The following is a 288,358-nucleotide window of genomic DNA, read 5'->3' as shown; positions in this document are numbered from 1 at the left end:
GGAATGTTTTGCTCTTAATCCTTCTCAGCTTGACATGGAGGGAGTGCCTGCTGAATATAGAGAATTTCAAGATGTGTTTTGTAAGAAGGAAGCGGATAAATTGCCGCCTCATAGACCATACGATTGTGCCATTAGACTAGTAGAAGGCGCTAAGTTGCCAGCAGGAAGGTTGTACGCGTTAACGGTACCAGAAAGACAAGCCTTGAGGGAATTTCTTGATGAGAACTTGGCTAAAGGGTTTATTCGCCCATCTAGTTCTCCAACTGCTGCACCTGTGTTTTTTGTAGCTAAAAAGACAGGAGAACTCAGATTAGTATGTGACTACCGGATTCTTAACAAGCACACCATTCGTGATAGATATCTGCTACCTTTGATTTCGGAATTACTGTCAAGAGTGCAAGGGGCTAAGATTTTCACCAAACTTGACCTACGGGGGGGCGTATAACTTGATTAGAATACAAGAAGGTGACGAATGGAAGACGGCATTTAACACGTATTTCGGATGCCACGAGTTCCGTGTAATGCCTTTCGGACTTTGTAATGCGCCTGCTGTCTTCCAAAGATTCATAAACGATGTGTTTAGAGATTTAATTGACCAATTTGTAGTAGTTTATTTGGACGATATATTAATTTTCTCTAAGGATGAAAGAGAACACCAGCAGCATGTTAAGCAGGTATTGCACCGTCTACGGGGTAATGGGCTTTTTGCTAAGGCTTCCAAATGTGTTTTTCACGTGCCTGAAGTTGAGTTCCTGGGACATGTAGTTTCGGGAAAGGAACTAAAAATGGATCCACATAAAGTTGACGCAGTCAACTCATGGCAAGAACTCAAATCCAAAAAAGATGTACAGCGATTCTTGAGATTTGCTAACTATTACCGAGAGTTTATCCCAAACTTTGCCAAACTCACTGTACCTTTAACGCAACTTTTGCGTAAGAAACAACCGTTAGTGTGGGGACGGGAGGCTCACGATGCATTTCTACAATTGAAGTCTAGTTTCCAGGCTGACAATATACTAATCCATCCAGACATTGATAGACCGTTCATAGTAGAAGCAGACGCTTCTAGCTATGCGCTGGGGGATGTATTATCTCAAAGGGATTCATCAGGGACTTTGCGTCCCTGTGGATTTTATTCCAGACAACTAACACCTTTTGAACAAAATTATACCATTTGGGAAAAAGAATTGCTGGCTATCAAGGTGGCTTTTGAGGTGTGGCAGCACTGGTTAGAGGGCGCACGTCATCAAATTGTGGTCAGATCTGATCACAAGAATTTAGAACATTTACAAACTGCCAAGAAATTGAATCAACGTCAGATTCGATGGGCTTTGTTTTTCTCTAGGTTTAATTTTAAAGTTCAGTTTGTAGAAGGGAAGGTAAACTTACGGGCAGATGCGCTATCTCGTAAGCCTGAGTTCAAAACCTGCGAGCAGACAGTGTGCCAGACCATTTTGCCTACTGCCTCTTTATTTGTGGTGGAAAACGAGGCTGGGTTACATGCTCAAATCTTAGAGGCTCAGAAAGAGGATAATTGGACTCAAGAGCAACTCATACTACTGTCGGTAGGGAATCGAACTATGCTGCCTCATTTACAAGACCAGGAGGGGGTATTGGTACGCAATGGACAGGTTTATGTACCGGCAGGTGCACTTAGGTTGGAAGTTATTAGGGCACATCATGATGAACCAATGGCTGGGCATTTTGGCAGGTTTAAGACCGTACAACTCATTACCAGAAACTATTGGTGGCCAAAAATGCGACAGGACATTCTCCGATTTTGTGATAGCTGCGCAGTTTGTCAACAAAGTAAGACGCCGGTCGGGCGCCCTAGGGGTTTATTATCTTCCTTGCCTGTTCCTGATAGACCGTGGCAGATTATTTCCATGGATTTCATTTCTGATTTGCCTAGGTCTGGGGGTTATACTTGTATTTGGGTGGTGATGGATCTGTTTTCTAAAATGGCTCATTTTATACCATGTTCAACAATTCCAGCGGCTCCTACATTGGCTTTACTATTTACCAAACATATTTTCCGTTTGCATGGGGCTCCTGAGGTTATTATTTCCGACAGAGCTCCTCAATTTGTGTCTCGTTTTTGGAGGCATTTCCATGAGTGTTTGGGAACCAAATTAAATGTCTCCTCTGCTTTTCATCCACAAACGGATGGTCAATCTGAGAGAGTTAATGGGTTGTTGGAGCAATATTTACGTTGTTTCTGTCTGGAACAACCAAGTGCTTGGGTAAAATGGCTGTCGGTGGCTGAATTTGCCTATAATAACGCTGTACATACGTCTAGTCAACACACCCCATTTGAATTAACTTACGGTTTCCATCCGCAGGGAGGGGTGGCACCGTCAACCAATGTGGTTTCCTCTGACCCGGTGTACCGTTCCTCTGAAATGGCTGCCTTACATGATGTTGCTCGTCGGTTGCTATTAGAAGCTAAGGCAGCGCAGAAAACTCAAGCCGACCGCCATAGACAAGCCGGGGAAGAGTTGGAGGAAGGGGATCTGGTCTGGTTATCCTCTAAATATATTAAACATGCTGGGGGAAAGTTTGCGCCACGGTATTTGGGACCTTTTCCTATTATCAAAAAAATCTCTTCTGTGGCATTTAGACTGCGTTTGCCTTCTTCTTTCAAGATTCACCCTGTCTTTCATCGTTCTTTGTTGAAGTTAGATACTTCTGGGCGCCGTAACACTGTAGCTGAGGAAATCACTGCTGTATCTCCACCTTTGGAGGAGGAGGCCTTTGTGAGAGGGGATAGTGTTATGGTTGAGCCTTATGGCTCCGATACTGGGAGACGTGGTCGTAAGACTCCTTGGGAGTCAGACTCTCTTGAGGAGCGAGAAAGGAAACGGCTGCGGGACTTATTTGCAGAACCAACTGACGAAGACTCCTTTGAGGGTTTTACCGAGGGAATGGAGGAAGAGATGGTTAGCTCAGAGGAGGATGATATGGAATGGACTCGTGTGAGGGAGGATTTGGGTGCCACCGGCAATGATAGTATGGGAGGCGACTGGGGGGTTGCAGGATTAGACCCGTGGACGAGCTAGAGGGATGGGACGGGATCCACAGCTGGGGATGCTGTGGGGCGTAGTCAAAGGTGTTTTAGCTCTGATGAGGAGGATGATGATGAGGCACCTGGAATTAGGGTAACAGCTGACAGCGATGAGGAGTTGTAAACTGGCATAAAATGGGGTCTAGAATCCAGGGCTAATTGCGTTGGGCAAGGTAATCTGGACGAACGCTTGGGCTCTTGTTGGAAATTTCCTGAAGACGGGTGTGATTCGTTTGCTGAATACGTAAGTTACCAAGGACACTGGGCATAGACGGCGGGAGGAACTGTGTGGGCTTTTCCTGTGCAACTTGTGTTTAATCTTAATAGCTTGGACCTCCGTCGTCTTTTTGACAGACATTAATTGCCTACTCTGGATTGACGCTGGACTGACTGACTGACTTCGACCTTGGACTATCCCTTCTGTGATTATCGGTGGAACTGGTGAACTAAAGACGTCTGTACCTGGCCTTCGACCTTGGACCGGATTGGGACCCCGCTGACTGCTTCTGCCCTGATTGATGTGTTTGGACCCGGAGTTCGCTTGCTGCTCGGAGCAGTAACAACTTAGTTAATCAACCACAGCTGTTGAGTAGCAGAGAGTAATCTGCTGCCAGTTATTTATGTTTCATTGAATCTTAGTTTACCAGTTTTGTTTGTTTTAAGAGCCAGGCTGAAGTAAGCATTTTTGGTTTAACCCGGATTAAACTCCCGTTTAATCCGGTTTATCTTTTGAACTGTTTTTTAGTGTCTTTTCATATTGAAGGCGAGTTTTTGCCTAGCCCTTTGTCTTTTACGGGCATTTTTGGTTCTGTATCTTTAATAAACTGTGTTGAATCTTATCTGGTGGCGTTCTGTCTGTGACACTATACTTTTCCCACTCCTGAATTAATGGATACTTTACCTCTTTTTAAATTTTGGTCCTTTTTATTGTATTTGGATATACTTGCATTTTTATCAGCCTTAAAATTGTGCTCTTTCAGCTGTGCTATTCTCTCCTTTCAGTTTAAGCTTACTGCAATCCAGTTCTTTTTAAGTTTTACTGCTTCTTTACTATGGGGTCATCTCCATCTTTGCCAGCCTCCAGAGGCCAATGTTTTGTTTACTATACCCCCCTCTTCATCACTTTGTTGAATGCTCCCTGTATGAAATACTATGGAAAGCATCTCTTCATTCATCAAACTTTTAGCAGCAGAAATGTAGAAATTCTGGTTTTCTGAAGCTACCATCTTAAAAAGTTTTCCAACCTCCAGAGAAGGAGATCTTCAGCTAGAAAAAGAAGTTCAACTTCATAGCTTTTCTTGCTGCAGGCATAGAAATATGTTCTACCATTGTTATTTATCTACAATGTTCACTCTACTGCTATTACTCCTGAAGGGCCAAAAGAAATCCAAAGGCTTCCAGTTTGGTGGAAGGTCTCAAGCTCTCCTCTTTTGTCTCATCCTTAGAATAGGAAAATATTATAACATGCCTTCTCTTGAGTTTGGCAGCCAGAGAGAGCCTTGCCACATCAAGATGCCATTTCCTGCACAGAAAATGTTATTTTCTGTGCAAAACAGCCATATGTGAATTTTGTACAGCATAAGTCTTGAAATATGAATCATATCCAAACACATCACTGTTTCTGAAGACTTTCTTGCAGCAGGAAGAAAATTGCTCCTGTTATTTGTGGCTTTTTTCAAGTGGAGAATTATACTGCTCTATGCCTTTCTTCATGTATTTTGAGCTTTGTGGAAGTGAGTGTTCATTGAATCTTCCATTGTAGGTTGTTTCTTGCAGTAGCATTTAAAAATTAGTCTTCCTTAGTCAACCAAGGCTCCTTTTCTATGGAAATAAACACAACTGCAAGAGGAATTGACCTGGCTATTGCTCTTAAAACTGTTTTCTCTCCTGCAGCCCACGGCCCTTCAAATCAGCCCAAAATGACTAACTGGAGGAAAGCATAACCATTGGTTCAGACTTGTTAGAGCCACAGGGCTGCTGAGCAGAGGCAAGTAAGGTTTGCCTGTGTTTGCAGGATAGTAAATGTCTGCTTAGTTTGCAAAGTCACGCTTGCAGTGATCAAATCGTCCCAGGGAGTGACTTTGCAACCGTTCCTGTCTGGAACGTGCATTATGGGCAGCACAGCTGAGAAGTCACAAATAAACGACTTGATTAAGTAGCTTCCGCAAATGTAGAGAGTGACCACTGGTTGCTGGAGAGACCCACTGTCACCTTCAGAAGTGATACTGCTGTGCTTCCAAGGAAAAAGGAAACAAACCGTTATCTACGGCGTTCAGAATGTGGGCCTTTGTTTGCAGTGTGTGCACCTTCTTTGCCACAGTTGTTGTTTTTCTATTTTCTGTAGCTTCTGATGGATCTTATTTCTCTCAGGCTTTTTTGGAATTTCCTATCTCTTTAACTGCACTATCTGAATTGTCTTTTAAAGGACAGCTATTATTTGCATGAAGTCAAACTTTGGAAATCACAGTCAATTTTGGGGAGGTCAATTTATCCAGGCCCAGATATTTCCAGCACCAGTCATGTGCCAGACTCTAATAACCTTTTGTACTTGTAAAAGTTCACTTGCACTTTTTGCAATGCATTTTCAAACTATTTTTTGATAACGGCAATTCAATGTAGGCTTGTGCATTTAGGGTGTGTTGCTATCCGTTTCTGCTTGCTTGATACTGTAAGCCCCCCCATATCCGTCAGCGACTCTCAAAAACGGGTGCACTGCCTAATGGGTGTTTTCTTTCTGCATCCGAAAAAAACAGTTCTTTTCAACCCATTGCAGGTAATGGGAAACTTATGCGGCTCCCCTTTCCCCTGGGAGCCTTTCCTTTCTTCCTTTCAAGGAAGCCTGAGTGTCAGCAACTGGGTTTAGAAAGCACCCTATCCAGCCCATTGTGGAGGGGGCTTCCTATAGGCTTTCCTTTCATATCCTTCATTAAAACCTGGATTTTAAAAAGTATCAGAGTTACCACTCTTTCTGGATCCTTTCCCTTCTGTTTGTAGAGGAGGAGACCAGGTTTAATGCTTTTTAAAGCTGTTCTACACTAGAGGAGAGGCAGGCACACGCACTTTCTCTCCCAGCACCAGCAGCACACCATTCAGCTTTCCAAGACATTTTAAGGAGACCCAGGGAAGGAAGAACAATGACCTGGAGCTCAGTGGAGCTATCCTCCCTGGACTACCTTAAAAATCCCCTCTCTTGCCTGCAATCTCCTTTCTGCTTTGGGTTTTGCTTCCTTAAAGTTGTCTCCACTTTCTACTCTAGAGGAGAGGTGGGCTTCTCTTTTTGTTTGCTGGGATTTTGATTATTAATAATTATTATCAACTTTTAGAAGTATTTTCTGAAGGAGAGGAAAGAAAAAAGAAGCTAAAACTCCCAGTCAGTCCAACTAAATAAAAAAAATCAGGAAAATAAAGTATTTGGGATGCCAAATAGGGTATGCGGGGCCGAGATAGGCTCCCGCTTGCTTTTGCTGCTGGTGGGTTTTTGTACTGTGACGGGCTCCCGAAGGTACCGAAAGAAAACAAATCAGTGCACAACTCTAACTTAAATGTTAAGGTATGTCTGACCTTGATCTCTCTTGACTCAAGGCAAAGATCAGCTCATGGGTGTGATATTGTTACTGCAAATATATTAGTTAGCATTCTGTTATTTGGAGAGGGGGTTCTTAGGATGTTGAGCTCTCTCTGAACCACCTAATTCAAACACCACAAGCTGGAGGACAATTTCAGATAAGGAGAACTTTAGAGACAGTCTTACTTTTGACTTGTTTCCTATCATTCCTCCCTAGTTGCATTTGGCTACAAGTAAGACTCCATCTGGATGGATGCAAAGGTCTGAATCCTGCCTTAGATATTCATTTGGCACAGTTGCCAGTTCTTGGCAGGCTTGGCAAGGGAAGAGAGAGGTGTGAAAGGCAAAAGTCCCTTCGATAATAAAAGCGGGACTTAATCTTTATAAATGATATTGATTTTGTGTGTAAGCCAGTTTTCTGGCTCACTCTCACTTTTCAGTTATCACTTCAGCCACCAAGGTCCCTTTGGAGACATTGGAGTGTCAGAGCCAAACCATGCTCTGATGAGACACGTTTAACCCTTGAAGAAGACCTCATTTAAACAAGGCTCCTGATAAACAGCACAAACATTAAGGTTGTTCTCAATGACAGTTTCCTAAAGTGTTAATATATAGTTTCAGTGATTCTCTTATTCATTTGGAGAAACTAGAAAGGATTAAACTTCAGAAAATCTGATATACCTTAGGTCATATAATTGAAGAACTCCATTAAACATGCATCCTTTTCTGAATGTAATGCAAGGGACTATTTTCCAGCCTCTTGGGCCCCATTCAAAACTAACATCTCCAGGTAGTTGTCAAGCCCCATAGGATGCTGATCCTCTTAATTCTTCTCTCTAAAGAACTGAAGTGGGAGCAAGAGGAACTTGTCCCTAGTTTCCTCTCTTTCCCTACTTCTCCTTTCCATTAAATGGCCATAACTGAAGCTCCTTTGGGTTTGTCACCTGCTTGGCATAGGGAGCTATACATTCTGGGAGGCCAGAGTTCGAATCCTTATCCATGGATATTTGCTAGGTGACCTTGGAAGAATCGCACTGCTCTCAACCTCAAACAAGGTTCAAAGTTCCTCAATCAGCACAGCTGGCTGCTGCAGTCCTCATTGGGGCTTTCTGATTCTGAGAAATGCATTCTGTGAAATGTAGTTTAGGGAAGGGACTTTTGAATTCTCTGCCACAAGGAGCCTCATCTTCCCAAACTGTGATGTCTCATGGGCCTTGTAGTCCCGTTCCTAGTGCTATTGTAGCAGACGAGGAGGAAAACATGGGATTTCCACCGGTTCAGCTTGAATCGGAGCCTCTCCACCTGGAGGATGTTTGTCCTCAGGAAGTTAACCAAACAAGCCTTGGGCAGAATTCTCCCCCGTTTTCCCGAAAGGACAATTATAATAGAGATAGAGGAGTCAGGGAGGCTAATCGCCGGAGTCTCAGAATCGCTGCCAAACAACTAGCTGATTAGGTCTGCTTCCCTTGGGAAATTCTAAGGAGTCATGCATCTGGACAGAGTTGGGTTTCGCTTCTTGTTCTCCAGGGAAAGTGTTCTGTTGGCGGAAAACAAGACCCTATATAGGGGTTTTGCCGCAAGGGGAACCTTGTGGAGTCAATTGATCAGCTTGAGAGAGAGATCGTGTGTGGACTTCGTATTCCTTGTTCCCTGCTTCCCGGATCTAGTTTCAAGTCTTGCCTTGTCTCACGTTTTGCCACGGACCTTGTTTCATGCTTCAAGTTGCCACGTTTCAAGTCTTTGATCCAGCCAAGAATCAAGCTTATGTTCCAGCCTTGTTGTCAAGCTTCAATGGACTATAAGACCTTATCATCTCCCCACACTATTGCTTGGCAAAGTGTGTGTTTCGGTTAATGGATTATAACTTTGAACTCTAATATCTTATATTGGACATTATTTTCCTGGACTATATTTGGCCTTTCCTGAAAGGTCTGCTTCTGAACTATATTCTTCACTTGTTTTTATTGACTTTATATAATTCTTTAATAAAGATATTAGATAGAATCTGGTCTCTGCGCATGGTTATTGGTGCTCTGCAGCCTGGGTCCTGACACAAACTACATTTCCCAAAATACTGTGTTCGCAGTCCCGGTCCCAACTCTGCAAGTCCTGCCTCCGCTGTCCTTCCTTATGGTGGGTCTTAATTTAAACACTAGCAATTGCCTCTTTGGCTTTGCCAAAGTTGTTTAATGCTTATATTATAAATTAAACTGACTTTAAGAGGCTTCTAAATGTTACAGAATCTTAACAAAAATTATTGGTGATTTGATTCTTAATTTTTTCTCCCCCCTTTCCTGCATATTTCTTAATGGTGATTCGTTTACATGAACCTAGCGAATTACTAATGACTTACAAGGATTAACAATAGTTTTGCACAGCCCTAATAACTTCCAAGAAAACTTTGTGCTAGGATCATCGCATGTCAGAGGGCCCTCCCACAAAGCCATATGACCCAGAATATCAAGGCAGATAATCCCACAATATCTGCTTTGAAGTGGGTTATCTGAGTCCATACTGTCATATAATCCAGTTCAATGTGGATTTTATACAGCTGTGTGGAAGAGGCCAGAGTTGACCTGAAGGCACATGAGAACATCAATAATCCTTGACAAAACAAATGGCTCAGTCCTGTAGTTAGTTCTGACTAGGGGCCCTCCCACACAGCCATATAACACAGAATATCAAGGTAGATAACCCACAATATCTGCTTTGAACTGGGTTATCTGAGTCCACACTGCCATATAATCCAGTTCAATGTGGATTTTATATAGCTGTGTGGAAGAGGCCCTAGAGTAGATCCAATTAGTCAATAGGATTTATGTATGTGCTGACTACTTTAACAATTGATTGAATGGGTCTACTCCAGTTGAGACTGAGATGATACCAGCCATGATGTGCTCATCTTATAGATCTTTTTACAAGCATTCTTGGCATCTAATGGAAAAGTGAGTATTTTGATAAGAAGGTGAAAGAGAATAAAGACGGAAACAAGCTCTCCTGAATGAAAACCAGCTCAGATAGTTTTTGTAAAATAGAATTAACATGCAACCAGAGATAGGATTCGCTTGGTACTATAGGTTGATTAAGACACAGGGCAGATCAAAGTGGTCTTTGAAATGCTGTGAAAAGGGCTTCTTCAAAGGCGGCTCGGGCGTTTCCTTAGATTAGATGGCAGGAGAAGGGAGCTGGTGGTTTTTTTTAAATTCTTCTTAAAAATGAGTGAACAATAGCCATGGTGTAGAAGACAGAAATTCTTGGATTGCTTTGCTCAAAGAAGAGGACTGATCAAACGTATGATATTGATGAAATGCTGATATAACCTCGCCTGGCATGCGCCTGGTAGCATGAATTCCAACAGATCAAAAGAACAGAGGTGTGTGTTCGTGCAAAAACCCTCCAGCAGACAGGGCTTTGACAGGTGGCTTAGCAGAAGAGATCGGCTGCAGAAGAACAGGATTCTGAACAGGGGAAAAAGCCAACAGCATTGTTCCAGGAAAGAGGGGTGTGAGGATGTGCGTGTTTGAAGAATAATGAGCTGTAGGACAAATAAGAGCCAACACCATTGTTTGAGATCATGCGGCTAGAAACATCACGGTTGCATCCATCTTAAATTGGCACCATCTGTATTAACAAGGTGCAGGAATCTAATTTATTTCTGGGCAAAGAAAGTGTGGCTTTTCAGATGGCATTGGACTACAATTTCCATCCACACAGTCCCAACGGGGAGAGAAGCAGATGTAAACAATATTCCATTTTTTGTGTGGCTAATGGTGTCCCAGGGGGACAATTTGACTACTGCTGTGGGATTTCTTTTATAAATAAACATATCCGAATGAATAAGAGGGCAATGATCTGTAGAGAGTTTTGTTTTTATTTTTACTGTATTGTTTGGCTCCTAAAAGGAGAGCAATCAGAATTTTTTTCCTATGGGAAAATATGATCAGGAAAATATAAACTGCACAAACGTGCTCAGCAGGGAATAAACTTTTAGAATTTAAAAAAGTGAAACTGGTCTGAAGGATAATGTGAACTGGAGTCAAATAGTATCTCGAAAGAACTGTCTACTGTGATCTGAAATGGATGTGTTGGATATTTAAAACTGTTTTAGGAGGATATTATTACCATAATGTTTTAATTGTCTGGTTAATTTAATTCATATTTTCAAATATAGTTCAGCGGGGGTCACAGTTCGCCACAGATGCGCCAACTCCTTTAGCTGCAGATATGTCCATAGCAGAGATGTCAGGTAACGGGTTGCTTAGCAACAACTCAGGTGATGCTTTTCGGGGAGACAAAAAGCCTCAGGAACAGCAAAACCAGACAGGCAGATAGGAAAATGCAAAAATCTCAGTATTACGATCTCCTTCACACTACACAGTTGTAGTACTCTGATGTTATCTGTCATGGGAGCATCTTATGGAATTCTGAGATTTGTGGTTTGAGAAGTCGCTTAGAGCTCTCCATCTGAGAACTGTCGATAATCCTAAACTACATAATCTGGAACCCAGTAAGGTGAAATGGGATCCCAGTGCTGCAGTTCCAAGCAATTGCAATGGGAATTCCATTGAACACAGTAGGCCTGAGCATTTATGATCCACATTTGATGGCAATCATAATCTTTTACTTGCATTTGTTATGGAAGGAATTTGTTTGGAAGTTCGGTTCTTGCAGATACTTTGGAACTGAGTGTCAATATAATTACCAGCTTTTCTTCCTCAAGTTAGATGATTATGATATGTGGCGCAGACGGGAGAGCAATGAGTCACTGACCAGGAGGTCATAAGTTCGAGGCCCGCTCGGAGCTATGTTTGTTTGTCTTTGTCCTGTGTTAAAAAGGCATTGAATGTTTGCCTAATATGTGTAATGTGATCCGCCCTGAGTCCCCTTCGGGGTGAGAAGGGCGGAATATAAATGATGTAAATAAATAATGTTCTTCTCACCTCTTGCTACCTGAGCTCAGCAGGCATCGTAGTTCCCAGAGGCTAACACCAAAAAGTGTTCAAACACTATTCCTCAGAAGATAAGAACAGGTTTTATATTTATTGAGGTAATTAAGCAAGCACCTAGGTTCTTAAGTAGACAAAGTGAACCTTGGAAGCATCCCTTGGTTCACAACAACAGCTCAGGAAATTGTAAGACTTTTATATCAATTATAACATGGATGTATGCCAAAGTGATGTATAAATCCCCATCTGTGCTCCCACTTTTTCATAGAATCATAGAATCATAGAACAGGAGATTTGGAAGAGACCTCATGGGCCATCCAGTCCAACCCCCTGCCAAGAAGCAGGAAATCGCATTCAAAGCACCCCCGACAGATGGCCATCCAGCTTCTGCTTAAAAGCCTCCAAAGAAGGAGCCTCCACCACTGTCTGGGGGAGAGAGTTCCACTGCCGAACAGCTCTCACAGTGAGGAAGTTCTTCCTGACGTTCAGGTGGAATCTCCTTTCCTGTAGTTTGAAGCCATTGTTCCGCGTCCTAGTCTCCAGGGCAGCAGAAAACAAGCTTGCTCCCTCCTCCCTATGACTTCCCTTCACATATTTGTACATGGCTATCATGTCTCCTCTCAGCCTTCTCTTCTTCAGGCTAAACATGCCCAGTTCTTTAAGACACTCCTCATAGGGCTTGTTCTCCAGACCTTTGATCATTTTAGTTGCCCTCCTCTGGACGCTTTCCAGTTTGTCAACATCTCCCTTCAATTTCAGTGTTGCTTTTTAATAGTCTCCATTGCTCACACAAAAGACCTCTGGCAATATATGTACTAAAATATGATTCTTTTCTTGCAGTTTAAGAAAGGGTGGGCATTAACCCTGGCTCTCGAGATGTTGTTGGAATCCACCTCCCAGTATCCTTTCCTGGGAGTTACAATCCTGCAACATCTGGAGGGAGGGGGGCTTGTTTGGAGGTTCTAGCAAGGGAGCCCAGCTATCGTATAATCAGGACCGAAGACTGGAGACCTTGGTACACTCCTTCTATGCCTGGGACGTTGTCCTCTTTCACCAAGTGTGCAGCTCGGAAGTGAGGGCAAGCTGGCTGCGACATCTGTCACCCCATTGATCGCCAGGGTTGATATGGCTGGCTAGGCAGTTGTCCCCTTCCTCCCTCACTGCTTCATGTGCGTCCCTCCAAAGCTGTGCGCTCAGTGGAAGAGGACAACATCCCAGGTATAGAAAGAGTGTACCGAGGTCTCCAGTCTTCAGTTCCAAGTGTACGATAGCTTTGCTCCCCTGCTACCCTGTTTCCCCGAAAATAAGACATCCCCAGAAAATAAGACCTAGTAGAGGTTTTGCTGAATTGCTAAATATAAGGCCTCCCCCGAAAGTAAGACCTAGCAAAGTTTTTGTTTAGAAGCATGCCCGGCGCCTGCAAACAGAACACCAGAGCATGCAGGATTGGTAAATGTCAGTTCTACATGGAAATAATGGTAGTAACAAGAAATTCTTGATAGAATTCAGAGTTTGTCTGGTTATGTTGGTTTGTGATGACAACTACTGTATAGTATATAATAAATGTTCATTTTTTGTTCAACAATAAATGTGAATTTTTCTTCATTGAAAAATAAGACATCCCCTGAAAATAAGAACTAGCACATCTTTGGGAGCAAAAATTAATATAAGACACTGTCATATTTTCGGGGAAACACGGTAGAACCTCCACACAAGCACAAACATCTTGTGGTTACAGTTGTTTATTCTTATGCCTGAGTGTGGCCTAACACCACCTATGTACATGATTCATACAGTTAGGAAGAGAAGTGGTAGAGATGCATTGCAGTTATCTTCTTCATGAATTATCTGATTCGATAAGTAGGTATGAAAGCCACTGTGGACTAGCGGTTTGAGTGTTGAGCAAAAGCTCTGGGAGACCAAGGTTCACATCTTGGCACAGCTATAGAAACCTAGACAACCTTGGGCAACTCAAGCACTGAGAAAGGCTTTGGTAAACCTCTGGTAAAAAAAAAGTGCCAAGAAAATTCAGAATATCACACTAAGTATGGTGTTCTTCAAATATATCTTCCAACCCTACTTTAGTTAGGAGCTGAGGGTGGCTCATTATTTGAGTTCTGAAGTTGAACACTTGTCTTGGTTAAGATTTAACTCTATTAGACACTATTTTGAAATATATATAATCTTTTATTATAATCTTTATTAAATATATAATCTTTATTATGATTTTTAAATACAAGAGTTCATTTAAAATAACGGGGGGAAAGAAAAAAGAAAGAAAAAATCGGGAAAAAGAGATGTTAATAATAATAATAATAATAATAATAATAATAATAATAATAATTCATCCGAAAATACATCACACAGTCCTAGACACTTGGGAAGTGTTCTACTTGTGATTTTGTGATACAAAATCCAGCAGATCTATCTTGTTTACTGTGTCATACAATGTTGTTGTGTCAATAATAATAATAATTATTATTATTATTCATCCAAAAATACATCACACAGTCCCAGACGCTTGAGAAGTGTTCGACTTGTGATTTTGTGATACGAAATCCAGCATATCTATCTTGTTTACTGTGTCATACAATGTTGTTGTGTCAATAATAATAATAATAATAATAATAATTCATCCAAAAATACATCACACAGTCCTAGACGCTTGGGAAGTGTTCTACTTGTGATTTTGTGATACGAAATCCAGCATATCTATCTTGTTTACTGTGTCATACAATGTTGTTGTGTCAATAATAATAATAATAATAAGGCAATAAGAAAAAGAGATTAAAAGAATAAGACGAGTAATGTGACTTCCAGTTCTCGTTGATGCGGCTTTTTGTCTTTTGGTCCAAGTCTATCATCTTTTCTTTTTCCCAGCTCGCCTTTTTCTTGCCTTCTACTTTTCTGTTTCTTTGTTTCTTTTGTTCTTTATTTCCTCTTGCTATATTACTGTTATTTCTTTTTCTTGTTTTTTTAAAAAAAATGATATTCATTTAATAAGCTCCAGTCTGTTTCTATCCATAGTTCTCCTTGATATTTCGCTATAAGATATGTCAGTCTATCCATGTTTTATCATCCATTGTTCTGTTGTGGATGTTTTATTTAGTCTCCAAAGTTTAGCGTAAGAAATTCTTACTGCCGATATCATAAAGTTCAGTATTTTTCTTGTTTATACCTCGTGTCTTTTCTATCATTTCCAATAAATAAACTCCATTAGACACTCATGAGGTGCTTGTTTCAAGTTGCATTGAATGGACAATAAAGTTGTTCCCATATTTCAGCTCTTTCTCCATGCCTTTCCCATTCTTTCTTGTGCGGGTAGTCAAAACTAAATATAGTGCACTATCACCACTGTTAATGGTGAGCCTTACTTGTGAGTAAGTATTGAAGAATTACTCCATCTCTTAGAGATAAATGGATCTATTTCCATTTTAATCCCCAAAGAAGTGGTGAAGGGTGTAGAAAATCCATTTGTTTATCACTTTAGAGCAATGCGAAAACCTATGGAACTTGCTAATGGTGTGTGTGAAAGACGACTGCTCAATGCTATCATTTCCTCCTCAACTCACATGATGGGATAGCGAATCTGATAGCTTAATCCATATGTTTTTTAACATATGGGAAGAAGAAAACTGTGTGTATGTGTGAGATGTATATTGGAATAAATGCCACACACAGGCCTGCCAGCTGACACTAAAGGCCTGCGCGTCTCTGTTTTGTGTTTTGATCTGGAACATCAAGCATCTGACATCTGTCTGGTTTTTCTGGGGAGAAATAAATACCAGAATGTCAGCAGTCAAGTATAAGGAACATGTCTTTACAATAATAATAATAATAAAAAGGGCTGAAGTTGAAATCATTCTTGCAGATGATTGGAGATGAGGCTTTGTTCCTTTTTCTTCTTCCGTCAACACCATCCCTATCCCTCCAGGCAATGACTTTATAAGGCAAGACATCTCCCATTGGCTTGTATAGGTCCCCATCCTTTGCTTTTTGCAATCTGTGTAAGCCTTCAGACATCAATGGAGGTGTGATGCCGACACACTCACATGCACACTGTATATTGAATATGTAACCCTAAAGGTCCCATCTTCTCACTTTGGCCTTTATGTATCTCCCAGCTCAGACTTCAGAAAGGAGGATCTGTAATCTCATTGTTTGGATGGAATTCTCCAAATGTCAGAAGAAAGACCTCTTGATTGGCACTTGTGCAGAGTTCTATGGGGATTATGTACTGACCATAAAATTGCCGTCCCTTGATTCTGTGCCAATCACTGCTGTATTCACTGCCTCTTTTGACTGGCAATATTATTTTTTATAGCCTTCTGCTTTCACGTGGACGATCTGAACAATTTTTTTTAGGGAATGTATACTGGTGTTAACTCTTTCTTTCCGGTGAGTTTTTTTTTGGGAGGGGGGGAGAGGGTTTAAAATTTATATATTTATTGGGTTGTTGTGTGTTTTCCGGGCTGTATGGCGATGTTCCAGAAGCATTCTCTCCTGATGTTTCACCCATGTTTATACCTTATCACCTCTGAGGATGCCTGCCATAGATGTGGGTGAAACATCAGGAGAGAATGCTTCTGGAACATCACCACATCCCGGAAAACACACAACAACCCTGTGATTCTGGCCATGAAAGCCTTCGACAACATATTTATTTATTACTATTTCATAGTCAGCTGCTTTCTTATAAGCAATATCAATGTCTTCAGAATACCATTTTTGTCAGCATGTCTTGTATATTAGGTATTTTATTTATCAGAAGCGAAATCGAGGGTACAGTTGTAATGTATTTAGAAACAAAAACAAAGTTAAAAATTTGGCATTATACTAAACGTCCTATGATCAGAAGCTGGCCACTTGGAGTGCCTCTGGTGTCACTGCAAGAAGGTCCACCATTGTGCATTTGGCAGGGTTCAGACCACTTAGATGTAAGTGGTCTGTGGTTTGCTCTTCCTCACACTCGCATGTTGCGGACTCCACTTTGTAGCCTCATTTCTGAAGATTGGCTCTGCATCTCGTAGTGCTAGAGTGCAGTTTGTTCAGTGCCTTCCATGCCACCCAGTCTTCTGTGTGCCCAGAGGGGAGTCTCTCATCCAGTCTCAGCCATGGATTGAGGTTCTAGGTTTTAGCCTGCCACTTTTGGACTCTTGCTTGCTGAGGTGTTCCTGTGAATATCTCTGTAGATCTTAGAAAGCTATTTCTTGATTTAAGGCATTGGCATGCTGGCTGACATCCAAATAGGAAATGGGCCGGAGATATCACTACCTTGGTCCTTTCATTGTTGGCTGCTACTTCCCAGTGGATGTCAGGTGGTGCAATATTAGCTAAACAGTATAATTTCTCCAGTGGTGTGGGGCGTAGACGTACTATGATAATGCGGCATGTCTTATCAAGAGCCACATCCACTGTTTTAACATGGTGAGATGTATTCCACACTGAGCATGCATATTCCGCAGCAGAGTAGCAAAGCGCAAGGGCAGATGTATATCAGTATGTCACACATATCAAGGCCTCTTAAGCTGTTTGATATTTGAAGCTGGAAGGGTTCCCTTTATACGCTGGGGATGTAGCACCATGTTGCATAGCATACCCATATCTCTTTCCTCATTGGGTGTGTATATATGTATGAGATAGAAAGTGGTAAGATAAACTCCATAGTGATTTCCCACCAGGAATCTTGTTAACATTTGTGGGAAGTGTCAGCTGAGGGTGAGGGTCCCTTCTCAAGAATATTAGGTAAAGGTAAAGGTTTCCCCTGACGTTAAGTCCAGTCATGTCTGACTCTGGGGGTTGGTGCTCATCTCCATTTCTAAGCTGAAGAACCAGCATTGTCCATAGACACCTCCAAGGTCATGTGGCCGGCATGACTGCATGAATATTAGATGGGTGAAAAACCCAACAATACTCTGTTCATTGTCAAACAACTCCTTCCATCAGGTGGTCTAGCTTAATGTTTATTTGGCACCTGCTGTCTTGTTCTTTGCATCCATTAGTTCAAATCTTCTTATCTAGGGCAACAGGGAGGGAGAAAAGGCTTGATCCATCTTTCAAATATATAAGGAGGCTATTATATCACTTCTTAATCTTCTCTGCTCTAGGCTAAGTTTACTCAGATCTCTCAGCATTCCTCGTGGGACTTGATATGGGCTTTTCCACTTTGCTTCTTCTTGAGTACTAGCACATCTGTTTAGGTCATGGCTTGAGAATACAAAGCAAAGGGGTGGAGAGAGGGAAAGGGAGAGAAGATTAACAAATAGAATAAAAAATAATCACCATAAAACGAGTAAAACATTTCAGTTCCCACCTTCTTCAGTTGCTAAAGATGACTCTGATCTGCATTCAAGATGAAACTTAAGAAAGTTATGCCATGGATGATGGCAGTGTCCTCTAATTTGGGGCCATGGGACATTAGGGTCTATGGATCCAGAAATGTTCATTGTGTCCCAGAGATGAGGAAGAATTTAAATAAGTTGTTGTAAGTCTGGTGCAGAAGAACATTGTTAGTCTTCCTCCTCAGTGTTTGTTTGGTCTCAAGTAGTTTGGAAAATTTCACCTTCATAACATCTGTTTTAAGCTGACCTGACCCACACGTCTTGGACAAATGTTCAGAGCCGAACGTAATTATCCCTTCACACTTGGATGAATGTTGCAGTATTATTCCTCACTCAAAAGTAGATCCTTAAATGCTTTTAAAACCATCATAAGAGGATAATTATGCTTGGAAAGGGATATATTCAGGAAAGAGATGACTGCAGATCTAGGTATGCACGAGAAGGTGTGCCTGGGATGAATATATAAATTGTGCATTCATATATATTATAGATGTGTGCAAAAATTTTGCCGTCATTTCATTTCGTCTACACAAAATGAATGATGACATTTCTGTAGGAAACAAGAGGCAACACGAAAATGAAAGTCGCACAGTCATCATGCTTGCTTTCGTTTTCCTTTCATTTCTGCCCCATAACAATAAGCGGGTACTGACAGAGAGCTGCTTTCCCATTACAGCTGATGTGTACGAATGGGTGTTACTAATAATATCTATCTATCTATCTATCTATCTATCTTAATAAAGATAGCTACTCTGGGAATCTAAGTTGAGCCTGGGAGAGGAATGCCTCCGCATTACATCTGATGTGTGGAAATGGGTGTTAATAATAACGTCTATCTATCTATCTATCTATCTATCTATCTATCTATCTATCTATCAATTAATAATGATAATGATTAATAACGATAGCTACTCTGGGAATCTAAGCTGAGCCTGGGAGAGGAATGCCTCCGTGTTACAGCTGATGTGTAGAAATTGGTGTTAATAATAATAATATTATTAATAACAATAGTACTCTGTGGAAGATCCAAGCATTTTAAAAGTTGGTGGGCTAAAAGGGATCGAAATGGCCTCCGTGTGTGGCAATTTTCACCCCTCCAGCCCAAAAACCCGAGGGTGGGAGATGAGCTTCGGAAGCCCTCCCATTGCCGCCAATGGCATGAAAATTTTCATGTTTTTTGTTAGCCAGATGAAAATCTGTGTCGAAAATGAGATGACACGAATAAAACTGCACAAAACAAACAGCAATTCCATACAAAAGCACAACATTTATATATATATATATATATATATATATATATATATATACATACACTTTCAACTCACCAGATGAGCGCTCAGGAGAAAGGTTGTATGGGAAGAGCCTAAATTAAAGGGGACAACATGTATTAGATTGGACACAATTCTCTTAAGGCTCAGGAGCAAGTTGTCTCAGATGAGGCAATGTTTGTGTGTTTATGTGTGTGGTTATCTGTATTCCCATCTTATTCCCCTTCAAGTTGTTGATGTGAAGATGGGTGTGAAAAGAATGGCCAATGCTTTGGAATGCTGAAATGTACTAAATAATAAATGAGGAAATTCTGAAGAGAGAAACCCACATGAAGCAAGGGGGTCACAAAACTGTCTTGTGAGTATGTCGAAATAGAGTGTTTCATGCTTCCAAAGCTTTGGCTTGAGTTAGATGAAGATTTCATATTTTTCTAATGTGTTTTTCATGCTGGTGGACTCCAATGGTGGCCACTGGAGAGGAAAGGGTTCAAATGAATAATGGATTCTGAAGTAAAGCTGGCTGGTGTTTAGAATTGCTGGGACGATACGGCTGAACATGTTGGCTTTCTTCCCTCGTTCACCGCCTCCCTTCAAACCATTCTTTTCACTCAATACCACAAGCCCTGCCAAGACATTTTTTCAAAAATAATAATAAATAAAAATAAAATAAAATAAAATGCAATTCCTCTTAATAATTAATGCCTCTTTTACTCTGAAAATACCTGGAGGAATATTACTCTGTAATTCTTTGTCAAAGGCAATAACTGCCTGAGAATCAAAAGTAAAGAGGCAAATGGCCCATGGTGCTCTGAACATTACAATGCTCTGTTGCTTTTCTAATCCTGATTTAATGCCTAAGGTTTTGGACCACTTTAGGTCTGTTGGGATGAGGGATAATTTTAGCAGCTTCTTAGGTGGGAAGGGGAAAAGAAAGAAATCAATTCTTTCAAATAAATTGAAACCACAGTTTGGCCGAATAGCAAGTTTGGTGAGTAATTACTCACCCTGTGCTATTGAAAAATACACCAAGAGGGAGTAGAGGTAATGACTGGAATCACCTACTTAGTTACATGTACTTAACTAAGTAACCTCTCATGGCCTGACCCCTCCTCTACATCCTCCTGAGACCTGATGGAAACATCAACACCCTTTTGAATCTGGCTGTTGAAATCTGCTTGGGCTATTCTTCCTTCCCTGGTCATTGAATAGACACTGGACACATAAACTTGCAGGTGATAAGAAGAGTCTGTACATATTAGGCTTGAGCAAATTTTTCGTTAGTTCGTTAAATTCGTTAAAAATTCGTTTCACAAGTACTTTTGAATTGACATTTGAAACATCTGCTCACTGCCTTACAAATATTACGAATTTGAATCAAAAAAGTACCTTTTTTCGTTTGTTTCTGATGTCTTCGGATGTAGCTGTAGCCCCTCTGAGAGGAGAAGCCATGTTGGCATACCTCTCAGCCAATCAGAGTGGAAGAGAGAGGGAGGGAGAGGCATGGCCATCGATCTGCTAGCATTTTTAAAAAACGTTGCTTTCATAATAGCTTTCCAAATGCAGGAGAACGAAGCCTCTGAATTTTGACCATTCTTTTAAGTGGAAATGAAGCAAGTCGCCATTATGAGCCAAAAACTCCATTTCCCAGAAGCCTTAGCAAGCCAATCAAAGTGGAAGGAAGAAGGACAGGGAGGCGTGGCCATCAATCTGCTAACATTTTAAAAAAACGTTGCTTCAAAAATCCGCAAAAATCAGTGGATGGGTCAAACATTGTCATAGCATTAACTGTCATAGCATTAATACAAACTCTCAAGCAACCAGATACGACTCTCGGTTATCCGACATTGACCGCTCTCCACGGGTGCCAGTTAAATGAGAGTCGACTGTCATAGCATTAATACATACTCTCGAGCAACCAGAGACGACTCTCAGTTATCCAACATCGACCACTCCCCTCGGGTGCCGGTTAAATGAGAGTCAACTGTCATAGCATCAACCACTCCCCTCGGGTGCCGGTTAAATGAGAGTCGACTGTCATAGCATTAATACATACTCTCAAGCAACCAGAGATGACTCTCAGGAAATAGCACTTTCAAACCAGGAACTGATTTCCTTATTCAGAGGCTGATAGCCATCTGTCAGGAATGATTTGATGGTGTACTATGATTTCTGTTCCTGGGTGATAAATGTCATTTCCTAATTGGTTCTGTCATAGAAACATGGCAAATTCTATGACACTGCCTGAACTTTGTGCAAGCGACATGGATGGAACATATTATGGTTTGGTCCACCAATTTAACAAAGTTTCAGCCACAAAAACAAAGTTTCTCAAGTAGAACAATGACTTTCACAGTAAAGACAACCCAATGAAACAGGAAATAAGACTTTCAAACCAGGAACAGATTTCTGCAATTATTAAAAATGGTTTATTATAAAAGCTATGAAAATTCGCCAAAAATCAGAGGATAAGGGGAACATTCCAAATTTTGGTGAGATATCAGTGTTAAATGTGTTCTACCACTGTACCAAGTTTGAAGAAGATAGCTCAAAAAATGAGGGCGGGAGAGTCCTGTAAAGTCTCCCCTCGTGCTATTTTTTTTGCTAGTGCGCATGCGCATCCGCCATTAACGAATTACTTTTGAAACTAATGAACTTTCGTTAAATTTCGAAAATTTTTGAGGGCAAAATTCAGAAATGACATCAGAAACGAAACGCTAGCGCCCCCTACTTTTGAAACGAGTTTAGAATCAATTTTTTCATGGATCGCTCAAGCCTAGTACATATGTTTGGAGGCATTTGATGATAGGAGCTGTGCATTCCTGTTTCCAAGATAATCTTTAGAACAGTGGTTCTCAACAGGAGCCTGCAGTGGCCTAGGGGATAAAAGCCTCATGACTTGAAGGTTGGGTTGCTGACCTGAAGGCTGCCAGGTTCGAATCGCACCCGGGGAGAGTGCAGATGAGCTCCCTCTATCAGCTCCAGCTCCATGCAGGGACATGAGAGAAGCCTCCCACAAGGATGCTAAAACATCAAAACATCAAAACCCCTGGGCAACGTCCTTGCAGACGGCCAATTCTCTCACATTAGAAGCAATTCCAGTTGCTCCTGACACAAAAAAAACAAAAACGTTCCTAATGCCATGACCCCTTAAAACAGTTCCTCATGTTGTGGTGACCCCCAACCATAACATTAGGTTCATTGTTACTTCATAACTTGTCATTTTGCTCCTGTTATGAATCATAATGTAAATATCTGATATGCAGGATGTATTTTCATTCACTGGACCAAATATGGCACAAATACCCGATATGCCCAAATTTGAATACTGGTGGGGATGGGAGGAGATTGATTTTGTCATTTGGGAGTTGTAGCTGCTAGGATTTATAGTTCACCTACAATCAAAGAGCGTTCTGAATTCCACCAACGATGGAACTGAACCAAACTTGGCACACAGAACTCTCATGAACAACAGAAAACATTGGAAGGGTTTGTTGGGCATTGACCTTGAGTTTTGGAATTGTAGTTCACCTACATCCAGAGAGGCCTGTGGACTCCAAATAATGATGGATCTGGACCAAACATGGCATGAATACTGAATATGCCCAAATGTGAACACTGGCGGAGTTTGGGGAAAATAGACCTTGACATTTGGGAGTTGTAGTTGCTGGGATTTATAGTTCACCTGCAATCAAAGAGCCCCTTGAACCCCACTGACGATAGCATTGGTGCAAACCTCCCACACAGAAGCCTCATGACCAACAGAAAATAAGGGTCTTTGGTGACCCCTCTGCCACCCCTCACAACACCCCCCCCGGGTCCCAACCCCCAGGTTGAGACATCACTAATTCTCCATGCTTTGGAGATTGCTGGCAGAAAGGGCATGAAAACATAATCTGGATGTGCCCCAATCAATAGGAGATAATAATAATAATAATAATAATAATAATAATAATAATAATAATAATAATAATAACTTTATTTTTGTACCCCACCTCCATCTCCCCAAAGAAACACAAGGTGGCTCACATGGGGACAAGCCCAATCAACATGGATTAAAACATAAATCAATACAATTAAAACATTATAGCCACATAAAATAGATCTCCATCGCTTGCAGCAGCTGCTGCTCAATAAAACAGCAATGAGGGGCTTTTACCATGATAGCAATCTTGAATACATAGGGATTGCGAATATGAATAATTTACACATGTGAAATTCTTGGCTACACAACAGTTACTGTTAGTGAATGCCAGCCTATGTCTACAAAAATGTGCATGAAACCTTCTCCTTCTTTCTCCATCCTCAAATTATAAGTCATGCAAGAAAGAAGAAAGTGGAGATAAGGCCAGCCCCTCCTTTCCTTTCCTTGCTTTGCATAAGCTTGAAAAGTTTCTGCCTTTCAAGTAAGAAACACATTACATAATTAGCAGATAAAAAAGGCATGAAATTATGTGAGTTAATGACAAGAAATGAATGAGGCTGTCTTTCCTGTGTATTAGAGTCCTGTCATGCTTAAAGTAATTTACGTTTTGAGCAGTTTTGAAATTGGCCAGCCAGTTAATGATCCTGGACTGGATATCTTTCTTATGTGGGTTAAATAAATAATTGGGGCATAAAAGTAATCAAGGTCAGAAGGAAGACGTAGGGCGGTGATGCCAACAGCTAGTGTGAGCTGCCCCTTCTCTTTACCTCTCTTGCTTTTCCCCACCTTGATGCCCCATTTAATATTAATGGGAGAACCTGCACTAGGAAATTTAATATAAAGGTCAGCCTTCTTTGGAAAGGAAAATAGAAAACTAATTTAGACTTTGGTAGGCTTCTCTTGAATCTAAAATGTCATAATTTATTCAGGACTGGAACACAGATTGGCCAAAAGCCTATTGACAACACTGGCTGCTTCTTTTTTAAAAATATATATGTTTATTTCCAAATGAGTTAAATAAAACTTTACTCTTGTTGAGTATCTGTCTTGCTTTGTGTCTACTTGGATAGACTAAAGCAGATTCACCCTGCAACAGCTGTGAAGAGTCCACATGGTGTGTGGATGGTAATTTAGGCTCAGACCAAAATGTAACCCATTCAAATCTCCCACTAAGTATAAGGAGGAAAAAAATGACTTGTAGTGATATTTGGCAATGGCAAGATAAATTTTAACATTTTTATGGCTTGCAATTTTATGGAAGCACAATATTATAACAGATTTGCGGGAGACAATTAATAGTTGGAGGCAATAATTGGTGAAATCATGCATTTCCCGAAGCAGATCCTCAGTTATTTGTGTTCCAAGCATTCTATTTGTGTGATGATTAGTTAAAAGAAGTGTAAGAAAATGATTTTTTAAAAATAAATACTCTCATTAGAAAATGCATAAGGATGTGGGTGAACTACAATTCCCAAAAATCTTGGGTCAATACACCCCAAGCTCTGCCAGTATTCACAATTGGCCATGTTGGGTCTGTGTGCCAAATGTGTTCCAGTTCTGTCATCTGCTGGATTCTCTGAATACATGTGAACTATAACTCTCTGATGCCAAGGTCAATCACTCCAAAACCCTGCCAGTATTCACAGTTGGCCATGTTGGGTCTGAGTGCCAAGTTTGATCCAGATCCGTCACTTTCTGGGTTCAGTGTTTTCTGAATATGGGTGAAATATAACTCTCTAATGCCAAGGTCAAGCACCCCAAAGTCCGCCAGTATTCACAGTTACCAGTGTTGGGTCTGTGTGCCAAGTTAGTTCCAGGTCCATCACTGGTGGGGTGCACATTACTCTTAGATTGCAGGTGAACTAAACATCCCAGTACCGACAACTCCTCTAAATCATGGTGTATTGTCCCCAAACCCTTCTCTCTAGTACAGTGGTTCTCAACCTGTGGGTCTCCAGATGTTTTGGCCTTCAACTTCCAGAAGTCCTAACAGCTGGGATTTCTGGGAGTTGTAGGCCAAAACACCTGGAGACCCACAGGTTGAGAACCACTGCTCTAGTATGTTCAGTTACTGTGTGCCATAGAAAAGAATAGGAAAGGGTTAAGGGAGAAAGAAAAACCTGTTGGTCTGGCATGCATCAATGAACAGGCCAGCCAAATCTCACTTGAGAGATAGTTCCATAAATTTTGTGCTACCACCAATGGGGCCAATAAACCTCCTGTTGATCTTCCTTGGAAGTGAACACAGCACAGAGGCAGACATTGTGACAGTGACGGATGGGCAAGATCATTTGGGAGCAGGAAGTATTTCAGAGAACTTGTTCCCCTTGAGGACAGCAAAGCCAATAAACAGGGTGACCACCAGCAGCTTCCATATCTATAGAATGGCGACTCTGTTCCAGGATTTAAGGGAGTTCTCCAAGGTGCTTATGCGTATCCTGTAAATCAGTTCAGCACTTTCAACAATACATTAAAAGCTAAAATCTGGAGCAATTACAACACCCCTAATCAATCTAGCCACAACATTAAATTGCACTTTTTAAACACTCCTGAAAGCAATGGTAATTGCAGTATGGAACTATTCTTGACTCTGTTTTTTTTTTTTTTTAAATTCTCAATTATCCACCCCATAATGGCACAGTGGGTTAAACCATTGAGCTGCTGAACATGCTGACAAAAAAAGTCATCAAATCAATCCGGTGAGCAGGATGAGCTCCCACTGTTAGCTCCACTGTTAGGAAGGTAATGGTGCTCCATGCAGTCATGCCGGCCACGTGACCTTGGAGGTGTCTACGGACAACGCTGGCTCTTTGGCTTAGAAATGGAAATGAGCACCAACCCCCAGGGTCAGACTCAACTAGATTTAATGTCAGGGGGCAATCTTTACTTTTACTATCCACCCCATAGCAATTTTCTATGTATTTTGCTATGTATTTTAATTCTGTATTTGTTTTGTTTTATGCATATATCAACTGTTGTTTTTAGGGTCTTGTCCCCGTATAAGCTGCCCTGAGTCCCCTTGGGGAGATGGAAGCAGAATATAAGAAATAAATTATTATTATTGTTGTTGTTGTTGTTGTTGTTGTTGTATGACACAGCAAACAAGATAGATATGCTGGATTTCGTATCACAAAATCACAAGTCCAACACTTCCCAAGTCTCTAGAACTGTGTGATGTATTTTCGGATATTATTATTATTATTATTATTATTATTATTATTATTATTATTATTATTATTTTCAGGCATTCTTCACCAGGATGGTATTTTGTGTTATCCTCCTCCTCCTTCTCCTCCTCCTCCTCTCTTGTCTTCCTTCTTTTACTCTCTTTTCTTCTTCTCCCTCCTCCTCCTCCTCTTAAAAAATCTTCATTAATTCGCTTTTATCTTAATTCTATCTCTTTCCATTTGGCCAATAAAATGCTGATCAACATGCCAAATCGATCCTTTATTGTCTTTGCTAAACTTGTAATCTGTCTCCCCAAGCATGCGTGCACCAGGTTGAAAGGCCATTATTGTGACAGTGTAATTAACACTGCAGTCATTTAATGTGTTTGCCTGCATAATTGTGCCTCACTTTACTCCTGATCTTCTGCCTGCTGCTTCCTTAACAAGCAAATGCATGAGACACCACAGGGCTAAAGCAAACGCGGTCATGTTTTCAGCTCCAAAGATTAATGTTCACCACAGGATGGGTGTTTCATTTCTTTTTAATTCCATTTTGTGCAGGTGTTTTTAAACGCTTGGTAGGAATGTCTTCTACCTCTATATTCTGCCTTCCTATCTTTGGATGCCAACCTCTTTTGGTCTACATCAGTGGTTCTCAACCTTCCTAATGTAGTGACCCCTTGATATAGTTCCTCATGGTGTGGTTATCCCTGACCATAAAATTATTTTCGCTGCTACTTCATAACTGTAATTTTGCTATTCTTACGAATCGTAATGTAAGTATCTGATATGCAGGGTGCATTTTTTTTTCAAATTTAGCACGAATACCCAATATGCCCAAATTTGAATATTGGTGGGATTGTGGGGGGTTGATGTTGTCATTTGGGAGTTGTAGTTGCTGGGATTTATAGTTCACCTACAATCAAAGAGCATTCTGAGCTTCATCAATGATGGAATTGAATCAGACTTTGAACAGAACTCCCATGACCAACAGGCCATACTGGAAAGGTTTCGTGGTCGTTGACCTTGGGTTTTGGAGTTTGGGAGTTGTAGTTCAACTACATCCAGAGAGCACTGTGGACTCAAACCATGATGGATCTGGACCAAACTTGGCATGAATATTCAATATGCCCAAATGTGAACACTGGTGGAGTTTGGGGAAAATAGACCTTGACATTTGGGAGTGTTAGTGTTTTCACATGGTCTTTGTTGACACCCCCCCCCCCCGTGAACCCCCCAGGGGTCCTGACCCACAGGTTGAGAAACACAGGTCTACATAAAGCCTCCCTTTCTGCATCAGAAATGGATGAACTAAATGAGATTAATCTTCTATGGCCTGTGATGAAACACCAGACTGCTCCTCTCACTCACTTCTCCCTTTAACCCTCAAGATCCTTCCTGGAATCTATTATTATTATTATTATTATTATTATTATTATTATTATTATTATTATTATTATTTTTTATGACACAGCAAACAAGATAGATATGCTGGATTTCGTATCACAAAATCACAAGTCGAACATTTCCCAAGTGTCTAGGACTGTGTGATGTATTTTCGGATGATGCATGCAGATCCCAGTAGGGTGGCCTTTTGCAGTTGGCAGATAGTGATTTTGTCAATGTCTATTGTTTTCAAATGCCGGCTGAGATCTTTTGGCACGGCAAGCAATGTGCCGATCACCACCGGGACCACCTGCACTGGTTTTTGCCAGAGTCTTTGAAGTTCAATCTTGAGGTCCTGAGTTTTTCCTGTTGTTTTTCGTCAATGCGACTGTCACCTGGGATGGCAACATCAATGAGCCAAACCATTTTCTTTTCCACAACTGTGATGTCTGGTGTGTTGTGTTCCAAAACTTTGTCAGTCTGGATTCGGTAGTCCCACAGTATCTTTGCGTGCTCGTTCTCCAATACTTTTGCAGGTTTGTGATCCCACCAGTTCTTTACTGCTGGGAGGTGGTACCTGAGGCATAAGTTCCAATGAATCATTTGGGCCACATAGTTGTGCCTCTGTTTGTAGTCTGTCTGTGCGATTTTCTTACAGCAGCTGAGGATATGAGCAATGGCCTGAATTGCCAATAATAATAATAATAATAATAATAATAATAATAATAATAATAATAATAATAATAATAATAATTCTTCCAGCATATCTATCTTGTTTACTGTGTCATAATAAAATAATAATAATTGAATTATTATTATTATTATTATTATTATTATTAGCAATTTCCTAGCCATAACTGAGAGACCTTTTAGAAGATTCCAAACACATGGATTGTCACTTTAAATGCAATTGTATCACTTCACATCCCTCATAAAGTTTTCATAAAGAAGAATAAACACACCTACTGTAAATCTTTTGTATCCATCAGTGCCTCTTACTCATTGACCCTTCATGAATTGCAATGTTTAAAAATCACACATTGTGAATGTCTTCAGTTGTTTTCATACTTTGGAATTAAAGTATTAAATTTAAATTACCATTGTTTGCAATCATATCATCCTAAATCTAATTACTGCCAGAAAGGCAGGAAGTTAGCAAATTAGATTTTTATAAAAGAGTTGTTTCTTGTGTTGTCAAAGGCTTTCATGGCTGGAATCACTAGGTTGCTTTGAGTTTTCTAAGCTGCATGGCCATGTTCCAGAAGCATTCTTTCCTGACGTGTCGCCCACATTAATGGCAGGCATCCTCAGAGGTTGTGAGGCCTGTTGGAAACCAGGCAAGGGAGGTTTATATATCTGTGGAATAATGTTCAGTTTTGGAGAAAGAACTCTTGTCTTTTTGATCAAATGTCAATGTTGCAACTGGCCAACTTGATTAGAATTGAATAGCCTTGTAGTTTCAAAGCCTGGCTGGTTCCTTGTTGGGAGGGTTCTTTCTCCCACCTTGGACATTCCACAGATATATAACACCCTGTTGCCTGGTTTCCAACAGATCTCACAATCTCTGAGGATTCCTGCCATAGATGCAAGAGAAATGTCAGGAGAGAATGCTTCTGGAACATGGCCAGGAAACTCCAGAAAACTCACAACAATCCAGGATTGTTTCTTTTTAAAAAAACTCCCAAATAAACTTACAAAATATATTTTAAAAGGTTTAACTGTATAGAAATTTTGTTCCCTTTGCACGATAAAATTATCTATCCTTCATGGTTGAGTGGTTGTAATTTCCTTTCATATAAATCTCTTGTCAAATAATGCCCCCTGGCAGCCTGGCACTAATAATTGTTCAATTACATCCTTTTAGCTTTCAAATGGCCAGAGTCGTAACGACGGAACTTTATTAATAGGTACAGGCATAATTTTTTGGGAGCACAGGGAAAACTGTTTTTCTTGGGTAGATGAGTTTAGTTTTACAATTAAGGCGTTTATCCATTCCACATCACTTGATAATAACTGCAAATGAATTTCTTTTCAACAACTGACAAAAGCTACAAACCTGTCAGATCAAATGGGAATTTCAAAACGAGACAAATCTGAGCGTTTCCCCTGTTATTGATTGTGAAATGCAACAGAGGGTCAATATTGGACCTAACAGGCAATGCTCCTAGTCTTCTGTGGGCATTTATGCCTTTATGACAGTGGTTCTCAACCTTCCTAATGCCGCGACCCCTTAGTACAGTTCCTCGTGTTGTGGTGACCCCCAACCATAAAATTATTTTTGTTCCTACTTCATAACTGTATATGAATCATAATGTAAATATCTGATATGCAGGATGCATTTTCATTCACTGGACCAAATTTGGCACAAATACCCAATACGCCCAAGTTTGAAAACTGGTGGGGTTGGGGGGGTTGATTTTGTTATTTGGGAGTTGTAGTTGCTGGGATTTATAGTTAATTTACAATCAAAGAGCATTCTGAACTCCACCAACAATGGAATTGAATCAAACTTGGCACATAGAACTCCCATGACCAACAAAAGATACTGGAAGGGTTTAGTGGGCATTGACTTTGAGTTTGGGAGTTGTAGTTCACCTACATCCAGAGAGCATTGTGGACTCCAAACTATGGTGGATCTGGACCAAACTTGACATGAATACTCAATATGTCCAAATTTGAACACTGGTAGAGTTTGGGGAAAATAGACCTTGACATTTGGGAGTTGTAGTTGCTGGGATTTATAGTTCACCTACAATCAAAGAGCCACTTGAACTCCACCAATGATAGTATTGGGCCAAACTTCCCACACAGAACCCCTATGACCAACAGAAAATATTGGAGGGATTTGGGTTTCTAAGACTATCAGAAATATGTGTTTTCTGATTGTCTTTGGTGACCCCTCTGAAACCCCTCTCATGACCCCCCAGGGTTCCTGACCATCAGGTTGAGAAACATTTCTTCATGCCAAGTGGCTATTTTAAAAGCCGTTCAGTCATCCATCACCCCAACATTATATGCTCTCACGCTTTCTGAACAGATCCTTACCTGATTTCATATACTTATACAGTAGAGTCTCACTTATCCAATGTAAACGGGCTGGCAGAACGTTGGATAAGCGAATATGTTGGATAATAAGGAGAGATTAAGGAAAAGCCTATTAAACATTAAATTAGGTTATGATTTTACAAATTAAGCACCAAAACATCATGTTATACAACAATTTTGACAGAAAAAGTAGTTCAATACACAGTAATGCTATGTAGTAATTCCTGTATTTACGAATTTAGCACCAAAATATCACGATGTATTGAAAACATTGACTACAAAAATGCGTTGGATAATCCAGAATGTTGGATAAGCGAGTGTTGGATAAGTGAGACTCTACTGTACATCACATTATAATTATATTTTACTTTAATTTCTCTAGTAAACACAACAGAAATCAAAATATTCTGCTAGACAAGCTTGTTCTAAGGGATAAAGGGCAACTTTAACTAATATACAAGGCATGCGATCAACTTTAGAGCAGTGTGTAATATTGCTATGTAATTTACAGTCTCTTTACAAAATCAATGCCTACCACCTCTAATTCCATCTGGCGATCCCAAATTTTGCATTTTTGGATGTTTCCCCCCATCCCAGAATTATCTCCTGGCTCCTTTGCAATAATTCACATTGATTGCATTTCACTTGATCTGAAGCAAAGCAATAAAACACAGGATTAAATGCTGCTAAAGTCAGCGTATCTGCACATATTGTCTCATCTCAAGTTTCATGGTATATTTTTAATACACTGGGCACAGTCACAGGAAGCATATACCTCCTTTATTAACACTGCTGGTACCAGTTCATTTTATATGAACAAGCCTCCGGCATGAACAATATTTGGTGCAAAGGGGATCTGCAATAGGGACCCTGTTTCTGCCTGTTGTAATGGGAACTGCTTATGGGATGGGGTGGAAAAAGCACCGGCTACTTTCCATGTTATGAACAAGATAGGTTCTCTAGGTTTGTTATTTTGTGCATTTTCTGTGCACAAAAAGAGAAGGCATTTCTGAGCAAGAAATACATTTTTCTACACATAGAAAAGCCTGTTTTATATACAGAAAATGATGCCTTGTGTCAAAGGCATCTGACACAGATTTTGTATAGAATAAGCACCAAACTATGAAGTTTTTCATCAGTCAAGAATTTCTTTTGGTCAGGTTTCCCCAAATCCAGACAAAGCAGTTTTATTTACCATTTTTAGAATATTTTCACTTATGCTTTTCTTCCTTATTCCATATGATGTTAAATGTTCCATTTTGTCTAAATTGCTTGAATTAGATGCCACCTTAATTGCAAATTTTAGACTGGGATGCAGAGAGGAATACACAGAGATGCCTATGGTAAGGAGAACATATTCTAGAATCATAGAATCATAGAGTTGGAAGAGACTTCATGGGCCATCCAGTCCAACCCCATTCTGCCAAGAAGCAGGAAAATCACATTCAAAGTCTCCCTGACAGATGGCCATCCAGGCTCTGTTTAAAAGCCTCTGAAGAAGGAACTTCCACCACACTCTGGGGCAGAGAGTTCCACTGCTGAACAGCTCTCATAGTGAGGAAGTTCTTCCTAATATTCAGGTGGAATCTCCTTTCCTGTAGTTTGAAGCCATTGTTCTGTGTTCTAGTCTCCAGGGCAGCAGAAAACAAGCTTGCTCCCTCCTCCCTATGACTTCCCTTCACGTATTTGTACATGGCTATCATGTCTCCTCTCCGCCTTCTCTTCTGCAGGCTAAACATGCCCAGCTCTTTAAGCCGCTCCTCATAGGGCTTGTTCTCCAGACCCTTAATTATTTAAATCACCTTCTTCTGGACACATTTCAGTTTGTCAACATCTCCCCACAATTGCAGTGCCCAGAATAGGACACAGTGTGATTCCAGGTGTGGTCTGACCAAAGAAGACTAGAGGCATAGTATGACTTCCCTGGATCTAGACACTAGACTCCTATTGATGCAGGCCATACATAGGACTATAGTGTCTAGATCCAGGGAAGACATGCTATGCCTCTAGTCTGCCTTGGTCAGTTCACACCTACCTGACACAGAGATAGAACAGGATGTATGGTATTTTGACAAATGCAACACAAATTATATAGAATGTTAGAAATTTGTGCTTAGCAATATAGTTATACACGGTGTTTACATGCCACCTGAATGCCATTTGTGAACAAAAACACTCCTGTCCAAATAGGAAACATGTTGTTTTCAACTCAGTCCTTTGTCACAGTGTTGTCATATCATGAGTTGTCTCCTGGCAGTTCAAAATCCTATGAAGGTGAAGCATGTTCATCTTCTCAAATCTGCACATATACATTATTCATTGGATTAATACACAATTTCACGGATGCATGGCAAGTACAGCTTCAAGACATGACGGTGCTGTATCATCCTGCTGGAGAGAAATTGAATAGCTACCCGTAAAATGCATTTAAAAGGGGAAAAAATAGTTTGAAGGATTAGCGTACGATTTCATAGAGACTGAAATTTCAAGGATATGTGATACCAACTCGGATGTTAGGCACCTGGAACATAAGACTGATTGAATTAATAAAGAAGGCTTTTGTGTAAACACATGTCTTAACGTTCTGAGATTGTGTTGGTTTCTTTGTGCTGATAGCTTTGATCCTGTTGTAACATCCGCAAGATATATTTTTTAACAAACTGTGAGGAGGAATAATTCCACTTGATAAAATCCATGAAGAAGAACGTGAATGGATTAAATGCAAGTGTTGATGGAAAAGAGTGGCAACATGGTGCAGGAGTTCAAATATTGAACTACGAATCTGAAGAACAAATCTGTGCTCAGCCGTAGCTACTGATTGTGTGATCTTAGGCCAGTCCACTCTCTCAGCCTCAGAGGGAGGAAAAGGCAACACCCTTGAACAAATTTTTGCCAAGAAAACCCAATGAGTAAGTGTCTTGAGGTTAAGCCAGAAAAAAACCCAAAAGTACACAACAACACTGGTGGAAAGCCACCATGGTGTATTGGTGTATGGATGGATCTGCAGTTACCACTTATCCCAAGGCTGATCTGGAGCGATAAATGGCAAATTGGTCCCTGTATGGTTTGTTTGTTTGTTTATTTATTTACAGTATTAATATTCCTCCCTTCTCACCCCGAAGGGGACTCAGGGAAGATCACCTTGCACATATACATGGCAAACATTCCATGCCATTAGACATGTAACATATATATAGACAGACACAGAGGCAATTTAACATTTTCCAGCTTCTGGCTTCATGAGGGTATGCTCGATTCCAGCCACAGGGGGAGCTGTCATTTCATCGTCCCCTTGTGACACCTAGTCCTTGATGGAGTACTTCCTCATTCTTCCACACACTGCTAGAAGGGTTTTTTATGATGTCGTAAATTAGTTAAATTAGCCTCCCCACATAAAGTGGTACCTAAATTTCCTACTCGACAGATGCAACTGTCTTTCTGGCTGCATAGGTCAACCACGAGCTAGGCTATTAATGGTCAGGAACTCATTCCAACCCGAGCTGGCTTCGAACTCATGACCTCTTGGTCAGTAGTGATTTATTGCAGCTGGCTACTAACCAGCTGTGCCATAGCCTAGCCCTTAGAGCTGTGCCTCTTCCCCTATCTTCTCTAATCACCTTGTTGCTCCATCCAATCTAATGCCAGGCCCACTGTTTACATGGGCAGAATTCAGAGCAACCCACAGCTTTGTTTAACATGGTTCAAGGCCATATTAAAGTAGTCTTGGACAAAGGTAACTGAAATCAACTCTGTGCATAACTTAGCTGCCATGGAACTGATTTGACTGCCCTTTGGAATAAGTGGTTGGCATAGATATGCCCCGTGATTCTGGAGACTAAGGGTCAGACCTCTGCTCAGCCCGGGAAACCTTTTGGTTTCACACTCTTTCAATCTCAAAGAGGGCAATGACATCAAACACCCTCTGAATTTATTTATTTATTCATTCATTTATGATGTTTCAATAACAATAACAATAATTTTTGTATCCTGCCTCCATCTCCCCAAAGGGACTCAGGGAGGCTCACATGGGGAAAAGCTCAACCAACATGGATTGAAACACAAGTCAGCAACGTTAAAACTTTATAGCCACATAAAACAACATAAAACAACATCAACAGCAAATTAGAACCTGAACAGTAATAATAATTACTGGAAATTCAGAGGGTAGGAATTTGTGCATCTCTATCCCGCCTTTCTCCACCCCGGTAGGGACTCAAGGTGGCTTTACATATAGGCAGCTATTTGATGCCTTAGAAATGGAATACAATTAAAATGAACGTTTCAAATAGAATAATAAAATGCAATTAAAACACTTAAAAACATTTAAAACAATATCATCACAATTAATCACATAATCCACAAGCATAATCTGGGCCATTCCTATAGTCATTGCAAAAACCTTGCCAAGAAAACACCATGGGAGCTTCAATGTAGTGTCACCACAAATCTGAAATGACACAAAGCACAAAAAGACATGCACTGATGTTAGAAAGGACATGAACAATAATAATAACTGGGATAGTTTAATTTTCTTTCTTGTAATGAAATAGCGGGATAGTGGAAAGGCTTTGAAGAAATGGGACAAGGATCAGGGAAGAATGCTGTAGCCGAAACAAAAACAAAACTGTTGACACCATGTCGCAAAACTGATGAGAAGATTGTAGAGGGAAAGAAGGCATTTTTCCCCCTGGTTTGATAAGTCCATGAGCTGGAAGTATTCAAATTCAAAGCATCTTCTTTGTGACATTTCTAGTGGAACGAAGTCAACAAACAGAGCACATTGCTTAGCAGAAAATAGATTGTTGGCTCCCGACAATAAAATGGATAAAGAATGGATTAGATTATGAGAGCAAAATGGATACAGAGCGTGCTGATACAGCTACGCTCATGAAAAAAAGCCTCCATAACTCATACTTTGGGCACTTCAGGTATAGATTTTTAACTGGGGCGAAGGAAGCATAATAGTCATCCCTTTGGGTGAAATGTCCTTCAGTTAATCAATAGCCATTTTGTGAATAGGGGAAAGAATGGAATATCCTTTAAGTACAGATATTTCCCAGCACCAAGTGAGGTCTGTCTGGCTTCAACAGGCACATTTACTTTATTTTCTTTGTGATGTTCAGACAGGCAGCTCGGTGAAAGGTGCCCTACATATTCAGAAGTTGGAGCAGACATTTGTGAATAATAGCCATGGTCAGGTTTCCTCCTAGGTATTCTGATTGTCATGCCCTGCTGCCGTTATATATACATGTTCTTTGTATCTGTAGTTTTGGATGGTATGTCATGGATATATTCAATTCAAGGTTGCCCTGACCTCAATCTTCTTGATAGCACCAGCAGCACAGAGAACCACTGAATCACCTGAATTTGCCTCTGCGTTGACTCACTTTTCAATAATTGGTTTAATGAATCTCTTCTAATTGGGAAGGGCCAACAGGATCTCAGAGATGCATTAGCATTTGCTTTGATAGTGCATAAATATTCCTCAATGCCTTCAAGGTAGCATTTTATCCATCACGGTTTCCAAAAACAGCGACTATGCCTTCCCCATTGTGCAGTGAAATGATAAGGAGCTATGTTGGTTCAGAAGTTGTATTTACCACTCTACTTATATGGCCTTACTTACTTATTTACTGCATTTGCATCCTGCTTTTCTCCTGGGATGGGATCCAAAGAGGTGTGTCATCAAACTGCAAATCTCAGGATTTCACGGAAGTTAAAAATGCTGTCAAACTGCATTAATTCCACAATGTAGCTGGTCCCTTAGTGACAGTAAATTATTCCCTCTAGACAAGTTGAAGTTGCTAACCCTAATTTAGATTAACTATAGGTAAAGGTAAAAGTTTTCCCCTGACATTAAGTCTAGTTGTGTCCAACTCTGGACTCTTTCTAAGCCAAAGAGCCAGCGTTATCCATAGACACCTCCAAGGTCATGTGGCTGCATGGAGCGCCATTACCTTCCTATTGATCTACTCATATTTGCATGTTTTTGAACTTTTTTATGACAGGAGCAGAAGCTGGGGCTAACAGCAGGAGCTCATCCCGCTCCCCAAATTCGAACCGCCAACCTTTCGGTAAGTTCAGCAGTTCAGCGGTTTAACCCACTGTGCCACCGGAGGCTCCTGTTAACTATACAGTGTCCTAAATATACCGTTGGTGAATCTGGTCCGTTATGGTCATGAAAACAATGTGATGTTTCTGTACTGATACAGATGATGAAGGCCATCAGAGAAGACTGGATACTTAACTTGCTTCATCTGAGTGGAATGCTAAACCAATGCATTCTTGATTGGAGAAGCAGACACTTTGAGTTTCATTCAACTACCTTTCTCAGGTCTTTGCTTGTGTTCTCGATGAGTAAAAACTTTTGTGCAAGTGTCACGTATCTTCCTGAAAGTGCCTCCCTGGCAGATTGCCTCATGCTTTCCCTGTGGTCAGGACCACTAGACAATGATTGAATGCCACTTGGCTCATGGTTAATATGCATACCGCCATTCGTCATATTAGCCATCCCTGTCACTCTTGTCATTTCTGATTGCAAGGTGGCTGGATTTCTGTGCTGCTCCCTCCTGGCCTTCATGTGGACTCATCGAAAATAGAAACTGAACAATATTAAAAGGAGGGATTGCTGAGAAATGAAAGTTGGACACTATGGTCAGGACTGGCACTTTTCAGAACTAGGAGGATACTTGGCAAAAAAAATAATATCCATAACCCAGTCCCAGCCTTATGATGGAGTCTGCAGATAGGTCTCATTGCCTGTTTATTGGGAATATAAAATGGCAAATCATCTGTTTGAGTTTGATAAGGTAAAGGTAAAGGTTTCCCCTGACATTAGGTCTAGTCGTGTCTGACTCTGGGGGTTGGTGCTCATTTCCATTTCTAAGCCAAAAAGCCGCCGTTGTCCAAGGTCATGTAGCCACAGGCATGACTGCATGGAGCTCCGTTACCTTCCCACCAGAGCGGTACCTATTGATTTACTCACATTTGCATGTTTTCAAACTGCTAGGTTGGCAGAAGCTGGGGCTAACAATGGGAGCTCACCCTGCTCCCCGGATTCAAACCACTGACCTTTCGATCAGCAAGTTCAGCAGCTCAGCGGTTTAATCCACTGCGCCACTGGGGGCCACTTGAGTTTGATACTATTTCTGTAAAGAAAGGGCCTCATCTCAAAGTTGCTACTGGATCCTTGCATGTCTTCACATAGAAGAGTGGTTTCCAACCTTTTGTCCTCCAGGTGTTCACCCAACTAATACATACAGAAATTTGTATTTCTTTTTTAAAATGCATACATTTGAAACATTCATCGCAAAAAAGATGTGCATTCTGCGAGAAAATTGACTTAGGGTTTTTTTTTCCATGTCAGGAGCGATTTGAGAAACTGCACGTTGCTTCTGGTGTGAGAGAATTGGCCATCTGCAAGGACATTGCCCAGGGATGCCCGGATGTTTGATGTTTTTAGCATCCTGTGGGGGGCTTCTCTTAGGTCCCTGAGCTGGAGCTGACAGAGGGAGCTCACCTGCCCTCCTGGATTCAAACCGCCAACCTGTCAGTCAGTAGTTCTGCCAGCACAAGGATTTAATCCATTGCGCCATTGGGGGCTTCATTTAGGGGGGATAAAGTTGCTTGAAAAACTACTTTTTGACAATATGTACACAAAATCTTGTATTTATCTGTGTGTAAAAGAGAGGGAAAAATGTTCATGTTCTTGTGAGCTGGAGAAGATTACTATTTAATGCAGAAATAGAAGGTAACAAATTCAACCGAGGATAAATGAAAGCCAGAAAATTGAACTCGCCAATCTCTAACTGAAATTAATATGTTGTGTAGCAAGGCTTGTTCTGTTTTGTGTGAAGCTCATTTCTAACTATTGATAACTGATAATGATATCTAACACTTTCCCACTGCCATGTCAACATGAAGAAGAGATGCCTCCTTGAACAGTGCAACCGCGTTGACAAACTATCATACGATCAATGAGGCCTAAAACAGGAGCGGGAAATTGTGTGTCACAAGTGGCAACTTCTGCCGGTCCCACTTCCACCTTCTGGATCTGCTCAGGAAACAATCTCAGAATTCAGCTATGGAAAATTATGGTCGGAAATTATGTTATGTCACTTCTGGGTGCCATTTTTTGGTCCAACGAGATCTTTTCAGATTCTGGGTATGTTTAGTGTAGGGTGGTAGGGTGTAACAGCTTATTTCTTTGCCTTTAGAACAGTGTTTCTCAACCTGGGGGTTGGGACCCCTGGACGGCGGTGGGGGTCACAAGGAGGCTTCAGAGGGGTTGCCAAAACACATATTTCTGATGGTCTTAAGCAATCTATTTGGCAGAGAAGGCTAAAGATCTCTCCGCTTGTTCTTTGGCCCAATTCTATAATTGGTGGCATTCAAGGGACTCTTTGATTATAAATGAACTGTAAATCCCAGCAAGTACAACTCCCACATATCTAAGTCTATTTTCCCCAAACTCCACCAGTGTTCACATTTGGATATATTGAGTATTCGTGCCAAGTTTGGTCCAGATCCATCATTGGTTGAGTCCACAGTGCTCTCTGGATATAGGTGAACTACAACTTCCAAAGTGAAGGTCAATGTCCACCAAATCCTTCCAGTATTTCCTGTTGGTCATGGGAGTTCTGTGTGCCAAGTTTGGTTCAATTCCATCATTGGTGGAGTTCAGAATGCTCTTTGATTGTAGGTGAACTATAAATCCCAGGTTTTGTGTTGCATCAACCCCATCATGCCTTGGCACAGTGATTGATGTAGCTCTCTTTCTTATTCTAACAGCCATTGCTCTGGGCTCTGAATGGGAAAAAAGCAGCCCGTTAGAGCTCCATCATGCCTTGATTCCTTGGGGAAATAGGGTGGGTTATAAATAAAGTTATTATTATTACTAGCTGTGCCCGGCCACGCGTTGCTGTGGTGAAGTATGGTGGTATGGGAAATAAAGTATTGAGGAATTGGTGGTAGTTAAGTAAAGGGTCCCCTGGGCTGAGTGGGTTGCTAGGAGACCAAGTGAACAGAGCTTAGCCTTCTAACTGGCAGCAATTGGATAAAAACAATTATTCCTCTCCCTCTAATTAGGACTTTATTTTTCTTTTCTTTTTGTTGTATCAACCTAGAGGCATGGATGAGGGGTTGTGCTGTCAATTTTCGAGGTTGTAGGGTGTTTACTTTTGTTGTTTTGTCCGCTGCCGTGATGCCATCACTCTTTTATATATATAGATTGACCCAATGGTTGGAGAGAAACCCTCTTTTCATATTCCAGCTGTCATTGCTTTGGCCTTTGAGGAAGAGACAAGCAGCCAGCATTTGCTGGTTCTAAACTTCTTCCCAACTACAATCCCCGCTTTTCCTTGAGTTCCATTTTATTTAGATTATAAAACCAATGGTAGGAAACATACAAATTAATGACTTCTAAGACACACTGGGAGCTTTTTTGGCTGAAGGGCAGGGTATAAACACACTGAATAAAACAACAGCAATGAGAACCAAAACCACAGCATGATTCAGGTTGGCCTTTGATTTGAGTCAGGCTCATCAGATCAAATCTGCACCACTCTGAATTTTAGATCTGAGTATCTGGCCCTTCAATTGCCCTGCATGGGAAAACCTAAGCAATGATAAGTTTTCAGGTTCTTTTTGGAAACAAAACACAAATGCTTGTAAAATTTGTCAGAGCAAATAATCCCTGTCAAATTGCAGACAGGTAGCTCTTGGGATTTTTCTGTTAGACATCTTTAAAACTGATTTCTCCTGCAAAAAAAAAGGAAAATATTTTTTAAAAGCTCATACAGTCAGTCGAGTGCTCAACCTTGGCAATTCATGCTGTTTTTTTGCATTGCAATGTCTGTGATGTATTGTCTACAGCTTGTCCAACGAGAGACTAACTATGCTTGTGCAACTGACACGCACACATGGCACACACACATACACACTTATATACACACAGAAGCAAAAAATAAGGAGAAAGAAAAATGTCTGGCACATTTTCCATGCTTGCAGAGCACTAGACTACTGGTAATGCTATGCTATAGACATGAAGAGCACCTCCATAGATCAGAACTGAGATTGAAATCCTAGAATCATCACGAGATGCCTTGCTCTCTGGATGTAGGTGAACTACAACTCTTCTAAATCAAAGGGAATTTTCCCCAAAGACCTCCAGTATTTTTTGCTGTTCATAGGGGCTCTGCGTGCCAAGTTATTTCCAGGTCCATCATTGGTGAAGTTCAGAGTGCTAATTGATTACAGGTGAACTATACATCCAAGTACAGTAGAGTCTCACTTATCCAACACTCGCTTATCCAACGTTCTGGATTATCCAGTGCATTTTTGTAGTCAATGTTTTCAATATATCATGATATTTTGATGCTAAATTCGTAAATACAGTAATTACTACTTAGCATTACTGTGTATTGAACTACTTTTTCTGTCAAATTTGTTGTATAACATGATATTTTAGTGCTTAATTTGTAAAATCATAACCTAATTTGATGTTTAATAGTCTTTTCCTTAATGTCTCCTTATTATCCAACATATTCGCTTATCCAACGTTCTGCCGGCCCGTTTACATTGGATAAGCGAGACTCTATTGTACCTACAACTCCAAATGTCCAGGCCAATCAAAACCCACTGGTATTCAAATTTGGGCATATTGGGTATGCATACCAAGCTTGATCTAGATCCATAATTGTTTGTGTTCATAGTGCGCTCTGGATGTAGGTGAACTACAACTCCTATAAATCCCTCTAAAGACCTCCAGTATTTTTTTCTTGGTCATGCCAAGTAAGTTCCAGGTCCATCGTTGGTGGACTTCAGAGTGCTCTTAGATTGCAGGTGAACTATACATCCCAGTATCTACAACTACTATAAATCACAGTGACTTCTCGCCAAACCTTTCTAGTATGTTCAGCTGCTGATCCATTTCTCTGTTTGCTGTGTGCCATAGAAAAGAATAGGAAAGGGTTATGGGAGAGGCAGTGGGCAGGGACATGCAAATTCCAATGGAGAGAGTAAGAAACACTGGGATGTCCATGGTGGAGGAAAAACAGAAAATCTAGGAGGAATTGTCCATGTTTGAAAGCCTTCATTTGGGTGGTGGGCAGTATGGTGTTTGTGGAGGACATTGGCAGGGTTTTTGGACATGTTTATGTGTATAGATTGTAAATTGATTATGTGCATAGATTGTAAACGACTTTGAATTTCATTTGAGGGACTAGTAGGATATAAATGATATCAATCGATAAATGCATGCCTATGAACAAAGCACAACGATACAACATTGCACCACATGATCACCTTCGCTCCCACATCCTTGAACAAAATACAGCTATTCTACAACATAAAATAATATCTAACTACTTCAACAGGGGAACTTACATAGGGAACATGAACAGGTTTTGTTTTAAATGACTGAACATTGACTAGATTCTTCTGGGCATATTTGTCCCTCCTTGAAATAATATAAGTGGAACTTTTCCTTCACTTCAACAGATATCTTACTATGGAGAGTTTGGGACATAACTCCCCATAACTTAATTAAAACCAGCCTTATTGCTAAATCACCTTAATTTTATTGCACCGGTTTTCAGATTTGAAACATTGTTTACCAAATAATGCAATAAACGAAGGGAGGTTCATTACAGTAGCCAATAAATAATAAGGTAAAATGTGTGATGCTGCCATAAAACAAATCAATATAAAAATAATTCACTTATGGGTGCAAGTATCCATTTTTAACTATTCGGGTACCTTTCCCAAAGAAAACCATTCTGGTGACTCAGCAATAGAGATGAGGCGGAATTTTGTTTGGTCTGCATTTTTAATGGAATTGGATTTGCACATCCGAAGCTCCCAGGTGAATCTGAACAAAGCTAGACTTCAGCTTGAATATTCTCTATATTTTATAGTGCAGTTCTTGATCCAAACTGCATAGCCAATTGCATATATTAGGAGAAATGGACATGAAATGTGTGTGTGAGGAATGCATGTGAAAAGAAATGTTAATGATCACGCATTTTAAAAAATTGCAGCTGTAGATGTGGAATTTGAATGGATGTATGATTGAATGTATTATGTATATGGAATGGACATACACCAGAAGCAGGCTCATTTCTCCATCTGTGCTCAAGGCCAATGAGCATCTTATGAAGACATGCCAAGATTTAATTATTAGTTTTGCTTTAGTTTCATGTAGCAACAGGGGGCTCATTTTATCCGATTGATAAATGTATATATGCAGTCATAGTAGAAATATCAGAAGTGCTGCTGGCGACGGCAAAAGGAAGGCATTTGTCCCCCAAAATAAGAATACTACCTCCTATGAGAATTCCCTTTGGCTTTGACATTTCCAGCATTTTAGAAACCTGTTCCCATCTAGAAGTTCTATTTTTGTGGAATCCTCCTTTGTCATATTTTCTGCCCCTTTTTGTTTGAGGTCTAAACTGTATTCCTTAATGCTCAACCGAAATCTGCTTTGTGCACGAAATTATTTAAAATATGTATATACTCGAGTATAAGCCTAGTTTTTCAGCCCTTTTTTTTAAGGCTGAAAAAGCCCCCCTCGGCTTATACTCGGGTGAGGGTCCTGGTTGACTTTTATTTGGGTCAGCTTATACTCGAGAATATATGATATATTTATTATTTTTCTCTATTATTATTGGTATTATTACATTTATTATTTTTTTCTATTATTGTTGCTACTATTACATTTATTTTACTCTTTTTATTAATAATACGTTTATTATTTCATTCTGATATTATTATTATTGTTGCATTTATTATTTTACTCTATTTATTATTACTTGTATTATTTTCCTGTATTTATTATTATTATTATTATTATTATTATTATTATTATTATTATTATTACATGTATTATTTAACTCTATTATTATTAAAAGTATGCATAAGCACATTTACATTGAAGAAGATGAGAATAATGATTTGATCAAAGTTGGACAGTTATCTTAAATTTGAGCTTTATGTAAATATTCAAAAACATTTAACCTACTTATGCCTCAATTAATGTAATTTTATTGGTATCTATTTTTATTTCTGAAATTTACCACTTTCGGCTTATACAGGAGTCAATGTTTTCCCAATTTTTTGTGGTAAAATTAGGTGCCTCGGCTTATATTCGGGTTGGCTTATACTCGAGTATATACAGTATTGTATAGAATTGTACAGTATTGTATAGAATTGTATAGAATTACAATTACTCTGTGCTTGATAAGGCCAACTGGCTAATCAATAAATTGTTGTTGTTGTTGTTGTTGTTGTTGTTGTTGTTGTTGTTGTTGTATAGAATTACCTTCAGATTAGTAGTAAAAGGTGCATAAGAAGCATACTCAAATTTCGTTGAATCCCATATCTTAGATATTTTTGGTCCCATCATTTCAGATAAGGGATACTCAGCTTGTACTGGGATTTTGTTGTTCCTGCTGCTGCTGTTGTTGTTGAAAGCAGGGAATTTCTGTCTCTGCAATTCTTAACTTGACTGATTCTCCCTTCATCCTATTTGGTACTATGTTCTGGATTCCTCTTTGTTAATAAAGTTATGGTCATGTGTATCCCAAGGCCATTCTTCCATACCTGTTGTAGCTCAGCGGCAGTCACAATAACCAGGGGCTGATGGGTTCCCTGATCATAGAATCATAGAATCATAGAATAGTAGAGTTGGAAGAGACCTCAAGGGCCATCTAGTCCAACCCCCCGCTAAGAAGCAGGAAATCGCATTCAAAGCACCCCCGACAGATGGCCATCCAGCCTCTGCTTAAAAGCCTCCAAAGAAGGAGCCTCCACCACGGCCCGGGGGAGAGAGTTCCACTGCCGAACAGCCCTCACAGTGAGGAAGTTCTTCCTGATGTTCAGGTGGAATCTCCTTTCCTGTAGTTTGAAGCCATTGTTCCGTGTCCTAGTCTGCAGGGCAGCAGAAAATAAGCTTGCTCCCTCCTCCCTATGACTTCCCCTCACATATTTGTACATGGCTATCATGTCTCCTCTCAGCCTTCTCTTCTGCAGGCTAAACATGCCCAGCTCTTTAAGCCTCTCCTCATAGGGCTTGTTCTCCAGACCCTTAATCATTTTAGTTGCCCTCCTCTGGACGCTTTCCAGCTTGTCAGCATCTCCCTTCATCTGCGGTGCCCAAAACTGGACACAGTATTCCAGGTGTGGTCTGACCAAGGCAGAATAGAGGGGGAGCATGACTTCCCTGGATCTAGACGTTATTCCCCTATTGATGCAGGCCAAAATCCCATTGGCTTTTTTAGCTGCCGCATCACATTGTAGGCTCATGTTTAACTTGTTGTCCACGAGGACTCCAAGATCTTTTTCGCACACACTGCTGTCAAGCCAGGCGTCCCCCATTCTGTATCTTTGATTTCCATTTTTTCTGCCGAAGTGAAGTATCTTGCATTTGTCCCTGTTGAACTTCATTTTGTTAGTTTCGGCCCATCTCTCTAGTCTGTCAAGATCGTTTTGAATTCTGCTCCTGTCTTCTGGAGTGTTAGCTATCCCTCCGAGTTTGGTGTCATCTGCAAACTTGATGATCGTGCCTTCTAACCCTTCGTCTAAGTCGTTAATAAAGATGTTGAACAGAACCGGGCCCAGGACGGAGCCCTGCGGCACTCCACTTGTCACTTCTTTCCATGATGAAGACGACGCATTGGTGAGCACCCTTTGGGTTCGTTCGCTTAGCCAATTACAGATCCACCTAACCGTAGTTTTGTCTAGCCCACATTTTACTAGTTTGTTTGCCAGAAGGTCGTGGGGGACTTTGTCGAAGGCCTTACTGAAATCTAGATATGCTACATCCACGGCATTCCCTGTATCGACCCAACTCGTAACTCTATCGAAAAAAGAGATCAGATTAGTCTGGCATGACTTGTTTTTGGTAAATCCGTGTTGACTATTAGCAATGACCGCATTTGTTTCTAAGTGTTTGCAGACCACTTCCTTAATGATCTTTTCCAGAATCTTGCCTGGTATTGATGTGAGGCTGACCGGACGGTAATTGTTTGGGTCGTTCTTTTTTCCCTTCTTGAAGATAGGGACCACATTCGCCCTCCTCCAATCTGCTGGGACTTCTCCTGTTCTCCAAGAACTCTCGAAGATGATTGCCAGTGGTTCTGAAATAACTTCCGCTAGTTCCTTCAATACTCTTGGATGTAGCTGATCTGGCCCTGGGGACTTGAATTCGTTTAGAGTGGCCAGGTGTTCCTGGACAACTTGTTTCCCTATTTGGGGTTGGATTTCCCCCAATCCTTCGTCCATTCCATGTTGCTGAGGTTGAAGATGGCTTTCTTTTTGTGAGAAGACCGAGGCAAAGAAGGCATTAAGCAGTTCTGCCTTTTCCCTATCCCCTGTCACCATCACCCCATCTACTCCTTGCAGTGGCCCTATCGCCTCCTTTTTCTTCCTTTTTCTACCAACATAAGCAAAAAAACCTTTTTTGTTGTTTTTTATGTCCCTGGCAAGCCTGAGCTCATTTTGCGCTTTAGCCTTGCGAACCTTTTCCCTACAGGAGTTGGCTATACGTTTGAATTCTTCTTTGGTGATTTCTCCCCTTTTCCACTTCTTGTGCATGTCACTTTTGAGCTTTAGCTCTGTTAGAAGTTCTTTGGACATCCATTCTGGCTTCTTTGCACTTGTCTTATTTTTCTTCTTTGTTGGCACTGTTTGCATTTGCGCCTTGAGTATTTCACTTTTGAAAAACTCCCATCCATCCTTAACTCCCTTGTTTTTTAATATCGGCGTCCATGGAATGCCGCTCAGTAATTCCTTCATTTTTTGGAAGTCAGCTCTCTTAAAGTCCAGAATGCGTGTTTGACTTGTCTTAGTTTCAGCATTCCTTTGTATTGCAAACTGCAGGAGCACATGGTCACTTGCCCCTAAGGATCCAACCACTTCAACTGTATTGATCAGGTCTTCCACATTTGTTAAGATTAGATCAAGAGTTGCTGATCCCCTTGTTGCCTCTTCTACCTTCTGGACCATAAAATTATCTGCAAGGCAAGTGAGGAATTTGTTGGACTTTGTACTCTTGGCTGAGTTTGTTTTCCAGCAGATATCGGGATAATTGAAATCGCCCATGACTACTATATCTCTTCTTTGTGCCTGTTTGGTCAGCTGTTGACAGAAGGCTTCATCAAGTCCTTCATCCTGACTCGGAGGTCTGTAGTAGACACCCACGACAAGATCTTTTTGAGTCCCGGTTCCCTTGATTCTTATCCAGATGCTTTCAAGCTGGTTTCCCGGATTACAGTCTTGCATTTCTTCTGCAACGATGACTTAGAGCAGTAGTTCTCAACCTTAAAAGTAACATCTGGAGAAGATTTAAACTGTGAGTGCAGAGATATTTGGACATAGTGGTAGCAGACAGTTAAAATGAATGTAAGCCTCTCTGAGTCCCCTCAGGGAGAAGGGCGGGGTATAAATGCATGTAATAATAAATAAATAAATAAATAAATAAATAAAACCAGGGATAGCTTGCCACAGCTTCTCTCTCTTTTTCCTCTCCCTCTGTTCTTTGTTCTTGCAGTTCTTGCACAGGAAATTCAGGAGGCCTTTGGGGGGCATCACGAACGAAGTGTTTGATTTTCCACTTTGAGAAAACTAGCAGCTATTCAAAAAGAATGGTAGGAGAGGGAAATATATTATTTCCTTTTGCTTGTTCCAATGGAGGGTTCTGTCTGATCACATTTTGGTGCGTGTGAAACATTGTACCGTCTCATGTTCATGTAGACCCATCATTGTTACAAACCTCTGTATCTCCAAAAGCCTAACAAAGAGTCAGTGCAATGGATGAAACACAATAGAGGTGACATCCTATAAAATAGTGCCCAGTATTTATTTATTTGTCTGAACACTCCTGAATGTATATTCACATTATCTTCTTATATACAATACATGGAGCCCCCAGTGGCACAGAGGGTTAAACCGCTGAGCTGGTGAACTTGCTGATCGAAAGGTCAGTGGTTTGAATCCAGGGAGCGGGGTGAGCTCCCACTGCTAGCCCCAGCTTCTGCCAACCTAGCAGTTTGAAAACATGCAAATTTGAGTAGATCAATAGGTACTGCTCTGGTGGGAAGGTAACGGCACTCCATGCAGTCATGCCAGTCACATGACCATGGAGGTGTCTATGGACAACAGCGGCTCTTTGGCTTAGAAATGGAGATGAGCACCAACCCCCAGAGTCAGCGGTTCGAATCTGGGGAGCGGGATGAGCTCCCACTGTTAGCCCCAGCTTCAGCCAACCTAGCAAATGTGAGTAGATCAATAGGTACCGCTCTAGAGAGAGGGTAATGCCACTCCATGCAATCATGCCAGCCACATGACCTTGGAGGTGTCTACGGACAACGCCAGCTCTTCGGCTTAAAAATGGAGATGAGCATGAGCACCAACACCCAGATTCGGACACAACTAGACTTGATATCAGGAGAAAAACTTTACCTTTACCTTATACAATACATTGTTCAGTTGTCATATATTTGCATATATTTGTAACCAAAACCATAGCTTTACCATGGAGTTAATATCCCTACTACCAGGGATCCTTGATGTTCCTGCATAACAAATGATTTTTTTCCACCTAAAGCAGCTTCTACCACCAACCTCCATAATACATCACCTCTTATCTAGACCAGCCATCCTTCCCAAGAGACCAGCTGGCATCTGGTCTCTTGGGAAGGGAGTGTTCCCTTAGCGCCATTAAAAGACGGCTGTTGCATTTCTCATGTTGTCACAAATTAACCGAAGGAGTGGCCCTGGAAGCAGCTGAAAACCAGCGAGTGCCTTTGGCTCTCCCCTTCCTGCCTGCGGATTGAGGCAATTAGCTGGAGATGTTACAGATCAGCAAACGGCTCCCATCATTATTTCCCAGGCGAGGCTCTTGCAACTGTGCACATGCTTGCAATGATGAATCGCACCTCCTCTAAATTTCCTGTTTGGAGTAGAAATGAAAACTGTCTTGCTGATAGTGAGGAGAGCGATTGTTGATTTATTATTTCCTGTGGCGAGATCTATTGCTAAAATATTGTGAAATAATGCCATATAAATCAAAGTGCGTCTGATTAATAAGCCCTCATATTATTGTGCAGACTTCAGGGGATGATGAAGCGGGAGTTGCAGACGGGTGCCATTTTGACTATAATCCTGTACACACTTGCCTGGGAAGGAATTCCATAGAATTCAACAAAGCTTGCTTTTGAACAGGCAGGTTGAACTATTTTTTTCTGCAACAGAGACTTGTCTTAACTATATAGTTATTGTGCAGTGGCGCAACTGTGACCTTGTGCTGGCTGAACTGCGACCTGAAGATTGGTTTGCTAACCTGAAGGTTGCTGGTTCGAATCCGTGAGACGGGGTGAGCTCCCATCTGTCAGCTCTAGCAGGGGCATGAGAGAAGCCTCTCAGCAGGATGGTACGCATCCGGGCATCTCCTGGACAACATCTCTGTAGAAGGCCAATTCTTTCACACCAGAATCAACTTGCAGTATGTTCTCAAGTCACTTCTGACATGAAAAAAAGCTACTTGGGTAAGTACTGTATACTTAACACATGCAGAAGTTGACTTCATGTACAAGTCAAAGACAGTTTATGGGGCCAAAATTATGGATTTTGTTATGATCCATGCATAAGAGAGGGTCATTCTGCGGAGCTGGGAAAGTGGCAAAACCTTTTTGGGGTCTCGTTGCCCATAGCCACTGCCACCACGATTTCCCCACAAAGGCCTCCAAAAAGGCCTTTCACCTTGTTATTCAGAAAAGGAGAGCAAACTTGTGTAAGGTAAGAGCTAAGTTCATATCAAAGCATGCATTTGAAATACAGATTTTCACTATTTAAATATGCATTTTGAGAACCCATATTTCTTTAAATTCTTCTTTCAGACTTCAAAATCTATTGTCAACCTTTAATGCATATTTGGCTTGTGTTCACATCAGCCATATCTCTATAGGTGATGGGAATGAAACAAAGCTGTGGATGTTGGTGGAAAACAGTGTTCAGTTTGTGGCATAACCATGCCTAAGCAGTGGTATGCATGCAAGGTGAATTATTTCCTAACTGCAACAGACCAATTCTGATGAAAATACCAGAAGCCAAGTTGAACATAATTTCATTCCCAAGACGGTGCAGCTGGCATAGGGAAGATTTTTGCCAATCCCACCTGGTGAGACCAGGGAAACTATTTCCAAGGGGGTGGGCTGCCTTAGGAGCCCCGGTGGCAAAGTGTGTTAAAACACTGAGCTGCTGAACTTGCAGAATGAAAGGTCGCAGGTTCAAATCCCAGGAGCGGAGTGAACTCCCGCTGTTAGCTCCAGCTTCTGCCAACCTAGCAGTTCGAAAACATGCCAATGTGAGTAGATCAATATGTACTGCTCTGGCGGGAAGGTAACGGCATCCATGAAGTCATGCTGGCCACATGCCGGGCTGTGGCGCAGGCTGGTGAGCAGCCTGCTGCAATAAATCACTCTGACCCTGAGGTCATGAGTTCGAGGCCAGCCCATGGCGGGGTGAGCACCCATCAATTAAAAATAAAAAAAAATGCACCTGCTCGTTGCTGACCTAGCAACCCGAAAGATAGTTGCATCTATCAGGTAGGAAATAAGGTACCACTTATAAAAGTGGGGAGGCAAGTTTAACTAATTTACGACGTTGGAATGAGGAAGTGCGGTCAGAGTGGATGATGAAGCAGCTGCTCCCCCCTGTGGCCAGAATTGAACATCCCCTCAGGAGAAGGTTAAATTGCCTCTGCGTCTGTCTGTCTCTGTCTCGGTTCGATGTGTTTATGGGCATTGAATGTTTGCCCTATATGTATATAATGTGATCTGCCCTGAGTCCCCTTCGGGGTGAGAAGGGCGGAATATAAATACTGTAAATAAATAAATTACTGCACTTGTTAATAACACAAAGCATTTCCACTGTTGTTGCAAAGATCTGGCAAAATGGTTGTGAAATAAAAAAAATATGATATGAACAATACCACAACAGCTATCACACCCGTACAGAACATAAACTTTATAGTGGGGAAAATATATACTTGATAGTAGTGTTTTTACATTTAGTTTCCTTCCTTCTCTCACATTCTTAAGGGGGAGAAAAGCAATTGCATTACAGCTTATAGCAGCTGCTGAAGTCATCTGTGTATGCCTTAAATATTTCACTGTGAAATTTGTGATTATATGCGAGATGTTATGTTCCAATATGCCGATAATATGGATTTTTCCAACTTTATTTTTTATTCAGGCTTTATCGTATGCATTATTAATTGCAACATATTTATAACCAACTTCTCATCAGAAAACAGAAAACATCAGATTTGCAACATGGTTCTATCAAATCATCTGTTGCAAAACCAAAGGAGTGGAAAACAATCACAGTAAAGAGAAAAGGCTTCTTTGTTGTCAAAGCAGATGGATCAATCTGAATTCAATCCATGTCCAGCATGCTGGAGAAACTTTTTTGAATTCAGACAGCCTTCTTTTTCCTTCTCCATAGAACGGATGGCACATTATCACATTATTTGTTTCTAATGGCCATTTGTGGCTTTATTTTTATAAGCCACACTTTTAAGCTCTGATTTACTTAGCATGATTAAGCAAAAGTTTAGAGGTTCCAACTTTAACTGAAAGAGTTTCCCCCCCTATAAAATAAAGGTAAAGGTTTCCCTTTGACATTAAGTCTAGTTGAGTCTGACTCTGAGGAGTGTTATTGTCGAAGACTTTCATGGCTGGAATCACTGGGTTGCTGTGAGTTTTCCGGGCTGTATGGCCATGTTCCAGAAGCATTCTCTCCTGACGTTTCGCCCACATCTCCATAGGGACAAGTCTCCATAGGGACCACCAAACGCAGCAGCATTGCCCAGGCACGAATCAAGGAACACGAAAGGCACTGCAAACTGATTTAACCAGAGAAGTTAGCCATAGCAGAGCACTTGATGAACTAACCTGGACACAGCATATGGTTTGAGAACACAGAAATGCTGGACTGCTCTCACAATCACCATGTCAGACTACACAGAGATGCCACTGAAATCCACAAGCATGTGGGCAATTTCATCAGAAAAGAGGAAACCATGAAAATGAACAAATCTGGCTACCAGTATTTTAAAAAACTCTAAAATCAGAAGAGTAAATAAAGAACAACACTCTGAAAACAGAGGAATTCCAGACATGAATCAACAAGGGCCAGCTAACATCTCCCAACAAAGGATTCCACCAGTCAGGAAGCAGCCAGGCCTTGAAGCTGGCAAGACCATTAATGCTAATCAAGGTAATTAATTAAAACATTCACACTGGTCTCCAACAGACAAGAGTTTTTTCTTCCACCTTGGACCTTCCAGAGATATATAAACCTCCCTGGCTTAGTTTCCAATATACCTCACAACCTCTGAGGATGCCTACCATAGATGTGGGTGAAACGTCAGGAGAGAATGCTTCTGGAACATGGCCATACAGTCCAAAAAATTCACAACAATCCACTACTGACATTTGCATGTTTTTGAACTGCTATTTGGCAGAAACTGGGGCTAACAATGGGAGCTCACCCTGTCCTGCAGATTCGAATTGCCAACCTTCAGCAAGTTCTGCAGCTTAGCAGTTTAACCCACTGTGCCATCGCAGCCTCTTGTTCCCAGACCATAATATCCACCATCACCACCACCATCACCACCAGCACTAACATCATTTGATATCCAAGCAATCTTAGAAAACATTCAAGCAAACACTCCATTGACTAAAGCAACTGCCTATGTTTAAATCTACTTTTTCATGTTCAATTTGGAAATATATGCAATTATGAAAGAGATATACATGTTATGCAAATCAGATCTTCCCAAATGGGTTTGGGCTCTGATCATAATTTGCTTTCAATCCTGTATTATATCCCAGACGGGGCAAACCGGATAAATCTGTGTTAAACATTATAATAACAAACCGAAGCACATTCCTTCCCCAGAGTGGCTATTTTATCTGTTTGTTTTGGAGACATAAAAACTTTAAAGGCACTTGCTACCTCGTAAATGTAAGTAGTGTAATGAAAATGCTTGAATAAATAGCAGAAATTGAGAAAAGTATCAAATCTGGAGGATAAGTGTGTTTCAATTTGCACATTAGTCTAGGAGCCGCCGGTCGGGATAGTTGCCTTCAAAATGTGCAGCAAACATTTCCTGAGCAAACATGAGCATCCGTGCCTACAAGGCTCTTCTAAGAGCTATAATTAAACTGCTCTTTGAGCTTGACTTTGCTAAAAGTCTGAAAATGACAGCATATCAGTGCTTCATCATGGTTTTCAAGTACGGAGGAAGATAGAGGTTGAAAATGTGGGTTAGTTGCTGAATGCACATGGTAACTGAATGCACTGATATGAAACCTAGTTGATTAATTTGGAAAGGAAATTGGTCATAGAATGGCTAAGCCCTAATATTGTTTTAAGTGGATTCATAAAACTCTTTGAATTTTGAATCAATAGCTGAGAAAATTCAGTAGTAATGAGCTCATTTGTATGTAAATGAATGTCATACCATCCTGTTCTGGTCCCTCCATGTTTTATGGTCCCCTTTTAGATGTCACTAAGAATAGTTCTGAAAGATAAATCTTTTCAGGAAATAATCCTTTTTGAAAAACCAATTGAAATGCAGAGGCTTTAGGAGTAGGGTTTATATTTTGGGTATCTTTTTTTAAAAAAGGCATTTACAATACTTTTTTTTTGAAAGCTTATCTAGCTGGCTTTTGTGAGTCGTCCCAAGTCCCTTCCGGGAGATATTGGTGGGGTATAAATAAAAATTTATTATTATTGACACAAAGACATAGTATGACACAGCAAGATATATATGCTAGATTTCGTATTTTTATTTTTTTTGTCAATAAACATTGACAAAATTACAATCTGTCTGCTGCAAAAGGCCACCTTACTGGAATCTGCACACATCATCCAAAAATACATCACACAGTCCTAAACACTTGGGAAGTGTTTGACTTGTAATTTTGTAATACGAAAGGTTTATTATTATTATTATTATTATTATTATTATTATTATTATTATTATTGTAGTCCCCGGTGGCGCAGTGGATAAAACCACTGAGCTACTGAACTTGCTGACTGAAAGATTAGCGGTTTGAATCCGGGGAGCAGAGTGAGCTCCCGCTGTTAGCCCCAGCTTCCGCCAACCTAGCAGATCAGAAACATGCAATAGGTACCGCTTCTGCGGGAATGTAATAGCGCTCAATGCAGTCATGCCGGCCACGTGACCTAAGAGGTGTCTACGGACAACGCAGGCTCTTCGGCTTATAAATGGAGATGAGCACCAAAGCTCAGAGTCAGACACGACGACAATGTCAGGGGAAAACCTTTATCTTTACCTATCTAGCTGGCAAATCAAGTAAGAAAGGATCAAGGTCTAAAGGTAAGTAAGCATTGACTAAGTTAATATGCATATTTGTTGAAGGACAGTATCACTGAATATTGGAAACTATTTTTCAGTTAGGGCTGCCTTATCTGACCCAGCTCCCTCATAAGAAGATTTTAAAAGGCTCATTCCATATTCTTCACAAAGTACTTCATACTGTATTGTTATTGCTGTCATCATCATCATCATCATCGTCGTCGTCACTACCACCACCACTATCATCATCTATGTGTTTCCCTTGTTTGGATCTCAAGGTAACTATAATAACAGTGTTATTCCTGTGTACAAGGGAGATGGATGAATTGTTGAAGACTTTCATAGCCGGAATCACTAGGTTGATGTGAGTTTTCTAGGATGCATGACCATGTTCCAGAAGCATTCTCTCCTGACTTTTCACCCTATCTATGGCAGGCATCCTCAGAGGTTGTGAGGTCTGTTGAAAATGCTAAAAACCCTCTCTAAAATCAGGACAGTAAATAAAGAACAACACTCAGAAAACAAGGAATTCCAGACAGGAAACAATCAGGGTCAGCTAATACCTCCCAACAAAGGATTCCCCCAGGAAGGAAGCAGCCAGGCTTTGAAGCGTCAAGGTTATTCAATGCTAATCAAGGTGACCAATTGAAACATTTACACTTGTCTCAAACAGACAAAAGGTCTTTCTCCCACCCTGGACATTAAGGAACTCTTGTCTGTTGGAGGCAAGCGTGAATGTTGCAATTGGCCACCTTGATTAGAATTGAATAGCCTTGCAGCTTCAAAGCATGGCTGCTTCCTGCCTGGAGGAGTCCTTTGTTAGGAAAGTTTTTTCTCCCATCCTGGATATTCCATACCCTGTTTCCCCTAAAATAAGACATCCCCAAAAAATAAGACCTAGTAGAAGTTTTGCTGAATTGCTAAGTATAAGGCCTCCCCCGAAAGTAAGACCTAGCAAAAGTTTTGTTTGGAAGCATGCCTGCCGAACAGAACACCAGAGCATGCATGATCGGTAAATGTATGTACCATAGAGTGTTGTACATGGAAATAATGGTAGTAACAGGAAATTCTTGATAGGATTCACAGTTTGTCTGGTTATGCTGGTTTGTGATGACAACTACTGTACAGTATATAATAAATGTTCATTTTATTTGTTCAACAATAAATGGGAATTCTTCTTCATGGAAAAATAAGACATCCCCTGAAAATAAGACCTAGAGCATCTTTGGGAGCAAAATTTAATATAAGACACTGTCTTATTTTCGGGGAAACACGGTAGATATATAAACCTCACTTGCCTAGTTTCCAACAGACCTCACAACCTCTGAGGATGCCTGCCATAGATGTGGGAGAAACGTCAGAAGAAAATGCTTCTGGAACATGGCCATACAGCCCGGAAAGCTCACAGCAACCTGGAGCTGGATGTGTTCCTATGGAAACAATAAATGGTGAACCCTATCGAAATGAATGATTTCCACTGGAAGATGCACTCTGGGTAGTTTGGTGGGATTTTTTTCAAACATCTTTTCTGTTTAAAAAGTAAAACTTTGCTACCAAAGTTTGTTTCTCTCCTCTCTATAAACACATCACACAAACAAAATGTGCACAGGACGCTGCGGGGAACTTTCTCCAAAATGTTAGCTATCTTTGATTTAATCTATTTTAAGGATGTTAATCTTGAAATGTTAGTCTTAAAATACAACATTAATGAAGAAATTAAGGAGATGTTTCACTTGAGTGAGAGTTTTGCCTGAAGAAACCCGGAGTGTATAAAAACACTGCATACATTGTTTTAATGAACGTCAGCACTAACAGACATTCGTTTTGCCTTGGAAAATAGTAAATGGCTATTGCCTATCAGACATGAACCCAGAAAAAAGAATGCCATATATACTCATGTAGAAGTCAACCTCATATAAGCCAAAGGAAGATTTTGGGGCCAAAATTATTATTTTGATGGCATCCATGGATAGCATCAAGCATCAATGCCATCTTGGGAAGTAAGTTGCTCTTGGATGCTGCCATTTCTTTTCCTGTCATTATTTCCCTGCCCAAACATTTAAAAAAGCCACAGAACTCCCATGACGAATAGGTAATACTGGAAGAATTTGGTGGGCATTGACCCTGAGTTTGGGAGTTGTAGTTCACCCACATCCAGAGAACACTGAGGACTCAAACAATGATGGATCCGGACCAGAGTTGGCATAAATACTCAATATGTCCAAATTTGAACACTAGTGGAGTTTGGGGATAACAGACCTTGACATTTGGAAGTTGTAGTTGCTGGGATTTTGTGATGACTTATGGGCCATGTAGTCCCGTTCCTAATACTGTTGTGACAGATGAAGAGGAAAACTTGGGTTTCCCACCGTTTCTGCCAGATTTAGAGCCCTTGCAGCTGCAGGATGTTTGCCCACAAGAAGTCAGACAAACAAGCCTTAAGGAGAAATCTCCCCCTTTTTCTCGCCATCTTTATTATAATCAAGATAGACACGCGCGGGAGGCGACTCGCCGAAGCGCTCGGATAGCTGCCAGACAATTAGATGATTAAGTCTATTTCCCTTGGGAAAGTTTAAGGAGTCTTGCATCTGGACAGTATAGGTTTCGGTTCTTGTTCCCCAGAGAAAGTGTGCTTTGGCGGGAAAACAAGATCCTATATAGATGTTGGCCACAAAGAATTCCTTGCGGAGTCAATTCGTCAGCTCGTGGAGTGAGATCGCGTGTAGACTACGTACTCCAGTTCCCAGCTCCTGAATCAAGTTCCCAGCTCCTGAATCAAGTTCCCAGCCCTGCCTTGTTCCACGGATCTCTATGGACTCAGTTCTTGTTCCACGATTGCCTTGTTTCAAGTTGGACCTTGCCAAGCTTCAAGTTTTGTCTTGCCTTGCATTTTAAACCCACGGACCCTGTTTCCCGGATTCCAGCCTTGTTTCCCTTGATCCGGATTTACCTTAAGCCTCAAAGACTATGGACAGTTCCCCACACTATTGCTTGCAAAATAGTGTGTGTTTCGGTGAAGTGGATTATAACTTTGGACTTTAATATCTTATATTGGACATTGTTTTTCTGGACTATATTTGACCTTTCCTGAAAGGTCTACTTCTGAACTATATTCTACACTTATTGTTATTGACTTTATATATTTCTTTAATAAAGATATTAGATAGAATCTGGCCTCTGCGTATGGTTATTGGTGCTCTGCAGCCTGGGTCCTGACAGTTTGACTCCGCCACCTTAAGCACCAATTAACCTAGGCCAGAATGTCTACCGGAACCGGGGCGGAAGCCCAACCGCTCAGCTACACCATCTCCAAGGATGAAGTGGACAGAATCCGAGATATGCTCCATACGCAGGAGGGAGAAATACGGGGCTTGAAGGAACGCGGAACCCGTCTCCCTGCCCTGGCGTTGCCAACCAAGTTCTCTGGAGAAGCTTCCAAGGTTCATGTTTTCCGTCGCCAATGCCAGGCATACCTAGAAGCCCGTAATGCCGAGTTTCCCCAAGAAGACATCAAGGTGGCGTGGATTTACAGTCTCCTAGACGGGCCAGCGGCCAATTGGGCGACGGTGCTGTTCGATGTAGCCTCCCCACACCTAAGATCCGAGCAAAACTTCCTGGATCACCTTAAGGCGACTTGGGGGATCGAGGACAACTTAGAGGCGGCCGGCCACAAACTCCGGCGCCTTTCCCAAGGGGACAGGCCCTTGTCCCAGTACATAGCCGAGTTCCGAGTGCTGGCCCAAAACACCGGTTGGAATGACATAGCCCTCAGAGGACAGTTTCGGGAGGGACTCAACATCGAGATGTTGGAAGAAATCTCCAAGGTGGATCCTCCAAACTCTCTTGAAAGACTTATTGACCAATGTTTACGCGCCGAAGTCATGCTTGCCAACAGAAAACAGTGGCTCCGAGGCCAGAGTGGAAGAGCTGGAGCAAAACCTCCCGCTCCCGCCGGCATCCAGCCACGTCCAGTGTGGAGACCCCCGCCACCAGCCCCATACCCCAGAGGAAGCGAGGAGGTGCCGATGCAGTTGGGCAATGTGCGGCCCAGATTAGATGTTGCCGAGAAGGCCCGCCGCCAACGTTTAAACCTCTGTTGGTACTGCGGAAACGGGGGCCACTTTGCCAGAGAGTGTCCAGCCAAAGGAAAGCCCGCCGCTCGTTTGGCGGCGGTGTCCTCCGTGGAGACGAAGACGGCCGAGGCGGCTGGCGCAAAGCCGGCGGGGGAAGCCAGCGACCGGGCGTAGAGAGGCTCGCCAACCCGGTCAGAAACCCCATTCAAGAGCCGCCAACCGGGGTCCTATTTCTCCTAGTGGTCACCTTGTGGTCAGCGAAAAAAGGACCTGTCATGATCCATGCCATGATAGACTCGGGAGCAACAAACAATTTCATCGATAGAGAGTAGGCTTGATCGATCCACGAAAAATTTGATTCTAAACTCGTTTCAAAACTAGAGGGGGGCAGCTTTTCGTTTCTGATGGTATTTCCGAATTTGGCCCCCCAAAAAATTCGAAATTAACGAAAATTCGTTATTTTCAAAATTAATTCGTTAATGGCGGACGCGCATGCGCAATTCCCAAAAACAGCACAGAGGGAGAGGACTTTACAGGACTCTCCCACCCTCATTTTTTGAGTGATCTTCTTCCAACTTGGTACAGTGGTAGAACACATTTAACACTGATAGCTCACCAAAATTTGGAACGTTTCCCTTATCCTCTGATTTTTGGCGAATTTTCATAGCTTTTATAATAAACCATTTTTTAATAATTGCAGAAATCTGTTCCTGGTTTGAAAGTCTTATTTCCTGTTAAATTGGGTTGTCTTTACTGTGAAAGTCATTGTTCTACTTCAGAAACTTTGTTTTTGTGGCTGAAACTTTGTTAAATTGGTGTGTGTGTGATATATACTGTGTATATAGTCCCTGCATAATGTGTGTGTGTGTGTGTGTGTGTGTGTGTGTATAGGTAAAGGTAAAGGTATCCCTTGATGTTAAGTTCAGTCATGTCTGACTCTGGGGGTTGGTGCTCATCTCCATTTCTAAGCCCAAGAGCCAGTGTTGTCCATAGACACCTCCAAGGTCATGTGGCCGGCATGACTACATGGAGTGCCATTACCTTCCCGCCAGAGCGGTACCTATTGATCTACTCACATTGGCATGTTTTCAAGCTGCTAGGTTGGCAGAAGCTGGAGCTAACAGCGGGCACTCACTCTGCTCCCGGGATTTGAACCTGGGACCTTTCGGTCTGCAAGTTCAGCAGCTCAGTGCTTTAACACACTTCGCCATCGGGGCTCATGTATATATAATATACATACACATACACACAATGTGGAGAATATGTGGAAAGGTAGATAGATAAGTTGGGAGCCACAGCGAAGGCACCTTCCTGGGAGCAAGGTCTAATAATAATAATAATAATAATAATAATAATAATAATAATAATAATAATAATAAATCCCTTACAATATCCAAGATGGCTCACTGCTACAGAATCTTGGGAGGTTTAGTTTGATATGGTACCATTATTGGCAGAGAAAGCCAAGCTGTAGGAGTTGAAATCCAATCATTTATCCTCCCTATAGAATCAATTTTATATGCATTTTTAGCTACAGAAAAGCTAAAATCAGGACAGTAAAAGAACAACACCCAGAAAATGGGAATTCCAGACAGGAAACAATCAGGGCCAGCTAATACCTCCCAACAAAGGATTCCCCCAGGTAGGAAGCAGCCAGGCTTTGAAGCTGCAAGGCTATTCAATGCTAATCAAGGTGACCAATTGCAACATTCACACTTGCCTCCCACAGACAAGAGTTCTTTCTCCCACCCTGGACCTTCCACAGATATATAAACCCCACTTGCCTAGCTTCGCACAGATGTCAAAACCTCACCGCCGGGTCCCTCTCTGTCTCTCTCGGTCTCTCCATTCCTGGCTCCATCCGCCGCCTTCCCGCCTCACAGAGAGACACCAGGCCTGAGCTGAGGCGAGGCGGCGGCGGCGGCGGTGGCCATTTCCCCCCTCCATCTTCCTCCTCCTCCTCGGCCTCCTTCCCCCTCGCCCCCTCTCATTGGCTGAGCCCGTGACGCCCCTTTTGCTGAGGGGCAAAAGGAAAGGGCCTGAATGGTGGGAGTTTGGGTGATTTGCAAAAGCTGTTTTTTCCTAACGAAAAAAACGACGACATAACGAAAAACGGCCTCTCGCGATTCGAAACCGCAATATCCAGACGTGTGGACAACCAATGCTTCAAAATTGCTTCAAAACAAACGAAAATAACGAATTAATAACGGTTAACGGGGAAAACGAATTATTTGAGCAAGCCTAATAGAGAGTATGCCGACTCTCTGTGATTACAATATCACGATTTCAAGAACGCCCGGGTGGTGCAAGCCATTGATGGCCGCCCCCTAAAGACAGGTCCAGTAAGCCAATGGTCTGAACCCACCAGAATGTGGATAAGGGAACACATGGAAGAGATTTCCTTTTTTGTTACCAAGGTTCCTCACTTCCCTGTGATTTTGGGGATCCCATGGCTGACACTCCACGACCCTAGCATCTCATGGACCAACAGAGAACTGCAGTTTGCTTCTAAATATTGCCAAAACCATTGTCTTGTAGCCAAGGTCTGTCATGCCACAGACGCTGAAGCCATCATCACCTTGCCCAAGAAATACTCAGACTTTTGGGATGTTTTCAATGAAAAGGAAGCCGAGAAACTACCCCCGCATAGGCCTTATGATTGTGCCATTGACTTGGTGGAGGGGCCCCCGATCCCACGAGGACACCTCTACTCCCTGACTGAACCAGAGCAAGAAGCTCTCAGGGAGTTCATAGAGTCAAACCTCCGCAAGGGGTTCATCAGACCCTCTCAATCCCCAGCTGCTTCCCCAGTGATGTTTGTGAAGAAAAAGTCAGGGGATCTACGGCTAGTTGTGGACTATAGAGCACTAAACAATATCACTAAACGGAACCACTACCCCCTGCCTTTGATCTCGGACCTATTAGACCGGCTTCGGGGGGCCAAGGTTTACACCAAGCTGGATCTTCGGGGGGCTTACAATCTAATTCACATCAGAGAGGGGGACAAGTGGAAAACCGCCTTCCAGACTAAATTCGGATTATTCGAGTCCCTAGTCATGAATTTCGGTTTATGTGGAGCTCCCGCAACGTTCCAGCACTTTGTCAATGATATTTTTCAGGACTATCTAGATCGGTTCTTGATCATATACCTGGACGATTTTTTGGTGTTCTCAAGATCACAATCAGAACACGAGAAACACGTCAGAATGGTGTTACAATGTTTGCGGGATCATGGACTATATGCCAAGTTGGAAAAGTGCGCCTTTGATCTTGAAGAGGTTGATTTCCTGGGGTACCGCGTCTCGCCACAAGGGCTCTCCATGGATCCGGCAAAGGTCTCCGCAGTTTTGGAGTGGAGGGCGCCAACCAACAAGAAAGAGGTGCAACGATTCTTAGGGTTCGCGAACTACTACCGCAAGTTCATTCCAGACTTTGCCCGCTGGTCTGACCCAATCACCAGCTGCATCCGTGGAAAACAGCCTTTCCGCTGGACGGAGCAAGCAGAGAAGGGGTTCCAGCAACTAAAGACATTATTCACGTCCCAGCCGATTCTACAGCACTCTGATCCTAAAATCCCTTTTGTTGTGCAGGCTGACGCCTCCGATGTGGCAATTGGGGCTGTACTCTTGCAACCAGTGGGAGAACATCTTCACCCTTGTGCTTTTTACTCCCGTCAACTAACAGCCCCAGAGAGAAATTACACTATTTGGGAGAAAGAACTTTTGGCCATAAAGGCAGCCTTTGAAAATTGGAGGCATTGGTTAGAAGGGGCCAAATTTCCCATTGAGGTCCATACTGACCATCGTAATTTAGAGCATCTAAGAACTGCCCGCAAGTTAAATCAGAGGCAGCAGCGTTTTGACTTCCAGATTCATTATGTAACCCCAGCCCAGACCAAGCAAGCAGATGCTCTATCACGGAAACCAGAGTATGCTGCAGGGCGCAGAGAGACCGTTGAATCCCAATTGCTGCAGCCCGAGAACTTTGCCACGCTCACAGTGGGAAACACCAAATCCACTCCAATTGAATCAACTCCCTCTACTCCAGGGCCCCTTTGTGCTCAGGAAATTAGAGCCAGTCAACAGGCGGATGCCTGGGCTCAAGATCAAATTCGCCAAGGATTACGTTTCCCTTTCTCACTTAAGGATGGATTACTATGCTACAGAAATCATGTCTACGTTCCTCCAGGACCAGGCAGAGAAAAGGCTCTTCGCCTGTGTCATGACTGCAAGCCAGCAGGACATTTTGGACTATTTAAAACCATGCATTTGATCCTAAGAGATTTCTGGTGGCCCATGATCCGCAAGGATGTGGAAAAATATGTCAATACCTGCCCGGTATGCCAGCGTTCCAAGACAAGAAGGGAGAAGCCCTCAGGGCTACTGCATCCCCTTCCTACTCCATCTCGTCCATGGGAGATAATTTCTGCGGATTTTATCACTGACCTACCACCTTCCCTTGGATTCACCACAATCCTAGTGGTGGTGGACCTTTTTACCAAGTTAGCCCATTTCATTCCCTGCGATGGCCTACCCACGGCCAAGGAGACTGCAGATTTATTCCTTCAGCATGTTTTCAGATTACATGGTTTGCCCAAGAGTCTAGTCACAGACCGTGGGTCTCAATTCACCTCTCGTTTCTGGAAAGCACTACAAAAACTATTGGGCATAGACTCTCGTTTATCTTCGGCTCACCATCCCCAAACGGATGGGCAAACTGAGCGCACCAATGCCACTTTGGAACAATACCTTCGCTGTTATGTAAACTACCAGCAGGACAATTGGGCTTCCCTGTTACCTCTGTCAGAGTTTGCCTACAACAATGGTGTCCAGGCTTCAACTAAGGAAACCCCGTTCTTTGCAAACTACGGCTTCCATCCACGTTTCTTTCCTTCTGTCATTGAAACCTCAGAAGTTCCCGCAGCAGAGGACTGGCTGCAAGAACTCACAGCGGTGCAACAACTTTTGCTCCAGCAACTGGACCAAGCCAAGGAGGACTATAAACGCCACGCTGACAATCATCGCCAGCCGGGCCCCGAAATCAAGGTAGGAGACCGGGTTCTTCTGTCCACTCGCTTTTTGCCCTCCCACCGCCCTTGCCGGAAGCTAGATGCCCGTTTCATTGGTCCCTATCCGGTGGTGGCGCAACTTAACCCCGTGACTTTCAAACTTCAACTTCCGCGCTCTATGCGCATTCATCCAGTGTTTCATCGCTCCCTGCTCCTTCCGGCGGATGGTGTGCGCCCTGATGCAGACCGGACGGCCCCCACTCCTGTTTTGGTGGATGGGGAGGAGGAATTCGAGGTTCAGGACATTTTGGATTCTCGCTTTCATCGCCGCAGCCTTCAGTATCTCATTGACTGGGTAGGTTTTGGCCCCGAAGAACGCTCTTGGGAAGACGCTTCCACAGTCCATGCCCCTGATTTAGCCCGCCGCTTCCATCAGGCCTACCCTGCCAAGCCGCGGCCCCGCACCTCGGGAACAGAGCCCATTTTTGAGGGGGGCCTTGAGGAGGGGGATAGTGTGATGACTTATGGGCCATGTAGTCCCGTTCCTAATACTGTTGTGACAGATGAAGAGGAAAACTTGGGTTTCCCACTGTTTCTGCCAGATTTAGAGCCCTTGCAGCTGCAGGATGTTTGCCCACAAGAAGTCAGACAAACAAGCCTTGAGGAGAAATCTCCTCCTTTTTCTCGCCGTCATTATTATAATCAAGATAGACACGCGCGGGAGGCGACTCGCCGAAGCGCTCGGATAGCTGCCAGACAATTAGATGATTAAGTCTATTTCCCTTGGGAAAGTTTAAGGAGTCTTGCATCTGGACAGTATAGGTTTCGGTTCTTGTTCCCCAGAGAAAGTGTGCTTTGGCGGGAAAACAAGATCCTATATAGATGTTGGCCACAAAGAATTCCTTGCGGAGTCAATTCGTCAGCTCGTGGAGTGAGATCGCGTGTAGACTACGTACTCCAGTTCCCAGCTCCTGAATCAAGTTCCCAGCTCCTGAATCAAGTTCCCAGCCCTGCCTTGTTCCACGGATCTCTATGGACTCAGTTCTTGTTCCACGATTGCCTTGTTTCTAGTTGGACCTTGCCAAGCTTCAAGTTTTGTCTTGCCTTGCATTTTAAACCCACGGACCCTGTTTCCCGGATTCCAGCCTTGTTTCGCTTGATCCGGATTTACCTTAAGCCTCAAAGACTATGGACAGTTCCCCACACTATTGCTTGCAAAATAGTGTGTGTTTCGGTGAAGTGGATTATAACTTTGGACTTTAATATCTTATATTGGACATTGTTTTTCTGGACTATATTTGACCTTTCCTGAAAGGTCTACTTCTGAACTATATTCTACACTTATTTTTATTGATTTTATATATTTCTTTAATAAAGATATTAGATAGAATCTGGCCTCTGCGTATGGTTATTGGTGCTCTGCAGCCTGGGTCCTGACAGATTTATAGTTCACCTACAATCAAAGAGCCCCTTGAACCCCACCAACGATTGAATTGAATTGAGCCAGACTTCCCACACAGAAAATACTGGCAACCCCTCTAAACTCCCCTCGTGACCCCCCCAGTGTCCTACTGTCTAATAATAATAATAATAATAATAATAATAATAATAATAATAATAATAATAATAAAAATAATAATATTTTTTCAACTGCAAAATGCCACCTTACTGGGATCTGCACCATCATCTGAAAATATATCACACAGTCCTAAACACTTGGGAAATGTTTAACTTGTGATTTTGTGATATGAAATCCAGCATATAGATCTCATTTGCTGTGCCATGCTATGTCTTTGTGTCAATAATAATAATAATAATAATAATAATAATAATAATAATAATAATAACTTTTTTTCTCCCTGAAAGGGCTTGGGGCAGCTTACAAAATGCTCAAAGTGCCTTAAAAGCAGAACATGAAATAAAACACACTATAAAATACAATTCAATAAAACATGTAAGCATGTAAATAACAACTTAAAACTTAGAATAAAACAGCGCTCATCTATCAATGGCAATAGCTAATGTAAACATGGCCAGGCTGTAAACAATGGGGCAAGGGAATGGGAATAAGTGCAGATCTGTAACTATAGGATGAGGGCATGGGATAAAGTGCAAGGCGGCATAACAAATTCATGGATCAACTAAGGACTAGGCCTTCTCAAAAGCTTGTTTGAATAGCCAGGTCTTCAAGTCCCTACGGAAGGAAGACAATGCGAGAAGGCCCTCTTTCTCATTCCCACCAATTGCTCTTGAGATGGTCTAGGCTAAGCTCTTTCCTTTTGCTATTCTACTCAGATAAAAAGATGTTTCCCTTTTTGCAAAGAGTTAATTTACCATCTTGTCACATGGCCGCCGGAATCACCAAGCACCGTGGTGAACCTGCCATCCTATGCCCTGCATTGCCCAGCTCCTGTTTTTTTTAAAATTATTATTATTCCAAGCCTTCATGGATCAGCTCCATCCTAGATCATCCACAGAGCCCTGTTGAAATTCCTTTACGTCATCTGGTGGGAGCTGGCAGGCTTCATGGATCTAGGACTAAACCGGCATATATAGCCGGAACAAGCACTTTGTGATGAGGTCATAAAACTCATGGTTAAGTCAACCCAGGAACAGTGGCCGAGTAGCACCTAACACAGTGGTTCTCAACCTGTGGGTCCCCAGATGTTTTGTCCTTTGACTCCCAGAAATCCTAACAGCTGGTAAACTGGCTTGAACCCCACCAATGATCGAATTTCTGGGAGTTATAGGCCAAAACACCTGGGGACTCACAGGTTGAGAACCAATGACCTAACACTACTAACTGGCCCATTGCAAAAGCATATTGCAAGTACTTCTTTCATACATTGACTTTTTACTGCTTGAATGGAGCAAGGCCTTTCCCAAAATGGTTCTATGAATGGCCAATGTGGGTTGGTGGTGGTGGTGGGGAGGGGGTGAGTTGCATTAAACTTTCATTGGACTTTCATGTTGACTTTCTACCCACTCACAACGTTCATGCCTTGATCCAAACAACTGTAGCATCGCTAAAAGCTTTTTCACAAACTCTACAGACTACAAACTGGCCTTGACAAAGAAGTCTTTAGAGACTTTCAAGTATGGCAAAGCACATTTTAAAAGGATTACTGTTAATCTTTTATGATACGGCCGCCTGAGAAATTCTGTCAAGTGGAAGAAAAGTGTCTAGTGATATGACTGCAGTCCTATATAGAGCTTTATAGGTCATGGCCAGGATAGTGTGTAGTGCAGTTACCTCACCAATGGGGTTGTGTGATCCTTGTAACCAGACCCAGTCAGTGCTCTGGCTGCACCATGTCAGACAGTTTTTGAATAGTTTGGAAAAGCAGTTCTTCATAAACTGTTGCAGCAATCCGGATGGAATGTAGTCAAAACATGAGTTCTTGTAGCCTGTTATAACATTAGCATGATCCTGAATGACAGTTGATGGGGAGTACCATCAAGAAAAGACTTTTTTGATTATATGTCTTGCTCTCTGGGCCTTAGGGAGGTATCTCATTGCCTACAATGAGAAACTAGGATACTGAGCTTCTAACACCCCTTGATCCCCATTGGGAATATCCTTCCCCAATACAGAAATCCAGAATGATCAGACTACAAGGCTCATCATCCATGACCCATCCAAGGTGAAAGGAACAGCAGTTGGAATGACATCTCTTCACCTACTGGAACTGTGCTCCATAATTGAATGGGAACAGATGTGGAGCAAAAAAATAAAATAAAACATACTTATGCAACAACCTTAAAGGAGAATTGGTACAAAATAATGTACTGTTGGTATATGACCCCACAAAAAATTAGGGATTACCGTATATACTCGAGTATAAGCCAATCCAAATATAAGCTGAGGCACCTAATTTTACCACAAAAAACTGGGATAACTTATTGACTCGAGTATAAACCCAGGGTGGGAAATACAGCACTATGGGTAAATTTCAAAATAAAAATAGATACCAATAAAATTTCATTAATCGAGGCATCAGTAGGTTAAACGTTTTTGAATATTTACCGTATTTCAAAGAAAAACAATAAACTAGCTCTATAAGTGAAAAAGTAGGGGCAACAAAAACAGTATGGTATCAACAATAACCTAATAACAATAACAATAACAATAATAATAATAATAATAATAATAATAATAATAATAATAATGAAAACTTCATTTGGATCCCACCCTATCTCCCCATGGGGACTCAGGCCAGCTTCCAACATAGTAACAGGCAAACATTCAATGTTTATACAAACAATGCAGAGCTAGATATAGATCTATAATTAAAGATACTAATTTCACATATGCATTTCCCCCTGAAACATTTGCAAATCCCCTCTGTGTGTGTGTGTGCATTTCCCCTACAATATTTGCAAGCCCTATATATAGGTAGGTAAGAATATATTCATATCTATCCAGGCATCTCTCTTTATATAGATATTTGCAGAGACTTGCAAACATATGATGGTAAATTCATATATAAAAATAATGTATATGTATGGCTACAGATACACAGATACATGGATCTATATGTATAAAGGATTTGCAAAGACCTGCAAACATATGAGGGGAAATTCATATATAAAATTAATGTGTATAGATAGATATACATATAAAGGTACATAGAGATTGCAAAAGCTTGCAAGGGGTTAATGCCTATATATCTGTAGGAGAGTTTAACAAATATTTCAAGGGGAAAATGCTTTCATAAGATTTGTGAATATATATTTTTCTTCTTACTAACTTGCAAGGGTGTCTCTCTTTTCAAAACATTCCCTTGATTAAGAGCCAGGGAGGCTTTGCTAAAGTAAACACACTGATAAGGAAGAAGAGAGAAATAGATCACATATTGCAAGCAAAGCCTGCAGGCTCCGTTGCCAGCCTTCACCTTGACCGGGGGAGGCTTTTTCAGCTCATAAATAAGGGCTGAAAAACTCGGCTTATCTTCGAGTATATACGGTATGTACAATACACAAAATAAATGCTGGAAGTATGGCTTACAAGAAGATACATTTTACCACATGTGGTGGACGTGTAATAAAGCCAGCAGTTATTGGAGAATGGTCCAGGAAATCTGTCAAAAGATCTTAAAAATGAAAATACAGATGAAGCCAGAATATTTCTTACTGAGCATGACAGACGAGGAAATGGACCTGGATACAAACAAAGGCATTTTGTTTGTGTCTTTGTCCACAGCAGCAAGGATGGTTTATAGGCTTGAGCAAATTTTTCGTTAGTTCGTTAAATTCGTTAAAAATTCGTTTCGTAAGTACTTTTGAATTGACATTTGAACCATCTGCTCACTGCCTTACAAATATTACGAATTTGAATAATAAAAGTACCTTTTTTCGTTTGTTTCTGATGTCTTCGGATGTAGCTGTAGGCCCTCTGAGAGGAGAAGCCATGTTGGCATGCCTCTCAGCCAATCAGAGCTGAAGAGGGAGGGAGGGAGAGGCATGGCCATCGATCTGCTAGCATTTTAAAAATGCCATTGAGACACCCCCCCCCCCCCCCCCCGCGGGGACCACCAGTTCAGTAGAAGCCTTCCACATTGCTCTCTCTCCCCTTCTCTCTCTCCCCTCCCTGCTTCTCTCTCTCTCTGAGAGGTTGCAGAGAGGGGGGGGAAGCAGGGAGGGAGGGAAGAGAAGAGAGAAGGGAAGAGAGAAGAGAAGAAAGAGCCATGCCTGCTCCTCCTTGCCCTGCCTTGGAGCCTTCCCGTTTGGTTTTGCTTCTTTAAGGCAGTTGGCTTAAAGGGGAAACCCCAGAGCCTGTGGAGCCTTTCTAAAGAGCCAGAGGATATCCCTTTAAGAGATATCTCCAGGAGGAGATGCCAAACCCAAAACAGCTCCTGCTCCCAGAAAGGAATCTGGCACCAGCTCACTTGCAACAGATTCAGTGCCATGTAATCATGTGAGTTGTAGTTTTACAAAGTCCCTACCTAGCCTTCCCTGCAGAAGAGAGCCAGTGCCATGCCAAATTACAGCTCCCAGTTTTTTGTCAGATTGTTTTGAATTTCAACTCCCACAATTCCTAACACCAGACATGGGCAAAGTTTGCCCTTGCCTGGTATAGAAGCATTCTATTCTTCTTCTCCAGACATGCCAACAGTATTAAGTGATAAAATCTTGGGCATTTTTTCCTTTAATGCTAAAAGTTCATAGGTTGTTCAGCAACAGCCTACTGGCTGGGTTGCTATGAGTTTTCCGGGCTCTATGGCCATGTGCCAGAAGCATTCTCTCCTGACGTTTCACCCACATCTGTGGCAGACATACTCAGAGGTTTTGACGTCTGTGCGAAGCTAGGCAAGTGGGGTTTATATATCTGTGGAAGGTCCAGGGTGGGAGAAAGAACTCTTGTCTGTGGGAGGCAAGTGTGAATGTTGCAATTGGTCACCTTGATTAGCATTGAATAGCCTTGCAGCTTCAAAGCCTGGCTGCTTCCTACCTGGGGGAATCCTTTGTTGGGAGGTATTAGCTGGCCCTGATTGTTTCCTGTCTGGAACTCCCATTTTCTGGGTGTTGTTCTTTTACTGTCCTGATTTTAGCTTTTCTGTTGAAATTGTCCATGTGCTTCTTGTGGATTTCAGTGGCTTCTCTGTGTAGTCTGACACGGTGGCTTTTAGAGTGGTCCAGCATTTCTGTGTTCTCAAATACTGGCTGTTAGGAATTGTGGGAGTTGAAGTCCAAAACATCTGGAGGGCCAAGGTTTGCCCATGCCTGATTTAGATCCATCTCAAAAAAGGGTATATTTGCCAAGCCCTTTGAGTACGACCTTGGAAATATCTGGCTATTGCACATGCGCGTCCGCCATTAACGAATTACTTTTGAAACTAACGAATTTTCGTTAAATTTCGAAAAATTTTGAGGGCAAAATTCGGAAATGACATCAGAAACGAAACACTGGCGCCCCCTACTTTTGAAACGAGTTTAGAATCAATTTTTTCATGGATCGCTCAAGCCTAATGGTTTACGCTAGATCCTGGAAATTAGAAGAAGTCCCACTAAAAGATCAATGGTTAGACAAAATAATGGAAATTATGGATATGGATAGACTAGCATTCCTAATAAGGAAACATACAGGAAGACTGGCGACCCTTTACGAATATATGAAAATGAATTAGAAAGAGGGAATACAAACTCCAAGAACTGAAGGACTGTAAGAAAGAAAAGTCCCGGAACGAGACTGAAGAAAGGGGGTGAAGATACAAAAAATGTAAACAAAAAGTACAAGAATATTATTGTATTGCAAAGAAGAAAAATTGAAGTACCAACCCTCCCCTACCCTTCCCTCATTTTCCTGTTCATATCCTATGCCCCTCACCCCTTTCCCTTCTTTCGAATTCTTCTCATTCCCTTTTATATACCTTTGAAAACATTTACTGTATATACTCGAGTATAAGCCTAGTTTTTCAGCCCTTTTTAGGGCTGAAAATGCTCCCGTCAGCTTATACTCGAGTGAGGGTCCTGGCCGGCTTCTATTCAGGTCGGCTTATACTTGAGTATATAGGTATTCAGAGTTGGACAGTCTTATCTTATTAAAGTCTTATTATTATCTTAAATTACAGTTTTATATAAATATTCAAAAACATTTAACCTACTGATGCCTCAAATAATGCAATATTATTAATATCTATTTTTATTTTTGAATTTGACCCGTAGCTGCTGCATTTCCACCCTCGTCTTATACTCGAGTCAATACGTTTCCCCAGTTTTTGTGGTAAAATTAGGTGCTTCGGCTTATATTTGGGTCGGCTTATACTCGAGTATATACGGTAATAAAAATTATATTTTAAAACGATGTTATTTCCCACAGAAGCCAGAGCAATGCCATTTGGAATAGATTAAGAACATTTTGACGGCTGCTGGACCAAGGTACAATGGACATATATATGTTCTTTTTTCCTTCTGATGTCAGAGCAATGTTGTTTGGAATAGACTGGAGACATCTCACCAGCTGCTGAACCAAGGTACAATGGAGCTGTGTTTGGCTGCTCTTCTTTCCTTTTGAGGCTAGATCCCCAAGAAAATGTAAAAAAGAATGTGCATGATCCAGCAAAATGTTCTGATGTCAAAGCTTCCTACTGTGAGCTGTGTTGGTTTTAGGGTGAGCATTCACTAATAAATGTTTCAGTGATGTTAACAGTTTGAAGCAACAAGGGACATTTTTCCCTTAAATACTTCTAGACTATTGTGAGGATACCTTTCCCGAATGTGTAAATGAAGACTTAAGAAGGTTAGGAGAGATGGACGTGGGAGAAGTCATGTCATGTAATAGACTAAGCAGCATGTCTCGCACAAATCCCAATTATACCAGAGCCTGCACAAATCTTCAAAAGAGCTCCAGGCAACTGTCAAGGAGAATAGCGGCAAACATGCTCAGGATCTTATAGCACAAACTAGCTGCAGGTTTTTTATTTAATAATATAGGCAGCTCAAATCCTGAATGAAACAGAATTACAGGGTTTTCTGGCTCGGCTGCCATGTGATACGGCTAACACAGAAATGCTTCTGTAGCATTTTGTCCCTGAACAACACTCGTCCTTATATTGCGGGTTCTGATTGCAGGCAATTATATGGAATAATTTTTGTTGAGGTTTCTGAAATGTCTGAATAGTTTCAAAATGTGTGGGCTTTAAGTGAATCAAAACTTTCTATAACATTGTGTACTGGTTTGAACATTGGATTATGACACTTTGGAGACTAGGGTTTCATCCAATGAAACCCATAGGATGATCCTGGGCAAGTTATGCTCTCTCAACCTCAAAGGAAGGCAATGGCAAACTTCTTTTGAACATATCTTTTCAAGAAAGCCTTGTGGTAGGTTCATTTCAGGGTCACCATAGATCAGAAGCAACTTGAAGGTATGCAGAAGCAACAACAACCAATGTTTATTGAACCATTTTCAGGTGGAAGGATCACAATGACATTTTCTGCGAAGTTATGGAGTTGAGAGCTTGGCCCTGAGTCCCTCATCTTTCATAGGCACTCATTCTTTGGACTACTATTAAAAAACCCCAACTTATGTACACCCACCTATTTACATATGTTTTGCTTTTATATACAGTAGAGCAGGGGTCCCCAAACTAAGGCCCGGGGGCCGGATGCGGCCCTCCAAGGTCATTTACCTGGCCCCCGCCCTCAGTTTTATAATATAATATTTTTATATCAGTTTTAATAATATAATATATTGTATATATATATAATCTTGATAAAAATATTATAATGTTATACAATATAATACTACTAATAATACCATATAATAATATTAATTATATGTTATATATTACATATAATATTACAGTATAGTGGTATAGTTCAATCTAGTAATATATAATACTAATATTGTGCTATGTTAATAATATAATATATTGTATGTACACACAGCTGCTCTGAGTCCCCTTCGGGATGAGAAGGGTGGGATATAAATGTAGTAAATAAAGGTAGTAAATAATTAATTAATTTTAGGCTTAGGCTCGCCCAAAATCTGAAATGACTTGAAGGCACACAACAACAACAACAATCATAATTAACCTTACTATCTCATTGGCCAGTAGCAGGCCCACACTTTCCATTAAAATCGAGATAGATTTATGTTGGTTAAAATTGTTTTCATTTTTAAATATTGTATTGTTCTTTAATTGTTATTGTTGTATTGCACTACAAATAAGACATATGCAATGTGCATAGGAATTTGTTCGTTTTTTTTTTTTCAAATGATAATTCGGCCCCTCAACAGTCTGAAGGATTGTGGACCGGCCCTCTGCTTCAAAAGTTTGGGGACCCCTGCAGTAGAGTCTCATTTATCCAAAACTTGCTTATCCAACGTTCTGGATTATCCAACGCATTTTTGTAGTCAATACATTTTTGTAGTTTTCAATACATCATGATATTTTGGTGCTAAATTCATAAATACAGTCATTCCTACATAGCATTACTGTGTATTGAACTACTTTTTCTGCCAAATTTGTTGCCTAACATGATGTTTTGGTGCTGAATTTGTAAAATCATAACCTAATTTGATGTTTAATAGGCTTTTCCTTAATCTCTCCTTATTATCCAACATATTCGCTTATCCAACGTTCTGCCAGCCCGTTTACGTTGGATAAGTGAGACTCTACTGTAATACACTTTAAAAAACCTGAATAAAAATCTATTTAAAAAAACCCCTCGCGTACAGAAGCATTAAGTCCCAAGGACAACCCATACTTGGGTTGTTGTGCATTTTCTGGGCTGTATGACCAAGTTCCAGAAGCATTTTCTCCTGACATTTTGGCCACATCTATGGCAGGCATCCTCAGAGGTTAGTTATGTTGGAAAACAAAGCAAGGGAGGTTTATATATCTGTGGAAGGTCCAGGGTGGGAGAAAGAACTCTTGTCTGCTTGAGGCAAGTGTGAATGTTGCAGTTGGTTTTCCAATATACCTCACAACCTCTGAGGATGCCTGCCATAGATGTGGGCAAAACGTCAGGTGAGAATGCTTCTGGAACATGGTCATACAACTCAGAAAATGCACAACAACCCAGTGATTCCAGCCATGAAAGCCTTTGACATTTAACCCATAGCTGGTTTGCTCCCCAGTTGGCCTCTTGATGGAAAACAAACATATGGAGACCCTTCCCAGAATCTTGAAGCTTACAGTGAATATGCTGCCCCAAGTTCGTCCAATGGGTAGTTTTCTTGCTCAACCCCTTGAGTCCCATGACTTAAGGAAGCAAAGGCAGAGCCCTCCTCTTCACCCAATGGATCTTCACCATAAAACCTGCTTTTCTCCTACCTACTTCTTGCCAAATGACATCATGTTTGTAGACACAATATTAAGTCAATTGGAGAAGTCTCCTTAGATATAGTGTAGAATAGATGAAAATAAATCTGGAAAATGTGGGTGGGTCAGGATTTCTATTTTACACTGAAACAATGACCAAAGCTTCCATGGGACTAAAGACAGGATGATTAAGATCTTGCATCAAAAAGAGGGTTAGAAGAGCATATAAATGCTAATGCAGTTGACTCCTCCCCTGTGAGAGCCAGGTAATTTTGAGAATGATTTCCCAAGCTTTGAAAAACTACCCAGGAATCAAAACAAAGCCAAAGTCAACTTCTTTATGACTAGAAATCAGGCAAATTGTAGCGGTCCTTTGCATTTTAGGAATGGTTTCCGACTCCTCCAGGCTTCTCTGATTTAATTATATTTCCGAGCAACTCATCTGGGAACTATTTGTCCAATGAGAATGTTTGATGCTTGCACTTTATTAACAGAATAATCAGTGGAATAGCTTTATTGACCTCATGTATTTTGCCAAGAAAAAAAGTTATGGGGAGAAATTACATTTCTCAAACAGGTGCCTAGGTGGACATTAAAACAAAACATCTGGATGAACGTGTCAGATCGAGTTCATCAATATTCATCAAGTCATCCATATTAATGTAGCATCTCTCCCAGTGATTAACTTTAATCTCTAAAATATTATTAATTCTGTGAACACTAAGGTATCATTCGAGTCTGGGAATCTACAGGGAAATGAATGGGGTAGCTTGATTTGCACAAAATCTAAATGTGATATAAACAAGTCTTAAATATGGGCCATGGTAGTGATTATCAGAAGATGGGGTAGAGCTTTGAATGTTTTGTATGCAGAATAAGGACAGAAAGAATATTCAAGAATATTGGATGAACATTGAAAAACTGATTTCTTGGGTGTCAGAAATCTTTGGTTCCTATATAGTCAGGAGTATTTGCATATCAGGATGTGTTTTGCATGATACATCAATGTGGATTTCAATGCAGAAATGAATGCTTATGTCTGAAAAATCCAGTTTTCTGTGCAGGAAATATATATTTTTGAGCAGAAAATGACTTTTTCTGTGCAAAAAGTGTATTCCACAGACAATCCTGCAAATCTCTTGGAAAGTCAGATGGACAAAGGTCAGTGTGCTGGAAAAAGCAAAGATTGCTACATTGAAGGAATGCTTCTATGCCATCAACTCCGTTGGACTGGCCACGTTGTCCGAATGCCCAATCACCATCTTCCAAAGCAGTTACTATACTCCCAGCTCAAGAATGGGAAATGGAATGCTGGTGGACAGGAAAAGAGATTGAAAGATGGGCTAATCTCAAAAACTGTGGTATAGACACTGAGAACTAGGAAGCCCTTGCCCTTGAGCACTCTGACTAGAGGTCAGATGTGACAAGCAGTGCTGTGGAATTTGAAGAGGCATGAATGGAGAAATGTGCCAAGAGGAAGGCGCATCAAGCCAACTCTGATCGGTACCACCTTCCACTTGGAAACCGATGTCTTCACTGTAGAATAACATGTGGGTCAAGAATAGGGCTCCACAGCCACCTACATATCTACCACCAAGACACTACACTTGAAAGGCTATCATACTCAGACAATGAGGAATTGCCTAAGCAAATATAAGACTATGGTGTTTTGTGCAAAAGTGCAGGGTTGGATTAGTAGACAAGAAGGCATTCATCTTGTCATGTGAAATGAAAAGGTCAGACAGATTGGAAATGTTGTTATTGTTGTTGTCGTTTTTGTTATGGACATCTGAGTCTTTATAATTATACCAGATGTTGCCAGATAGAGTCAGTTACTATATTCCCAACTCCCAACAGTAGAGTCAGTTAGGGATTAAACACCTGGAAAAGATATTCCATCAAAATATTAGGAAGACAATCTTGGTGGCTTGGAGTGTGGTGGAGTCCCCTTCTGTGGAGGTTTTTCAGCAGAGATTGGATGACCATTTGTCTGGAGGACAGAAAAAAAGACAGCCTGGAGAATCTGAAAGGACTAAAAGCCACAAAAACTACTTTGGAGTCCAGAGTGCTGCACATTGCTTACTCCATCCTTGTGAAGTTGTATTTCTCCTCATGGTACGGCTTCTGCTTTTTATCGAAGACTTCTTCTGCTTCACTCATGGACCACAATGCTCTGCTGAGTCTAATCCTGCTTCTCTTTGATCTTCCTTCTGTTGCTCATCTTTTCTTCTCCCAGATATGGATTTTCTACCCTCCATCTCGAAAATTACACAAAGCTGATCTTGAGGCTTTGAGTCCCACGTCATTCAAAGAGATTACATGTTTCTTTTTAATTTGAGGAGCGGGGGGAACATAATGAGAGTGCTGTGCACATCAACACTCTTTAGGCTTGTAATTAACCTGAGAACTCTCATTAACCAACAGGACACAACAGGGAATAATTGTTGCAGTTGATAATTCACACTCGGAGCTTTGTCAGGCAGGCAGCCAATGTCAGGCTAACGCTGCAGTTTCTGGTTATGATTAGTTTTTATCCCCCTGTGCGTTGTTACTATTGCAAAATGAAGCCTGTCAGTTTGGAGGTAGGGAGGAAAGGTTTTCTTTTTGGCACAAGGAGGGCTCTCCACAACTAGAGAACCATCCAGAGACCCAAACTTCCCCAAACTTTGGACTCTTAACAACTCCAGATAATATGACCCAGTCACAAGGGATATTGGAGCGCCAAATCCAAGATGCCTGAAAGATACCTGGTTGGGGATGGCTACTCTAGAGCAGGGATGATATGGAGATGAGAGAGGAAACATAGCTGAGATTCTTGTCATTGTTTATATTGTCAATGTAGCCATTTATAGTCCTCATTTTTCCCATTTTGGAAGACAATAATTAAAACAATACAGTTTGACCTCCATATTCAACTGACTAGTGTTGATCCTGGAGTCCCCGGTGGCGCAGTGGGTTAAACCGCTGAGCTGCTGAACTTGCTGATTGAAAGGTCAGCAGTTCGAATCCAGGAAGTGGGGGTGAGCTCCAGCTGTTAGCCCCAGCTTCTGTCAACCTAGCAATTAGAAAACATTCAAATGTGAGTAGATCAATAGGTACCACTCCGGCGGGAAGGTAACTGCACTCCATGCAGTCATGCCAGCCATATGACCTTGGAGGCGTCTATGGACAACACTGGCTCTTTGGCTTAGAAATTGAGATGAGCACCATCACCAGAGTTGGACATGACTAGACTTCACGTCAGGGGAAAACCCTTTACTAGTGTTGATTCTGTAGTGTGAATGCAGATGCCAGGGAGAGAGAGAGAGACCCCAGGTCATTTGGTACTTTATTATAATCCAATACCTTATTTTAAATTGGGTATTAATGAAGCTCAAAACAGGATCAGCTGCCATTATTTTTGAAAGAGCTGCAAGTCATGGAAGGCATTTATGCTCTTGCTGCTCCGATGTAATTCTTTCATGCCTTCAAGAACCCTTCACAATAAGACTCTTAAAATAATCCCATTAAGAGAGGCAGGCTAGCAAGTGTGGATCTTGTAGAAGCACAAGATTTCCCCCCCTTCCTTGAACCGATTTAGCCTGTGCTCTGCAGGAAGAAGAAAGGAAAGGTGGAGGACATGAAAGCACAAGTTTTGTTCTAAAGAGAAGCTTCCTCAAGGTCTAAAAATACATCAGGAGACACTGTGCTGTGGCTACAAACTGGAAGGCTGGATCAAAGACATACAAAGAAAAAGAAAACAGCCATGAGAAGGGTTCCATAAATACAAAGGGACACATGCAGAGCTACAATGGGAAGCTCCTATAGGAAGCATCACTATATGCTATTGCACTATGAAGAAGCCTGTCCATCCTGATGTTACTGTTGTAAAATAGCAACCATGGAATGAGGAGCTTGGACATGGAAAGTTGTGTTAAATGTGGGCTACTTTATTGGAACTACCCTATATCTATGAGTCTAAAACTGGGTCGACTCATCCACAGGTCAATATGACTACTGTACCCTAACTCTTATATATAAAAAAGGAACAATTCCTTTCTCTGAGTAGAGAGATGAAAGGCAAAACATTAGTTCATCCCAAACCCAAAAGTAACCCAAAAGAAGCACCAATCCACCCTACTCTTTCTGCCATGGTGTTTTTGAATGCTTCAAAAGGAAATGGCATTGGCTTTTCCCCTAGGATGGCTTTGATGCTTTCCCCTCTCTGTGGAATGACCCTTGACATATGTGAAGGTGATATCCAAATCCATAACTTTGGCTCCAAAATCTGCCCTTGACTAATACATGAGGTCAACATGCATGTGTATAGATGATATGTCCTATTTAAGTTCATTGGACCTGAAAGGAGCAAGAGGGGAAGCAACTAGGCACACGTCTACTGAGCTAACTCTCAACCTCAGCTTTTCATTGGATGACCCATTTGAGCCCCAAGATTTACCGTATATACTCGAGTATAAGACGACCCGAATATAAGCCGAGGCACCTAATTTTACCACAAAAAAACTGGGGAAAAATTGACTCCAGTATAAGCCAAGAGTGGTAAATTTCAGAAATAAAAACAGATACCAATAAAATTACCGTATATACTTGAGTATAAGCCGACTCAAATATAAGCCGAGGCACCTAATTTTACCACAAAAAATAACTTATTGACTCGAGTATACGCCGAGGGTGGGAAATGCAGCAGCTATGGGTAAATTTCAAAATAAAAATAGATAACATTAAAATTTCATTAATTGAGGCATCAGTAGGTTAAATGTTTTTGAATATTTACCGTATTTCAAAGAAAAACAATAAACTAGCTCTATAAGTGGAAAAGTAGGGGCAACAAAAATAATATGTTATCAACAATAACATAATAATAATAATAATAATAATAATAATAATAATAATAATAATAAAAATTTCATTTGGATCCCACCCTATCTCCCCATGGGGAATCAGGTCGGCTTCCAACATAGTAACAGTCAAACATTCAATGCTTATATAAACAATGCAGAGCTAGATATAGATCTATAATTATAGATACCAATTTCACATATGCATTTTCTCCTGAAACATTTGCAAATCCCCTCTGTGTGTGTGTGTGCATTTCCCCCTGTAATATTTGCAAGCCCTATATATAGATAGGTAAGAATATATTCATATCTATCCAGACATCTCTCTTTATATAGATCTTTGCAGAGACTTGCAAACATATGAGGGTAAATTCATATATAAAAATAATGCGTATGTATGGCTACAGATACACAGGTACATGGATCTATATATAAAGGATTTGCAAAGACCTGCAAACATATGAGGGCAAATTCATATATAAAATTAATGTATATAGATAGATACACATATAAAGGTACATAGAGTTGGCAAAAGCTTGCAAGGGGTTAATGCCTATATATCTGTAGGAGAGTTTAAGAAAATTTTCAGGGGAAAATGCTTTCATAAGATTAATGAATATATATTTTTCTTCTTCCTGACTTGCAAGAGTGTTTCTCTTTTCAAAACATTCCCTTGATTAAGAGCGATGGAGGCTTTAATAATAAATGTACCATATATTCTCAAGTATAAGCTGACCCAAATATAAGCCAACCAGGACCCTCACCCGAGTATAAGCCAAAGGGGGCTTTAAAAAAGGGCTGAAAAACTAGGCATATACTTGAGTATATACAGTACCTTCCCAATAAGTGGCCAGTTGGGTTGCTGCATGGCTATCCACTTATTGGAATGTAAACCCAGAAAAATCCCTCAAGGTCCAAACACTCTGTAAGCAAGAATGGTATCTTCAGTTCAGACTGAAGGGTAGTGTTGTGACTGCACCTTCGCGGATTATGGTTGATGGTGATGGGATTCGAAGAGGAAGAAAAAACCCTCGTGATGAGGGTTCACTGGAGGAGTTGCGCAGGAAGCGACTTAGAGAGCTATATGGGGGATCTTCTGAGGAAGATTCAGATGGGGAGTTTGGGGAAATGGATGCTGAGGAACAGGTGGTGGCTGGGGAAGTCCCACTTGGGATGCTTGGAGAAGGGAGGATGGTTCTTTAAGTGTTCATGGGGCTAAGTGTGGGCAGGATGATTGGGACTCCGACGAATTGCTAGGTACTCCGGATCCACGAGCTCTAGCTGTGTGGAGTTCGGACTCTGAGTAGATTTGGGACACCTGGTGTTTGGATGTGAGTGTTTGGTCACCCAGGAGGAAGGGGAATAAAATGGGAATGTTTGGCCACTGCACTTTGTGTGTGGCAAGGTGTTGCTGAGGCGCCATTGGGATCTCTGTGTTTCCGTGAAGACTGGACTTGGACTGTGATTTGGATGTAAGTTATCTGGGACTGCTCTGCAGCGGAGGGATGGAACTGTATGGGTTTCCCTGGACTGCATTCTGATTACTATTTCTAGCTGCTGATACCATCGTGGCTTGGCTCTTTGTGTCTTATCGTGGACCTGGTTTGGATGACTGCACCCTCTTCGGACTTTGGATTGGAATTTGACCTGGCTTCTGTCTTCGCCCTCTGACTGACGACTACTCCCGGCTTCTGACTACTGGTTTGCCTTTCGGAATTGCTGCTGCCTCCTGACCTGACCTTGGATTCTCCTGACGATGGCTATTCATCATCCCTTTGAAGCTCTCGGCTTTATCTGCACCGTGGAAGCAGTTTACTGCATTTCTAGTTTGTTTTGTTTTCAAACCAGTTTGCTGTTTTTCTTTTGGGAACTGTCCCTTTAAATCCGCAGAGCCGGCTGGCTGTTTTCAGAAATGGTTTGGAGCCAAAAGAGGCTTTTGCACTTTCAGTTATACTCTGCAGCTTCTGGAAGGTTTCAAGTCTTTGTTTATTTTGCATATTTTCTAGCAGTTAACTCAATTTGTTCTCCAAAGCTGAATTGAAGCGTCTTTTAGTTTTTATTGAATGCCAGCATGGAAAAATAGCTTGGCTTGTTTTTGAGTTATATTTTTGTCCGAACTACTCTTGAAACACTGATAAGTGAAGTGTTTCATGGATACCCTCTGTGTTTATGTTACTTTTGGCTTATCTTCTGAATAAACTCTGTTTTGTTTGTTAACTGGCATCTGACTCTTGACAGGTAGACTTCCCAACCCTATGCCTGTAAAGGCCATTCCAAATCCTTAACACTTACCAAGGTGTACACTAAAGTTTCAGGTATCCATGGCAGGTCCCAGCAGATTCATCATCATCATCATCATCATCATCATCATCATCATCATCATCATCTATTCATTTCTATCCTGCTTTTCTCCCATGGGTAGGATTCAAAGTGGCATATCATCATCATCATCATCATCATCATTGCGGAGCTGTGGTGGCACAATGGGTTAAACCCTTGTGCTGGCTGAACTGCTGACCTGAAGATTGTGTTACTGACCTGAAAGTTGCTGGTTCAAATCCGCGACAGGGTGAGCTCCCATCTGTCAGCTCTAGGTTGTGGGTACATGAGAGAAGCCTCCCAGCTAACACATCTGGGCGTCCCCTGGACATCTCTGTAGATGGCCAATTCTTTCATGTTCTGAAGTCACTTCTGACACAATAAAAAAACATCATTGTCGTCGTCATCATCATCATCATCATCATCATCACCTGGTTTATTTGTATTCTGCCTTTCTCCAAGAGGAGGTCCCAAGGTGGCTTCCAAGGGTTCATATTGTAATAAAAATCCCATTTTCAATATAAACATAATTGCTCAAAGCTTTTTGAAAGGGTTTTAGTGCCAAGATATTGCATCACCCCTTTTCACCAACTTCCCTATTTTCAAGATGTATTCCTTAACAACACCTACAAAAGACTTGTGCTACATCTTCTGCAATCTCTGCATGCTTGCATAAAACAAATCTTAGAATTTCCCGGTGTTACAAGCACAGAAGCAGAGCTCTTTGTATTTTCACAGAACCTAGCAATTTTAAGTGCTTAATTTAAAATGGAGAGTGTTGGAAAGGTAATTTTAAAGCATGCAGTAAGTCACAATGTTTTGCTATGTTTACAAATGAATTATAGAGTAAAAATTTACAAGAAGGCCAGTTGTTTGAATTGGCCATTAGATGGCTGAATAAAATTGTCAAATTTTCACTTGAGTTGCGAAATGAGTGGCGCAACTGTGGACTGCAATGTTATTTATTTTCTTCTATACACCTCTGAACCGGTATACGGACATGGTGTTTGTATTGTGGGATCAATGCTATGTGTTTGAAGAACGATGCAGTGCACAAACCAAAAGGTATTGGAATTTAAGCAGTTCATTGCAGAACAAGATGGGGGAAACCCTCCCTTTTTTTCTCCTTGTAAGCAAAAGTTGAAACAAAACTGACGACCTTCAGAGATAAGTCTATAATCAAGTGGGGAACACTTTCACTTTTCCTTTTCAACTGATGGCTGATGTTTATCAGATGCTTTTGAAAATGGTATCAGAGTACAGATGCGGGTGTTCAATTGCTCATATGCACTTCCATTTTCCATGGTGTACTATTTTTATTTTATGTTATTTGTTTGGACCTGATGGCAGTCGCTCAAACCTGGGAACAAAATGGAACCAAATACAAAATCCATAAGGGGAAATAGCTTTCTTGGGCCAACTGTAAAGCATAAATGTCAAAAACTGTTGCACCCCAAGGCTGCATGAGTACTCGAAAACCAGACAAGAGCCAATATAACACACTATATCTTTATTAAAGCAATTATATATCCAAAGGAAATTAGGTATAGAGTCTAAGGAATAGTTCTTTTTAGAAAGTCAATGGTAGTTCCAAATGGGTAAAGGAAAAGGTCCAATATTATAATCCACAATGAGAACTTGATAGCTCTCCAAAGAAATCAAAGGGTCCATGAATTGAAACAGAAAATCAAGGCTGGCAGAAACAGAGTTCAATCCACTGGAAATACTTCGTAGCAATCAAGGCAGCAAGGTTGTCAAAGCTGAGGCAAACTTGAATCAGGAACAAAGAAACAACTGGAGTAAAGTCAAGGTCTACTCGAGAGTCGCGGCATGGCACGGCCTGACTGGAACTGGATCAACTTGGCTTGGAAACAAACAAGAGCTGGAGACGGAGAACCTCTCTCAAGGAAGAGCTACGTTGACACCACAAGAAAATCTACTCAGTGAAATACTTTTAACAGATTCCGAACTGTTCACAATTTAGGGAGTACACGCTCTCAAAACTTTCCCATGGGAACACTAACCATTATCCCATCTATTTGCCAGTCTCTGGCTCTGACGGACCCCTTGTTTTGCACTTCTCTCCCTGGTTACAAAATCTCTACGATTAAAAACCCCGTTCCCAGGCGTCTCTGCAACATCTGGCTCTATCTGCGAGGGAGGAATAGAAGAATCTTCCCCAATTAGCAAGTCTCCAGAGCCAATATCTTTGGGCACCTGCAGCTGCAAAGGCCCCTCCATGGATGGTGAAATGTCAGTATAATCCTCAGCATTATCTGTGTCAAAGTGCAAGTCCTGAAACACTGCAGGCCCTGGTGCCATGGCTGGCTGGGATCTAACAAAAACCATACAGGAGGAAAATAGTGATAGCCTTTGTGATGTCTGAGGGCCCGTCCAGACAGTATCTTTATCCCAGGAGGGTGGCCAGATGCCATTTCTTGTAAACCCAGAAGCAATCGCTACAATTCAAAGTGCTGGATTTAGCCTATAAAGCCCTAAACGGTTCCAGCCAAGCTTACTTGTCCGAACATATCTCCCTCTATGATACACCTCGTAGGTTAAGATCTTCGGGGGAGGCCCTGCTCTTGATCCCACTACCCTCGCAAGCGCAATTGGTGGGGACGAGAGACAGGGCCTTCTCAGTAGTGGCCCCCTATCTGTGGAACTCCCTCTCTAATGAAATCAGGTCAGCTCCCTCCCTCCTGTCCTTTCAGAAAAAATTAAAACATGGTTGTGGGACCGGGCATTTGAGCAGCAAACACAGCAATAATAGAATGATTTATGTGATAATGGACAGACTGGATTATGACGTGAACTTGTGTAATTTTAAATGGATGCTTTTATAATGGATGTTTTAATTATTTTTTAGTTGTAATTGTTTTATAACTGTTGTGTTTTGGGCATCTAATGACTACTGGTTGTGAATCATAGAATCATAGTAAAGGTAAAGGTAAAGGTTTTCCCCTGATGTTAAGTATAACTTAACTCTGGGGGTTGGTGCTCATCTCCATTTCTAAGCCGAAGAGCCGGCGTTGTCCGTAGACACCTCCAAGGTCATGTGGCTGGCATGACTGGAGCGCCATTACCTTTTCGCTGGAGCGGTACCTATTGATCTACTCACATTTGCATGTTTTCGAACTGCTAGGTTGGCAGAAGCTGGGGCTAACAGTGGGCGCTCATTCCGCTCCCAGGATTTGAACCTGGGACCTTTTGGTCTGCAAGTTCAGCAGCTCAGAGCTTTAACACACTGTTGGAAGAGACCTCGTGGGCCATCCAGTCCAACCCTCTGCAAGAAGCAGGAAAATTGCATTCAAAGCACTCCCGACAGATGGCCATCCAGCCTCTGCGTAAAAACCTCCAAAGAAGGAGCCTCCACCACACTACAGGGCAGAGAGTTTCACTGCTGAACAGCTCTCACAGTGAGGAAGTGAGCCAGCCCTGGGTTCCCCTTCAATGGTGAGAAGGACAGGATACAAATGTATGAAATAAATAAAATAAAATAAACAGGTTTTTGTCTGTTTGCTGTGTTTGTATTTGCTTCATAACTTGTTTTGCCTTGTTATGATGTGTTTATTATGTTTGCTGTGTTTGTATGTTGTTTTGTCAATTGACTGTTTTTGCATACATGTTGGAAACCATCCTGAGTCCTCTTGAGGAGATAGAGCGGTATATAAATAAAGTTTTATTATTTTTATTATAACTTTGCCTGCCCCTTTTCTTCGGGTGCTTACACTGTATTTCTGAAATCTGGGGAACAAAAGGCAAATTCTCAGAGATGAAGGGTCTTAGATCTTGTAAACTTCTGTTTTCTCCAGACTGAATTCATGCAATGGATTCCTGCATATTGTAGGAAATGATTTAGGGGTAAGTAAAATACACATGGTTCTGACTCACACAGCAAGAGAAGGCATGAAAAGCAGAAAATGGGTAAACTGCAATTTCTTGGTTCGTTCTGATGGGGAAGTCATCAATTCTCTCAGCATTATCCGTGTCTTAAGGATAGCTTTTGTATTAATCAGAAAAATAAATGGTCCGTCCAACCCAATCGGCAGTGCCACACTGCAGAGAGAATTTACTATGACACCAGAAAGTCATGAAACAGTCTGTTTGTGCCCTTCATTGCCAGGTGATGCCGTTTTGATCATTACAGACCCCATTAATGTCAGGAAACTATTTTGTACTTGCCATTTCCCTGATGGCTATGAAGTTTCCAGAGCAGATTTTTTATTCCGGGGTGCTTGCTTTGAGAAGGGAGGTTGCTAAAGGGAGAGGGACTCTTTAAAACAGAACAACCAGAAGTTGTTTTGGCAACTATTCAGGCAAAAGATGGGGAGCAAGTGAATATCCAGGGTAACCAGGAGTAGTTTTTCAAAAGCAGCTTCTACCCTTGTAGCATTAATAATGTGCTCAGGAGAATTCATTAAAATGCTGCAAAGATGTATCTAGATTCAGAATATTGATTTGATTCTACACACAATAGTATTTGGATAACAAGGTGTCTCTAAATCCCATCCCTAGCAATGTCTGACCTACTTCAAGTATCCAAAGAAGATCAAAATAAATGTATGGGAAGAGAAAATAAATATTTCAAGAATTATACTTTCAATCAGAGACTTAGTTGAGTTTAGGGTCTTGCTTTCATCATCATCATTGTCATCATCATCATCAACCAGAAGTGTTTTCAATTCCTATTAAGGGCAGACGGGCTGGTGGCTGGTAGGATATCTGTGTTTCCATATACATGCATAATAGGGTTGTGCAAAAGGTCCTTTGTGCATTGTATGTCGGTTCTATTTCATAAGATTCGGACATACAATGTGTAATGAAGTATGAATTTTTGGTTTACAAATGTTATGTTTAATTGTGTGTTTGTATTTTAAAAGGGTAAGTATTACAGTTATTGCTTCTCTGCACTCAGAGGATGGTTGCCATGGAGAAGTAGATGGAGCCAACTGCATTTTTGTTGAAGAAGTGCAGTGTTTAAAAAAAGTGTTTTTAGTCTGTGCTCTGATGAGGCACAAGGAAGGTTGATCCTAGGTTGAGGGAATCAAGGGAGATTCAATTGTTCATTCTGAGTCAGTTTAAAATAAGTTTGGTGACTTGTTTTATGTAGTCTGTGTCCTAGTAAGGAACAGAGAATCTGTGATCGTATATCACAGGGGTGACTACGGTTTAAAAGTGGCAGACGATGAAGTTCTGACTACTTTAAGTTAAAGAAGTGACACTTCAGGGAGTTTGTCTCACCTTATTCTAGTATTGTAACTGTTAATGAAAGTGCCTCTAAGTGAGAATTGTAACTACTAAGCTCTGTGCCTGAATAAACTTGTTATTGTTCCTCCAACATCGAAGCATCTATCTCATATATTATAAACTAAGTTACGCTACCATGTAAAATGAAGAAGAAGAAAGGAAAAAAGGTAAAAAGTCTCCTCTCTGAGTCTTTGGTGGCTGCATCTTTGCAAATTAGTGGCAGCGGTGGGATAAAAAGATTCCCCCCTTGCCTGAAAGAACCTTAGTAGTTATTAGTCCTTTACAAATTGGTGGCAGTCGTTATTAGTTCTTTACACAATGCAATATTGTATGTGGACAGTGCCCATGCAAAAAACTTAAGATTCAAAACACTGGCCTATGACTTTTCAGAAGACTTGTGTAAGTCTCGTAAGTGGCTCCGGGTCTCCATCATGGGCACAACTTCTCTCCTACAAGGGCTGGCTTTGGTTTCTCTAAAGGGGCCCGAGGAGGATAGTGGAGAGAGAAGCCCCACTTTCCCCAAAGACTGCAGCAAAGGGGACCCGGGAGGGCAGACGGGAGGGCAGACGGGAGGGAGGGATGCTTGTCTGGATGGCCGAGGGAGGAAGAAGCCCCTCCGGCACATGGCCGACCCAGAGAGAGCACACTCTTCACCTTGAGGCTTTAATGCGGGCAGCCTCGATATTCTGAAACAAGCAGAATTCTGGGAGATGTAGCTTAGAGTGGGGCCATTTGATTTCTTTGCCACAACACATAGCAACCCTAAAAAGTTTGTAGCAGCCAAGGAATATTTTTTAGAGGTGTAAACTCCTCCAATTAATTAAGAGTAATAAATATTCAACTAAACTGACAATTTTGCTCCCATTTTTCCCCTCATAGTGCCACAATTAAAAAGATAGACTGTGCCACTTTATCTTTTTTAATGCATAATAAAAACCCAAGTGAATTAAAACTTGGAAATTGATATTTCAGCAAAGTGACGTGTTTTTATCTGACGAAAGGCAAATTGCAAAAAGAGCTCAAATAAATAGGAGGGTTTAGAGTCTCCCCATTTTAATTTCGAATGAGCTGGAAGGTAGCCAAGCTGGGGAGCATCACATGAGTTTTTCTGAAAAGAACTTATCTGGAAAGTTTCTTTTTTCAAAAAGGAGTAGACACAGTTTTCTTCCTCTGAGAGAATGTGACTTATCCAAGGTTTCAATTGATTTTATGGCCCTGCAGCGCGTTAAACCATTGAACTGCTGAAGTTGCTAACCGAAAGGTCAGCGGGTTGAATCCGGGGAGCAGAGTGAGCTCCCACTGTTGGCCCCAGCTTCTGCCAACCTAGCAGGTCAAAATCATGCAAATGTGAGTAGATCAATAGGTACCAATCTATTGGGAAGCTAATGGCACTACATGCAGACATGCCGGCCACATGACCTTGGATGTATCTATGAACAACGCCGGCTTTTTGGCTTCGAAATGGAGATGAGCACCAACTTCCAAAGTTGGACACAACTAGATTTAATGTCAGGGGAAAACATTTAGCTTTACCTTTAGGAATACAAAGCTTGATTTCAAGAGCATTAGTCCGATAAGCAAACTACAATCATTTTGAGAGAAATACGTTATTTCTCTTTCACAGGTTGCAGTTTGACACACTTATTCTCAATTCCCTCTATAGCTTTGACTTTATTAAAATTTTGAAACTAAACCATTGTCAGCATTTCACTTTTAAAGTTTTTTAGTTATTCTACCAAAATAACATACGCCTGGAAAACATCTCTCCCACGTGCGCTTGTGGAGAACTTTGCAGTGCAGCAAACCTTATGTTCTGTAGAGAAGTAAACTAACCAAAAGTGGGACAAGAATCCATGGGAGCCAATTATTTTCCTCCTGTTGTGCTGCTTCACACAATGCGTTCTTGTCTTAGTAAACAGACCTGGCCGCCCCCCGGGTATTTGCACTCACATGCCCAAACAAAATGGAAGAATAGGGCAATAGCAGTCAACCAAAACTCATAGGGGAAAATGCAATCCTAAATCCTGTTGATTGGCAATGCTGGTGGTTGACCTTGGTCCCTAGGATGAAGAGAAGAGACATGTGTTTGCAATTCCATTGGGGGCATGGTATTTTAAACTTCAATACTGCAATGAACCAAATAAGATACATCTTTTTGTCTGTAAATGTGGAAATATGGTCTTAATCATTCCCCATATTCACTAGAATTATAATACTTGGAGGTTCAGAATCAAGGATATGCCATTGTATCCACACCCAGAAAATACACATTCACCTAAGGCTACACCTACACTGTCATATAAGTCAGTTTCTGAATGAAGATCAATGTCATTGAACTGGATTATCTCGCAGTGTAGACTCACATAATCCAAAGAAGTTAATCTGCATTCTGAAACTGGATTTAATGACAGTGTAAATCTAGCCGGAGATAGTATTTTGTAAAACTTGTCATTTTGTTTTGAAACACAGTCGAAAGAGATTCCTCGGGTATTCCAATTTGGATGGAATGTTAGACCTTGACACTGCTCTATATCTGCTCTTGTACTGCTCTTGTGTTTATGGAAAAATGGTCTGTCTGGGAATTTGCTGTGTCCTATTCTATGGAAGTCGCCAAAGTTTCTCAAGTAGCTCCTGACATGGAAAAAACCCATAGAGTTGTGTTGAAGGACATAGCAACTTCCTGAAGAGATATAATCTCTAGAAAGTTGTTAGGTCTAGGTCCTTCAATGCAACTAGATCCTCCAAGCAGCTCTATAGTACACTGTCAAGGACAGAACGCCACAAGATTCAAAGTAACAGAGTTTATTAGATTACAGAACTCAAAAAATGCCCGTAAAACACAAGGGCCAGGCAATTTTTGCCTTTAGGAGCAAAAAGGGGCAAAAGTAAATGTTCAAAAGATAAACCGGATTAAACCGGAGTTTAATCCGGGTAAAAACAAACTGCTTTCTTCAGCCTGGGTATAAACAAAACGAAAGCCAAGGAACAAAAGATAAAGAATGCAACTAATTGGCAGCAGATTCCTCTCTGCTGCCAACACTGTGTTTAGAGTAACTTGCGTCGCTCCCACACACACACACAGCAGACAGGATTCCAACACGAACAAATCAGCCAGGGATTTTAGCAGTAGAGTAGACCAGTTCCGTTCCGTAGATCAAAGCCAGAAGCAGACGTTTGTAGTTTTTCCAAGTCCAAGAAGGGGGGAAGACAAGCCGTGGTCAGTTCAGTCCGAGTTCTCAAAGCAGGAGATGGCGTCCGTCAAGAAGACGACGGAAGGTCAAGCTAATAAGAGTAAGCACAGGTTTGCACAAACAAATGCCCACACAATCCCTCCCGCCGTCTGACCCTGGATTCCAATCAACTTACGTCTCAGCACAGGAAAGCACACAAGTCTTCAGGGAAGCGTCCCACACACACACACGAATCCCAAGCGTTTGCCCAGATTACCTTGCCCGACGCAATTTGCAATTGCTCCCAAGCCCCATTTTATGCCAGTTACAAATCTTCATCACTGTCAGCTGTCCTCCTTAACCCGGGCGTTTCCTCATCACTTTCCTCGTCAGAGCTGGAACACCTCTGACTACGCCCAACAGCATCTCCAGCTGTGGATCCCGTCCCATCCCTCCAGCTAAGCCATGGGTCTAATCCTGAAGGTCCCCATTCATCTTCTGTCCCATCATGGCCAGTGGCCCCCAATTCCTCCCTTACCCGAGTCCAATCCATCTCATCCTCCTCTGAGCTAACCAGCCCCTCCTCCATTCTTTCCGTAAACCCTTCGAAAGACTCTTCGTCAGATGGTGCTGCAAATATGTCTCGCAGTCTTTTTCTCTCTCGCTCCTCGAGAGTATCCGACTCTCGAGGAGTCTTACGCCCACGCCTGTCAGAAACAGAGCCACGAGGCTCAATCATAACATACACACAGCCAGAAGTTGTGTTATTGAATTGTTTTTGATGATACCGTATATACTTGAGTATAAGCTGACCCGAATATAAGCCGAGGCACCTAATTTTACCACAAAAACTGGGATAACTTATTGACTCGAGTATAAGCCAAGGGTGGGAAATGCAGCAGCTATGGGTAAATTTCAAAATAAAAATAGATACCAATAACATTTCATTAATCAAGGCATCAGTAGGTTAAATGTTTTTGAATATTTACCGTATTTCAAAGAAAAACAATAAACTAGCTCTATAAGTAGAAAAGCAGGGGCAACAAAAACAATATGGTATCAACAATAACATAATAATAATAATAATAATAATAATAATAATAATAATAATAATAATAGTAATACTTCATTTGGATCCCACCCTATCTCCCCATGGGGACTCAGGCCGACTTCCAACAGGCAAACATTCAATACTTATATAAACAATGCAGAGCTAGATATAGATCTATAATTATAGACATTAATTTCACATATGCATTTCCCCCTGAAACGTTTGCAAATCCCCTCTGTGTGTGTGTGCATTTCCCTCCTGTAATATTTGCAAACCCCATATATAGGTAAGTAAGAATATATTCATATCTATCCAGACATCTCTCTTTATATAGATATTTGCAGAGACTTGCAAACATATGAGGGTAAATTCATATATAAAAATAATGTGTATGTATGGCTACAGATACACAGGTACATGGATCTATATGTATAAAGGATTTGCAAAGACCTGCAAACATATGAGGGGAAATTCATATATAAAATTAATGTATATAGATACACATATAAAGGTACATAGAGTTGGCAAAAGCTTACAAGGAGTTAATGCCGATATATCTGTAGGAGAGTTTAATAAATATTTCAGGGGGAAATGCTTTCATAAGATTAATGAATATATATTTTTCTTCTTCCTGACTTGCAAGGATGTCTTTCTCTTATCAAAACATTCCCTTGATTAAGAGCAAGGGAGGCTTTGCAAAAGAAAACACACTGATAAGGTAGAAGAAAGAAATAGATCACATATTGCAAGCAATAGCCTGCAGGCTCCTTGCCAGCCTTGACCTTGACCCGATTATAAGCCGAGGGAGGCTTTTTCAGCTCATAAATAAGGTCTGAAAAACTCCATATTCGAGTATATACGGGTAATTGCAATCCAGCTTGGACACTATCCTTTGTGGATAAGGAGCCATCTTATATGAGATACTTCCAAATGAGATCCTACCATTGTTATTATTGTAATATATACCTCACTCAGGCATTCAGAAGAAGTCAACATGAATGTGTCAGTTGAAAGACAAGTGAGTCCTATACCTTGTCCTCATTCTTTTTTCTTGTTTAGAGCAATTGTCCGAGACACATCTGTGCATGTAGCCTTTTCTTTTCAATCTGCCATTTTTCATATGAAATAGCTACAGCTGAAGAAGTCAGGAGTAAGTAGGCTAGTCTCTGCTTATATATTTATTTCAACCCAGACTTCAATTCAGGTAGACATTGACACCATCAATTGTATAGCAAATAAAAACAACATTCTACATGCAACTACATTTCTCCAGTGTTTTATAAATCCACCTGTGCACATTAATTTTAATGAAATGGAGGAGACACAACTGAGTTGTAAGCTTTTGAAAAAGTGTGTATCTTTCACTTCTGCAAGTAATTGGAGATTTTCTCTGTGTTAAGCAAGAATGCCATTTGAAGGGGAAGATCAAGATATGGCAAAGCGAGCCCACCAATAAAAACCTGCTTATTCCCAATCCACATGTATTTTGCATGTGTGAAAAGCCATCTACATAATGAAGGAAGGCAAATAAAGAGTCCAGATGCTGAACCTCAGGGTATATTTCTACTCCCAATGCAAAGGCATTTATGATACAGGCCTCTTTGCTGGCAAGTCAATCCCACCATTGAGGGAACTCCGCAGTCTTTTATTGGCCATCATCTGCCTCCAGAAGGTGAGCTTTGGCTTTTCAGTTTTACTACAATTATAGCCCTGCAGGAAGGAAAATTAGTTGAAAGCCTGGATACTAACCACCGAAATTTCAGTCGGGGCATATGGTTTGTCGCTGCTAAAGTCCAACCTAATTGTTGGGGATGCCTTGAAAGAATGTCTGCATAGCCGACTGTTTCCAAAATTAAGCCTGTTAATTCTAGCTCATAAAAGGTGTGCTCACTTGGCTATATCAGCATGTGATAAATGTTGGAAGATTTACAAATCTATTTGCTATACTGGTAAAACCACATTGAACAGTTCATGTTTGTCAGTTTGTGGTGCATTTATATCTAATGCTTAAACCGAGGTTCCCAAGATAGTATCTGTTATTCTCAATAGGAGGGATGGGAGGAGGTGCAAAAATAAGCTCCTGAAAGTCTGGATGAAGGTGAAAGTGGACCTGAAGGGTGTGCATCATAAATTTATTTTAATAATTTTTCGTTAAATAGAAACTGCTGGTAGTCTTCAGCATTACAGTGCCTTTGGATTAGATCAGAAAGCAGGCTCCTTAGAAGAAATCTCCTAAAGAGCAGAAAACTTAGCTTTGGTCTACAGTGGATCTTAAATTTTCATCTTCCAAGTGCTTTGGATTTCATCTCTTTATGATACAATCTTAAAAGGGGTTTGTCATAAATCAGGGCTGATTTGAAGGCACATATATAATAGGCTTGTGCACGGATTTGGAGTTGTGAGTTCCCTTCAGCCAATCCGCCTTGTTCAGCTTTGCCAGATGGCCATAATGGTAAGAGCTCAGCCATCACATTTTTCGTCCATTGCTGGAGCACGTGGTAGCCGATTATGGCTCCTTCTCCCCTATTCGGCACCACATGGAGAGGCTGCAGTGTACTGCTCACACTGGGTTTCCCTGTGAGCCCTGTCTGTTGGGCCAATCAGAATAGAAGAATGCAGTGACATGTTTTATGTAAGCATCCCAGAAAGGATGCTTCCCTAATCCCATTCTTCAAACCCAGATTCCATTGAAAGGAAGATAGGATAGGGTCCCAGGAAGAGTGCTTCCTTAATCCCATTGCTTAAACCCAGGCTCCCTTGAAAGGAAGAAAGAAAGGATCCCTGGAATGGGAAGGGGAGCCTTGTGAGTTTCCCATTCCCGCCAATGGACCAGATCTTCCTGGAACTTTCTCCAGTGGACTGGAAATGGGTATTTGGCAACCTGTTCATTTTTGTGAGGCACGTGAAAACAAATCTACAGGTTTCCCAAAATTTGGCCAGCAGAAACAGAACAAGGTTCAACCAAAATGCACAAGCTTAATATATAACACCTCACAGCTGAGAAGGAACTGCACAAAAAGAGTATATATATATATATATATATATATATATATATATATATATTCTTTTTAAAAGGACAAACACGTGCAGAGATATAACCTGCCTTTGTTTCCAGTGCACAGAAGCAATTAAGCTTAACTTCAGGCAAATGCTTTTGAGCATTTCCATCTAACTTGCAAGTTAATTACTGCCCATTTAAAATTTGTTTTAGTTTAACCAGGCTGCTAGGTGTCTGTAGAATTGACATCTGAAATGCTCGCACCATTCAAGTGCTTAGAGATGAGCTCTCATGCATGTATTCTGGAAGATCTGTCAGAATTAATGGGATTGGCTTACTTGCAGATGAGTCATTTTTTCATAGTTCTTCTGTACGTAGGCAGACTATATTTTAATTTCCACATACATCTCTAGATCCTAATGCCGCCATTACATGCAGCACCACCTCTTTAACACCAGGGTGGGAGTAATGTGCACATGATAGATTTGTAATAAAGAGGCAACAGAGACATCAGACAGACTTGTTTCTTTTAGTTACCTATTTGAGATTGCTATTCCTTGCACACCATCCTTATATACACAAATACTCTTTGACATGTCCGATCTGAGCATTGTATCAGGTTTTGTTGCTTACCTAGTCCCATAGTGTGCATATGTAATGTGATGTTATAAGCAACAAATGACCCAAAGGACAGAACAGATGTAAAATATACAAATTAGTGTTGTGGTGTCTCCAGATGTGCTTGTGTTAGCATAAAATAAGAATTAAAGATTCAATTGCATACTGATTTGTTTTAGTGAGCCTTATAAACGGCATCTTGACAATAGCTTACCTCTACCCACAGCCTGTATTGTTTGCTGAACTCTGCCATTTGTGTTATGCTAAAAATGCTGAAACTGCAATATTATGTGCCCAAAGCCAACAACCAGAAGTTATGGCTACATACAGTGCCAGAACCCAATAACATCCTCTTAAACATCAAACACGCTCAGGTTACATTCTATGTTGGTCACATAGATCTCAGATAATGATTATAATGTGTGCATTATGTATTATTATTGTGCATGTTGTCATTAACTGCATAACCCTGGTGTTACATAAAGTACTGATGCTTGGAATAAACTTCATCTACCTTGACCAGAGCTATGACTAAATTGGGCTGAAAGCAATGCTAGGACTTGGTGGGTCCTTTGGCCAAAGTTATTGTTTGTTGTTTGTTTGCCTTCTTGCTCAGTTTCAGGGCTCATTCTATCTCTATGTTTCACTTGGGAAATACAGCAGGGCTGATACTTCAGTCCTATCCTACAATTGCATAACTTGAATCATGTATTTGGAAATGAGTTAAATGTTGCTAGTAAAAAGTAGCTGAAAGTTAATCATGGACAAGACGTATGTCTGGCCAATATGCTTTGCAAATTTAATTTTTTTGGTTGTATATTAACAGTTTACACAATGGCAATGAGGTAGTATTTTATGGGACAGGCTACATCCTACACACACACACCTTGAAGAAGGCCATAGTGTTTCCGTAAACTCCCTGAAAAAAGTGTTCATTCATTAAAAAGTACTCGTTTATATTAGTCAATATATAATTGCAAAGTCGTGACCACCAAGGATGCAGAGAGATGTTTTTAAAGTGTAGCATAGCTTGACTTAAAATGTAAGTACTAGAGGCTTGAATGTTAGAAAACAGTAACAAGTTTATTGATGTACATATGCTTAATGGTTTCAATGTTGCTTCTCTCTTAGAGGTACACTTCTTTAACAGTTACAATGATAACATTCAATGAAACAACTCTCAAAAGAACTATTTATTCCTTTAAGCAGTTTAAACTTTTTTTCCTTCCAACTGATGTTTCTTATTTTAACTGATCACTACAGACTTCTACTGGGATTTCCTTCCCTTTCTTAGTCAAACTCTACTACTAACTTGAATAAGTCACTTGACCTATTTAAAATGACACAGGCTAGAACCTAAACTTTCCTGATTCTCAATACCTTAGAACCAGCCTTCCCTGTGGTTCCCTGACCACAGACTGACTCTTTTTTTCAAAATCTGCCCTCTCTTACCGAACTGCAGTTGGCTCCGCCCTCGTTTCTATGGAAATCTGGCTCAGGGTGCTGAACTGGCTACCAATCCTCCAAGCAATGCCAACTCAAATACTTACCTTTTTTAAAACCTCTACCTACAATTAAACATAACTGTAAAGCAAAATCCACACTTCACCACAATAATACACTTTATTTATATTTTACTTTACCTCCTCAGAGGAACTCGGAGCAGATTACAGTAGACACATATAAGGCAAACATTTTACAAAGTGAACCCAACAACACAACATACAATACACAGACAAAGGTAAAGGCCTTCCCCTTTAATCTCTGGAGGCGATGCTCAACTCTGGCCATGGGGAGGAGATCTTGTTCTATTTTTCTCTGCCTAGGAGCCTGTTGTCCATAGACATCTCCTATTGTGTTGTCAGCATGTCTGCGTGGTGTGCCCTTTAACCTTTCCACCGAGACGGTACCTATTGATCTACATAGTGAACACTGCAACACAATGACATACAATACATAGACAAAGGTAAAGGCCTTCCCCTCTTACCTCTGGCGTTTGGAGACAATGCTCAACTCCGGCCACGGGGAGATGCTCTTGTTCCATGCCAAGGAGCCTGTTGTCTGTTCCATGCCAAGGAGCCTGTTGACATATTAAGGACTTTGTAGCTATTGTTCCTTGCCTAAGAAAGCCCTCCAAAATTCATGGGGTCTTCATAAGTCGACAAATGTCTTGAAGACACACATACATATATAATTACATATATTTTAGCAGCTTTTTTTTGTTAGAGCATAGGTTTGCCCCATCTACTTCTCAGGGAGAACCAGTCCAATTTGTGGATAAAAATCATTAAATATTCTATAACAAAAAGCTACTATGTTAACTAATAAGCACACACTCTATTAGTGAGTCAGGCCTATGCTACAAGAAGTTGGATTTGATAGGGATGCTGTTGCACTCTTTTTTTCTGGACCCCATTACTTTTGAACATAGTCTTCAAGGGGATATGAAACGGTAACTGCCGTTATTTTATTCCTTGCTCTGAGCTGGTTTTTTAATTAATTGGAATATTGGATAGAAAATTGCAACGCTTGAGCCACACCCACGATGGCCCTCAGGAGCAACGCCGCTGTTTGAAACCCATTACTGGATCTGATAATAGGCTTGGTATTTTTACAGAACGGAACTTCATCAGCCTACATTTCAAAAGAATTCAGCGTAAAGGTTTGATGGAAAATTGTAAAATACCTAGAGAGCAGTTTGATGAGAGCAATCCAGTCTGTGTGATTAAAGGGAACAATGAAAGAGATGGAGGATGGAAAGGTCAATTGTAAGGAGAAATTACCAGCTTCACTTGCTGCTCTATCTCCCATAGTTTGTTGCCTAGATCAAATTGGCACATAAAGAATGCAGATCAGGAATATAAGCACAGCTCTCCTAGGTGTATAATATCTATTGGCACTCCAAGAGACTTCAGTAGCTTCCTGCCATATTGCCTTCGCTGAGACATCTGGAGATCAAAGTTTTTTTCCCATAGTTTGGAGAGAAGGTTTCATGCTTGAAGGTGTTCCAATGTCCCTCTCTATGAAAAGCTAAGTGCATTCAGAAGTACTTTGGAGTTAAACCTGGTGTAAAAAAAAAAACCGGCTTCTTATTAGATTTAAAAGCACTGTCATCTCTTTTGGATTGTCGTGCTGGGATAGGATGCCAGAAATAAGCGGATACAAAGAAATGCATTGTGGCGTTTTATGTGCCGAAATCATTTCAAGAGTCTCAAAGTGTAGCTGTGCTCTGCATCAAAAAATTGGGACTCACTAATCATTGTAATATTTGAATCTATTTTCGTAGTAGTTTGGTAGTATTTTTGATTTGCACTGTTTAGAGACAGAGAGACACTTTAGGTCCCCATCCTAGGAGAAAAGCAGAGCACAAACAACAATAACAATAAAAAATAATGGTCAACTTAGATATATTTGTTTTGGGGCTGATTATGAAACATGGTTTTCAGCTCATGCATAGAATCATAGACTAATAGTTGGAAGAGACCACATGGGCCATCTAATCCAACCCCCTGCCATGCAAGAAAAGCACAATCAAGTATTCCCGACAGATAGCCATCCAGTCTCTGTTTAAAAGTTTCCAAGGAAAGAATTTCCACCACACTCTGAGGCGGAGAGTTCCACTGTTGAACAGCTTGTATGGGCAGGAAGTTCTTCCTAATGTTCAGGTGGAATCTCCTTTCCTATAATTTGAACCCATTGCTCCTGGTTTCAAGGGCAGCAAAAGCAAGCCTGCTCCCTCTTCCTTATGACACGCTTTCACATATTTATACATGGCTATAATGTCTCCTCTCAACCTTCTCTTCTGCAGACTAAACAGACCCAGTTCTTTAGGACGCTCCTCATAGGGCGTAATCTCCAGACTTTAGATCAATGGTTCTCAAGTGGGGTCCCCAGATGTTTTTGGCCTACAACTCCCAGAAATTCCAGCCAGTTTACCAGCTGTTAGGATTTCTGGGAGTTGAAGACCTAAAACATCTCGGGATCCCAGGTTGAGAACCACTGCCTTAGATAATTTTAGTTGCCATCTTCTGGACACCTTCCAGCTTGTCAATATCTCTTTTGAATTGAAGTGCTCAAAATTGGACACAGTATTCCAGGTGAGGTCTGACCAAAGCCAAATAGAAAGGCTTCCCTCAATCTAGACACTGTATTCCTTTTGATGGAGCCCAAAATCCCATTGCCTTTTTAGCTGCTGCATCACACTGTTGGCTCATATTCAACTTGTTGTCTACAAAGACTCCAAAATCTTACTCACATGGATTGTTGCGCCTATGCAATCTTAACTGTGTCTGTAATGGTTCCCTACCCCTCCCCCCCCCCCCCCCCCCGCAAATCAGCAGAGTCTGAGTTTTGGGGGTTAGATGAAGAGTCTGAGTTTTGAGAGTCTGAGTTTTGGGGGCTAGATGAAGATTTTTGGTGAAAATGCAATTGTACAGAATAAATAGGAGTGAATTAAGTTCAGTGTCTCCCTCACTGCAATGCTAGATACTTGGAAAATGATGAAAATTGTCACTTGATTAGGCAACATTTTACTATGGGTTCTTCATTTTATTGTAAGATTAGGATTCATTTCTGGGGGAAACAATGCCTTCATTTTGGCTCCACACATGCACGCACACATGTACACTCCTGGATTTAGCGCAGAGGAAACTTTGCTCCCTCACAAACATTTAATGTGACTCTGGCCTCTGATTGCCCTTCACAATGCTTCCAATTGCTACATATGAGCCGTTCTTCAGGCAACAAAGAGAAATCCCCAGACCTTTCAATTTCACCAAGCCCTAACTTCCAAGGAAAAGGGGGGAGGGAATAAAGGAGTCTATCTTACCACGGAGACATGGGAGTTTAGAGTCCCTGTGAGTAATTTCAATTAGTACTAATGGCGATTGCCTCTGTAACTTCTGGATGGTGTGATGGAATAATAGACTCCGGGCTGCATTCAGCAACATCTCTTAACTTCTGATAAAATTGCAGACTGCGTCCCTCCAGTTTATCCATTTCCTCTGACAGCTCATCCTTCTTCTTTGTTGTGCTTTTCGCCGTTCCCATTCTTTCTGCTACCTGTGTAATGTACTGAGTGTCGAGAGGGAGACTGTAAATGTTGACCAATTCCATTTGCAGATGTACTCCTGCCATTCTTCCTGCTGTCCCTGGTTATTTAAAATGTGTACAGTCTTTTTCTTTTTCTTTTAAAGGTCCCCTGGTTTAGGAGCAGAACTCTCCATCTGCATGAATGTTGTTTACCGCTTTTCCCATTTACAGATTTGAACCAATTTCAATATTAAGAAGGATGCCATGACAACTGTTGTCAGCATGATTTTCATAAAGTTGCTTGCAATGTTGGTAATAGCATATTGACTATATCCGTTATGTATTTCTCCCTTCAGAATGGGTTCTGCAGCCAAACTCACTGTACCAGAGCAATACCTTCTAACAATATTTCAGAGGCAAAAAGGGGAAACTATAAAGTCATGGCCCCTGGACACTCACAATGAGATAGTGTTTGAAATTCCTCTTTGTGGAAAATCTGGTGTGTTATGTGAATGGGGTAAATGATGCAAATCTCCCACATGATTGCTGATTGAACATGATAATCTTTCCCTAAATTATGCTAGAGGGGAGACAAGAATCATTTAGCTTTATAGGTAACAGGTTGAGCATTTCTTATCCAAAAATTCCAAAATTATTCATATGGGTAAAATACTAGTAGCTTTGCTTTCTGGTGGTTTGGTGTATACAAACATTTTCTTAATGCAAACAAATATTAAAAATACTGTGTAACTGACCTTTGGGTTCTGTGTATAAGATGAAGATGAAACATAAATGAATGTTAATACTTTGTCCATAAGAATTAAGGAAAATTATTACAAAATGGTATGGAGTTGGTACCTAACTCCCATTAGATTAAATCAGATTGATTAAAAAAATACAAAAAATAGTGTTGGAAAGGCTGTCAGGGAATAGGGTCAAATCTTCATATGTGGTGATCATGTAAAATCATACCAAAATTTTGGGAAATGATATTTAAAGAAATAAGCAGAATAATAAAAATAGAGATAGAGAATACACCTAAATCAGCATTATTACTTATGCATGACAATACAATCGCCTCACAAGAGGAGAAAGAACTGGTTTCTAATTTGATAACTGCAGCAAAATTGCTAATAGCAAAAAACTGGAAAGAAAAAAAATGAAATTCAATTAGAAGAATGGTACAGGGAAATTTGGAACATAGTTATTAATGACAAGCTGACTTGGAATATTAAAATTAAAAAGGGAATATTGAAATAAAGAGATTTTGGGAAAATATGGGGAAAATTTATAGAGTATATCTAATGAGGGAAAGAGGTACATGCCGACAACAGAAGCAATGAAATGAGGCTGCCATGACTGCATGGAGCACCATTACTTTCCCGCCAGTGGTACCTATTGAACTACTCACATTTGCATGGTTTCGAACTGCTAGGCTGGCAGAAGCTGGGGCTAACAGCGGGAGCTCACTCCACTCCCCAGATTCAAACTGCCGACCTTTCTATCAGCAAGTTCAGCAGCTCAACAGTTTAATCCGCTGCGCCACCAGGGGCTCAGGGTAGAAAAATAACCTTTAAAAATGAATGTATAGATTACAAAACAGAATCATGCTACTTCGCAAATTAGGACCTTCCGGCTAAATGTACAATGATCCTGCTCTGAAATCCTTTTTTTTTTTTTTGGCCAAGCTTTCAGCATCACTGGTTTTGAAAACACATGAGAAATGCTGTGAAATTGAGCGTGCTTTCCTGATTAAACTAGACTTTAAATTGCATCCTGGCCAGATTCCAGGAGAATATCCATGTTCGGTTGTTTAGAAAGAAAACCCAGCAACATAATTTCTCCTGTCACATCTTACTTATTGTTATGAAGAAGCAGCTTCGAAACTGGGCATTGAGATCTTCATTCATTATTTGTTCACTCCGCTTCCCGGATTCAAACTGCCAACCTTTCAGTCAGCAAGTTCAACAACTCAGCGGTTTAATCTGCTGTGCCATTGAAGGCTCCAATAATAATAATAATAATAATAATAATAATAATAATAATAATAATAATAATAATAATAATCTTTGTTTATACCCCACCACCATCTCCCGAAAGGGTCTCGGGGTGACTCACAGCAGCACTCCAAGTGCTGCATATAAGCAACAATACTTAAGTATATACATAAATATAAAAACAACAACGCACATAAAATCCAAGCTAATAAAAATGTAAAAATTATAAAATTTTCTAAAGTGCAATAGAACCTGCTAGTAAAGCTGGCTATCTGCAGTAACGATCAAAGTGCAAAGTGTCATAATCGATGGATCATCTCAGCTTTAATGCTCATCTGTATGCAAGTGGTTATTCCCCGCACTTGGGATATCAATTGATCAATTGTATCAATTGATGTTGGCCATTGTAACAAGGAGAATCTTATCTTCCATTTCGTCCTTTTCTTTCCTTTCTTCCTTCTTGATGTTATAAAAAGCATTTGCAAAAATATTTTTTCATATTTGGGACCTAAAATACTTGGAGCTTTAAACCTGACCTACTGGGAAGATGAATTGGGAATGTGTTGAGGTGCGCAAAGGAACATTATGAGAGCAGCTATTCCAGAAAATACTCTTGCCAACCAGGCTGTTTCCTTCCAGTTTATTATCCTGTTGACAGCTCATCCTTCTTTCTTGTACTGTGTTGTTCTCTCTGTTTGCTAACACATAACACATTCTCTGTCATCAAGAAAGAGATCAAATGCATTGACTGGTCCCTTTGCAGGAGGAAAAACCTTGGCAATGCAAGGGGAAGAGAATTAGGCTTATATGTTTTAAGGCGTGTGTGTCTATGTGTGTGAAAACTATATCATGCTTGGGCAATTTGGATGGCTTACAGTGGCCATTTATTGCAACCTGAGCTCCATCATAAATTATACTTCTGTTGTGTTGCTGAAGGCTTTCATGGCCAGACTCACAGGGTTGTTGTGTGTTTTATTAATTTATTTACAGTATTTATATTTCACCCTTTTCACCCGGAAGAGGACTCAGGGCGGATCACAATGTACATATACATGGCAAACATTCAATGCCATATGACGTACAGACAGAGACAGAGATAGAGACAGAGACAAAGACACAGAGGCAATGGTACATTTTCCAGCTTCCGGATTTATGAGGGTATGCTCGATTTTGGCCACGGGGGGAGCTGCTGCTACATCATCCACTGTGACATCGAGTCCTTGATGGATTGCTTCCTCATTCTTCCGCATGCTACTGAACGATTTTTATGGTGTCGTAAATTAGTTAAATTAGCCTCCCCACATAAGCGGTACCTAAATTTCCTACTTGATGGTTGCATCTATCTTTCACGTTAGGTGAACAACGAGCAAGACTATTTTTAATGGTGAAGCACTCAATCCAACCCAGGCTGGCTTCGAACTCATGGTCAGTAGTGATTTATTGCGGCAGACTGCTAACAAGCTGCGCCACAGCCCTGTTTTCTGGGCTGTATGGCCATGTTCCAGAAACATTCTCTCCTTCTGGAACATGGCTTCTGGAACATGGCTATACAACCTGGAAAACACATAACAACCCTATACCTCTGTTGAAAATATAGGGAAACAAAGCACAGGATCATCTCTGAAACTTGGAAGCTAAACAGATCAGACCGAGTTAGTGTCTGGAAGGAAAACAACCATAGAATAGAAGTTTATGGAGGCTACAACCTGAAGAAGAAAATGGCAAACCACCCTGAACATTCCTTGCCTTTAAAAAGCCTATGAAATTCACCATAATACTTAATTATCACAAAAATGTCCTTCATATTTCCTTTCATTGGGTAATAATTGTGTGCTTGTAATTTGGTTGTGGAAGAAGACCATTTATCTTATCCATCAAAGATCTCCTTCCACTTTTACATATTTTTTAATCATCACAGACTTCCAAAACAAGCTGCCTACTTAGGCCAAGATGCTGGAAGGTGCTCCTTGCGTCTAAATGCCGTTTCCGAATGAAAGTTCCAAAGATGAGCCAATTAAATTCATTTCCTTTTTAATCTAAGATTTATGGAAACCTCCTTCAAAAGCAAATACTCCCACGTATACAAGGGAGGAAACTGGTCATTAAACTGGATGAGGCTTGAAAGACTTAGAGATGGGAAGAGCCAATGTGGCATAGTAGTTTGAGTGTCGGATTAAGATAACAGGTCCCTGCACATACATGGAAACTCACCTTAATCAAATCTCTCTCAAATTTGGAGGAAGCCACTGGTGAACCTCCTATGAATAGGATTGTTGTGTGTTTTCTGTGCTGTATGTCCATGTTCCAGAAGTATTCTCTCCTGACGTTTCGCCCACATCTATAGCAGGCATCCTCAGAGGTTGAGTGGTATAATGGAAAAACTAAGCAAGGAAGGTTTATATATCTGTGGAAGGTCCAGGGTGGGAGAAAGAACTCTTGTCTGTTTAAGGCCAGTGTGAATGTTGTAATTAATCATCTTGACAAGCATTTATGGCCTTGCCAGCTTCATATCCTGGCTTCTTCCTGCTTGGGGGAATCCTTTGTTCAGAGGCGTTAGCTGCCCCAGATTGATTCATGTCCGCAATTCCTTTGTTTTTAGAGTGTTGTTCCTTAGTTTCTGTTCTGATTTTAGAGTTTTTTTTAATACTGGTAGCCAGATTTTGTTCATTTTTGCGGTTTTCTCCTTTTTGTTGAAATTGTCCACAATTACAATTAATTACAACTTTCACAACAGAAAAGAGTTCTTTCTTCCATCCTGGACTTTCCACAGATATATAAACCTTTTTTGCTTAGTTTTTTTCCAATATACCTCACAACCTCTGAGGATGCCTGCCATAGATGTGGGTGAAATGTCAGGAGAGAATACTTCTGGGACATAGATAGCCATACAGCACAGAAAACACACAACAATCCTGTGATTCCAGCCATGAAAGCCTTCAACAACTCCTATGAATACATGTTGCCAAGAAACCCCTGTAAAAACAGCTGGAAGAGTTAGGAAAGATCCAGTTTGGAAAGTTGAGAGATGATTCCAGGTAATGGCATTCTGAGCGTGAAATGTTAAGATGGATATTTTCCAGTTTGGTCTCCACTTTTGCACCTCAATTAAAATGTTTCTGCAGGGAGAGCCCTCCAAAAAGTTCATTGAAGCCTTGTAAATAAACCCTACACAGGTTTATTGTAGCAAGTGGAGCTGTCCCATAGATTTTTGCTACCTGAGGCAGCATATCAGATCTCCAACTTCACCCTTCAGTCAAGCCATCCGGTGCTTAAGGCTGACCCAGTTAGTTTAGCACCCAAGGCAGAAAATCTCCCTTGTTGGAAGCAAGACAACACCAACAACAAATTAAGCAGCTAGCAATTTGATAACTTCATGTTGCTCTAAGTTGGTTGCCTGAGGCGATGTCCTCACCTTACCAAGACATCCCTGCTACATAGGAAATAAATGAGTAGTTTGCTAGCCAATCTTGACATAGTGGTTACGGATGAAGGGCATCCTACTGCCTGCAGGAAGGAAAGGATGAGGTTTTCTAGGTGTGCAGATAAAGATTTATTGAGCTGAATGCCCTTCAGAATAATGACTTCATGCTTTTCAAAAAGAAAGTCCAACTCATTTCTTGTGGCATAAAAAGTAGAAAAGGAAGAGGTAGAGGAAGAATTCAAGAATCATCTTGAACACCAAATTATTTTAGCACGAGTTTTCAGAGGTTCCAATCTACCTCTTGAAATGCATGGAAAGAATACATATCAAATTGCAGTTGCATAGTTGTAGGGTGAGACTGGAGCATAATAGGACACAGGGAGATGCAGTTTGTAATACAGGCCATAAACTTTCAAACAGTTGTGTAAGGTAACACAAGTCTGTGTCTCAGGTTGGTTGTCACATACTCAACATGTAAATGTATCACTTCTACTTTGAATCTTTTAGTAGTTTTTTTCATATTAAGGATGAAGAATTTTAGAAATACACATTTTTTCTTTAGTGTTGGGAAGCTCTAACCAGGATAAACATTGAAGTATAAATATATTTGAAGATCAGTATTATTCTGCATAAAATATTGTACAAAATACAGTATTTTGCACAAAAATAGGTATTTTGTACAGGAAAGGCTTTCCCACACAAAAATATGTAATTTTTGCATAGATTGTGTTCTGAACTGCAAATAATCTTTGAGTGCTACATGATGTTTGAAGACCACCTTGAACTAAGAAGAAAATCGGTAAAGTTAGAAATGGTTTCTCTCAAGAATGAAATTAATGCAATGAATGTATAGTTCAAATCCATAACCTGAAAAAAAAATTCAAATGATAATATGCTGACATGTCTGTGGATTCTTTCATTCAACTTGGAGACACTTTCTTTTAAAAATGTATTCTGATAAATTTTCAAAAGGGTGTTTTTATAGTCAACCTCCACCTGACATTAAGCATATAATAGTGATGGAGAACATATCAATTTCTAAAGACATGTTCTTTCTAGGAATCTATGTCTTCTAGGGTGATTCTATGGGATCTCTAAGGATCTCATCACATGGATAAGGTCCAACGTCGCTTCCAGACAGTAGCAAGGCAATCCATGCACCTCGGCCACCAACGGACAATTCCCCATCCCATGTGGGAAAACGTTGCCGTGCAACCTGAGTCCACTGAAGTCTCATTGTTCCTTATGGAACACAGGGAGGCTTCTGTGTTAGTAGCATCAGCATCCAACCACACTGCCTCCCCAGTTCACCCACTGAGTCCCACCAGAAGTCATCCTACATCCTCTAATGGGTGGTGTGGGGCTCCGTGGGTGAAGTGGGGCAGAAGTGTCCCGGGAATTTGATCATAAAGTGACTGGCTCTGGGAAAAAGGCATCAAGCAAATGAACTAAACGAATAAATATGGTGCTCCAATAATGTATATATTTAATTTAGTGGCAAGAAAGGAGGAGCCTTTGGGACTTGGTCAATACATGTTACATAAAGCAATCAGCGTTGTTTTCTCTTCTTCCTGCCAGAAATTAAAACAGCATGGTTCTGTGATTGAATGCTGCATATGCAGGTAGAGATAAAAGATCCTGTTTCTTTAACACTTCATCATACTGTGACATTTTAATTTCCTAGTGAGTATGATTAATACTGTTGGAGGAATAATTTATCATCAATACTAACTCCGATGGCAGAGGGTCTCGAAAAATCAGCTGGCAGTAATACGGATGTCCTGGCGATACTTTTGCTTTGGTTTGATAAATTAACACCGTATCTCATTAATGGAAAATTAACTTTTCATTGTGGAAGTCCTTGGGCAGAGAAGGAAAAAGAAAAGTACCCCACTGCTAAAATATCATTGGATTATTGAAAGCTGATTTGAGAGCCATTCCCTTGAAAATGACAACACCGTGTGATTCCATAGAATTCTGTAAAGTTGCAAAGGGTAAGAAAATGGGGGTGTCTATCTTTTCTGCAACGATCCACCCGCCCAGTGTGATACATACAATTTGTGACTTGGCTCTGTTTTCAATACAAATTGTAGTAATAATCTTGTTTAAGTTTCCCAGTGTAGATACTTGATTATTTTTAGTGCAGAAGGTGATTGCTGGCATTCATGAATTCAGCAGCAACTAGTTACAAATAATGCATTTTAAAATCCATCAATGGTGTATGCCAGTCTTATGCCATCACATTCACAACTCACTTTTTTGGTTATTGTGGAGGTTGGAAGTTTGGCCACAACTCAAAGCCTCCACCGATATCAACCTTGTAAACCACATAGTCCCTCAAATGCCAATTTTCAAGATGTTATAAAGCAATATGTGGTGATGTATCCAGTTGGTTTTTCTGTTGATGCCTCTCACAGGATTTCCACCTAAAGGAAAATTGCTTGATGTGTCCCCATGCTGAGGCGCAGCTGGTTAGTAGCCAGCTGCAATAAATCACTACTGACAGGGTTCATGCGTTTGAAGCCAGCACTGTTCATATTGAGTGCTCGACCATTAAATAGCCTAGCTCGTTGTTGACATAAGCAACCCGAAAGACAGTTGCATCTGTCAAGTAGGAAATTATGCCTCCCCTTTATGCGGGGATGCTAATTTGACTAATTTACAATGCCATAAAAACATCCAGCAGTGGGCAAAAGAATAAGGAAGTACTCCATCAAGGGCATAGTGTCACAGTGGATGATGTAGCAGCAGCTCCCCCTGTGGACGGAATTGAGCATACCCTCATGAAGCCGGAAGCTGGAAAATGTTAAATTTCTTCTGTGTCTCAGTCTCTATCTGTGTTTGTATGTCATATGTCTAATGGTATTGAACGTTTGCCATGTATATGTACATTGTGATCCACCCTGATAATAATAAAATAAATTTGCTCCCTGCTTTCCAACAACAGTGGCCAATGGAGGGATATGTGTGGTGCACAAGGGATATGTGCTGCAAACAAGGTGGGTCTTGGAGGAGTGGCTTCAGGAGATACATGTATATCTCCCAATGTCCAGCTCCCCATCCTTGCATATTTTAAAACCTAATTCTTTCCACCCTAAATATGAAGACAGTTGCTAAATAAAAATACTAGTCAAGCATTACACTATACCTCCATAACTGACAACACTATCCATTGCTGACTCCCAAACTCAGATGTTTTGGATGTCATCTACCAGAAGCCTCAATGGTCAAGAATTCCAGGAGATAGTCCAAAATACTGAGAGGATTCAATTTTCAGAATCATTGCTGTAAATGAACAATTATAGAAATAAAAACCAAAAAAGGAAAACAAAACTATACAGAAAAAAGAATGCTCCAATGCTCTTGAGGCAAGCAATAGGAGATCATAGGTTTGATTTTTAGGTACGAATCTCTAGGTCAGTGGTTCTCAACCTGTGGGTCCTCAGGTGTTTTGGTCTACAACTCTCAGAAGTCCCAGCCAGTTTACCAGCTGTTAGAATTTCTGGGAGTTGAAGGCCAAAACATCTGGGGACCCACAGGTTGAGAACCACTGTTCTTAGTGGAAGTTCAATTCATTTCAGGATCTGTATTTCTGAAGCACAACATGCTTCAACTGGAGTAGATCCCTTGACGTAATATAATTTCCATGAAGGGTTGACTGGCCATTCAACAGTGGATTTAATTGGTCACTTCTAGCTAGTAAATGGATTTTATGCTTGTGTATCTTTGGAATAAATGACTTCAATTTTTTCTAAGATACAAAAAGAGAATCCGCACCCAGATAGCAATGGTTGAAGCTGTCACTGCAGCGTTCCTTTAACAAAAGAGACATTGGAGACACAACATAATCATAGACCAATGAATTTCTAACACTTCATACATTCTAACCTTGAATGTAACAATCCCATAAATTATATTTTTAAGTGGTAGCCTTGAGCTTTATATGTTAAGTAAGGAATTGTGCTTCAGTCCTGTTATCAAGCTGAGTTTCAAACCTTCAGTTGTCTTGCGATGCTGAACATCTTCCATTGCCAAGTCAATAGAGAATGAGGTTGTTTGTGAAAATTTGGCCGAAGTTAATTATAACACTGTATAATAGTTCTTTAATTGTGAAGCAGTAGACAAAAACAGAGGTTGGAAAATTTTAAAAGTAATTATTTCATGTTACTGATTGCAGTTATTTGGGGAAAAAATACAATTGTGAGTATTTGTTTTCATGTCTGGGAAAAATTAGCTTGTCGCATTACCAAATGTTTTCCACTAATTTTAAGTTACTTCAAAAGGTTGACAAGATGTAATCTGAAATTTTAAGATGATAATCTGAATTGGCGGGTTCTTTTAATGTCATACGAGTTGGACAGCACTTGGGTAAGCCAGCTAGGAAGGTAGTAAAGGCAAAGACAAAGGTTTTTCCCTGACATTAAGTCTAGTCGTGTCTGACTCTGAGGGTTGGTGCTCATCACCATTTCTAAGCTGAAGAGCCAGCATTGTCCATAGACACCTCCAAGGTCACGTGGCTGGCATGACTGCATGGAGCACCATTACCTTCCTACCGGAGCGGTACCTATTGATCTACTCACACTTGCATGTGACATTAAGTCTAGTTGTGTCTGACTCTGAGGGTTGGTACTCATCTCCATTTCTAAGCCGAAGAGCCGGCGTTGTCCGTAGACACCTCCAAGGTCATGTGGCCGGCATGACTGCATGGAGTGCTGTTACCTTCCAGCTGGAGTGGTACCTGTTGATCTACTCACATTTGTATGTTTTCTAACGGCTAGCTTGACAGAAGCTGGGGCTAACAGCTGGAGCTCACCCCGTTCCCCAGATTCGAACCTCTGACCTTTTGGTCAATAGGTTCAGCAGCTCCACCACTAAGGTAATATGGAGACATAATTCAGGGGTATGTCCTACCTATTGTTATTGAAAACTAATAAACAACTTGGTGGATATTTTGATGAAAAATGCTAGTGCTACAAGTTACAATTAATAAAATACCTGTTTTCATTTTTTTCTTTTTCAACTGAAATCAAAGTCACAGAAAGTGCAAAGGCAAATGAATGGATAATGGAAATGGGACACACATTCGTTCAAACAGACACACCTGAGCATCCTACATTTTTAAAACAATATTGTACCAGTATCTTCGTAGGTCACATGGACTCTCTTGAAACATTTTTAACATTCCTGCTCTCTGGAGAGAGAACTATTAAAAAGTACTCAATTCCCTGTGATAGATTTTTTTAATATCCCCCGGCCTTAGCCTATGCATTGGAAAGCCTTGATGAAACCATCTACCACGTTTAAAAGGCGTCTGTTACAAACTTCCAATCCCAATGGCATACTGGGGTTTCTCCTCACATTGGACTTTACGATCTTCTAGATGTGGAGCAGCAGTAAAGCTTGAATATGAGTTTATACTGTTTTCAGAAGAACTCCACTTTGTTTGGGATTTTAACTTTTTTATTTGCATGTCAAAACAATGATGCCAAATTTTCTCCTAGGGAAGCTGTCTGTTGGGCAACTCCAACAGTTGATTATCGTTGGTTGTTTTTATTTTTATTTTTTAAATACTGTATTTAGTGAGAAGAATGAAGTATATTGGATTTGAGATCTTTTGTTCAGTCAAATGAAGTAGATGACTGACAGGTGTGTGCAGTCCAGTCCATAAGAAAAAGCAGCAATTAGAATGAGTCTGAAAACATCCCGTTAAGATCTTTTCAAGGTCACGCCACAGAACTAATTTGGAAAAGTGCTAACAGAATGCTGACAAGAATCAATAATCATGTTTGCCACAGGACAAAAGAGACAAAGCTGTCCTCACTGACCCAAGTCCTGACATTTGACTCAAGGCTAACTAGGACTTTGCCCTACTGTTATGATGATGGGTGTGCCGTTGGTTCTCTTTTAGGTCTCAGGTGAAGGCCTCCAAGTTCTGGATTTAAGCCATGAAACTTACCAAGTGACCTTGGAGCAGTTTCTCATTCTAATCTCTCTTCCAATATTATTGTGAATATAGATGGGAGGAAAGCTGTACCATGTCACCCATATCGGATGCTTGGAGCAATGATGAGGTAAATACCTAAGGAACAAAGAACAAGAAGCTGTTAAAAGACACTTTCTAGACAGAGGTCGATACATCTAAACAATCTAAATGTCCTAAACTACATGCACACGTAATTGTGGTCATACAACAGATCAGGCATGGGCAAATGTTGGTCCTCCAGGTGTTCTGGATTTCAACTCCCAGAAATCTCAGACAGCTTACTGACTATTAGAAATTGTGAGAGTTGAAATCCAAAACACCTGTATGGCTGAAGTTTGCCATACCAGCTATAAAGGTTTCCTCTGACATTAATTCTAGTCATGTCTGACTCTGGGGGTTGGTGCTCATCTCCATTTCTAAGCCAGCATCATCCATAGTCATGTGGCCGGCATGACTTCATGGAGCACCATTACCTTCCCACCGGAGCGGTACCTATTGATCTACTCACATTTGCATGTTTTCAAACTGCTAGGTTGGAAGAAGCTGGGCCTAACAGCAGGAGCTCACCCCACTCCCTGGATTCGAACTACCAACCTTTGGGTCAGTAAGTTCAGTAGCTCAGTGGTTTAATCCACTGTGCCACCAGGGGACCCGCAATACCAGCTATAGATAGATTTTGTTTTAGTTTCAGGAGCGACTTGAGAAGCTGCAAGTCACTTCTGTTGTGAGAGAATTGGCCGTCTGCAAGGACATTGCTCAGGAGATGCCCGGATGTTTTTGATGTTTTTAACATCCTTGCGGGAGGCTACTCTCTTGTCCCCACATGGAGCTGGAGCTGATAGAGGGATCTCATCCGCACTCTCCCCAGTTGGATTCGAACCGGCAACCTTCAGGTCAGCAACCCAACCTTCAAGTAATCAGTCCTGCTGGCACAAGGGTTTAACCCACTGTGCCACCGGGGGTACCTCTAGATAGATAAAATAGATAGATGATAGAGAGATGAAATATATAGATAGATAGGCAGGCAGGCAGGCAGACAGACAGACAGACAGACAGAGGTATTAGGTGACAGCTTACCTTCTTCTGCATTGATTTCAATTTCTTCAAGTAGTTGCCTTGGATTTCTTTCATGAGAAAAGTAACCAAAGGTTTAATTATTTTTAATTAAAGTAGTAGTTTTTTATGCCTTAGGTAAGTCAAAGTCTAGCAACGTGGCCCACCTTGAAAGTTTTGCACCACAGCTACCATGAATCTCCAACAAGTGAGTCCAATAACAGGTAAAAAAATTTAAACACTGTAGCCTGAAACATCATTGTCTTGCCTACCTCCCAATTATATATATTTTGTGTCAGGAGCAACTTGAGAAACTGCAAGTTGCTTCTGGTGTGAGATAATTCGCTGTCTGTAAGGACGTTGCCCAGGAGATGCCCAGATGTTTTGATGTTTTTACCATCTTTGTGGGAGGCTTCTCTCATGTCCCTACGTGGAGCTGGAGCTGATAAAGGAAGCTCATCCACACTCCCCCTTGGCTGAATTCGAACCAGCAACCTTCAGGTCAGCAATCCAACCTTCAAGTTTTCAATCCTGCCGGCACAGGGTTTAATCCACTGTGCCTTCGGGGGCTCCAACCTCCCAAATGATTGGAAATTTGCTGCCACAGCAGGTCTAGATCTTCAGTCTTTTGTGGCCAATGTAATTGGGATCTTCAATATAAGTCTTTACCTCTTTTTCTTACTCTTTGTTAAAAACATCTCTGCAAACCATTTCCCAAGACCTAGACACCCCACTCTTTCCGGATTCCAGCTCTCCTTTGCTAATCAGCAGAAACCAGTGTCTCCGAGCTTCAGACCTGAGAAATAGCTGAACTGTTACAAATAATCATTTCCCTTTCTATTGCTTTCCTCCTTCTCTGCAAGACAGTCCTGGCACCCCGCCTGAACGGTAAATATTCTAAACAGCTGGGCTTTTGTCACTGTCAGACTACAGTCCACACCAAGGACAGCAAAGGATGGCTGGTAGGAAGGAGGCCAGATGGGCGAACACACAAATACAACTATTGTAGCACCTGGTTGTTGTGCCCCTTGGTTTCTGCATGGAAAGGAGAAAACAAAGGCAGAGCATGTGTTGGCTTTAGTTCAGTCATCCCAGGAATGATGCATGTTGTCTGTCCCAGACTTGTTTCTAAAGTAATGCCATTCTATAAGGCCAAAGACTTTGAGTCATGAGAGCGGGACATGAATGCGTTTGAAGCAACAATGCTTGGGGATTGAATTAAATGTGTTAATTAAAAAAACAATGCTTTGGAATTTAATTAAGTGTGTTAGTATGATCCACAACTCTCTAAGGGTGCATCTGTCTACACTGTATAATTGATGCAGTTTGACACAGCTTGTACTGTCATGGCTCAATACTATGGAATCCAGAGAGATTTCATTTGGTGAAGCACCAACCCTCTTTGGCAGAGAAGGCTAAAGACCTTGTAAAGCTACAACTCCCAGGATATTGAGCTATAACAGTTAAAGTGAGTTCAAATAGCTGTGCCAAGGAAGCTGAATCACTGAAATCAAGGAAGGCATTAGTTTGCAAGACCTGAACAGGGTGGGTGATGATAAAGGGTCTGGGACTTGGGAGTTTCCAAAGGACAGCCAACTTTTCCTTTTTGTAACATGGGTATTTCTACAATACCAGAAATACTGCTTAATGGTGTAATTTTAGAAAATGCTGACCATTACCTTTGCAGCCACTTCTTCACAAAAGTCAACATTGACACTGAAATACAACATTGCCTGAGCTCTGCGAGTGCAGCATTTTTCCGAATGAAGCAGAGAGTGTTTGAGGATTGGGACATCCGTAGGGACACCAAGTGCTTCTTTATAAAGCTATTGTCTCCCCAAACCTGTTATATGCCTGTGAAATGTGGACTATCTACAGATGTCACACTCAACTCTTGGAATGATTCCATCAACGTTGTCTCCAAAAAATCCTGCAAATCTCTTGGGAAGACAGGCGGACAAATGTCAGCGTGCTGGAAGAAGCAAAGACCACTAGCATTGAAGCAATGCCCCTATGCCATCAACTCCACTGGACTGACCACATTGTCCGAATGCCTGATCACCAAAGCAGTTACTATACTCCCAACTCAAGAATGGAAAACGTAGTGCTGGTGGACAGCGAAAGAGATTTAAAGATGAGCTTAAAGCTAACCTTAAAAACTGTGGCATAGACACTGAGAAATGGGAAGCCTTAGCCCTTGAGCACTCTAACTGGAGGTCAGCTGTGACCAGCAGTGCTATAGAATTTGAAGAGGCACGAATGGAGAGCAAAAGGGAGAAATGTGCCAAGAGGAAGGCACGTCAAGCCAATTCTGACATGGACCGGCTTCTACCTAGAAACTGATGTCTTCACTGTGGAAGAACATGCGGGTCAAAAATAGGGCTCCACAGTCACCTACATACCCACTGCAAGGACACTACACCTGGAAGACATTCATACTCAGACTATGAGGGATTGCCTACGTAAAGTACTTGGGAGTCTCCAAAGGACAGCCATCTTTTCCTTTTTGTAACATGGTTTTACGAAAAGGAGATATTGAATTGATGATAGGCAATGACGAAAAGATTCTCAACTTGAAAAAGGTGCAGTTTTTTCCATCAAGATCTTCCAAAATTGCAATGTTTTAGAAAGCAGTTCTTTAGCTTCCATTTCCATAAATCTTTAAGTTGAAAACTGACTTGTTTGAAGTTACCATTGCTGGATTGGATAGGAAATGCCATGCAGCTTAGAAATCCTTTACCAAAGGGAAATGGAGGCAAATGAAAAGAATTCATCATAATAGGAATTCGTTCATAGGATTCCAGCCAAATCAGTTTTTTACGCATTGCTGATCTGGTATTTGTATTGTGTTCTCCAAAGTATAGCCAAGTTTTGAATCTTTTCCCTTTCATGACACAAAGCTCCATTTACTTCTGAGCTGTCGTTCCTGCAAATTCTCTAACTACCCTTTTCTGGGAAAGTAATAAACACAATACCAAGCGTTGAACTTTGCTTCCATTCAGTATATATGGCATCTGTACAGGGCAAACACAAAGGTGTGCTTATAAAACCCATGCTTCAGAGCAATCTTCAGCAAACATTTGCTAAGCTTTAAATATCAACATGCATGCATGTAATACTTTGGATATAATAATGTTTCCAAACCAAGTTGCAGTAGTACCGAATTATTACACTAAGCTGCAAGAGATACTTGACATAATTAGTAATGTCTGACACAGGATATCTTATGCCTGGACGTTCACATTCTCCACAGTTCAAATGCAATGCAGGTCTATATTTACACAAAGGGGATAATATTGTTAGGAATCCTTTAAGCTATTTGAAAGTACTGAAAGGATTACCCAAATCCTTCTGTCAGTGCTAAAAATAATGACTTGGTCATTGGACTGGACACTTTATATAACTAAATGTAAGAGCAGAACGGTGACCCTTGTTTACTTTTTGAAAGAAATATTGTCTTCAGGCAATAATACGCCCTTTTCAGTTTGACACATCATTCATTTAGAATAAAAACCCAGGGATCTGCAAGGAACACAGTCTGTTTTCTCATTCATTTTCATTTTCACCATGTATTGCTTCCCATCGCTTTGGATTATATGCTTGGATTTCTCCAAAGATTTCAACGGAAGCTTTTGACTGTTGGCAACTGGTATTTTCCATCCAAACAGAATGGCATTTTGCCGTTTAATTTCTGCTGATTATTTATTTATTTATTTCTCACATTTATATCCCGCCCTTCTCACCCGAAGGGACTCAGGGTGGCTTACAGTAATGGCAGCAATTTGATGCCCATAGATATAGCAGACTTAGAAACTTTCATCTTGGACAATGCATAGAAAATACAAGTGTATGGATAATAAATAATTGCTATTTAAACTATGTTTCTTTGTCAGTTTCATTCTTCTGTCATTCCTTCCAGTCTCCAGGATCCAAACTTCATGTTGACTTTTGGGTTGTTCCTTCAAGGCAAAACAATGCCTCTAGTGTAAGATTAAAAATTGATGTGCAAATGTAATTGTTACAGGAATGGTAGGTATTTGGCTCAATTTCTGTGGACTTTGAATCCACTCAGGATTTTAGCCAGAATTTTAAAGGAACTATCCAAAGTGCTGAACCTGCATGACTTCTTTCATGTTCTAAATACAGAGACTGAGAGAGAGAGTGAGAGTATGTCTAGTGGTTTGAGCATTGGACTATTACTCTGGACACCAGGGTTAAACTTAAGCTAGATGCATGTTTTCATAAGTGTCTAGTAATCATTATACAAAGGGGAATCCCCAGTAGCATAGTGGGTTAAACCCTTGAGCCAGCAGGACTAATGACTTGAAGGTTGGGTTGCTGACCTGAAGGTTACCGGTTTGAATCCAACCCGGGGATCACATGGATGAGCTCCCTCTGTCAGCTCCAGCTCCACGCGGGGACATGAGGGAATCTTTCCACAAGAATGGTAAAAGCATCAAAATACCCTATTTATTTATGCCCATTTGTCCTTATTTTACTGCTGGAAGGGGCCCATCACATCAAGGTAGGTGGTGGAAACATTGTGGAATTAGGATATGTTGATGGATTTTACTCATCAAAACCTAGGGATGAAAGAATCACAAACTGGCAAGAGGATGGACATGTCATTGTGTGATTGTGTCCATCACCAAAGGTAACAATCCAACTGTGTCACTTTGCTTGTCTTGCGCCACTGATATAGGACATTGCCCATTGTTTCCATCCCTTGTTTATAGTTTTAGAAATGATATCACCATAACGGAACATGTCTTGTGTTTCCTATTTCATTCCATGGCCAAGTTCTTCTCCCCAATGTTTGACTCTCACTATATGCCACTGAAAAGTCAATCCAGAATAGGAGATGCTGCATCAAATCAGTTCTAGCAGTTTTGCTGATTACTTCTGGGTTTTCTTCCACCCGGTTTTTCCTCTATCATGGCTACCAGCTGTGCCCTTATTACAAAGCTAGTTCCGACTGTATAAAACAGCTTGGAACAGCAAGATAGATTTCGACAGATTAAAGCCTGCTCTGTAATGCACTACACCTAATCCCCGTGCCGGTAAACTCTTTATATGCTATCCTTCCCTCAAGATTATAAAGATTTATGCAACCATATTTTTCTTTCCCATCCACATCCAAAGCAGCTTAGGGGAATCAGCATAGATTGTTCTGGGTGTTGAATAAAAGCCGTAAGCCCAGATCAAGCGAAGCTTTTCTTCAGATGCTATATTACACAGCGGCACTTTAAAACTGAGTGGTCATAAGAGACCGGCGTGAACAGCAAAAAACAGCAAGAATAATTATCCCATGAAAAAATATTATAGATTGCCATGTGTGTGCTATAATAGTTCAGAATATTATTGCAACAAAAAGCCATATATATCCTGTTTCCCCAAAAATAAAACAGGGTCTTATATTAATTTTTGCTCCAAAAGATGCGTTAGGGTTTGTTTTCAGGGACAATCTTATTTTTCCAAGTTGACTTTTTAAATGAACTATATTTAGGGCTTATTTTTGAAATAGGGCTTATATTTTGAGCATCTTCAGAAATGCTGAAAAATCATGATAGATCTTATTTTTGAGGAGATAGAATACACACACACACACACACATACATACAGTTTCTCCATATACCTCACAACCTCTGAGGATGCCTGCCATAGATGTGGGCGAAACGTCAGGAGAGAATACTACTGGAACATGGCCATACAGCCCGGAAAACACACAACAACCCACACATACATACACATATACAAACCAACTATCAGCAGTATGGATTTAATGAAGTTGTAAGGCTAGTGTTAACAAGAATGCACTGTGTGCTTCATCTCCTCCACCTTGATGTACTGATATATTGATGTCAAACTGTATCAGTTCTATAGACTCTCAAACTAAGACAACACACACACAGGGAAACAAAGGAGGAGACCCCTCTTTTAACTTCAAAGGGATTGTCTACACAGGGGCGGCTGAAGCTATACACGGGAGAAACATTTGCGGGTGGCACCAAATCCAGTAGGGGATTCAGAAGTCCAGTGCTTCCAAGACCTCCTATGCCATCTCTGCCTCCACCTCGGAGAAGGCGTCCGCCCTCCAGCGCAGCATCCAAGATGGTGAGAGACAGACAGGGCACCCTGGGGCATGTGCAGAGTGCCCCCCTTCCCTCCCTTACCCTAATTGGTAACCAGCCAGTGCATCAAAGCAGCAGTGCTTCAGAAGTGTTTTTCAGTGCCTAAAATATATATCTTTAATATTGAGGCTGGATGACCATCTGTCAGTGGTGCTTTGGTTGTGCTTAGCCCAAAGGCTTTGCGCTCCAGAAGGTTTGGGCATCAGTTCCCAGTTGGAAACTAGGAAGGTCCAGCGTGGGAGATAACTTATCTGAGGCAAGTGTGTATGGTGCAATTGGCCAGCTTGATTAGCATTGAATGGCATTAGAGATTCGAAGTCTAGCTTCTTCCTGCCTGGGGGAATCACAGAGGGAATCACGCAGAGAAGCCACTGAAATCCACAAGCATGTGGACAATTTCAACAGGGGCACAAAATGGTGGACGCAGAGAAATAATAAGCACCCCTCTCCCTTCCTTTCCCTCCTTGTAGTCGCCATTCAAATTTAGGCACTTACCATAGCAATGAAGGAGCTTTGCAACTCCTCCCCCACCAAATTCTGCTGCTTGTCCTCAACCAGTCGGTCACCCCTTCCCACAGCTGTGCAGCGTCGCCAAAACACTGCGTTGCCAGCCAAGCCCCTATTGTTGGAAACAAGTGGTTGAGGAAGCAAGCGGCAGAATTTAGTGGGGGAGGAGTTGTAAAGCTCCTTCATCGCTATGCTAAGTGCCTAGATTTGAATGGCGACTATGTAAGATGTAGTATTTGGGTGTGGTTTCAACTGCATATGGTAAATGTTTTCTCCTATACTTTGTTTATTTTTAATTCCAAAACATAATATACTTTCTGGATAACCCTTGTGTGTGTGTGTGTGTGTGTGTGTGTGTGTGTGTGTATAATATAAAGTATATATATATATATTATATAGTATATATAAAGTGTATTTTTCAGTTATTGGTTTTGGGGGGGCGGGCGCCAAAATACTGTTTGCTTACACTTGAAAATTACCTAGGGCTGGCACTGTGTCTACGTGACTGCCAACCCGACCACATTTCTATAAGATGCTCAAAAACCCATGCAAATGTTAATTGGGGGTATCATAAAACTGACAAGAAGGAAGAGAGGAAAGACAGGAAATACAGACAAGCCATTTAGTGTATTGTCAAAGGCTTCCATGGCTGGAACCACTGGGTTGCTGTTAGTCTTTTGGACTATATGGCCATGTTCCAGAATAATTTTCTGCTTACGTTTCACCCACATCTATGGCATGCATCCTCAGAGGTTGTGAGGTATGCATGTACACAAATCATTTAGTGTGCATGCATTGATTGTTCCCCAACATAATGCATAATCTCTGGAAAGTTTCCATGTCCTGCGGATCATTTTCCCATCAGTTCTTGGGCGATTTTTCCCTCTTTGCTGATATAAAAGTAGCATTATCTGGTTTTAAAAGGGAAAACTCTTCTTTTATCTCCATTACATACCCTGTTTCCCCTAAAATAAGACATCCCCAGAAAATAAGACCTAGTATAGGTTTTGCTGAATTGCTAAATATAAGGCCTCCCCCGAAAGTAAGACCTAGCAAAGTTTTTGTTTGGAAGCATACCCAACGAACAGAACACCAGAGCACGCATGTACCATAGAGTGTTGTACATGGAAATAATGGTAGTAACAAGAAATTCTTGATAGGATTCACAGTTTGTCTGGTTATGCTGGTTTGGGATGACAACTACTCTACAGTATATAATAAATGTTCATTTTTTTGTTCAACAATAAATGTGAATTCTTCTTCATGGAAAAATAAGACATCCCCTGAAAATAAGACCTAACGCATCTTTAGGAGCAAAAATTAATATAAGACACTGTCTTATTTTCGGGGAAACACGGTATCTGCAAAAGCAAAACAAGAATGCTGATATACGTTCAAAAGCCTATTATCTTATAAAACTCCATTGTGTAAAAGTGTATTATTTCTACTGGAGAACATGGCTGACTTATGGTCAATTGTTTGTCATGCTTACACCGGATCACGAGAAGGAGAAAAACCCACAATCGATAATATATCCCTTATCATTAATTCATATCTTGGAAACAATATAGTTTTCTAAAGTGTTCTTCTTGTTCCATTTTCAAAAGCAAAAAGCTGTTCTCTGATTGTAGGTCTTTAGGTGCAGACACAGAAATACAATGCTTAATATTAGCCAATGCAACCAAAGGGAATTCTAGTCATCTATATTTTATTGCACGATAATGCTTATTTTGCTCTTCTCCTTTAACTAGTGTTATTGAATGAATTGAATGCCCCCTTTCTCTTTTAAATGTTATTCTGCACTTCACAACATTGGTGGTTTTAATGGTTGTGAGAGATGGCTGTGTATCTTCTATTTTGGAAAGTGCCAGCATAGATGCTCACATTTCAGGGATATATAATTGTGCGTTTCCTGCTTTCTCCATCAGAGGTTTATTTGATCAATGAGTCATCAATTAGTAGATTGATTTTATAACCTTCCTTTCTCCCAACATGGGGTTCAAGGCAGTGTGTAATGTTTTGCAAAACATGATGCAGCTAAAACTCCTACAAAAATAAAAAATATTGAAATCTAGTTAAAAACACCATTAGTGTTATTGTTTAGTCCAGGGGTCCCCAAACTAAGGCCCGGGGGCGGGATGCGGCCCATCGAAGGCATTTATTCGGCCCCCACAGCACAAGGGCAGAAGGGGGTTGGGCCAAATGACCCAAGAGGTCTCTTCTTCTCTTACAACCCTTATTATTATTATTATTATTATTATTATTATTATTATTATTATTATTATTATTATTATTATTATTAACATTGAGGCTGGGTGGCCATCTGTCAGGGATGCTTTGCTTGTGCTTTTGGTGCACAAAAGCAGAAGAGGATTGGACTAAATGGCCCAAGGGGTCTCTTCCAACCCTCTTTTTTATTATTATTATTATTATTATTATTATTATTATTATTATTATTAACATTGAGGCTGGGTGGCCATCTGTCAGGGGTGCTTTGCTTGTGCTTTTGGTGCATAAAGGCAGAAGGGAATTGGACTCAATGGCCCAAAGGGTCTCTTCCAACCCTCTTTTTATTATTATTGTTATTATATTTTATTATTATTTATTATTTTATTATGACACAGCAAACAAGATAGATATGCTGGATTTCGTATCACAAAATCACAAGTCGAACACTTCCCAAGTGTCTAAGACTGTGTGATGTATTTTCGGATGATGCGCGCAGATCCCAGCAGGGTGGCCTTTTGCAGTTGGCAGATCGTAATTTTGTCAATGTCTATTGTTTCCAAATGCCAGCTGAGATCTTTTGGCACGGCACCCAATGTGCCCATCACCACCGGGACCACCTGCACTGGTTTCTGCCAGAGTCTTTGAAGTTCAATCTTGAGGTCCTGATAGCGGCTGAGTTTTTCCTGTTGTTTTTCGTCAATGCGACTGTCACCTGGGATGGCGACATCAATGATCCAAACCTTTTTCTTTTCCACAACTGTGATGTCTGGTGTGTTGTGTTCCAGAACTTTGTCAGTCTGGATTCAGAAGTCCCATAGTATCTTTGCGTGCTCATTTTCCAATACTTTTGCAGGTTTGTGATCCCACCAGTTCTTTGTTGCTGGGAGGTGGTACTTGAGGCATAAGTTCCAATGAATCATTTGGGCCACATAGTTGTGCCTCTGTTTGTAGTCTGTCTGTGCAATTTTCTTACAGCAGCTGAGGATATGATCAATGGTTTCGTCAGTTTCCTTGCACAGTCTGCATTTTGGGTCAACAGCTGTTGACCCATTATATTATTATTATTATTATTATTATTATTATTATTATTATTATTATTATTGCTCGGTGGCCAACTATAGTCCGGCCCTCCAACGGTCCGAAGGATCGTGAACTGGCCCCCTGTTTAAAAAGTTTGGGGACCCCTGGTTTAGTCATTCTGTTGCTTCCGACTCTTTGTGACCTCATGGACAAGCCCATGCCAGAGCTCCCTGTCGGCCGTCACCACCCCCAGCTCCTTCAAGGTCAAGCCAGTCCCTTCAAGGATACTATCCATCCACCTTGCCCTTGGTTGGCCCCTCTTCCTTTTTCCTTCCATTTTTCCCAGCATCATTGTCTTCTCCAAGATTTCCTGTCTTCTCATTATGTGGTCTAAGTACTTCATCTTTGCCTCTAATAGCCTTCCCTCCAGTGAGAAGTCGCACATTATTTCCTGGAGGATGGACTGGTTGGATCTTCTTGCAGTCCAAGGCACTCTCAGGATTTTCCTCCAACACCACAGTCCAAAGCGTCTATCTTCCTTCGCTCAGCCTTCCTTATGGTCCATCTCTTATCCATAGGTTACAACAGGGAATACCATTGCTTTAACTATGCAGGTCTTCGTTGCCAGTGTGATGTCTCTACTTTTCACTATTTTATCGAGATTGGTCATTCTCTCCTCCCAAGAAAGAAACATCTTCTGATTTCCTGGCTGCAGTCTGCATCTGCAGTAATCTTCTTGCCTAGAAATATAAAGTCTGTCACTGCCTCCATGTTTTCTCCTTCTATTTGGCAGTTATCAATCAGTCTGGCTGCCATAATCTTTGTTTTCTTGAAATTTAACTGCAACCCAGCTTTTGCACTTTCTACTTTCACCTTTCAGCCATCAAAGTGGTATCATCCGCATATCTAAGGTTGTTAATGCTTCTTCCAGCGATTTTAACTCCAGCCTTGTATTTCTACGCTCCAGCAATACTTGAGAACACTATCAAGAGAGCAGTAGATTCTGCTTGTTTTTCATTTATTTGATTGGACAAAATTGTAACCAATCTAGAGACTACAACAGTTTTATGTTAAGACTTATGTGAAGGATTGTCTTGTTGTACATATATATGTTAAGAACTGTTTATTTACCTCGATTCAACGATGCGACAACTATTTTGATTGTTATTAAGTCAACAATAAGATTTTATCTGGTTTTGATTTCTATTTGACAGAACTGACACTGAAATTATAAAGAGGAATAGTTTTTCCATAATACCTTTGTAAGTGTTGCTGAGTGTATTCCTTTATGTTAAGAATCATACTAATGTAGTTAAAGTGAATACAGGTAGTGGATACCTAAAGTAAAGTATTCATTGTAATATATACTATTAGTAAATGTAAGAGATTCTAGAGGGCTATGATCTACCACTGTTTCTAATCAAATCCAATTTTGATTGATGTTAATAAGATACCATAATCCCCTTCTTTGGCAGCTTGCATAACGTGCCACTAAAAGTTGTTTATATAGTAGATAATATTACATTACTAACATAGTACTCACACATTACCATACTTTCCTTTTTACGTTTCACTGTAGATTATAGACATCTGCATTTTGAGTTTGTATTCATCAAGCCCCACACACACTTTGCATGATGTGTTCTGCATACAAATTGAATAGATAGGTTGTTAGGAATTGTGAGAGTTGAAGCCCAAAACTCCTGGAGAACCAAAGTTTGCCCATGCCTGGTCTACACTGACCATCTGATGTTTGGGATGATTATTTGTTACCAACCACAGAGGAAGAACAATTACTCTAACCCCTCCCCCCAAAATATAGCCCACAACAACTCAACTAGTGCATTAGGAATGCAATCCTATGCATATCAATGTGGAAATAATTCTACCTGAGTTAAATGGAGCTTAATTCCAGAAAAATATTTATAGGATTGCAGCCTGTACCACAGTGCAATGGAGCAGATTCCTACTTATTTCATGAGCCTTTGATCATACATATTGAAATGTTATATTACAATCTGAAATCTTGATAAATGCAAACCTACTCTAGTTTTTTTTTTGTAAAAAAAATGAAAGCTTGTTGTCAAACTTTCAATATTCACACCACCATTCATAATAAATGAGGTGCAGTCGAGCGGAGTTAGAAATGAATTCCATCCAGGTACATATTCTTTATAAATAAATTAGTAGCTATTACTAATAAGCATTGAAGTGTGGACATTCTAATGATATGGAAGATAGCATGACAGTTCCACTTGCTATGGATGCCAATAAGTGAAATGTGTGAGCTTTTATTTAACTACCAATTTGTTGTTGAAATGCTTAATGCTTTGGTGATGCTTACAATAAAACCAGTATCATTTACTTCTCAGTAGAGACACCTCAGAATGTCTATAATACATATAGGTTTACTATATGCTGTTGCTCTTTCTGTTACTCAAGTCAACTTTGACTTATGATGCCCCTCTGAATGAGAGACCAAGGGCACAGCTACACTGTAGAGTTGATGCAGTTTGACTCCACTTTAACTGCCATGATTCAATGCTATGGATTCCTGGGCATTGTAGGTTGGCAAGACACCAGCCCTCTTTGACAAGAAAATCTAAAGTCCTTGTAAAACTATGACTGTCATGAATAGCATTTGATAGCCATGTGTTTTCAAAGGTTTTCTTAGATACTTGCTAACATTAATTATTGCTTCTTTGCAAATCCCTAGTTGAGTTCTGATGACTTCCACATATGTTCCTTCAAATTCCTGGTCTAGTTATGGTGACCTCTATATATGTTTCTTCAAATCCCAGGTTGAGTGATGCTGACCTCCATATATGTTCTTTCAAATCCTTGGTTGAGTTATGGTGACCTCCGCATATGTTCCTTCAAATTCCTAGTCTAGTTATGGTGACCTCCATATATGTTCCTTCAAATCCGTGGTCTAGTTATGGTGACCTCCATATATGTTTCTTCAAATCCCAGTTTGAATGACGCTGACCTCCATATATGTTCCTTCAAATCCTTGGTTGAGTTATGGTGACCTCCGCATATGTTCCTTCAAATCTTTGGTTGAGTTATGGTGACCACATATGTGTCACTTCAAATCCCCATTATAGTTATGTTCCTTCAAATTCCCGGTCTAGTTATGGTGACCTCCGCATATGTTCCTTCAAATCCTTGGTTGGGTTATGGTGACCTCCATGTATGTTTCTTCAAATCCCAGGCTGAGTTATGATGACTTCCATATATATTCCTTCAAATCCCTGGTTGAGTTATGGTGACTTCCATATATATTGTACAATTTTGCTTTTCTCTACATATTTTAATATTTTAAAAATACTCAAGATCTTTCAACACAAATAAACGTAGCCAATATCTAAATTGTTCTTCCCCTCTTCTTCTCTCAGGTTCAGGTTCAGGTCCAACCAATTCTGCAATTTTCAAGCTCCAGCTTCTGAACTAAGAATTTCTAGATCAGTCTCACATATTGAATGGCAATCCGTGTGTCAGATATCAGATTGAGCATGATTGTGACTTTATGGGAAGGTTCAGATGTCCAATAACTAAAGTTTACAAACATTTCCTTTCCTGCATGAAATTAAAGCGATATCTCACAGATATTGCCAGGCTCCACGGCTGAGGGTCATAGATGAAAACAGATGATGAAAATTTTCCTCATATAATCAAGGCAGCAAAACACTGAACCCACTTTTATATAAATGTCAACAGTGATTTCACTTTAAGAACTACAATGAAAGGTTCAGAAGTTTCCTTCAAAATCTTTTTTATAAGAGCTTCTAATGCCACAACCATAAATAACAGCAAGGCAAACAAAACAGAACAAAATGGACTTTCTTTCCCAAGAGTTATTTAGTGAGGAAGCAATCCGCCGGTGATATAGAATCATAGAATCATAGAATCATAGAATAGTAGAGTTGGAAGAGACCTCATGGGCCATCCAGTCCAACCCCCTGCCAAGAAGCAGGAAATCGCATTCAAAGCACCCCCGACAGATGGCCATCCAGCCTCTGCTTAAAAGCCTCCAAGGAAGGAGCCTCCACCACAGCCCGGGAGAGAGAGTTCCACTGTCGAACAGCCCTCACAGTGAGGAAGTTCTTCCTGATGTTCAGGTGGAATCTCCTTTCCTGTAGTTTGAAGCCATTGTTCTGTGTCCTAGTCTGCAGGGCAGCAGAAAACAAGCTTGCTCCCTCCTCCCTATGACTTCCCTTCACGTATTTGTACATAGCTATCATGTCTCCTCTCAGCCTTCTCTTCTGCAGGCTAAACATGCCCAGCTCTTTAAGCCGCTCCTCATAGGGCTTGTTCTCCAGACCCTTAATCATTTTAGTCGCCCTCCTCTGGACGCTTTCCAGCTTGTCAACATCTCCCTTCAACTGTGGTGCCCAGAATTGGACACAGTATTCCAGGTGTGGTCTGACCAAGGCAGAATAGAGGGGGAGCAGGACTTCCCTGGATCTAGACACTATTCCCCTATTGATGCAGGCCAGAATCCCGTTGGCTTTTTTAGCTGCTGCATCACATTGTTGGCTCATGTTTAACTTGTTGTCCACGAGGACTCCAAGGTCTTTTTCGCACACACTGCTGTGCGAAATATACATATATTCTAGACAATTTTCTTTCTTTTTTTCCATTTTTGAAGAAATCTTCAGTATAACAATGTCATATGTCAGAAGAGGTGTCCATGGATAGGAGAACTTTCTAAAGAATGAGTTTTGAAGGCTTCCCTGATTGACTTTGTGCACTTTAGTTGCCACCAAAGAAGTATTGCTACTTCGTAAATTTTGGATTTTGTTGCATTTCTCACACTTGAATGCCTCAGCTCAACATGGAAGAGAGTGGCAAATAAAAAAGCAAACAAATGTATTGAATCCTCCTCAATACTTCAAGCTTTAAAATGCTATCTTTCATGTAAAAGCTTTAAACAGAAAACATATGATATTGATAGCCTTTAAGTGGCAGAAAGGCAGAGTATAAAACAAATTGCGTTGTTGTTGAGCACCTTCAATTGACTCTGACTTACAATTACTTATTTGAGGATTTTCTTGGCAAGACATCTTTGGAGGAGGCGTGACATTGCCTTCTTCTGAGACGGAGTGGGAGGCCCATTCCACACAGCTGTATAAAATCCACATTGAACTGGATTACATGTCAGTGCGGACTCAGATAATTCAGGATTATCTACCTTGATATTCTGGGTTATATGCCTGCATGGAAGGGCCCAAGACTTTCCCAAGGTCACCCAACAGGTTGCCATGGCTGGACATGAACTTGAATCTCCATCTTCCAAATATACAATCTTATACACTTAAACCACTACATTGTCCTCTTGAGCAAAAGGGTTAAGGGTGTTCCTCCTATGATATTTCTCCTCCTCCTATTGCTCCCCTCCTTTTTTCTCCTCCTCCTTTTCCTTCTTCATATTCTTCTTTTCCAGTTCTCTCTCCTCTTCTTTATCCCCTTCTCCTCTTTCTTGTTTTATTCTTTCTTCTCCTTCTCTTCCTCCTTGTCTTCTTGCCTTTCATCTCCAGGTCCTCTTCATCTCCTCCTCCTCCTCCTCCTCCTCCTCCAACTCCTCCTTGATTATATAGGAGCCGTGGTGGCACAAGGGTTAAACCCTTGTGCTGGCTGAACTGCTGACCTGAAGGTTGGTGGTTTGAATCCATGAGATGGGGTGAGTTCCTGCCTGTCAGCTCTAGCTTGCAGGGACCTGAGAGAAACCTCCCAGCAGGATGGTAACATATCAGGACATCCCCTGGGCAACGTCTCTGTAGACAGCCAATTCTCTCACACCAGAAGTGACTTTAGTATGTTCTCAAGTTGCTTCTGACATGATGAAAAGCTCCTTCTTGTTGTTCTTCCCATCCCGCCTCCTCCTTTTCTTCTTTTTCTCCAGTTCCTCCTTCTCCTCCTCTTCTCCTTCTTCATTTCCCCCTCCTTATTTATATCCTGCCTTTTTCTCAACAATAAGACTCAAGATGGCTGACAACATATTCAAATCAATACAAAAGATGACATCTTTTAAACAGTAACAGACTTGAAAACATGAATAAAATAATTTGGATTCAATGCACACAAAATATTCTAACGGAAATTAATGAAATGAAGAGATGCTTGCAAAGAGAAAAGGCAATATGCTTTTCTTAAGTGCACCATTGTGTTCTTCATAGGAAGCTGCATCCTTAGAATCTAAACATTTTCTCCCCACACAAATACTGGTAACTTGAAGGTCAAAACAACGGTCAAATTCCAGATTCTTTTCCCAGAAGCTGTTAAATAGTATGGCGAGGATCCAATGATAGAACATATTCAGAGGGCAAGGATAAACTATACAACCAAAAGCTTCTGGAATAAGCTTTGAATGAGAAAAAGCATAAAACAAACTCAAAGAACATTTTAGGAAAATCCTACATCTAACGATATTACATTGTAGAGATGTGATTGTCATTGGATGGTAATGACAAGGTGTGTTTGTGTTTTTATTTAGTGTTGACTTTTTTCTCAGGCCTAGGAACAATCATTTATGAATCTGTTTGGGCTTCAACTGTAGTTACTATCTTATAATTAAATACTGTTTGCTACATATAAAATGCTGTTTTGAGTTCCCATTTCCATGCAAAAATGCCATCTGAAAATGTGTTGTCAAAGGCTTTCATGGCTGGAATCACTGGGTTGCTATGAGTCATGGCCATACAGCCTGGAAAACTCACAGCAAAATTTTGTATAGAAAAAGTTCCAATCAGCTAATATACTTTCAAAAGAATTTTGCCTCTCATATAATTTTACTTCAGTGTGAAAAAATGGCAAAAATTCACTGTTGCTTCCTTTGAAAAGACAATTGCAAATGACACCCCCATTGATGTTCATTTTATGGTACTTTCAGGGTTGAGCTCACATTTCTAGACCTGTGTTTTAAAGTGAATGACTTTTTCGTCCTCTCACAGCATTTATTTATGTTCAGTGCCACCCAAAATGTGTACCTTGCTTTTCAGCTAAATAGATCTCAAAGTGCTTCAAAACTGTCGTAAAAAGAATAATGAAACTCAGTGGAGACAAAATAAACACACAAAAGAGATGGAGCAAATAAGGATATCCGCACCTGACACCTGCAATGTGTAAAGATGAGGAACATGGAGAAGAGAGATGTTGAGAAAAGACACCTACCCAACACTTAACTCGGATATATGTGTCTACTATCATGTAGGAACCTTTCCTGAAACCCAAGGGGCATCAGAGAAAAAGCAGTGGAACATTTCATATTTTGCCAAAAGGAAGTTATTCTTTTGGAATTAGTACACACAAGATACTAAAATCCAAAGTGGGTAGGAATGGATACCATGGCATTTTCATAACTCATGAGCCATCTTGCTCCCAGCTGCTTAGGATGACATTAGTAAAAGTCAAGAAATGCTCTGGAGCTTGGAGAGTTGTGGGAACATCTGGAAATTGGAATTAGCCTTGATGTTTACGTGTGCTGCCCTCTCGCTTTCTGCATGTTTCACACTGTGTGGAAATGGGAGTAGCACTTCACTGCATTGTCTTGTCATCATAGTGGTTTCTTAAAGTGGTCTTATTGGTTTATGAATCTGCTCTGCACTTTTTCTGCTGACCATATTGGGTCTTTGGACTGTAATTAAAGATTCATTGATATCATCAATGCACAGGGATGGCCAGCTTAGGGTGACATTTAACAGGGCCAAACTGGATTCATCCCCACTGGATGGTCTGGGCTCTGTCCAACCACTTCAGCAGGATAAAGTCAAGTAGCGTAGCTACTAGCTGCCCTTCAGGCCAATCCAGATACCGTATATACTCGAAGATAAGCCAAGTTTTTCAGCCCTTATTTATGAGCTGAAAAGGCCTCCCCCGGCTTATAATCGGGTCAAGGTCAAGGCCAGCAACAGAGCTCTTTCTCTCCCTTATCAGTGTGTTTTCTTTTGCAAAGCCTCCCTTGCTCTTAATCAAGAGAAAGACACCTTTGCAAGTAAAGGAAGAAAAAAAAATTCATTATTCTTATGAAAGCATTTTCCCCTGAAAATTTTCTTAAACTCTCCTACAGATATATAGGCATTAACCCCTTGCAAGCTTTTGCCATCTCTATGTACCTTTATATGTATATCTATCTATATGCATTAATTTTATATATGAATTTCCCCTCATATGTTTGCAGGTCTTTGCAAATCCTTTATACATATAGATCCATGTACCTGTGTATCTGTAGCCATACATACACATTATTTTTATATATGAATTTAGCCTCATATGTTTGCAAGTCTCTGCAAATGTCTATATAAAGAGAGATGTCTGGATAGATATGAATATATTCTTACCTACCTATACATAGGGCTTGCAAATATTACAGGGGGAAAATGAACACACAAATATATATAGACATGTCTAAATAGATATGTGTGTGTGTGTGTGTGTGTGTGTGTGTATATATATATATGGCTTGCAAATATTGTACACACACACACACACACAGAGGGATTCGCAATCGTTTCAGGGGGAAATGCATATGTGAAATTAGTTTCTATAATTATAGATCTATATCTAGCTCTGTGTTGTTTATATAAGCATTGAATGTTTGCCTGTTACTATGTTTGCCTGAGTCCCCATGGAGAGATAGGGTGGGATCCAAATGAAGTTATTGTTGTTGTTGTTGTTGTTGTTGTTGTTGTTGTTGTTGTTGATACCATATTTGTTGGGTTATCTAAGCAATCATGCATGCATTTTCAATGTGGGATGGTTTATGTAGCTAGTTATGTCTGTTGCTTAGTAACATGAGCCAAGATGCATTCCAGAGTTGAAGCCACCATTTAAGGGTTTTGCATATGAAATGGGAAATGGGTGTATCCTTTCTGGGGACACACAGGAAGTGATGTACAGATGCCTCTTCCTGTCTCTTCCTCTTTGCTCCTGACCATGCCATGCTGATGTTCCTGTCTGTTAAGAGATATGTAGTTTCCTGAACTGTTTTTCTTTGGAACTAAGATGTTTTTGCCTGTATGACCATCATCATACAAGATTGTGAGTAAACATATTTTTGCTATTTTATTTGATGTCTCTGATGCTTATTTTATGCGCATGACTTTTTAAAGGGAAAGGGAGGCTGGATATTTTGTCTTATTGTTTAATTTCTTTTTACCTCTGCTCACATAAACCCCTAGTCTTCTGCGTTTTTACTGCTCTGCATGAATGTTTAACCATATTGGAATCATAATCTTAACAGGTTATGAAAATATATTCCTATTAGGTTATGGGCTCAAACACAAAAAGGGGATATATTTTTAAAAGAGCAATTTTAAGAGATAATATTTTGTTTTGACTCTTTGTTTGGAGAGAAGTTTCTGAGCTCTAGAGTAAAGAGAGCTCATACATTGAGAAGGCATTTCCTGCTTCTTTTGTTCTGGCTGAGGCTTGAAGATTGCCTGAAGGCAAAGCCTTTGTGTTGTAAATAGCCTGGCTGCATGGTCGCCATTTGAATGTTTGCAGGCCTTGCCAGCCAGAGGCTTGACTTTTAAAAGGACACTTTTTTTCCTCCCCCTTTCTCCTGTGCATGTGCTTATCAGAGAACCATTTTGATTTTTCTTTTTGGCAAATTTTTCATTTTAAGCCAATATTTTGAGATTTTGATTTTGATCTTTCATTCTTTTTGGAATTCCTATATTTTTGATTGAAGAATTTTGATTTTTGGAATTTTGTTTGAAAGATGGATGATAGAGAGAGAATGTATTTGTTGAGAGACGATTTGAACAGCCATAATTTTTATTATTGGCATGATAAAGTGTTGATACTCCTTGAGTATGAGAGAGTGTTGGATTGTATTGAGAGAACATGTCCAGAGTCTAATGAGGATGCTATTTCAGATTGGAAAGTGAAGGATGCAAAAGCCAGATATTTGATCACTTCTTCTCTGAAAACTAAGCAAATGATGTATGTAAGAGATTGTGTAACAGCCAAGGATATGCTGGATGCACTAAAACGCACATTTGGCCATATTTCAAAGCTGGCTGCTATTGGATTGTTGAAGAGACTTATGAAAACAGAGCTTAATGATAAGAAAAAGTGTGATAAACATTTAGAGAATTTTACAGAAATGCTTGATAAGTTAAAGATGTCTGGTTTTATCATTGAAGATTTTCATAAGGTTGGATTATTGATTGGCTCTTTGGGAAATATTTTTGACCCATTTTTGTCTTCAATTGAGTCCAATCCAGATATAACTTTTAATTTGGCCGTTGCAAGGTTCAGAGACTTCTGCAATGATCAGCATAGAAGTTCACATGTGGATAGCCCCAAAGCAAATGAATCAAGTTACATGGCGTCAAGTCACCACCCTCATAGGGGCGGAGCTTCAAGGGACAGCCCAAAGGGGAGTACATGTTTTAATTGTGGAAAATTTGGTCACATTGCTAGATTTTGTCGCCTACCAAAGAAAGATGGTACGCCATCTGGTGGCAAAAAGCAAGTAAAGCAACAAAATAAAGTTTTTACAAACAAGCCTGCTGGAAACAGACAATCACACAAAGGTTTAATGGCTGCTCATTCTATTTTAACAATTAATGAGAACAAAGACAAAGAGGATTGTTGATTCAGGTTGTACACAGCATAGCTCAAATAACTTTGAGAATTTTGTTGAACTGAATCAGGGAGTTAAAGGTGATTTGAGAATAGCTAATGGAGATTTATTGAAAATAAAAGGATCTGGAAAGTGTATTGTGAAATGTAGTTTGCCTGATGAGGTTGCTGTAACTGAGATTTCAGATGTTCTTTACATTGATTCACTTCAATGCAATATGCTAAGTGTTAGTTCCATGGACAAGAAGGGATTTGCAATTCATTTTGAGAATGGTCAATGTGATATTACAAAAGAAGGTGTTTTATATGCCAAAGCTTTTGAAAAGAATGGAATGTATGAATTGTGTGTTTCATCTGAGCAAGCCAACATGGTTAAGACACATGTTGATGGAAAGAATCTTGAAATTTGGCATAGACGTTTTGGTCATAGAGATGCAAATACAATTCTGCAGTTGCAGAAGGACAATTTGGCTACAAACCTTGAGATAAGCAATACAGCTTTTGATAAATGTGTAGTCTGTGTTCAACAGAAAGCAGTGAGTCCCTCTTTTCCAGTCAACACAGAAAAGAGATCTACTAAGATTCTAGATTTAATTCACAGTGATATTTGTGGTCCCTTTAAGACTTCATTTGGAGGAAATAATTATGCAGTTATTTTCTTAGATGATTTTTCAAAGTTTTGTGTTTCTTATATTCTGAAAGACAAATCTGAAGCTCAAGACATGTTGCTATGGTGAAGACTAAGTTTGGATGCACACCAAAAGCTATTCAAACTGACTGTGGTAGTGAGTACACTTCACATCGCACACAAAGGTTCCTGGGAGAGAATGGAATTCAGCATATTAAGAGTGTTCCTTATACTCCTCAGCAAAATGGAGTGGCTGAAAGGAAGCTTAGGTCTCTAGTTGAGATGACAAGGTGTATGTTAAAAGATGTAAATCTTCCAGATTGCCTCTGGGGCGAAGCTTTTGCCACTGCTACTTTTCTTCAGAATCGTCTACCAACGAAAAGTGCTACTAAAACTCCTTTTGAGTTGTGGACTGGTAATGTGCCAAGTATGAAACGCATCAAAAAGTTTGGAAGTATAGCTTATGCTTACATTCCCAAGCAGAAAAGGCACAAGTTGGACTTTAGATCTGAACAAACTATTTTAGTTGGTTATGCACCTGCAAATAAAGGCTATAGAGTCATGAACTTATTGACCGGTGAAGTATCTACACGACATGTAGTGCATTTTGATGAACAGAGCAAAGTCAATCTAAAAGGGACTGTGCTAGATTTTTCAGATGAAGAAGAGAATACTACTTTACAGCTTACAGAGTCCATTGATGATATACCAACAATTTCTTCAATTGACACACTGGAAATGTCACCGGAGTTCATCCAGAGAGGCAAGGAACGCACCACAGACGCTAGAGGCAGTACACAAACAGGAGGGCCAGAAGATGATGCTGGTGAGTTGTGTCCTGGAGTAGATGGATCTGTGGAGGTAGGTTGTCTTCCAGAACAAACTCACAGGTATTCATTGTGTCCTAACAGAGGTGTACCACCCTCGAGATTGTCTTACCTTGCAGAGTCAAAATTATCCAGTGAACCATCTACTATAGAAGAAATTGAGATGCTACCTGCCACAGAAGCTGAACAGTGGAGGAAAGCAGCACAAGAAGAGATTGATGCTCTACACAAGAATGGAACTTGGACACTAACTGAACTTCCACCTGGTAAGAAGCCAATTGGATGCAGATGGGTATTCACATTAAAGAGAGATGCAGAAGGAAGAATAGAGTGCTACAAAGCGAGACTAGTTGCTCAGGGATTTTCTCAGAAGTATGGAGTTGATTATGATGAAACTTTTGCACCTGTAGTGAAACACAGCACCATAAGACTACTTCTAAGCATTGCAGCTTCAAAGAAGATGACTGTACGACATCTAGATGTTAAGACTGCATTCCTGCATGGAAAGATTATGGAAAGTCTATTTATGAGACAACCACCTGGTTTTGAGGACAAGAGAAGACCTCACCTTGTTTGTAAACTTCACAAAGGTTTATATGGACTTCGTCAATCAGCAAATGCCTGGAATGACAAATTAGATGAAATGCTGAAGCAATTGGGATTCAAGCAAGGAGAAGCAGATCAGTGTTTGTACACTAGAACCAAGAATGGACATTGTACTTTTATTCTGACCTATGTAGATGATCTTATTGTATCAACTGAATCAGATGGTGATTACACCGAGGTTGTACAACATTTGAGCAAACAAGTTGAATTGAAAGAAGTTGGAGATGCTACGTACTATCTTGGAATACAAATCAAGAGAGAGGAAGATGGATCTTTTCTCTTGAGTCAGAAGCAAAAGATTATAGATTTGCTGGAAGTTACTGGACTTCAAGATGCAAAAACAGTAGCTACACCAATGACTACAGATTTCTTGAGAAACAATGAAGAAAGTGAACTTTTGCCAAACAACAACCAGTATAGAACTGCTATAGGAAAGCTCCTATATTTAGCTACCAGTACCAGACCGGATATATCATCTGCTGTTGGAATTCTAAGCAGAAAGGTCAGTGCACCTACTCAGAGAGATTGGATAGCTGTCAAGAGAGTTGTAAGATACCTGAAAGGAACAAAGGACTTACAATTGAAGTTACCAGCAAGTGACAAACCAAGATTGATTTGTTACTCAGATGCTGACTGGGCTAGTGATTCTTCAGATTGTCAATCAACTAGCGGATATCTCTTTATGTACGGAAATGGTCCCATTGCATGGGCCAGCCGGAAGCAAGAATTAGTGGCTAAATCCACTACTGAAGCAGAATACATAGCCATTTCCCTAGCATCAGATGAACTTTTGTGGCTTCATCAACTTCTGACTGACTTTGGAATTGATGAGCAGAAGCCTATTCAAGTGTTTGAGGACAACCAAAGTTGTATCAAGTTTGCCAAGTCTGAGAAGATGATGATGCGTACAAAGCATATTGGGATAAGGTACCATACTGTACGCAAACTTTCTCAAGATGGAATGGTTGAACTGACATACTGTCCAACAAAGGAGATGGTGGCGGACATTTTGACTAAACCGTTACCTAGAGATGGCTTCCAAGACCTCCGTGTCAAGATGGGACTAATTGTTTAAAATGCATGACAGATTGAGGAGGGCTGTTGGGTTATCTAAGCAATCATGCATGCATTTTCAATGTGGGATGGTTTATGTAGTTAGTTATGTCTGTTGCTTAGTAACATGAGTCAAGATGCATTCCAGAGTTGAAGCCACCATTTAAGGGTTTTGCATATGAAATGGGAAATGGGTGTATCCTTTCTGGGGACACATAGGAAGTGATGTACAGATGCCTCTTCCTGTCTCTTCCTCTTTGCTCCTGACCATGCCATGCTGATGTTCCTGTCTGTTAAGAGATATGTAGTTTCCTGAACTGTTTTTCTTTGGAACTAAGATGTTTTTGCCTGTATGACCATCATCATACAAGATTGTGAGTAAACATATTTTTGCTATTTTATTTGATGTCTCTGATGCTTATTTTATGCGCATGACTTTTTAAAGGGAAAGGGAGGCTGGATATTTTGTCTTATTGTTTAATTTCTTTTTACCTCTGCTCACATAAACCCCTAGTCTTCTGCGTTTTTACTGCTCTGCATGAATGTTTAACCATATTGGAATCATAATCTTAACAGGTTATGAAAATATATTCCTATTAATATTGTTTTTGTTGCCACTACTTTTCCACTTATAGAGCTAGTTTATTGTTTTTCTTTGAAATATGGTAAATCTTCAAAAACATTTAACCTACTGATGCCTCGATTAATGAAATTTTATAGGTATCTATTTTTATTTTGAAATTTACCTGTAGCTACTGCATTTCCCACCCTCAGCTTATACTCGAGTCAATAAGTTAACCCAGTTTTTTGTGGTAAAATTAGGTGCCTCGGCTTATATTTGGGTTGGCTTATACTCGAGTATATATGGCAATTGCCATTTTAGACCACCCCTGAAGTAAATGGCCTATATAGATGTGCCTGAACTCACTCACCTGTTCAACTGTTGAGAGCCTTAGAGAATAACCACAGTGATATTGTGAACCTTGGATGTGCAGCATTCCTGTCGTGCCACTGTAACAGGATGGAGACAGTTAGTGTAGCTGCCTTTGAAGCAGGTTCAGAGTATTGACACTCAACTTTCCCACTCTGGCCAGTCCCACACAGTGGAAAAGTCTGGGCTGAACTGGGTTTTAAAAACCCGGGGTCGGGGTGGACTTTAGTCCGCACACCAGCCCCAAAAGCCAGTGCTTTCTGTGGGGGGTGTCTAGATGCCCTCCTGGTGCCTTCTGGACTGCTGCGAGACATCCTCCAAAAGACTTAAAAAATAAAATAACGTATCTGGTCACCATTAAACTGTTGCCAGAGCTCTCCTGGTGTGTCATGTCAACATGCCAGGAGAGTTCCAGAAGCAGTTTAATGGTGGCCGGGTAAATTATTTTATTTTTAAAGTCTTTTGGAGTGGGGAGGGGTGTCGAGGGAGTTGGTGCCCTTGTGGTTTTCAGATCTGATTCAGGAAGACCCAGGTGTAATGCAATATCAAATTAATTTGGAACAATTTGTCCCCAATTAATTTGGTCTTACTGGAGATGTCATTTGGACACCTCCGGTAAAACCGTGGGAGCTCCTGTATTATGGGCCCTGTGTGTATGGGTCCTCCACTGGATAAATTCATTGTAAGTCAGATCTCCATCACATCATCACTGAGCATGATCCAGAGAACAGAGAGCCTTCTGGAACAGTAAGGAGGCTTTTGCTTCATTTTGGGGAGTGAAACAGGGGCCATGCCCAGCCATGCCAATCTGGTGTTGACACAGCTGGACTGTATGGCCACTCCCCCAGCAATGACCCAGGGTTTTGCAGTCGTGTCTAGACAAAAAAAAATGACATTAACCAGCATTTTTAATGCTGATTCCTTCCACATTTTGGGCAGAAACTCCATTAGGTCTGACTCAGTGTAAGGTTGCATCAATTCCTGAAAAAGAAGAAGCTTATCTTACCTGCAGTTTCAAACTGTGTGAAGGCAGATGGGGCTGATTGCGGCCACCTGGAACAGCATCTGCATTAGTAGGCTGCTACTACTATATTTAGCAAATGATTGAGTTTTCTCCACCCTCTACACATTTCAAGAGAAGTAAAACTGATGGAGAGAGCTTTCTTAATGGATATAATGATGCTCGTTTCTATCAACTGGGTTACCGAGCCATTTAAACTATGGGCGATTAGTTCTTTTCCTCCAATATCAGGCAAAGCAGTAACACAGCATCTATGAAGTGCCTTAACATTCAGCTGAGACATTCAACTTCCTCCACAAATTTGGAATTTGTGGATTCAGCTAAAAAAAAATATCTATAGAAACCAATGGGTGTATTGGTTCCTGGGCGTAACACCCTTGTGATTGTTATGCTTATCTGGAGATATAGGTCCCCTTCATATCCAAGAGTTCTATGCCCATGAATTCAACCACAGTGTGAAAATATATGTTATTCTTTTTTTTTTTTTTTAAACCTTCTTGTTCCTGGAAAAGCAACAATGCTTCAGATAGGCCTCATGTAGATAGTCCCATGACCTTGGAGGTGTCTATGGACAATACCGGCTCTTCGGCTTAGAAATGGAGATGAGCAACAATCCCCAGAGTCGGTCACAACTGGACTTAACATCAGGGGAAAACCTTTACCTTTACCTTAGATAGTCCCTAGATCACCATAGGCCAGTGTTTCTCAATCTGGGGGTTGGGACTCCTGGGGGGGAGTTGCGAGGGAGTTCTAGAGGGGTTACCAAAGTCCATCAGAAAATACATATTTCTTGTGGTCTTAGGTACCCAAATCCCTCAGTATTTTCTGTTGGTTATGAGGGTTCTGCGTGGGAAGTTAGGTCCAATTCTATTGGTGGGTTTCAAGGAGCTCTTTGATTGTAGGTGAACTACAACTCCCAAATGTCAATGTCTATTTCCCCCCAAACTCCACCAGAGTTGAAATTTGGGCATACTGAGTATTTGTGCCAAGTTTGGTCCAGATTCATCATTGTTTGGAATCCACAATGCTCTCTGGATATAGGTGTACATATATCCTTATAACCACAACTCCAAAACTCAAGGGCAATGACCAGTATCTTCTCTTGGTCCTGGGAGTTCTGTGTGCCAAGTTTGGTTCAATTCCATCATGGGTGGAGTTCAGAATGCTCTTTGATTGTAGGTAAACTATAAATCCCAGCAACTACAACTCCCAAATGACAAAATAAATCCACCCCACCCCCACCTGTATTCAAATTTGGGCATACAGTATTGGGTATTTGTGTATATGAGATATTATGATTCATAACAGTAGCAGAATTACAGTTATGAAGTAGCAATTAAAATAATGTTATGACCACAGCATGAGGAATTGTATCGCTGCATTAATAAGGTTGAGAAAACACTGTAGTATATTATGGCCAATGAATATTATTCTTTTTCAATAAGAGATATACATGAAATACATCTTCTTGTTGTGTAATAGATGGAACAAATTCCAATGAAAAATTGCAATAGCAATAGCCATTCAGCCCAATCAATGCTTATCTCCACATGTACACAAACTTGATCTTGTCCAAGAAATCCAGCTATGACCTGAATGTATGTCAACCTTGATATTGGTACTAAAACCAGTTGCAAAGCATATGTCAAGTTGCACATTTCTTTTTGAAAGAGCCTCTATTTTTGGTTGATGCTGTAAAAGCCTGTGAATACAAGGATCTGCGAATTACATGCTGAGCGAATCTTTTTATCCATGCATGAAAAATTGCAATTTGCAAGCACCACAGTCCTCAGCTGCCCTTGGTTTCCATTTTGGCTTGTGGCTCTCCAAACCAATGTTCCCTCATTTTCCTGAATCCCTTTTACCTTCTTTTTAAACAACTGGTATGGTAGGATTATGGGACGTATAATGCCGTAGATGTTTGTATTAAAAAGAAACACCACCAATGTAAATGAAAGCATATGGCACATGTACACTCTGATGCCAGATGATGAGCAATCCATTTTATATTATGACTCACTTTGGAGGTTTTTGACCATTAAAGCCTGGTTGCTCTTGTTTTGCATGCTTTGAGGGTTCCAGTTAAGCCAAATGATGACTGGTGGGTTGCCACTTGCTGGCTAGAAATCTCCTAATACGGGAGGTTTGTATACAAATGTATTGGTAAGACCTTGCATTCAGCTCTATAGCTTGTGCAGATGATATGAAATGAGTTTAGTATTATATTTATTGAAAGCATGTGCAGAAAAGTAAATACAAAAGGAATGTCAGCTGTCAATAGAACCCTATCTGACTGATTAAGCAATGAATTGATTAATTGATTTGGTGACAAAAAGGCTATACCTCATTACTGGTTTGTTTATGTGTTACATCTCAATGAGTGATTTAAACTCTAGAACTAATGCAACTTGACACTACTTAAACTTCCATGGTGGAATGCTATGGATCATGGGAGCTGTAGTTTGACAAGGTCTTTAGCCTTTTCACCAAACTTCAAATCCCAAGATCCAATGGTATCTGGGTTCCAGGATACATCAAAATAAAGAAGAACTGAAATAGGTTTCTTACAAAGTCCAATATCACAGGAATCTACTCCCAGATGTAAACTAAATTCTTATACAAATATCTGTTACATAGGAGCCGCAGTGCCACAATGGGTTAAACCCTTGTGCCGGCTAAACTTCTGACCTGAAGGTTGGGTTGCTGACCTGAAGGTTACTGGTTCAAATCCATTAGATGAGTCCTTAAATATCAACTTAATAGATAATAGGAGCAATTGATAATCGGAGATTGAGCAATTGATTAAACCCTTGTGCTGACTGAACTGCTGACCTGAAGGTTGGGTTGCTCACCTGAAGGTTGCCGGATGAGCTGAGCTCCCATTTGTCAGCTCTAGCTTGTGCGGACATGAGAGAAGCCTCCCAGCAGCACACTCGGGCATCCCCAGGGCAATGCCCCTGTAGACAGCCAATTCTCTCACACCAGAAGCAACTTGCAGTATGTTCTCAAGTCACTTCTGACACGATAAAAAAATCTATCACATGGTCTATATTCTGTCAATTTTAAAAAATACTTAGAATTCAAAACATAAATAAAATCTTGATAAATGTAATGAGAATTGCTCACTTGAAGTTTTTTTTTTAAGTTTGCAAAAAGAATGGAAATAATATTTGAAAGCAATGACGGAAAGGTCAAAATGTGTTTCGAAAACCCTGACAACAATACTGAGTGGAAGAAAATCTTGGCAATCCAAGACATTATCTGCAGAAAAATAATTGAAATATTATTTTCTGTAAAGGTTATGTTGCATTCTGTGCAGAAAATGTGACACCTGGACACTGCTGTACAAAATTCTCATTTGGTTTATATGCATACAAAACAGTAGAAAGTAATGCTTGATTCAGATATTATTTTCTACAAAAATGCTCTTTTTCTGTTTAAAAATTGCAAATTTTGTGCTCTAGCTGAGTCTCTAACTGAAAATAGGCTTTGAAAACTGGATTTTGAAGACTTTCTTGTAGCAGGATAAAACAGCACATAGTTTCCTTTGAGAACAAAATTAGTGAAGAATTACACCCCCAGTTTGCAGCTTTGAATTTCTGTTTCAATGCTATTTATATTATAAAAAACACCACTTTAAAATCACTTCATGAGTATGAAATCTGCCTGGGATACTTTTAAAGCAATACAAACAGACAAAAACAAAGATGCCTCAGGCAAGGAATCTTGCAAAACAATGTGAAATCATCCCAGCATTACTCTGCTTTGTAAATGCAAAAACATCTCTAGGTTTTCCTTTTCTTTCTTTCTCAGTTAAATGCTGTGGTTCATTTCCTTAAAGAAATGGGATCGTAACACATCCGGGCGTCCCTTGAGCAATGTCTTTGTGGCCGGGTGAGTCTCTCACTCCAGAAGCGAATAGTAAATGGATAAGAGATCCCTGTTTGTATTACTTGCCCCCCTCAATAATTTATATTTATCCAAATGTCAGAAGTGTGTTTATTAAGGTTCAAAACATATAACTTCAGCTGGTTCTTTTGTTTTCTAAAATAAAACTTTCTTTCTTACTATGAATGATAGAACCCACTACTGGGGAAGGAAAAAAAAATGTTTCATTGTAATTCCATTGACCATCTTGTGTTCATTGGGAGCAAATTATATAAAGATTTTTGGGGTACAGTAGAGTCTCACTTATCCAAGCCTCGCTTATCCAAGCCTCCGGATAATCCAAGCCATTTTTGTAGTCAATGTTTTCAATATATTGTGATATTTTGGTGCTAAATTCGTAAAGACAGTAATTACAACATAACATTACTGCGTATTGAACTACTTTTTCTGTCGAATTTGTTGTATAACATGAAGTTTTGGTCCTTAATTTGTAAAATCATAACCTAATTTGATGTTTAATAGGCTTTTAATAGGAGACATGATAGCCATGTACAAATATGTGAGGGGAAGTCATAGGGAGGAGGGAGCAAGCTTATTTTCTGCTGCCCTGCAGACTAGGACACGGAACAATGGCTTCAAACTACAGGAAAGGAGATTCCACCTGAACATCAGGAAGAACTTCCTCACTGTGAGGGCTGTTCGGCAGTGGAACTCTCTCCCCCGGGCCGTGATGGAGGCTCCTTCTTTGGAGGCTTTTAAGCAGAGGCTGGATGGCCATCTGTCGGGGGTGCTTTGAATGCGATTTCCTGCTTCTTAGCGGGGGGTTGGACTAGATGGCCCTTGAGGTCTCTTCCAACTCTACTATTCTATGATTCTATGATTCTATGATTCTTTTCCTTAATCCCTCCTTATTATCCAAGATATTTGCTTATCCAAGCTTCTGCCGGCCCGTTTAGCTTGGATAAGTGAGACTCTACTGTATTTTTTTAAGGCAACACAAGAATCTTTGTTAAAGATTGGGTCCCAAGTTGGTCAAGATTTGAATTTAAAATGAAATAGCAACCATGAACTAATTGTTTTGACTCAGCTGGAAGAAGCTGCTAGCTTCCAGAAACCTTGCTGAGAACATTTGCTGGAAATCGAACAATATACAATATTGCATCAAATGCTATAACACACAGCTCACATTTACATTTTAACTTGCTATGGAGTAAGTTTGGAAACCTTGTTCTAGATTGGAATCAAATGGCAAAGGTGCTTTAACATTGGAATGTATTTTAATTATGTTAATGTATGTACTAATTTTAATTCAATTTTATCTCATGTTTATGTTTTATACCTTAAGGCACTTTATGGGTGCTGTTTGTAAGCTGCCTTGAGTCCCTCTTGGGTAGAGAAAGGTGGCGTATACATAAGGTAAATAAAAAAATAAAAAAATTGATCCAAATAGTATTGGGCACCTTGATCTGGACTGGGACCACATTGCAAAAAAAGAAAAGAAAAGAAAAGAAAAATAGGAAATTCACACACTTCTTAAGAGGTAGACATTTTCTCCAAAAACAAAACACAAACAAACAGCTCCACTGGAACCAATTAGACACTTTCCCAACTGCCATGTTAGAAAAGTTTGAGAAAACAAATTCTGGGAGGAAAACAGCTGATGAGGGAAGGATAAAATTTCTTTTCCTCGTTATGTACTGGGTTGCTATATTGTAGCTACTAGGGATGTGCAAAACAGTAGAAATTCATTCTGTTTTTGTTCGTTTTTTTGTTGCGAATTTTGGGTGCCTCCCGTTCTGTTTTCAGGAAGGTTCTGGGAGATTAGGAGGGGGGCCGTTCGGATTCGCAATTCAGGATCCGGATTTCCATTTCCATTGCAGGAGGAGTCTTCCCAAAAACAAAACTGGGGGAAGCAGCAACATTTAAAACAAAAACAGAATGAAAACAAAATGGATTTCTGCTGTTTTGCACACACCTGCTATCTACCCATCTAATCAGGGCAACTGCATTTGCATATGTATGCTAATGAGGCTGTCCTGAGATTATATATACATATATATGTATGGTGCCTTAACTCAGCTTCATTGAAAGGGTGTTGAGGAGAAATGATGCCAGAAAAGGTGGCTTCTTCAGTCTGCTGCCTTAAACTCAGCTGTTATTGAAGGATCTGAGAAGAAATGATCCCAGAAAGGGTGGTTTCTTAAGTCTGGTGCCTTAATGAAGGTCTAGTTGAAGGATAAGAGGAGAAACAATCCCAGAAAAAGTGGTTTCTTGAGACGGATACCCTAAAGTGACAAAAAGGGGAGCCTGGGAAGTTTCCCCATTGCCGCCAATGTGCCGGATCTTCCTGGAGCAAAACGGATCTTTTGGGTGCCGGATCAAAAAATGAAATTTTGCCCACCCTAATTTGAGAGGCTCATAATAAATGGATTGGAAGCACACCAAAATCCGGACACTGAAAACAGCACAGGGTTTAGCTGAATAGCACACTTCTATTATATACATAACCAATGGGATTTGTTATGCTTTGGACACTGGCTACGTTGCCAGCTGTGTCTCAATAATATAGCAATGTCTCTGCTCACATTCTGAGAATATGGGCATTGTGAAACAGCACAATTTAACAATGATAATGTAACTTCCCAACAGGTTGTCAACCAAGAACTGTAAATAATTACTTTATAAAAGTATTTTCCAATCTCTGGTCTGAGAACCGCCTCTGAGAACGTTCTTGGTGGCTAGATGGGATCTATGGTGTCAATTTAGGTCAAAAAGTATTGTACTGTCTGTTTTTTTCCTTTTAAAAATATTATGAATGCAGTGAATGAAGCAGGAAATGAACATTTTAAATTCAAATGCTGGTCGCATGAAATGTGGCGATTGCATTTATTTCACATCATGATCTAGTGGGTGGTACATGCTCTGCTGCTCCGGTACACAGACTCTGTAATATTTCCTGCTTCAAACTTTATAAAACGATGCCACAGGAGACTGAAGTAAGAAACAAACAAATGGCACTTACTTAACACTCTGCAACCCTTTCCACAATTGATCTCAAAATGACATTGTTGCCTGGGGCTTCAAGTTTATGGTGTTGACGCTCTCTCTAGAACTCCTTCCTTCCATGAAAAAAACAACAACCCATGGGACATTTTGCCAACTGTTACAGATTCAAGGAAGCGGTGCATTATTGATTCCCAGTCACTATTTTTGCCCTGGAGAAGCACAGCATCTCCCTTTGCGATCATGGCTTCTCCTGTGTTAGAAAGAACTAATAATGCAGACAAATGCTTTAAAGCAGAGAGAGTGAAAAGCAGGGAAAAGAAAGAAGTGGATGGTCCAAAATCCTACTCCATTCATGCTACTGAATGTCAACATAATCACTTGTTTATATGACAGAATGCCTGTTTATTATCTCATTATGCAATAGGGAATACACATCTATATATATATAAAAGAGTGATGGAATCCTGGCGACCGCCAAAACAACAAAACTAAACACCCCACAACCTCGAAAATTGACAACACAACCCATCATCCATGCCTCTAGGTTGATACAACAAAAAGAAAAGAAAAATAAAGTCCTAATTAGAGGGAGAGGAATAATTATTTTTATCCAATAGCTGCCAGTTAGAAGGCTAAGCACTGCTACTTGGTCTCCTAGCAACCCACTCAGCCCAGGGGACAGGCAGAGTTAGGCCTCACTTTAGGCCTCTTCCACAGTGCCTATAAAATACAGATTAATAGATTTTAACTGGATTAGATGGCAGTGTAGACTCAAGGCCCTTCCACACAGCTATATAACCCATATAATCTTATATTATCTGCTTTAACTGGATTATCTGGACTCCACACCTTTACCCTTTACCTTAACTACCACCAATTCCTCAATACTTTATTTCCCATACCACCATACTTCGCCACAGCAACGCGTGGCCGGGCACAGCTAGTGATTATATAATGACAGTGAAGAAAGTACAGCAGGCCCTTGGTATCCCCTGGAGCTTGGTTCCAGAATCCATGGATGCTGAAGCCCCATAATATACAATGGCATATTAAAATGGTGCCCTATATATTCATTTTCCATTTGATTTTTTTATTGAACCATCATATGGTTGAATACAGACTGTGTGGCTATGGAGAGCCAACTGTAGGCATTAAAAGGAATGAATAACAGTTACATACTATTCAGGAATATGCAGCTACAGTAGACGTCAACAATATATGTAAAGCTAAGTGTGTGATGCTTACAAGATTTAGGTCCATATGGACCATATTTTTCAAGACAAGGGAAGCAGAGGTTCCACTTTATTAGGTGTTGGTCTGGCCTCATCTGGAGTTGTGCTTCATCTGTGTTGGCTTCTGGACACCTACAAAGGACAACCTAGAGAAGGCCAACAAGAATGATAAAAGGTATGGAGAGTAAAAAAGTGTGAATGGACATGGGGCATATTGAGCTAGATAAAGAGAAGTCTAAGATTACATGACACCCCTTTCTGAATATCTCTAGGGTAGGGCTGTTCTCTACCACCCCAGAAGATAGAACCAGATCCAATGGCCTTTTTTATCATTTCAGAAGCGACTTGAGAACATACTGCAAGTTGCTTCTGGTGTGAGAGAATTGGCCATCTACAGACATTGTCCAGGGGACACCTGGGTGGCTTCTCTCATGTCTTCGCAAGGTAGAGCTCACCGCATCTCACAGATTCAACCCAGCAACCTTCAGGTCAGCAGTCCAGCTGGCACAAGGGTTTAGCCCATTGCACCAACACGGCTCCGGCATCCAATGGCCTGAAATTACAGGAGGGTAGATTTCGATTCCATATAATTTTGAAAGTGTTTCTAAAGCCTTTCATACAATGCCCATGAGCCAAGGTAATACCAGTAAATGTCAGCTTCATTATCACAGTGATAAGAAATTGTACTTATTCCATCATACCACAGAAACTGAGCTACTTGTTGAGATGTTCAGGATTTCAAAGGCGACAGCAATAGTCAGGCAGCAGCATTCTGCTTATTTTGTTGTTTTCTTTTATCTGCCATGAAATGGTGGAGAAATGACTTCTGTGAGTAAAACCTTCAGCTTCTCAAAATATAGTCCTAACTACAAGCAATAAAACCATGCAAACCAAACTGTTTTGCAAAGACACTACAAATGGAAAGTAGCTATTCCAGGAAGGCGCCTGATCATTGAAAGACATTTAAGGCACAAAAACATATACCCATAACTTATTTTTACTCCACAGAGAACCAGGATTTTTCCCCCTCTCTCAACAAAGCAGAACATTTCTGTATATCAGAGTCAAACAGTCCACTAGTGCCCATCGATGTGGCAATTTGGAAATAACAGCTTTGCTTCCTTTGGGAATGCAAATAAAAGATTTTGGCTTAGTGTATTGTATAGAAGAAGGATGAGCAAAGAGTGACCACATATGACCTTCCAATGATCAGGAAATGAGGGTCAACTGTTTTTCCTAGAAGTCTCCAAGTACTAGTGTTGTGCTTTTATTTATTTATTTATTATTTATTTATTTGCTACATTTATATGCCGCCCTTCTCACCCCGAAGGGGACTCAGAGCGGCTTACAAATTAAATTTACATACAATATTACATTATCATAGTACAATATTGGTAATAAATTACTATATTGTACTGTATCGATATATTGTAATATTATTAGTAATATTACATGTAAAATATAATATATAATTTTATGCTTTTGTATGGAATTGCTGTTCATTTTGTGCAGTTTCATTCATGTAGTCTCATTTTTGTATTTGGTTGCTGCTAACGAAAATGGGCTGCCTATACAACATGAATTTTTGTATGGCTAACGAAAAACACGAAAATTTTCATGCCATTGGCAGCAATGGGAGGGCTTCCGAGGCTCATCCCCCCCTCTCTGTTTTTGAGCTAGAGGGGTGAAAATTGCCACACACGGAGGGCATTTTGATCCCTTTTAGCCCACCAAGTTTTAATATGCTTGGATCTTCCCCGGAGTTGTGTTGTTGTTGTTGTTGTTGTTGTTGTGAACACTCATTCACACATGAGATGTTATGCAGAGGCATTTTCCTCTCTCAGGCTCAGCTTAGATTCCCAGGGTATATCATAAACATATATATATATATATATATATATATATATATATATATATATATATATAATTTTTAACACCCATTGGTACACATCAGCTGTAATGAGAACAGTACTCTGTCAGTACCTGCTTATTGTTACGGGGCAGAAACAAAAGGAAAATGAACGCAAATGCAATGACTGTGGGGCTTTCATTTTTGTGTTGCCTCTCGTTTCCTACGAAAATGTCATCATTCGTTTTGTGTGGATGAATGGTCAAAACGAGACAATAGCACGAAGGAAACGAAAGAAAAATTTTCATGCACATCTCTACCAAGTACAGCTATCATGCCTTTTCAATAGATTCCAAGGCATCCTTTTGCATTAACAAAATAAACATTTTCCTCCCCAAAGTCCATCACATCAGCGGAATCATAGCGATTAATGTAGAACAATAATTCACTAATTCGGAAGTGTGAACACCCCCCAGGGCTTGCAGTATTATGAAATTAAACTCACCAAAAGTTAGAAATACCAAAACAGTGGGAATGAGAATGATTGTTTCTGATATGCTTATGAATGCTAGAGAAGGGCTGCTTTGTTTCGAAAAGACCTTCTCAGTATTCAGCAGCTTGTTTAGTGGCAGATTGGTTCATTATCAAGAAACGCCATTAATCTTTTTTTATTAGCACCTTAGAAATAAACAAACAATGATTCTGCTGCGTTTGACACAAGTGGGGCATTTTAATTGTGCATGCTTGTATTAGTGGCTTTTAAAACACACGCATACGCCAAGAACCACCTCTCTGCAACAATTCACATTCAGACACTTCACTCCATTCTTTACAAATCTGCTATTGGTGTTTGGATATTGAATGATAACAACATCTGTGTTCATGTTAAATGAAAGTGCGTTAATGCCATGGTGCAGAGCATTAACCAGCAATGTTTGCTTTAATTAATGGTGAGGAAAAAAATTACTTCTCACCCATTTGCGTAAAATGAGAGTGCAAACGTATAGCCAGTTAATAATGTTCCCTGTGTAAATTCAACAATCTTTCTTTTGCAAATGGAGAATGTTGCTTCGGAAAATTGATCGGGGATCTTTGCTTTCATTTATTCGAAGGCTCCAGATCCTGTCTGATCTTGAAAGCTAAGTTGGGTCAGTCCTGGTTATTGCTCATTTGGGAGATCAAAAGTGTTGGTTAGAAGCTCCAATCCAGCGCTAAGGACAACAGGTTTTTTGTCTAAACTATGCACTTATTGCAGTTTGATCCAACATCAATTTTTATTTTGTCTTCTATAGAATCCTTGGATATATGATGTAAGGAAGGGCAAAGATTATATTATTTATTATTATTTACCTTATTTACACCCCGCCTTTCTCTGCCCTGAGGGGGACTCAAGGCAGTTTACAAACAACACTTATACAACAACAACAACAACAACAACAACAACCACAACAAATTATGTATATACTGCTCTATCTCCCAAAAGGGACTCAGGGCGGTTTACACATAGTAAACATTCAATACCACATAGAACATACAAAAACTATGTAATAAAACATAAGCATAAAAATGATTAAAAACAATATACCCATTTAAAATATAAAAACAGTTCCAACTATTCCATTTGACTTAAAAGACATAAAACATAAAGATGAAATTGAATTTAAAAATTAACACTTACATCACAGCATAATTAAAATACACTTCAGATTTAAAACACCTCATCCAAAACCAAGGTCTAAGGCTGTTCCGTAATCACATTGCACAATTTCCCATAAAAATTGTTGCACTATGCTATTTTTCAAAGGCCTGCTCCCAAAGCCAGGTTTTTACTCTTTTGGAGATATTGCTGCCCTTCCTTAAATTACAAATCCAAGGAGGCTGTAGAAGGCATCATAAGAATTAAATTGGGATGAAACTCCCTATTAGACAACCAAATATACCTTGGAAGAAAGCCAAAAATTACACCAGCTTGATTCTGCAGTGTAGACAAATACTTGAAGTGGGTTGGCCGAAGGTCCATCTGCACTGTAGAATTAATGCAGTTTGACACCAATTTAACTGCCATGGCTCAAGGTTAGAGAACTATAATTTTACATGGTCCTAAGCTTCCAGGTAAGGATGGTATGAATTCGTTTTCTTATGGTTCCAGAGGGCAGGACTCAAAACAAAGGATCCCGTATAACAATAATAATAATAATAATAATAATAATAATAATAATAATAATACTTTATTTATACCCCGCCACCATCTCCCCAACGGGGACTCGGGGCGGCTTACATGGGGCCATGCCCAGAACAATACAATATAAACAGCATATAAAAGAACAACACATCACAACACAGTGAACAATACAATAAATAATAATATCCATTACAATACAAATCAAGGAAACAATGAAAACAAGGGCGGACCACATGAACATTAAGTTAAAACTCGGGGTGAGAAAGACATAAGAATAAAAACCATAGCGAGCAGGGTCATAAGGAAGTGGTGTAGTCTAGAGGATAGATATTAGAGGAAGCAACGGAAAAGAAATATAAAATAGTTACTCTCCAAAGGTTTTTTGTGTATGTGTTTCAGGAGTAACTTGAGAAACTGCAAATTGCTTCAGGTGTGAGAAAATTGGCTGTCTGTAAGGACACTGCCCAGGGGAATGCTCGGATGTTTGATGTTTTTACCATCCTTGTGGGAGGCTTCTCTCATGTCCACGCATAGAGCTGGAGCTGATAGAGGGAGCTCACCCATGCATCCCAGGTTGGATTTGAACTGGCAACTTTCAGGCCAGCAACCCAATCTTCAAGTCATCAGTCCTGCCGGCACAAGGGTTTAACTCACTGTGCCACCAGGGGCTCCTTTAATAACAAGGTATCACAACTAAACAATAGGAAAATGTTCCTGGTGGTAAGAACTATTTGGCAGACTAGTAGTGTCTCCTTTATGGTATGATTTTGGACAGACAAGGTAACCACATATTAGTAACTTGTTAGGGATGGATTTCTGCATGGCTGGGAGTTGAACTAGATGGATTTTCTAAATGCTATGATTCTATGAACGAAGCCTGTCTGCTTCATCTTCCTTTTGAAAGGATGGGACTTTGGGGAGTAGAAACCATTTCTTTTCTTGAGGCCAGGCTGGGGACTCTGATGAGCTAGTCTTGACCTACAGGCCAAAGGTCCACCTACCCTACTTTGTTTTATGCTTGTTGTATGAATCCCATTTCATTAAAGCAGAACCTTAACAGTGACCTTTCAGTTCCCACAAAGTCACCTACAAAGCCATGGCATCTTTGACAGAGAGAACAAACATCCCTTTCTTTTTGATACAGTCCTCCCTGCCCTTGCTATTGATTTCTTCTTCGAGGATAACTCCATTCCAGTGCTGGTGCTTGTTCCTGTGTGTGAAACACGTTCTTCCAAAAGTGTGTCTTCACCGATTGTGGCTTTTGTGTCAGTTCATAGGCGCCTGGCTGCTTCGGTGAAGATGGAGAAAGCTTGTACTTCTTGATAGACGCACAGCAGTCGTGGAACGAGACTTTAGGAATCCCTTCAGTTTCTGTAGAGCTCCTACCCCAGGGCAACTCAAATAGCTATTTATCTTGGTTTAATAGACAGATACAAAAAGTCAGGTCTAGGGGACTTACGTTGGTGATATGTGGTAAGTAGTCAGAGATGAATTGATTGTTCAAAATAAATGTATACTGCATCCTTGGAAAGATTTTTAAAAATCAGTATCTTGAGAAAAAAAAGTTGGAAAGCAAGTAAATCTATACACATAATAAAAGTGAAAAATGTGTATATGTGTATGTGGAGGAGGTGTCCACTTACACAGACAGCCTCCCATCTCCACAAACAGCTATAGTTCCCACTGACACCAATGGCCCTCCCTCCACTGACATGCAGGTTATAGTGAACGCCATTAACATGTCGCCCAAACCCTGCCAGTGTCCTCCACGAACACCATTCTGCCCCCCACCCAAGTGAAGGCCTTAATGCGGGGACAACTTCATCCTAGATGTTCTGTTTTTCCTCCAGAATGGACATCCCAAGATTCCTTAATTTGCATGACCCCTCCCACTGCCGTTACCTTAACCCTTTCCCACTCTTTCCTAAGGCACACAGTTAACAGAGGAAATGATCAGCAACTGAACAAGAGTTTGGGGAGAATACATAATTATTTGCAAGAGTTGTACTTGACCTACATCCAGAGAGCACTGTTAATATAATCAATGATCGATCTGGACCAAACTTGCCATGGATAATGGGACTTGCAGTACCTTCACTGATACTGTGACCCCCACCAACAATGGACTAAATGGACTAAACTTGGCACAGAGAAGCCCCATGACCAACTGAACATGCTGCAGATGTTAGTGGGGATGGACCTTGATTTTGGGAGCTATAGTTCACCTACATTCAGAAAGCACTGAACCCAGCTGATGTCAGATCTGGACCAAACTTGGCACACTTTTCAGTCAGCAAGTTCAGCAGCTCAGCCGTTTAACCCGCTGTGCCACTATGATAATATATTATAGTATTAGCATAGCACAATATATATTACTATATTGTACTATACCACTATCCGGTAATATTATTAGTAATATTACATTTAATATATAATATATAATTAATATTATTATATTGTATTATTATTAGTATTATATTGCATTGCATTATAATATTATTTTGGTAATATTGCAGTGGTGCCTTCTCTCTGTTATATGTTGTAGTTCCAGTAACAGACTTAATGTCTGGTTCTTGAGCATTCATAGATTTGGAAATCCATGTTAGGTCCTGGAAACAAATGATTTTTTGTATTCATTTTTTCACATGTTTGAGCTGAAAAGTATATCAAACTTTGGGAGAAGCACACAATAGAGTTCCGGTTTGCAGAGCATTCCAGGAGGAATCCAGTTTTGTTTTTTGGAATTTGTAATACAGTCCTCAAGCATGACTAGTGTTGCATTCACACGCACAGAGATTTGTCTACTCTCCCTCCATTCCTACGAAAATAGGCTTTAGGGACCACGTTTCTGTAAGCACCTCCAGTCGGTGATTCATATTTTCTTATTCTTCCTTGGAACTTGTCCAAAGCCAGTTCTGTTTAATCTGCCGGCTGTTCTAATGTAAGTGACATCTGTTCAAATTTACACTCTTTATCATGGCTGACATGTTGTTTGTGTGTCTGTTTACTCCAAGACCTGGATCCAACTGCCTCTGCTAATTTGCAACTTCATGTTTCATTCGCCACAGGTCGCAAGGCAGCATACCACCATGTACATATGCTTTTATTCTTCGCATAGGTTAAAAAATCAAACCTTCCATTAAGAAAGAGTGGTAGAAATCTAAGAAGCTTCTTGACCGAGGAGCAGAATTATTGACAGTGAGATGACAGGGGTGATAGCCAGGAAACAGAGATGCCAACAATCCTTCCAAAACACTCAGGAGATTATACAATTGAACTCCATCTGGGGGGAAAAAATCAAATGCAGGTTCTGTTCTTAGATGAGACACATCTGGAGATGGCGAATGCATGAAAGAAGGTCAACAATTGTGTCAAGTTGTTCCTACACTAAATTCTGTGTTTTGAATCTGACCTTCTCTGTGTTCCACAATAGGGCCGTGCAGCCACATAGAAAAGCAGGATGAATAGGCATGATTCCAGTGCTGCATATTCATTGTTCATAAATATTTTGATGTCTTGGAGTAATGATAAATAGCATATATTCAGTACAGAAGAGAAGCATTGGTCTCCGCATTGGACCAAGTAAATTCAGAGTCTATTTTCCCTGGTTGTGGATAAATGAAACTTTGGATGTGGATTCTGTAGTGTCATGAGTCTTATGGTTTATGATTTACTAGCTTGGAGACCCGGTGATGCCCGGGTTATTTGAAAAAGGCATTGTTTATTTTTGGATGTTAGGTATTCTCAGTTTGGTGTGGGTGAACTACAGTTCCCAGAAGTGTGGGTCAATCCTCCCTGAACCCTGCCAGTATCCAAAGTTGGCCATTTTGGGTCTGTGCCCCAAGTTTGGTCCAGATATGTCTGGCTGCAGTGCTCTCTGGATAAAAGAGAACTGCACCTCCCGGATTCCAAGGGCAGTCACTCCCAAACCCTGCCTGGTCATAGGGTGTCTCTGTGCCAAGTTAGGTCCAGGTCCATTGTTGGTGGGGGTCACTGTTTCAGGGGGTCCAGAGTGCTCTTTGATTGCAAGTGAACTATAAATCCCAGTACCTACAATGGCTATAAATTTAGGTGAATTCCCCCCAGATTTCTCCAGTATATTCTGTTGGTCATGGGAGTTCTGTGTGCCAAATGTTGTCCAGGTTCATTGCCAGTGGGGGTCACAGTGCTGTGTCTTGATGGATACAACTTCCATCATGTGGAGTCAATCCCCCAAACTCTTCCAGTATGTTTAGTTGCTACTCAGTTCTGCTCTGTTTGTTATGCAGACAGTGTTGAAAAGATTAGGAAAGGGTTAAGGGAGAGGCAGTGGGTGGGGTCATGCTAATTCCACACCCATAGAAAGAGAATGGAGCCTGTGGTGGAGGAAACACATAAAATCTAGGATGAAATGGTCCCCAAATCCTTGGGTGGTGGATCATAGTGTTTGTGGAGGACATTAGCAGAGTTTGGGCTACATGTTCATGGCACTTACTATAACTTGCAATGTCAGTCAAGGGAGTGCCTTTGGAGGTTTCTCAGCACTTGGAACTACAGCTGTTTGTGGAGGTGGGAGGCTGTCTGTGTAAATGGACACCTCTGCCACATACACACATACAGATTTTCACTTTTATTATGTGTATAGATAGATAGGTAAAGGTAAAGGTTTCCCCTGACGTTAAGTCCAGTCATGTCTGACTCTGGGGGTTGGTGCTCATCTCCATTTCTAAGCCAAAGAGCTGGCGTTGTCTGTAGACACCTCCAAGGTCATGTGGCCGGCATGACTACATGGAGCACCGTTACTTTCCCGCCGGAGCGGTACCTATTGATCTACTCACATTGGCATGTTTTCGAACTCCTAGGTTGGCAGAAGCTGGAGCTAACAGAGGGCGCTCACTCCGCTACCGGGATTTGAACCTGGGACTTTTGGGTCTGCAAGTTCAGCAGCTCAGTGCTTTAACACACTTCGCCACTGGGGCTCCTATGTGTATAGATAGATGATAGATAGATAGATAGATTTCATATTCACAGGTTTTCTAGTTTAAAGGAAACCCCACTCATCTCTTCTATCATATTTTCTAAGTAGAAACGTTATTTTTAAAGCAATTTAAAACTCAGTAATCAAAGAGTCCACCACTTGGAAATGACTATGGAATTATAGCCTTGCTATATTTTTTCAGGAATGGCACCTTGCAGCTGAAAATCAAATCAAATGATGATTTGTGGTTCAGCATTGCTCTTTAGAGGGTGATCTTGTGCTCATTCATTAAGCCCATGGCCATCCAAACAGGCTTACGTTAACATAACTGTTTGTTTAGCAACCGATTTATGATAAACCAAATTAGTAATTAAAATCAAGGATTTTGCACAACTTGCTTCTAAAGTGTTCTTAAGGGCTCAGATCACCAATATCCTTTCTGGGCGGGATCTATCATTATGAAGATTGAAAGGACAAAGCAGCTTTACAAAAATAAATGGTACAGCCTAGTTAAAAAGACTTGAGCACATTTGCTTGGAGGTAAGCCAGGTGTGTCTCTTGGGATTTACTACATGGTTTATTCACTGTTGTAGCTTAAGAGTCAGCTACGACTATTTACAAAATGGAAAACTTGGCATTAGATGAGACTGCTCATATGAACGGACTATTTCATTAACCTATTATGAGAGACACAGCTTCAAGAATATGGCAATGGATCCGATGATGTCTGTGTGGCCTTAGTGCTGTGGTTCCCGATCTTTTTTTTTTTTTTTTTTTTTTTTACCAGAGACCACTTTTACCAGGGAACACTCTCCAACAAAAGTGCTATGAATCAGTTTTTGATCGACTTTAGATTTGGTTGGTTATTTGCGGTGCTGATTCAGAAAATGGCATTGGATAGACCACATCAGCTCTAGTTTCTGATACAGAACATATGCCATGCAGTAGTCCCCATCTGCTCACCCACAGAAAATCATATTTAATAATCTGGAGCTGATTTTCCCCACATGTACCAAGGACCTTATTTTAGGTCTCACAGCCCACAGGTTGGGAACAAGTTCCTTAGTGGAACCATTCCCCAAAAATGTGCAAACAAAATATATAAAGATTGGAAATGCAGTCACTGGAAACAATTTCTGTCTGAAAACTAGAAGAGTATCTCTACAAGTTAATGTAGGACCAACAAGCTGGGTTGTCTACACCAGGTCCATACCAGCTGTTTAAGCTGGGGTTGATGTGGAGCACTGTAGTCTAGAATGACCTTGGATTGACCCTGATGACAACCACATGCACAAGGCCAAAAATTCTGTGATGTGTATTGGTTTCCAGCATATCCAGCAGGACCAAAACTACATTGGCCTTGTTGGCCTGTTGCCTCATTCTTCAAGTTGTCACCACCCCTTTCCAGCCATTAAGCAATTTGCTAGATCCCAACTGTTGTGGTATCATCTGCTGAAGTCATAATATGGTGCCTCTGTAATCTGCAACAAAGAGCTATATCACACCCCCCCCCCATTTCTTTTTGTTGATCATCCTAGGGCCCCATCATAACCTCAGAAGATGCAACCATAGGGCCAGGTTCTGATCAATGCAGGAAGAAGCAACACTGTGATGTGGACAAAGGATGAGATAGAAATAGACCTAGTCCAGCAGCCAAGGTGGCTGCAAATCTTGAGGAGACTCCACAATTTATATTCATGTAGACCAATGGTTCCCAACCTTTGGGCCTCCAGGGGTTTTGGACTTCAACTCCCAGAAATTCCAGCCAGCTTACCAGCTGTTAGGAAGTGTGGGAGCTGAAGTCCAAAACACCTGGAGGCCCAAAGATTGGGAACCACTGATGTAGACACAGCCAAAAACAATTCTATTCTGACATCCTGTTCCTACAAAGAAAAGTTTTCCAGAACACTCCAGAGCAGGACATGAATCATCTACTCAATGGTTCCCAGAACATGGGATGTCAAGACATAATGTCTCCAATGGAGGATTTGGTGAGTCTTTCTCTTCTGATCATATAAAGTAGACTTAAATCGATGAAAGCTTATGCTACCAACTTCTCACAGCTATCTCACAGGTGCTTCAAAATTCCTTGGCATGTTCTAATGATTCCATGGAAGAAGGAATTTGAGGAGATGTTACTTGATATGCAAGAAACACTTGCTGTGATATTTTCTTCTGCCCTGTATTTTATCTGGCAACCACAGTTCTCTGACACACAAGCCCTTTGTCATAAATGTTGCCATAGTTTTCTTGTGCCACAAGATACTACTTATTTATTTCTTTTTTGTGATTTCAGCAACATCTTTTGCTTCTGCAGTTGCAAACAATGCAAGGAAACACAACAAAGCTGAAAATTTTTATCATCGTGCGAGTTATGTGATTGTGATCATTAGTCAGCTCCACCGCTACATGCTAAACGTTGTAATTCACAACACCTGGAGGATGATTTACCTCAAAACATTTCTTCTTGAGTTGTTTCTCTTCTTTCTTTCTTTTTAAAAAACCATACCACTTGGATAAAATATATCAAATAACAGTCTTTCATACATCCTCTGTTCCCCCACCTCCCCAAATGTAACACCCATCATGAAAACAACTGACAATAGCAAGGCAAAATGGCATATATCACTATTTTGAAGAGAACACCTGGTGTATATCATTAAGTGAAGGAGCACAAATCATGGAAGGACATGGTTTATGTATGTAATTATTCAGAAAATTCTGTATGGCTCGGAAGTGCCGTCAGAATGCCAGGGGGCATATGTAACATGTATCTTAAGTATTGTTACTTTTATCTGGAAGGAGTCATAAATTAAGAAGCCTGTGAGAGTTTTGTGCCTGGCAGTCAACTATACGAGCAAGTAAGATCTTTATTGACAAACAGTACATGTAGAGGCTCTCAGTTTCCATTACTGTCAAGCATGTTTAGTACTAATGGTGGGCAAACTAGCCTCATAATCTATATATATAAAAGGGTAATGAAATTTCGGCCTAGGACAAAACAACAAAACTACACATCCCAGAAACACTAAACTTGGCAGCACAACCCCTCATCCATGCCTCTATGTTCATAGAACAAAAAGAAAAGAAAAATAAAGTCCTAATTAGAGGAAGAGGAATTTTTTTTATTCCAATTGCTGCCAGTTAGAAGGCTAAGCTCTGCCCACTTGGTCTCCTAGCCACCCACTCAGCCCAGGGGACAGGCAGAGTTAGGTCTCACTTAGGCCTCTTCCACACTGCCTATAAAATACAGATTATCTGCCTCTACGTTCATACAACAAAAAGCTCCAGCTACTCCAGAAAACGGCCAGGCTTTGAGACTGCAAGGCTATTTGCTGCTATTCCACCTGGCCAACAAAGGATTCCCATAAGCCACAGCAACGCATGGCCGGGCAAAGCTAGTAATTTATAATTTGCTTGGCAAGGTAAAGATCCAGTCTTAACTCTGGCAAAATGTTCTCTAATAATGGAATACATTTCGTCTTCTGGTACATATGCTTTCAGAGTACACCCTGTGTTCACAACACATGTGATCTAATGCTTCCTTCCATCCTGTGTATTCACACAATAAAATGTGGGTCTCTTTTGCCCCTTGGGGATGAGTCAAAGACATTTTTGTTCAGGAAGATCCTCAGCAACAGCCTAGTTCCGTCAATGTTAAAATGCATGTGAGCAACTGTTTATTCTTCCACAGTATATTTATGATAAATCTGACTTTCCCATTATTTTGGTGTTAAAATAATATAATTAGTAGGGACGTGCAATAAAAAGTCATTACAAAACTGGGGGACACTGGAGCTTCATTTCTATAGTGTTTCTAAAGTATATTTAGTGAACATTTCATTACTAGAGAGTAACGAAATTTTGTTACTATTTCATTATAATTGCGCATGCACATAATTAAATGACTATAATTGGGGAGACTTCAGGGGCTCCTATCTCCCTCATTTTTAAAGCAATTTGGGTGAAACATGCTATAATGGTACTACACATTTACCACTGTTAGCCCACCAAATTTCAGAACGTTTCACCCATCCACAGATTTTTGGCAAATTTTCAAAGTTTTAGGAGGGACAGACGTCTCTCTGCTATCCTGATTGGTGCTTCCTGGTGCTGGTGGGAAATGTAGTTTAGGACAGGGCATTTTGAATTCTCTTGCATAAGGCTCCTTCCTTCCCAAACTACATTTCCCAGAGTTTTGTGCTGTTCCCAAAATGAATTGCTTCCTATTTTGCCCACTGCTAATGCCGAGATTGCATTAATTTAACAGAGGAATGGCAAGGTACTTGTTTGAAGGAATGTTGCACCAGGAGGGGTCATTTGGACGGTAAAACTGAGCTTTTAAGGCCTGTCTGAATGGGTCCATAGATTTCTTTTAAAAGCCCTGTTTAGAAGAGCTTTTTGGTCCCCAATGACCACATCATATATGATTAAACATTTATCAAAGAACTGGCCTATATTTACAGTCTAGTTCTTGATCCAAAACACATTTCTGGGGACATTTCTGTGAGACATCATTATTTATGATGGCAGCTTCAAGGGTGCACATTCAACCGCTTCCCCAACCAAGGAACCAAAAAGTATGGTATTGTGATCCTTTGGGGTCTGAGTGTATCTGTTCCTGTTCTAATCCTATGGCATTTCCCCCAACAGACAGACTGGAAGTAGCTAGTTCATTAATCCCCTGTTATTTCATCCAATGCTTAGATCAACTGGCATATATTTTGTTCACTTCTATCCGAACACCAGCGACGTGTCCCCATGTTTTCCTTTGCCCTCACTTTCTGCCCCAAAATCGATGTTGGGACTTCTCACTCCATCTCTCCTCTCCACTGCCTATCCTAGGTGTTACTGGATTTCCCTTATGATATGAAGCTTGGCTTTGATGACTTGACAGTTCTGTCACTTCCATCCCTCTGTCTCAAAGTACCCATATAGATTTCCAATAAATGTTCACTCTGCTTTTTACTAGCGAGGCAAGGAAAGGAGAAGCCTCGCCGTTTTGCTGTTAGAAAGCCATACCACACTCAATTGTGATAACAGTTTATTTCTTGCAATATATCCTTCCTTTCCTTCTTTAAAAATGAGACAGAGTTGACAAAGAATAGCTTAATAATAAGGAATGTCTGTGTAAATCACACCATTCCCTCATTTGGTAAGGTTTTATTACCCACGCTAGCTTTGAAATAGTTGTGTTATGAGTTCACAGAAATGCGTCTTCTCCATTTTTATGTTCTTGTCAAAGGACTTTTTTCCAGCTGACTTTGTAAGAGCTAACATCCTAATCTAAGAAATATAGAATAAGCAAAAATGGAAACTTCTGTTAAATAAACTGGAGTTTAGGAGCCCAGTTTGATAACTTCATGAAGCATAAGAGTCTGCTGTGTGACCAGATCCTTAGGGGAGAGTCGGTTCAACATCTTTGAGCTCCGTATTCTTCAACTCTGTTCCTGAAATAATAGGTAAAGTCAAGATGAAAGTGGGCAAATTGACTTACCTATACCTTTTCTTGACTTACACATTCACTGACATTTGTTAATGTCTTCATCTTTGGGATGGAAAGGACCCAAGGATGTGGAGGAAAAGGAATCAGACAGCATATTCAAACCTCCCCATTTGCAGGTTTGACTTTTGCAGATTTGATTATTCACAGATCTGACATGTGTCTTTACCTGACTTTATTTCATTTGCTCTACATGTGCCCCGTCCTTAAAAGCAAGCTAAAATAACAGGGAAAAGTGTGCATCTGAAATATTAAAACATTTGCATTTTTGCTATATTTTGCAAGAAGAGTCTTTACCACTCTTGTGCCCATTTGAATATGACCTTCTAAAACATTCTCTCCCTTTTTCCTTCTGAAGATATACCTCTTTCTAACAAAGTTATATCATTTCCAGCAGATGTATCAGTTTACTGAAACAAGCACTTGGATCTGCTATGAATTCATCTTACTTGCAATAATAAGTCTGCTCCCGTTCCCTCCCATTCCTGACCTTCTGCATACATTTGTAACTTCGTACTGTCTGGATGTGGAATAAATAACGTCCTTTTATTTTTGTGTGGCAGAACATAAAAATGAAAAATATTTTCTTAGAGGACACATATATATTGTCAATTGCAAATAAAAATTTGCAGTGCAGGGACCTGCTCATATATCTTTGGTTTTTTGTTTCAAAATCTTGGCTCTACAGGGCAACAAATGAAGTTTGCAAAATCACAGTTGGGAGTTATGTCCCTATGTGGCTGACTTATGAGGAAATATGCTTATATATGAAGGATTTTGGCCACCATTTTGCCCAAGTGTTCAAACTGATTTTTCTACCACCTCCTTGTTGTTGTCATCCGCTTCTTTCTCCTTCTTGTTCTTCTTCTTTTCATTGTCCTCTTTTGCCTCCTCTCTAATGAAAAAAGACAAATGTTTGTGTAAGTGGCCCAAGGGTAAAGAGTCACTGAAAGCATGTTGTGGAGTTATTGTTGATGCCACCATGGAGACTTGGGTCAATGTGAGAAACTGAAAACTAGTTGTAGCAAAAATAATAGCTTGTCAAAGACTTTCATAGCTGGAATCACAGGGTTGTGTGTTTTCCAGGCTGTATGGCCATGTTCCAGAAGTGTCACCCACATCTGTGATAGGCATCCTCAAAAGTGCCCACATCTATGGCAGGCATCCTCAAAACCTCTGAGGATACCTGCCATAGATGTGGGTGAAATGTCAGGAGAGAATACTTCTGGAACATGGCCATACAGCCCAGAAAACACACAACAACCCCAAACATAATAGAACCTTAGTTATGAAATGGGCCACATGAGACATCTTGTCCAACCCCATGTCATACTAGGATACCCAACTAAAGCATCCTTGAAAGGTGTCTACACAAGCTCTGTTGAAACTCTCCTGAGATGCAGAGTCCATCACCTTCCAAGGCAATCTATTAGGAAATATTAGGAAGAACTTCCTGATGGTAAGAGCTGCTAAGCAGTGGAATGGGTTGTCTCAGAGTACGATGGAGTCTCATTCTCTGAAGGTTTTTAAGTAGTAGCTAGATAGCCATCTGTCAGGACACTTTGATTCTGTGTCCCTGAATGGCAAATGGGGGTTGGATTGTATAGTTCTTGTGGTTTCTTCAAACTCTATGATTCCATGATACACACACATTTATATTATATGGATATTGGATATGCCTTAATATTTATCTGACCTTGGAATCTAAGTAGGGTAAGCATTGGTTAGTACTTGGATATGAATTCCCCAATTAATCTCAGTGTTATAAACACTATTTCAAAGGATGGAACTGGCAAAACATTGTTTGCATATTTCTTGCCTAAGAAATCCCTATGAAATCAATGGGATCTCCATGAAATCAACAGACAACTTCATGCAACATTGAAGCTTCATGCACACATACATATTTGGCTTCATTACTTGAGTTGTCAGGGCCCCCGGTGGCACAGTGGGTTAAACCGCTGAGCTACTGAACTTGCTGACCGAAAGGTTGGTGATTCGAATCCGGGAAGCGGGGTGAACTCCTGCTCTTAGCTCCAGTTTCTGCCAACCTAGCATTTCGAAAACATGTAAATGTGAGTAGATCAATAGGTACCACTCCGGTGGGAAGGTAATGGTGCTCCAGTCATACCGGCCACATGACCTTGGAGGTGTATATGGACAATTCTGGCTCTTTGGCTTAGAAATGGAGATGAGCATCAACTCCCAGAGTCAGATACAACTAGACAACGTCAGGGAAAACCTTTACCTTTGCCTTTACTTGAGCTGTCAATTGCTCTTTGCTCTTAAGAAAGTTCATCTGCTTTTTCTTTTGCTACACAAATCCTTTGTATTTAGAAACTCTTTTTTCCCTTAGTCGAGAAATCAATGGCACAGAAAATTCTTTCCATCTCCAGTCTATGGCACATTTACTACTCCATTGAAATCATGTTCCATGATTACTTTACCTTCTACAACTTTAAAATTACTTCAAACAGTTTGTGATAGAATAAACCTTCCCTTTCACTAGGTGTGTATATTTCCATCAAAGTTACCATCTAATTCACCGCACTCCTGTTCAAGATAATATATCTGCCCTCCACATCTTTCACTTAGTTGATTGCTTCACACAAGACGTTTTGATTTTTATACAAATAGCAACACCTTTAGTTTTTGCGAGGGCGGATACAGTATGGATCTCTCCGGTGCCTCATTTATAAACTTTCTTTTCCCAATTGCATTTGAATCTTGGTTTCTTAAAGAAAAATAACCTTTCTCTTCTTCTGTGATATGAATTCAACTGATCTCCTCCTTTTAATATTATTTGATTCTTTAACATTTGAAAAGATTTTACATTTGAAAAGTAATCCTTAATCATGTTCTTGGAGTCTTCTGTTCTTAATTCATTGCAAAAAATATATAAAGGCATTTTATAAGACAAACCCACACTTAGAATCCAAAATAGAAAACCTTTCTGTACCTGAAATCACCATTGTCATAACTATTCTAGAAACTATGAAAATGAACAAAATCTGACTACCAGTATTAAAAAATGTTCAGGCTGGGAGAAAGTACTCTTGTCTGTTGGAGGCAAATGTGAATGATGCAATTGGCCACCTTGATTAGCATTGAGAAGCAGCCAGGCTTTGAAGCTGCAAGGCCATTTAATGCTAATCAAAGTGGCCAATTGCAACATTCACACTTGTGTCAAACAGACAAGAGTTCTTTCTCCCAACTTGGACATTCCATAGATATATAAACTAGTGTCGTGCTTTTGTATGGAAATGCCATTTGTTTTGTGTAGTTTCATTCCTTTTGTCTCATTTTCGTATTTGTTCCCACTAACGAAAATGTGGCACCTATAGGAACAGATTTTTCGTCTGGCTTATGAAAAAACAAAAACTTTCAGACCATTGGCTGCAATGGGAGGGCTTCTAAGGCTCATCCACCCCCCCCCCCCCAATTGGTACACATTGGATGTAATGAGGAGGCACTCCTCTCCCAGACTCAGCTTGGGGTGCCAGAGTAACTGTTGTTCTTAATATTATTATAAATATTATTATTAACACCCATTGATACACATCAGATGTAATGGGGAGGCACTCCTCTCCCAGACTCAGCTTGGGGTGCCAGAATAACTGTTGTTCTTAATATAAATATAAATATTATTGTTAACTATTAGGTTGAACTATCTGCCCATCCAACTACAGGTCTTTTCTGCCACTACTATTTTGCACTTTGAGAAACTACCTCTCCCATTTGATATACTTTGCACTTTGGCCCAGATCCTTGTTTTACTCTTATGCTTTTAATATTTTATGCTATATGTTGATTATCATGATGGTTTTATTGATATTGATGTTTTATTGTTGGTATAATTGTTTCATCATTTTATTGTTGTATGTGCTCGGGTTTGCTCCCGATGTAAGCCGCTCTGAGTCCCCATTGGGGAGATGGGGCGGGGTATAAAAATAAAGTTATTATTATTATTATTAAGACACATTGGTACACATTGGATGTAATGGGGAGGCACTTCTCTCCCAGTCTCAGCTTAGGGTGCCATAATCTGTTGTTCTTAATATAAATATAAACATTATTGTTAAGACACATTGGTACACATCAGATGTAATGGGCACTCCTCTCCCAGCTTAGGATACCAGAGTAATTATCATTATTTATATTAATATTATTATTAGCACCCATTGGTACACATCAACTGTAATGGGAAAGCAGCCCTCTGTCACCACCTGCTTATTGTTATGGGGCCAAAACGAAAGGAAAACGAAAGCAAGCGTGATGACTGTGTGGCTTTCATTTTTGTGTCGCCTTTCATTTCCTACAAAAATTCATCATTCGTTTTGTGTAGATGAACAGTCGAAATGAAATGATAGGACAAGGAAATGAAGGAAAGATTTTTGCACACATCTCTAATATAAACCCCTCTTGCCTAGATTCCAACAGACCTCTAAGGATGCCTGCCATAGATGTGGGTGAAAGGTCAGGAGAGAATGCTTCTGGAACATGGTCATACAGCCAGAAAACTCACAGCAACCCAATTGTGTTCTGGTTTGCTCATAACTTCGGGATGTGTAGATTGGGATGATTTTTATGTAAACTTAACTAATCTGTGACACAGAATTGTTTAAAGAGGTCTAGAAAGACATGTGAAGATGGAGCATTGTTTTTCCACTGATTTTTTTAAAAATGCTTTCTCCGTTGTATTCATAAGACGAGGTTTTCAAAGAAAACAAATTTCAACAGAATGTTTACTTTGTTTTCTGTCAGGTTTGTGCACAGCAGGTCATTGTCACTTGTCTTCATCTAATTAACAATGAAGGAAGAAAAAAATCCGCAAGCATGTTCTGCCGCAGATTGTCTCATTAGTTCGTTTCGGTAATGTGTTTGCATCCTTCAACAAGGAATAAAAGGAGCGGGGAGGACGTGACCAGCAATGGTGACCAAACATCTGTTGCTGAGTTCCAGGAAGGCCACTGGGAGCAGAAAAGGACCAACTGGGTTGTTATTGTATCCAGCTAAATGGAAATGGAGCGATATTTTGTCAACTATGCTTCTATTACTGACTCCTGCTTTGCTGAAAAACTAAAACCTTAAGGGAATTGAGTTGTCATCTTCATTCGACGGTTCTTCATGTAAATGAATAATTTCCATCTGGTTTGAAAGGAGCACAAAGAAAGTATCTACTGCTTGTCAAAAAGGGGCAGTGGTCCACAACCATGAAAAAAAATACCATCAAAGTGTGATCTCTCATAAAAACTGAACTGTATATCTGTGATATATATATATATATATATATATATATATATATATATAGAGAGAGAGAGAGAGAGAGAGAGAGAGAGCTGTTTGTACAGGGAACAGAAGTAGAAATGCCCATTATTACCTGGCCCCCTGCGATCACCCTTTTACAGCAGAGATGGGATGTGTTAAGCTCCACAAAAAGCTTTCACGTGGCAATTATCTTCAGTGGTGACACAACTTAATTGTGCCATTTTGTAATAAGAGGTGGAATTAGTGTCTTTTACAACAGCAAAAAGGCAGTTACGGCACTTTCCAAAAAGAAATAATTTCCTATCCCAAACAGCTCTGTGTTGGTCACGCAATGTATTACAGTGGGAGTCGCATTAATGCATGGGCTATTATTTCCCCATCTATTTCTTTACTCTTTTCTTCCACGGAGCCCCAGGTGGCTCAGCGGATTAAACCGTTGAGCTGCTGAACTTGCTGGCTGAAAGGTCAGCAGTTCAAATCTGGTTAGCAGGGTGAGCTCCCGCTGTTAGCCCCAGCAGTTTGAAAACATACAAATGTGAGTAGATCAATAGGTACAGCTCTGATGGGAATGGTGCTCCATGCAGTCATGCTGGCCACATGACTTTGGAGGTGTCTACAGACAACGCCAGCTCTTTGGCTTAGAAATGGAGATGAGCACCAACTCCAGAGTCAGACACGACTAGACTTAACGGTGGCCGAATGTCCGAATCACCGTCTCCCAAAGCAGTTACTATACTCCCAACTCAAGAACAGGAAATGTAAGATGGGCTTAAAGCCAACCTAAAAAACTATGGCATAGGCACCGAGAACTGGGAAGCCCTGGCCCTTAAGCACTCTAACTGGAAGTCAGCTGTGACCAGCAGTGCTGCAGAATTCGAAGAGGCACAAATTGAAGGCTTAAGGGAGAAACGTGTCAAGAGGAAGGCATGACAAGCCAACCGTGACCGGATCCACCTTCCACCTGGAAACCAATGTGCTCACTGAAGAAGAATATGCAGGTCAAGAATAGGGCTCCACAGTCACCTACACATCCACCACCAAGATACTACACTTGGAGGGCTGTCATCATTGGGCCATGAGGGATTGCCTAAGTAAATAAGTAAAGGATAAGATTACAGTCCCCAGAAACATTGGATTCAGTTCTTGGATTTGAGATTAGACAACTCTGCTGTTGTCAAAGGCTTTCATGGCTGGAATCACTGGGTTGTTGTGATTTTCTGGGCTGTATGGAACATAGCCATACAGCCTGGAAAATGCACAACAACACAGATCTCTGGTGGATTGTGACACCGGATTAATTTGAATAATCCTTGCTGGATCATTACAAATGGAAGACTTGGGAATTGCAGAATAATGTCTGGAGAACTCCAAGTTGCCCACTTCTGTTCCAAACTTTGAATAGAAGTAGTCTTGAAATCCAAACCACTTTTCCTTTTGTTTCTGGAAAAATGAAACCCTGGTTGCCAACCTGATTTAAACCTATGTTAAGCTGCAAACGGCTTTCCCTTTTGCACATTAGTGAAATATACATCTTATCTTCTCACGGAGGGCCTCCATACTGAAAGAATAATTTTTCATGGTGTGCCATCGAGGAGCCAAGCACATTCACTACTAAACAGGCCCAACGAATGGGCCGAACAGAAGGTATATATCAGTATCCTCACACACGGGACTCTTTGGGTTGTAAATACACTTTAAATGGCGAAGTGGTACCTTCCTGGAATTCTTAACTAGATGTCAGAATGAACTTCATAAAGGAATGCAAGCGGCAAAAGGCTGAGGGGAGTCAGCACATGAATCATTTAGCAAAGTCAACAATCTTGGAGCAATTTCAGAAGCTTTGATAAAACTAAATTGTACCTTCTTGTATGGAGGACAGGGAGACTCTTAGATCTCTGACACGGGAATAATGCTTTATTCTCCTTTGGAAAGGAACAGAGCTTGTCACTGTCAGGCATTTCAAGAGTAATCTTACATCTTTATGTATTGCTCGCTATAGTAGCCAGCAATTTTCATCTCTATCTCATTGTCACTCTAGGGATCAGTCGATCAGTCGGTGTCTAGTCTGCATTAATTTCCCAGGCTTTAATTCACAACTTCCTTTTTTCCCTGTTCCCATATTATTTATTATTTATTTATCTCAATCTTTCACTTGCATACAAGTAATATGCAATATGCAAATTATCTATATGTCAATATCTTTCCAAAGAGAAAGTTTTCCCTTTGTTCTTCTTGCCGTCATCCAACTTTTCAGTTTATCATTGCCTGCCAAGCCCTGCTGTGAGGCTCACATAGTTTGCGGGGCGGAAATGTCTTTTTTACAAACAAAAACAAAAACATACACACAAGGAAAAATAAGTAAGAGCCAGAAGAGGGAAATGAGTTTAATTGCATAATACATGTTCCGATGTATCACAGAAGAAACTGTGATATGTGGGGCCAACCAGCATCAGTGTGTGGTCAACACAATAAAATAAAAATACCTCTGACTACTCTAGCAAAGAGAAAGAAGTACATGTTTTTAACTGAAGAACTTAAGAGACTGCAAATCAAATTTCGCTGGGAAAGAACAGAGGGGATTATGGCAACATATAAAGGAGAGCGATTTTGGCTAACCACTGAAGAGAAAGCTAGAGATTTCTACAAGAGACTAAAAAAGGATTCATTGGATAACAAGACCCCAAGTAAAGGAATTCCAAGCAAACGGCTCAGAGACGAATCGCCAGAACAACTGGGAATACAATATGGTGCAGGAGTGATGGACCTGGGAACCGTCGAAGAAGAGGAGGAAGTGGATAAGGATCAAAAGACAGAAGAAGAGGAAAGAAGTTGAAGATGGACTGGAGTTTGAGATGCTACTCAAACAATGTCAATGGACTAAATTGCCCCCAGAAAAGAAATAAAATTTTCTCACAATTAAAGAAGCAGAAGTATGATGTGATTGCCCTACAGGAATCCCATATCTCCCAAAGATTTGTAGCACTACTATCCCAAAAAGCACTAGGAAAGGAATACTATTCGGCAGCACCAGATAAAAAGAAGGGGGTGGTAATATATGTAAAAAAACAACATCCCTTCTGAATTAGCCTTTAAAGACACCGAGGGAAGAATAGTTGCCATTCGGATAGAAAGAGGAGGACATAGACTACTAATTTGTAATATATATTCACCAAACGGATCAAAAGGAAAATTTGTAAAGAAATTGAGGGAACTAATTGGAGAACAAAAATTCGATGACCTTATACTCTTAGGAGATTTTAATGGAGTGATAGACAATAAAATTGATAGACAAATACAGAGTAAGAAGAAAGGCCAGGAAAACCTAGGTCAATTACCCCAAAGCTTTATAAATTTAAAGAAAGAATACGATTTGGTAGATATATGGAGATTATATCATGGGACAGAGAAGGACTATACATATTTTTCAAGCAGGCATAATAATTGGTCCAGAATTGATATGATTTGGTCAACCAAAACGATATCCACAAAAATAAATAAGATTAGTATATTACTAAGGAAAGACACAGATCATTGCCCGCTAGAGTTAAAATTGAACTACAAACCCGGTATGAAAAAATGGAGACTTAATGAAAACCTACTACAAAAGGAAGAAGATATAGAGAAAAATAAAAAACTTCTTAAAGAATATTTTTTGTTCAACACAACAGCGGATGTAGATGATGGCATTATTTGGGACGCAAGCAAGGCCGTCATGAGGGGTATTTTTATTCAACAAAATGCTATAAAAATAAATTAAGAAATCAAAAGTCATTAGAAATACATAAAGCAATAGAATTGGCTGAAAAGAATTTAAAGAAAAACCCCAAAAACTCAAAATTAGGACAGGAATTAGATTACCTTAATAAACAACGTCAGCAATTGGAAATGGAACAAAGGGCTAAAGAGTTGAAATTTGTAAAACAGTACCATTTCCAAAACGCAAACAAGCCGGGTAAATGGCTAACACGCACACTAAGGAGGAAAAGACAGGAACAATGGATAACCCAGATAAAAGACGGAACCAAAGTTTATACATCAGAGAAAGAGATTATGGACCAATTTAGCAAATATTTTGGAAACCTATATAAAAGTGACCATATAAATAGAGAAGAAGTTATGCTATACTTGGGGAGACAAAAGATACAAAGACTAACAGATGACCAAAGGGAGATGCTAAACAAGGATATATCACATAAAGAAATCGATATTGCTATAAGGAAATTAGATCCCAGATGGCCTAATGCCAATTTACTATAAAAGATTGAAAGATGATCTGATACCCCACTTACAAAAAGTTATGAATAACGCCCTACATCAAAAACAGATACCTAAATCTTGGAAAGAAGCTAACATAATACTGTTACCTAAAGACAATTCGGACCCCAATAACATCAAAAATTATAGACCTATTTCCCTATTAAATACGGATTATAAAATCTTTGCTTTAATTATTGCGGAAAGACTAAAATTATATTTAACAAATTGGATAAAAGAAGAACAATCGGGATTTTTACCAGATAGGAGTATTAAAAACAACGTACGAAGTTTAGTAAATATAATTGAATACTATGAAAAACATAATAAAAAAGAAGTAGCCATAATGACGGTTGATGCGGAAAAGGCATTTGACCGTATAAATTGGGATTTATTTAAAATGTTAATGAGAGAAATGGATATAGGGAATAATTTTATGAATGCGATACAAGCTATATACGAAGATCAGACGGCAAATATCTGGGTAAATGGTCAATCATCTAACAAAATTAGGGTGGAGAAGGGGACTAGGCAAGAATGTCCCCTATCCCCACTAATATTTATAATGTCATTGGAATTACTCCTTAATAATTTGAGATATGACGACAATTTAAAAGGCTTAAAAATAGGCAAAGAGACATACAAACTCCGTGCCTTTGTGGATGACTTAGTGTGCATTATAGAGGATCCATTAAATAATATCAAAAAGTGGTTACGGGAAATAGAAGACTTCGGCAAAATATCAGGTTTCAGAATAAATAAAGATAAATCCATGATATTAACCAAAAATGTATCAAAAGAAAGACAATCCCAGATAAGTGATGTATGAAAACGCCAACCAAAATAAAATATCTAGGAATATATCTAACAACAAAGAATTCACAGTTACTCCAAAACAACTATATCAATAAATGGAAAGAAATTAAAAACAATCTCAAGAATTGGTCTTCATTAAAATTATCCTTATTGGGTAGAATAGCAGTTATTAAATCAAATGTATTACCAAAAATGATATATCTTTTCCAAAACCTTCCAATAATTAGGAACCAGAAGTTATTCAAAGAATGGAATAAAGATATATCAAAATTCATCTGGACTAATAAGAAACCAAGAATAAATTATACAAATTTGACAGATGCCAAAATTAGAGGGGGTTTAGGTGTACCGAACCTTGCCCTTTACTCAGAAGCCTGCGGATTAGATTGGGTAAGGGATTGGATTAATTTAAGCAATAAGAAAATGTTGACCCTGGAAGGACATGATTTGTGAGCCGGCTGGCATGCGTACCTATGGTACAACAAAGCACCAATCGAAAATTTTTTTAGCAACCATTTTATTCGTTTGGCCTTACTCAAGATCTGGAATAAATATAAACAGAGAATCTATAATAAACCCCCCCTCTGGGTGTCTTCTATGGAGGCACGCCAGAGAAGAGAACTGGGATGGAACACATGGCCTACGTATAGAGATATACTAGAAAAAGAAGGAAGGGAAATAAAATTAAAATCACAGGAAGAATTAAAATTAAAATATGGTAATCTAACCTGGCTCCAGTATTATCAATTAAAAGAAAGCTTCAATAAAGATAAGATTCAGGGATTCGAGGATAAGGTAACACCATGGGATGTAATATTAGACAAGGGAAAGAGGAAAATTGCAAAAATATATACATTTCTATTGGAATGGAGTACTGAGAAGGAACAAATAAAAGAGTGCATGACAAATTGGGCAAGAGATCTAGGAAGAACTATACTATTAGAGGAATGGGAACTTTTATGGGGGGAAAAATTTAATTATACATATGCCTATGAATTGAAAGAAAATTGGTGGAAAATGTTCTATAGGTGGCACCTGACCCCAAAAAGGATATCAAAATTTACCAAAGGAAAGAAGATTAAATGCTGGAAATGTGGAAGAGGTGAAGGATCATATCTACACATGTGGTGGTCTTGTGAGAAGGTAAAACCATACTGGAGGGAAATCCACGACAAATGTCAAAAAATTTTAAAGATAAAAATACCACTACTCCCAGAATTCTTTCTATTGGGCATGACGAATAACCAATGGGGAAAGAATGAAGACAAAATCTTTACACACTTAACAACAGCTGCCAGATTAGTTCTTGCAAGATTATGGAAACAGAAATTAATACCCAAAGTGGAAGAATGGATAAAAAGAATATGGGATATAATGAATATGGACTACCTAACGTTCCTGCTATCAACAACACAAAATAAGCCAAAAAAAAGGGATAGATTGGACACTGGTAAAGGACTGGATGAAGAAAGAAAAAGTTAGAATATTGTTATAAAGCCCTTAACGCGAAGGAGAAGTGTCAACTGTCGACACAAAAAACAAATGAATGAAACCAACAACATAAATAATACAAATAGTTACGACAAATTTATAGAGAAGAATGGAAGTCAAGAATCGACAAGGACCCTGACCCCCCTACCCTTATTACCCCTTTCCCCCTCACTTTCTACCACCCCCCTCCCTACCCCCCATCCTTTCTTCCCCCCCATACTTTCCTAACCCATTTTATTGTTATTTTCAAAATTTAATAAAAATTATTTTAAAAAAAACACAATAAAATTGTAATGGAGCTGATGAGATAGGGAGAAACTGTATGAAATAGTTCTTCCTTGGGCCAATGTCTTGACTTAATGTCATTTCATTATTTCTTCTCATTGCAGAGAAACCAGGAAAAGTAGGAAGTTCTCAAATCTTTCCCTGGGAAGTAGATGGAGTGGTCATTGGTGGCTTCCATGCATGTGGATGGTTATGAGAGACTTCTACTAGACCTCTGGCTGGAAACTATTATTGTATTTGGGCTTGGTAGGATCTTGTTAGCCCAGTCAAGCTCACTGGCCATATAATCAACTCACATATTTTAGTGAACTTTCGTTGGCTTTTCTAAATTAATGTGGCTGTTTTATGTTTCGGTTTTATGTTAGATATAATTTTCATAGGTTACATTTTATTTAATTTATAGATGTCATGTTGCAATTGCTTTCATACATGGGCTTATTTTGGGCTATTATGTTTTGTTGTTGTATTGAAGCATTTAATGTTTGGCTTTTTAGTCTGTTGGAATCCGCCCTGAGTCCTTTTGGGGAGATAGGGCGGAATATAAATAAAGGAAAGGAAAGGAAAGGAAAGGAAGGAAGGAGAAAGAGAGAGGGAAGGAAGGATGAAAGGGTGGAAGGGAGGGAGGGAGGAAGGGAGAGAAGGAAGGAAGGATAGGATGGTGAGAGAAAGGAGGGCCTGAGAAAAGAGTCCAAAGGGCCACATCAGCCCCCCGGGCCTGGGTTTGTCCATATCTTGACTATATGCTGCTTCCTCTGAAGTGGAATGCCAAGGTCCTTATGGGATTCAGGTTCTCCATGAGATTCTGAGAGCTACATTTGCCATTCTTCACTGGAGAGCGGGTTACTTATGGGTCAATTAAGCATATCATGCCAATTGGAAAGTGTAATGCTTTCAACGAGATGGGATGAGAGACCGAGCAGATCTCCTCCCATCCTCTATGCCTTCCAAGAATGGAAGGTTGTGTCATCTCATAAATAGTATATGAAGACAATACAAATCCCAGTTTTAAAAGTGTGAAAGTGACACCAAAGCCTCACAACCTCCATTTGATTCCAAGGTCATGAAGAGCAAAGACTTGGATAGGAATACCATGCTCTTGGATAGATCCCTATCATAAGCTGCATCACACACATGATTGAATTGCTTTGGGGAGCCTGGTTTGATATAGGAATTTACTTACTTCTATAGATACTAGCTGTGCCCGGCTACGCATTGCTGTGGCTTATGGGAATCCTTTGTTGGCCAGGTGGAATAGCAGATTCCAGTATGAAAATTATTCTCAAAGGCATCGCTATATAATTTTTTTTATTGATCTCTCAGGCAAAGATGCAAGACGGGGGGAGGAAACACCTTGGCTTCATCTAAGTGCAAATTATATGTTAATATATGTTTGCATGATTACCATACTTCTCATTACCGAAGATGCTTTCTTTTCTTGAAGAAGATCTGCTTACAAGAAGCATCCCTGGCAGCAAAGGCAATCATTCAAATTATGTGAATTAGCTTTCAGCTTCAGAGGAAAAAAATGTGTAAAGCACACAAATAGCCCTTCAATGGTTTTCTCACTAACAAGCTGCAAAAGGTTGAATTGCCCCCCATTCATGATAACAACAACTAGATTGCTCTTAACTCAAACTAGGAAATGGATTAAAGCACCAATAGAAGAGGAATATGCTGTTAAGTTTGCCGATTTTGCCTAAATTGTCAAACTAATGTAGATTTTAAAAGATAAGCCAACTGAAGATATTTTTGCCCCTCTGTATATGAAACCTGGATTCTTCCCAAATCATCCTGTAGAGGAAGAGTGCTTTGTTTCTATTACCTCTGCCCTAGACTGGAGATAGGAAGCCTAGTTATGCCTTGTAAAGCATTCATAACCATGCTGTGATATGCTCCACTTCGCCCTATTTAAATGGATTTGTTGCAGGTTGAAAGGCTTTATCCCCACAAAATGTTCCCCAATGGTTCCCTTTCAACCTGGAGAGAACTGGCAAGTGACCTGCCCCATGCTCCTCTCCTGAGTCGAGAGCTATTTAAAACAATTTCATAAATAATATGGAGAAAGGAGAAAAAGGGGTGCTTTTCAAAGGTTCAGGTGGCTTCAAGTGAGGAGGAAATTCCAGATGTTCAAAGACAGGGAGAGGATTAAGGGTGATCTTGAAAAGATGGAGAACTGAGCCCCTCAAAATAACGTTCACAGAGATGTAAACACTTCAGTATTCAGTTAGGAAAAATCAAACGCACAAGCAGAGGATGTGTAATACTTGACTTGATAACAATACATTTCAAATGTACAGTACACCAAGAAGTAGCCAATGTGTAAATGATGATGATGATGATAATAATAATAATAATAATAATAATAATAATAATAATAATAATAATAATAATAATATGTTGTCGAAGGCTTTCATGGCCGGGATCACACGGTTGTTGTATGTCTTTCGGGCTGTGTGGCCATGTTCCAGAAGTATTCTCTTCTGATATTTCGCCCACATCTATGGCCGGCATCCTCACAGCCTCTGAGGATGCCTGCCATAGATGTGGGCGAAACATAGATGTGGGCGAAACCCTATAATAATAATAATCCAAAAATACATCACTCAGTCCTAAACACTTGGGAAGTGTTCGTCTTGTGATTTTGTGATACAAAATCCAGCACATATATCTCGTTTGCTGTGTCATACTATGTCTTTGTGTCAATAATAATAATAATAATAATAATAATAATAATAATAATAATAATAATAATAATAATTACTGTTGTTGTTGTCGAAGGCTTTTATGGCCGGAATCACTGGGTTGCTGTGAGTTTTGCAGGCTGTGACGCAGTAGGTAGAATCAACTTACTAGGTCATGCTGCTTATGGACTACTATAGTAGTAGTAGTAGTAGTAGTAGTAGTAGTAGTCTCTATGCTAGTTGGAGAGTCTGGGATTTGTAATTCCAAAAAGGTCTGGATGAAAAAAGAATAAGGCAAAGCAGAAAAAACTAGTGAAGCGTGAAGGGCCACTATCCAGCCATTCTAACCTATTTAGCAATGTGTTGTCAAAGGTTTTCTTAGTCAGAATCACTGGGTTGGGTTGAGTTTTCCAGGCTGCATGGCCATGTTCCAGAAGCATTCTCTCCTGGTGTTTCGCCCACATCTATGGAGCATAGTTTATAATCTGTATAGCAGATTGGCTCATTGAATAAACAAGCAGTAATTCTAAATCTGTTTAGTTTAGTGTAACGAGTGATTCTGAGCTCAGTCTCTAATCTGTCTATGAGATGCAGCTTAAAGACAAATCGCAACTCAAGTTTCATTGAACAAGCCAAACTCTTTCCTGATTTCAGAGATCAGGCGAAAGCTTACTATGCATTGCACATTACTGCTCTATTTGCATACCTACTGCATTTGCAAAAGACGTGTGTGTGTATGCACACTTCTAAATAAATAATTGAAAATATTATAGCAGTTTTGATTAAAATGAACATTCTTTGAGGTTTATATTCACAGAATCCCACATATGGAAATTATAGTTTGGTTTTAATCTGCTTTGCGGAGAACGGTACAAATATTAAAAAGTAATGAACTAACAAGATTGTTTGTTAATGCCACATAAAAGTGCTAATTATGCATAATTTTCTGCCTGCTGCTAAACCCAAGAGACATTTTTGAAGAAAATGGTTAAATAAGCTCCTTCATTGGAAATGTGAATGGATCAGAATTTCTCAATACTTAAGACCTTTTGCAGTCTATCTGCTGCTGACATTTTCTAGAATGGGAGACTGTGATGCCTCATGGGCCTTGTAGTCCTGTTCCTAGTGCCATTGAGGCAGATGAAGACGAAAACATGGGGTTTTCGCCGGTTCAACAAGAGCCGGAGTCTTTTCACCTGCTGGAGTTGATGTTTGTACCCAAGAATTCAGTAAAACAGACCTTGGGCATTCCTCGCCTCCGTTCCCTAGGAGAGAATCCTATTGTGCTGACAGAGGAGTCAGGGAACAGAATCGCAGGAGTTTACGGATTGCAGCCAAACAACAGGCTGATTAGACCTGCTTCCCTTGGGAAATTCTAAGGAGTCTTGCATCTGGACAAAGTTGGGTTTCGCTTCCCGTTCTCTAGGGAAAGAGGTTGTTGGCGGGAAAACGAGACCCAATATAGGTGCCTGACGCGGGAGAATCTTTGCGGAGTCAACAGAGCTGCTTCAGGAGTGAGATCGTGTGTGGGCTTCGTAACCCCAGTTCCTTGCTTCTCGGATCAAGAATTCAAGTACTGCCTTGCCTTGCTGTTAACCACGGACCTTGATCCAAGATTCACTGTTTGTCTTGTTCCTAGTCACGGACCTTGTTAAAGAACCAAGATTATTTCCAGCCTTGTTGTCAAGCTTCCTTGGACTCCTAAGACTCTGTCATTTTCCCACACTATTGCTTGGCAATAGTGTGTGTTTCGGTATTGGATTTAAACTTTGAACTCTAATATCACATATTGGACAATACATTTTTGGACTATTTTTTGAAAGGTCTGCTTCTGAACTATATTCTTCACTTGTTTTTATTACTTTTATATATTTCCTTAATAAAGATATTAGATAGAGATTGGCCTCCGTGTATGGTTCTTGGTGCCCTGCTGCCAGGGGTCTGACAGAGACAGACAACATGCTAGTTTCTAATGTTGCTAACATCATCGTCATTTCTGAGGACTGACCTGCATTACTCCATCTAGTGAAGTAGCCACTTCAGATTGCTGATCTAGAATTTAATTTTAAAAAAGGAAAAAAATACTGAATTGATTATAATCAATTGATATATAATCCAAAAAGGTTTAGCAAAAGGTGAGAACCAAATCATAATCCAAATAATCGTGAAGTTCCAAAGGTGTCCTGTTTTGTCTTTCAAGAACAGCCTTAAGACACTGTGGTAAGTAAATGAAAACTGCTTTACTTCAGCAAAACATAAAGTACAGTACACTCAGTGAAATAATGCAAAAGAAAGCCAAGAAGTCTTACTTCAAAGAAACAGGCATAAATCCAGATGCAGACTTGGAGCAGGCACACCGTTTGTTACCAGCAAGAGCGGGCTGCATCTGCTTCTGCTTTTATAGCCCTGGGTCCCCTCCCAGCTGCTAGGGCAGTTCCTAATTACTCAGCTGCATTTCTGGCTGCTAATCTAGCTGAACGACGTCTCTGCTCTGTTTCCTTTCGCCTCTCTGGAATGAGGGTACTAGCAAAGTCTCCTCCTCAGACTCCAACTCACCCTCAGATTCATAAACACTTTCCTTCTTTCCTGAAGAAGAGGAATCCCTGACAAAAGACGACAAAGTCCAGGAACAGCCAGGAATCACAGATACAGCATAAATCCACAATCAGGAAGATATAAATAGAAAGATTTGAGCAGGAGTACATGAAAAGAAACATAGAAAAATTCCAGGATATATTAAATCCAAAATCAAGGCTTGACTTGAACCAGGAACAAGAGAACTCAGGCTTAGCTTCCCACATTGCAGCATTGCCTGAACTGAGCTTAAGGTAAACAACTTGTTGTTTAATAGCCACCCATGAAAGCATTACGTCTCCCATGAATTTTCTCCCCAACTTTCCCATGTAATCTCTCAGCCTCTATTTTTGTTTCTGATTTGTAAAAGGAGACTTTTGTTGATCTCCGTAGCTACAGGTGGCTTCTCCTGGGAACCCTCCTTATCACTCAGCTCTTCACTCAAATCCTTACTATTGCCTCCTCAGACTGGCCTTGAGACCCTGCATTTTTCGAGTCAGTTTTCTCATTGAGAGAAACATACTTTCCCAGACCTGAATTTCCCAGACTTGAGAGCCCATCACTTTGTGCCACAGGGAAGTCCACAATCCTCTCTAAATCCTTAGTTAAACCATGAGCCTCTGGCTGATCTAAAGCAACTGTAGAATTAGATTGACATCACTTGAACAGCCATGGTTCAATGCTATGGTTTAACCAGCACTTTACCCTTCTATGACCAAGGGTGCTAGTGCCTCACCAAACTACAACTCCCAGCATTCCATAGAACCATTGTAGTTAAAGTGGGGTCAAAATGAGCATAGATGGGCGCATTCACTTCAAACACATGCTTCATTTGAAGCAACCGCACAATCCTACAACTATAATGCAAAGAACAATGTTTGTAGCCAAACCTTCTCTGTAACATGTTGATTGTAAAAATGAAGGGATTCCATAATCTGAAATACCACAGCCAAAGTAGAGCTAATTTCTAGGAGGTGGAACCTCAGATTCTTCATTGTCTGAAGAAGCAGAAAGTGTTCAATTACTATTTGGAAGCATAATACGGCTAACCAAGGGCTATTACAGGGTACGTAGTTCTCATCACCGAGAGGCATTGCTTTCAATTAGGGTTGATTTGAGCAGGCAGCGTTGACCTTCAAAGTAAACAGCGTATACAGATGCAATTTCACACAGTATTCAGAAAGAGACCCCTTCTTTAAACTGAAATGCATTCATACCAATTAATTTCGCATATCATTCCATTATTGCTGTTGAGTTCCATTAGCATTCATTTGTGTGTCTGGGTGTGCTTTTGGCGCTTTGTCATTATTACGTTTTACTGGGTTCAAATATGGAGGAAAAAACTACAGTGCTTTATACAGGAATGGCTAAAACTTTTTTAAAAAGCTGTTTATGTGTAGCCTTTAGAAAGGAGGACTTTTATTGTATTTTATACTCCAATGTCCTGTGATCATTAGTCTTCCTCGATATTTCTGCTGCAACAGTTAATCTGCTTATAAGCAATGTGCTCCCCATGTGGAAAGAATACATATGTTTGACTTTACAATGGTATCATGTCTTGGCTACTATACCTGTTAGTAGGTTTTTCAAAAAATGTTTTTATTCAAATGCATAAAATAAAGATAAAGTAATGGAAGGAACCATAACATATTTTTGAGTCAAACTTTTGTTTGGCTCAGACTACCTTGGAACACAGTCAATCCAGACCTTGAGTAGTTCAAGTATTACAAAATGTTTCTTCTAATGGATTTCTGACTGATGTAAGGATCACTAACTTTTTTCTCAAAGGAAACAACAACTGATTTCAGCTATTTCCTTCCCACTGTGAACAAGTCTTTGAAAACTGTGCAATTTCCACACACACACACACACACACACACACACACACACACACACACACACACAGCTTACTCTTTGGGGCTTATTTTGTAGCTGGGGACCCATTTGGCACAAAATTGCTGGTGTTGAGTATTTATTCTGCAGAAAATCTATTGCTTTTTTGCACAGAAAAGTGCACCATCTTTATCGGGAACTACATTTTACATGATATAATAGGCAGAATCAAAGCTGTTTCCCGTTTTCTTAAAATAATGTTTTTCTCAGTCCTGTATATTAAGCATATCTTAAGGTAAAGGTAAAGGTTTTCCCCTTGACAATAATAATAATAATAATAATAATAATAATAATAATAATAATAATAATAATAATAACTTTATTCTTGTATCCTGTCCCATCTCCCTGAAGGGACTCAGGGAGGCTCACATGAGGACCAAGCCCCAAATATACCACAAAATACAAGAACAAGGTACATTTAAAACATATAAACATATAAAATCAAGTCTAGTCGTGTCCGACTCTGGCGGTTGGTGCTCATTTCCATTTCTAAGACGGCTTTGTCCAAAGACACCTTCAAGGTCATGTGGCTGGCATGACTGCATGGAGCACCATTATGCATATCTTAGAATTGTTTCATTTATTTCCCATGTTTCACTGAAACGGGGCATATGCAGCTTGCCACAGTTTGCATATGCTCCAGCCTGCCTCTGTCTATATTACTGATACACAAAGTGGTAAAAAGCTCTTTCCATAAACCTGACATATGTTAGGCCCTTGGTATCCACTGAAGTTTGGTTCCAGAACTCCCCACGGACACTGAAATCTATGGATACTCAAGTCCCATTACCTCATATATAAAATGGTGCCCCTTATATTAAATGACATGAGAATTAATCCATGGATACAGATAAATGTGCTCGCAGCAAGATTTTGTGCAATGTTCGACTTTTGCACACATATGTTTCTGCATGTTAGTAAAACAGCAAGCAATAAGAGTTTAAGAAGTGTCTTTGTTTCTGAGTTGTGGAGAGCTTGATGTTACCTGGACGCCCTAACTTAGCCTGACTTGTTGTGACGGATGGAAATATCAGCAGGTCATTGATAGGACAAGTCTCTCCATAAGAACAATAGAATGCTGCATTGCAGTTGCTTTTGAGAAGGTGCTTTGTTTCTTGACTGCTAGCCAAAAATGTATTTATGATTGAGTGTCTGAGCATCTTTTTCTTGACCTCGCTCGTAATCTCTCTCTATTGTGTCATTTAGATCAATGACCCCCAATCTTTTTGGTCTTCCAGCTGTTCGGATCTTCAGTTCTGGCCTGCATCAATAGGGGAATAGCGTCTAGATCCAGGGAAGTTATGCTCCCCCTCTATTCTGCCTTGGTCAGACCACACCTGGAATACTGTGTCCAATTTTGGGCACCACAGTTGAAGGGAGATGTTGACAAGCTGGAAAGCGTCCAGAGGAGGGCGACTAAAATGATTAAGGGTCTGGAGAACAAGCCCTATGAGGAGCGGCTTAAAGAGCTGGGCATGTTTAGCCTGCAGAAGAGAAGGCTGAGAGGAGACATGATAGCCATGTACAAATACGTGAAGGGAAGTCAAAGGGAGGAGGGAGGGAGCTTGTTTTCTGCTGCCCTGCAGACTAGGACACGGAACAATGGCTTCAAACTACAGGAAAGGAGATTCCACTTGAACATCAGGAAGAACTTCCTCACTGTGAGAGCTGTTCGACAGTGGAACTCTCTCCCCGGGGCCGTGGTGGAGGCTCCTTCTTTGGAGGCTATATATATATTATTATATATATATTATTATTATTATATTATATTATATTATATTATATTATATTATATTATATTATTATATTATTGTTATTATTGAGAAAAAGTTACAATTATATAAACATATTCTTTACATTTCCCCCTCTTTTATTTACATTCACCCCTGTGCTCCCCTTCCCCAGAGCCATCTCTTCTTCTGTAGTCCCACCAAAAGTTCAATTCTTCATTTGGAGGTAAATTCCCATCTTCTTTTTCCAATAATTTTTCTAGAAATTTTCTCCAAATACTTTCAAAATCATTTTTTTTCCATAATCCCTTCTTTACTTTTAAATTTGATGTTAGCTTGTCATTCAGTGCCATTCGCCAAACTTCTTTATACCATTCATTAATTTGTATTTTCATTTCTCCTTTCCAATATTTTGCAATTAATAATCTAGCTGCTGTTAATAGCATGTCTATTAAATTTTTTTCCTTCTTATCTTTCTCATCCTCTTTTTTAATTAAAAGTAATATTTCCACTGGATTCCTTCTAATTTTTATATTTATAATATTTTCTATTTCCCTTATGACCAATTCTCAAAAACCTTTTACATGTTTACAATCCCACCACATATGCATGTAGGTTCCAATTTCCTGGCACCCTCGCCAGCATTTTTCATTATTATTCTTATTCATAATATTTAACCTTCTTGGTGTAAAATACCACTTCCAAATTAGTTTGTAGTAATTTTCTTTTATTCTAATTGACATTTTTTTAATTGTCTTGTTTTCTATATCTCCTCCCATTCTTTTTCCGTTATCTTTGTTCCTAATTCCTCCTCCCATGATTCTCTTAATGTTAGTCTTTTCTTTTTTTCTATGTCTTTAATTAGTATTTTATATATTTTACTTGTTGTTCCTTTTAATGGCTCACTATTTCCTCTTTTTAATGCTTTTATTATTAATTCCTCAAATTGCGTTATTTGTTTTCCAGTTTTATTTCGGGCCCACCAGTTTTCATTCCATTTTTCTAATTGAATCCAATGAATCCAAGAAATATTTATTCCTCTCAATTCTTCTCTCATTTTTACCTTTTCCATTTTTTGTTCTATTCAATTTCCTACCCTTTTTAGTTCCCTTTTTTCTAATTCTTTATCTAGCGTTCCTTTTAGTTCCTTTGGGAAATCTTTTTCCATTATTATTGGTGTTAAAACTGAATTCTTATTAATTAATTGTCCTTTATATTTATTCCATATTTCCATTATATTTCTTAATGATATATTTCCAATTTGTTTTATCTCTTTCTTTGAGATTTCCTTAAAGAATATGTTATCCTTCCTCCACTCAATTGCCTTATTCCCTGATTCCATCCATTCCAAACCTTCTCCATCCATCATCTTCTCTACTACATATCTTAATTGGTTTGCCTCATAATATTTTTTTATATTTGGAAGGCCCAATCCTCCTTCTTTTTGGGGCTTGTACCAAATTTGTTTGTTTAATCTGTTCTTTTTACCATTATTGCAATATTTGTTTATCATTTGTTGCCAGTTATTTATTTCCTTTTCTGAAATCATTAATGGTATCATTCTGAACAAGAAATTTATTTTGGGTAAGACTTTCATTTTTACTAGGGCTATTCTGCCGAACCATGATAATCGCAGATTATTATAATCCTTTAACTTCACCTCCATGTGTTTTCTTAATTCTTCTAGATTTTTCCTTTCTATGGATTTTAGATCTTTGGTTATGATTATTCCAAGGTATTTTATATTTTCTTTTACGCTTATTCTCATGTCTTTTATATCCATCTGCTTTTTAAACTCCTCTTCCTCCTGCTTGGTATAATTAAATAACATTGCTTCTGATTTATTCCAATTTATCTTCAATCCAGTTGCCCATTCAAATTCTGTTAAATGTTTCCTAATTATTTCCATTTTCTTCATTATCTCCTTAATTGTTATCAATGTGTCGTCCGCAAATAAGCTAATTTTTCCTAACTTTGTTCCTATGCCTTCTAATTCCTTGTCTTTTCTTATTACATTAGCTAGTAATTCCATTACCATTGCAAATAGTATAGACGACATAGGACATCCTTGCCTTGTACCTCGTGTTACTTTTATCTCTCCTGTGATTCCATCATTTAATATTATCTTTGTATAATTATCTGAATACAATTGGCTCATTATATTTTTGAACCTTTTTCCTAATCCAAATTTGTTCATTATTGTTTGAATAGTTGGCCATTCCACACTATCAAAGGCTTTAAATATATCCAGTGCTAGAATCCCCGCTTTGTTTTTTCCCCCTTCTATTGTTTGTATTTTATTTATTACTCTTCCTATCAGGTTGGACATTTGTCTCCCTTTAACAAACCCACATTGATCTTGTTTTATATATTTCTACATAAAGTTGCTCATTCTGTTGGTAATAATCGCTGTTAAAATTTTTGCATCTTGATTAATTAATGATATTGGTCTGTAAGAACCAGGGTCTGTCAAGTCTTTTTTTGGTTTGGGTAATAGTATTGTTAATGATTGTTTCCATGATCCTGGTATTCATTCTCCATCCATTATTGCATTGAATAATTCTAATAATTTTGGAGTTATCATTGCCTCAAATGTTTTATAATATTCTGGGCCCAGCCCATCAGGTCCAGGCGCTTTCCCAATTTTTAATTTCCTAATTACTTGTTCTATTTCTTCTTTCTTAATGGGTGCTTCTAATAACTCTCTATCTGTTTCTTCTATTTTTACTGTCCAATTTGTTTCCACATATTTGTGAATTTTATCCTTTGAGCATTTCCCAGCCTGATAGAGTTCTTTATAAAATTCTTCAAATATCTTTAATTTGTCTTTCATTAACCTACAAATGTTTCCAGATTTATCTCTCACTGCGTTTATCTCATTTTTCATTTTTTTCTTTTGTGCGGCTCTGGCTAACATTTTTTAGTTTTTATTGCTATATTCGAAGAATTCCCTTTTCAAATATATCAAGTTCTTTTGAACCTCATCTATTTCTATCTTATCTAGTTCTTCTTTCTTTGCTCTCAATTCGTTATATATTTGTGTTGTTCTTTTTATTATATATTGTTTTTCTAATTTTTCTATGTCTTTTTCCAATTTGTTTTTCCTTTCTTCTTGTCTCTTTTTGAGATTATAGGTTTCTTTTATGCATAATCCTCTTGCCACTGCCTTCATAGTGTCCCATAATATATTTCTTGATACATTATTGTTATTTATATCCCATATTTCTTGCCAATTTGCTCCTATTCTTCTAATAATTTCCTCATAATTTAATATATTGGAATTTAATCTCCATTTCTTGTTTGTTCATACTCTTGTTTATTTATAATTTCTAAATTTACTATTGCATGGTCTGATATTCTTATTATTCCTATCTCAGAACTGAATAATTTATCTACCATATTTTTCGAGATAAAAAGGTAATCTATTCTAGTATATGTCTTATGTACTGCTGAATAGTATGTATATTTTTTTTCATCTCCCTTTAATAGTCTCCATGAATCCTTTAGTCCCCATTTATTCATAATTCTATTTAATTCAGTTATATTGTTATTTTTATCCTTTACTGTTGGGTTTGACTTATCCTTCATCCTATCCATAGGCATATTAAAGTCCCCTCCCACAATCACAAAATGTTGCTGCCAATTCTTTATTTCTCCTAATATTTTTTCATAAAATTCTCCTTGATTTTCATTTGGGGCATACACATTGACCAATACATACTTATCTCCCCCAATTTCCCCTTCTATAATAATATATCTCCCCTCATCATCCTTTTTTACACTCTTAATTTCAAAATTACATTTGTTTGTTATAATTACTGCTACCCCCCTTGACTTGGAACTCCCATATGCTTTTTCATAATCTTTAATCCAATTTGCCTTTATTTCATTCAAACCCCCCCTTTTCTGGTGAGTTTCTTGTAAATAAATAATATGTGCTTGTTCCTTTTTCAATAAATTTCCAATTCTTTTAGTTTTACATATTGTTCCCAGACCTCTAACATTCAGTGTCACTATTTTCAGTTTACTAGACATTATATTCAATATTAATTTCTGTTATTGGCTCTCTTATGTGCATTCCACCCCCAAAGTCCCCATCCCATTTCCCCCCTTGTCCCCTTACCCTCCCCCTTTCTTCTTTCTTCCTCTCCACTTCTGAGACACTACGTCCCAGCCCTGGACCCATAGGCCAACTTGTGGAGAGCGGTGGAGTGGTAATCCCAGGCCCGCTGTTCTCCCTCCCCCCGAGTGCTCATATAACAAAATGTCAAATTCTTCTTTAACTTGATCTATGGATTCTTCTATCTGTCTTCTACTTTACTTCTTCTTTCCCATCCTTTGCCTCATCCTCTTCAAATAGTTCTTTCTTTTACTCTCCCTGTACCACCTCCAATATTTCTTTTCCTCCTTAAGATGTTTCATTGTTCAGTCCGGTCCCGGTTCAGTCATTGTCCCTTCTTCTCTATCCTCATGGATCCCTAGTTCCCTTAGTAGTTGAAGGCCTTGTTCAACCGAGTTGATCTTGTATCTTCTTCCAGCCCACTGAAATCTCAGGCAGACTGGGTATCCCCAGGAATACCTAATTCCTTTCTTCAGAAGAAGAATAGTGCATACTTTCATTGTTTGTCTCCATACCTTTGTTTGTGTGCATAAGTCATTAAATACTTGCAGTTTGACGCCTCTATATTCCAATTTGTTTGGATTTTTCCTCAATAAGTACATCAGTTGCTCTTTCTTGTCATATTGTGTTATCTTTATTATTGTATCCCTGGGTATGATTTTCCCTCCTCCATCTGCTAATCTGTGAACTCTTTCTAGGTCTTCTTTTATCCATTGTTGTGCTGGAGCAATGTCCTGTAGCCATTTCAGTATTTCTTCCTTTAAATTAACTCTTTGTTCTTTTTTTTCTTTCTCTGGAAAATACTTCACTACTATATTATTGCGTCTTTGTGAGTCCTCTAAATATATCATTTTTTTTTCAATCTCTGTAAATTTAGCTTTTTGATTTTTCTGTTTTTCTTCCTGTTCCTCTTTATAAGTCCCATGTTCTAGATGTATAGCTTGCACCTCCTTCTGTATTTCCAAGATCTTCCCATTCACCTCCTCAATTTTTTCGCTATTGGCTTTATATTTTGCCTCTATCTTCTCTTCCATCTTCTCAGTGATTTTTTGAATTTTTCCTTCCATTTTCTGAATTGCCTCCTCCAATTTATCTTCCATAACCTTGTTAAGACTTTGGGAATGTTTTCCCAATTCGTCCCTCATTATTTGTGTCCATCTCGTCAGCATTTCTTCCATATCTAGATGTGTTGCCTTTCCCTCCCCCACAGGAGGCTTTACATGGCCACTTGATTCTGCTTCTATTGAAGCTGCTTTGTCCTCCATGTTTTTCCCTCCTTTCTTTGGTGGGGTGAGGGGTTCTTTATACTGTACAGAGAGGGCTTTCTTGGGGGGACTTCTCATCATTTTTATCTCCTCCTCCTCTTCTTCTATTTGTTTAGAAAATCTTTGAAGCCGGTATGTTTTATCTGAAGGTTTTTCTTTCCTCCTCACCCAAACTTTTTCATTCATTTAACCAGGGAGCTCAACTTGGAGGCTTGTTTTAAGGATCTCAATAGCTCTCTCCCAGCTCTCCGTCCCTTCAGTTTCAAATCAAAATCAAAACAAGTATTCACTTACAATCCGGCTCCAATTTTTTTTCCTCTTCTCTATCCTAGTCCCGCTCCAACTTACTTGATTCATTAGCTGGTGAGAGTTGTCTCACTGATATGTACAGCGTTTAATGGCTGCCTCTTCTCCTTCTCCAGAAGCATTCACGCTGACTTAGCTTGCGATTTTGTGGCTTTACTGGAGCTTTAAATCCTTCACATCTCCGGGAGGAATTTTCCTTATCTTTTCTTGGATTGATTGATATTCTTTAGGGGGAGTGCATGGACCTTCAAACTCATTATTTATCCATAAATCTTGCTAAATGCACTCGGCGGGTCGGAATTGCAGCTTACCCGGCCATGGTAGACCACGCCCCTCCCTTTGGAGGCTTTTAAGCAGAGGCTGGATGGCCATCTGTCGGGGGTGCTTTGAATGCGATTTCCTGCTTCTTAGCAGGGGGTTGGACTGGATGGCCCATGTGGTCTCTTCCAACTCTACTATTCTATGATTCTATGATTCTATGATTCCCAGAATCATCAATCAGCTTAACCAACTGTCAGGAATTCTGGGAACTGATGTACAAAACACATGGACAACCAAAGTCTAGATCATTGGTGTCCCGCCTTTGATCCTGTATGTGTTTAGGACTCCAACTCCCAGAAACCCTGTCCAGCTTACTTATTGGTCAGGAATTCTGGGAGATGAAGTCCAAAACACTTGGAGGACCGAAGGTTGTATACCACTGGGCCTGGATGTTAGGAAAAACTTATCCTTTTTATCTTTGTCACTTTTTCTAGGATCTGAAATAAAACAGAAATTGAATAAAAATACATTAAATAAATGCATGGCCATTTCCTCCTATTCACTCAAATTATCTCATGTCTTATGATCTTATTCATAGGGCTTGAATTGAGGCCACCATGTGTATGGAGTGAAATACGTAATGTTAATCTGAGCAGGTCATTTTGTCATTGCTCCAGTGGTTTGCAGGGTATATTTATATACAACCATATACATATTAGGGATAGGCAATTCGGTTAAAAACGGTGCTGTTTTCGGTGTCTTGATTTTGCCCCCCCCCCCATTCATTTTTTGGGAGCTTCTCAAATTCAGGTGGACAAAATTTAATTTTCCACCCATCAGCCAAAAGATCAATTTTCGCTCCAGGAAGATCTGACCCTTTGGTGGCAATGGGGGAACTTCCGAGGCTCCCCTTTCCATTATTTTTAGGGCACCAGACTTAAGAAACCACTTTTTCTGGGGTCATCTCCCATAATATCCTTCAGCTAGACCTGGATTAAAGGCATCAGACTTAAGGAACATTTTTGTGGTCCTTTCCTCTAATATCTTTCAACTAGACCTGGGTTAAGGCACACCCTTAACCTTAAACACACACCCCATGCCCTTTCACAGCCCCCAAACGCACAACCACTCTCACTTCCCTAGTGTAATAGTAAAAAACAAAAAAACCCCAAAAAACCAAGAAGGAATGAAAGATACTAAACTAGGAAAAATAAATGAAATTAGTAAAGGAAAAGATTGGAACTGGGTCCAAAAGCAAGCAAAGTGATCCTAAGAGCAGCGAAGGCACTGAGATAGAACACATGAGTGGCTTTCTTCTTCTCATTGGCTCAGGCAGGGAGCAGGATTCATAGGCTCACAGGGAAACCCATGTGGTGCGTGGCTGCCTCTCCACACTCCACAAAAGAAAAAAAATAGCCATTTTCAGCAGCCATGTGGTCTGTTCTGACTGAAAAAAAGTGGCGGTAATGCCTGTGTTGTCATGGCTGGCCAAAAAACAAAACAAAACAGTCAAAGCCTTTTTTGAAAAACAGATTAGTGCACAACCCTAATACATACCTCTCATCAGTTTTGAGATGGCACTTCCCTTCCATACTCAGCTATATAGCAAAGACCACTTTATTCCCCCTTGATTTTTTTAATCTCAATTAAAACATGAACAATTGCTTCTAGATGTCTATGGAGATAAAGATAACACAAAGTATCTGTATCAGGCTGATAATTACTCTCCTTAACTGATGCCTTCTGTGTGAGGGTTAGTTGAAAGACAATTAATACGTCTTAGAAATAAATGATTTCAGAATGCAAAAGACTTGGTGTCACAAAAGAAAGGGTAGACAAGGCAAAGAATAAATAATTCTGGAGTTGGGTGTCGATATTGTGTGTTTTGAGGGACAACATTTATAGGAATGTTTCATACACTTCACAGCTAGGATTAGCTATTATCTTGATTGGGTGACCCATTCATAGAACCTACTAAATTACATTAGTCAACATTCAGACTGTGGCATTATGCCTTGTCTTCAGCACATTTATGGGATGATACAGTAATAATTAGCCATTGAGTGACTATACGTGTTCAGAATATATGGCTTCGGGTTCCCTCTGAAGGTGGCAGGGGATGCTGTAAGAAGGATGATAAACAATGTTTATAGGCTTGCTTGATGAAGACAACATTGTCTGAAACTGGTTGTGCGCATTTATGTGCCACTTAGGATCATTTAAGAGGTATGAAGAAAAAGAAAATGGAAGTATTAGGTTTAACTACGTGACACAAAATCAATTTGAGAACTGTTCCCATCATAACCTGATTTTCGGTCACTATATTATTTTGGAGGAGCCAAGGCTTCCTTGATAGGCATCATCTCCAGGAATTTGATAGTCCCGCCAGTGTAACCCTATGGGTAACGTCCAAGGAAAGAATGCCATAGAATTGCCTGGAGTCCTAGCAAATTCCTAAAAATACCATTTCTACCTGAGCTCAGATTAGTGAAACCGCAAATATGAGTTGCAGGATTCATACAATATTTTCAGATTCCACCCAGCCAGCAATAAGATTGAATGCCCATCCATATATAAATTACACATATTCTCTATTCAAATCCAATTCAATACCACTTTCACTCCAAATCCACTTGGATCAGACAGCATGAGTCTATATTTGTTTGCATCAATTTGAAATCCCAGTTGATATTTTTGCCAGCAAGCACAAAACATGGGTTTAATGCCATACTAGCAAGGAGGAAGACTATAAACTCAAAGCAGATTTATAGGTATGGACTTTAACCTTTTCAATATTCTGCATTTTGATTGGTGACCACTTACACCTCTTCTTCCCAGGTTACCAAGGCTGTTAAAAAAGAGAGAAGAGAAGGAACAGCTAATGAATCAAAGTATGGGACAGTGAAAAGGTCACAGTTTTAGAGTTTACTATTATCTTCATAGAATATATGAGACATTAAGATTCCAGTGCCACGGTCTTCTGACAAAGAATATAATGAGAACTATAAATAATAAACAGCACAACATGAATCTGTTCCCATGATGATGACTGCAGCTAAGGGAATAAATTCTTAAACCGTTCTCGCTGAACTATAAAAGATGAAGGATTCGTTCCTGGAATTCAAAGAATCAAACATAAGAGAGAAGTTCTGGGGTTAGATAAGCCAAGAAAGGTTACATTCATGGTGTTGCCAATAGCATCACATTCTTCCTCCCTTTTGCATATATACAACTAGTTGCATCATTATGTTTGCTTGAAATAACATGACAGATATTGAATACAAGTATCTGTTTAACAGCTCTGTTGCCATGGTGTGGACTGATATCATAGTTTGACATTATCTTTAATGGATACATCCCCACTTTCCTTTCGCACCTCAGATTAGCTTCACCTTACTAAAGACACCAAGCGACACACAGAACGTAGTCTTTTGTAGTTTATTTAGAAAATAGGCAAAAGATAGTTCATAAAAGGTAAAAGTTCAGTTCCAAAAGATAGGTACAAAACAAGGCTGTAAGCAATAAGTCCATAGAAACATAAAGCATGAAACAAAGTCCTTTTCATAGAAGCCACAAATCCCAGCATACAGAATATATCCACAAGGTAATACAGGAAAGCAAACTTGGCACAGGAAAGCAGACTTGCTTCTTGATCAAGCAGCAAAGTTGCATTGACAGAGATCTCCCTTTCAGCAGACTGTTTTAAAAGCATGACATAAAGGCATTCCTTTGCCCTCCCATTTATTAGCTATTTGAAGACTTCTACGCAACCCTCTAAATTCCAGACTCGAAGCCCGATCAAGAGACGCGGCCTCAGAGTCAAGGCCACTGAGCTCGTGAGTGTTATCAGGCAGAGACAAAGAGCTACCCTCCCTTTCTGCTTCTTGCACCTGAAATCCGTCATCAAAAACAACCTCCTCATTTCTTCCCATGGGAACAACTCCCTGCTCTTCATTTTCCACAGCAGGAACACTCTGCACCTGGATCCTATAATTCCCAGCATCAGAGTCATCTTCAAATTCATCCTGAATCTGCTTGATCCCATCATTATGCACATATAACCCAGAATCCTCATCAGAAGCACACAAAGGCAAAGGCTGAGTCACAACATTTCCACTAAAAGACTAATAAGAATTGTAACAGTATCAGAAAACCACTCAGTGTCACAGACTGAAAGAGTAATATTTATAAAAATCAGAATACATCTCTGGAAGAGGCTTACTTATTCTTATTGAGGCCGCAGTTGATCGAATCTCCTGGAAGTGATTCATGGGGTCACCATAAACCAAAGTCAACTTGGTGGCAGTTTATAACAAATGACAATATTATTTTCAAAGCCTTAAAAGGAGCCCCCGGTGGTGCAATGGGTTAAACCCTTGTGCCAGCAGGACTACTGACTTGAAGGTTAGGTTGCTGACCTGAAGGTTGCCAGTTTGAATCCAACCTGGGGAGAGCACGGATGAGCTCCCCCTGTCAGCTCCAGCTCCATGTGGGGACATGAGAAAAGTCTCCAACAAGTATGGTAAAACATCAAAAACATCCAGGCGTCCCCTAGGCAACATCCTTGCAGACGGCCAATTCTCTCACACTAGAAGTGACTTGCAGTTTCTCAAACATGACAAAAGCCTTGAAAGAGTCATCCTGATAGCAAAAAGTTGTCAAGTTGAGGTCAGTAGGCTGGATTTGTGTTAAAAGTCAAATTAGCGCTCAGAGACAGGCCAGTCATGTGAAAGAACAAGCCAAGAGACAACCAAAGATCAAATCAGAGCAAATAAAGAACAAACCAAGGGCCCTTCCACACAGCCCTATATCCCAGACTATCAAGGCAGAAAATCCCACATTATCTGAGTGTGGACTCAGATAACCCAGCTCAAAGTAGATATTGTGGGATTTTCTGCCTTGATATTCTGGGATATAGGGCTGTCTGGAAGCGCCCCAAGAGACAACCAAGGATCAAACCAAGGGCAAGCAATGAGCAAGCCGAGAGACAATCAAGATCCATGCTAAGGCTAATGCCCCCCCTCGGGGAGATAGGGCGAGGTACAAATAAATAATAATAATAATAATAATAATAATAATAATAATAATAATAATACCCAGAAAAGTCTTAACAGGAGCAGGAAATCTTTGTTGAAAATCATTAATGGTCTGGTTAGGCAGAACACCACTGCTCTGACTCTAAGTGGGTTGGTTTAGTATTATTATGTTTGATTATTCAAGTATTCACAAAGTTTTTGTTCTAGCTTGAGCATCTCCCAGTACAGGGAACTTTGAAGTATTTGAAGTATTTTTGACATTTTTGAACAAAAACATTCCTGCAAAAGTACAAACTTCTGAACGATCTCACATATAAGAATCTAATCTAATCTTCTCAATTAGAAATGTCCAGAGATGAGATGGTGGCGAGAACAGTTGGGATGGAGGAATCTGGAACATTGCCTTCTCCAGGGTTTCTCTGTACAAAGCCTGCAATCTCCCGCTGAGCTATTACTCCTTCCCTAACAATAGCTGCTTGTGTCTCCATCGAGTTTTTCCCTCCTTTTTGAGGATCAAAATAATAAGCAATGCCGACTTGCTGAATGACATAGGTGGCTACTTTAATGTTCACCTTTCTTTCTCTTGTATCCATCATTTCATCCTCACAATAACATTTGAAGGTTAACATCAAAGATGGCTGAATGCACAATTGTATGGAACCACAAGGGTCACCAATGGAAATGTTGTCATTAAAGCCAGTGGTAGATAACTTGCGAGAAGGACAAATAGCTCCCTGCATCACTTAGAATCACTAATGAGGCTCATTAGTTTCTCATGATTTATTCATATGCTTTAATAATTTACTGAGTATGGTAGAGGCTCATGGATCATAACTTCCTAAAAGGATAGGGTCCCTGACCTGAGAGGATTTAACAAGGAACGAAAGTTAACACAGATGATGCCATATTCAGGTAAATAGGAACGGGATAATGCAAGAGGACCAGACAACACCATTGTATTTCAGAGACAATGTAACATGTTATCTACACCTTATGCAATGGATTGCCTGATAAAAGGATAAAGAGATTTCTAGTCCTGCATCTGGCAGACAGTCATGTATGTACATCTATCAGCATATATATTCCGCTACCTTGGCAGCCACCTCTCCACAAAAGTCAACATTGATGCTGAAATACAACACAATGAGCTCTCCGAGTGCAGCATTTCTCCGAATGAAGCAGAGAGTGTTTGAGGATTGGGACATCCATAGGGATACCAAGGTGCTTATTTATAAAGCTATTGTCCTCCCAACCCTGCTATATGCCTGTGAAACATGGATGGCCTACAGATGTCGCACTCAACTCCTGGAACAATTTCATCAGCATTGCCTCTGAAGAATCCTGACAATCTCTTGGGAAGACAGGTGGACAAATGTCCGCATGCTAGAAGAAGCAAAGGCCACTAGCACTGAAGCGATACTCCTAGGTCATCAACTCCGCAGGACTGGCCACATTGTCCGAATGCCTGATTACCGTCTCCCAAAGCAGTTACAGTGTTCCCTCACTTATCGCTGGGGTTAGGTTCCAGGACCACCTGCAATAAGTGAAAATCTGCAAAGTAGGGACACTATATTTATTTTAATATTTATTCATTATTTTAGTAGTTATACACTATTTTATGTTTCATGTTTACAAGTTTCACTCAGTGCACTTTGCCCAGTCCATTGTAAGATTTTATTGCTGTGTTTTATCATGTGTTTTATAATGACTGTGATTTTATTTTATGCCTTTTAATTTTATTTGTGTGTTTTTTGTATTTGATACCACTGTATGCTTGTCTTTATCAACCAGTCATGTGTTGATAAATCACCTCCTTCTCCCGTTGCCGCTTGGGCTCCTTTTCTCTCCTTTTGGCTTCTTCTCCTTCCTCCCTTCCTTAGGCTGTTAATTGTAATTTTTTATGATTTATAGTAGTCTTTTAGAGTTTATTGAAAAAACGCGAAACAGTGAATCCGCGAAAAGTGAACTGCGAAGTTGTGAGGGAACACTGTACTATATTCCCTACTCAAGAACAGGAAATGTAATGTTGGTTGACAGGAAGAGATTTAAAGATGGGCTCAAAGCCAACCTTAATAACTGTGGCATAGAACTGGGAAGCCCTGGCCCTTGAGCACTCTAATTGGAGGTCAGCTGTGAATTCTGTGGAATTTGAAGAGGCATGAAAGGATGGCTTAAGAGAGAAATGTGCCAAGAGTTAGGCATGTCAAGCCAACCCTGACCAGGACTGCCTTCCATCTGGAAACTGATGTCTTCACTGCGGAAGAACATGCGGGTCAAGAATAGGTTTCCACAGCCACCACCAAGACACTACATTTGGAGGGCCTTCATACTTGGGCTATGAGGGATCGCCTAAGTAAGTAAGTATATACATATATACATACATACCAGAGTAACTACTGTTATTTATATTAATATTATTACAGTAGAGTCTCACTTATCCAACATAAACGGGCCAGCAGAATGTTGGATAAGTGAATATGTTGGATAATAAGGATGGATAAAGGAAAAGCCTATTAAACATCAAATTAGGTTATGATTTTACAAATTAAGCACCAAAACATCATGTATAACAACAAATTTGACAGAAAGGGTAGTTAAATATGCAGTAATGCTACGTAGTAATTACTGTATTTATGAATTTCGTATCAAAACATCACAATGTATTGAAAACATTGACTACAAAAACATTGATTACTAAAAGGCAGACTGTGTTGGATAATCCAAAATGTTGGATAAGTGAATATTGGATAAGTGAGACTCTACTGTATTATCACCCATTGGTACACATCGGCTGTAATGGGAAATCAGCCCTCTGTCAGTACTTGCTTATTGTTATGGGGCCAAAGTGAAAGAAAAACGAAAGCAAGCATGATGACTGTGTGGCTTTCATTTTCGTATAGCCTCTAGTTTCCTATGAAAATGTCTTCATTCATTTTGTGTAGATAAACAGTCGAAACGAATTGATAGCATGAAGGAAATGAAGGACATTTTTTCATGCACATCTCTAATACACACATACATCAAAACTAGAAAATAAAATCATTGCTGGTTTTGTCCTTCTTTCCTTCTCTCTTTCTGGATATGTCACAGCTTAGAGTAAGTTATGAGGCCCATCAAAAGTTGTCCACTTAAAGCTGCCCATTCTGATATGCAAGCATCTGTGAAACTCATCCATGGGTCATGCTGAGTTGTAGCCACCTTCCTGCAGAGCTCCCAAGCTCAAGTTCTGCTCAGGAACAATTTTTATGATTTGTTTCCCATATATGAATATTGAAGAGTACTATTGCCAGGAGCCAGGAATGTTACATAAGCATTGGACCCAAAGGCTACTGAAGAGCTTTGAAGTGGTAAGCAGCACATTTGAGAGTCCTTTGGAGTTCCTCAGCATGCTTCACTTTCATGAGATGGTCTAACCAGGGGGACCGAGAAAGCAATTATCTCTCTATAGATGACTTTTGAGGGCTCCTTCCACCTCCTCAGTATGCCCTCAAGGACAAGGATGGCAGATCACCTTGACACCATCAGGTGCCTGAAGCTTCCCAGAAGGGCTCTTTGCTGAAGAGCTTTTCATCCCACTGTAGTGGTGTCAACGTTCCCTTAAATGACTTTAAATTAAAGCACTTTGGATTCTTTTGAAACATTTTGCCAGGACAGAACAATCTGAGCAAGAACTCAAAATACCTTCACCTGGATTGTGTTCCCATGCCAACATTGTATCCAGCATGATGGGGCAATTGTAGATCTTCTATCTGGGAAAGAGAATTATTCTTTCTACTTTATATATCTGGATTTGGAGTGGTACTTTTTTTTCAGTATAAGCAATAACTATAATTCAACATACAAAGGAGAGACAGAACTCTAGTTTCCTGGTTCTCTTTTCTTCTTAACTCCCACATTTACCTCTTCTTCCCTTTAGAAGTTTTCTTCCTTTGAGAAATTGCAGTGCATTTATTTCTCTGTCACTTCACCTTGGGAATGACGGGATGCTACCTAACCTATCTCTACTTGCCTTGGATGAGTGGGGATCAGTAATAGCATTTGAGGAATTTCATCTTTTGGAGTTTTCAGATGACCCAATGAGATCCACCTCTAGGACTAAAGGGCAGATTTGAAAGTGTTTATGCACCAGATCCAAACATTGCACTCTTGTTGAATGACTTTGCTCTCCCCCTCCTCACTTTAATATGTAAATTTCACTTCAGATGACATTTTCTGACCTTAGAAATATCTATTAATGGTCACCCATCCCTTTCCGCCCATGGCTGAAACCTAATCAATATTTCATCCTCCAGCCACTAGTTTAATTGGGTGAATGTTTTGAGTTCTTCAGCAGACACAACCATTAAAAATGTTTTTGAAGATCAGTGAGGAGGGGAAAGAAGTGGGGGCTGTTGTTTCTCTATCAGCAACACTTCTGTGATTGATTGGCTGGGTGATTTGTTGCATTAAAAAACACACTAATAATTTGTTTCTTCACCGTGTCCAAATAAACATCTTGTGCGTTACCACTTTTATGAGCTGACTATAATTCAAGAGTGTAGGGTGGAGGGTAGAATGTGTTGATGAGATTCAAAATTAAAATAATAATGAAATCCTCCCAGAAGGAACATTTCTAATTCCTTGTTAAATTATGTAGCATTACTGCCTTTTTGCTGTCATGATGGTTGGCTAAAATAGTCAGCATATTTCTAGCAACACACACACACATACTGTATACTTAGGCACCCATAGAGCCTAATATGCTTGTAGTTGGCCTGACTGTCAAAATTCTTAAGAGATTCGTCCATGACATCATTTTTAAAAATGAATTCATTTGATTCCATGTTTCCCTGATGACACATAGAGCCAGATAGTACATTTGCAGTCATAAATTCATATATTCTGAGGCTTACATTGTATTGTGTCAGTGGCTCTCAACTTTCCTAATACTGTGACATGAGGAACTAATACAGTTCCTCAAGTTGTGGTGACCCCCAACCATAACATTATTTTGTTGCTACTTCATAACTAATTTTGCTACTGTTATGAATCGTAATGTAAATATCTGATATGCAGGATGTGTTTTCATTCACTGGACCAAATTTGGCACAAATACCCGATATGCCCAAATTTGAATACTGGTGGGGTTGGGGGATTGATTTTGTTATTTGGGAGTTGTAGTTAACCTACAATTTACAACCTACAATTTCATTACCTTTTTATATATATAGAACGGTAATGAAATTTTGGCCTAGGACAAAACAACAAAACTACATATCCCAGAAACACTAAACTTGGCAGCACAACCCCTCATCCATGCCTCTACGTTCATACAACAAAAAGAAAAGAAAAATAAAGTCCTAATTAGAGGGAGAGGAATAATTGTTTTTATCCAATTGCTGCCAGTTAGAAAGCTAAGCTCTGCCCATTCGTTCTCCTAGCAACCCACTCAGGCAGAGTTAGGCCTCACTTAGGCCTCTTCCACAGATTATCTAATTTGCACTGGATTATATGGCAGTGTATACTCAAGGCCCTTCCACACAGCTGTATAACCCATTTATAATTTTATATTATCTGCTTTGAACTGCATTATCTTGACTCCACACTGCCATATAATCCACTTTAGTGTGCAGTTTATACAGCTGTGTAGAAGGGGCCTCATATAATCCAGTTCTAAGCAGACAGTACAGTCTCACTTATCCAACATAAACAGGCCGGCAGAACGTTGGATAAGTGAATATGTTGGATAATAAGAAGGGATTCCGGAAAAGCTGATTAAACATCAAATTAGGTAATCATTATACAAATTAAGCACCAAAACATCATTTTATACAACAAATTTGACAGAAAAGGTAGTTCCATGCGCAGTAATGCTATGTAGTAATTACTGTATTTACAAATTTACCATCAAAATATCACAATGATTTGTGATTTGACTACTAAAAGGCAGACTGCGTTGGATAATCCAGAACATTGGATAAGCAAATGTTGGCTAAGTGAGATTCTACTGTAATATGAAATAATTACTGTGGTAGAATAATACAGAACAATATAATCTCTAAAACCAGGACAGTAAATAAAGAGCAACACTCTGAAAGCAGGGAAATTGGGAATTCCACAAAGGAATCAGGGCCAGCTAACACCTCCCAAGAAAGGATTCTTCCAGAAAGGAAGCTGAGAAGGGAGTGAAGCAGTGTCTATTACCAAAGTCATTATTATTACTATCATTACTATCATTGTTGTTGTTGTTGTTGTTGTTGTTGTTGTTGTTGTTGTTGTTGCTGTTGTTGTTGCTGTTGTTGTAGTTATTGTGTTGCTGTGAACCATGATAATGAATACAATCTGGCTCCAAGTATTCAAAAACACTAAAATCAGAATATATAAAAATTACTGTGGTATAATAAAACAGAACATTACAATCTCTAAAACCAGAACACTAAATAAAGAACAACACACTGAAAACAGGGGAATTCCACACAGGAAACAATCAGGGCCAGCTAACACCTCCCAACAAAGTATTCCCATCACCAAAGTCTGCCAAATCCTCTGTTTTCTGAGGGCCACAGACAGTAGACGCACATAAAATATCACAAAGAACACTACTCTAAAAACAAGGGAATTCCAGACAGGAAACAATCAGGGCCAGCTAACACCTCCCAACAAAAAATTCATTTAGGGAGGAAGCAGCCAGGCTTTAAAGCTGCAAGGCCATTACATACTAATCATTTTGCCTAATTCCAGCATTCATACTTGCCTCCAACAGACAAAAAAAATCAGAAATATTGTATATTTCCTTTAGGAAATAATATACCCTTATGGCACAGCGTGTTAAAGCGCTGAGCTGCTAAACTTCTGGACTGAAAGGTCGCAGGTTTGAATTGGGGGGGGGCAGAGAGAACCCCCACTGGTAGCCCCAGCTTCTGCCAACCCTAAAGTTCAAAAACATGCAAATGAGAGTAGACGAATAGGTACTGCTCCAGCGGGAAGGTAACGGTACTCCATGCAGTCATGCCACATGACCTTGGAGGAGTCTACGGACAATGCCAACTCTTTGGCTTAGAAATGGAGATGAGCCCCAACCGCCAGAGTCAGACACGACTGGACTTAATGTCAGGGGAAAACTTTTAACTACCACCAATTCCTCAATACTTTATTTCCCATACCACCATACTTCGCCACAGATGGTTTATATATATATATATATAGGTTATATTATGTTGCAAGTAGAATGTTGATTTTCTTTGTTTGTATATGTTTAATATTTCTGGTCTGTGATCAACAATGATAAGAAATTGTTTGATTTCTTATAGCCATACACATATTCACTTTGCTAAGGGTGAATGCTGGATTGAAATTTCAGTTGCATGTCAAAATCCTTTGACTTTTAAAAAGCGAGCAGTCTGTAAATAGAAAAGAAATAGAGATGTAAGGTTCTTCCAAGCGCTTTCTTCTTTCTCTGCAGTGATTCACACTGCCTTCTATTCTCTCTTGCCTTTTGCATTTCTCACCAATACAGAAATGTGTTCATTGCTTTCCATCCAAGGTGTGAACGCTGTCGTGAGATTAGAGAACACAGATGACCCTCAAACTGAAATATTTGCACCAGATGCCAAGTTCAAGTCTGACATATGGTTTGCTGTTCGTCAGGCTTTATGCATCCGTGTATCCACACCTGGATATTACAGTAATGAGTATGCACAAGGAAATTAATGTTTCTTTTGCTGGATTAGGAGAGGTTCCCCAGTCCAACTTTGCTTCTCATGAAACATTAGCTTTTAATTCTCCAAGACTATGAATACAGCTATGGGGGAGGCTAGCAAATTTCTAATTAAGTGCTAATGAAGAAAAGGCATCCAAAGAGAGAAGCTCTCCAGTGCTAGGTAGCTTTTAGAAAATGGCTTTGAAATATTTAGCATTTGCCATCAGATTTACCATGTGGATTACGACATTTAAACAAATAATAACTTTATGGATGAAAATCAATTATTTACCCAGCCTAGTGATGTGCTTTGCTGAGTCCCTGCGAAAATTGCAATTGCCATTATAAGTGCCTTATTCATTATAAAACACTCTCTGTTTGTTCAAGCAAGAGGCTGCATAAAATGTTATCATGATCTGCAATAGAAGTACAATGCCATACATATCTGAACAAAACACACGTAACCCCCAGGAACCAAACTTTTCAGATTATATGTTTAAATGTGGAAGAGAGAAATAGTTTTAATCCACAGTTTCAATCACCCTTATTCTGAATTTTCCAATCAACATGCACACAAAAATCACTTATCTTTTTCAAACTGCATTTTGAATTTTGCTGCAGAACCCTTTATTCAAAAGAGGAATGCAAAAAATGTGGATACTAAACAAAAATAGACACAAAGATGAGTTGGTAGTGAAAAGGACATTGCAATTCATTCTGTAAGGAAAAGTTTAGAAAATTGTGCACTTTTGTCTTTGCAGTGTACAAAACTTCATATATGTAGATTTTTATGAAAATGTACAATTTTCAAAACTGATACATTTGACTGTCTTTAACTTAGACTATAATAATAATAATAATAATAATAATAATAATAATAATAATACATCACACAGTCCTAAACGCTTGGGAAGTGTTTAGCTTGTGATGCTGGGATACAAAATCCAGCATATATATCTCATTTGCTATATCATACTCTGTCTTTGTGTCAATAATAATAATAATAATAATAATAATAATAATAATAATAATAATAATAATAACTTTATTCATAGGGTATCCTATCTACCCAGAGGAACTTGGAACAGCATATTGACTACAACATAGCATTTTTTAAAAACTATATCACAGCTGACATATAAGAAGTATTGATTGGCATCCTACAAGTGACAAACCATAACGTAAGTCCATCTTTCTTCTGGGTGTGTTGTATTATGGGGTCATTAACCCCTCCCCCTTAATGACCAAAGATTTACCATGGATTCTCCATTGAGTCACTGCAGCTCTCCATGGCCATCCAGCATCCACCATTCACTGATGGAGAGCAGAAGAAGGACTATCAGAGCAGGATCTGGCTATGTCCCTGAAGTCATGTGCAGATCAGTGACATCATCCATTGAGAACTCTAGAGAACTCTGTTGGATCCAGGTGGGTGATGTCATCACTCTGTGTCTGGCTATGGGGAAAACGGTCGAGCCACGTCTTTGATTACCCTAATCTCCCCTTGCCATTAATACCCATGGTTTGGCCACAGTAGTTAAGGGGATGAAAGAAGAGATTGAGGCTGGATCTACACTGCCATATAATCCTGTTTCAGATTGCAGATTAACTGCCTTGGATAGATTAGTCTACACTGTTATATAATTCAGTTCAATGCCATTCATCTCCATTCTAAAACTGGATAATATGACAGTGTAGATGGGACTGTAGTGGAACTCTGCTTGTAGGGGCCGGGCTGTGGCGCAGCTGGCTAGTAACCAGCTGCTATAAATCACTACTGACCGAGAGGTCATGAGTTCGAAGCCTGGGTCGGGTTAAGCCTCCGACCATTAATAGCCCCGGCTTGCTGTTGACCTATGCAGCCCCGAAAGACAGTTGCACCTGTCAATTAGGGAAATGTAGGGACGCTTTATGCGGGAGGCTAATTTACAACACCATAAAACTGCCAGCAAAACACGAGGAAAGGAATGCGGAAGTACAGCCACTACTGGACGGTGAAGCAACAGCTCCCTCTGTGGCCGGAATCGTGAAGCTGTTAAAATGTTAAAAATGCCTCTGAGTCTGTCTAATGTATGTTGTCTGTTGGCATTGAATGTTTGCCATATATGTGCTCATTGTAATCCGCCCTGAGTCCCCTTCGGGGTGAGAAGGGCGGAATATAAATACTGTAAATAAATAAATAAATAAATAAATAAATAAAGGAGTTGTAGTGTAGCTTTTCACTGCAGAATATTATGCTATATCATATTGTGTCCAGTTTATTATTGGAAAACTTGCATTAACTATTGAACATCTATATACCCTTGGTGTAGGTCCTATGCATAAAATGAGGTGACTACTGAGTGACTAAGGGTATAGTCAGTAGATGTGATCCCATTCCCTCCCTAACAAGTTTGTATTTTATCAGGATTGGGCTGTGGCAATAACATCAGAGGGAGAGATGCTCAAACATTCAGCCGGTGCAGATTGTGTGATTCATTGTCCCAGAATTGCAACCCTGAAGAGTCTTCAGCCTGCAGCTCTTCTCTTGAAGGTCATTGTCAAGATCTCAATCAAAACCAGCCATGAGATCACTGCAATTCCAGGCAGGATGAGGAGTGTTGACTGCTCTTGTCCATTGATTGTGCAAGAAATTGTAGGGTCATTTTCTTTGATGAACGGAGCCCAGTGTTTGTCGAGAAGCAGAGTAATTCAAGATAATTGGCCCGGGCCTGGGTCTGAAACACTTTTAATCACTATCTTTGTCTACGCAGTGATTATCATCAAAGGATAACGACTCCTGAATCTTCAAAATCATGATTGCATGTGGAGTGAGAAATAGACACCATGTAGTAGCAGACGCTATGTGGATCCAGTTTGATTCTATATGGGAGTCAATACCTTTTGATAACTCCTATTTTGCTTGTTGGGGTCAAAGAAGATTGCAAAAATAGCATTGCATATATTGGATTTCAGAAAGTCATGCTGTATGTGATATTCTTTGTGACATGTTAAATGATATTAATTTGGAAAAGAAATCCATTGGATTTACAGTTGTCTAAAAATATATACACTTTGCACCTCCTGAAACTGACAATGAGATGCTAGCTTGCCTTGGAAATCCATACATTTCCAAGACTTATCATAGGTTTTGGTAAAGAAGAAAGAAATTTGTCACAAAGACATGCATAGAAATTGGGGAGAAAATGCTTGGGATTGGGGACTAAAAACATATACCCGTATATACTCGAGTATAAGCCGACCCAAATATAAGCCGAGGCACCTAATTTTACCACAAAAAAACTGGGAAAACATTGACTCCAGTATAAGCCAAGAGTGGTAAATTTCAGGGGAAAAAAACCAAGTTTTTACATTACATTAATTACATTAATTGAGGCATCAATAGGTTAAATGTTTTTGAATATTTACATAAAACTCTAATTTAAGATAAGATTGTCCAACTCTGATTAAACCATTATTCTCATCTTCTTCAATGTAAATCTGCTTATGTATCCTTTTAATAATAATAGAATAAAATAATACATGTAGTAATAGAGTAAAATAATAAATATAATAAAATAATATCAGAGTGAAATAATAAATGTAATAATAATAATAATAATAATAATAATAGAGTAAAATAAATGTAATAGTAGCAACAATAATAGAGAAAAATAATAAATGTAATAATACCAATAATAATAGAGAAAAATAATAAATGTACCATATATTCTCGAGTATAAGCTGACCCAAATATAAGCCAACCAGGATCCTCACCCGTATAAGCCGAGTGGGGCTTTTTCAGTCTTAAAAAAGGGCTGAAAAACTAGGCTTATACTCGAGTATATACAGTATGTATTTCATGGGGAAGCATATGTAGCCAAACAGTAGTGAAGGGGAAATAACAATGTAATAATAATAATAATCATCATCATCATCATCATCATCACTTTATTTTTGTACCCTGCCTCCATCTCCCAAAAATGACTTGGGGTGGCTTACATGGGGCCAAGCCTGAACAACACAGTTTAAAATGTAATACATTAAAATGCATAACAACAATATAAGATGAAATAAAGCAACAACATTATAACAATACATAAAAAGGCATCAAACCAATAACCAATATCAGTTTCACTTGGGCAAAAAATGTGCCATGAGCAACAGATGTGTACGAAAATGTATATATTTTGGAGGAAAGTGCACACAAAAATACATGAGAATGTTTTAAGGGTGAATGTAATAATATGACATGAAATTGGAACATCATGGAAATCCTGACGTGATTTTGGGATTTCTCTTTCCAGAAAGAGGGTCATAAATGTTCACAACAATGCTGCTTAGTTCAGCCTTCTTAAAATATATATCTAAAAGCTTCGTTTCTACCCTTCGTGCTTTCTCAAGTAAAAGAAGGCGAGGGTGGGAAAGAGGTAGAAATCCCCGCAGAATGGAGATGGACTATAAGAACATGATGTACTGATTTAAACTTTAGAATACAAGGGGAGGTGAGGGATGAGTTATTTGAGTGTAGAGATGTGTTTTACTGTCATTGCAATAGAAAAGGAAATCAATAAATATTTTAGCAGTCATTACCGTTAGCAAGAAATCCCAGACTCTTCCGGTAGTGAGGGAGAATTCAGAGCCAAAGGTTAAAATGAGCATTACTCCACACAGCTGCATGATGTGTTGAATCCAGATGGAGCAAGTTGAGAATGGTGTTGGTATAAAGGCAGAAATACAGGGAAATAGCTATTCAGTTAGGTTCATTGTGATTAAGTGAGCAGTCATATCTAAGGGGGAACCAAAGAACAGTCTGGCTCTGTCCCTGTCGCAAGTTGCAAAATAATTACAACAGTGCAGAGATTCATTGGGTGCATCTACAATGCAGAATTAATGCAGTTTGATACCAAAATTGCACACTACTTTGCTATAAAAGGTAAAGGTAAAGGTTTCCCCTGACGTTAAGTCCAGTCGTTGGTGGTTGGGTTGGTGCTCATCTCCATTTCTAAGCCGAAGAGCCAGCGTTGTCCATAGACATCTCCAGGTCATGTGGCCGGCATGACTGCATGGAGCGCCGTTACCTTCCTGCTGGAGCGGTACCTATTGATCTACTCACATTTGCATGTTTTCGAACTGCTAGGTTGGCAGGAGCTGGGGCATTAATTCTACAGTGTAGCTGCACCCATAGAGATCTTCTGAAGATCTCAAAAGTCAATGAAATCAGTTCTCATCTGACTATGGGGACATAGTTATTCTATGGTCAATAAAAGAACAACAACATATGGTATGAGAACTTACAAGGGTGCAAGACACCAACAAGTTATTTCTACCTCCATAAAGGCAACTCAAAACTGCTTTAATGGATGCTGATGCAAGCCGGATAATATCCGAGTTACCTTAAGTTTGCATTTCTCCCAAAACAAACTGACACCTTGCCATTAAAAGCTTATTGGGAAAATTACAACCTCCCAGAAAACTGCCTCCTTCCTGCAGTTGTTAAATATATTGTTGTAATGTGGGGAATTTAAAGCTGACATTGCTACCGTATAAAAATATGGAGGCATGCTTAATCTAAAGTGCAGGCTGAGGATGGGGAGGTGTATTTCCAAATATTTGCAGCATTTCTTAATAAATAATGTTAATGTTGTCATTAGTGGCAGCTCTCAGCAAAACTTTTATCTATTTCCCCCCATAGATAAGTGCTCTTTGGGGAGATGAATTTTTCCGCAGTCATATTGTGCCTCCTGTTAATGAGTTGTGGGCCCTATTTGTTAGAGTTTTATGTTAATGAAGCTTGTAATTTACTGACTAACTGGCTTGCTTTCAAAACACACTCTTATTGCTGTGACATTTTTTATTTTCATCCCAAACATTGATGTGCTAATTCGCATATTGATGGCAACAGATGTGTACTGTCACCGAACAGCAAGAAAAATATGAGAAGGGGCAGAATAGATATATACATGCATGCATACATACACAGGGAGACATCGCAGAATTAAACCAGTGGGTGTTGGGTGTCATGTTCTTTATTGTCAAAGGAGAAGAAGCCACACGCAAACCTAATAGGCAGCAAAGCCTCCCACAAGACTGGGTTATTTCTGGTCAAGAGGGTCTTATGGTAATGCTCTCAATGGAGCTGGCCTTTACAATTAAGCCTTTTGTTGCTATATAGTTTGTGAGGTTGACTTCTGCAGATTTGATTAGAATGGTCTCTCTGGGACTCCCTAGGAATGGTCAACTGGATATTGGCTATTGAGTCAAGTTGCAGGACCTAGAACATGGTTCTCAACCTGTGGGTCCCCAGGTGTTTTGGCCCTCAACTCCCTGAAATCCTAGCACCTGGTAAACTGGCTGGGATTTTTGGGGGTTGTAGGCCAAAACACCTGTGGACCCACAGGTTGAGAACCACTGACCTAGAGATTCTTAGAGACAGCACCTCTCAATGAATCTCCAGATTCTCCAGTGCAGCCCAATGGTCAACATTTCCAGGATACTGACCGTAGAGTCATGTTTGAGACTCCAAGACAGAAGATGCTTTAGGAATATCTATACCTCCAGTGCACTAATAGTTGACAACAACATCTCTACGGATCTCTAAGTCCTCCAGTGCAATTCTATGGTCAGGTTCTGGCATCATTTCTGTGCATCTCTAGGTCCTGCAGTGCAGATGTATGGTCAGCTTCCAGCAACAACTTCATGCTGGAGGAACTAGAGGTTCATAGGGAAGTATTTTCACAGGTTTAAAAAGTGATTTATTTTTATTAGAATTATAGAATCATAGAATCGTAGAGTTGGAAGAGACCTCACGGGCCATCCAGTCCAACCCCCTGCCAAGAAGCAGGAAAATCTCATTCAAAGAGGCCTTCCTATTTTCAAGGCCTGTTTGCTGCTGGATAAAGAGGGAGAAGAACCAGGACTGTATTCTTCTCTGAAGCAGATTTGTGGACTGAGAAAGGATTGTTCATGACTGTAAGCTTTGGATCTCTTGAAATTAGTAAAGTTCCTGTATTTCTTGTTCTGCAAACCTGAGTGGTAAGTCATTGTTGGCAGGGTGGCTCTGGGGCTCATGGGCACACATAAGAGCTTCCATTCATCGTCTACAATCTGCAATAGGATTGACATATACATGAATATATATGGTATTTCCACCCCTAGTTTCACAGCTGTAATAAATGGGATTTCAAGGAAGTTTTTAAGATCCTGTTACAAACTTTGTGTCCTCGGAGTCAAAGCTTGCAATTGTCTCACTTTATACTTTATCCATTATGTAAGCCCATGAAAAACAACCCAGTCCCCCGAGGCATTCAGCGAACATTGACCAGTTTTTCCTCTCGTTTTTTTCCATTCAAAGTAATGCAGTGAGATTAACAGTGCAATTATTTGCAGAGGCTTGAAGCTCTTATTTAATTAAAACAAAATAAAGGTGCCCAAGAAAACAACTTGTTTGCACAAATTCCACCAAGTGGAACAGATTCCTATGTATAGAATCCTTTATTTTACACACACACACACACACACACACACACACACACCCCGCCGCCGTGATAAAACCATCCATTTTCTTGTTTAAAAACACCTTCTCCCTTTCCGATGCCAAAAGATGGGATGATTTTGTTTACCAAGATTTGCACATAGGAGAAAATGTGTTACTATGCCGTGGTAATAAAAGCCCTAAATTGCCCTCAACAATTACAGAAATGTGCCTGTGCTGTCTAATTATTATTTTTAATTACAAAGGTCCTCATTATATTTCACATTTGCAGATATATGTAAAACTGGGGTGGGAAAAGGCAAGCAAACAGAAAGGCCAGACAAAACATGGATCTGTTTTCAAAAGAAGCATTGTTTAATTAAAATTTCAATTTCTGGCCTGTTATTAAAAGTAAAATTAACATTTCTAGAAGCCAAGACTGATTGTGTTCATTTCGTGCGGTTTTCTCATCCAAAATCTACATGTTAATCGACTGCTTTGGAAACGGATACAGAAAGTGAGCCTAGAAAGCTGGACTCAGGTATCTTCCCCAGTGTAGATGCGTTGACACAAAGGCCATGTATTAATTCCATGCTTTTTTAAAACAGGAGCATTAAAAGACCCCTGGGGTAGAGATGGTGAGCAAAAGAGGCAGCGAAGGGGAGCGGAAAGGCAATCGCGCTCAACCATGTTTTGTCTTTAGTGACAATCCAACCAATTGATATATTTTTAATTATAACACCTTGACGTTTCTAAAGAAGTGTCGCTCCTTTTCAAGCGGAGGGAATCTCGGAGGAAAGGTTTCGGGTTGCTTTGTGTCAGGTTGATATAAGTTTGCCTCAGGCAGCGCTACCAGCTGAAAAATGCGTTGACAGCTCCAATCCTCAAAGCACATTTTCCCCTTGCAGAAGTCCCATTGAAACAAAAGAGGGTTTAGGCCAGGAAATCACTTTGAGGTTCATAGGCCTGCATAGATTAAGACTAAGACAGATGGGCAGCTATAAGCTGATTAACAGTTAAAATGGGCTTTTATAGCGTGCACTTTTTAAAAAATTCCTCTGCTTGTAAAAAAATGCATCCAATTGTAAAACAATATGATGGGCTTTTTTTTCAGTATGGACGAATGCAGTTGAAGATTATACCTCTGAAAAATATCTCTAGGGATTTATCGGGGTAATTCACAAACAAATATCTAAATCACACAATAATAGCTGCAAGGATCTCGTCGCTACGGTATTTTTGTATTTTCTGTTTTAATTTGTTTATTATATCTGAATGTTATGTTGATATTGTTTTACTTACTTATATTGGTTTTAATTGTTATTTTGTTTTGTTTTGGGCTTGGCCCCATGTTAGCCACCCCAAGTCCCTTCGGGGAGATGGTGGTGGGATAGAAAAATAAATAAATAATTATTATTATTATTATTATTATTATTATTATTATTATTATTATTATTATGGAAGTTGTTTGTAACATTTACTGGCCAAAGGAATATTCAAATAATTTACTGGGCAGCCATTTGTTTTGAATTTGGTTCACTGATTTCTTTTCAGCAGCAGGTGTCAACAGAACAGATCTAAAGGAAATATAAAGATTCCAGTTAGGGATACAGAGTGAGTATTTATTATTTATTTATTATTTAAAACATTTATATTCCGTCCTTCTCACCCCAAAGGGGACTCAGGGCGGAGCACAACATATATACGGCAAATATTCAATGCCAGAGCATTAAAAATACAAACCATAAATATACATAAACACTAAAATCAGTTATCTTCATATTAAAACCATTATTTAAAACCATTGCAAGACAGCCGTACCGTATCTGGTTAGCAGTGCCATTATTGCATTGCCCCAAAGGCTTGATCCCACGGCCAGGTCTTTACCATCTTTCTAAAGGGAAGGAGGGAGGGGGCTGATCTAATCTCGCCAGGAAGGGAGTTCCATAGCCGAGGGGCAATCACTGAGAAGGCCCTGTCTCTCGTCCCTGCTAATAGCACCTGTGATGGTGTAGGACATAGTCCTTCTGTAATTGTAATAGTTATCTCATCATCCTACCAATATTTGATGGAATTCCCTCTTCTAGGTAAAGGTTTTCCCCCGACATTAAGTCTAGTTGTGTCCGACTCTGGGGGTTGGTGCTCATCTCCATTTCTAAGCCAAAGAGCCGGCATTGTCCGTAGACGCCTCCACGGTCATGTAGCCAGCATGACTGCATGGAGCATCATTACCTTCCTGCGGAGCAGTACCTATTGATCTACTCACATTTGCATGTTTTCGAACTGCTAGGTTGGCAGAAGCTGGGGCTAACAGCAGGAGCTCACCCCGCTCCCCAAATTCAAACCTCTGACCTTTCAGTCAGCAAGTTCAGCAACTCAGTGCTTTAACCCACTGCGCCACTGGGCATTATTTGCCTTAGATGTTGGACGCAATGGAGCACTATCCCTTACATTGATAAACTTACCATGACCTGCATTCTCAAGTTATCAACTAAAGTTTTCCCCTGACATGAAGTCCAGTCGTGTCCAACTCTCGGGTTGATGCTCATTTCCATTTCTAAACTGAAGAGCCGGTGTTGTCCGTAGATGCCTCCAAGGTCATGTAGTTGGCATGACTGCATGGAGCGCTGTTACCTTCCCGCCAGAGTAGTACCTATTGATCTACTCACATTTGCATATTTTCGAATTGCTTGGTTGGCAGAAGCTGGGGCTGACAGCGGGCGTTCACTCTACTCCTCAGATTCGAACCTGTGACCTTTCGGTCCGCAAGTTCAGCAGCTCAGCTCTTTAACACACTGTGCCACCGGGGGCCCCTATTAACTAAACTCAGGGAAAATAATCCAAGCTTAAAATGACCCAATTCAAGCGATATATGGAAACCAGTGTTGTAGGACTCCTTGTTCTTCTAATGACTGTAGTATTTTTGGTATACTGATGTCTATAAATAGATATATTCTGGTGCCTGCACAACAGCTAAGACAGCTTACAATTACAACCAATCATAAACTGCAATAAAATTGCAAAAGAAGAAAAACACAACACCATAATAAAACAGACAGATGCAGCAGAGAAAAAGAAATATTGAATGAAATCAAACCGCCCAATAAAACAAATGCCTGCCGAAACAAGAAGAGCTTTGCCATATGGGATAATGGCACAGGAGAGAGAGCCAAGCAAGCAAGCAAAATAAATAAATAAATCTACAATTTATTTACTAGATTTAAGCAATTTCAGGGTCATCAATAGGACAAACCAGCTCACTAGTGAAAAGCCACCAGCATCCTTACTGCTGTATTGCTGGCAAATTGAAATTGCAGTTTCCAAGGATCTTTAAAAATAGGCAGGCTGGAGCCATCTCAAGGTTTTTCCCCACCTTTGCTCCTGTCATTATTCCTGCTGCCTTAACTTGAGTTCCCTGGAAAGATCAAGATATCTGCCTTCCTACATCAGCAGAGAGGAGAGAGAAGCTTGAGCGATAGCGGCAAATCAACTATCCTATCCTGGGGAGCCAGCCGAGACTACAGAATCATTCGTTTAGGTGCCAAGAAACTCCCACAAAGCAATTTGGAAACTGTTCAGTTCTGTCCTACTAAATTGGTACACTTTCTTAGAAGACTGCCCACCCGTGTGTATGGTCAGAGTCCTTTAGAGCTGTGAAGGGGTATCAAGGACTGCCATGCCGCCAGTCTCTTCTTCCGAAGTTTCTATCAAGTTGAGGAAACTGTTAACTTTCATACTTTTGGGGCAGTGATGGGATGAATACTGGCTTCAGGAACATTCTGGAGACTTACAATATTGCCAGGGTGGAGATGGACTAGATAGACATCAAGCTGAGGCAGTACCCGGAGCAGTCAGGTTTGGGGAAGGTATTTACTTTGGAAGCAAGGGCAGAGGAATGAAGGAGAGCCAGGAGGTGAAGGCTGTCTCAAGAACAGGACACTGAATAAGAGCTCTTCAGCAAGCCTCCGCTTTTTGTGCTAAATGTACCTGCTTGCTATTAATTCTAAAAACGTTGCTATCCAAAGAACTGTATTGGGCTACTCTAGCTATTAGGCTTGCTCAAATAATTCGTTTTCCCCGTTAACCGTTATTAATTCGTTATTTTCGTTTGTTTTGAAGCAATTTTGAAGCATTGGTTGTCCACACGTCTGGATATTGCGGTTTCGAATCGCGAGAGGCCGTTTTTTGTTATGTCGTCGTTTTTTTCGTTAGGAAAAAAAAGCTTTTGCAAATCACCCAAACTCCCACCATTCAGGCCCTTTCCTTTTGCCCCTCAGCAAAAGGGGCGTCACGGGCTCAGCCAATGGGAGGGGGCGAGGGGGAAGGAGGCCGAGGAGGAGGAGGAAGACGGAGGGGGGAAATGGCCGCCGCCGCCGCCTCGCCTCAGCTCAGGCCTGGTGTCTCTCTGCGAGGCGGGAAGGCGGCGGATGGAGCCGGGAATGGAGAGACCGAGAGAGACAGAGAGGGGCCCGGCGGTGAGGTTTTGACGTCTGTGCGAAGCTAGGCAAGTGGGGTTTATATATCTGTGGAAGGTCCAGGGTGGGAGAAAGAACTCTTGTCTGTGGGAGGCAAGTGTGAATGTTGCAATTGGTCACCTTGATTAGCATTGAATAGCCTTGCAGCTTCAAAGCCTGGCTGCTTCCTACCTGGGGGAATCCTTTGTTGGGAGGTATTAGCTGGCCCTGATTGTTTCCTGTCTGGAATTCCCATTTTCTGGGTGTTGTTCTTTTACTGTCCTGATTTTAGCTTTTCTGTAGCTAAAATTGATTCTATAGGGAGGATAAATGATTGGATTTCAACTCCTACAGCTTAGCTTTCTCTGCCAATAATGGTACCATATCAAACTAAACCTCCCAAGATTCTGTAGCAGTGAGCCATCTTGGATATTGTAAGGGATTTATTATTATTATTATTATTATTATTATTATTATTATTATTAGACCTTGCTCCCAGGAAGGTGCCTTCGCTGTGGCTCCCAACTTATCTATCTACCTTTCCACATATTCTCCACATTGTGTGTATGTGTATGTATATTATATATACATGAGCCCCGATGGCGAAGTGTGTTAAAGCACTGAGCTGCTGAACTTGCAGACCAAAAGGTCCCAGGTTCAAATCCCGGGAGCAGAGTGAGTGCCCGCTGTTAGCTCCAGCTTCTGCCAACCTAGCAGCTTGAAAACATGCCAATGTGAGTAGATCAATAGGTACCGCTGTGGCGGGAAGGTAATGGCACTCCATGTAGTCATGCCGGCCACATGACCTTGGAGGTGTCTATGGACAACACTGGCTCTTGGGCTTAGAAATGGAGATGAGCACCAACCCCCAGAGACAGACATGACTGAACTTAACGTCAAGGGATACCTTTACCTTTACCTATACACACACACACACACACACACATTATGCAGGGACTATATATATATTATATATACACAGTATATATCACACACACACCAATTTAACAAAGTTTCAGCCACAAAAACAAAGTTTCTGAAGTAGAACAATGACTTTCACAGTAAAGACAACCCAATTTAACAGGAAATAAGACTTTCAAACCAGGAACAGATTTCTGCAATTATTAAAAAATGGTTTATTATAAAAGCTATGAAAATTCGCCAAAAATCAGAGGATAAGGGAAACATTCCAAATTTTGGTGAGCTATCAGTGTTAAATGTGTTCTACCACTGTACCAAGTTTGAAGAAGATCACTCAAAAATGAGGGTGGGAGAGTCCTGTAAAGTCCTCTCCCTCTGTGCTGTTTTTGGGAATTGCGCATGCGCGTCCGCCATTAACGAATTAATTTTGAAAATAACGAATTTTCGTTAATTTCGAATTTTTTGGGGGGCCAAATTCGGAAATACCATCAGAAACGAAAAGCTGCCCCCCTCTAGTTTTGAAACGAGTTTAGAATCAAATTTTTCGTGGATCGATCAAGCCTACTAGCTATAGCAACTGGTTCCCTAGATAGGGATTCTGAATATGATCTCATCAGATGGCGGAAGAATCAATGGCATGCTCCACTTTGGCACCCCTTTAAGCACAGAACCCGCTGGTTCCCATAACATGACATACTACTACTCCGTGCTTAAAGGGGCACTGAAATGGAGCATGCCGCCACAGCAGCAACATGGCAAATTTCTCATGTTACCTTGGAGCAACGAGGGAAGCCAATGGCTGATGTTTCTCCCTGCGGGTAAGCCGGGCAATGCAGGGTATGGGACATCAGGTTCCCCATGCCTCCCTATGGCAGTCACTGGATTTCTCATGATGTGAAACAATTCCGGCAGCCAGTGTGAAGAAGTCCTTAGTCTCATCCTCTTTGAGTTCACTGATAGAGACTTGAGTTTTGGAGAGAAAGAAATCATTCTGCCCTAACCTATGCCCCTTCTAGTAGTGGATTTTGGTGTGTTTAAACTGTTAAAGACTGCTAATCTCAAAGCAGGAGATTTTGGAAGGTTTCATCATGATCTTGACCCTGTGGATGAATGAAGGTATTGGAAGGCTGGGCTTCTGGAGCTGTGCAATGGTTTGAGACCAAGAAATCTTTGTTGAGTGGAGTTCTTGGTTGTGCCTTATTGGTAAACCATGGAAACTGGGGAGTTTGAAGTCCTCTCCTCCATGAAGAGTACAGAGGCCACTTCAAAAATCTAAAATATATCATATTACAGGAGTAGTTGGTAGTCCTTGTAGCTGCCTCCCTTGTGCTGATAGTATGCTACACTTGATTTGTCTGTAACAAAGGGACTATCCCTCTATATACAAATGGCTATAATCTCATGCTTTTTTCATATTTCAATTAGTTTGTAAAAAGGATCTAGAAACTTACAAATTTTGGGGTAGCTTTCTTCTCTCTTAAGACCGAAATTACAAAATTACAACAGCCCATTCTACGCATCCTTCAGTGTGACTGTATGGTCAACCTCCAGTGGGAGCATACCATAGAATTACTTGAAGACCTAAACATGTCTAGAGATGGCATATTTTGCTGCAGGTCTTGCAGATACAAAGGTTGTATTCATGTAGTAAAATCGTTAGGTTGGAGAGGTACCTAAGTCTCCAATCCTACCTTGTTTCAATGCACATTCGTTATGTGTCCTTAAAGGATCTGAAAACAGTTTTTGAACGAATATAGTGGGCATAAAATTAAAGTAAATAAGCAAAGGGAAGACGATTATTACTCAAAATGAGAGAAATTACCTTTTCCGCACACACTTGTTTCCTCAAGCCATCTACATCCACATTGAGAAATCAGATTGTGAGTAAAATGATTGTGCAACTATGATTCAAATAAAGCACAGGAAGATGGTGCTGTTTACAGAAGGCTCGTAAATTAACCAGCAACTGGGAGAAAGCTCACTATGAACAATTGCCCCTCTTAGAAATGATACTGGAACAAATGACACCAGGCTTTGTGAAATTGTTTGGAAGGTGTACACATGCTGTTAGAAATGTCTGATTGCCAGATCTGAAAAAGTAATCAGATGCATATTACTGATCACAGAGGAGTCCCAGCTGAAAGATTATTCTGAATATCTTTGGACATCATGGTAGAGACTTGCCAAGTGGTTGGACTCTCTGGACAACATGTCCTACATGATCAAAGAATCCACAGGAGACAAGAATATTAGAGCTTATGGGAAACAGGACACCAACACAATACAAATAACTAGCCAATATATCTCGCCAAGACAGGCCAGCTTTGGGGGCTCTTCTGTACTAAGCAGGCCATATTTTCAGCAATGGCTGTATCTTCAAATATTCATTTTCAAAAAGGGTTGCTCCTACCTCCTGTTTCCTGAATTCATCGCATAATATCTCATCTGTTTTATTCAACAGGCTCACGGGGTGCTTTCTTCCAATGTGTGCCTGTCAGTGGTGCATTCTCAACCCATGTTTAATAATGCAACCTTACGCTGCTCGAAGAAAAGCATAATATTCAGGTCACATGAAGTAACAGTGCAGCTTTATTCCGTGCCGTGAAGCCATATTGTTTCCAGTACAGGGAGACACAAACTAAGGATGGAATTCTCTTGGAGATTTAATGCTATAGAGTCAGAATGGTTTAAGTATTGGACTCCTTTTTACAATTTGAAGGTAAAGGTAATGGTTTCTCCTGACATTAAGTCTAGCCGTGCCCAACTCTGGGAGTTGGTGCTCATCTTCATTTCGAAGCTGAAGAGCCGGCATTGTCCGTAGACACCTCCAAGGTCATATGGCTGGCATGACTGCATGGAGTGCTGTTACCTTTCCACCAGAGTGGTACGTACTGATCTACTCACATTTGCATGTTTTCGAACTGCTAGGTTGGCAGAAACTGGAGCTAACAGTGGGAGCTTATTCCGTTCCCTGGATTCGAACTGCTAGCCTTTCTGTCAGCAAGTTCACCAGCTCAGTGCTTTAACCTGCTGCTCCACCAGGAGGCTAATTTGGAGACCAGGGTTCAAATCCCTGCTTGGTCATGGAAACCCATTGGGTGACCTTAGGCAAGTCAAACTCTGAAAGTCTTATGAAGAGCAATCGAAGGATATGGATACATTTAGTCTGGAGAAATCATCTCAAAGATGAAGCAAGCTTATTTTCTGTTGCTCTAGAGCAGTGATTCCCAACCTGTGTTCTGTGGACCACCAATGGTCCACAAGAACTATGGTCCGCTGTCTCGCCATTACTACTACAGCCCAACAAAAAAAAATATCTTGGTGTCTTCGTTTTTAGACCTGTTCATGAGGTTATTTGCGGTGCTGATTCAGAAAATTGGATAGACCATATCAGCTCTAGAATATTAAATATGGTTTTCTGTGGGTTAGCAGATAGTGACTACTGGATGGTATATGTTCTGTATCAGAAACTAGAGCTGATGTGGTCTATCCAATGCAATTTTCTGAATCAGCACCCCAAACAACCAAACTGAATCTAAAGTTGACCAAAAACTGATTCGTAATTCTTTGGGTACATGTTGTAGAGTGGTCCCTGCTCAAAGTGGTCCCTGGTCAAGTGGTCCCTGGTAAAAAAACAAACAAACAAAAACAAAAACAGTGCTCTAGAGACATGGAACAATGGATTCAAACTCCAGGAACAAAGTCCCACTTGAAGATGAGAAAGGACCTCCTGATGGAAATAGCTGTTTCACAGTGGAAGACAGTACCTTGGAGTGTAATGGGGTCTCCTTCTTTGGATTTTATTAAAAACAGACACTGTTTGGTCATCTGCCTAGAGCAGTGGTTCTCATCTTGTGAGTCCCCAGATATTTTGGCTTTCAATTCCCAGAAATCATAACAGCTGGTAAACTGGCTGGGATTTTTTGGGAGTTGTAGGCCAAAACACCTGGGGACCCACAGGTTGAGCACCACAGGATTGTGTATTCCTGCATGGCAGGATGAAGTTTGCCTAGATGACCCTTGTGATCTTCCAACTCTATGATTTCTATGAGTTTCAGAAGGTGGCAAAGGCAAACCACTGAGCAAATCTTGCCAACAAAACCTGTTGATGGAGTTTCCTTATGGCCACCATACATTGGAAATGACACCAAAAGAGTTACAGTAACAGAAATATTTTTCCAGTTGGTGCACAAGAAGGCATCTGGTACCACTTTGCCCAATGCTTCTCTCCATCTCTGCAAAAAAAAAAAAAAAGCCAACAGAGATTTCCCATTGACCCAAACAGAAATGGTGTCAAAAGAACTCCTTCATAAAGTAGGCTGTTGTAACTTTCTTGGACTTTGGATTGAGTCTATTTGCTGCGATTTTATTTGGATTCCTGGTAGAGCATTAGGAAATCTGAGCATATCCAGGGAGGAGTAACCTGGACCGTGAATTGAGGTGGAAACCAAGTCCCAAGAAGAAGAAGAATGGAAAGTGCTGCCTAACTCAGCCTTACGTACGGACATGTAGCCAAGGCAGAACAGCTGCTAGGACAGGTGCTCTGGAACTTGATGTTTAATGGGAAAGAGATGAAGCACAGTTGGAGGAAGCAGAAGAAACAGATGGAAGTCAAGCTCTACAGAAAGGTTAAGGCTCTTTTTTTGTTTCGGGGCAAGACAGGAAACGTATTTCCAGGGGGAGGTACTCATCGGATGTGGGGAATCAATTAAAGAGAAGGAGTTCATTAACTTTGAGGCATCAAAGCTGCTGAGAGAAAAGCAAACTCAGTCCCACTCTGTTTGGGTAAAGAGCCATTTCTTGCTCTCATTTGCAATGCAATGCAGAAATGAAATGAGGCAAGGAACTCTAGATGCTCCAATATAAGGATTTCTAAAGGCCATGTTGTTGGGTTATCTAAGCTATCATGCATGCATTTTCAATGTGGGATGGTTTATGTAGTTAGTTTTGTTTGTTGCTTAGTAACCTGAGCCAAGCTGCATTCCAAAGTTGATGGCACCATTTAAGGGTTGTGCATGTGAAGTGAAAAAGGGGAGTATCCTTTCTGGGGACACACATGGAGCTGGAGCTGATAGCTGATAGAGGGAGCTCATCCGCGCTCTCCCCGGGTGAGATTTGAACCTGGCTGCTTTCAGATCAGCAACCCAACCTTCAAGTCACAAGGCTTTAATCCACTACGCCACCGGGGGCTCCACTTCTTTGTTAAGAGATATGTAGTATCCTGAACTGTATTCTTTTGGAACTAAGATGTTTTTACCTGTATGACCATCATCATACAAGATTGTGAGTAAACATATTTTTACTATTTTACTTTTGATGTCACTGATGCTTATTTTATGCACATGACTCTTTAAAGGTAAAGGGAGGTTGGCTATTTTGCTTTTTCTCACCTCTGCTCACATAAACCCCTAGTCTTTTGAGTTTTTGCTACTCTGCACCAATATCTAACCATATTGGTATCATAATCCTAACAGGTTATGAATATATTCCTAATACATGTGTCAACAGACAACCCCTAACATAGTCTGGGACTAATATGCAACACAATACTAAGATCTTCATAGCAATTCTCATTTCACCAGAAATCAATTAATAATAATAATAATAATAATAATAATCTTTAACCCCCTTCCATCTCCCCGAGGGGACTCGGAGACTCGGAGCGGTTCACATCTACCAACACAGTGTTTTTATTTTGCCATTTGACTTGTGATGCTTCTATTTATTTCTATTAAGTGGAGGACAGCCCTTGATTTTCATAGAAGTCTCCAAATCCTTGATAGGTCTTTAGCCTTCTCTGCCAAAGAGGGCTGGTGCTTTATAAAACTACAAATACTATACCAAGGTTACAGAGCATTGAGCCACACGGTTACATTGGTGCCAAACATTGGTTCCAAACAGTGTAGATGCACCCAAACAGATAACAATTGAAGAAGAAAAGGAACAAGTTCAAGTACAAACCAGAGTCAAAAACCAAGACAAGAAATGAAGAAAGTCATCTGGTACATAGACCAGAACCATTACAAGATAATTCATATTTGAAGCAGGGACCTAAATGGTACCTCCTCAACTCTCAAATTCAATGTATGTAATATCCTAGCATGCATCTACACCATAGATTTAATGCAGTTTGACACCACTTTAATGTCCATGACTCAATGTAATGGAACAATTGGAGTTGTAGTTTTACAAGCTGCTGAATTTGCTGACCAGTGGGGTGAGCTCCTGCTGTTAGCCCCAGCTTCTGCCAATCTAGCAGATTGAAAATATGCAAATGTGAGTAGATCAATAGGTACCGCTCTGGCAAGAAGGTAACAGTGCTTCATATAGTCCACCTGACCTTGGAGGTGTCTATGGAATACACTGGTTCTTCAGCTTAGAAATGGAGATGAGTGTCGGGCTCACTTCAAAGGACCAGTCTGAACGCAGATCAAAGATAGCTGCTCTCAAATCCAATCTTTATTGAAGAATACATGACTTTGGAAAAGTCGAGAATGACCTAATGTTTACATACATCTAATTTTATCACTTCTGATGCAACGTAATACCACACGCAAATATCATCATCAAATCCCACCCCCTGGATCACATTACTACCATTCCCACACACTACATCAATTATAATTGTTTATACTTTCAACCCTGAGTTCCCAGGCTCATCTTATCTTCTCCCGCCAGGTGCTTGCAGGATTGTTTATGTTATGAAGTCAGATTCAGGGCTTGGAAATTCAGCCCTGGGATCTGGCTACATGACATGGCGCCCTCGTTTTCTTCGTCCTCCTCTTCGGTTCTTCTTTCATTATAGTTCTGAAATAAATCAAACAATAATTCTATGTGTCCATCTTGTCCAAAGTCCCCATATACTTTTTCAGTAAGCTGCGATGGAATACTGGGTGTATTTTCCCTAAACTTTTTGGCAATGCCAACTGGAAAGTTACTTCATTGATAACACCCTGTATTCTGAATGGTCCAATATATTTGGGGCTCAGTTTTCTTGAAGGTAGCCCCAATTTGATGTTTTGGGTACTTAACCACACTAGATCTCCTTTATCTAATTTATCGCCTTCCACCCTCTTTCTGTCTGCGAACGCTTTATACTTTTTGTGTGCTTCCTTTAAGGATGCAGTCACTTGACTCCAGCATTCTAGCATTTGCGTTTTCCATTTCCCTGCCTCTGTTTCCTCATTTTCTGTCCATCTTGGCAACTGGGGTAAAGGCTGTATTTCATACCCGTAAACTACTTCAAAGGGGGTTTTATTTGTTGCTGAATGTATAGTCGAATTAAAAGCTAGTTCCGCAAAAGCCAACCACCTAGACCAGTCATTTTGTCTCATGTTAGAGTACATTCGAAGGAACTGCCCAAGCGTCTGCTGAGTACGTTCTACCGCCCCGTTTGTCATGGGGTGAAAAGCAGAACTTAGACTCCTTTCTGCTCCTAGCATTTCCAAGAATTTTTCCCAAAATTTTGCTGTGAATTGTACTCCTCTGTCACTGACCACTCTACTGGGACATCCATGCAGTTTGTAAATATGATTTATGTACAGTTCAGCTAGTTTCTCGGCCGATGGTAGTTTCGTCAGCGCTATAAAGTGGGCCTGTTTAGAAAACAGGTCTAATACTGTCCAAATATAACGATGTCCTTTGCTAACCGGCAGTTCCCCCACAAAGTCCATAGCTACACATTCCCAAGGTCTGGTAGGTTCCGCTACCGTTTGTAATAATCCCATAGGCTTCCCTCCTCTCGATTTATTTCTGGCACAATCATCACATTGAACAACATGATTCTTTATGTCCTTCCTCATTCCTGGCCACCAACAATGTTTTGCTATTGCCTTTGTTGTTTTTGTAATTCCTGTATGACCAGCGCTCTGGTTGTTGTGAAAACGATGCAAAATCTTAATCCTTAATATTGCTGGGATATACAGTTTCTTGTTTACAAACCAAAATCCCCCCTTCTGCTCCCCCTTTTCTGCGTTGGATGCGATCCATTGATCTCCTTCATAAGACTGTTTCAGTTCATTTCCCCAATTATCTTCCCCGCCGAGTTCAACAAAAGCCGTGTTCTCCTTTTGGGTTTGTGCTCTTGTCCTGACAGCTAAGCCCCATTGTTTGTCAGAGAATATTGTCCCCTCTTTTGCTGTGGTTATGCCTTCGTGTTGAGGCATGCGTGAAAGAGCATCTGCCAAGACATTCTGCTTCCCTTGAAAAAACTTTAATTGGAAATCGAATCTGCTGAAGTATTGCGCCCATCTAATTTGTTTGGGAGATAATTTTCTAGGAGATTTTAAATACTGGAGGTTCTTATGGTCAGACCAAATTTCAAATGGGATTCCGCTTCCTTCGAGGAAGTGTCGCCAGCATTCTAAGGCTTTTAATATGGCTAATGCCTCTTTTTCCCATATTGGCCAACTTTTTTCAGTTTCGCTGAACTTCCGGGACAAATATCCACAGGGTTTTAAGTTCCCATTTTGATCTTTTTGCAATAGTACTGCCCCGTACGCACAGTCTGAGGCATCGCAATGGATTATGAAAGGGCTCCTGATATCGGGGTGTTTTAGGATGGGTCCTTCTGTGAAGCATTCTTTTAGGGTTTCGAATGCCTTTTGGCATTCTGGCGTCCAACTTAGTCTGGCGCCAGGAGCTTTTACTTTTGCTGTCTCCCCTTTCCCTTTTGTTTTTAAAAGTTCAGTAAGGGGTGCGGTTATTTGCGCGAAGCCTTTTATGAAGGGTCTGTAAAAATTTGCAAACCCCAGAAATGATTGCAATTGCCTCCTTGTTTGAGGCACTCCCCATTCTTTCACATCTGATACTTTAGCTGGATCCATAGCTAGCCCTTCTGGAGATATCCGATACCCCAGAAAGTCAATTTGAGTTTTATTAAATTCACATTTGGACAGTTTTGCGTACAGCTTTGCTTCCCTTAGTCTCTGCAAAACTTCCCGGACCAATTTTACGTGCTTTTCCTTATCTTCACTCACGATCAAGATATCATCAAGAAATATGAATACCCCTCTGTACAACAATGGGTGTAGTATTTCATTTATAAGCTGCATAAAGCAACCGCCTCCATTTTTTAAACCGAAAGGCAAAATTTTATATTCAAAATGGCCGAATGCGCAGGAAAATGCAGTTTTCCAAGTATCCTCCGGTTTTATTCTTAATTTATGATACGCTTCAATTAAATCCAGTTTAGTAAATATGCTCCCTTTCTTCAATACGGTAATTAAATCCTTTACTAAGGGCATAGGGTATTTATTGTCCTTAGTAATTGCGTTTAAATTTCGATAATCAATGCACAATCGTAGGGAGTTGTCTTTCTTTCTCCTAAATAACACTGGGGCCCCGAGAGGAGAGTTGGATGGCTTAATGAAGCCTCGCGCCAGGTTTTTATCAATATATTTCCTCAATTCCTCCTTCTCCTGCACAGACATGGGATACACTTTTGGTTTTGGTAAGTTTGCTCCTGGGGTTATTTCAATTTCTACTTCTATATTCCTTTTGGGAGGCAATTTACTGGCCTCTTTCTGATTGAAAACATCCACAAAGTCTCTGTATTCAGGTGGCAATAGCTGTGGGTTTATCTCACCTGCTTCATCTTCCTCGTCCTCCTCTTCTGCAATTTTGCTTATCTCCCATTGCGTCTGCTGTTCTTTGAATGCTAGGCTCTTTCCTCTCCAATCTACTTCAGGATTTGCCTGTTCGAGCCATGGTATCCCTAATATTACGTGGTATGTGGCAATAGGGGCTATCACAAAGGATATTCTTCCTTCCCATTTGCCTATTTTACATGGGACCCCCCGTATTTCCTTTGTAGATACTTCCCCAGCAGCGACTGATCCATCTAGCTGCGAAAATGCAATTGGGGAGTCAAGCGCCATCTGCTGGCATTTCAGCGCTCCTGCTAATTCCGGAGTTATAATATTTCTAGAACAACCACAATCCACAAATGCCTTGCAGGTGGCCTGATTCTCTAGCCCCGAGAGGCAGATTGGCACTACTATCATGCGTTTGTCCCGACTCACCAGTTTTTCTGAAGATTCTGGGGCCTGCACCTCCTCTTCCGCGCGCCTCCCGGTTGCTGGCTTGGGCTTTGGGGGTTTTGGCGGCTCCCCCTTCCGGGCCCAGCATTCTGCTGCTCGATGGCCCGTCTTCCCACATACAAAGCATCCCGGTTTAGGTTTGTTGTCGTCTCCTCTGGAGGGAATCCCCGGCCTCCCTCCGGGTCTTTCCTGCTTCCTCGTTTCTCCTCGACCTCTCGCCACCGGTCTTTGCTGGCCGCTGCTGCTCCTGAAGTGCTTTACTTGGGCCAGGGTGGATTCGACGCGCCCCGCTAGTTGAATCCATCCCTGGAGCGTTTCGGGGTCATCTCTGTGCGCTGCCCAGCAGAAAATCTCGGGGCGTAGTCCCTCTTTAAATAACTCCACTTTGGTCACTTCAGACCACTCTGGTACCCTTTCCGCGAGGTGGAGGAATTCCTCTGCGTACTCGGGCACTGTTTTGTCCCTCTGCTTTATTCCTTTCAGCTGGTCTCGAGCCCTCAATTGCTCTAGCCGGTCTCTGAACCGGTTTTCCAGTGCGGCGAGGAAGCGGGGCACTGACCTCAGGCATGGGTCGTGTCTGGCATGTAGTTGCACATACCAGCTGGCTGCTCCTCGCTTTAGTGTGTTGCCGATGGCTCGAACCCTGCTTGCTTCGGAGGGGAATGTGTGTGTATTGTCTTCCATGTATCCTCTGATGCTAATTAGAAAAAAGTTCAGTTCATCTGATTCCCCTCCGTATTCTAGTTTGAGATCTTCCCTTCTTGGCATCCATTCTGCGGCCCGTTGATGCTGTCTGGGAGGCATGGGGAAGGGTTGCATCAGGTTTCCTCGGGCGGCTCCTTGGAACACGCCGCGCCCCACTCCGGTGGTCATTCTGCGCGGCTCCCGAAAGTCTGCCGCCGCTGTCGGCCCTTCCGCCCATCCGCATACTGGCCTCGCTGTAGCCCCCTCATCTCGCCTTTCCTCGTCGTACGGCACATCCTCCTCCTCTTCCTGGATCCCCCGCTCCTCTCCGCCTTCGTCTGCAAATCCACTGGACCCGATCCCTGGCCCCAGTGGCCTTTCCACCCCGACGCCCATTCGGGGGGTTGGGAGCTCTGTTGGAGATGGCGGCCTCAGAGTTCCCAGAGCTCGCTGGCGCTCCACTTCGCGCGCCATTCTGTCTCGGAACTCCAGCTCCTGCCAGTATTCCTCATCTCCCTCGTCCCTTGCCGCCACGGGACTCTGCGTTGACGCTCGCTGGCCCCTCTGGCTCCAATCTCCTTCTTTACTTGGCTCTCTCTCGGCGCCATATCGGATGGGCTCCTTTTGGAGATTCTCTTCCAATAGTGGCACCAACCTCCCCACGGTTTCTGACAGCCTGGATAAATTTGTTTCCAGGATGGATAACCGCAGGGCCACGGTCTCCGGCATACTTCCTCCAGATCCCCAACTGGTTTCTGCAGCCGCAGAGACGCCTCTTCCTCCCCTGGGAATCCTCTGGGTCACGCCGTTCGGCCTGGGGTACCCCGTAGAGGAAGCTATGGCTTGCAGCGTCTCTTCTCTCTTCGGCCGGGCCCCTTGCAAAGGCCTCCCTGCCCCATTTGGGCTTTGATCTCCTTCTTCACTCATTATCACTTCACTGCGAATTCCGCAGGAGAGTGAGAACTGGATTCTCGACTTAAATGTCGGGCTCACTTCAAAGGACCAGTCTGAACGCAGATCAAAGATAGCTGCTCTCAAATCCAATCTTTATTGAAGAATACATGACTTTGGAAAAGTCGAGAATGACCTAATGTTTACATACATCTAATTTTATCACTTCTGATGCAACGTAATACCACACGCAAATATCATCATCAAATCCCACCCCCTGGATCACATTACTACCATTCCCACACACTACATCAATTATAATTGTTTATACTTTCAACCCTGAGTTCCCAGGCTCATCTTATCTTCTCCCGCCAGGTGCTTGCAGGATTGTTTATGTTATGAAGTCAGATTCAGGGCTTGGAAATTCAGCCCTGGGATCTGGCTACATGACAGATGAGCATCAACCCTCTGAGTCAGACATGACTAGATTTAATGTCAGGGGAAAACCTTTACCTATCAAAATAATTTCAATCAAATAATTCAACAAACAATAGCTCTTGTGAAATAATGACTAAACATTATTCAGGATGCCTGAAACAAAAATCTCATTGCTAATATTGAAACCAATTTTGCCAGCCTTCCTTTTTCAGCCTTTTAATATACTATGATTAATGCTTTTCCTTTCAATGCATTGCTTCTGAACTCTATATACCGAGATCCAAATAGTCCTGCTTTTTAATTTAAATATATTTACAAGTGCTTCTGTTGTGGCCAGGGTTCAAAAGGTAAATTTGTTTCACAAATATTGTGTTAATCTACCTAGGGACAAAATTGAAAAATGGTTTTTGGGGGCCATTGGGATATGAATGCTTTTAGTACTTTCCAAGGTTTTTTTTTTGTATGCTTTAGAAATAGGTTTTCAAAACCCGGTGGGAACTGTGCCTTTTCTCTGAAATGGTCAGCAGGTGTCTTGCCCCTGTAGTACTGAATATTCAGAAAAGCTAGCATGGTTTTCTGTCTGTTAAGGAATTTGGTTCCTTTTATTGAAAGTCTTTTTGCAAAGCTGTTTATGTTTGAGCCCAAGAAAATGCCCTTCATATTTCTGTTTCCTTCTTAGGAAAATGTGATGATAATACAACTAATGTTCAAATGGAAATGTTATTTCCCAAAACACCCACATATGAAAACAATTTATGACATGATACAACAACATCAATAATATCATGGACCATTTGAATATCCCAAAATATGCAGGCTGAATATCTCGGGTTAAATCCACACTGCCGTGCAATGCGGTTTAGACTTTATATGGCCATGTAGACCCCTATGAAACAGTTTGGATTAGACTGAACTTTATCACATGGGTCTGCGTTAACTATATGCTGCATGATATAATAAAATGATAATAAAACTTTATTTCTATTCTGCTCTGTCTCCCCGAGAGGACTCAGGGTGGTTTCCAACAAACAAAAGGCAAACATTCAATGCCTAAGTACAACAACAAATTCAAACATAGGTAAAGGTAAAGATTTCCCCTGCTAGGTTGGCAGAAACTGGGGCTAACAGGGGGAGCTCACTCCGCTCCCCAGATTCAAACCGCCAACCTTTCAGTCAGCAAGTTCAGAAGCTTAGCAGTTTAATCCCCTGCACCATCTGGGGCTCTAATACAAACATAATAACCCAAAATACCTCACATATGAAAACAATTTATGACATGACATCTTTAGACTAAATAAAATGTAATCTATCAAAAATTATATCTAACATAAAAACTAAACATATAACATCCATATTAATTTACAGAAGCCAACAAAGGTTCACTAAGAGTATGTGTCCAGTGATGTTAACTGGGCTAACATGATCTGACAAAGCTTGAATATAATACTAGTGTTCAGTAAGAGGTCTAGTAGCGGTCTCTCAATGGCAATGTAGATACAACCTAAAGGCTTGCTTGATGAAGATGGCATTGCCTGAAACTACTATGGGCCATGTTAGGATACAATGGAAGATCTGAGAAAAGAGGAACTGGATTTAATTAAAGCCCCATCTACACTGACCATATAACGCAGTACAAACTGCATTGTGTGGCGCTGTCGATCCAGCCCGTCTTGATCTTGTAGCATGTCTGGAAATCCTAACCACATTTTCCTCTCAATGCTGTTCCATATTGTATTGCAAGAGCCCTACATATGTGTGCATTCCACAATGGATGTGGTTAGACATGTATGCATTCATTTAGTATAAGGATGAAGAAGTAGAGCTGTGCATACATACACTTAAATTGCTTCCTCAGATATATCTCAGTCTATAAGAGCTTATGCTATCAACTTTGTTCTCCCAGTTAATCTCTAAAACACCTTTGAATAACCTTTCTACTGTTTTCCCATTATTATTTTTTTACATCAGTGTCTTTGCTTTTTTACTTTGGATTCAGTGGTAGCTTTGGTCATATTTTTTGGCGTCTGCAACATTAAAATTAATAATACTCTTAGCAAACAAACTCATTCCTGTGGCATATTTTTTTCCAACAACAACATAGTCACATCAGGACTCCTTTTTTATGTTGTGATTACATTCAAAATGGGAAAAAAAGAAGAGAAAGCCATAACAAATAGCAACAGATATCAAAATCCGGAGCATGGCAATTATCATTGAGGCTGCTCTGCAAACACAAGCAAGTGATTTGGAACTACAGGATCCATCTAGACAGTTGGATGGGTAGAATTTCATAAGCGTCCTTAGTCATTATCCCGGAGTCTAACACACTCCTAAGTTTTGTTATGAGTCTCTTACAGATGCTATGTGGCAGATCTATGTCTCCGCCAGTCCCTTTTCCAATTAGTCTACAAATAACAGAGCCGAATGCAACACAAGCAAGGACAATGTGTCTATAGAGCTAATAGAGGCAGATGAGTGAAGGAGAAAACATAGCCTGAGGATAAATAGGATAACGGCTTCAAATATTATAGGAAGCACAATAGAGGGTCCAACTGAATCTTGTCTTTTATTCTCAAAGAATAACAACACCTGCAAATTTCCCTTATTGAGACAGGTATGAGTTTAGCGCATGCTTTACATTCAGGTATCCATCTATGGGAAGTCTGTTGGGGTGCGACTGTGGGTTTTACTGAGAATGGATGAAAAGACCACATGGAAGGGAAGGGAAGGCCATTTGTCACATCTGTTTATGAGATAATATAGTTGGAACAAAGAAGCAGCAAACAACATAATCAATGCCTGTGTCTCAGAAAAACCTGTTGGAAGCTGAGATCTAAGCTAGCAAGCTCTGGCTTTTATCTGCAATGAATGTATTTTTCTTGTATATAATATATGGACAGATCTCTGTAGCTGGGTGCACAGGTGTACATGAAACAGAAAGCTCACATATATACCTGTGCCATTTCTAGCAGGAGTCGGTGGTTGTGAAGCTCCCTGCTGAACGGGCTGCGCCTTCCCCATATGGCGCGTTTTATTGCCGCATATATCCCCCCCCCCATAGCAATTGCTCCAAGATATTATTTTTATGACACAGATGTTGATGAGCTCAGATGATCATCACTGCATTAGCAAAGCACATCCTGAACTAGCATTGCTCAGCAAGAGAAAAGAACGAGGGGTGGGTGGGGGTGGATAGGGAGTCTTCTCTGTGCAAAGGCAACCCATCGAGTTCATTTTGGAAGAAAGCAAAAGCAGAGATGACAGATAAATGTCAAAGAGTTACACAGAACAATGGTGAGACATGTAAAGCCTTGCACATATTACAGAACAAGGTGGTATGTCACTTAGACATTTGTTTTTGGGTCATATGCATGGATAGACAGCAAGCACATTAAACTACAGAGTGTAATACATGTAGGCGGGGGAAGTGTCTCTTGAATCTTGGGAAACTCTGATGAGTAGACTCCTCCAAAACTGACAAGAATTTTGGCCCTTTGAAACTTATTTTTATATGCAAAATTTGCAACTGAGTTTTTGTGGGGGGAAAAAATAACTTTTTGCACAGAATACAGAAATATCTGTCTGCACAATTTTTTTTCTGTGCAGAAAGACCCGACATGCCAATATTGAATAGGACAAGTCCCGACGACAGTCTTCCAAAACATTGAGTTTGGAAAGACTTTCTTGCAATGGGAAAAACTGCTACAATTATTCATTCATTCTTTTGAGAATTAATATGTTAAGTGTGACATCCCTAAATACAAGTCTCCACATTTCAGATTTCATCAACAGGATCCTGAAATTGAGTAGCCTAGGAAAATATACCTGAAAAAATTATAATCAAATGGAATAGGTTTATATGCATTATTCTACCTGTTATCTAGTGAGGAGAAATCAACCAGCATATGAGCCAAGAAAAACAATGACATACAGACTATACTAACACAAAATTACTAAGTATTCCTGATATTGAAATCTTCAATAAATGACTACATAACAGATGAAAATGTGGTATTACTGTGATAGTGGTAAGGTCTGGATTTATTTGCTACACTGACCTTGCTGAAAGTGAGTGATAGCATGAGCTCTGTGAACCATCTTGAATTCAGTAGAATAAAACCAATGGATAACAATTTAAATCTATAATAATGCAATAGAATACGGATGGGTGGGTATGGTTTGAGTCATTGTTGAACTTGCTCACCGAAAGGTTGGCGGTTAAAATCCAGGGATCGGAGTGAGCTCCCACTGTTAGCCCCAGTTTCTGCCAACCTAGCAGTTTGAAAACATGCAAATGTGAGTAGATCAATAGGTACTACTCCGGTGGGAAGGTAACAGCACTCCATGCAGTCATGCCCATGGCCACATGACCTTGGAGGTGTCTACGGACAACACCAGCTCTTCAGCTTAGAAATGGAGACGAGAACCAATCCCCAAAGTGGGACACGACTAGACTTAATGTCAGGGGAAAACCTTTACCTTTACCTACTTAGGTATAAGTCTAGAAATTTTAGTTGAAAAATAAACCCACATAACCTGGGTGGATTTATCAAGGTAAGTGCTGAATGTCAACTCTTAACAACAACAACAACAACAACAACAATAACAACAACAACAAAATAATAATAAATCTGAGTTGAGTGAAGAAATGTCAGAACTTCTGAGATAATGGACTTTCCATTGCTCCACCTCTTTTGACCTTTCAAAAGGCTTGGAAAATGGCAGCTGCATCTAAAGGCATTGGTGCTTTCCCCTTTTCACAGAATGACCCTCAACGTATACATGGGTTGTATCAAAATCCATAGTTTTAGCCTCAAAACTTACCCTCTATTTATACATGAGGTCAGTGTATGTACTATATTCGTTAGGTCCCTGAAACTTGGAATATAAAGAAAGACCAATCTTTCCTTTTTATAGTAAACACACTGGTCTCCCTTTTCTATCTTTCCCATATGCCCCCCAACAAAAGAAATTACTCCATTGTAAAGATTTATCTGGATGTTTTCTTAGTGACAAGTGTAACACTGAGTTAATCTTTAGCAGGACGCACTGTTGTTAGCCCGATTCCTCAGCATCACTTTGATAGCCTGGCTTTGGCATGACCAGCGGCTTTTGCATTTGAAAAATAGCCCATTTATTTTACAGCAGCCTGCCTCTAAAAATACTGCATACGGCGCTTTCCTTATTCCTTGCTTAAGGAATTGTGTATGCATAATGTAACAGGCTCTTTAGAAGGTAGTCAACAACGCTACATGTCACCGTGCCTCAGGACACCAAGCAAGAAAAGATCTGGGCAACACTATGCATAGGAAAATAAATCAAATTATTTATAAGCAAGATTGAAGACAAGTAATTCACCATGGCTTTTGAGCATCAATCATTCCGCAGCTGCAAACTGCCTTGAATTCTTCTCCTGAATTCAGTCTAGTAACACTGTTTGCCTTTCAGTACTTCTGCAGGGTAGCTTAGCTGGATGAATTGTGTCTTCCCACCTACTTGTTGCTCAAGACTCAAGCTGTTCTGCCATATTGTTTTCCTTGAAAGAGATCATATTATGACAGAAGGAGAAATCAAGTGTGTTGGCATGATCCTTCTTCAGAAAACCAGGCTAAGAAAGCTATTCAAAACAAATTAAACAAATATCAAGGTGCCTTGCTTGGTGGCTTTCCGATTTTTTCCACAGTGACTAACCTTTTAGAAATGAATAAACAAAGATGTCAACCCAGTCCTTCAAAGAGCAACACACAAAATAAATGTTCAAATTAGATTAGAAATGAGATAATATTCAAGAACTGAAAATATGTCGGCTTATTATACAACAGACAATATACCCAAAGAAAAATCTGCTAACTTATCAATCCATAATTACCTTCTCTTTCCCGTCCATATCTTCTCATACATATTGAAAGTAGACATGCACACAAGGGTAGGATCAACACTGAAAGCAACACCAAGGTTTTCAGGTACAAAAAGATATTAGGGAAGGGCAAGCGACAAGGCTGAAATCACAAAACAAAGGATATCTCAATAGTAGGATACTGTCCAATTTTACTAGGGGCATCATAATTGACAATCTAATGGTGTTGCTTGATAGCTCTCATATCCATGGATCAGTGAATCTGATTTTATTTAGAACTAGCTTGGGGACCCGGCAGTGCCCCGGTTATTAGAAGAAGGAATTGTTTGTTTTGGGATGTTAGGTAATATCGCTGAAGTTTGGCCCAGATATTGGCTGGGTTCAGTGCTATCTGGATAAGGGTGAACTACAACTCCCAGATCTGAAGTCAATCACCCCCAAACCAGGCCTGTATGCACAGTTGGCCATGTTGGGTCTGTGTGCCAAGATTGGTCCAGATCTGACATCAGCTGGGTTCAGTGCTTTCTGGATGCAGATGAACTATAACTCCCAAAATCAAGATCCAATCCCCTAAACCCTCGAAGCATGTTCAGTCGGTCATGGGGATTCTCCGTGCTAAGTTTGGTCCTGGTCCATTGTTGGTGGGGTCACAGTGTCGCTGGATGTAGGTGGACTGCAACTCCCAAAATCAAGGTCCATTCCCCTAAATTCCTGCAGTATGTTCAGTTGGTCATGGGGCTTCTCTCTGCCAAGTTTGGTCCCAGTCGATTGTCAGTGAGGGTCACAGTATCAGTGAAGGTACTGCAAGTCCCATTATCCGTGGCAAGTTTGGTCCAGATCCATCATTGGTTGAGTTAACAGTGTTCTCTGGATGTAGGTCAAGTACAATTATTGTAAATCATGGTGAATTCTCCCTAAACCTCTTGTTCAGTAGCTGTTCAATTCCTCTGTTAACTGTGTGCCATAGGAAAGGGTAGGGTTAAGGGTTAAGTTAGAGGCAGTGGGCGGGGTCATGCAAATTAAGGAACCCTGGGATGTTTATTCTGGAGGAAAAAGAGAACATCTAGGATGAAATTGTCCCTTCACTTGGGTGGGGGGCAGGATGGTGTTTCTGGAGGACACTGGCAGGGTTTGGGATACATGTCCATGGCACTCACTATAACCTGCATGTCAATGGAGGGAGGGCTATTGGTGTCTCCTGCTCAGTGGGAACTATAGCAGTGTGTGGAGGTGGGAGGCTGTCTGTGTAAGTGGACACTTCCTCCAGATACACACATATACATTTTTCACTTTTATTATGTGTATAGGTTTTAAAGAAGCTGTCCAACTGATTTGTGAGCTATAATCCAGGACCGTAGACAGCTCCTTCCAAATATGCACTAATCTGGTGTGCATTTGCCATCCCATTTGATATGGAAACCACTAACTGGAGATCGCCCTGAGTCCTCTCGAGGAGATGGAGCGGTACAGAAATAAAGGATTACTACTACTACTACTACTACTACTACTAGAATGAAGCTGAGCAGCTGAGGAGAGATGAAAAGCCAGCCCTAAGACAATAGGATGGGGCAATCAGAGGAGGCAGGAAGAAACACATAGTTACAAAAAAATCACAATGGGCATAACTGTGTGTGTGTGTGGCAGGCATACCCTTCATTGTTTACCACCTTTCATGTCATTGGAATATTCCCACAACCAGGAGTTGGAGTTATAAAAGATAATTCTCCTTCTCTGCCAAAGAGTACTAGTGCCTCACCAAACTACAACCCATAGCATTGAGCCATGACAGTTCTGTTGGGGATTTTGGATTATAAATGGAAGCTCTTACATGTGCCCATGAACCCAGAGTCACCCTGCAGAATGATGCATCACTCAGCTTTGCAGAACAAATAACACAGGAACTTTTACTAAGTCCAAGAGATCAGCAGAACAGTGGTATTTACAATAGTCCCTCTGATTGCTTACAGAAAACAGCAGTCATAAGCAGTCCTTTCTTAGTCCATAAATCTGCTTCAGTGAAGATCAGCAGCAAACAAGGACTCAGAAATAGTCAGACCTCTCTGAGTACAGAGCCATCTTCTTTTCAGCCAGTACTTAGTAGACTCACACACACAGAGATAGAGAAACCTGTTCAAACTGGTTCTCCAGCAGCAGGACAGCAACAGTTACAAACCAATTCCCAAGTCCTAGCAAACTCAGCCAATCGGCTTCATGCATTTGATTTTCTAGTTAACACACATATAGTATGTTTGCAAACCATGACAAGTTCAAGTAGTATCACACTGCATTAATAGAGTAGGTTCGCTCTAACCTTTTCAACTATCCCTGAAAAAAGCTCTGTTAGAAGATGGAGACACTTCCATCCATACTCATCTTATTATCTGAGTAATTTTTGTGCTTTTTCCCTTGCTGGAACCCCTTCAAAGATTTATCAGGCCAGCCCAGCAAAATATTGTTAAAGAAAACACTGTTTTTACCAGGCTGCACGTGTTTGATCAGTATTTTCTTCTTAGTTCAAGCTTTCTACAACAACTAAGTCAACACAGAGCCTTAGGAGTTCATTTCTAGAGTTTACAAACTCTGTCTCTTCTGCAATATCCTCTTTTGCTCGCAGCTGCAACAGGGAGCAGAAACCAGAGTGATCTTTACCCCCAACCATTGTGGACTCAAAAAAAAATGTTTCTTGCTCGTCAAGGACCGATAGTGTTTCAATAAACCACAGCAGCAATATCTTTCACCATTATTAAACTTTGCAACATCTTGCAGCTCACAGTAATTTGGATATAAAATAATTAAAGTCAATTAAAGCCTATTATATTGTGGATTAGTTTGCACTAATGATAGAGACAAGCTTGCCTCAAGGAAGAATTTCTGCTAAAGTCATTTAGGAAGTTTGAAATCTGATTATTACAGGAACTGTAAGCCAAGAAATGATGGCAAGGTAGAAAGAAGTTAAAATGTTTGATGGGATGAGTTATACCCTCCAAAACTGGTAAAAAAAAATAAAACGTAACTCTCTGAAATGGAAGATAACTTAATCTGTTATGTTAATACCTAGGAAATAAAATGCTTTCAGGTACTCACCTGGGAATAAAGCTTATTGAATGGAGTGGTTCTTACTCTTGAGTAAAGATATGTACTAGGAAATAATGTTGTTGTTGTTGCTGTTGTTCTTCTTCTTGTTGTTGTAAACACTAAATGACACCATTTTGATTGAAAGAGAAAAAACATAGTAAAGGTAAAGGTTTCCCCTTGACATTACGTCTAGTCGAGTCCAACTCCTGGGACTGCATGGAGCGCCGTTACCTTCCTGCCAAAGCAGTACCTGTCAGTCTACTCACATTTGCATGTTTTTGAACTGCTAGGTTGGCAGAAGCTGAGGCTAACAATGGGAGCTCACCCATCCCACGGATTCGAACTGCTGACCCTCCGATGAGCAAGTTCTGCAGCTTAGCAGCACCACCACGGCACAAAATAGCACAACCAAAAGAGGCATCAGTAGGCCAAAAGAGAAAACCAAGGCTTGAAAGTATGTAAAATTACTGACATTTAGATGTGACAAACAGTCACATCTAAGTTTGTGTTATATTTGGTATAACTGTTTGAAGGTTGAATTAGGATTCCATGGGAAGTCTCAGGATAAATCAGTCTTAAATGACAAACTTGCTATCAACAAATTTTCTATGAAAACTCTAGGAAGGATTCACTGTAACCCTGAGTTGACTTAAAGCCATATAACAACAGCTACAAGAGTAAAGGTAAAGGTTTCCCCCTGACATTAAGTCTAGTCGTGTCCAACTCTGGGAGTTGGTGCTCATCTCCATTTCTAAGCCGAAGAACCAGTGTTGTCCATAGACGCCTCCAAGGTTACATGGCTGGCATGACTGCATGGAACGCCATTACCTTCCCGCCGGAGCAGTATCTATTGATCTCACATTTGCATGTTTTCGAACTGCTAGGTTGGCAGAAGCTGGGGCTAACAGTGGGAGCTCACCCCGCTCCCCGGATTCAACTCCTGACCTTTCAGTCAACAAGTTCAGCAGCTCAGCAGTTTAACTCACTGTGCCACTGGGGGCTCCACAATATTATGTGGTAAAATGAAATAGTCTGATATGTTCATAGCTCTCTTTTTTCTCCCTTTCGGATGTGACAAGAAGGATAAGTGGTTCTTAGATCAATAGTGTTTTTGGCATAAAATAAGATGGGGAAAAAATTGCTAGTTTTCTAAAACTGTTCACAAACTGATCCGTTATTTGCAACCCCTCCAGCAGTAACGATAGCTGGAGGGGGTTATACTTGCACCATCAATGGAGAAGCATCCCGTTTTGAATGCCAGGCATGTAGACAGAATGCTGCCTTATGGATTACCAATGTGAGTGTTTGTTGGTTTTGTATGTCTCTCTAGTTTTTTAAAAAAAACCCTATTTGCATTTCCTTCTGGGAAATAACAACATCAGTTTTCTTGAAATAACAAAGCAATCACTACAACTGTAATATCCTCCCCCATCTTTATCCCCAGTTTATTTTGTGATGGAGTTGGAATAGAAACAATGCACCTCTCACTTAAGCTTCATTTGCATTACTCTGTTTCTTTTCACCTCAAGGGACTTGCTTCCTTAAGTGTGAGTGACAGAAACATCAGGCAGGCTACATTTAGTCTTATTTCTTCCTTGCTTGGGAAATTAAGAACCTTTTCAGCAAGATCGTCCTGGGGAGAGAAGAAAGTGGAATAAGCAGGATGGGGAATTTGAGCCCTTGGAAGTATATTTCTTACACAGGTTGAATGAAAACCCAAACAAATGAATGCAAAAGTTCACAACTAGCTTCTTAAGTTATCTTCCCTGCATCATGTTGTTATGAGCACAAGATTTCGCTAAGAAAGAACAAGTTGCAGGTGCTTTGGGTTAGTTTCCTTAACACATTAGCAATGGTGGCTTCCATATCAGTGGGATAGCATTGGAAGGGACCACAAGATCTATCTAGCTCAATATTTTATTATTCAGGAATAGATAACTAAGATGGATGGTATCTTTGAAGTGACTGGCTTGACCTTGAAGGAGCTGGGGGTGGCCATGGCCGACAGGGAGCTCTGGTGTGGACTGGTCCATGAAGTCACGAAGAGTAGGAAGCGACTGAACAACAACAACATAAACAACAAGACAACTAAGCCACAGCTGAGCGATGGTCATTCGGCCTCTGTTGGAAGGCTTCCATGAAGGAAGATGTACTCCAGCTTTTTTTATTTGAAGACACTATCCAAGATGTGGAACACAAATCCCAAAATAGGTCTATCACCTTGAGTAGCTCTTTTACAGTTCAGACTTAAGCCTGGATTCACTATTCCATAATAATAATAATAATAATAATAATAATAATAATAATAATAATAATAATAATAATAATAGCAACAACTTTATTTTTGTACCCCACCTCCATCTCCCCGAAAGGACTCGGGGCAGCTTACATATGACACAAGGTGCCTAAAACAATGCATAAAATAAACACACAATACAATACAAAATAAAACCACTAGTATATAAAACAACAATTTGAGCTCAGAAGAGCGCCAGTAACCTAAAGTGCCATCTGTCATAAAAATGTGGCCAACTGTAAACAAGAAGAAAGGAAAGAGATAATGCAAGTTGTAGCTAAGGAACAAGGGAATGGGATGAAAGCGCTGTGCTGTATCATAATTGGGGACTATTGGGCTAGACATTCCCAAAGGCTTGTCTAAACATCCACATTTTCAATTGGACAGGGTGGGTGCCTGCCTAATTTCCCTGGGGAGGGCGTTCCAAAGCCGGGGAGCCACCACCAAGAAGGCCCTCTCCCTCGTCCCCACCAACCTTACTTGTGACCATGGCGGGACCACGAGAAGGGCTTCCCTGGCAGATCGTAATGCTCATGCAGGTACATTGGGGGTTATGTGGTCGCGAAGATAGGCAGGGCCTGAACCGTTTGATATAGAAACCACAGGTCAACCTTGAGCATAAGGAATTTCTCCAATATTTCAGTCTCTGAAAACATATTGCTAGAATATATTCAAAAGCAGGGAACCTACCACTCATTTCCACTGAAATAGGCTACTCCAGAGAGACCAAGAATGTTCTGTGTATGCACTCTTGGTCTCTCTCCCATCAACATCAATGACAGAAAACCATATTTGCTGAGATGGGGGGAGCAGTCCTCCACAAAAGTGGGAAACCACAAGAACTTGTCCAGTGCAATGCTTTGGTCAACATTTTCGAGACATCATGCTGGAGGACCTACAAATGGCTAGAGAAGCCTCATTTGGCAGAAGATCTAAGTCCTTCAACATGAGTCTATGGTCTACATCTTGTGGAAAGTGACCATAGTTTCACTGGAGAACCAATGAGGTTGCTGAGTGACAATTCCCATTTGCCTTAGAACACAAAGCCATGCTAAGGGATGCTGAGCAGCCTTTGGGGAACATCAATCCCCAAGGCACATGAGCTTAGATGCTCGAAAGATGGACTATCCCAAGACAAAGCATTTCCAATCCTTGAATCAAATGTATTGCAAGCATATCTTGGTTCTCCTGTGAAAGGCCTCTCCAGAAAGTCAGGAAGATAACAAAGTGAATTTTAAAATAGGCAGTATACTGAAACCATTCATTGCCTTCATTGACAAAGGGATAAGACGGGGATTAGGCTAAAGGTTCCTAAAATGCTCCATCAATCCAAAGCCATTTGTGCACTTGCTTTCATTATCAAAGCCTGCACTGCAGTCATGTATACTTCTAAATAAGCAATAGTGTAAGTGAGAGCTTGAAATAGGCAGTTTGCTTTTAAAATGTAATTCTAAGCGCCATCATTAGGATAAGATATTGTGGCACTCTCGTTTCTGGATCTTCATACAAAATTTCAGTTGTCTGTTCCAAAGACATGTCAGTAAAGTCACTGTCACACCATACTTTACACAAATGAGGACTTTGTGTTTTCACACTTGCTCCTTTAATCCAAGAAATCTCTGTCTTACAATCCATGTATTAACCCAAGAAATGTGCATTAGCTTAGTTTGCTTTAAGATGCAGATTGAACAAAATTCCCCTGCATCCCTCGCTGAAGAAAATAGAACATAAATAAATAAATATAGATCTGTAAATATAGATCATTTGTTATATCAATTTGAAGCCATTCTCTGCATACAGAGCTAACCACAATTGAAAAAACATTCTAATACAGAGTGAGAGCTGACTTTTAAAATCAGAATTAGGCCATGCCTGATATCAACTGCACAAGGATTGGGTAACATTGCATCCAATTGTCTCCATGGTCATGAGTCTTACTGATGGTTGCAAATAATAATAATAATAATAATAATAATAATAATAATAATAATAATAATAATAATAATAATAATAATTTGGAAACAATAGACATTGACAAAATTACGATCTGCCAACTGCAAAAGGCCACCCTACTGGGATCTGCACGCATCATCCGAAAATACATCACACAGTCCTAGACACTTGGGAAGTGTTCGACTTGTGATTTTGTGATACGAAATCCAGCATATCTATTTTGTTTGCTGTGTCATAATAAAATAATAATAATAATAATAATAATAATAAGCAAAAACAGTAACTTTTCCAGTAAAAATCTCAATTTTCCCTCTTCAAGGAGCACACTATATTGTATATTTGCCTATTTCAGTTATTCCCAAATAAAAATAAAAATTTATTTCCCCCATTTCAAATGCAAATGCAGACAATGCAGTTGCTGTTGCCCATTTTTGGTCTAAAATTATTTAGCTGCCTGTGCTCCCTTTATTTTTAATCAGTTTTGAATTTATTTATTTATGCAATTATTTTGACATGACACAAATGCAAATGAACTGTATTATGCACTGATGTCAAACACTGTAGAAATAGCCCAAATCAATAATCCATAAAGACTAACAAGTGTTAACATGTAAAATGTAAAAGAAATTTTACGTAATGTTTTATTTAAATTTTACCTTTTGCATGAAAATAAGCACATTTGGTGGCTTCATTTCTCCTTGCAACTGATTTTAATTCTCCTCTGGGATTTTTTATTGTAGCTTTTCCTGTTAATTGGTAGTCCCTCAACTACACAAACATCCACAAACTGGGAATAATTGTGAATTTCACATTCCTCTTTGTGCTGAAACTTTATATATATCGAAAAGAAAGAAAATAACTTGATTGACAGGGAGAAAATGGGAAAAGAGATTAACTGTGACTTTTATTACTGTACAAAGAAAGATAGTTGCGGAATCTTACTTATCCTTTGCTCTCTGAAAATTTGTTGCTCTTCCACATTTGATGCTTTGTAAGCAGCAATAACATATTATAAAACTTTTAAGAGGAAGAAAGTGTTTTAAAAAAAAAGCAAGGCAAATAATTACAGATTTATAGATACAGCCGTGCTTTTATTTAAAGGCAACTCATTATTTTTAACGTCTCGCGGAGAAGAGGCACTGAGGGAAAAAAGAAAACAGCCGTGAAAGAAAAGCTTGCTGAGAGGCTTGGGAAATGTTGTTTTTGTTGTGGGGTGTTATCGAAACCAACAACTAACAAGAACCAGAGAGTGATTTTTGGCATTTTTTATTGTTATGCTCCTGATACATTGACATGGAATCTTTCCAAATAACAAAGCCAGAGGATTTTAATTCTTTTGTCATGCAATCCTGAACCTGCCTAAAAAGAAAATCCATATAATCTAGTTATCTGATTCCAGATTATCTACTTTGAACTGGATTATAGGCTTGCGCATGGATACAGTTAGGTTAGTTTTCTGGTTTGTTTGGCTGGCCGTAATGGCAAGGGCTCAGCCACCGTGTATTTTTCAGCCATAACAGGCCACGTGGCAGGTGGTCACTGCTCCTCCTATTTGACAGCAGGCTTCCCTGTGAGCCTTGCTTGTTGGGCCAATAGAACAGAAGAACGCCATGACGTGTCTTATGCAAGCTATGTCTATTTATTGGGGCGAGCATCTCCATTGCTCTCAGTTGTGTCCTGGCTCTAGAGATGGAAGGATGCTTCCTTAACCCCGTTCCTCAAACCCAGGCTCCCCTGAAAGGAAGAACGAAAAGGATCCCAGGAACTGAAAGGGGAGCCTTGTAAATTCCCCATCATCACCAATGGGCCGGATCTTCCCAGATCTTTTGGCTGCGTAGCTGAAAACGAATGTTTCCATTAGCCAGTATTCAGGAGGCTCCTGAAAATGGATCTGGGTACCCAACGAAATTCAGATACCAAAACCGGATCACCCTCCAGCTCAGAGCCGGTCCAACAATGAGGCGAATTAAGCGGTCACTTCAGGCGCCAAATATACGGGGGCACAGTCAAGACTGCTTTTTCTGTTGATTTGTTGTAAAACATGATGTTTTGGTGCTTAATTTGTAAAATCTTAATGTAATTTGATGTTTAATAGTCTTTTCCTTAATCCCTCCTTATTATCCAACATTTTTGCTTATCCAACGCTTTTATTTTTCAGTGATTGTTTTTTTGGGGAGGGGCCAAAATTCTGTTCACCTACACTTGAAAAATAACTAGGGCCAGCTCTGCCCAAATTGCACAAGCCTACTGGCCTCAAACCAGTTCCAGAAATGGCAACCTGATCACAGGAGCAGTGAAATTTGATTCCTCCCAAACTGGCTCCAAGCTGGATTTTAGTGCCACTGCTTAGCTGGGGATTGTCCAAGTCAGAGCTGTAGCTCAAAGTGGCTTTTCCAGATAAATCAGCAATCAGTATTCACATCCATCTTCCCCTGTGCCTCAAAGTTTGAGCAAAACAAATTATCAGAAAGTAGAAAACACGTGAGCTGGGCCATACACACGTGAGCTGGGTGTCGTTTTGGATTCGCAGCTGACAATGGAAGCTCAGGTCGCTGCTGCCAGCAAACAGGCCTTTTTCCATCTACGACAAGCGAGGCAACTGGCACCCTATCTATCTGATGAGGCTCTGGCAACAGTCATCCATGCCACAGTCACATCTAGGCTGGACTATTGCAACGCCCTGTATGTTGGGCTTCTGATGTCCACGACCTGAAAGCTCCGTATTGTTCAGAATGCGGCAGCCAGGCTACTCACAAGAACACCCATGAAATGCCACATAACACCAGTGCTGCAGCATCTGCATTGGCTTCCAACTGATTACCGTGCTCTATATAAAATGCTAGTTCTGACTTTTAAAACTCTTTACGGCCAGGGCCCATCGTATCTTAGGGACCGTCTCTCCTTCTCCCATCATCGGAGGTCGCAACGACCATCCCAACGAGACTTACTCTATGTACCGGGTCCTAGAGAAGTGCACTTGGAAAGGACCAGGCGCAGAACTTTTTCTGTTTCTGCCCCTGCCTTATGGAATGCCTTGCCGCCCTATATGAGAGCCATGCGTGAGTTGGGGCCTTTTACCCTAGCACTCAAGACATGGCTCTTTACTAGAGCTTTTAATCTATTTTAATATTTTTTAATCAATATTTGTATGTATGTATTTTTATCCTTTACAATTTTATCTTGTAAATCGCCTAGAGCATCGTGGATGGAGGGCGATTAATAAGTAATTAAATGATGATGATGATGATGATGATGATAAAAGAAACAATCAGAGATCAAAGAATCCATTTGGGGTGATCCAGATTATCAATGAAAACAGGGCCAGACACACAGAAACATGGCAAGGGTGTTGCAGGTCAGGTCAGATCAATTGTCCACAACAGGAAGTTGGTGTGCAGTGGCTGGATTTTTAGCCCAGGCTCAACTTTTCACCTGCTCTTTAACTATGGAGTGCTTTCCTGATATCTCTCTATCAATGCAGGTATGTGGAAGCTTTTGTCTTGAACTTGTTTGGAGTGGCTAACTCCAGTTTTAGATTCGGTTTCAGCCACTGGAACTCCCCAAGGATCCAAAGTGCTCATCCGGTGGCACTTCCACTTGCTCTTCCTCTTTGCAGTCTGAGCAGGGCACAGCAGGAATCCACTTTATTTCAGATGGTTTCTCAAAACAATCTCTCCATCCAGCCATTAATTCACATTACTCCAGAGCTTCCAGGAATGATCCTGTAGCATAGATCGAGCACAATCCACTCTTCACACCTAAATCGGCCCACTGCTGTATCTCTAATAGCAAGCTCCCTCTCAGAGGCTTGCTAGCAATGTCAGATTTCTGATGGCGCCATTTCAGATGCCAGGCCATGTAATCAGATAGGTGTCATTGCTAGTAAGCTTTGGGAGAGATGGTTTGCCCCAATACAACTGTCTGGATAACCAAAAGTCTCCATGGATGCCCCAAACTGCTTTGGAGCACCTTTGGAGCCCATTAAACTGGATTTATCCATTAAGTGTAGACACAGCCACTGTGCATCTGTTTAATGCTATTTGCCGGAATTACCCTGGCATTTCTGCCCAAATTATTTCACAAATGTGCCTCTAAAAGTAAAGTACGGTCTCTCCATTAGCTGCCATTTAATCCAGAAATTCATTGCCATAGCACATGCCACGAAACCTATTTCAGCCCTACGAAGGAAGGGATAGATGTTGTACCTGCCAGATTTAGAAGGACTTTTTAAATGGCATTCTGAATTATTTCTAATTTGTGGGCTTCGGAGTAGCTCCATATTTCTGTATCCTGTAATAGTGGTGCATGCATTTAATGATGTTTAGGGCAGAGAGAGTTGGATTGCCTCCTGCCTGTGCAGACAAGGAGGAATGCAAATGAGTATCTTGATAGATGCTCAAATATTGATCGCTTTCCTACCTCTGCAGTGACCCACTAAGTGAACCAGAGGAAATAGCTAGAATGATTAAAAATCAAACAAATAAAAAGAAACCTAAGGCAGGGAATCATATTTTAAGCAAAATTGCATATTTATTTCCTTTTAAGTAGGAAACTAGGTATGCTAGCTCATTAAAACAGAATGTTTAAACAAAAAACTTTAGTAAAGTGAATTTTAAAATGCCGTCTATGATAGGCTTGCTAAAAGAAATTGCCAACAGTGGCTCATGCCTTGATTACATCCTGGCTGGAGTACATGGGGCTGCCCTTGGAAACTAGACACCTCCAAGGTCATGTGGCCGGTAAGACTGCATGGAGCGCAGTTACCTTCCTGCTGCAGTGGTACCTACTCACATTTGCATGTTTTCGATCTGCTAGGCTGGCAGAAGCTAGGGCTAACAGCGGGAGCTCACTCTACTACCCAGATTCGAACCGCCAACATTTCAGTCAGCAAGTTCAGCAGCTCAGCTGTTTAACCCACTGAGCCACCGGGGGTTCCCCAGGCATTCCCTAATGAGTCAAATTCTATATGGCCTTATTTGCTAAAAACCGACAGGTAGAAGAGGAATTTAGGCTTGTGGTCTGTTCAGAATTTTCTCCTGTAACTGTACATTACGTTGATCAGGTTTTATTAAAGACACATGTTAGGAAAAACAATTGACTCCAGGGAAATTCAAAGGAGGGAATAAACAAATATGCTTGGACAAATATTAACATCAAAAATGGAGAACTCAAGAAATTAGATGTCGGTGCCAGTGAGGAAACTGCCAAGTCAAGAGACAACACAGAACAGAAAAGCATTAACCTCTGTCAGCCTACACAATTGCTCGTATTTTTGTCATTCCTTTCCCCTTTTCTCTGTGTGAATGTATTAAATGCCTTGCTATGGTTTTTTTTTTAAAAAAAATAATTTTATATTTTTAAATGAACTGATGTTTGAACACAATGATTGTTTAACTGTGTTTTACCTCTTGATATAATTACGTTTTAGACTTTCGGCACAATTGAGTTGTGGAGTGAATGCAGTTTGACACCACTTGAACTGCCATTATTCAATGCTATGGCATCCTGGCGATTGTAGTCTGGCAGAGAAAGCTAAAGAAACTACAATTCTTATGATTCCATAGCACTGAGCCATGGGAGTTCAAGTGGTGTCAAACGGCATTCATTCAACAGTGTAGATGCTCTCTGAGTGTGTCAGATGTCTCAGATGTGGCATAATAAAGGTAAAGGTTTCCATTTGACATTAAGTCTAGTCAAGCCTGACTCTGGGAGGTGGCACTCATCTCCATTATAAGCCAAAGAGCTGTTGTTTTCCGCAGACACCTCCTAGGTCATATGGCCAGCATGACTACATGGAGCACCGTTACTTCCCTGCTGGAGTGGTACCTATTGATCTACTCACATACTCACATGTACATGTTTTTGAACTGCTAGCTTGGCAGAAGCTGGGGCTAACCACGGGAGCTCATCCCGCAGATTCAAACTGCCAACCTTTCAGTCAACAAGTTCTACAGCTCAGTGTTTTAATCCGCTGCACCATTATGGTCCCATACATTGCCAATATGGTATATAAATTGACTGAGATGGGCAAGAGGTAAGAAACCATTTTACATGTCTATTGTACAGAAATAATATTTTCCAGCCTGCCTTAGGCTATTCTGCATGATCAACAAAGGTGACATGACTGTTGAGGATTAGCACCTTAGTATTCCTTTTTTTCCCTTTCCTTTCTATATTTGGAGATTTCAGTGACTGAAAAGAGGATCAGGAGGTGTCATTGATGCAACAAAAGTAGTTTGCTTATTCTATAGCTTCAGGAAAGCTTAAGAAACTATAGAGCCCCTGGTGGTGCAATGGGCTAAACCCTTGTGCTGGCAAGACTGCTGACTTAAAGGTTGGGTTGCTGACATGACGGTTGCCAGTGCGAATCCAACCTACAGAGAGCATGGATGAGCTCCCTCTGCCAGCTCCAGCTCCATGCGGGGACATGAGAGAAGCTTCACACAAGGATGGTAAAAACATCGAAAACATCTGGGCGTCCCCTGGTCAACGTCCTTGCAGACAGCCAATTCTCTCACGCCAGAAGTGACTTGTAGTTTCTCAAGTTGCTCCTGACATGAAAAAAAAGCTTCAGAAAAAGACCCTCCTGATTTATCTCCCTCTCCTCTCTGATATGCGCTACCTTAGCAGCGTTTATTTGGTATTCAGACCGAATTAATATTTTACAACATCAGGCATCCATGAAAAATGGAGGCAGGAAGGCTTCTCTTACATGCTGGAGAACTACATTAATAAACACCTATTTCAAATTAATGGATGCACTTGATTAATGGCTGTGAAATTCAGCTGGAGACACACAACTTGCAAGCATATATACACTACAATTAATGCAGTTTGACCTCTCTTTAACTGAATATTATGGAACGCTGGTATCTGAAGTTTGGTGAGGCAATAGCACTCTTTGACAGAGAAGGCTAGAAATCTTGTAAAGCTCCAATTCTCATGATCCCATATCTTTCAGCCATCTATGTATATAATAAAAGTGAATGTTTATATGCATGTGGCAGCTTTCTGATTGGCCGCCACTTTCACAGGCCACTGTGACCGCCAGGAATGATGGACCTGGACCAAACTTGGTACACTTAAGCCCCATGATGCACTTTATGTCCTGGTGCCGTTTGGGGGAGGATGGGCCACAGATAATGGGATTTGCAGTACTTTCAATTGCTTAGGCTCTCACAGACCACTGCAATGCCCACCAGTCACGGAACTGGACCAAACTTGGCACACAGAACCCCCATGACCCCCTTTACACCTGGTGCTGTTTGGGGGGAGATGGACCACAGATGATGGGATTTGCAGTACCTTCACACACTTCCTGGGACTACTGCAACTGCCAGGAATGACACAACTGTCAGGACCCAGGCTGCAGAGCACCAATAACCATGCACAGAGACAAGAATCTATCTAATATCTTTATTAAAGGAATATATAAAGTCAATAAAAACAAGTGAAGAATAAAGTTCAGAAGTAGAGCTTTCAGGAAAGGTCAAATATAGTCCAGGAAAACAATGTCCAATATGTGATATTAGAGTCCAAAGTTATAATCCAATAACCGAAACACACACTTTGCCAGGCAAAGTGTGGGGAAATGACATGGTCTTTTAGTCCAATGAAGCTTGACAACAAGGCTGGAAGCAAACTAGATTCTTGGCAACAAGGCTTGATACGTGGCTACAAAGACAATAAGCAAGAACAGGGTCCGTGGCGAGGTCCGTGGAACAAGGAAAGCTTGATGCTAGAACAAGATCCGTGAAACAAGGCTTGGAACTTGGTCCTGGAGGCAAGGGAATGGAGTAGCGTAGTCCACACACGATCTCACTCCACAAGGTGACGAATTGACTCCACAAGGAATTCTTTGTGGGCAAACACCTATATAGGATCTTGTTTTCCCGCCAAGGAACACTTTCTCTGGGGAACAAGAAACAAAACCCATACTGTGTCCAGATGCACGACTCCTTAAAGTTTCCCAAGGGAAACAGACTTAATCAGCTAATTGTCTGGCAGCTATCCTGGCGCTCCTGCGAGTCGCCTCCCGAGCGCCTCTATCTTGATTATAATAATCCCGGCGAGAAAATGGGGGAGATTTCTGCTCAAGACTTGTTTGGCTGACTTCTGGTGGGCAAACATCTTGCAGGTGCAAGGGCTCCAATTCTGGCTGAAACGGTGGGAAACCCAAGTTTTCCTCTTCATCTGCCACCATAGTACTGGGAACGGGACTACATGGCCCATGAGTCATCACACTATCCCCCTCCTCAAGGCCCCTCTCCAAAAAGGGCCCTCTTCCCGAGGTGCGGGGCCGCGGCTTGGCAGGGTAGGCCTGATGGAAGCGGTGGACTAAGTCGGGGGCATGGACTGTGGAAGCGTCCTCCCAAGAGCGTTCTTCGGGGCCAAAACCCACCCAGTCAATGAGATATTGAAGGCGGCGGCGGTGGAAGCGAGAATCCAAAATGTCCTGAACCTCGAATTCCTCCTCCCCATCCACCAAAACAGGAGTGGGGGCCGGCCGGTCTGCATCGGGGCGTACACCATCCGCCGGAAGGAGCAGGGAGCGATGAAACACTGGATGGATGCGCATAGAGCGCGGAAGTTGGAGTTTGAAAGTCACGGGGTTAAGTTGCGCCACCACTGGATAGGGACCAATGAAACGGGCATCTAGCTTCCGGCAGGGACGGTGGGAGGGCAAAAAGCGAGTGGACAGCAGAACCCGATCTCCTACCTTGATTTCGGGGCCCGGCTGGCGATGGCTGTCAGCGTGGCGTTTATAGTCCTCCTTGGCTTGGTCCAGTTGCTGGAGCAATAGTTGTTGCACCGCTGTGAGTTCCTGCAGCCAGTCCTCTGCTGCAGGGACTTCTGAGGTTTCAATGACAGGAGGAAAGAAACGTGGATGGAAGCCGTAGTTCGCAAAGAACGGGGTTTCCTTGGTTGAAGCCTGGACACCGTTGTTGTAGGCAAACTCTGACAGAGGTAATATGGAAGCCCAATTGTCCTGTTGATAGTTTACATAACAGCGAAGGTATTGTTCCAAAGTGGCATTGGTGCGCTCTGTTTGCCCATCTGTTTGGGGATGATGAGCTGAGGATAAACGAGAGTCTATGCCCAGTAGTTTTTGCAGAGCCTTCCAGAATCGAGAGGTGAATTGAGATCCACGGTCAGTGACTAAACTCTTGGGTAATCCATGTAGTCGGAAAACATGCTGAAGGAATAGATCTGCTGTCTCTTTGGCCGTGGGAAGGCCATCACAAGGAATGAAGTGGGCCAACTTGGTGAAAAGGTCCACCACCACTAGGATCGTGGGATATCCAAGGGAGGGTGGTAGGTCGGTGATAAAATCCGCAGAAATTATCTCCCATGGACGAGATGGAGTAGGAAGGGGATGCAGTAGCCCTGAGGGCTTCTCCCTTCTTGTCTTGGAACGCTGGCATACCGGGCAGGTATTGACGTATTTTTCTACATCCTTGCGGATCTTGGGCCACCAAAAATCTCGTAGGATCAAATGTATGGTTTTGAATAGTCCAAAATGTCCTGCTGGCTTGCAGTCATGACATAGGCGAAGTGCTTTTCTCTGCCTGGTCCTGGAGGGATGTAGACATGATTTCTGTAGCATAGTAACCCATCCTTAAGTGAGAAAGGGAAACGTACTCCTTGGCGAATTTGGTCCTGAGCCCAGGCATCCGCCTGTTGACTGGCTCTGATTTCTTGAGCACAAAGGGGTCCTGGAGTAGAGGGAGTTGGTTCAATTGCAGTGGATTTGGTGTTTCCCACTGTGAGCGTGGCAAAGTTCTCGGGCTGCAGCAGTTGGGATTCGAAGGTCTCTCTGCGCCCTGCAGCATACTCTGGTTTCCGTGATAGAGCATCTGCTTGCTTGGTCTGAGCTGGGGTTACATAATGGATCTGGAAGTCAAAGCGCTCAAAAAATAAAGCCCAGCGCTGCTGCCTCTGATTTAACTTGCGGGCAGTTCTTAGGTGTTCCAAATTACGATGGTCAGTATGGACCTCAATGGGAAATTTGGCCCCTTCTAACCAATGTCTCCAATTTTCAAAGGCTGCCTTTATGGCCAAAAGTTCCTTCTCCCAAATAGTGTAATTTCTCTCTGGGGCTGTTAGTTGACGGGAGTAATAGGCACAAGGATGAAGATGTTCTCCCACTGGTTGCATGAGTACAGCCCCAATTGCCACATCGGAGGCGTCAGCCTGCACAACAAAAGGGGTTTTAGGATCAGGGTGCTGTAGAATTGGCTGGGACGTGAATAACTTCTTTAGTTGCTGGAACCCTTTCTCTGCTTGCTCCGTCCAGCGGAGAGGCTGTTTTCCACGGATGCAGCTGGTGATTGGGTCATACCAGCGGGCAAAGTCTGGAATGAACTTGCGGTAGTAGTTCGCGAACCCCAAGAAGCGTTGCACCTCTTTCTTGTTGGTTGGCGCCCGCCATTCCAATACTGCTGAAACCTTTGCCGGGTCCATGGAGAGCCCTAGTGGCGAGACACGGTATCCCAGGAAATCTACCTCTTGTAGATCAAAAGCGCATTTTTCCAACTTGGCATATAGTCCATGATCCCGCAATCGTTGTAACACCATTCTGACGTGTTTCTCATGTTCTAATTGTGATCTAGAAAACACCAAAAAATCGTCCAGGTATATGATCAAGAACCGATCTAGATAATCCTGAAAAATGTCATTGACAAAGTGCTGGAATGTTGCGGGAGCTCCGGATAATCCGTAATTCATGACTAGGGACTCGAATAATCCGAATTTGGTCTGGAAGGCAGTTTTCCACTCGTCCCCCTCCCTGATGCGAACTAGATTGTAAGCCCCCCGAAGATCCAGCTTGGTGTAAACCTTGGCCCCTCGAAGCCGGTCTAATAGGTCCGAGATCAAAGGCAGGGGATAGCGGTTCCGCTTTGTGATGTTGTTCAATGCTCTATAGTCCACAACCAAGCGTAGGTCCCCTGACTTCTTTTTCACAAACATCACCGGGGAAGCGGCTGGGGATTGAGAGGGTCTGATGAACCCCTTGCGAAGGTTTGATTCTATGAACTCCCTGAGAGCTTCTTGCTCTGGTTCAGTCAGGGAGTAGAGATGCCCTCGCGGGATCGGGGCCCCCTCCACCAAGTCAATGGCACAGTCGTAGGGTCTATGTGGGGGTAGTTTCTCGGCTTCCTTTTCATTGAACACATCCCAAAAGTCTGAGTATTTCTTGGGCAAGGTGATGATGGGTTCAGCGTCTGTGGCATGACAGACCTTGGCTACAAGACAATGGTTTTGGCAATATTTAGAAGCAAACTGCAGTTCTCTGTTGGTCCAGGAGATGTTGGGGTCGTGGAGTGTCAGCCATAGAATTCCCAAAATCACAGGGAAGTGAGGGACCTCGGTAATAAAGAAGGAAATCTCTTCCATGTGTTCCCTTATCCACATTCTGGTGGGTTCAGTCCATTGGCTTACTGGACCTCTCTTTAGGGGACGGCCATCTATGGCTTGCACCACCTGGGCGTTCTTGAAATCGTGATATTGTAATCCCAGAGAGTCGGCATACTCCCTGTCGATGAAATTGTTTGTTGCTCCTGAGTCTATCATGGCATGGATCATGACGGGTCCTTTTTTCGCTGACCACAAGGTGACCACTAGGAGGAATAGGACCCCGGTTTGCGGCTCTTGAGTGGGGTTTTTGACCGGGTTGGCGAGCCTCTCTACGCCCGGTCGCTGGCTTCCCCCGCCGGCTTTGCGCCAGCCACCTCGGCCGTCTCTGTCTCTGCGGAGGACGCCGCCGCTAAGCGAGCAGCGGGCTTTCTTTTGGCTGGACATTCTCTGGCAAAGTGGCCCCCGTTCCCGCAGTACCAACAGAGGTTTAGACGTTGACGGCGGGCCTTCTCGGCAACATCTAATCTGGGACGCACATTGCCCAACTGCATCGGCTCCTCCTCGCTTCCTCTGGGGTATGGGGCTGGTGGTGGGGGTCTCCACACTGAACGTGGCTGAACGCTGGCGGGAGCGGGAGGTTTTACTCCTGCTCTTCCACTCTGGCCTCGGAGCCACTGTTTTCTGTTGGCAAGCATGACTTCGGCTCGTAAACATTGATCAATAAGTCTCTCAAGAGAGTTTGGAGGATCCACCTTGGAAATTTCTTCCTGCATCTCGATGTTGAGACCCTCGCGAAACTGTCCTCTGAGGGCTATATCGTTCCAACTGGTGTTTTGGGCCAGCACTCGGAACTCGGCTATGTACTGGGACAACGGCCTGTCCCCTTGGAAAAGGCGCCGGAGTTTATGGCTGGCCGCCTCTAGATTGTCCTCGATCCCCCAAGTCGCCTTAAGGTGATTCAGGAAGTTTTGTGCGGAACTTAGGTGCATGGAGGCTTCATCGAATAGCGCCATCGCCCAATTGGCCGCTGGCCCTTCTAGGAGGCTGTAAATCCATGCCACCTTGACTTCTTCTTGGGGAAACTCGGCGTGGCGGGCTTCCATGTACGCCTGGCATTGGCGACGGAAAACATGAACCTTGGAAGCTTCTCCAGAAAACTTGGTTGGTAGCGCCAGGGCAGGGAGACGGGCTCCGCGCTCCTTCAAGCCCCGTATTTCTCCCTCCTGCGTATGGAGCGTATCACGGATTCGGTCTAATTCATCCTTGGAAATGGTGTAGTTGAGTGGTTGGGCTTCCGCCCCGGTTCCTGTAGACATTCTGGTCTAGGTTAATTGGTGCTTAGGGTGGTGGAGTCAAACTGTCAGGACCCAGGCTGCAGAGCACCAATAACCATGCACGGAGACCAGAATCTATCTAATATCTTTATTAAAGGAATATATAAAGTCAATAAAAACAAGTGAAGAATAAAGTTCAGAAATAGAGCTTTCAGGAAAGGTCAAATATAGTCCAGGAAAACAATGTCCAATATGTGATATTAGAGTCCAAAGTTATAATCCAATAACTGAAACACACACTTTGCCAGGCAAAGTGTGGGGAAATGACAGGGTCCTTTAGTCCAATGAAGCTTGACAACAAGGCTGGAAGCAAACTAGATTCTTGGCAACAAGGCTTGGTACGTGGCTACAAAGACAATAAGCAAGAACAGGGTCCGTGGTGAGGTCCGTGGAACAAGGAAAGCTTGATGCTAGAACAAGATCCGTGAAACAAGGCTTGGAACTTGGTCCTGGAGGCAAGGGAATGGAGTAGCGTAGTCCACACACGATCTCACTCCACAAGGTGACGAATTGACTCCACAAGGAATTCTTTGCGGGCAAACACCTATATAGAATCTTGTTTTCCCGCCAAGGAACACTTTCTCTGGGGAACAAGAAACGAAACCCATACTGTGTCCAGATGCACGACTCCTTAAAGTTTCCCAAGGGAAACAGACTTAATCAGCTAATTGTCTGGCAGCTATCCTGGCGCTCCTGCGAGTCGCCTCCCGAGCGCCTCTATCTTGATTATAATAATCCCGGCGAGAAAATGGGGGAGATTTCTGCTCAAGGCTTGTTTGGCTGACTTCTGGTGGGCAAACATCTTGCAGGTGCAAGGGCTCCAATTCTGGCTGAAACGGTGGGAAACCCAAGTTTTCCTCTTCATCTGCCACCATAGTACTGGGAACGGGACTACATGGCCCATGAGTCATCACAACAACTGAACCAAACTTGGCACACATATCCCAAATGTCACAATTTACATGCTGCAGCACTCTGGGAGAGGATGGACCCAGGATTATGGGATTTGCAGTACTTTCAAAAACTTTATCTTCCACAGATCATTGTTACTCTAACCAATGACAGATCAGGACCTAACTTCGTACACATATCCCCAATGACCCACTTCACATTTTGGTGTGGTTTGGATGAGGATGGACCATGGACGATGGGACTTGCAATACCTTCACTTCCTCAGAGCACAGCAACTTCCACAAATAATAAATCAGTACCAAATTTGGCACACAGAGCCCCCATCACCAACTCTACATCCTTGTGTGGCTTGGAGGACCATGGATGATGGGACTTGCAGTATCTTGACTCACTTCCTGAGACCACTAGAACCCTCACCAATGTCTGATAAACACCAAACTTGGCACATAGAGCCCCCATGACCCACTCTACATCCTGGCGCTGTTTGGAGGGGGATAGCCCATGGACAAACAAAAAGTTGGCTTTAGGGCACTGGGAGGCACCTCAAGAGGCTCCTCAAGTGCGCCTCCCAAATGATGGTGCTCCAGGCAAGTGCCTAGATTGCCTTAAGGGTGAACCACCCCTGTTGTTGTGTACTGATTGTTACTGCCATGGTGAGGGAAGGACCACAATATTTGCTATCTCTAAATAGCCTCTTTCTCCACTGCTTCACTTCCTTTATGTCTTTTTACTCGTGGTAGGGATTTAAATCTTAATAAATTTCATTCTGGCAGGCAAGAAGGCATGGTGTTACGATTTTTCTCCTTGCTGTGAGAAAGTCATCAAAAACTGTGAAAATCAAAGACTCATCACAGCTTGATACTTATCGTGTGCGGACAAGTACTTCTGGGTGGGTGTGTCAAAAAAACAGCTATTTGGCTGTTTTCTCTACAGGAAACATATTTTTTCTATATCAACCTGCCCTCATCTTCCTATATATCTGCCTGCATTTTCAGACCTTCATGTGAGGGCTTTCCTTCAATCTTGCCGCAATCACAAACATTTGGTGAGGACAGAGAGAGGACAAGTTTCTCAGTGGTGACATCTAAATCCTATCCATATGAGGTTCAGTGTATCCAATGGAGCTACCAGTATTAAAAAAACTCTAAAATCAAAACAGTAGATGGGAACCAACACTCTGAGGGCAGAGGAGCCCCAAGGACAGCTAATGACTGAACAAAGGATGCCCCCCAGGCAAGAGACAAAACCTTTCCAATGCTAATTAGGGTGATTAACTGAAACATTAATGCTGGCTTCCCAGTGACAAAGGACTCTTGCCACACCATGGACTCTCCACAGATATATATATTTTTTCCCTTTCCTTGCCTAGTTTATCCATGCCTCACAGCCTCTGAGGATGCCTGCCATAGATGTGGGCGAAACATCAGGAGATAATACTTCTGGAACATGGCCACACAGCCCGAAAGACATACAACAACCCTGTGATCCCGGCCATGAAAGCCTTAGACAACACACGGAGCTACCCGCACTTTCCTCCCCATTTCCCCGTGTGGTGGGGGAAAGGGCGGAGGGGAAATGTGCGCTGCCGCCCGTTGCCATCCTTTCTGCCATCTGGTGCGGGAGGAGGGAGGGCACACAGGACGTCACGAACCACCCCACACACATTCCCTTTTGCCAGAGATTGTAAAGAGGTCCCTTGATTCAATGAATGAGTGTCTCAACCCCCCTCCCACTCAAGACTAACTATTTTTAAATATTTAAATATTTTTAAACATTGTTTCCATCCCTTATCTATGTTGTAGGGCACCTTTATGTCAATACCTGAAGAAATCTGGAATATCAAATAACTATCTGGGGATTTTTTTTCCTACAGAAAGTCTAAAGCTTTCATATCCATGTGAATTCTGTGTGGAGCAGGGAATGTATAACCTTGAGTGGAATTGTGAAGACCCTGTTGCTGGTCATTGCCAACCCATTATTCAATGGCAGGAATGTCTAGAGGAGAGCATGGAAATGTATTATCCTGACAGATGCATTGATAGCTCCAAATGTTCATTCCATTTTATGATCTTTCTGAATCATATAGGGTTTGAAAGTTAGATGACTAGCCTTTAAGTGCATATTTTCCCAGTTGACTTATGGTGACCCCATCATTTTTGCATGTTTCATATATGGTTTCCATTGGCCAGGAATATTCAGCCTTGGTTTTGCCAGTTCCTTCCTCTGAAATATGGCCCTCAGCATTTGGTATTAATTGTGAAATAACTTTAAGGTAAATGTAAAGGTTTCCCCTTGACATTAAGTCTAGTCGTGTCCGACTCTGGGGGTTGGTGCTCATCTCCATTTCTAAGCCACAGAGCCGGCATTGTCCATAGACACTTCCAAGGTCATGTGGCTGGCATGACTGCATGGAGGACCGTTACCTTTCCACTGGAGCAGTATCTATTGATCTACTCACATTTGCATGTTTTTGAACTGCTAGGTTGGCAGAAGCTGGGGCTAACAGTGGCAGCTCACTCAATTCCCCAGATTCGAACTGCCAACCTTTCGGTCAGCAAGTTCAGCAGCTTAGAAGTTTAATCCGCTGCACCATCTGGGGCTCCAATACAAACATAATAACCCAAAATACCCCACATATGAAAACAATTTATGACATGACATCTTTAGACTAAATAAAATGTAATCTATCAAAAATTATATCTAACATAAAACCTAAAAGCTTACCCCGCTCCCTGGATTCGAACCACCGACCTTTCGGTCAGCAAGTTCAGCAGCTCAGCAGTTTAACCCACTGCGCCACCACACGGTTAATTATATCCAGTTTGTTCCCTTGGATCCTATGGAAAGTGCGGGGTCAATTAGTTGTCTCCTATAGAAATCTCTTTATTTCTTTTGTTCATAGTCTTATTAAACACTGAGTACAATTCAGAGAAAGTTAAGCATGCCTTTAAATTCAACTGAAAGAAGGTAATATAATTTAAATATGTTGATTTAAATAGCACAGTAGTGGGTTTAATTTTCTTTGGATTCCACCTGGTTAGCTTTTAAAGCGATCATATCTAAAATTATATCTATCTGTTATTAACTGAATACATAGTGTTCTCTAAAGTTAAATAATAGGGTGTTCTCAATCTTTGTTGGTTATAGTTGTTTTCCTCTCTGTGTGTTCCAGAGTGTGTTGCAAATAATTGATTCCTTTTAACCATAACAAAAGCACAACTACATCACATTATTTTTGTTATCCTAAATAGGGTAAAGTGGTTAGGAGAAATCCAGGATGGAGCTCCTTCAACGGTTGTGCAGAAACGAGAATTTCAGCAGATGCTGCTCGTGTGGTTAGTGGAGCAAGTTGAAAATAATATTGCAAATCTCCAATAAAATGAAGCTCTGTCTCTCAGCTTCCTTGCTTTTACCTTTTGCATTCCCTTTTCTACTGGGATAGACATATTTTTAGAATTGCTTTAGCTATGTATTCCTCCATGACGGCGGTTCTCAACCTGTGAGTCCCCAGATGTTTTGGCCTACAACTCCCAGAAATCTCATCCAGTTAACCAGCTGTTAGGATTTCTAGGAATTTAAGGCCAAAACATCTGGGGACCCCAGGTTGAGAACCACTGGTATAATCACTGGCACATCAGCCAGAGATGGGTTGTCTCAACAAAGCTTTTAGTCATGTGAAGCCTTCAGAAAGTCATCCATGACTCGTTTATTCAGTTCTCCTTCTCAGAAGAGTTATGTCATTACGTCCTTTAATAGGTATATCACAAGTCAATGAAGAAATACTAACAAAAATGTGAAGGTTGTAGGTCTTACACACAAATACTTGTTGTAATCGTCATAGTCTACCGGCCAACAAGGAGGTATTGATCTAAGCTTCACTGTCCCCTTTGAGTTCACTGTGAGGAATCCATATTCTTCTCTCCTCTGCTGGATTATTGGGCAACCCACTTGATGCATCTTGAACAACACTCTGAAGCAGGAGTCCCCAAACTAAGGCCCGGGGGCCGGATGCGGCCCTCCGAGGTCATTGACCTGGCCCCCGCCCTCAGTTTTATAATATAATATATTGTATATACATATAATATTGATAATAATATTATAATGTAATACAATATCACACTAATAATAATACCATATAATAATATTAATTATATATTCTATATTACATTCGTATAATATTACTAATAATATTACAGTATAGTGGTATAGTTCAATATAGTAATATATAATGCTAATAGTGTGCTATGCTAATAATATAATATATTTTATGTACATATAATTTGTAAGCCACTCTGAGTTCCCTTTGAGGTCAGAAGGGTGTCATACAAATGTAGTAAATAAATGCAGTAAATAAATAAATAATAAATAAATACATTTTAGACTTAGGCTCGCCCAAAGTTTGAAATGACTTGAAGGCACACAACAACAACAACAACAACAACCCTAATTAACTTGACTATCTCATTGGCCAGAAGCAGGACCACACTTCCCATTGAAATCCTGATAAATGTATGTTGGTTAAAATTGTTTTTATTTTTAAATATTGTATTGTTCTTTCATTGTTGTTGTTGTTGTTGTTGTTGTTTTTGTACTACAAATAAGACATATGCAGTGTGCATCGGAATTTATTTGTATTTTTTTCAAATGATAATCCGGCCCCTCAACAGTCTGAAGGATTGTGGACCGGCCCTCAGCTTTAAAAGTTTGAGGACCCCTGCTCTGAAGCATGCAATAAATACTGTAATTTGCTTCATTAATTAAAACCTATTTTTCAAACAAATCTGAATGGCACTTTTAGATTATTAGGAAATCAGGGACACACTATCTTTAGTTCATGCCTCTCTAGGGGGCTGATATTTTTAAAATGAGATCCTTCCAATGACATAATCCAACTATTTCAGATAAACTGTTTTTAAATGTCAGATAAAATATGACAATTAATTACTACGAACTCTTCACAGGCCTCCCCCTCTGTTCTGATAACACATGAGGCAGCAACCCACCGTGAAACATCCTCTCACTGAAAAGCAAGGATTACATAAATGACTTTCTGACTTGCATCATGTTGTTTCTTTCCTCCACACAAAGGATTGACTCAGGGGCAGAAAGTCATGGAATAAGCCCCATCAAGCACAAAGAAATTATCTTTTACAATAGCATAGCATTGTGTTATTCTCCATTCAGTTATATATACTTTATTTACACTGATCTTGAGAAGGGAGAAAATTGAGGCTGGTTGAAAAGAATACACTTTATGTGAAGTACCATCAATACATTTTGTAAGAAATTTCACTTACCCACCTGTAAACCCAACTAAACTACTTCATAGGCCTGTGGTGGAAAAAATAGGCCATGGTCATCCTAATAATGCATGTTCATAATATAACCATACAATTAAAGAAAGTCATGCATGCTTTCCTTACAATACATTTACATTTGTACATTTGGCTACGACCTAAACTGAAGAACAATAGGACATGGTGAAGAACACCAATACATGGAGGAAAAAGACAGAAGAATGGCAGTATTCAAGGGAATGTAATTTATGATGGTGGGGATTTTTTTTCCTACAGTACTATTTGGAAATTATTTTTGTAACAGAGTAAAAAAAAGGTAAAGGTTTTCCCCTAACGTTAAGTCCAGTCGTGACCGACTCTGGGGGTTGGTGCTCTTCTCCATTTCTAAGGCGAAGAGCCGGTGTTGTCCGTAGACACCTCCAAGGTCATGTGGCCGGCATGACTGCATGGAGCGCCGTTAACAGAGTACATAAGCCTAAATCTACACTAATATAGAAAGTGATAGTCACAAATGTAAGTCCATTTTATTTATTGATTATTTATTTACAGTATTTATATTCCGTCCTTCTCACCCTGAAGGGGACTCAGGGCGGATCACATTACACATATAAGGCAAACATTCAATGCCTTAACATAGAACAAAGACAAGACAAACGCGGGGCTCCGAGCCGGCCTCGAACTCATGACCTCTTGGTCAGAGTGATTTGTTGCAGCTGGCTGCAGCTGGTTGCTCAACAGCCTGCGCCACAGCCCGGCCCATTTTAAGACTGGATTTATATTTTTGACAATTGTAGAAGTCCCTTTCTCTGCAGAATTCAAAGTTGTGTTGATGTCACCAAATATTAGAGAGTGTGGTCTGTATCCCACGCACCACTTCCAATGGGGAGACACAGGGTGTCTCATGTTGTCTGGACCTAAGTTGTATAGGTTTTCATGATTACATGAAACAGGAGGATCCAGCTATGCTGAGTTGGAGCCCTATTTGATGGTCTGCATTAGTGGTTGTCAACCTATGGGTCCCCAGGTGTTTTGACCTACAACTCCCAGAAATCCAAGCCAGTTTACCACTGTTAGGATTTCTAGGAGTTGAAGGCCAAAACACCTGGGGACCCACAGGTTGAGAACCACTAGTTTACAGGGAAGTGAGGCCACCTGTGTGAGCTGGGTGTAGGCACCTGGGAGAGAGGGGTGGGGCTTAAGGGAGCTATTTAAGGAAAGCACTTCCTCTTCCCTCTCTCCCCAGTCTTGGTGTTGACCCAGCCAACTATCCTTGCAGCGGTGTGACTTTGACTAAGCACCTAGTAACCAGGTAGGAATGTTTTCCCTGTAGAAGGGGATTTTTTTTGCCTACCCCACACTGTGAGAGGGCAACTAGTAAATTGGCTTTGAGTGCAGTCTGTGATTTGTTTGTGGTCATTGGAAGGGTTTTTGTTGATATGAAAATTGTTGAACACTCATGGAGCCACTTTAGGGTGGAAGGGAGTCCTCTGGAATCACCTCCTTATGTTTTGAGGTGAGGATTGAGATGTTTCTTTGAGGTGACCCTGAGCTTACTCCTTGGGGGCTTGGAATGTGGGAAAGGGGAAACCTTGGAGAAGGTGGGAGGACTGGGGAACAACTCAGATTTGGATTTATTTTGGAGCTCTGGTGTCTTTGCCTGAGTTAGGTGGTAGGACATTTTATTAAGAGGATTATCATCTGGCAGTTGATAGAGGGTGTAACAAGGACAAACAGATTGAGAGATCGCTTTTATCCTACTGTATATACTAGAGTATAAGCCTAGTTTTTCAGCTCTTTTTTTAAGACTGAAAAAGCCCCCCTCGGCTTATACTCAGGTGAGGGTCTTCGTTGGCTTATATTTGGGTCAGCTTATACTTGAGAATATATGGTACATTTATTATTTTTCTCTATTATTATTGGTATTATTACATTTATTTTTGTGCTCTATTGTTGCTACTATTACAGTTATTTTACTCTATTTTTATTATTAGTACATTATTTCACACTGATCTTATTATTATTACATTTATTATTTTACTCTATTTATTATTACATGTATTATTTTCCTGTATTTATTATTAGTATTACATGTATTATTTTTCTTTATTATTATTAAAAGGATACATAAGCACATTTACATTGAAGAAGATGAGAATAAAGATTGGATCAGAGTTGGACAGTCTTCTCTTAAATTTGAGCTTTATGTAAATATTCAAAAACCTCAATTAATGTAATTTTATTGGTATCTATTTTTATTTCTGAAACTTACTGTCAAGAGTCAGACGCCAATTAGCGAACAAAAATAGAGTTTATTCAGCAGATAAGCCAAAAAGTAATGTTAACACAGAAAAAACCTTGAAACACTTCACTATCAGTGCTTCAAGAGCAGTTCAAACAAAAATATAATTCAGCAACACAAGCAGGTAAAAACAAAGGTAAATAAACTTAGTGCAAACTGCACGTTCTGAGTCCAAGCCCTGCCAGCCGGCTCTGTAGTTTTCAAAGGAACAGTTCCCAAAAGAAAACACCAAATTGGTCAGGAAACAAACAAACTAAGAATGCAGTAGACTGCTTCCACAATGTGGATAAAGCCGAAGGCTCCAAAAGGATGGTGAAAAGACGTCGTCCGGGATTCCAAGGTCAGGTCAGGAGATAACAGCGGTGTCCAAAGAGCAAGCCAGGAGTCAAAAGCTGATAGTAGTCATCAATCACAGGGCGAAGGTAGTAGCAAGGTCAAATTCCGATCCAAGGTCTGAAGAGGGTGCAGTAATCCAAAACAGGTCCACGATAAGACACAGCGAGAGCCAAGCTAGGTGATAACAGCAGATTCAAATCATAGTCCAAGTCCAGTCTTCACGGAAACACAGAGATCCCAATGGCGCCTCAGCAACACCTTGCCACACGCAAAGTGCAGTGGCCAAACATTCCCATTTTATTCCCCTTCCTCCTGGGTGACCAAACACTCACACCCAAACACCAGGTGTCCCAAATCTACTCAGAGTCTGAGCTCCACACAGCTAGAGCTCGTGGATCTGGAGAACCTAGCAATTCGTCGGAGTCCCAATCATCCTGCCCACACTTAGCCCCATGAACACTTAAAGAACCATCCTCCCTTCTCCAAGCATCCCAATTGGAATCAGCTCCTGCAGAAACCCCAGGTTCAGAAGTATCCATAGACCCCAAATCCCCAGACATCTTTGGTGGCTGTGCCCATTCAGTGCCCGCTTCCCCAGCCACCACCTGTTCCTCAGCATCCATCTCCCCATCTGAATCTTCCTCAGAAGATCCCCCATATAGCTCTCTAAGTCGCTTCCTGCGCAACTCCTCCAGTGAACCCTCATCACGAGGGTTTTTTCTTCCTCTTCGAATTCCATCCCCATCAACCATAATCCCCGAAGGTGCAGTCACAACACTTATCACTCTCGGCTTATACTTGAGTCAATGTTTTCCCAGTTTTTTTTGTGGTAAAATTAGGTGCCTCGGCTTATATTCGGGTCGGTTTATATTTGAGTATATACGGTATATTGAACTCATTGGTTTCGCATTGATGTGGCATTGGGGGCTGTGTGGTGGTGGTTGGAGTGTGGTGGGATGGGTGTGTTGTTTTGGTGATGTGTGCTGGGGAAAGCATTTGATTTCACTGTACAATGTACGATGACAACAAAGCTATTATATTATATTTCAAATGAAAATCTTCATTACAGTCATAGGCCAGCATAAGTGGGGTAGAGTCTCATGAAAGCATGTACATAAAATCTAAAAGGCTAAAAAACAAATGTTAAAACACAAAACTCTTTAGAGAAGGGATTGGACTAAAAAGGGATGGAAAGGAGGGAGATTGATGGAGGAGTAGGAGCATTCAGGGCACAAGTCTAGTGGACTGGGGTGAAAATAACTGTTAGCTGATATTTGGATTGTTAGCTGTTGGATCCAGTCATCAGTTGGTGGATTTTAAGTGCTGCTACACAAAACTTGGTGGCATTGTAGGCTATAACTGCGTTGGTATCTGAAAGCAGTAGGTTGGTGCAAAATTGTCCTGTACAGCCTGGGTAATAATTACATAGCAAAGGCAGGATGAGTCTGGATTGAATGTCTCTGTAGAACAGGCACTGGAGGAGCCCATCCTCCATTGTTTCTATTACACCCAAGTCGCAGGAGCAGAGTCTCTCTGGGTAGGGGGTCTTCCGGTATTGACCCTTGAGTACCACTGATAGAAGGGCATGCCATCAAGCCAAGAAAAAGGCCCTCCGATGGTTGGGAACCTCTAGATTTGTTAAGTATGCCATAGGGGAGGTGAGATATCTGCTGGCTTCGTTGACAATAAAGGTTGGAGCATGGGCTAGATCCAGTTGGCGCTCTATATCTGAGATACGTTGTTTGATGACTGTTTTGGCTTGATCGGGCTCCATACTGAGAAGCAACCCTGGAGAGAAGCCCAGTGATGAGATTTTGTTGCTATTGCCTGTTTCCATGTGAACTGGAAGTAATCCTGGATGGTTAGTGGGGCAAGACCAGGGGGATTGCAGGATATTCTGAGCCAGTAGTTGAGTTTGATCAGCCACACCCTTGCATCCACTTTCATGAAGCCCATCTCCAATCGCAGAATGGCATTGGTTATGCATTTTGGTACTTGCAGGGCCGATCTTTTATATTATATTCTATTCTGCTGCTGCCACCTCTTCCACATCAAAACACTCTCTCCCCTTTTTGGTTAACGGCTCCCCGTGAAGTTTCTTCCAGTTCTATTATTCTGTATCTCTGGTTCACAGTTATAATAACTACTGTATATACTCTAGTATAAGCCCTTTTTTCAGACTGAAAAAGCCCCCTTGGCTTATACTCGGGTGAGGGTCCTGGTTGGCTTATATTTGGGTCAGCTTATACTCGAGAATATATGGTACATTTATTTTTTCTCTCTATTATTGGTATTATTATATTTATTATTTTACTCTATTTTTATTAAAAGGATACATAAGCACATTTACATTGAAGAAGATGAGAATAATGATTTAATCAGAGTTGGACAATCTTATCTTAAATTAGAGCTTTATGTAAATATTCAAAAACATTTAACCTACTGATGCCTCAATTAATGTAATTTTCTTGGTATCTGTTTTTATTTCTGAAATTTACCACCCTCGGCTTATACTTGAGTCAATGTTTTCCCAGTTTTTTCGTGGTAAAATTACGTGCCTCGGCTTATATTTGGGTCGGCTTATACTCGAATATATACGGTAGCTTGATAAAGATGGCCCAGGTTACTCAATGTTTTGGTTTGGTCTCATTACTTTGTTGGTGGATTACCAATTATAGAAGAAATTTGAACATCCCCCACCAAAAACTGGCTGGGAAGATGTAAATCCACTCCTTTCCAGTTGTGGTAGTTTCCTTTGTGCATTAATTTTGTGTCAACTGTTCGTCTACACAAAATGAATGACGACATTTCATAGGGAACAAGAGGTGACACGATAATGAAAGCCACACAGACATCGTGCCTGTTTTCGTTTTCCTTTTGTTTCGGGCCGCATAACAATAAGCAGGTACTGACAGGGCTGCTTCCCCATGACAGTTGATATGTACCAATGGGTGTTAATAATATTAATAGTACTCTGGGGAAGACCCATACATTTTAAAAGTTGGGGGGCTAAAAGGGGTTGAAATGCCCTCCGTGTGTGGCAATTTTCACTTCTCTAGCCCAAAAACTGAACCGGGGTGTGAGCTTTAGAAGCCCTCCCGTTGCTGCCAATGGTCCGAAAATGTTCATTTTTTTCATAAGTGAGATGAAAGTTCTATTCATATAGGTGCCCCGTTTTTGGAAATGGGGAGAAATACAAAACTGATACAAAATGAATGAAACTAAACAAAATGAACAGCGATTCTATACAAATGCACACCACTAGTAGTTACATGTGTGTTACCATGAGTCACCTTTTGTTCACGATTTCCTCCTCTCATCCTCAGTCAGTGCAAGTGTTTGGGTGACAAATTGCCTTTGCTACAGACAAGAGGGGTTCAAATGTATTGATATTCATGAAGGGCTTGTCAATGGAGTCGACGTTTGCTTTTGTCACGATGAAGGAATATGTTCCCATTCAGTAATGGAATGGGCAGAAGAGATTTGAAACCAAGCAGTCATGAGCAATTTATTAGAGCAAAGCCCAACTCCTCCTGCTTAACCTGATTTTTCTCTCACTGTATAATGGCGCAAGCCATACAGATGAAAACTTCCTTGCATTTCAAGAAAGTCCCACAATGAACCAATAAGCCTTCTTAACAAGATTGGATTTGCTATTGTGTACGTTACAAGCTGAACAAACAGAGATTTGGCAAGTTTCTGTTCATTAGCGTGCTGCTTCAAAAACAACAAAAAACTCCCACCAAATACCAGTTTAATATAAATGGAAATGAGGGCTATATTAGTGAGAACATAAATCTTGATCTATTGTAACCTAATAATGAAAGCCATACTTTTTTTAAGAGCCTAGATAAATGGCTAGACCCATCATTTTTAGAGTCTGTCTGACTGTTGTTTTAAGCTTGCTTTTCACTTTGCTATCTGGAACCTCAACAAACTACTGCATTTACAGGAAAGTCTCCCAAGTTTGAAAAACTAGATTGTTCAGTCCGCTGCCATATGTCACATGATTGCCGTATGGAAGCCAATGGAAGGGGAAAGAAAATAATACAGCGGAACATTTATAGGGACAAAGACCTCTGTCATCTTTTTCAAAGTCTATTTGCTGTCACTTCATATTTTTATAGCCTTTAAGTGCTCATGGCACTATGGCTAATGATAGCAATCGAGGCATTTGACCTTTCCCAGATGGCAAAATAGCAATGCAGTGGCAATCTTGGTCACCATCGCGTGCTTACTTTTTGCATATTATTGGAATGAAATAAATGTATCAACATTCAATTCAGATTTGTAGGGTTCATTCCCATTTAGCAGGCACTCTGTTGCATCATTGTGACATAATCAATAGTATTCAAACTACAGTTGTCCTTCTATATCTATAGATCCAGTCCTCCATTTTTTGAAAAAAGAATGCAAAATAATAAGGCAAACTTTGCTTTATGACATTTTATATAAGCAATGCCTTTTTACTATGGCATTGTATATGATGTATTTGAGCATCTATGGATTTTGCAGTGCATGGAGATCTTGAAACCTGTCACGACCCAGGCTGCAGAGCACCAATAACCATACACAGAGGCCAGAATCTATCTAATATCTTTATTGTAGGAATATATAAAGTTAATAAAAACAAGTGTAGAAAATAGTCCAGAATTAGGCCTTTCAGGAAGGGTCAGAATTAGTCCAAAAAGGCAATGTCCAATAAGAAATATTAAGGTCCAAAGTTGTAATCCAATAACCGAAACACTCACTTTGCCAAGCAAAGTGAGGGGAGATGACAAGGTCCTTTAGTCCATGAAACCTGAGCGAGGCTAGGAAATAACTTGATACTTGAAACAAGGCTTGAACGTGGAACAAGGTAACTAAGAACAAGAACAAGGTCCGTGGAATAACTTGATAAATCCGTGGAACAAGGCAAGGATTAATCCTGGGAAACAAGGCAAAGTCCGTAGATAAACAAAGGCTGGGAAGCAAGGCGAAGGCTGGATAACAAGGCAAGGCTTGAGCAGGAGCGAGGCTTGAACCGGGGCGCGCTGTCCAGACACAACTCGCTCCGTAGGCTGACGAATTGACTCCGCGAAGTTACTACGCGGGTAAAACACCTAAATAGAGTCTAGCTTCCCGCCGAAGCAGTTCTCTGGGAATCAGAACCGAAAGCTAACTCTGAGACCAGATGTGAGACTCCCCAAAGATTCTCACGAGAAGCAGTCTTAATTGGCCACATTCTTAGCTGCAATCCTCGCACTCCTGCGCGAAGCTGAATCCAAACTTCTCTGTTGTTTACAAAACTCCCGGCGCAAGAATACGGGAGAAGTAGGCTCTGGGCTTGTTTGACATACTTCTGGGAGACAACTTTCTTGCAGGTGCAAGGTTCCCAGATCTGCCTGGGAAAGATCTGGCAGAGAGGAATCCAGTTCAGACTGGGAAGGTAAAAAACCCAAGTTTTCATCTTCATCAGGAATTACAATGTCCTGAGCAGGACTACAAGGCCCATGGGTCATCACAAAACCAAACCCAGTGGATACTGAGATCTCACTTGCTGTAACGGAAAATGTAGCATTGAGTGATTTTATTCCTTGCTCCATTCAGTAAGCCAGCCATGACTTTCTCCACCATATATCATTCCACATTGCAAGTGTCATAACAATTTTGATTCTTAGTAATTTTAGGCATTTTAGGTATGGTTGTTGTCTGCTAACTATAAACACAGGTTGAAGGTTCGAATCCGTGAGACGGGGTGAGCTTCCATCTGCCAGCCCTAGCATCCCATGTGCGGACATGACGGAAGCCTCCCAGCAGAATGGTAACACATCCGGGAGTCCCCTGGGCAACGTCTCAGTTGACGGCTGATTCTCTCACACCAGAAGTGACTGGTCTCAATTCGCTTACGATTAAAAAAAATCCTTGTGCAAATATTTCACTAAGCAACAGTTAAAAGGAAAAGAGGAAAGGAGATTAATCAGATTACTACATTATTTGGGTAGAGTTTTCAACATCTACATATCTCAATTTCCCAATACATGTACTGCTTGCATTAAAATTTCTAAGAGAGCAGCCACAAAATAATAATAATAATAATAATAATAATAATAATAATAATAATAATAATTTAATTGCATTCCACTCTAACCTCTCCAAGGGGACTCGGTGGATTCCAATAGACAAAAAATAGAGGCAAACATTCAATGCATCACCAGATGTTTGACTAGATTTCTAAAAGCCTTAAAATGTGCACTGTTAGAAACATATTCTTAAATATATCTCAATAATTACTTGATAACATTTCTATAACTCTGGGCTATCATTCCTTCCTTCCTCTTCTTTTTTCCTTCCTATTATGTAGATTTGCAAAAAAAAGAGAATGAAATAAGATTCATCTCTCTATATAAAAATGTAATGTGTGTTTGTCCCATGGAGTAAACAACAAAACCACTGAACCAAATCACACCAAATTTGGCCACAAAAGACATAGTTATCCAATCTATGTCTTTCCATCAAAAAACCCTAGAAAAATGAAGTCCAAATAACAGGAAACGCCCAATTGCTTACCATGCATGCAGGAGCTAAAACAACTACATCACTCAGAGGACCTCATAGCTGTGCGCAGAGCCTAACGCCACTTTTAAAAAACATTGCCATGGTGGAACAACCTTGAAGCTTCAAAGCCAGGCTGCTTCCTAACCAGAGAGATCCTAACCACCAGACTACTCCACAGCAACGCGTGGCCGGGCACAGCTAGTACTATATAGGAAAACCATAAAGTGTCCTTTTGCCAGGCCATGTTGCCATGTATGCTTTTTCAGATTCTCTTCTTTGTTGCACTCAGGATTAATGCTTCAATGTTTTTTATTATTACTGGGATGGTGCTGAAATGAAACACCACTCTATTGGAACCAATGGAGGATAAGAGATAAGCGAATGTTCCTCAAATGTGATGCTGATGTTTTCTCGAATCTTGATCCTTCCAAATCTCAGGGATTGGGAGCAGTATTGGGTTTGGAAACCAGATCCCCCAAAATGTGGATGATGTGCCTTTGACTTTTTCCCACCTCTTCACATTGATTAAAATGAACCGCAGCCTAGTTCAGTCTCCAGACCTGAGGAGGGATTATTAAGAACCTGATTAAGTCAATTAGGTTGCTTGGGGACTCCTCTTGGCGGTGGCATTGTTAGCTCGGAAGCCTAATAGGACAATTAGGATTAATTAAAATCAGCCTGATTGATTAGAACATATAAACCTGAACATCAGGCTCACATGAGAGGTTATGGGAACATTTCGATGGCATGCATTATCGGGTGCCACCAATTAAGCAGGAAAAGGCTAGGCTTGTAAGGAGTTCATCTTGATGGCCATTCAAAGGAGCCTGGACCACAATTTCTCCTTAACCAACTCTAAATTATTCTCAGAGTCTGCAGTTTTCCCAAAATCATCTACAATGCATCTACGCTGTAGACGTAATTCATTTTGGCATCACTTTAATTTCCATAGGTCAATGTTATGGAATCATGGGAGTTGTAGTTTTGCAAGGCCTTTAGCCATTTCTGCCAAAGAGTGCTTTGTGCCTCATCAAACTACTACCTCCAGGATTCCATAGCATTGAGTCATGACTGTTCAAGTAACGTCAAACTGTTAATTCTGCAGTATAGATAAACTGTCAATGTACATCTTTCTATATCTTCTAAGCCTCCAAGGGATGTGCGTGAAAAAGTTTCCTTTGTGCTATCATTTCATATCAACCGTTCATCTACACAAAACGAATGACGACATTTTCGTATGAAACTATAATGAAAGCCGCAGTCATCGTGCTTGCTTTTGTTTTCCTTTCTTACTGATGGGAGCTGCTTTCCCATTACAGCTGATGTGTGCCAATGGGTGTTAATAATAATACTCATATGAATGACAATAGTTACTCTGGGACCCTAAGCTGAATCTAGGAGAGGAAAGCCTTCTCTTTACATCGGATGTAGACCGATGGGTCTTAATAATATTAATATTGATAACAATAGTTATTCTGGGGCCCTAAGCGAGAGAGGGCTGCTTACCCATGACAGCTGATGTGTGCCAATGGGTATTAATAATATTATTATTATTGACAATAGTACTCTGGGGAAGACCCAAACATTTTAAAAATTGGTGGGCTAAAAGGGGTTGAAATGCCCTCCATGTGTGGCAATTTTCACTCCTCTAGCCCAAAAACCAAGCCGGGGGGGGGGGGGGGGTGAGCCTCGGAAGCCCTCCCATTGCAGTCAATGGCATGAAAATTTTGGATTTGTTTTTTTTGTTAGCCAGATAAAAATTCATTTCATATACGTGCCCCATTATCATTGGCTGGACACGAATACAATAATGAGATGACACGAATGAAACTACACAAAACGAATAGCAATTCCACACAAATGCACAACACTAGTGTTTACACTGTAGAATGAATACAGTTTCACACTGCAGGAGCTACCATTTGCTCTATGTATGGAATCCTGGGAGTTGTAGTTCTGTGTTATGCCCTGGTTTGAGCCATAAGGAGAAAAATATTATATCATATTATATTATATACAACTCCCATGATCTCATAGCTAACAAGATCATAAGTTCAACCAGCCTCTTTGTTCATGATTTCTGTTTCTAATTTCTTTTTTACCATACATACCAAAAAATGGGAATAGCTATGGTATCAAGGAAAGCATCCACTCAGACATTGTAAACATTTATAATATGACTAGGACTAAAATGCTACCCCAGATCAGAGTTAATAAAGCAGTGTTATCTCAGTAATCTCAGAATGACAAAACAATCAGGCGGGAGATGCTTTCTTGTAAATTATTTTGGGCAGATCCTTCAAGAACAATTCCAATTGCAAATGTTGAAAACCACTTTATAATCATTCTCTTCTATTCTTATAGACACGTTTTTAATATACGCATATTCCACATTTCTTTCCAGATTTGAGGGTGTATTTCCTTATTGCAATCTAACTCCCTTTACCAGCAATTCTAATAGTAGACTTTTCTAGTGATCATCGCTCTCTTTTTCTAAAAGTTGGTTTTGAAAGATTTAAGCAAACAAATGAATTAAGGATTCTTAAAGGTGCATCTACATCATTGAATTTGATCCACTTTGACAGCCTGTAAACTGCTGTGGCTCAATGCAACTTCCAGGATTCTGTGGTATTGAGTTTGACCAGGGACCACTCTCCAACATTGGTACCAAAAGGGTTACAAATCAGTTTTTGTTCAACTTTAGATTCAGTTTGGTTGTTTGGTGTGCTGATTCAGAAAACTGCATTGGATAGACCACATCAGCTCTAATTTCTGATATAGAACATATGCCATCCAGCAGTCACCATCTGCTCACCCACAGAAAACCATATTTAATAATCTAGAGCTGATGTGGTCTATCTAATGCAATGGTCAGCTCTGCAGAAAGGAGCGGAAATAAAATAAATAAGTGAAGAGGAAGGAGGTTCATGGACCAGATTTTTGCATCATCTGGACCCCTTCCCCGAATATCCGGGGGATGTGCATTTTGCACCCTGTCTGGATGTGCCCTGAGACATGAATGGCCAAGCAGCATCAGAATGTGGTCAAGATGGAAAAAATATTAACTAGGAAGAACAAACAAGCTACGAGGCTGCAGCAGTTTGCTTTTGCCTTAACCCAAGGGTTTACCCTTCGTCTCCTCTTCAACTGAGTTAAACTCAATAAAAATATGTTTACATTGCGAACTCAGTTTGCAGCCATTGAAATAAGCTGAGAAAATTGGGAAGAGGAGGAGAAAGAAACCAAGGCATTGCAAAAACAACAAAAAATGCAAGATGACGGGGGATTCATTGGGATTCTCCATGGGACATTTGGTGACGCGGGAGCCTAGATGCAACAAGAGTAATTGGATGAGATCAGAGGTTGACTATAAACCTGCATCCCATTTTATATTGGAAAATGATTGTGTCCACTTTGCAGAGATAGCAATTTGGCACTACATGAATTGTCCTGGCTAAATGCTATGGAATGTTGGCATTTGTAGTTTGATATTTAACATTCTGGGCCTTTTTTTGTGACCCCCAAAAAGACAAACCTCAGGATCTGTGGCAGTTAAAGTAGCGTCTAACTCCTATAATTCTTCATCTAAATATTCTGCAAGAAAATGATATATCTTTTTTGATATTTTCCCCAGCATCTAGTAGTCAGGAATATACTGACTCTGAAATATTTGTTTAGCTAACTAATGTACTAGCTAATTAATGACACGTTTGTCTAATCCCCATGTAAGCTCACAGCAAGATGTGCAAGTCTTCACCTATTTCATCCTCACATGGATAGACAAATAATCTGGGTTTTTTCTTCCCACTGCAGGAGAAAAACAAATATTTTCGCACTGTATTCTCCTGGTGTTCACACTTCCTGGGGTGCCTCATAAAATTATTTCATACAGAAATACCCATGACTTTGCAGTGCAAAAATCAATCAATAAAAATGCAACTTGCCTTTGTGCAAAGGAAGGAAAGAAGGAAGCAGGAAGGAAGGAAGATTTCTGCTGAGAGTCATTTCCCAGAACAGTTTGGGATGTGGAAATGCCAGATGAAAAAATACCCCAAAAAATATCTTGTCTCTGCCTTATTTTTCCTAGCAAATGTTCTCAAGTGTTGGGCTTCTTTTTTCTCAGCCAGGAAACCAATAACAATGACTAATCGTACCTTACAAGTCGACATCACTCTTTGCAGTAAATTGCATAAATCAATGATACAAACACCAGCATGCAAACACACTTTATGTCTTAAAAAAAGCTTACAAGTCTTGCATATCTGTTTACATTTGAGACAAGTTGTACGTTTTCTCACTGCAACTCTCTGGAATTGCTGTTTACAGGAAAATGTTGCAGACCTTCCAACTGTTCTAATTCGTTCCTCTATCATCCCATTTTCTCAACTGCTTTTAAATTGTCTGTGGTTCTCTTTTCTCACTTGCCTTTGTCCTCAGTTTGGTAAGGCACCTGCATCTTTTGGCAGAGAAGGTTAAAGACCTTGTAAAACTGGAACTCCTGTTTCCATAGCATTAAACTGACAGTTAAAAGTGTCACATTGCATTTATTCTACAGTGTAGATATAGCCCTAGTGAGATATTTCTGTACAATCTGTCAGATAGCTGTTCTCATCTACCATCTAACTGTTTCTCTAAAATACATAAAAGCAATAGAAATAGATACCTTGATTTGCAAAGTTCTATTTAAATTTCTTATATGCAAAGTAAAATGCTCCAAAATCCAAAATTGTTAACATAGATGGCTTTGTTTTTGATAGTTCAATAGACACAAATGTTTAATGCACAAAATCATTACAAACCTGTGTGTGTGTGTGTGTGTATGTGTGTTAAAGTATGTTTGTTTGCCTGGCTCTGCCACAAAGACTGTTTCTAGGTGAAGTAGCCCTTTGTGGTGTCACTGGATTGACCCTTACAAGGTGAGGGATTGGCTGTTGCAAGGTATAGTGACCATCTGTGATATCACTGGGAAAAAGGTGCCATGTTATCAGGACAAGGGAGGAAAGAAAGGAAAGAGCCACAAAGAGTCATGTTGCCATGGAGGCATTGTGAGATAGGTTTTTTCAGGGTGGTTCCACACATACAGTTATCCCGGGAACATTTGCGTTTAAAAAAACACGAATGTTGCTAGGTCCCCATCCACACACACCCCAGAAAGCACGTGCTTTCTGCGGTGGGTGTCCAGATGTTCTCCCAGAACTTTCCAGGAAAGCACCTGGACAATCTAATCCCCTCCCCAAAAGTGCCCACCCCTAGCAGGTATATAGTCTAACAATGTATACAATGACTGTCAGGCTGTGTTCATGAAGTGCATATGGAAATACAGTAGAGTCTCGCTTATCCAATGTTCTGGATTATCCAACGCATTTTTGTAGTCGATGTTTTCAATAAATCATGATATTTTGGTGCTAAATTCGTAAATACGGTAATTACTACATAGCATTATTTTGTATTGAACTACTTTTTCTGTCAAATTTGTTGGAAAACATGATGTTTTGGTGCTTAATTTGTAAAATCATAACCTAATTTGATGTTTAATAGGCTTTTCCTTAATCCCTCCTTATTATCCAACATTCTGTCAGCCCATTTATGTTGGATAAGTGAGACTCTACTGTAATAATAATAATAATAACAACAACAATAATAACTTTATAATGTCCCGCCCCATCTCCCCAAAGGGACTCGGGGCAGTTTACATGGGGACCAAGCCCAGTGGAACAAAAATTAAAATACATCACCATAAAGTACATTTGCATTACAGGCATTAACCACATAAAAACATGTAAACCCTCATGAAACATGATCTTAACAACGGATACTAGTAGCCGAGTTTTGAATTTTGTGCTTAAACTTGCATCCTAAGATATTTTGTTATGTATTTGTATGCAGAACACTTTTGGTCCCAAGCATTTTGGAATAGGGAGACCCAACTTGTCCCAGAGACACCATTGGAACATGTACATGGACCAGTTCACAAATTCTCTAATTCCTGAAACTGCAATGATGTGAACATAACGATTTTGGAAGCTTTCCCTTCTTATGATTATAAAGAGTATGTCGCTGTCTTGGCTTTTTGTTTTTAAAAAATGCATGTTATTATTAGCTACATAATTTGCTGGAAGGCAAATTACAAAGCATGCCATGCCTGCGAGTAGCCTTGAGTGAGATTCTCCACATTTCCAGTAAGTGTGTGTAATTTACTTTCAAAACATTTCTCGTGCTTGGCTACAGAGAAAGAAAATCGATAGCAAGCCTCTGTCTGCTATCCTTTGCCCAGATTATTTCTATTGTCTGCACTGCAAACAAAGACAGGTTGCCCCACTTACTTCCTCTAATTTATGTCTTATTTGTAGACAGTAGTGGGGAGGCCAGGAGATCATTAGAAATCTAGTGGGAGGAAGAACCTCCGGGGACTCATTTTGTTGAAAGCGATCTAATTTCTCAGTTATTTGAAGCTGTCCTTGCTTCAAACCTCTGCTTGACAATACTCTGGATGGAGGCACAGGATTCATTCTGCTTAAACTATGGCTCTTGATGCAGTCAAGAGGATAAATGTAATACAAGCTGAAAGAAAATTCCATTGTATTGTGATACCTTCAGGTTGTAGATACATGCAAAACAATTGTTTTTGAATGTCACAATGATTTCATGTGTTCCATACCAATATTATTTCCTGTTAGAGCTTCTTTGGATATGTTTGGTACAAAGATGTGTAATTAAGGCAAGAATTACAAAATAAACAATTTTCCTGCCAGTTCTCATGTGAAGAAAGCAATATCCTGCAACACTATCTTTGGGTTTTTAAAAATCTCTTTTCAGAAATATAGAACACCAGAAAGTAGATCCTTAGATTTCAGGCGCTCACAAAGCAGACTAGAAGGAAGGGCTTCTTCATGAGAGTCAGATGTGTTCCTGACCTGAGAAAAAAGAAGTTGTGAAGTTCATTGGAGACATTTCAGATTTGCTGCTGATCTGAGAGAGAATTGTTGGCAGCAGTTTAAACAAGATGAGATGTGTTCCTGGACTGAAAGAGAAGAGTTGGCTTGGTAGAGTTCTTAAGCAGTTTCAACTACTGTCAGCAACAAAAAGAGTGAATTGCTAATATGGAAAGATTTAGGATAGGCATCATCTTGAACGTTAGTGTAAGAATGATGGGATGTTCTGTGCACAATTTCCATAGTCCTTTGTCACATGGATTGTAGACCAAGGTATCATGAAGGTCTAAGGCAGTGGTTCTCAACCTGGGGTCTCCAGGTGTTTGGGCCTTCAACTCCCAGAAATCCTAACAGCTGGTAAACTGACTGGGATTTCTGGGAGTTTTAGGCCAAAAACATTTGGGAACCCCAGGTTGAGAACCACTGGGCTAGGTGCTCTGAATTGTGTTGCCATGCGCATCAGAAACTTTTCAGAAAATTATTTTCTACTCATGTAGAGCAATGAAGCTACACAATAGAGGGCTGGGCTACTTTTTCTCACTTTGGTTTTATTCTCCCCAGCACTTAAATATAGCATGATTTTTAATAGATGGAGAAAGTGGACCTCCAAATGTTTGAGGATCCTGAATTCTTAGGCATGAATGAGTATGTGAATGTAGAAAGCTGGAAGAGCATTAAACTAGGGAAATCTTTTCTCTCACTATTGGACTTTTTAACTAAAGACATCCTTCAAAGTGCATTTTTCAAATGGAAAGGACCTTGTCTTCTAGCCTGAGATTCTATTAGGAACTTTTTGTCAAATGGCTACAGAGTCTAATGACATGTAGTCTTTTGTTCATTGATCACTAATCTTGGGTCACTCAAGGTATATCATTTAAGAGTGAAGGATTCTGAAAAGGTTATGACAGATAAAAGAGGTCAGTTCCTTTTAAAGAAAGAACTTTTTTTGGAGGGGGAAAGGTGTTGAGAGTGATAGATAAGGTGATAAAAACTAGAACCATCTTTGTACAGAAATGAAAGTGTGGCAGTCCCTCTCCCTTCATCCTTCCATACCTATCAGTATTAATAATAGATTTTTGTACCATTAATAAATGTTAGTCTCTGTGTGCTGGTTGAACTAGAGTTCTTCTTCAGAACCAATGCTAAGACCTTAATATTGAAAAGCAAGTATCAATATTTCAGTTAAATGGAAAGCATCCATCTTCTGAAGAGGATGTTAATATGTGTTAATGAGAATGCTCTAAGATAGATGGGATTGATCCTCTAAGTTATGATGTTCCTCGGGAATCTCATAAGTAGCTTTGTGGAAATTCTTCACACATTGCTCATTATTATATCATATGCCACCTCATTAATGATTGGGACATTTTCTCTGTGGAATGTATTTCATTTCTTCTAAACTTTTTAAAATATGCCAGCTGCTTGGTGCACCTTGCTTCTAAAAGATTCTGAAGGTTGGTTGTCTCCACGTAGTTCTGAATTCTTGTCATTTGGGATTCTGGTTCTCGTGAAGATATTCTTCATGTGCAAACAGATCTTTGGTCCACTTTGTGTATGCGATAAAGAAATAATGGAGAAGGTTGGGTTACCACATTCCTCTTCTTGCATTTTTGCTTAACTGAAATGTGAACACATAAATAAAGCTGTCTGCGAATCAATCCATACTAAAATGAGACCTGGAATTAACACGCCTACAAGTATTGATCTTCTAAACCAGTGGTTCTCAACCTGTAGTCACCAGATGTTTTTGCCCTACAACTCCCAGAAATCCCAGTCAGTTTACCAGCTGTTAGGATTTCTGGGAGTTGAAGGCCAAAAACATCTGGGGACCCCCAGGTTGAGAACCACTGTACTAAATAAATACCTATTACCTACCCTTCACTCTAGAATTTTAAGGTATTTCGATCTTCAACCGCCCTGCTCAAGCTTTGTGTGACGGCGCGAGTGGCGCCATCTATATGTTGGAACTATAAGTTGCAAGATTTGAATTGTTGTATCATGCCTGATTTTGCCCTTACCCTGTAAATGTAGTTGGATTGGTTATTTATATCTGTCAATCAATGTTGTTTGTACCTGTTATATTGCTCACTTAACAAAACTGTTTGGCTCCACCTCTTCCTGGAGTAGGACTGTGTTTCCTCCTTTTCATTCCATCAGCAAGTTCTCTTATCGGATGGACGTGAAAGAGAGGCTTGGCTCAAAAAGCCCTTCAAAAGTTACCTCTCAGCACCAATTCTGAGGTTCTTACCCTTGGGACTCACACTTCATGTTCAGGGCCAACCTGAACAACGTTGAGGAGTCTCAAGCGCCTTCACATCAGTCCTTTGGCAACAGAGGAAGACTCTTGTCTTCAGACATAGGTCATTGGACTGAGGCTGAGTTTGCTCCGGCATTCACAGCCAGAGAAAGAGGGATCTGGACAAGCTTCATGGACTTAAACAACCAAAGACTGTAATGTATATTTTCTTTTACCCTCTTTGTGAACAATAAACCCAGTTTTTGAGTTATCTACAGTGTTTTGGTCCTTGGGAGTTCCAGTTTCCCTAAAGGAGGGCAAGAAGCAATCCCCTGGGGAAAGATCACGTCCATGCCTCTTTCACTAAGAGTTTACAGCCCCAGGCGCGACGGCACACTTTGCTTCTTACATTGAGTCCATCCATCTGGAATGTAGTCTTGCTTATCTTTTCTAAGGAGTCCTGTCTTCTCATGATATTACCAAAGTATGACACGCTTGGGTTTTTCAACTTCACTTCTAGGGAAAGTTCAAGCTTGATTTGCTCCAGGTCCTTTTTAGCAGCCAACTGTATCTGGAAAACTCTTCTCCCGCTCCACATTTCCAAATAGTTGATTTTCTTCCTATCAGCTTTCTGATCTATGCATACAAATGGCAATTACAATGGCAGGAATAATCCTGACTTGAGTATTCAATGATATATCTTTACATTTGAGAACCTTGTCTCTGTCTTTCCATGTCTTAGTCGTCTTCTCAATTCTTGACTGCAGTCTCCATTATGATTAATGATTGTGCCAAGGGATAAAAAAACTCAAACTATTTCACTGTCTTCACAGTCTATTATAAAATTATGTAAATCCTCTATGGGAATTACTTTTCCTTTCTTACTGTTCAAATGCAAACATGCCTTTGTACTTTCTTCCCTGACTTTCCTTCACTAATCATTGTAAGTATTTGCTATTTTGGGCTAGATCAGTGGTTCTCAACCTTTGGGTCCCCAGATGTTTTTGGCCTTCAATCCCAGAAATTCTAACAGCTGGTGAACTGGCTGGGGTTTCTGGGAGTTATAGGCCAAAAACATCTGGGGACCCCAGGTGAGAACTACTGGGCTACATGTATGTTGTCATCAGCATATCTCAAATTGTGGATGTTCCTTCAATGTTCATGTCTCCTTCCTGCTTCGTATATGATATTTTCAGCATAGAAGTTGAGCAAAAAGTGTAGTTAGATTGCAACCTTGCCTGATCTTATTGCAAATTGGATACCATTTCTTTAAGAACAACCATTGTGTAGATCATGAAAAGATACAGGAACATATTTTACAGTTATTTCCTCATTTGCCACTAACAGGATGCCAATTTTAGCTTCCCTCTTAACATACTTATCATGTCATGTATTATGCCATTATTTTTACATTTTAATTTATATCTCACTTCACTTTTTTTTCTTTCTGGGTTGAAAGATATCTGATAGATTTTATCTATGTTCAGTTTATTATGCAGAATATCTTATTTATGATAATAAACACATCTCCAGCCAAACATTTTGTTCTATTCTAAATTCATATTAAATAAATTGAAGAAACCTTGCAGATGGAATGATTGAGGCTTATTTCCTTGCATTAAAAATAAAAAAAATCCACATGAATGCTCAGATAAAAGCACAATTTTGCACAACGTAAAGAGATGAAATTAAAAAAAAACCTAGGAAATACAGGCAAACAAGGTCAGAAAATGTCTTGCTGTCTGTGATGAATGCCCATTGCTCTGTTTCAATGATGATGATAATGGTGATGATAAGAATAATAAAATAATAAGGGACAAAGCTGAAAATAATGTGTGCCACTTTACGTAAGAGCCCACTATTATAAAAAGTTAGCATTGTTGTCCAGCATTCTGTAACATTCAATTGCTGCATATTAATGATTTTAAATAGTCACTTGCTGAAAAGAGAACAATGTGTGTTTGGATTTTTTTCCAATACTGCATTTAAGTTGTTTTTTTCTTTTCAAAAGACAAATCTCTTTTTTAATGGCTTTTAACAGCTCCAGTATTCTGCCTATGTTTGGTGAAGCCGGCTGAAATGCTTGAGTTGTTATGATTGTGTAAATTGCTTTTTACTGTTTATCGTGTCTACTTGAAAAAATGGCTGCTATGCTGATAAAACACAATAACCGATCCACACAGATTCCACTCAGTCTCTTATTTGAATGCAAGTTTTATCAGATTCATCCCCAAGGAAGTGGATTTAATATAGCAATGAAAAAAAATGTATTAAGAGGTCCTTTGTATTTATTAATAGAGTTGGAAGGATGGGGTGCAGGAAATGATGAATAAAATATCCAAACAACCATAGAATATTGAGCTTCTTAGCAGACGTTACTTATATATAAAGCACTTTCCTATTATTAAAATAGGAAATAATTCTGGCTTTGTTTATTCTTTAATAGAAGTCTACCAAACACTAACCAGGTTTCTACCAAATGCTCTCAATGGGTCAATAGTAGAGGTGTGCAATTCGGCCAAAAGCATCTTGTTTCGAGGTCCATTGTCAGCTGACCCCTCATTCTGTTTACTGGGAAGTTACTTGAAAGAAGAGGGGTGATGCCATTTTCATTGTAATAGATCAGACTCGGCAACCTCCCTGATAAACATTGGTCAACCTTGTGCACCAAAGATCATCCATTCATTATGCCAATTGGTGAAAAATGCATATCATGCAGCAGATAATGAAAGATACAGAGTATCAACTAGAGGTGTGCAATTCAGCCAAAAAGTAAACAGTTTTGGGGTCCATTGTCAGCTAATCCCTCATTCTGTTTACCGGGAAGTTACTCGAAAGGGGAAGGGTGATGCCATTTTCAGAGAGTTGGCCCATTGCCCATAATGGGAAACATTAAAGGCTCAAACCTCAGTCATTTTAAGTCCTATCTGCATGAAAACTATCTCAATTTTAGACCCCATGTACAACTGCAGGTCTGCCAAGTTTCAAAACAAAAAAAGAAAATGGGTTCCCTGGAACTACAAAGACAAGTATCCACTATTACAGTAATACAGAAATCATTAAACCTAAATTTAGTTCAATACATCAATATGAAAACAGATACAAAAGGCGTTGTTAAACAATCAAAGGACTGTTACATTCAGAGTAAAAACAATATCTTTTTCTCTTGAAGGATGAATTTACTCCTCTTCTCATAAACAATAAATGTTCTTTAGTTCTTTGTTCCACATATCAGCTTCATACTCACATTGGAATCAAACAGTTTGCAGAGTATGCGTGTTTAAAACTTAGATCTTTCTGTGAGTATGACTTTTACATTATCTTTGTTGTGTATCGTGTATGTCTCATGTAACTATATGTATTGTAAATAACTGGTAGCCACTATATATGTTCCCTATAGGATCCACGTTTAAAAAACTAAAAAAAAACTGAAAAAAGGACTACAATTCACCTGATGAAGACTCTTTTGAGTTGAAACCGCTTGTGGTTTTGCAGTCTACTATCCATAATAAAGAAACAAGAACAATCATTATATATAAGAAGAGGACTCGATTTGTGTATGTGAAACAATCAAAGAACTAAAAAACATTTGTTTATGAGAAGAGGAGTAAATTCATCCTTCAAGAGAAAAATATTGTTTCTACTGTGAATGTAACAGTCCTTTGTTTGATTGTTTAACAACGCCTTTTGTATCTGTATTCATATTGATGTATTGAACTAAATTTAGGTTTAATGATTTCTGTATTACTGTAATAGTTGATACTTATTTCAAAACAATTCACCTATCTACTGATTTTTTATAATTATTTTAAGTTTTTAACCATAACATTTTTTAAAATAAGACAAAATGCAAGACAGGGTTCTGTGAATTGTAGTTGCCAGTTGTGTCCATTCTCAGCCAATCAAAGCATGGACACCACCAGGTTTTTTATTAGCTGAGAAACAGAGAAAATCTTCAACTCCCATCATGCTCCAAGAGGAACACAGAGACTATTCAATGCCCGCCCCATGAAAGTGCTGCTGGGAAAGGAGATTACGAAACTCCAAAAAGACATGGACAAGACACTGTTGCTGTTGCCAGGGAGGGAGAAAAGACATGGCAGATCCCTGCCTCAGGAATATTGCAGATTTAACTCTATCCTCTCCAGTAACTGATAAAAGTTGGCTCTTTTAATCCGTTTTGCCAGTCTTTTCATCCCCCCCCCCATTCTGTTTTCAAAGACTATATAAAATGCCCCACCAAAAACTACAAATAATTTTCGTTCCAACTGATTTGGGCGCAAGCCTAGTTAATAGGCCCATGACCATCCAGTTTTCCTTGGGAATCTTACTTTGTTATTTGCTGATCAAACCATGAAATAACGAACCTGAGATACAGTGGGGTTTTTTTCACTGGGTTGTAAGTTTTCCGGGCTGTATGGCCATGTTCCAGAAGTATTCTCTCCTGATGTTTCACCCACATCTATGGCAGGCATCCTCAGAGGTTGTGAGGATGCCTGCCATAGATGTGGGTGAAACGACAGGAGAGAATACTTCCGGAACATGTCCATACAGCCCGGAAAACACACAACAACCCTGTGATCCCAGCCATGAAAGTAACAACACGGTTTTTTCACTTCTTCTATGAAGTGAAGGAGCTCCTGGTGCTGCTGAACTTGTTGACCGAATGGTCACATTTACATTTGTTTAAAATTAGCTTCAGGTACCACAAGTTTCAACAGCAGTTGGAATATAGTAGGAGGGGGAAAAAACCCTGGAAATAAAAGGTGCATAGTTGCCTCACTTTTCACACCAAAGTCTAGGGGTGTGTGAGTGTGTGTATGTGGATAGATACATATCTCCTGTAGTTTTTCTTGCTTCCCAATCTTCATGAGTCTTGTCCATTATTTAACCAGGACGAGTGTCTTATCTGCAAAGCTGATAATGGAAACCGTAACCTTTTGATTTACAAATCACTATTTTAAATATTAGATTTAGCTAAAAAATAATTTCATCTGCTTGTAAAGTCTAGTTCGGCTCTCATTCCTGCCCTGTATTATCTCAGAAGCATAATTTAAACAAAAGTCCCATTACATTGCACTGTTATTGAAGCTGTGTGGAATCTGTACCAATCAAGACTTTGGAGCCCAGAGTTTATAATAAGGTTCATATTTGAGCATAGGCTTCCTATTCATACATTCAAATCAGGTCCTTTTTTTGTCATAACTGACTGGTTCTGCCTTTATGTAAAAATGAAAAGCTGTGCGAAGGGTTATGGAAGTCGTATTTTGCAGCAAATCGAATGGCTCTCACAATATAATGGTTGTTCACTTCTAAACCATCCCAGGCCAGACTGTAGCATAATATAGAAGACGATGGAGCATTTGTGGGAGATGTCGAGTCTCCCTAATTTCCTCCTGTTGAATGAAAGAGAAAGAAAGAGGGGGAAAACCTGGAAGGCAGGAGTAGATAGAAGGAGAAATGAAGTTATTTTAAGCTGGAAGGCTGAATTTTAAAATGTTTCGTATGGATTTTTTTCAAAAAGGGTGAGAAAGAATAATATATCTATTTTAGAAGAACTTTCTGATATCACCTGTTTTGATTTATTATGAATTAGAGATATAAAAATTCAGCCAGTATTGAGTTTTGAATCTTAAGTCTGGCATCTTGGCGGGACATTTCCATGGTTTTTCAACAACTTTGCCGTTGGGTGTCTGCCCATGTTTTAGGATCATTGGGAAGGCTCTTCCCTTGGCCCTCAGAAGAAACTAAAGGTATTTCTTGAGATGTTCCAAAGATTCTATTATTCATAAAGGAAGCTTGTGATCCAGTGGCCAACATCATAGCAGGGGAATCTGCTCAGCAGTGGAAGGGGACAGAGCCAGAACTGTGTAAAATTGGGGGTGCTTCTCTCTTCCATGTTCAATAAATGGGAAGAATAAGAAATAATAATGAATTTTGTGTCACCAGCATAGAGAAAAATGGGTGTATCCTAAATGGCTTATCTATATAATAATAAGAAGAAGAAGAAGAAGAAGAAGGAGACAGAATAATAATGAAGGAGACAGAAGGCCTGATCCTTGCAGCCCAGGAGCAAGCCATCAGAACAAATGCAATTAAGACCAAGATCGAAAAATCAGCTGATGACCCAAAATGCAGACTGTGCAAGGAAGCTGACGAAACCATTGATCATATCCTCAGCTGCTGTAAGAAAATTGCACAGACAGACTACAAACAGAGGCACAACTGTGTGGCCCAAATGATCCATTGGAACTTATGCCTCAAGTATCACCTGCCAGCAGCAAAGAATGGTGGGATCACAAACCAGCAAAGATCGTGGAAAATGAACACGCAAAGATACTGTGGGACTTCCAAATCCAGACTGACAAAGTTCTGGAACACAACACACCAGACATCACAGTTGTGGAAAAGAAAAAGGTTTGGATCATTAATGTTGCCATCCCAGGTGACAGTCGCATTGACAAAAAACAACAGGAAAAACTCAGCCGCTATCAGGACCTCAAGATTGAACTGCAAAGACTCTGGCAGAAACCAGTGCAGGTGGTCCCGGTGGTGATGGGCACACTGGGTGCTGTGCCAAAAGATCTCAGCCAGCATTTGGAAACAATAGACATTGACAAAATTACAATCTGCCAACTGCAAAAGGCCACCCTACTGGGATCTGCGTGCATCATCCGAAAATACATCACACAGTCCTAGACACTTGGGAAGTGTTCGACTTGTGGTTTTGCGAAATGAAATCCAGCATGTCTATCTTGTTTGCTGTGTCATACAACGTCATTGTGTCAATAATAATAATAACAATAATATAAAAATCAGGACCTCAAGATCGAACTGCAAAGGCTCTGGCATAAACCAGTGCAGATAGTCCTGGTGGTAATTGGCACACTGGGTGCCGTGCCTAAAGATCTCAGCCAGCATTTGGAAACAATACACATTGACAAAATCAATTATTTATTTACAGTGTTTCTGTCCTGCCTTTCTCACCCGAGGGAACTCAAAGCGGTTTACAAAATCTGACAAAATTCAATTCCAATAACAAAATTCGATAAAATGAAACATAACACATTTAAAACAGTTAAGCGTTACTTAATAAAAACGGTATACAAGCTTAAAACATAAATACTTAAATCAATTCATCCAGGAACCTTGCACATAAACCTTAATTCGGGCCGTGTCGAGTCATAGAGCTTATCCATTAAATACTTGCGACACACAACCATGTTTTAAAGTTCTTCCAGAAGCCCAAAAGAGACAGGACCTGCTGAATATTGCTAGGGAGGGTATTCTACAGCCGAGGAGCCACCACTGAGAAGGCCCTGTCCCTCGTTCCCACCAGCCGTGCTTGCGAGGCAAGTGGGACTGAGAGCAGGGCCTCCTGGATGATCTTGAAGTACGTGATGGATCATAGGAGGAGATATGTTTGGACAGGTAAGTTGGATCTAGACCAGGGGTCCCCAAACTAAGGCCCGGGGGCCAGATGCGGCCCTCCGAGGTCATTTACCTGGCCCCCGCCCTCAATTTTATAATATAATATATTGTATATACATATAATATTGATAATAATATTATAATGTAATACAATATAACACTAATAATAATACCATATAATAGTATTAATTATATATTCTATATTACATATAATATTACTAATAATATTACAGTATAGTTCAATATAGTAATACATAATGCTAATATTGTGCTATGCTAATAATATAATATATTGTATGTACATATAATTTGTAAGCCACTCTGAGTCCTCTTTGGGGTGAGAAGGGTGTGATACAAATGTAGTAAATAAATGCAGTAAATAAATAAATAATAAATACATACATTTTAGACTTAGGCTCGCCCAAATCTGAAATGACTTGAAGGCACACAACAACAACAACAACAACAACAACCCTAATTAACTTGACTATCTCATTGGCCAGAAGCAGGACCACATTTCCCATTGAAATCCTGATAAATGTATGTTGGTTAAAATTGTTTTTATTTTTAAATATTGTATTGTTCTTTCATTGTTCTTGTTGTTGTTTTTGCACTTGCACTACAAATAAGACATGTGCAGTGTGCATCGGAATTTGTTTGTATTTTTTTTTCAAATGATAATCCGGCCCCTCAACAGTCTGAAGGATTGTGGACTGGCCCTCGGCTTAAAAAGTTTGAGGACCCCTGATCTAGACTATAGAATGAGTGCAGCTTGATGCCACTTTAACTACCATCACTCAATGTTATGGATTCCTAAATAATCCCAGGAACAGGCCTAAAAGCCAAGACACCAGGATTTTTCTTGGTTGGACTAGGTAATAAAACAGTCTTTTATTTATTAATTGGCCCTTGGTGGTGGCGCAGTGTGTTAAAGTGCTGAGCTGCTGAACTTGCAGACCGAAAGGTCCCAGATTCAAATCCCAGAAGCAGAATTAGCACCCGCTGTTAGCCCCAGCTCCTGCCAACCTAGCAGTTCGAAAACATGCAAATGTGAGTAGATAAATAGGTACCGCTCCGGCAGGAAGGTAACGGCGCTCCATGCAGTCATGCCGGCCACATGACCTTGGAGGTGTCTATGGACAATGCCGGCTCTTCGGCTTAGAAATGGAGATGAACACCAACCCCCAGAGTAGGTCACGACTGGACTTAACGTCAGGGGAAAACCTTTAGCTTTACCTTTACCTATTTATTAATTTCTGTATTTTATACCCCTTCCCACCAAGGGAGGCAGCAGGAAGAACAATTTTAAAATAAGAGTTGGTTAAAAAAAATTCACACTAATGTTTTTTAAAAGCAATATTTAAAATATATCCAAAGCAAAGTTAAACACAAGATAGAAAAATCTCATAATAAACCAAAATCTTACCATGCAATTATTCAGCATTGAGCTAAATAAAGGAACAAAACATAACTCTCCCACTTCAGTCTGCTTTTTAGTGGCAAGTATGGGGAGGCAAAATAATTTGGCATTAAAATCTTTCTAAAAGATAATAAATTCCTACCCAAAAAAAGCTGGGAAATGGAGCCTTGGGTCTATTTTGTTATACTAAAGTGTTTAATGACATGGGGCCAGTTGCAAATTCTTCATTTCAGAATCCCAGCTGTGAAACGATGTTGTTTCACGGGAGGTCTGTAAAACAAATTTACAAATAAAGAAATCTGCAAATTGCTCTCAAGTTTTATGGCAACAGTAGTTGGGAAATGGTAAGTCTGCATTATTTTCCCTTTACAAATAAAAAGCTTAAAGCTGGAAGGAAGAAATACTCTCTCTCATAGCTGTACAAGCAAAAAGTTGGATTTATATCATCTGGCTTTGATGGAATTATTTAATATTGGCAACAGCCTGCATCATGGTAAATATTTTACAATGTGTCGTATTGAAATGTGTGTAGTGCAACTTTCTGACTTGCATACTTACTCGCACTGACCCCCCTTTTTAATGCTAGCATAAAAAATATACTACTTAACAGATGCTGTATGGCTAATCCCCTGGGTTTATTACTTCTACTATTTTTTATTTAAGACATTAATTTTACCCCAAAAAACCCCCAATAACATTCAGCCTGGAGCTTCCAAAGTCTATTGCTTTTTCAAAAATCAGCATTTATCAGATAACGCCCCCTAGAAAGCTCATCTTAATAGATATTTTTAATTGAATTTATAACTGGGGAGAAAAATGCTGAGCTATTTCTGATTGAAAGACGTTCAAGAAAAAGAGCTCATAAACATACCCACTATGCATAATGAAATAAAACTAAGTTCTACTATTAGGAACTGAAAAATGCCTAAAATAAGGAATAGTATTGTTCTACCAATGTTAGTATTTTGTGAGATGCCAAGATATTCGCCACTTGGTTTCAAAACTATTTTAAAATGAATACTTGAATGCAACTTTTTAATGTTCCCCAGATTCAAACTGCCGACCTTTCATCAGCAGTCCTGCTGACACAAGGGTTTAATCCGTTGCACCACCGGGGGCTCCTTAAAATTGCTAAGGTAATACCTTTCCAGGTTTAGGAATCAAAATGATGGTTCCAGATAGGAAGTCATATTGTACTAGAGCAGGGGTCCTCAAACTTTTAAAGCAGAGGGCTTTAAAATTCAGACTGTGGAGGGGCCGAATTATCATTTGGGAAAAAAAACCCGGACAAATTCCTATGCACACTGCACATGTCTTATTTGTAGTGCAAAACAACAACAATGAATGAACAATACAATATTTAAAAATGAAAACAATTGTAACCAGCATAAACCTATCAGGATTTCAATGAGAAGTGTGGGCCTGCTTTTGGCCAATGAGATAGACAAGTTAATTAGGACTAAAATTATTTATTTATTCATTTACTACATTTATTTATTACATTTATATCTCGCCCGTCTCACCCTGAAGGGGACTCAGAGCAGCTGTATGTACATATAATATATTATATTATTAGCATAGCACAATATCAGCATTATATATTACTATATTGAACAATGCCACTATACTGTAATATTATATGTAATATACAGTATAGTCTCGCTTATCCAACACTCGCTTATCCAACATTCTGGATTATCCAACGCATTTTTGTAGTCAATGTTTTCAATACATCGTGATATTTTGGTGCTAAATTCGTAAATACAGTAATTACTACATAGCATTACTGTGTATTGAACTACTTTTCCTGCCAAATTTGTTGTATAACATGATGTTTTGGTGCTTAATTTGTAAAATCATAACCTAATTTGAAGTTTAATAGGCTTTTCCTTAATCTCTCCTTATTATCCAACATATTCACTTATCCAACGTTCTGCCGGCCCGTTTACGTTGGATAAGCGAGACTCTACTGTATAATTAATATTATTATATGGTATTATTATCAATATTATATTGTATAACATTATAATATTATTATCAATATTATATGTATATACAATATATTATATTATTAAAAATGATATAAAATATTATATTATAAAACTGAGGGTGGGGGCCAGGTAAATGACCATGGAGGGCTGTTTCTGGCCCCCAGGCCTTAGTTTGGGGACCCCTGCACTATACTGTAATATTATATGTAATATATAACATATAATTAATATTATTATATGGTATTAGTATTATATTATATAACATTATAATATCAATATTATATGTAAATACAATATATTATTAAAATGATATAAAATATCTATATATATAAAAGGGTAATGAAATTTCGGCCTAGGACAAAACAACAAAACTACACATCCCAGAAACACTAAACTTGGCAGCACAACCCCTCTTCCATGCCTCTACGTTCATACAAAAAAAAAAAGAAAAGAAAAATAAAGTCCTAATTAGAGGGAGAGGAATAATTGTTTTTATCCAATTGCTGCCAGTTCAAAGGCTAAGCTCCGCCCACTTGGTCTCCGAGCAACCCACTCAGCCAGGGGACAGGCAGAGTTAGGCCTCACTTAGGCCTCTTCCACACTGCCTATAAAATACAGATTATCAGATTTTAACTGGATTATATGGCAGTGTAGACTCAAGACCCTTCCACACAGCTATATATAACCCGTTTAGAATCTTATATTATCTGCTTTGAACTGGATTATCTCGACTCCACACTGCCATATAATCCACTTCAGTGTACAGTCGGACACAACTGGACTTAATATCAGGAGAAAACCTTTACCCTTTATCTTAACTACAACCGATTCCTCAATACTTTATTTCCCATACCACCATACTTTGCCACAGCAACGCGTGGCCGGGCACAGCTAGTTATATTATAAAACTGAGGGCGGGGGCCAGGTAAATGACCTTGGAGGGCCGCATCTGGCCCCCGGGCCTTAGTTTGGGGACTCCTGTACTAGAGTATACAAGTATACTGTTTCCCTTGGTCATCGTCATTCTATCATGTTCAATTGAAAATTCCTTTCATCAAAGCTTCCTTTTTTCAATGCTAGTCAAAACCATCTTGTTTCCATGGCTGGTCCATTTGATTATTTCTTATTGAGTACACTGGTCATCACTGAATAGCCTCTATCTGGGTTGTGGCTTATTACCAAGAGTTCACCTTGCAAATGTGTATGCTTGTCGAAAAGGGCAAATGGACCTGGCCTCTTAAATTGTCACATCTCCCAACATACAACTTTATGGAAGGAGACATTTCCTATGCATTCATAGGCTCTTCATCCACTGACCTATATGAAATGTAGAGCAGGGAACATGATTCTAGAACTAAGGCTTTTCTTCATTCTCTTCTTGTCTTCATCTGCAAAAGCATACATTATCCAATAATATCCATATAATATCCAATATAATATCCAATATTAGTTAGGAGGGCACCAGCCACATGCATCATTATTATCTTCTGGCTTTTTTCTCAGGATTGAAACCAAAGTGACCCAAGTGAATTTTCAACAATGTTTTTTTTAAAAGAAGTTTCTTGAATGTCAGGTTGGGTGAGAATTTTCAGAGTTAAGTACTTAATTTGTTCAAGAAATGCTTGTGTTTCCTGTACTGAGATTTCCTTGCCCAAAATGCATCATTTCTATGCTAGAAATATGTATGCTATCCTGGAAAGATCTGTGCTGTCCTAGAGTTTTATTGCAAGAACATTGTTTACTGAACAAAAAAAACCAACATTTTTTCGCAGAAATTTCACATACATTTACTTTATTTGCATGACATGTCCTGAATGGCAGAATCCCCACCTATTCAAGATTAGCCTCATCACAATTTTCTGATACTTGGGAAAATGAGGTTTTCAACTATTTCTTTGGATATTTTGGCACATTCTTCTATCCCTGGTGAAAAATTCGCATAGGGTCCAAAGGTCCCTCAAAGCAAATGAGCAACACATTATGTAACATCATAACACAGGGATCTAGAATAGAGACAAAAGACACAAGAGATGTTCATCAGATTCTGTTTTAAAATATCATGGAGTGAAAAAGTGCTTTGCAGATTTGCATCAGCACAAAAGTATTACAAAACCAAAATATACATGCAAACCTGGACGACACAACAGACCTGCCAACTTCTCAATTAATGAGGCACCATCTTGTGCCATTTTGATTTCATGGACCCTCTTTGTGCCGAAGGATTCAGAAAAAATATCCAACTGCTCTGACTGTTGTCTTTCACTTGCTTTTCACAACTGATTGGCAGGCGGATGTGCAACCAGGCTCATTTTGTATATCTTGCAAACAAAATATCATACAATAAGTAGGTCTGCGCTACTTTAAAATTCACTTTGCTGTTCCTTCCTTGCTGAGTCTCAGCAATAATGTTGTGGCGTTTCGGCTACTTTGTCCACTGGATGCATTGTGTCTCCTTCCTTTTTTCTATTTAATTCTAGGAAAACAAAAATGAAATATTTATTAGGGGAATCCTTTGATTTTTGCATACAGGGCATATAGGAACAGAACTGTAAGATAAACAACCTCCATTTCTTTTTATTTTGCTGTCTCCCTTCTTGACGTTGGGTAGCTCATTATTACTTTAATCCATATCTAGGGAAATGGTCAGAAACAGCAAGTCTGGAAATGTGAACTCCGTGATGTCTGATTTACTAATTCAGTCAAATACAACTGCTTCTGCTGAGTTG

Source organism: Anolis carolinensis, unplaced genomic scaffold, assembly GCF_035594765.1.
Source record: "Anolis carolinensis isolate JA03-04 unplaced genomic scaffold, rAnoCar3.1.pri scaffold_12, whole genome shotgun sequence".
Classification (NCBI taxonomy): domain Eukaryota; kingdom Metazoa; phylum Chordata; class Lepidosauria; order Squamata; family Dactyloidae; genus Anolis; species Anolis carolinensis.
This window is presented reverse-complemented; position numbering follows the sequence as displayed.